The sequence below is a fragment of the Xenopus tropicalis genome, chromosome 10, assembly GCF_000004195.4.
Source record: "Xenopus tropicalis strain Nigerian chromosome 10, UCB_Xtro_10.0, whole genome shotgun sequence".
Classification (NCBI taxonomy): Eukaryota; Metazoa; Chordata; class Amphibia; order Anura; family Pipidae; genus Xenopus; species Xenopus tropicalis.
The window spans coordinates 25580811-25869168 of NC_030686.2; the positions used below are offsets into that span (position 1 = coordinate 25580811).

The following is a 288358-nucleotide window of genomic DNA, read 5'->3' on the forward strand; positions in this document are numbered from 1 at the left end:
TTACAGGACACATTTTTGCAGCAATGATGCTTACATAATGGGAAAAGCATGGCAGATAGGGTAATTTTTCAAAGTAGATATAAACCACAGACAGAGAAGTTATGCAATAGCCAGGAGCATATCTACAGCCTAATGGGCCCTGATAAAAAATGTTTATATTACCCACCGGAAGACATTACAGATGGAAAGTTTTATCTAGATATTTGGTTCAAATGTTTTTCCATACCCCACCACGTTACACTATCAAAACAATTAGAACACTTTCCCCCCCAACATGTTCACCATTTCAAATCAAATTGTGTCTCTATATATCCAGTAACAACTTATTTCTTTTCTGTCCATCTCTCAATTCCAAGATGTGCAGCCATTACCAATGTACAGTCTACTTATGGGGAAGTTATATCATTAGGATCAAGCATCTGTAGTTACCATGGCAAACTAACCGTACTATTATATTGCACCCAGAGGAAATACTATACATGCATACAGAACAAACTGACTCAGTCGGCTCACCATGTCTCCAATTTAAAAGAGTAGACTCTTTTCTACTACAGCAATTGCTGTGACAGGTTGAGCACCCTGCCAGCCATGTCATTGATACAGTGTCATGATATAATTATACAGCACCCGTAAAAATTATTTATAGCTCTACAGGAGCTGACTGTGGGGAACACTCTACCGTTGGGCGTAATGTTTCTATAATAGATGTTGAAAGAGAGATACATTCTCTTTAAATCTGTTTGCCTGTCTATAACATTACCTGTAGCCTAGAACTTTGAAATGTTCATACTTTCATATCAATTCTTCCTTAATAAGCTATTAACAAACCACAGGATCGAAAATGCTTTCCACAATGCTGGTCATTAGAGCGGAATCAATACAAAATGAATAAACCTTGATTTGAGATAAATTTCTTTTCCCTTTAAATAATTATTCTGAACTGAGGCAACGATTATACTTGCTAAAACATAATGAATATTCTCAGCACCAGAGGACCGTAAATAATATTTCCAGGGCCTGTTATGGCTGCTCGGTAGCAAGAATACTCATCAGATATAACGCAGTGTAATAACGGTGCATCTGATAACGTCTATTGTGATGCGGCGCTCTGCTGTCAGCTCCATTAGAGCTAATTGCAGCTCTGCTATCGGCAAATCTGGATCCTTTTGTCTTCTTTTTTTATTGCTCGTTTTGAGGAACGTAAGACACCATGAAAGGCTTGAATGCAGCTGTGGAAAGATAGTGTCGAATTAAGGTGATATGATATTGTTTACCTGTGTTAGGCCGATGGTACACTCAGTGTTTCCTCTCTTTTCTGCAGGCAGAGAAAATGCTGCTACACTCCCATACACTCTGTCTTTATGGAATAATACGTTGTCCTGTTCTCATAAAGTGTTTGCATAAAGCTATGTCCAAAAAGAGTTTATTCTTTGCCATCTAAATCAAACTGACTTAAAATTTCTATCTGGGGTAGCCCAAGAATGTTGAAGATTTAAAGGGATTCCCTCGTGATTTTTATGGAATAGTTTTTATTACTAATATTACACTGTTCACATTGCAAATAATGCATTCTACCATTTAAAATGTTATTTTTGAAGGAATTAATGTATTTTCTTTGTAATATTGGTGTGTAGGTGCATTGTGCCTGATTCTGAGCTTTCAGAAGGAGCCAGTGCCACACATTAGAACCTATTGTGTCTCCTACTCTATGTAACTGAAGGAGTCCCAAGCCAGACTTGGATTTTTACTATTGAGTGTTATTCTCATATCTACCTCTAGGTGGGGCATGGGAGGATTTTTAGCACTATAGGTGTTGGGGAGCTTCTATCTTGCTACCTTCTCGTGGTTCTGCAGATCTGCTGCTGGGGGGGGGGTGATATTACTCCAACTTAGAGTGCAGCAGTAAAGTGTGACTAAATGTTATCAGAGCACAAGTCACATGACTGTGGGCACCTGGGAAACTAAGAATATGTCTAGTCCTATGTCAAATTTCAAAATGAAATATAAAAATGGGTTTGTTCTCTTGAAAAATGGATTTCATTGCAGGATTCTGTTGGAGTAGCACTATTAATTGATGCATTTAAAAAAAACATGATGTGATTCTTGATGTGACAGAAACAGAAAAATGGCCCACCAAAACCACTCTTGCCAGTGTTATGGTGTTCCATCTGTAAAAGTAATTTATATAGAGAAGGAGTAAAGGGGAAAGTTAGGGTTACTACCTACTAATTTCACCTTTAAAAACAAGGACTGGTAGCACGAGATAGCTTTCTAATATTTAGGGACAGAAAGAAAGGGGGATCTTTGGAAGGGTTACTACCCACTCTATCCATATTTAGAGACAGTGGCAAGATAAAGTGTTGGAAGGTATACTATATGCACAAATTTACATTAAAACCATCATTCCCAGTTGCCAAACCAAATGTTAATTGACCAGGGAGCAGTTCCCTACATATATTATAATACTGTATTTGTTGAGTACTAGTATCTACCTGCCTACATCCCACTGATGGTGCCTGCAAGAATGTCTTGCTGCTTCTGGAGGAAAGGCCATGTCTTTAGAAGAGGTAAAAAAGGAACTTTTGAAAGGAATTCATGAACCTAATCACTGTTATGCTCACTATAACTGTATTATAATGTGAATAGCAAAAGATAGATATAGATTGTAAGCTCTACGGGGCAGGGACCTCCTTCATCTTGTGTCCTCGACTCTTAACTTATTGCTGCTGTATTTATCTGTATTTATTGTTATACTTTGTATTTATCTATTATCTTATTAACACCCTGTTTGTATTAATGTATTCTACTGTACAGCGCTGCGTACATAAGTAGCGCTTTATAAATAAAGATATACATACATACATACAAAAGATGATAAACAGTATAGCACCGCCCCCTACTCTTCTATGTACCTCTCTGCTAACCCTGTGTAGGTTGCACCTGCACCTTCTTCTGCCAAGAGGGTGCAATTGATTATTATATTCAGACAATTACAATTATAATATTAATATTTAGGACCTGGAAAAAGTAATGGTAAAGTGAAAACTTAAGTAAAGTAAAAAAGAAAATCCCAGCAATATTATATAGTGTATGCATGCGTTATATATAAACTGTATATAAATATATGTATATAAAATTTAAAGCTATTCAGAATTCAATTAGTCCATAAACATTGTGTGAAATTGGTTCATTTTAGCCCATAAAACACCTCATAAGTTTCTCGGCAGCAGCCATTAATCATGCTAAATATACAAGGGGTTAGGTGATGTCTGAGAGCGACCACCAATCTCTGGCCCTGGAGGAAATGATTTCCTTCGGGCGAAAAGCTGCATTTTCCTAATTAAGCTGCTTAGGTACCAAGCCATGTTTTGTACAGTAGCATTTCAGAAGTGATCTTTTTTCCCAGAGTGGTACAAAAGGCAAGGAGATTGGTCTTTAATGCCATCTCAATGGATGCACATAAACACGTGACCTCTCTGCTTAGAAACATGATTTTCGTAGTAATTGGATCAGATTTCTAATTTCTTTAAAGGACCAACACAGACAAAAGTATATTTTATACTTTGTCTACAAAATGTAGAAATCCCAGGGGGTTATGTGGACCTTATATGAGGAGAAAAGCCCCATCCACAAACCTATAGCAATTAGTTATGGTTTAGTGCAGGTATTAAGTTGGAAGTATTTGCCTCGGCTAATAAAGGTTACTAAACCAGTGCATATATTGCTCATGTTAAAAAATAACTTGGAACTAGTGATCATGAATATACAGAAACATAATACAATTGTGCTTCACTCAGAGATCTATTTTAATCAGTCAGGAAACAATGGAATCTTGACCTGAAATCAGGACTTTTGCTGTGCTCTTACCTTTGCCTCTTATGGGATCCATTATGAGAAAAACTGTTATCCAGAAAGCTCTGGATTTTTTAATAATAAAGAAATACCTGGTCCCTGATTCCAGCTAAGATACAATAAATCCTTATCGGAGGCAAAACAATCCTATTTAAGTTAATTTAATGTTTATATTATTTTTAGTAGATGTAAAGCATGGAGTATCCCTTATCCAGAAAACCCCAGGATCTGTTGATGCATAAAGGCATTTTAGTGTAAAAGGATAGCCCAAAAGGCCAAAGCAATGGCTTGTTACAAGAGAAAGAATGGCATCTGTTAAAGGAAAACTATACCCTCAGAATGAATACTTAACCAACAGATAGTTTATATTATGTTAAGTGGCCTATTAAAGAATCTCACCAAACTGGAATGTAAATATATCAGTAAATATTGCCCTTTTACATCCTTTCCCTTGATCCACCATTTAGTGATGGGCTGGGTGCCCCCTCAGAAATCACATGACCAGAAATAATGCAGCTCTGACTGTAACAGGTAGAAGTGTGGAAACAAAATAATTCTGTCCATTCATTGGCTGATGGGGCCTAGCATGTATGTGTGCTTTGGCTTGTTTGTGTGCACTGTGAATCCTATGATCCCAAGAGACGCCCTTAATTCTTAAAATGGCACTTTTCTATTTAGTAATACCCAATAACACATACTACTAAAAAAGTATATTTTTATGAAAATGGTTTATTTAGATGAAGCAGGGTTTTACATATGAGCTTGTTTATGCAATATAAAGACCTACATTGTTTGGGGGTAAAGTTTTCCTATAAATGACACCAACATATGTTCTGTAGTATGAGAAGTATACATTCCTTAATTTACAAAATAGGTATAAATATTCCTTTAGTAACCCATAACAACAATCAAATGTTTCTCATTATCTTTTGCTTTTGCTAACCAATCAGAATTAAGAGGTTATAGGGTGATATGAGTTACTGTGTTGACGAAAAATTACTGCTAATTTGTGAATTTGCCCAGCTGACTTTGAGCATTCCTGTACAGAACATAATTAAACAGTCCATATTGGAAATGGCCCAGTTGCATGTAAACAGTAACCTTTCCTAGCATGTCATTAATGGTTGTGTATTGGATTGCTAGTGTACAGATGGTAAACTTGCAGCCCGCCGGTTGCTGGCTGATTATGTAGGATGCAATTCAGCAGCAAATGGTGAGCTGCTGTCCTTTTTGCTTTCAGTGTAGATAGACTGATCAGTCTTTTTCTTAAAAGTTAAACCTTCAATGTTACCGTTTGCTGAGTGGTTGTGCCCTTCTCCCAATGTATAGATCTGTGCACTCGTCACTACACAGCAGCACAGGCCACGTTACTTTGCTTGTGCTTAGGTGTTGAGTCTTTTCGGTGCACCATCTTCTCGGTGTGTTGCTTGGTTTTAAAAAAAAATACACAAATCTGATGATTGTTAAAAATTCTCCTATGGTTTTCTGAGATTCCAGACACATATAGGATGACATTATTATTTAGTCTGCTATGAGTCTTATATTTATGTAATGGTCTGGTGCTGCTGCTTGTATGCCAGCCAATCTACCTAAACTTCATGGGGTCATGTCCACCCCTGTCCCTGTAAAGACCTATCAAAGACAAAATATTGCCGGACAGAATCTACATGATCATGGAAGGCCTATCATAAGCTCTTCTACTTGATGGACTGAACTTCATGGAAGCAAATCTGCCCCTGCCCCTGTACACTTTTTACTTCTTAGGGCTAAGTCCTATAAAATAAAAATAGATTTCTTCCTTGTATTATATACATCCCTGGGGGGGGGGGGGGAAGTTGTGGTCACCGTATCCTGACTTTCAGACATTGCCAGACAGAATCCATTATCATAGCAGGCCTAGTATGAGTTTTTCTACATTTTTCAACTTGATGAAAACACCTGTTAAAGAGGGCAGCTTCCTCTGTGTCCTTTCAAACATGGCACACCAACATTAAATAGCAGAAAAAAATAAAGCTGTATTTCACAAAACACATCAACTGTGTCCAAATTTAATTTTTCATGTACTGTACATACTGTACTCAACATGGGTTAAAAATAAAATCACTTAATAGCATCAAAAGGAAATGATCTGCATAAGATCAAGATTCTGGTGTTAATTTATCACGGGGGTTAATCCCATAACATGAAGATTCATCTCCTCTTTTCTGCTATTAGCCTCTCCAGATGAATTATGTGGGCTGTGTAAAACACCATCTAATTACAGCATTGAAATATTCATTGCCATAACACAGCAGTGCAAGAGGTTGGCTTGTATGCTTGGTGGTTCATTGCAGGCAATGCCATTAGGTCAATAGCCATTTTTAAAAGCATATTTACATTAATTGTTCAGAGGGTATGTAATCTACAAATATTAGCAAGCAAAGAGCTGCTAAACTGATGTTAGTTTTAATAATGCACTGGAATGTTTAGTGCAGGATATTGGGGATCAATTACCTAGTTATTCGAGGGCAAGGTTGTCTATCTAGAGGCCCACAGCCAGATATGATCCCCAATTGATTTTTATGGCCCCCCAGGGCTCAATAGAATTTTTTTATATAAAAATAATTTTAATGTAATGCAGTCCTCGGGTGTGTGGCATGTAAAATAATCAAAAAGTTAAATTACATTGCTTTTGGGCATGGAAACACAGGCAAACTGAAAGGCTGGTTGCACACAAGACAGACTGACCAACTGCATTAATGTTACAGCAAAATGACAATAGCTGGATTAAATATGGGAAAGTACACCATACTGTGTTTTATATGTAAGTGATGCACTCATTATGCTGTGTCTTCTGTATAGTGAACCCATTCAGCTTTATTACAAAAGTCCTGAAAGCACCAGATCTGCAAAATGCACCAGATGCCCATGTCTCTCTTGGTACATAAGCTAGGAACCCCTGTCAGTACAGAGATTATGGCTAAAAATAATACACTTTATATGTATAATGTTCTGTACCCAGCTGAAGGAACATATACCCTCTGACAGTGAAGGGTAATACCTCCTCATTTCTGCCCTGAATCTTAATATCATCATGAAGTATTAATCTGTAAGCCAGAGCAAAGCCTATTCAATGTTGCCAACCCTGTTATTATACTGCAGCATTTTATAGGGCCTACATAATATAGGTAATGATATTGTAATAATAGTATGGTACGCAGATATTCACAAACCCTGTGTATACTTAGATTAGATATATACACTCAATATATACATATATATACTGTTCTGTACTGTAAGTCGCTAAGCCATGGAGAAATAAAAAAAGCCTGTTCTCTAATAAGGAATTGACATGCCTTGGGCCCTTCTTCCCTGTGTAATATATGTGCTATAGCAAAAAGGGGAAAGTTGTGCTCAACACTAAATTTTTACCCATTAGGCGGGGGTGCAATAAGGCAGTGACCACAAAATTCATACAAACAACAAGAGATCCTCTGCACTCACCCATTATCAATATATATAGGGCATTAAGACATTCTGTGCTTCAATATACATTTAACAAAGGGACTGAGCTTTACCAGCAACTTGCTTGCTTTCAAGGTTAGAACCCCCAAATGGTTGCCCTTTTATTGGCCCATTGGGATCACCTGACTTTAGATGGGAAAGGTGGGAGCTACAACATGGAGCTAGCCACTGCTCCTGTATAAACTATAGCAAAAATTGTAAGTTGTGCATAACCACTAAATTTTAAACCATTAAGTTGGGGGGCAATGAGGCTGTGACCACAAAATTCATATAGACAACAAGAGGACCTCTGCACTCACCCATTATCAATATATATAGGACATTAAGACATTCTGTGTATTAAGCTACCAAGATATGCCCTCCCCTTTAATATATGTGGTCAGTTGTATAAATGTATACACCTCAGAAATCGGTTGCAGGTTAGGTGAGAGGTCACTTCACTCCTACAAGGAGCTCGTAACTAAAACATAACTAAAACATAACTAAAAGAATACAGAGAATGTAAGTGATTCATTTACGTTCATGGTTTTGTTTTAGGTGTGTTCTGTTGTTCTTAAAGGGTCACTACCAATTCTTTGTAAATTATTATTCTGTATTTCTCATGCCTACTTCTTAGGTGCTGCAGGACGTGGGGCAAAGCATAACTTGTGGGGGGCATATTATATACACTGCCGGAAACCCATTATCCAGAAATGTCTGTATTACAGGAGGACCATCTCTCATAGACTGCATTTTAATCAAATAATTCACATTTTAAAAATTATTTGCTTTTTCTCTGTACTAATAAAACAGTGATTTGTAATTATTTTTTACAGAGATATTATTAATCCTTATTAGAGAAAATAACAATCCTATTGGGTTTATTTAATGTTCCCCTTATCAAAAAAAACCCTGATCCTGAGCATTCTGGATAACAGGTTCCATACCTGTATAATGGTACTATCATACGTCACCCCAGCTTATGGCTGTCAGTAAGTGCTGGAAGTTATTCATTTGTTGTTGAAGCACAAAGAAATATATTAACTGGTTAAGCAACACTAATATAAATGTTACCATCTTGCCCTAATACATATTTGCTTCTCTACAGTGTCCTCTGTAAGTGGCACTGGACCAGTCGTCCCTGTTTGCACTAAAGGCGGATCTGCCTGCCTATGTATATTAATGCCACCAAGGAAGCAACCACATTAAAGTACCTGTATTAAAAATGGTGTAGAGAGCTTCCAGTGCAAAGGTACAGGCACTCAGTATCACACATAATACATAGATGCAAGACTTTATTCCCTATGGGGTAAAAGGATGGAGTCTAGAAATTCTAATTTGTTAGGTAGAAGCAGTGTGCCATGAAGTCATGCTGTTTACAGAAGAGTCAAATGCTGTAGATATAGCAGTTCATATGTAGACGGAACAGCACATATCCAGAGCCTTATGGTTATTTGTTGATATAAAAATGTATATTTCTCCCTGTACATAGCAGTTCATAATTAAAAAAAAAAGGAGAGGAATTGCATTAATAACATATAGAGCCAAACTGCAGCAGATGATACTGTGACATAGGTCTTGTGCCTACCATGAACTTGTAACTCACATGTAACTCACGTGTAACTCACTCTTGGAGTATAATACATTCTCTAGGCTTCCTTTACTGCTAATCTTAAATTGCTTCTCTAAAGGTGGCCATACACAGTAAGATCCACTCGCTTGGCAAAGTCACCAAGCGAGCGGACCTACTCCCGATATACCCACCTATGGGTGGGTGATATTGGGATAATTCGGTCATTAGGTCCTGGGGCCAAACGATCAAATTAGAATGGTGGGTATAGGCACCGTTGGTTCAGGGACCGTATCAACGAGCCAATGCGTTTCCCAATCTGACAGAAAAATCAAACCTGCCTGATCGAGATCTGTCATTCATGCCCATACACAGGCAGATAAGCTGCCGAAACGGTCTAAAGGACCACCTTAAGCCTCTTGTTTTGTTTCCTTTTTATGTATCTTTACCTTTTTAATATTCTGCATGAACACCAATGGGTGTCTACAGTAATTGGCAAATCTCTAGTTCAGCCATCAGAGGAACAGTCGCTGACTTGTGACTCAACAGGTGGCAGATTTCTGGAATATTCCCAAGACATAATTGGCAATTAAGAATCCGTATTGTGATACCAACATAGACCAATAAATTATGTTTTGTGCCTTTTGTTATGCGAATTAGTCTAATTTTTCACATTTATGCCTTTTTGGATTTGTGTATCCTACAGTTTATGTACATATTATCCTGCAGCCTGCCCACAATCCCAGTCTTTTTGTCTCCAGTTTAGATAATAGAATGTAAATTGCTGAGTTTAACGGTCTGAGTACAGGAACTTGTAACTATTGCCAGTAGCCATCCTGGTGGAAATCTATTTCATGCAACGTTAAACTATTAACAGCTTTTATATAGCCCAGGTATTCTAGCTAATCTGTTCTTTTCCCACCAGAAGCTGGGCAATAGCCTTTAATCCCTTTAAAGGTATGTTGAAGGCAAGGTTTTATGCAAGACAGGGGATAAGTTGCATAGATGTCAAGCAAAGGCAGTACCAAATATATTCTTGTACATTATGAGAAGAGTCAGGGAGCAAATAGTCTTGGAGTAATGTAATTAAAGGCACTACGTTTGCCCAGGAGCAGTAACCCATAGCAACCAGTCAGCAGGTAGTATTTACTGGTCACCTGTTAAAAAGCAAACATCGTATTGGTAGCCACGGGTTACTGCTACTGGGCAAATGTAGTGCCTTTTATTACATATGGAAGTAGAGATGTTGATTGCTTAAGAGAAATCGGGCAATATATAAAAGGACTGAAAACCCCTTAACTATCTTTCTTCTATGTTAATGAAGCAAATTGCAGCTTTCAGTATGCTGAGAATAAGCTGAGAATAAGCAATATCACAGGAGGCCATAAATGTTTGCTATTTGTGAACTGGTAAGTAACGATGACCAGGCTTCACAGTTACATTAAATACTTACTAACATATACATCAATTTCAAGAGGCAGCCAGGAGATCATTTTATACTGCTTGTATGCACTTCTGCATGCTGAAATAAAATCTGATAATGTGTTGTTAGTTTTATATATGTACTGTACAAACACTCAACAGCTACCATGGCTGAGCTTTCAAATATAGTGGGCAAGTGCCAGATAATTTGGGGCTTGAGAAAGGACTGGTGCCCGAAACGTTGTCTGGTTTGTTGGTACAATAAACACTTTCTACACGGAATTGAAGTGCTGCAGCGTGTTTATCAGTCAGATAATTTGATCTAGCTCTCTGGCACTAGTGATGAGTGAATCTGTCCCCTTTTGCTTCGCCATAAAATTTGAGAAACGACAAGAAAATCCGCAAATGAAGCGCAAATTTTTGCTGCTGCATTTTTTTTTTCGTCCCCGCAACTGTGCCCAATTTTGATGCGACCGAGCCCAATTTGACGCAACCATGACTTTTTTTGATGCACTGTAAATTTTTCCGCTGCAAATTTTCACAGACGTTTTGCGAAACAATTCGCCTGATGGCGAGATTTGGAAATTCGCTGCGAATCCATGCCTGGTGAAAAAATTTGCTCATCACTATCTGGCACTGATAATCTGGGGCAAATGCAGTTTTTTAAACTGAATTTCAGAAGTAGGAGATTAGCCTTATTATTGTTGATGCATTACAAAAGGGGTTATGTACTGAATGCAGACATACAGCAAAGTGTGCTTTTGGACACAATCGCCATGCTGCAATGCAGTGTTTTTCCAGTAGTGCAGCGTTGTTGTAGCGAGTTGCACCTGAAGCAATTGTGGCCTATGCATCAAAATGAATGCAATTTGCACTTCGATGCAAATTGGGCGCAGTATTGCTAAGAGTTACCTGAGTCTGGTTGGCATCATGGAACGAGCAAGCTAGACTTACAATCCATACTATATAAATGATACACAACACACCAATTTAAATTTTAGAAGTGAAGAAAGGCCGCAGCTTTATTTGAAAGTATTGAAAGTTAATATATTTCATTATTAATCCAAAATATATGATTAAACATAACCTAGCCAGCCCATTTACTCTTTTCCAGGCTGCCTACTTATTGCTTTGCCATACCAAGCCAGAACTAAATCTGTACAATTACATTATCATGCCCATACTTTTGCCAATAAACAAAACTAACCTCATGAGTTTGCTGCGACAAACTCTAATTACCAGCAGTTGCACCAGCACTTGTCTTTACCGAGACTTAACCCTTTTGCTGCTACACTTGCCTAAATATAGATAATCATGCCAACTGCTGTTCCATGTTCAGATAGGGCCTAATTTACCCTGTCAGTCATTTCTGTTGTGAGAGTGACGTGCCCCCGATTTATTTGGTGTGTCTTTTGGGATGTCTTTATTTGTGGCAAGGCCTGAGGCGGATTTTGTGGTCCCCCATTACTCATAAAAAGTAGTCCTTGTTTAAAAAATGGGGTGATTTTAACTATTTCAGTCTCCACTTTCACTCTAGGAAGTGGTCAAAAGTTTGGGATCACCCTGTGTGCCATTGCCTTAAGGCATGGGTCCCCAACCTTTAATACTCGTGAGCCACAGTCAAATGTAAAAAGACTTGGAGAGCAACACAAGCATCATAAAAGTTCATGGAGGAGCCAAATAAGGGCTAAGATTGGCTATTAGGCAGCCTCTATGCACACTATCAGCTTACAGGGGGCTTTATTTGGTAGTAAATCTTGTTTTTATTCAACCAAATCTTGCCCCCAAGTCAGGAATTCAAAAATAACTACTGGTTTGGGGACACTGAGAGCAACATCCAAGGGGTTGGGAAGCAACATATTGCCCCCGAGCCACTGGTTTGGGGATCACTGCCATAAGGTATAGCTTTTTCTGTGTACAACTGTTTATTGTTGCAGGCAAGGAATATTTATTTTATTTGCATTAGCCATGCAAACAGACTTCAATTATATATATGTGTGTAATATATTTCCACTTTTCAGTATTACTGTCCCTTTAAGCACAACCTTAATAGAGCTCCTTGCTACTCCCTTTTACACTGTACAGTAGTAGCACACTACATCTCACTGCTATTTTTCCATCTTCAGAGAGTTTCCCCGCCTGAAGTGGTGCTACACCAGTCATGTTCCTATGAGGACAGCGAGAAACAGGGAAACGTAGGATGAGTCAGCTCTACTGGCCTCTCGGCTAAGCAACCGTTGCAATACATAGTTCTGCCGTGTCACTTAGGGACAGATCCAAAGGAAAGTACATGAGTCATACAGCACACTACAAAAGATTTCATAATATGAGACTCATTTATCTCCATCATATATATGAGGGTTAATACGTTCTCTTGTGACAGTGCAAGGGCTAATCGAAATAGTCTAGGGCATGGCAGGGTTAATGAGTTTGGCAGGGGGTTAATGCAGAGCTTATTATATTTAAGTGGTGGTAGAAGAAGATCTAAACCCAAACCTGAATTGATGTAAACTTACTCTGAGTGCTTCTCTAAGCATTTTTGAAATTCACATAAAGGTTCAATGTAAGCAGTTTCTGAGATATCTTTAGACAGGCTTTTGGGCCAATTGAGTGTCCGCATCCCTAGGGTAAATAAATACAGGACACACATATAGACAAATAGGGTTGCTGACACTATGACCTGAGCTGTAGAGCTTGAAGCCTACTATAAGCGGTCTAAAACGGCTAATATCTCAGAACCACTCTGAGTATGTTTGCATGAATTACTATTGTTTAGATCCCCTTTAAGTTAGGGCAAATTAATACAGTACTATGTGGTTATACAATGCATTGTTTCTATTCAGCACCATGGACAGTGTATGTGGAGTCGGCAATGGAAATGGCAGCTGCTTGCACTGGGCACATACAGCAACCGGAGATATTGCAGTTAGTGTAAGTGTAGACGGATGCTAATATTTAAGCATGATGATCCATTATTTATTGCTATGTGATAATAATAATAAATAGTCTCCCTCTATAGCAGTTAGTGAAGGCAAAATTGGAATTAATGGTGATTTCAAGCACTCTCTTCTTTACCCAGGATCTTCTGCCATCCCATAATAAGGTCTGGGATTTGCAAAGCTGGGAAAAGAGATGAGAACAGTCAATGAAAATCTTAGCTAACACTATGGGACTCATTTCTCAAATATCGAAGTAAGGGAATCCTAAAGGATGGCTGGAGGCTGAAGGATTCCCAGCAGTGTGATTGTTTCCCCATTTATCAAAACAGGATGTAGACAATTATTTTCCATGTCAGAATGTATCGTTCCAGAGCACGAAATACATTGTTAAATCTGGAAAGCCTGGTAATGTGTTACAGAGCAGTAACTATCATTACTGCTCATTACCATTTATGAAGATATAATAAATCACCCCCTAATTCTTCCTGTGGAAGACTATTGTTCCAGATTCTGCACATAAGAAACTTAAGGTCTCTTGTGTATCCTTTTCTTCGACTAGGTAGCATAACTAGAAGCCAATTTGTATTTTTCCTATACACGTCCTGCTGTGCAACTCTTACTTTTTCATTGTCCTTGACCTGTGCTATGTTGAAATGTCTATCAAATATAGTTCATTTACTATAAATACACCTGTCATATCTTAAAAAAGTCTGTGGCATTTCCTTCCGCTTCTGCCATTATTTCACCCTTTTCATCTGGACACTCTATGGGCTCATAGTGAATGAAAGGCCCTATGGGATCTAATAGACCTACAATCAATAACTGATTGTTCTTTTAAGTTATTAAAATATGGTCAAAAATCCTTTTACTCATATGTCTCATCTAAAAAGATTGTGCAATTAAAGCTCTAAATAACTAGGCTTTATTAGTATTATTGTATAAGACTGCTCTAAATCTTCTGGCAGCCCTAGACCTCTGCATTAACGCTTCTCTGTTCAAACATCAATTACCCAGTACCTCTGGGTGGCCCTCCAGTTCCTTTCCTGCATATGCAATATATTAACCTGCACATTTAGTAGTGTGTTGATTAGTGATTAGAAAAAGAGGCAACGGGCTTGATTTCCTTGAGTTTTTTCTTATGCCAAATACATTCAAGTCAATGGGGATTTTGTCTTGTGCCAAATACAAGTCTCCAAGTTTCTCCAATTTCTTTTCCCCAAGTCAACTGCACTGAAGTCAATGGGCATTTTTTTGTTGCTCTAAAAGCATTAGTCAATGTGTGATTTTTATCCCCAGTGAAACAAAATGCATGGTGAAATTCGAGCACACATAGTACTATGTATTATGGGTTAATATTTGCTCACCCCTACTGCTAATAATGAAGTATGCCCCAGCAGAGTGGAAGAACAAAACAAACCAGTTAGTTAATAGTAGCATTATTTTATTACCGAGGGTACAGACTGAATACAAATATGGCAAGTGCAAACACAACAACATATAAGTGAAGCTTCACAAGACTCTGGGAATATATACAGTATTTTGGGTATAAATAGCATCCTAAAGCACCATGGGAAGAGATGCACAAAAGAACTTTCATTACAAAAAACACACGTGTGTGATGATGATGGTCAGTCATACCATTGTTAGGCACCCCCATATATAAATATTTTACCACTTCAAAAAACTCATCATGATAATTCCTTGGGAACACTTCAGAAAATGCTTAGCTAGAAGGAGCAAACTGCTTTATTACTGAGCTTTAATCTGCTTCTCACTGGGGACAATAAACTAACCCGGCTGCATGAGGCTTGGGATATATTTGTGAGTAGGAACTGCAGCGAAATAACAGTCAATTGTTTCTTTGAAGCTCATACTCAAGAGACTTGCAAGACATTTTATTGCACTTGGCAGATCCCATATAAAATGCAGGTGTTTCACTTCCACATCTTTGCCTCCTTGTACTTAATATGAGTTATTGAAACTACTAGCAATGCATGACTCTGTGAATGTTAATTTTTCTCTTCTGCATGATAGTATGTGCGTATACATATGAGTACAAGCAAATTGCTGTAAAAAATGCCTCAAGAAGTTACTAGCTATGATTGTCCTAAAGAGGAGGGTGTTTTTAGTTTGCATTTAGTACAAAATGTGGGAGGTAAAAAATATGTAAAGTTACAGGTATGGAATCTGTTATCCAGAAAACTCCAAACAATTACAGGGAGACCATCTCCCATAGACTCCATTTTAATCATATAATTGAATTTATTAAAAATAATTTCTTATTTTCTCTGTAATAATAAAACAGTAATTTGTACTTGATCCCAACTAAGCTACAAATAATCCTTATTGGTAGAAAAACAATCCTATTGACCAGCAGCCTACATTAAGCTCTCTTTGGCAATACACCTGGTTTTTATTGAACCCAAACTTGCCCCCAAGCCAGAAATTTAAAAATTGTTTGCAAGCCACTGGTTGGGAATCACTGTTATAGCAAGTGCTATTCATAGCAACTTTGCAGTTGGTTATTTTTGAATGATTTGCCTTCCTCTTCTACATCTTTCCAGCTTTCAAATAGGGGTCACTGACCCCGACAGCCAAACACTTTTGTTCTTTGAGCTTCAAACTGTATTACTATTATTATTGTTACTTTCTATCCCTTATATTTCTTTTCAGTCCCTCTCCAATTCATATTCCAGTCTCTCATTCAAACCTCTGCCTGGTTGCTAAGATAAAGAAGAGCCTATAAACAAGATATCTACTAAAAATTCCAAACTGGAGAGCCGCTTAACAAAAAGTAAAAAAACTGAAAAGTCATACAAAAGGAAAAATGAAAACCAATAGTAAAGTTTCTCTTAATATCAATGTCTGACATACAAAAAGTGACTTTAAAGGTAAACTTCACCAGTCAGAGCAGTGTAAAACATGGTTTCATATTTATAAAGAGCTGGAGCTTACAGAATTTACCTACAAGAGAAACTTTGCTGAATTTACGCACACACCACATTTTCCTATATATGCAGGTTAAATGAATACGGCATGTACAGAATTTACTATATTCAAAAGCTACACTTTCCCATGAGTCCTGTATTTTCAATTTAGCAACCTATTTCATTAGGATCAAAATTATTTAGAGCTACACTGTTGTTGAAATCTCAAAACCCAGCGCTCAGGGCCTCATGGAATTTTATCTCGGTTGCTAATGGTGATTTTATCGGTATGTGAACTTGTCATTTGGAAAAAGTCAAGGGGTAGATTCAAGAACTGACAGATACGTTTCACCTTAGCACAGGGATCAGAAGAAACTGATAATTAGTCACTAATTTTTATTTTATTTTTAGGTTTGCTAAAGCAAAAATGTAACTACAACATGCAGTTTTTTTTACCCATTAAAGTGGAAAAGCACAACTATATTAAAGATGAGTATGTAATAGACTAACCCATTCTAAGCAAAATTTCAATTGGATTTCATCTTTTTTTGCATTGTTTTTAAACTCTTAGCCTTTCTATTCTGGCTGTTTCCAGCCTGCAGCTGAAAATGCTATCCGGTTGTCAGGGTTACTGACCCCAGCAGCCATAAAATGATGACAGTGAAGCTGTGATCTTATTGTTCTTATCTTTTACTGCCTATATTTATTTTCCAATCCTCTACTATTCATCTTCCATTTTGATTTTATACCTGCTCCCTGATTGCTATGTCAATTAACCCCTAAGTACTAGGTACATAATTGAAAAGCTAACAGCGCAAAAATAAAATTGCACATTTCTTCAGAATTTAGCTATGTTTTTTTTAATTATTTTAAAGGGGAAGTAAAGCCCACCAACCCTGACACCAACTCACCACTTAAGCATAATCACAATATAGCATTTCCTTTATGTTATATAAATGGACTATCTCTCTCTCTTCCTTTTGTTTGCAACACGCTTTAGAATCAAACTGATTGGTGAATCCAACAGTTTGTTCTCCAAAGGATTTAAGGACTTACTACCATTTTGGTTTTAATGTTTATACAGTAGTAATTTATGCAAAACTCTGTTGACCAAGACTTGCACCCATATTTGTGCCATACATATTGAAATATAAAAGAATGGTGCCTCATAATTGTGCACTGAAATAAGGATTTGACCCATCAAGACATGGAGACATAGCAGCAAAGCCATTAGAGATACCCAACACATTAGGTTTAAGACTGTAGCCCAGTGTGAGCAAAGAAAATGTCTAAGCTTCTTAAAATAAAACTAGAGTACCTTCAAACTTGTACAACATATGGGAATCAAGCAGCTGAACTGCAGCTCTTTTACTGACTTCCTTGTCTAGCGTCATGCTCCACCCCTTTTGTTTTCTAAGCACTCCTTCACTCTCTGACTATGATAACCTCAAAAAGGTGCCTACTGTGCATGCCTGATTGATTTTAATTGGAGCAGAGGCAGTGAGCATGCCCAGTAGGCACCTACTTTGAGGTCTTCATAGTCGAAGAGAAAGGGAGTGGTCAGAATCAAAAGGGGATGGAGTTCATGCTAGACAAGGAAGTCAGTAAAAGAGATGTAGTTCAGCTGCTTGTAATAGAGACACAAAATAAATCTGCATGCAGGGAGAAAAGTATGTTATTCTGGGGGTGGTACAGAGTAATTTTAGGGGATTTTAAAATAAAAGTCCTCCTTAGAAAATAAAAGTCCACCTTAGAAGTATTTGCCGCAGATGTCGAGCAGATGTTGTTAATCTAGATGATATCTGTACATAACAAAGGGGTACAGGGGGGCACACTGCTCCTTGTGTACAATTTACCAGTAAGAGTCAAAATATGCAGAAAGGATCAGCTCTTCCTGAATTGCCCCCATTTTCCAAAATACCCACCAAAGGGGGTTATAAAACAAAAATGGGCATAGCCTTGCTCCTGTAACCATGGCAACTGAGGATCAGTTGACTCTCAACTGGTCAAGTGCAGTTATCATAATTATTCTTCATATAGTGTACAGGTTACAGGACTAAATCAGACTTCTGTTTGTTATTATGGTTTAGCACTTCCAAGGGGCACATTTACTAACCCACGAACGGGCCGAATGCGTCCGATTGCGTTCTTTTTCGTAATGATTGGTATTTTGCGATTTTTCCGGAAATTATCGCGACTTTTTCGTTACCAATGCGATTTTTGCGAAAAAACGCGAGTTTTTCGTAGCCATTCTGAAAGTTGCGCAAAATCTGGCGATTTTTTCGTAGCGTTAAAACTTGCGCAAAACGTCGCGCCTTTTAAGTTTTAACGCTACGAAAAAGGCGCGACTTTTCGCGCAAGTTTTAATGCTACGAAAAAATCGCCAGATTTTGCGCAACTTTCGGAATGGCTACGAAAAACTCACGTTTTTTCGCGCAAGTCGTAATGGCTACGAAAAACTTGTGTTTTTTTGCGCAAATCGTATTGATAACGAAAAAGTCGCGATAATTTCCGAAAAGTCGTAAAGACGCCGAAAAAAATACGAAAAAGTCGCAAAATGTTCGTTTTCCAATCGGAATTTTTCCAATTCGGATTCGAATTCGTGTCTTAGTAAATCAGCCCCCTAGAGTCACTTTTCTTTAGAAATATGTCTTCACGGCTACAATCCAATAAAAGCATTGGACTTTAGCAGTGAGGTAGAACAAGGGTAAAATACAACCAGTCCAACAGCTGCATAGGGACCAAATATAAAAAGATTAAATTTAATATACTTGTGTGTCTATACAGGTATGGGACCCATTATCCGGAATGCTCAGGACCTGGGGTTCTCCGGATAAGGGGGTATTTCCATAATTTGGATCTTCTACCTTAAGTCTACTAAAAAAATTATATAAATAGTAATTAAACCCAATAGGATTGTTTTGCCTCCAATAAGAATTAATTATATCTTATTTGGGATCAAGTACAGGTACTGTATTATTCTCTGTATTATTACAGAGAAAAAGAAAATCATTTTTAAAAATGTGATTTATTTGATTACAATGGTGTCTATAGGAGATGGGCTTTCCATAATTCGGGAAATTTCTGGATAATGGGGAACTTTTCCGGATAAGGAGTCCGATACCTGTATGTCTTTATATATAAAATGATATATTTATTTATATATATATATCATTCTAGCCATGTGGTTCACTGCCATAGGTGGGTTAACAATGTTCAGTCATAAAGTTGGAGAGATTTAAAAGCCAGCAATAAATGTGTTTTAACCATTTTGTGACTCTGTATTTTTCTGCTTTCTAACTGATGACAAAAATATATACTATTATTTACTTCTAAATGCTCATGGATAAGCAATATATAGCTCTCCTTCTGTTGCCAAGCAACAGTTCCCAGCATCCCCTGCAAGGGAAGATGTTGAAGGGTGTTTGGGAGTTGTAGATGAGCAACAGCTGGGGTGCCAAAGATTGCTATTATCCCCGATAGAGATTATACGCTTTCATGAGCAGAGCTTTTTCTGCCTATTTATTCAGTTTTTGTCTTGTATAAATCTTCTCAGGAATATGCCATGTTCATAGGAATAAGCGCCCAACTGGGGTTCTAAGTCACAACTTCCGGCTAATTTTCAGTTTTTTAGGCAGTTGCAAAAGAATATATTGTTACTTATGGTTTGGGGTTGGTTGTTGGCCTCGGTAACTTTGCTTAGCTTCTCAACAGCTGCCCAGAGGACACTGAGCATATGCAGGGTCACTGACACTCCTAACAACATCCAAGAGGGTGAGCTCTTTTGAAACCCTGGATCATTACTATTATAGAGATACTGAAACTTTAGGCTGGTGCCGTAAGTTCAGTATAAAAAATACAGCATTTCTAGACAGGTATACTTAGGGTTTAGTTCCCCTTTAACAGCTAAATGGATTTGCTGCGAATTTCCGTGTTTCGGCATTGCTGGATTTTTCCACGAAACGTGCACAAAAATATGCCACAGAAAAATTTGCCACGTGACAAAAAATGTTGTGTCCGTCAACAAGAAATGACACAAAAATTTTCGGACGATCATCATTTTTCATGTTTCGTGAATTTTTCAGTGAACTGAAACGGGACAGATTTGCTCATCACTAGCTATTACTATAAAACATGCCAAATTATTTTAACTGTATTTCTCTTCTATAATTCAATTGTACTGTGTAACACGTTTCACCCTGAATGCTGTACAAGTGGGCAGAGGGCAGGTTTCATGAAAAAGAAAAAAAAAAACAAATTAATTGTAGCTTAAATTAGTGCTGAGCATCTGTGACATTTTCCTATTTTTGTTAAATAACAGTAGATTTATCAAAATGTGAGTTTAGAGCTCAATACATAAAAACTTACCCACATTCTATTCATTCCTATGTGTATTTATGAAATGTTCTTTCACCCATTGATAAAAACACTCTTAAAGATGCCATAGGAATGAATAGAATGTGGGTGAGTTCACACTTTGGTAAATCTGCTCCGTAATCTCAGTTTTAATATCAATAAATATTCCCTGTTATTAGAAGAAAGCAGCATAGGGTGTACATGTGTGCCTATTCGTTACAGAATGATGAGCATACGCCAGCACCAATCTGTTTACTAACACATTAACTCCTTCGCTGGTTCCATGTCTCTATCCCTTGCGTTGCTCTCTCCTCTAATCGCACGGGAAAGCTTTCAAATGATCTTGCAGATGTCCCATAGCAATGGATGTGGTTGCCGTCTGCGTTGCTATGATCGTAACAAACAGCTGTGGGAGATTCTCAGCACTGGAATTGTGAACAGAGCACCAAGCGCAATCATGCACCACTGGACAGGGAGCGTTCTACAGGGATTTTTTTTCCCCTATTGATTCGTTACATAACTAATTATCTGCAAATGGCTAGATTAATGTGCTAGAATAAAGAATGTCTGACATTTAAACCACTGTCAGATTTTTTTCCCCCCCACCACCACCCTGCAGCAGTTAGTGCTTTCTTCCCCATTCAAGCTGAGCTAGCCAAGGTAGCAAAGTCATGACAGTCTCTATGCAGTAGAGTTTCATTTGATTTCTATAAAGAAAGGGGTGTATTTGAGGTCAGGATTATCCCAAGTCTTGCATAGTTAGCCTTTAGTAAGCTGTCTTCTCTTGCATATTCACAACAGCATGGGGAGAAGGTGATTAGCCGAGCAGCAGAACAAGATCGGACTGAGCCGGTGTCACCTATCGGATGAAGTCATTGGAATATCACCCTATTGCTTGCTGCAGCCTTTGACGTGGTGAGTATATTTTACATCCTTGACTATGGAGCTAGCAATTGATTGTTCATGCTTGTGCCTTGTTATAGTTTGTGGTGCAACAAAATACCCGGGAAACCAAAAAGTTTCATGTTTTCCAAGTAGTAGAAATAAATGCTTGCAACCAACTTCAGTTTGTTTCATTGTGTAATTATTACTCAACAAAGGAGCTCTGTATTGTAACGAGGCACTTTATTCTAATTAATGAATATCAGGAAGGGCCCCTTCGCTCTTCCCCATTATTGTGCACTGTTAACCCTTCCAACAGTCCTATTCAATCTAAATAAATGTATTGTTCTGCAACGTGCAAATATCGGTCCCTCTAAAAATTGATTTTTAGACCAAAAAAAGAATTCCTCTGTCATTATCTCTTTAAATAAATGTACGCAAAATGCTTTTTTTTTTTCTTAAATGACTTGCAGGCAAATCTGTTTATGTTTCCGACAGCTAGAAGTGATAGTGTTTAATCCTTATTGGAGAATAGCCCTACAGTCCATGTTACAATGTTAATCGCACAATGTATTAATTATTTACAATAATGTGTTTGCATTTCTGGTCTGCAGTTGCTTCCATGCACTATGTTGCCTCTTCATTGTGGGAGGGTGAAAAGAAAGAGATTTCTTTTGTCATATTTTTAATATGGGGTTGCGAGTGTGGGTTTCCTTTAATAACATTGTAATGCTAATGTGTCTGTAGAGCTGTTGAATGCTTATTCCTGTTTGATATCTCTGGGTTTGTGGCCTGAGGACTGCATAGCTTTTCTTTATTTCAGCTCTGTAGATATGTGGATTGCTGGAAACTTAGTGATCAATCAGACCAAGACTAGGAAACAACCTCAAGGTAATCAGTCTCCTCCAGAGGTTTTGGGCACTTTGGCCTGTGACCACCTTAATGTCACCCTGCTTCAGTCTCAGGATTTTCCAGTCAAGAAAACAACCATTCACTCCAATTGTTTAACCTGATTGTTGTTCAGTTTGGGAAACTCTTGTTAAGCTGGAAAACGGATGCTTAGAACATTGTATAATTAAACAAGAACTACTTGTATCATTCGGCAGCCATTAGCTTACTTAGTATGATATGTGGAGGTTCATTTAGGAAGACATTTGTAGGAATTCCTGTGGGGGGGGGGGGGGCATTCAATGAATACTACTGTAATGCCCTCAACTACTTCTATATGGAGCAAAAGGTCATTCTAAATTATCTGAATTAAAGGCCAGCGTAGACAAGAACAATTTGATTTCTCAGAATGGAAATAATGATTGTCCTTTCTTTCTTTCTTTTCAGTGTAAGGGAAAACTAAAGGTATAATCACTAGGGGAGGAGGCAAAATATTGGGCATATGGTTGCCACTTCTGCCAGCTTTTTTCGCTGGGCAGGGGTTGAGGAAGAGACAGAGCAGTGACATTACTGGGCGGGGCTATGAAGCGGCGATCATTCAATCTCAGTGAGTACTGCCCAGTTTTCCTAATTTGGAAAATCGGGCAGGAGGTTTTGACCTGGACAGCCCTTCCAAAAATCCTAATTAGGCACCCCTCCCAGTGATTATAATCACTTGCCTGATACACTGGGCTGTGCTTTTGCTAAAAACTGAGCTGGCCTGGGGTGTTTCTGTAGAATGTCACCATCATCTTCAGCTTTTTTCATCCTCTCTTTGTTCTAGTCCAGGCACATGCATACACAGAAGAGTGAAAAACCACCCTTACATGCATAACGACAGCCTTTTCACTCTACTGCGCATGTGACTGCCCAGGCCCAGAGAAAAGAAGACAGAAAGGGAAGAAGATTGCAACAAATTAGCCTGGGCAGGTGCTAACAGAAGTCCAGAGTTTCAGGTAATAGTAAAGATCACCAGGGTCTGCCTAACACTTTGGGCACCCCCCTAGTAACTTTACCTTTAGTTCATACTGATGCCATTGCTGCCAGACCACTCATTATTATAACTATGGCTGGGATTTAATGGAGGTTTAAACCAGCAGGCCAATTTCTCATAAATGAAATGCGTTTTCCCTGAGACCAGAAATGGGCAGTTAATATATCTTGACTCTGAACAGGCACAGAGAAGACGACCAAGGCATGAGGAGCTTCCCCTGTAGGGTGCAGGAAAGTATCAGGACTAGGTGGGTAGGGCTGGGCTTATACAGCACCCATCTGCAACTGCCTGGCACTGAGAGAACCAGGGCCGGATTTCCAAATTGGCTGCCCCGAGGCCGCCCCCGGTCGAACGCCCCCCCCCCCCCCAGTGCGATACAGGGGGAGAGGGGTTTCCGTGTGCATGCGCGAACAGGGGGCGGGGCGCCTTGCGCGCGCATGCGCAGTGGGACAAACTTGGATACGAAGCAGTGGGGAGAAGTCCCCCCATTGCTCCGTATGGGTAAAAAACTTTTTAGATTTTGGTGCGGCGGGGCGCCCCCAGGTTTCTGCCGCCCTAGGCCCGGGCCTTTGTGGCCTCTCCACAAATCCGGGCCTGGAGAGAACTGAGAGTGGGTGCTGCAAAGTCTTCCAGACAAGATGTACTATCCACACTGAGTAACATTCCACTACACGATTGTTTGCACTTGCTAGTCTATTTTATATATATATATATATATATATCAGAAACCTATATCATTTACATGATAACTACAGTGTATTTAAGGTGCTTTGCAACTCCCTGCATCCCATGCATTTATTCATTTGTTCTGAGGAAAATTCTTAGTTCCCCCATTATGTGAGACAGCTAGTACAAGCATGAGTTTGACCAGGGCTATTTAAGTGATACTGACATATTCCTATAAAAATCCATAGGGATGTGCCATTAGTACTGTTGGCTGCCTAGGGTTGATGAGAGTTGCAGATCAGTAGAAGGTGAAGGGCTTAAAGTTAGAGAGACCTGCTTTATATTAATAGTGATGCCTTCCAAAATCTGTTTGCCCAAGGTCCAAGGATGCAGGTGTGTATCACTGTAAATAAGTCTTTTATGGCATTTGATATAAAGAGCAGAGCAGTACAGTATGTGCAGATATGCATTCCTACAAAGCCATTGTGTTAGCAGTTGGTCTTTGTTCATTGAGTCACGACATAGATCTTGACTGCACGTGGCCAGCATCATGGCTGATGTACATGAAGAATCATGGATTTATAGGGGAAAACATGAGAAAAAGAAAAAAATTTGATTATGGCAAAATTCAGCACTACTTAACAATAGCAGTGCCATCTGCATTTCTCTTGGACCATAATTTCCTTAATTTCTATTGCTCCCTACAATTAAATGAAATTTCCCAATATTTATAAGCAAGGAAGGCAGATGTAGTATTCCTTAGGCCTGTGGCACACTGGATTATTATCTGCTGTCTTTTTTAACTCAATTGTGGCACTTCAGTCATTTTACACTGTGGGGGTGACAGTTTTCAACATGCATTTGAGCCAGAGCTGCTGTCAGGGGGTAAAGGGGTTACTGCAGATAGGAGCCCCATTGCAGAAGGGGCCCCAGTAAATGTAAAAGATGGATTTGTGGGCTACAAGGGGTGTGGCTTGTAAAGTAGGTGGGGTTGGGTGGATCTTGGGTGGGGTTTCAACATAATGGGGCATGTCTGGGTGGATTAGCAGCATGGTCATGAGTGTGTTGTCCACTGGGGCCCCATTCTACTTGTTTGCCATTAACCTAAAGGGATTTTTTTTGTTTAAACACAGACCTGTGTAGTGTCCCTTTAATACTGTCAGGAGCTAGCCTAGGGTGAGATTTGTGATGCTTGGAGCTATCAAGCTGGGTTTTTTATCTGACAGCTTAATCTCTAAAAAATGATAAAAGGCAACCACAAATCTGTCAGATGTCAAAATACAAAAGAATGCTTTGCGCATAAAGAAATTGGAATAGATCTTAATATGTCATTCTAAAATAAGACTAATGTACAATGTTTAGTGGCTAATCTTATAAGTTTACAACAGATGAGAGACTCAGACAAGTCTATGCAAAGGGTACCATGTTTGATTGTTGGCTGTCCTAGAAATGAATGGATATAGGCTGGCTCAGGCAGGGTTTGGTGGGCCAGTAGAATCACCAAAAATTTCACCAATTTTCATAGGTACCAGTGGTGTAACAATAGAGGAAGCTCGGGTTCCCTCTATAACTAGTGTAGAACACAAGCAAGTGGGTGGGTGGAGAAAAAGGAGCCTCAGCCACAGTCCCTTCCCAGAGGCTATTATCCCCCCACTGCTACTATAGGCACCATCTCTCCCTACTATACCTGCTATCCCACAGCTACAGTCCCTTCCCAGAGGCTATTATCCCCCCACTGCTACTATAGGCACCATCTCTCCCTACTATACCTGCTATCCCAGTCACAGTCCCTTCCCAGAGGTTATTATCCCCCACTGCTATTATAGGCACCATCTCTCCCTACTATACCTGCTATCCCACAGCCACAGCCCCTTCCCAGAGGCTATTATCACCCCACTGCTACTATAGGCACCATCTCTCCCTACTATACCTGCTATCCCACAGCCACAGTCCCTTCCCAGAGGCTATTATCACCCCACTGCTACTATAGGCACCATCTCTCCCTACTATACCTGCTATCCCACTGTCCCAGTCCCTTCCCAGAGGCTATTATCACCCCACTGCTACTATAGGCACCATCTCTCCCTACTATACCTGCTATCCCACAGCCCCAGTCCCTTCCCAGAAGCTATTATCCCCCCACTGCTACTATAGGCACCATCTCTCCCTACTATATCTGCTATCCCACAGCCACAGTCCCTTCCCAGAGGCTATTATCCCCCCACTGCTACTATAGGCACCATCTCTCCCTACTATATCTGCTATCCCACAGCCACAGTCCCTTCCCAGAGGCTATTATCCCCCCACTGCTACTATAGGCACCATCTCTCCCTACTATACCTGCCCTGCTAGTCCGCAGTCTCTTCCCAGAGGGGAAGGAATTAAAATTGCTGTTTAAGGTCCCACTATATTTAGGACTTACCTCTGCATTAGTTGCCTGAATCTAAACCCAAGAGTGAATTGAATTCCAGTTTGTTTTGCATACTTTAAAAGCCTTATGAATCTATAGCACTGGGCAATTTAAGACAAAGGTTTTTTTATCCACATAATGCAATTTTTGGGGTGATTTTGCTCAAATATGCAAATTAGGGTTCAGCTTTGGACAAATCTTTTGTCAAGGATTCAGCCAAATCCAAAAACTATGAATTTGGTGCGTCCTTTAATCTAATGAAGGCACTTGAGGCCCTGATGGCTTCCTGTGGGCTCCAATGAACTGAATCATTAAACACAAAAATCTGCATTATTAAAGTATAAAATGATTATAAAGTAGGCTAATCCATTTGAGTGAGTCAGAGACTTATTTTGAAGAGGCTTTCACTGGTATTCATTCTCCTCATATTGAGATCCTGATCCTTTGACCTGAAACTAACCAGTTAACTGGATTTGAGGTGCTACTTGGGTGCAGCATACTTGGGTATGGATTGAGATGTTTTTGTTCTAAAGCTCCGATGTCTTTAACAGCAGGGAGCTGAAATCTTAAAGCCATTCAAGTAGATTTCTTGTGTTCTGTGTTTGACATTGAATATTGAATAGTGTCACTGTGTGCTTAAGCTATTATATTCGGGTGCATGGATAATAGTTAAAGAGTTGTTCTAGTATGTAGTTCATTTCCTACAGATGTGTGCTTAGCGCAGTGGAATGTCAATACTCATATACTGAACAGTGTATGCATCTCCTACAGGTTATGAGCAAATATAAGAATTTGTCACACAACAGGAGGGCTAAGGGAGGTGATACATAATCCAGAAAGTGCGATATAGTAGTTTATGCAACAGAGGAACTGCAGGTAATACCTTAAAAGACCCTTACATAGATACATGTCTGTTTGGGGGACAGAGTGTCTCGTCATAGTGTTAAGCTTTTGAGCCATGATTGAATCAAACAGGGCACCTTGACCAAACACACAAACTGATTAATGCAAGATTTCCACCAGGCCCAAGTAATATCTCAATGTATCTGTGCAGATATTGATTCAGTGAGGGTATACTTTTCATTCCATACCAATGTGGTTAAGAAACACTTATACACAATATCTTCTGTGCATAGGCCCTATATCACCCCCAAAATAAAGCCTGTTGTCTGAGCTGCAAACCTCTCTTTAGCTAATATCTTTTGCTTATTAAGCTGCTTATTTATATCAACAGCTCCAATTTACAGCTCTACAAATGTACAACTACCTGTGAGATTAATTTACATTTATATACAATGCATGCAACACAATGAATAGCAAATAAAACTGCCTAACCCGACACAAAGAATCATGTCTGTAAAATGCTCATAGTACTGTATTTGATTCTTTCCTCATTATGCTCCATTATTGATCAATCACATGGCCTTTCTCCACAGAATACTTGCAGAGATAAAGCTCTCACATAGAAAGAACCCTTTCACCAACTAAAACCTTTCCATTTCTTTCTTTTTCTTTTGCTCATTCCATCTTTCTTAATTTTTTTCCTGCTTTTCATTCTTTTGCTCTTTCTTTCTTTCACTCCTTTTTCTTTTTTCCTCCTTTCTTTTCATTCTTCCTTACTTACTTTTCTTTTTCTTTTTGTTTTACACTTTTACTTTTTCTTTCTTTTACTCTCTTGCTCTTTCTTTTGCTTTTTTACTTTTTTGCCTTTTCGCTTTCTTTCACTCTTTCATCCATTCTTTCACTCTTTTTCATTTTCTCTCTCTTCCTTTTTTATGCTCTCTTCTCTCTCTCTCTCTCTCTTTTTCTCTTTTGTTCTCGTTTGTGCTGCTTGTTCTAGTCTCCATCAAACAGACTTTTCTGTGTTAGTGTAAACTTAATTATGAGTGACTTGAATACATAATAATGTCTTTCCACTCACTGGGCACTGGCCGAAACTCCTAAAAACAACGTTAATGAACCCTTTTCCATTGCTTTGTTTATAATCTAGTGGGTCATAAATGTGCCTGAATGCTGTGCAGGTACATGGTAGCCCTGTATTCTGAGCAATTGCTGTCCAGTTCCTGGCACAATTTCTGAATAATAGATGGCCCATGTGATTATTTGAGCCTACTTGAGTAAACTGACACTTACATTGCTCTGCTATAGTGCTAGAACCCCAACATTCTGGAGGACAGTGAGTGTTTCAGCTCTTCAGAGAACCACACAAGTAACCACCTTTATCAGTAAGATACATAAAACAACCCAAAAGAGGTTTTTTTGGTTTCTTTAAGAGGCCCACTATAAATGAAATTATTTGACTCAGGCCTGGAAATAGCTGCTCATTTTTTGGGGGAAGTGCTTACATTTTCTATGGCTTTCAAAAATATTTCCCTTAATATGTCAGACCTGTGACGAGCCACTCATACAAAAAAGCTGCAATCTAGGAAAGTGGCAGGTAGACTTCTCAGAGTTGTTGGTGTGGCAATTGCCATGTAATGATCAAATCAGATAATGGTTTCCCTCTCCATATAGAGAAGGGACATTCTGTGTTCACAATAAGCTTTGCCCTGCTACTCATTGATGGAAGATAAATAATGTTTAATAGGGTATAATTTTCCCTTCAGTAGTGCATTAAAAAGGTAAAGGAGAATCTGCTAACAGTCACCATTTTCCTTTGGGGGTGGGGAGGTCTGCAATTAGCAGCATTTCTTTTGATTGGACAGATGATATAAAAATAGATTGCAAATTCATACATAATGTACCTTATTATACTTAATGCTATTGCCACGGCAACCACAACCAGACCTGATATAGGATAATCTATATATGTATATCACATTTATATACTGTAGACAGTTTCTAATAATTGTTTAAAATGTACATATTTATTAAGCCGCAGTGTCATTTAGAACTGATGGGTATTATATTGCCACTTGGATTTATCAACATCAGAAATAATTGTACCCTGTGACATCTCGGATCAACTGTATCATCCTGGAGTCTAATGAGCATTCAGTTTGTGCCATTTTCTATCTGCACTTTATAGTAAACATGAGAGTTTCCCAAACTGGGACTAACGCAGTTTACAGTGCCATTCATTATATCCAGTTGCCTAGCAACCTTTTACCACGCTACATACCTCCCAAACTGAACATTTAATAAGAGAGAAGGGGAGACAAGGGCTTGGAAACGGCTCTGGAGTGCGCTGAAGGAAGCATGAATGAGGTTGCCAGGAGGTGCGGTCTCAGGGTGGCGACACATTGAGAAGATTTATGGAAATTCGCTCGCAGTGGGATGAGCAACCTATTAGTGATTTATTCCATCAAAGGGTTCTGGTTGGTAATGAAATAATTGGAAACAAAAGCTTTTCATGTCTATTTCATTCCTATAAGGCAGGTAAAAACAGAGCAGTCATTAACCTTGCCAACACCTGCTATATGACTCTGTCCCTATATATTAGGCACCCACTTAGTGTCACCATTCCCTATGCAGGTAATGTAGGTAATAGCAGAGCAAGGCTGCATTAGTTGCCAGCAGTGGATTTTCGACACCCCTGATAAGCAGCCTCCTGGCAACCACTGAAAATAGAGCAGGTTGTAACCCTATAAATTAGGCACCTGTTTAGTGCTACTAATCCCTATTTCTATAAGGGCAGGCAGTAACCCTTCCAACGCCTGCTATTTGAATCAGCCTCTCTATATTAAGTGCCAACAATCCCTTTGCTACTTGACTCTATCCAATATCTATCTACTGCAAATATCTAGCACTGCCATCAGTACTCATCATGGTGACCCTATACCTCATTTCCATGGTGCCCAAGTTAATAGCCCACTGGTCACCTGGCACCTTTGGATGAAAGGCCCTGCAAACAAGTAGAAAAGTAGAATTTTTTACAAAAAACAAACCATGCATACTCACACCCTTGGTCTACCTGACTGCCCCACCAAGCCCTGCCCTGAGCCACAGATAGCACCTTTGCAGCTCTTGGGGCCCATTCCTGGAGTACCCCCTTACCTCACTTTGTTCCTGCCTTTTACTCTAAACCTTTCTAGCCCAGGCAATACCTATTAGTTTCCCTTACTAGTATATAACAGCAAATGCAACAATATAATTTGGGAAAGGAAATCACATTTTATATTTCACTGATAGGCCCTGAACCAATATACAAATAACAACAGAAAATTCAGTGAAAATAAAACCACATTTTAATGGCTCAAAGATTTTTTCAAGACATAGTACATAACAAATTTAAATGTATACTATACCACACAGTGACAGGGTACATCCTAGTGCCTCTCCTAACGCGTTTCGCACAAAGTGCTTCATCTGATGAAGCACTTTGTGCGAAACGCGTTAGGAGAGGCACTAGGATGTACCCTGTCACTGTGTGGTATAGTATACATTTAAATTTGTTATGTACTATGTCTTGAAAAAATCTTTGAGCCATTAAAATGTGGTTTTATTTTCACTGAATTTTCTGTTGTTATTTGTATAACAGCAAATGGCCTAGAAGTAATGTCCGTGTATTTTTTTTGGCTTTAAACAATTGCATACAATACTTGGTAATGAAAAACTAAAATAGGAGAACTTGCTGAATTGTCCAACTCATTTTAGGCGATATGGGAGATCACACTTTTTATATGCTCAGCACACTATTATACTTGCGGGCATTGCTTCCAACATTCTGTTCTGCAGGACAGAGATCCTTGTCACTGCAATTATTCTGCATACGTTGTGCTGACACAATTTGCACTGAAGGGGGTCTTAGAGGTGGTGAAGAAATTGAGGGAGCTTTAGAGCTAAATATAACAATAAAGAAAATAGCAATTTCACAACACAAGTAAATGCTGGGATTGCTAGGGGTGGTAACACAGGTTCCAACAAAATAGAGTTATTTGTTACTGATAGGGCAGGTGCAAAAAATAGGCACAAGCAGCCATGTGTGTTTGTACTTTGCACTCTGCCCTGTGTGTAAGTGCCCAAAGCCCCTGCGTGAATACAGTGTGCCTGCTTTTGGCAATAATGTATTCATAAAAGACCGGTAGGGAGAAGTATGTAGGCACCCCTCTCCATCCATCTCTTCAATGGAGGGTTTACATGTCATTTAATACTAGTTGTGTATAAAACTAACTTAAAAACCATTAAAAACGTTTAAATATGTGTATGTGGATGTTGATAATGACATTTTCTTTAATTTCATTGTTAAATACATCTCCATTCAGGGCCCTATGCACCGGAGCTCATGAAGCCTCACTCTTTCAGCTATCAGGATATACATACCTGGTTCTGCAGTATTGTGCATTCACGTATTGTACAAGAGCAAGACCCCCCTTTCTCTGTCAGCTCCGCTCCCGCAGACTAGTGTTTTTTTTTAGCTTGTGCGTTTTATTTTGCATATAGTCACCTGCCCCCTCCCCAAAAGCGTCCACCCTGAGCACGGGCACTCGGCGCCTATATGGCAAATATTGCCCTGTCACCATACAGACACCATCAGTTCTATTATTTCCAGGGGCAGGCTGGAGAATTTGTCTTTGGGATAACAAGAGAGAAGAAATTCATGGCAGACATAGCAGGTTGTGGTGGCTTGACTACCATATTTTTTTACTTGCTCAAAATGCACAATGAGAATGTTATACATTCTCTGAATATGTGCACTATTAATTTGGCCATGTTTCACTTTTACAGTTCAGTATAAGGTATAGTTGATGATGTACCCAGAACATTCCATCTCTCTCTCTCTCTCTCTCTCTCTCTCTCTCTCTCTATATATATATATATATATACTATAAGGGTTGCCATTCATTGGTTTTAGAGCTACAATGACTTGTGTTTCAGATAATTCCTGCTTATTTTCTGCCTCATTATGTAAGTTAGGTGGTTGTTTCATCGGGAAAAACAAGTCAGATTTATTCACTTCGGCTGTTAATGTATTTGCAGTCCCAGGTGAGCCGAAGCTGTGTTTAGCACATACACAGATAGGATTGGTTCAGGTAATGCACATGGGAACATTTAGGAAAGTGGAGGGTGTGAAGCGTGACAAAAATGTGTATGTGTGTGTGTATATATGTAATATGCGCCACACAAATACCATGACTACCCTGTAAAATAAAATATACCATTAAATATAGATGCATTTTAATATGAGCTTACAGTAGAAATCACTTAGGGATCCCATAACCTGTATAAAAACCACTTAACCTGCTTTTGGCTTCTTAACCTGCTTTTGGCTTCATTTGGTTGCAGATTGTTGTAGCAACTTCTAATATTATTATAGAGAGACTTGCATAGGGTTTTTATTTTTAGTCCTTTTAAAATGGGTTTTCTAACCTGGATATGTCAGCCTATAGCTTCGTACCCTTAATCATACCTCCCAGCTGTCCCGATTTTCATGGGACAGTCCCGATTTTAACAGCTCAGCTTGCAGTCCTTGATTCTTATTGAAAAGGCTCTTATTTCCCTTTGATCTCCTGTACTGAATGCCAAAAAAAAGATACAAAGTTTCTTAAACTTAATTAGATAAGTAAGCTTTTGGCAGAGAGCCCAAAATACTCCACTCCTGCACTTAGATACAATTGTAACTAATAAGCAAAACAGGTCTCTTGGGGGAAGTGAGACTTGTATCTTAAAGGCCCTTAAAAGAATGGTGGCCCTGATTGGTTGTGCCCCGTGCGTGCGTGCGACATCAGCACGCACGGGGCGCAACAGTACAAAAGGATGCAGCGAGTAGCCAGGGGACAGAAGCAGCCAAGGACGGAGGAAGCAGCCAGTCGCTGGAGGAGGGAGCCGCAGGTCATGGAGGATGCTGGAAAAAAAATGCTGCATTTTTGGGGAGAAAAATAGAGCGGTTGTGCTCAAAATTGGGGACATAAATGAGCCCTAATGGCAGGAGCGATTAAACTGGACAGGGAAGCCTCAAGAGTTGCATTGCTTTTTCCATTTTTATTAGCCCAAACATCAGAAGGCACTCTAGTTATACATTCTTAATATTAGGAGAGTGCAAGCTGACTGGCCTTAAGGTTGGAGCCTCCAAGCCCCACTGATTGGGACAACTGCCATAGAATATTTCATCCTGACTCTGTCAATGCTAATCTCTTTGGTAAGTCTTAACCACTTACCTGGGGACTGCATAAATACCCTAATTAGCACAGTATGGGTGCCTGCTGGAAACCGTAGAAAAGATTGATCAGTCTTCCAAACTAACAACATATTCCAACAAGTGACCAACAAACTGCAAACATACATACATACAAATTAAAATGCACATTTATTCCCTTCATAGTGTAAGCCGGGTAAACCACCTGTGTAGTATCCACCCACTGTATACCTGCCAATATGCAGAGAAGGAATATTTTGTGTGTACAGTAAGCTCTGTATTGGCTAATGGAAATCATATGCTAAATCCTTAAATCTATCAAAATCCAAGTGTACACAGGAGGGATTAATATTTATAGAATGCCATCGCCTCCCACATCTCTTTAAAAGCATACAAATGCATAACAGTTTACACATTACATCTAAAGGTGGCCATGCATGGGCAGATTTAACCTACTGATTCTAGTCTTTCAGACCGATTTGGCAACTTATCTGCCTGTGTATGGGGACCCCGATGAGGCCCCCCCTCATCCCTACTAATATCTTGCTGAAAATTGGCCAGCTGTCGATCAGGAAAGTTTGATTTTCCCATCGGATACTTGTTGATGCGGCCCTTGCTGTGCCGACTCCTATACCTGTTGTCTTCATTAGATCGTTTGGCCCTATGAATGAGCCGATATCTCCCGCCTTAGGTGGGCATGTTGGGAGAAAGATCTGCTCATATGGTGACCTCACTTATTAATGTGTATGGCCACTTTTACTTATATGTTGGCATAATGTTAAGAAAGTAGGGGATGGTACCTCTCCAAAAGAGCTTACAGTCTAAATGGGATATTTAATGTTAAGGGAACTTTCACTCTAAATATCATTATATGCTGTGAAATGGATGCAGTATAGTGTGTATATATATTTCTATATATATAGTTATACACACACATACAGTATATATATATATATACTATATATACACAGAGCAGGAATGTTCTGGGCATACAATAAACTCATAGTGTGCTGCCTTTCCCAAGGAAATGAGAAACGGAGCACAAGGCTTAAATATAGAATATATATAAACAGAGTAAATAATTTCACAATCTGAAAAAAACCTGCCTTTTTGCACTTGCATTGCCTAAGCAGAAAGAGTGCACTTTTGTTCAAGAAATTTGTGAATGAATATCTGCAGCACTTAATTCATCCATTAAAAAAAAAGATCCATGACTGCCCTCCCTTTCTCCCCTCATTATCTAATTATCTAATCTTTTTTCCACCGACTTTCATGTAGCCAGTTACATGTGTAGCACAGAATTCCCATCACCGCAGAGCAAGATCTGCATGTAATTTCCGATTGCCTTCCGTGTCCACCGCTGCAAATGACCAGATTCCTCTCTGAACTTTGACAAATGATCTCCCCTCCTTCATTTTTTAAATCGGTGTGATGTTCCTAGTGATTACGCTGGAATTTGCAGGAACCACAAAGGACGTGCTTGAAATTGCAGGGATTTTCCACCTTCGTTTTCCTGTTTGTACACATAGTAATGTAACAAGGAAGTTTACATGTCAGAAATCCCAATTATCCGCCATCTCTCACCATGTGTTAGAAAGGAGGAGTGCTTTGAGTGTTTGCTATGGTTCACTACCCTGGGAGATTATTTGTAATGAAATACCCCTGTGTTTAGTATTGAAGGCGTCTGCCCTATTTCCAAACAATCAGAGCAGATGTAAGATCATTCATTCAGACACTGTTTTTCCTGACATTTGGTTGGATCACACGGCAAAAAAAGGAAGTAGTGCTCCTATATTCTTACTGAAATAATTAGGTAGAACAATGCGGCAAGTTGCAAGGGCTGGAAAGTAGCTGACAGCTGAGAGTTTCTTTGGTGAATCTCAAGGGACACTTTGAAATGTATTCCAAGCTCGGACTTGGTTTTACAAAGATTTTTGTCTTTGCATCGGGGACACACACACAAATAAAAAGGTAAAAATGTGTGGGGTTTTTTGGCAAAACTGAACAGGTTTACTAATTACAGGAATGGGATCTATTATCCGGAAACCAACTATCCGGAAAGCTCCGAATTACGGAAAGCCCGTCTCCCATAGACTCCATTTTAATCAAATAATACAGAATTTTAAAACCGATTTCCTTTTTTTCTTTAGTAATAAAACAGTAACTTGTAATTGATCCCAACTAAGATATAATTAATCCTTATTGGATGCAAAACAATCCTATTGGGTTTAATTCATGTTTTATTGATTTTTTAGTAGACTTAAGGTATGGAGATCTAAATTACGGAAAGACCCCTTATCCGGAATGTCCTTGGTTCTGAGCATTCTGGATAATGGGTCCTATACCTGTACTATAAAAAGGTCCTTCTAGTCTTGCAGGCAATAATGCATTAAATAATTCTAACATGAATGTAATGCTATCCTGAAGATGGTATGTTATACTCTATACAGGTATGGGATTCCTTATCTGAAAACCTGTTATCTGCAAACCTGTATTACAGAAAGGCCATCTCCCATACACTACATGTTAAGCAAATAATTCACATTTTTAAGGCTAATGCCCCATGGAGAGATTAGTCGCCCGCGATAAATCTTTGCTACTGCAGGCGACTAATCCCTCCAAAATGCCTTTCCACCGGAATCAAAGTGAATCGCGGGTGGAAAGGGCACACGTTGCTTCCTTTTTAAAATTTGCCTGCAGGAGGAAACTTTGTATATATGCCTTTCCACTGGTGATTCACTTTGTTGCTGGTGGAATGGCTTTTCGGAGAGATTAGTCGCCTGCCGTAGCAGAAATTTATTGCAGGTTACTAATCTCTCAGTGGGGGGTTAGCCTAAAAATGATTTCCTTTGTCTCTGTAATAATAAAACATAGCCTTGTACTTAATCCCAGCATTAGTTACATCTGGAGGCTGTACTAACTTATAGGGGAAATAGTCCCCAGTGCTAGTGAATGCTCATAGTGATGCCTACACCAGGAATCGCTCTACTCCTGAGCCTAACCACTTGAGTCTTAATATGCTGGGACCATGGGGTTGTAACCCTTCAGGTCTGCTTGCTGGAGCCTCTGGCTGCTCAATTAATTACCCTAAACCTCTCACCTCTTGAGTGAGCTATTAGAGAATCTTCCTGGCACTAGTCAGGCCTCCTACATTAGGCTCTCCAACACCAACCACCCCTTCCACCAAGCAAAGAGCCCAAACACGTGGTGATTCCCTCTTTTACTAGGGGCACCCAGCGTTGGACTGGGCCACCGGGGCACCAGGAAAAAACCCGGTGGGACCCGGCGGCCCAGACCCGCAGGGAGCTCCACTGATCCGCCGGTCTTCCTTCCCTGACACGCTTCGGGTAAGTTTAATTTAGGCGCCCTCGGGGAGGGTGTCGGATGGGTGTTGGGGGCCCCTGTGGGGGGGAGGGAGAGGGGGTTTATTTGAAGGCAGTGGGGGCCATTAGGGGGTGCAGGGGCCCCTGAGGCTGAAGCCCTGGTGGGCCCTGCACCTCCCAGTTTGATCCTGGGGGCACCTGACACCCCTGGCCAATTATGGAACTGTCAGGCAACACCTTAAAGGAAAACTATACGCCCAGAATGAATACTTAACCAGCAGATAGTTTATATTTCTATATATATATATATATACTGTATATGTTAAGTGACCTATTAAAGAATCTTGCCAAAGTGGAATATATCAGTAAATATTGCCCTTTCCCTTGATCCACCATTTAGTGATGGGCTGTGTGCTCCCTCAGAGATCACATGACCAGAAATGATGCAGCTCTAACTGTAACAGGAAGTAGTGTGGAAGCAAAAGGCAGAACTCTGTCCATTAATTGGCTGACCTAGCATGTATGTGTGCCTTGGCTTGTTTGTGTGCACTGTGAATCCTATGATCCCAGGAGGCGGTCCTTAATTCTTAAAATGGCAATTTTCTATTTAGGATTACCCAATAGCACATAATACTAAAAAAATATATTTTTATGTAAATGGTTTATTTAGATGAAGCAGGGTTTTACATATGAGCTTGTTTATGCAATAGATTTTTATAGAGACCTACATTGTTTGGGGGTATAGTTTCCCTTTAACCTGGAAAGGAAACAGCTCCAATTTCATAACTGGTCAGTATAAACCAGTGTATTACTACTTTAATTCTATTTTATCAGTGTATTTATATTTGCAGGAGAAATGTAATATTGCTTTTTAGATAACGTCATTCAAATTTCAATTGCACAATTGCTTTTTTTTAAGACTGAGTTACAAGGGAAATCACATTGCTCCATTGCTGAAACTGTTGTAGATGTTAAAGGAACACTGTCATGGGAAAACATGTTTTTTTTCAAAACGCATCAGTTATTAGAGTTTCTCTATCCTGCATTGTAATCTGGTTTTTAAAAGCACAAATAGATTTTTTTATATTTAATTTTAAAATTTCACATGGGGCTAGCCATATTCTTCATTTCCCAGGGTGCCATAGCCATGTGACCTGTGCTCTGATAAACATCAGTTGCTCTTTACTGCTGTGCTGCAAGTTGGAGTGATATCACTCTCCCTCCCTTTCCTCCCCAGCAGCCAATCAGCAGACCAAGGGGAAGGTAGCAAGATAAGCTCCCTGACAGCTGTTTTGCTAAAAGTGATAGATATCAGAATAGCACTCAATGGTAAAAAATCCAAGTCTGGCTCATGACTCCTCCAGTCTCTGCCTCCATTTATTCAAAAAAATGTACATTTTATTAAAACTGATCTTTCATAAACATGCAGCACTCCTCTCTCTTTGAGTGCCCTGGATTCATTGACTGTTCTACATAATTATAAATAATGTATTAGTGATTTCTCAAGCTAACAGCCATGCTGTGTGTCAGTAGAGCTTTGTAAAGTTGCGAATGTTGGTAAACAATTAGATTAGAATAATAACAACTATTTGCAAAGCTAAATAAAATGATACATATTTGTGATTTTTCTGTTACAGTTGATGATTGTGAAAGGGTGTAACCGGATAAATGCTCCTTTCATTTCTTTCTAGGATTTTCTGCTCAAATATGACACAGCAGATGCAAAACCTACAGCTTACGCAGTCCAAAAAAATCAGTGCTCCATCCTCTCCAAATGCAGCCAAAAGGCTGTACCGGAACCTCTCCGAGAAACTCAAAGGCAGCCACTCCTCCTTCGATGAGGCTTACTTCAGGGCAAGAGCTGACCGCTTCAGGAAGACCTCGGTAGTAAGTTTTTATTATCCTGCTTTCTTGAATAATGCGTTTTTTATAAGCCTTATATATCCAACAGCTGCTTTGGCCCAAGTACCTAAAGTGGCCTAAAGTACCTTTTTATCTTGTATGGATTTTATCCAGTTGTGCTGACACTTTATACTGTGGCCACAAAATTATTTTTGTACTCACAGAAGTAATTTTGTGCTGACTATATGCATTTTTGAGTGACAATATTTTTGTCTTTTCAAAATTCATTTTGTGCTGTTAAAACCATTTTGTGACCATGAAATGTATGTTGTGGTCAAAAAAAGCAACTCTGTCAGTAAAAAAATTGTGTGCCAGACACTCTGTACTTAAAGCTTTTTCCACTCAAAACTTTTCTGTTCATGCAATTAATTTATGTGGTCAAAATTAATGTTGTAGCTTCAGAACTGAATATATGTATGTATAACTTTATTTATAAAGCGCTACAAGGATACGCAGCGCTGTACAGTCTTACAATATACACAATTACACACAGGGAGGACAAGTGTTATAATTAATACAATAAATAAGTATAAATACACAGAGAAATACCATGTGGTATGAGACACAGTAGGAAGGAGGTCCCTGCCCCATAGAGCTTACAATCTAAGAAAATCTAATCTTTCTGAGCAAACCTGCAAGCCTGCCATCCCTGCATCAAGATCAGCATTTTAACATGTGCATTTCATTGCCATCTGCCAAGTGCCAGTCAGAGAGAGCATGGCACCTGCTCCAAACCTGACGCATCACCCAGAGTAGCCGACAAAACCACTAGTGATGGGCAAATCTGTCACATTTCGCTTCACGGTGAAATTTGTGAATCTAAATGCTAAAAAATTTGCAAAACGGCAAAAATGTTGAACATTAAAAAAAAATTCGGGCCGTTTCTCAAAACAATCTGGCAATGGCAAAACATGGAAATTCAACGCAAATCCATGCCTGGCAAATTATTTTGGCCATCAGTAAAAACACCTTATCTGTGATCAGTAATTTCACTATCCCATTGACTCCAATGCATTTTGGCAAAAAATTGCAGTTTCCTGAATGTTTTTGTGGTTTGGCAAATTTTTTTGAGAAATGCTCATTGCCAGTAATCATGAAATGTATTTTGTGTCCACAAAAATTTGTTAGCCAGCATAGTGACACAGTGGTTTGTATGTTTTCCCTGTGCTTGCATGGGTTTTCTTTTACACATGCCAAGAACATGCAGGTTGGTTGATTGGCTCCTGATGAAACTGTGTGATTGTGAAAGAGACCTTGGATTATTAGCACCTCTGCAGCAAGGACTGATGTAGATGTAGAATTCTCTACAGCTCTGTGGAATACTTTGGTGCAATATAAATAGAGGATAACAATAAAATGAATGTTGAGTTTACACTGGGCAAATTTGCCCCTGGGCATTAACCCATAGGAACCAATCAGTGATTTTAGATTTTCAACCAGCTGCAGGTAGAACAATAAATGCAACAATTTGATTGGTTGTCATGGGTTACTGCCCAGGGGCAATTTTGCCCAGTGTTAATAAATGATCCCCAGTGTGTTTTGTGTTGCAGAATATACTAGGAAGAAACAGTGTCCCATTCTGCTACATAAATTATATCAATCATAAAAGGTAATTAAGGGTTAAGGGAATGGCAGTATGTCAGTGACCTGTTGCACTCTGGTAACTACTAAACCTGACCAAACCCAAGATTATATGCACAGATCCCTTTGGATTCCACTGTACTCATTGCCTGATAGTTCCAGTGTTACCTTGCCGCTGCATTCCTCTGTGGCGACTACCCTCCTGATTTATTGCTGTGCCAAATTCCTGTGGCTTGGCATTGGTGCCTGCTATGCAGTGACACCATTTTGGCATCCAAAAGGCATTCCTTATTGGTGAAAATCAGTTGCTTTAATGTAGCTGTCCGTACTTCAAAAGTCTGGCAATATCCTTTTCTATTATGCATAACCCATCAGAACATAAAATCAGGTGCAGAGCATATGGACACATATGTTATTATTGGCTGTCATATTCTCTGTTTACACAGTATTCCACAGTATTGAGTTTGTTTATGCGTACATCAGTTTTTTAAAGAAGATAATTTAAACAAATACAGGCTTTAATTACCTAATTATATTAATCACTGCTATCTAAGCAAACAAGCCCGGCTTTAAATTGTATATTCTGTCTGATCCTGGGGAATAGAGAACAAGCAAAAAAAAAAAAAAGGGAAGAGATCCTAGGGTCTGCCAAGAGTGTTATGGGGGAATGTAATTAAAGTCGTAAACAGAAAGAAAATGAGCACAAATAAGAATAAAAATTCGCATTTTGCAATGTAAAATTGTTCATTAGACTGTTACTGCATTGCGAATTTTAATTGCGCATTGAGAACTTTTAAGGCACGCTTTTGGAGCAAACGTAAGAACTTATTCATTAAGAGGTTTTATTACATACACTGCACACTGTCGCAAACAATTTTTACTTTTATTACATTCCCCCTAAGAGTCCCAGCACTTTCTTATTGATGTGCAGTTACAGCTGATACAGTTAGGGCCATAATTATAAAGGTGGTTACAATTTTACTCCAAAAAAGGTTTAAAAAGTAGTATAAAAATAGGTGATATTTATAAAGCTGTGCTGTTTTCATTACTCCTGACTTTACACCGTCCATAATATTTCAGAAGACAGAGGGGCAGATGTATTATGCAGTGTAAAAATGGCAACAAAATTTGGCCAGGCTTAAAAAAAAACATAAAAAAATAGCATAAAATCAGTGTAATTTGTCAACACATTTTTTTCTTTGACCAGAACTTACGTAAAATAACGGCATCACATTTCGCATTCAGATGGCAAACTTTTCCATTTATTTTACACTTATTTTTACATAGTTTTTTCGGCAAATTTTATTTTACACAGCATAATAAATAGGCACCAGAATCCAAAAAATGTTACACTGGAATTTTACTCCCAGCTACAATGTTATCACACAGCTTTATAAATTTACATGATTTTACAGTAAAGCAATAAAAACCAATGGTGTCTTTTCTCACCCACTTCCATTTACATTGAATGCTTTAAACTGGGACATGAAGGGTGGCATTGCTGTTGTAGAGAGCACACCAATGTTCTTCTACACTAGAGCATAGGGAAGGGGTTGGTCAGTCAGTTGAGAGTGCTGATGGAAATCAGAAGGCATTGGGGGCGATTCAGCACTCTGGGTTGGTGTGAAATTGATCACTCGCTGCCCTTTTGCTATTAGTGTGCATCTGCAGTGGGGTGGTGTAGGCTGTATTGGGCAGGGAGGCATTGGAAGCGGCAGTTCCCTTATGCTCTCTCTCTTTTTCTGCTCCCCCCCCCCCCAATAGGCATACAGCAGGTACCAAGAAAGAAAGGGGTGTTTAGCAGCTGGAAATTCACATTTTTTCTTTCACTAGCCAACGCAATCATGCAGGCTCTCGGATAGCTCACACAATGTGCTTCTCAGTTTTGAATTTCACTCAGAAGCACAACTATTATGTGTGTTCTCTCACAGCAGAACTGGAGGCATGCAAGAATGTGGCTGGTAGTGAAAAAAAAATCAGAATTTCAGACCGCTGAACCACTTATGCCTTTAGCCTTTCTTACTTGGTACCTGTCTGTATTCCTATTAAGGGGCAGCAATATTGGAGAATAAAAAGTAATGGGGTGGATACTGAAAAGGGAGCAACAGGTGCAGAAAAGTAAATAGGGAGTGAAACAGTTTGAGAGACAGAGATAAGAATAGGAGAGAGCTGAAGGGCAGATTTATAAAGAAAAGAAAATTGAGACAGCTAAGAAAACAGTATATTGACTGGGAATTAGAACTTTCCACCGCAGCATGTACTGACTGATCTTGCAGGGACTTCATTGGGATGTGCATAGGATTCATAATGTAATGAGTAACAGAGATATTAAAGAGATCTGTGCTGCACCTTACTGCCAGCTTAAGTACAGTACTTGTAAATAATCAAAGTAGAAACAGTGTCTGATGTCGATAACATGAATTTATGTTTGACATTTTTTAGTTATGATCATTGTAGTTAAACAGTGGCAGAAAGGTGATGTACAGAACAGGAGCAAAATGCTGGGTAGGGGCGGCCCAGAAAGAAAAGGAAAGTAAGGAAGTAATCGGGGAGCTGAGGAAGATGGAGCAAGAAGGAGATACAGGGGAAAAGAGACAGTAAAGGGATATGATAACATAAGAAGCTGGAGAGGACAGTTTGGTACCAAAGAGACAACAGTGTGGGACAGAATTGGAGAGAGAAAAGCAGTGGAAAGCATTGCTGCCTCTCAGGATCCAGTATAACACAACAGAAAACAGGTATCCCAAATAATCTTGTCCAGAACCGGTGAACTTAAATGTACAGTATATAGTTTATGCTGGTTTCATTAGAAGCCTCATACCATACTTCTTTTGATTGTTTGATTTAATTATCAATCGGACTTCTTCCACAACGCATCCATGGTAATTTGGCACACCCAAGCGTGAGACAGCCAATTACCCTACCGCTCCTGAACTCCAAGACGACCAGATACAAGACAACCAATGCATATTACCACACCTTATATCGACTATATATGCTAAACCCTATGCTATTTTGGTATTCTCCTGCAATGGATATTATTTTGTACATGTGGAATCCGATTGTTAAAAAAAAGAAAAGAAATAAAAACAGTTTTAAAAAAAATAAAATAAAATGGTAGGACGAAGCAAAGGTGGCAAAAAATATACCATAAGTGAAAAAGTGAAGTGAAAAAAAAACAGAAGGAAAGCATGAAAGTAAAAGAATAGACTAGAAGATAAGAAAACAGAATGGAGAATGTGCCAATGGATAACAGAAGGCGAGCTCCACACATAAATGTATGATGAGTGATATAATGGGCCTATCAGTGTCTGCAGTTCCTGATGTTTTAAATGACTGGAGGTGCAAGTGTTAGAGAGTTAGTAGAATTGACATTATAGAGCAATATTGCTTGCATTTTGGCTGGGTAATGTAGTTTATCGGTGCTCGGGGCTAATACTCACTGCCTCTCACTGTATATAATATGCTTAGGTGCCAGAACCCACTGCCTCCCATTGTATAGAACGTGCTTAGGTGCCAGAACCCACTGCCTCCCATTGTATAGAACGTGCTTAGGTGCCAGAACCCACTGCCTCCCATTGTATAGAACGTGCTTAGGTGCCAGAACCCACTGCCTCCCCTTGTATAGAACATGCTTAGGTGCTAGAATCCACTGCCTCCCATTGTATAGAACGTGCTTAGGTGCTAGAATCCACTGCCTCCCATTGTATAGAATGTGCTTAGGTGCTAGAATCCACTGCCTCCCATTGTATAGAACATGCTTAGGTGCTAGAATCCACTGCCTCCCATTGTATAGAACATGCTTAGGTGCTAGAATCCACTGCCTCCCATTGTATAGAATGTGCTTAGGTGCTAGAATCCACTGCCTCCCATTGTATAGAACGTGCTTAGGTGCCAGAACCCACTGCCTCCCATTGCATAGATTGTGCTTAGGTGCCAGAACACACTGCCTCCCATTGCATAGATTGTGCTTAGGTGCCAGAACCCACTGCCTCCCATTATATAGATTGTGCTCAGGACCTCAGTGCCGGATTTCACTTCTGGGCGCCCCGAGGCCGCCCCCGCCCCCCGCGAGTGTGCATGCGCAGTTGTGCGACCCCCCGCGAGTGCGCATGCGCAATTGCACATTTAAACTCCCATATGGAGCAGTGGGGAGAGGTCCCAACTGCTCCGTATGGGAGCCAAATTTAAAAATTCTGTTGCGGCGGGGCGGCATGCCGCCCCTAAACTTGTGCCGAACTAGGCCCGGGCCTTTGTGGCCTCTCCACAAATCTGGGCCTGGCTCAGGTGCTAGTACCCACAGCCTCTCACTGTACATAATGGGTGTGTGGTGTCAGTATGAATTGTTCTGCATGTATAATCTACTTGGTGTGCCACTTACCACTGCCTTTGTAAATTAAAGTGCTTGGGATGCCAGGACCTTTAACTGTTTTATATGCTGGTGTGCCAGTGCACACTGCTTTTTATTGTATAACATACTGGGGGTGCTTAAGGTGCCCAGACCAATCTCTGTATAATGTATATTTAGGTGTCAGTGCCCATTGCTACAATATATTTTGCTTGGGGTATCATTACCTACTTCCTATAACTGCATATAATGTACTGGGGGAACAAGAAACCTTGGCCTTTCACAGTATAAAATACTTGTACTGCCAGTGCTCAATGGAATAGTCTGATTTTCACTGTGGTGCTTTGCTGCACACACATTTTGTACACTGGCCCTTAAAAGTTACACAGAATAATTATTTTATAAACACAGCCTAAAAAATATTAGAGGGAGCATTGGTGTGGGGTGCATTGAATATATTCCTCTTAACAGGTAGGTCTTTAGAAAGCATTTAAAGCTTTGAAGGAAAGGGAGTTCCAAGGGCAGGCAGAAGCTTGGAAGAAGTCTTACAGTCAAGAATGGGCAGAAGTAATGGGAGGAGCTTGCATGAAGAAATGTGTTTAAGATCAGAACTAATGAGTTTTTTTTCTGGGAGCTTGAATGTGAGTGTATCCACTCTGTATTTCAATTTTGTAGGCTAGTTTGAATTTTTAGTGTTAAAAAGAAACATTGTATTTATTTTTTAATCTTTTAGAAATATGGAACCTAAAGAACAATTCCTTTGGCCCCTAGTGCACTCATATCATTTCTCTGGCAGCTATGAGAAGGTTACAGCAGGCTGAGCTCACAGAGGCACTTGAATGACAGGTTCAATGTGTTAGCTTCCCCTTAGGGAAGAACTGATCACATGTAATGCAATGGGACATGAGCCTTCAGGGAATCTCCAAGCCATTGTGTGTATATGTTTTTATATATATATATATATATACATACACACACAACAGATAAATAATGAGAGCGGTGAGGGCCAGAAACAGAGTGTAGGTGGCATGAAGGAGTGTGTTTTAAAATCAGAGCTGAGGGATTTCATTGTTGGGGACCTTAAATGTGAGTTTATGCACTCTGTATGTACTCTGTATTTCAGTTTTGTAGTCTAGTTTGAATATTTAGTATTCAAATGAAAATATTGCTTTAAAATAAATATATATATATATATATACAGTATATATTGCCCCAGTAACATTCCAGCCAATGGCTGTCACAAGTGTACTTAACCTCTGCCATTGGAAAGCATTGGAACACACTGAAAGTCCTTTAAACTCTTTTGGACCGGCAGATCAGGGAGTGTGATCAGAGTGCGTCTGTAGATGTAATGAAGATGGCTTGGGTGGAAGAGGGTGTTGTTATTATGCAGCCTGTGTATAATACAACTGGTTGGCATCCCTCATTCACATGATCTTGTAACTTGTCTATAGATCAACTAAAAAGAAAAAATTAAAAGCAGATTACATTCATAGACTTCTCTAGTGGCATAATAAGACCGCCCGGAGTCTAGGGCAGGAGAATGCAGATAAGCAGGACATTGCTGTTGTTTTTACAGGAGGCTGATACTACCTAGGAAACCCCATCAAACCCAATAATTCAAGTTTTTCATTAGAACAAGTGAGCTTTACAGCACATTTTTTTTTATAAATAGAGGATATACTGATAGCAAATAAACTGAATAAATAAATGATGCTGCAAAATGGTTTTACCACTTTATGGCTTGTTCAGCCTCGCCATAAGCCCTTATATGATATATTGATGTAGTCTAATAAACAGCCAATTGAACCAGAGAGACTTGGGTAAAACATTAGGCTTTGATCTTGCCTACAATTTCTGTACAGTTTTTTGTAATACAAAATACAAATATGTCAATTTAATGAGCTAATTGTCACAGCTCTGACTTTTGTTTCCAACCCCTTCCTTTAAAGTTGGAACCAAACAGTTTCCTATACTTATAAGGCATCATTATAAGAGCAACTGTCTGATTTTATTTTACTTATTAGATTTATTGTCTGTGCCAGCCAAGCAATATCTCTTAGAGCTGGTGCTCTGTCTAAATGAGCACTCACTCAGAACTTCAATAGCTGTTCTCCCCTAGACTTGCACATGAACTTCAGGGGAAAAGTGTATTATGGCTATTTAATCAGTTTGTGTACAAGATTAATCACCTGCTTTAGCATCCTTGAAGTCCCAAGTTTCAAGTCCAAGGTTCTCTTGATGTACATTTTATAGTTTTGTCTGTTCCCTAAGCTCTGATTCACCCTTTAAATGTTCAAGATCATGACTACGACAAATCCAAAGTTTCTGGTACTGTCCAGGTAATCTTTGCAAAGGGGATGACCCCTTCTTCAGGTAAAATCTGCACTGAAAAGCTTGTGCTGTTTGCCTATTTCTGCAAATAAATGATTTAAAGGCATTGCCGACAGACTGGAGTGCTTCTTCCCCTTTGCAAAGATACATGGAAAAAAGGCTTGGGAGCGGCTGTGAAAGTTAAGCAGCCTCTGAGAACATGTATGTAAGTGGTGTGCTGAAGATTTTTGTTTATGTTGACTGTCCAGGTAATAATACCACTAAGTTACAATTTGAACTGGAATATTTACAATTTGTCCAAATCTTATTGGTGTATGACACAGTCTGGGATGGTCATTTGACTTCATCTTCCGCATCTTAACACAATATGGTCTTATGTTCCACTTCACTCCACCCATTATACCTTTGTCACTTAAACCTTCTTCCTGCTTCATCCTCCATGTCTGCTTTTTTATCCATCTCTGTATTCTCTTCCTGCTCTTGACTAAGGCAAGAATAAGCACATGCCTGCCCTTACCCAACCAATCCACTGGCCTAGAAATAACTGACCACTGCACATTCAAATCTGATAAAATAATGGTCACAGTTTTATTTGACATAAAAACATGACTCATAGTGATTCATTGTAAATAATTATTTAACAACAATGATAATCAGACATTGTGACTTACCCATATAACCACATACTCACCTTTAGAACACAAACATAATCTGTATCCTATTAACCCCTGGCAAAATTGTGACAACCAACCCAATGGCTAACCAAGGGGTAGTGTGACTCCATCAGGTTGGAAAACCCCTTTAATATTCACCCCTAAGAAACCCAGACTAAACCCAGACTGTTATTCCCTTGTAAGGCAGGATTGATCCCTACTGCTACAGTTGCAGCTCAGGGCTACACTTTTCTTATCTCTTTATTAGAATGTGTGTAAAGGATTAGATGGGATCATCTGTGGCAGCAAGGAGCAGCTTCCTGTCCATCTATCCTCTCTGTTCAGTAGAGGGTGGGAAGTGCAGTCATTGGTGTTCCTAAGGAGTTAAGTTGGATTCTTGTTGCAGCTGCTATTGGTTGGTGGATGGAAAGCTTGCCAGATTGGGGAGGGGGACTGGTATTCCACCCCCTCTACCTTCTGATAAGCAGAGTTTAGGTCAGTAGCTCCTTGAGTTGGTCCTAGGGTTGTCAGGGTCTGGAGTGAGGTCATCTCGCTTTCACTTGCCCGTCTGAGGGTTATGCTGGGTGGCTGGCATGGCTGGTGGCACATTCACTTCTGTGGACTATATTTGTCAAGCATTCAAACACACATATGTCTGACACTTGTCTAACCTTATAAGGTTTGGTTTACTCTTGCATCTTGTATTGTATTAATACAAATTTGTATTAAACCTGCAGCCTTTTTCACATGCATCCTGGACTCCTGGTATATTATTGGAGGGTATGGGGGTATTGGGATGTCCAATAGACAGGTTAGGTAGATCAACCAAAGCCTTAATGCTACCCAGGTTTTATAAGTTAGGGCTGCATCTTATGTGGCATTTGCTGTTGTATGTAAGATGTTGGATTGTGTAGACACAAAAAACCCAGTAGAATCATTTAGCCCTTAACACAGCTTAAGCAGAAGGAACTGTCTACTGGTACTAAAATTAGTCAGAAATTAGAAATTGGTCATTTGAATAGCACACTATGGAACATTAAAGAACATTGTTGGACTTCAGAGTGGTCTTGATAACGGATTTCTATAATCCATTATACGTACAAATAATGTAACACTGGTATTTTTTAACAGACTCCATTGTCCACCTTTCTCCAGATGGAATTTATATTAAAATTGCTGGGGGTGGGAGCTGACCTGCTAATGGCCACTGCAATTATTTACTGTCGTTTTTATTCACCAGGCAAAATAAATCATATCTAGCTTGTTTATTGATATAAGGAGAAGTTTTCTATGCGACCAATCAAATTTCAATCAATCATTTAACAAGAAGTAAAAAAAAACTGTTTGCTGACTGCTGTGAGAGTGCAGTCTACTAGTGGGCAACATGAAATACCCATTGTGCTGTCCCTAAGGCAAATCTTTGTGATAATAAAGAAGCACTGTATGAGGAGCTTGCCATGGGGATAAGGGAAAGGAAAGGATACAACTAGTGGCTCAGGACATGCTGTTAGGTGGCTTTCATTATACATCTTCTCAGTCCCAGTTAGGCATTTTATGGTGCTCTGCAGGGTGTCTGCATTGGATTGTTTAGTCCCTAGCACAATGCCCGTCTCTGTACAGCCAAACGAAGGCCTTTCCACAACATTTATAACTGTCTGTCTATATGAACACAAACTCGACATCCTGGCTAAGCCATTAATACTTAAGTTATACAATACGACGTATTCATGGTCCTTCTCAGTGTGTCTTGAGTCAGTTATTCCATTCAATAAATACAAGTAAATTGTCCAGTAAAATAACTTTCTTCAAGTGTAAAGGGAATGCATTTTTTATGTTAGAAAGCGAGAAAATTACACACATGCAAGCAACAACAAACCAGTATTACTGGGCAGATTATTCGTATATATTTATGTATTTTGATAGTTGGTTTTGTTTCCTCTGCTGCAGCTGGCTTTCTTTTTCTCTCTCATTCGTTTATCATCCTACATTAATCTGTCACCCAGCCTGTAGTGCTGTAAAGTGAGCTTTCTGATCCATAATTCACACCTAGAATTCTTTAAATCTAAGGCACTAATTTTACCTAAAAGAAAAATTAGAGCTTATTTATCTGTACACTTATTTATTAACGTTGGAGACAAGCATCATTGGTGACCTACAATTAAGAAAACAAAAGGAAAGATCTGATTGGTTGCTATGGGCAACATCACCAGTGTTGCTTGTCTTTATTGTTACTAAATAAGCCCCATGCTGTGTACAAAGTGCAATTTCTGACACAAGTCACAAGCATTTTCCCCACAATTCCAGCATAATTGTGGCCACAAAATGGTGATGCACCTGTACAAAGATGTCCTTTTGCAGTTACAAAAGTAACTTAGTCCACACAAAAGAAAATGATGTTTGGCAAAATTACCTTTTTTGGTCACAGAAGACATTTTGTATTCATGAAATTCTGTTTTCACTAAATGTATTGTGTGAATATGAAAACTTGCTCACAGGTGATCTTATTTATGAATGAAAATTCAATGCACTAGACACAAAAACACACATAAATTGAGGCAAAATTTTGTGTTTACATCCATTTTTACCTCTTCATTTGGTGCTAATGACTGCATTCACTGAAATATGCTGTGCTCTCCAGAATCTCAAGATTACATTTTTCTGTTTATAGAGTTACTTTATTATTATCCCGATTTAAGAAGTGCCAATGTATTGCACAGCACATTCGGGACTTATTGGCATGTTTCCCTGAAACACACTGATTAATGATAGATACTTTACAATGATCTCTACATTATTCCCTATATATTGTTTAGAGGGCATTCAAACAACAGGGGTAGATCAGTTCAGGCCTCTCAGTTAAAGGGGTAGATCAGTTCAGGCTCTCTAATTTATCTTTTAGTTTCTCATCCACTTTCTGGTTGCTGGAGTACATGGGATCTTAGTAACCAAATAACAGTTTAAATTCCAAATTGGAGATTTGTGGAGTAAAAAAACAAAACAAAAAAAACTGGAAAAGTCCCCAAAGGAATAAAAAATTGGTCTTAGAATACCTTTTCTACATGATACTTTAATGAATGCTCGGATGTACTGTATGAAGGCAAATTACATATATTCTTTATTGGCTTAGTGGTGCTAATGAAAGTGATAATATAAAAGCAGAAGGCAAGTACATCACACAGATCATAAAGTTGCCAGTGCCAAAGCAGACTGTTCGTATCCAGAGCCGAACTGGCAATCCAGGGGTCCAGACCGGCAATCTGGAGGATTTTTTCAAAATGCCAGAGGGGCTGCTGTAAAATGCATAATCAGTCGCTATTTATTTGGCTGGTGAGAACTGTTTGGGTGTCTGTATACCTGAAATGTCAGGGCCTATTTCCAAACAATTTAAGGCAGACCAGGTATGAGATGCTAAAGCATAGCCATCGATACCAGAGCAATCTCTCTATCCCTGTGCCTTTAACTCCTTATGTCCATGATTCATCTGTAACGAGGAACAGTTTCAAGCTCTTTATTGTAATCTCTGAGTAAACAAGCGATATATATTCCAGGGTAACCTTTTGCCGTCTCCCATACACACTGTCACCACATAAATTCTTTGTTCCTGGTTAGACTCCATATGGTATTTGTATATTCTTTACTATGAAAGATCGGAAATCCACGGTAAGGTCTGAAAATCCATGGTAAGCCATCTACCCCTTCATGTAGGGTTGGATTTCATAAAACAGAGTCTAAAATTGCATGAAACATATGGGTGCCTTGCATTCCCCACTCTAAACAAAGTTTTATCATAATTAATTTACATTCAAGGCCTTCAACAGTCTGTGCTTGAGGTCCTTAGATACGGATAGGCTGTAATTAAAGAATAAACCTGATAAAGCACAAAAACAGATGGTTTAAATCTGATTACAGTGCCTGAGAACTTTGTCCTGTTGTGGTATTGGGCCTAGGGCATAATTGGTTCTCTGGTGCCCCATAATTCATAGTCCAGCTAGTAGTTCTCTAGCTGTTATTGGACATCAACTCCCAGCATCCCCTTACAGACACTATAAGCTGCATCTTAGAAGAACTACAGACCTTAAGCTGGCCATACACGCACCGATAATATCGTATGAAACCTCGTTTCGTATGATATTCGGTGCGTGTATGGCAAGTCGGCGAGTCGACCGATATCGCAGGAAGCTGCTGATATCAGTCGACTTGCCGATCGGGCCAGTTAAAAGATTTTGATCAGACGCCATAGAAGGCCCCTGACCAAAATCTGCCTTCAGAAGGAGGTAGAAATCCTATTGTTTCTACCTCCTTATCTGCCTGTTTCAGCCCTGAAGGTTAGTGGCGGATCTGACGATCTTTCGTACGACCGATGGTCGCACAAAAGATCGCAGATCGCCACATGTGTGGCCACCTTTAGAGAGGAGGATGAGCCCTTTAGGCAGTTCTTCTGTAACAAAAGCCTGCTGGCAACAGTTACATGTGCTTTATGAAGCCTTTCTAAGGACAATTAACCTGTTATACAAACCCCACCTCTTTCCACTGCATTATATTGCTTCAGGAAACACAACTATAGCCTTTCTCTGCCTTCTCTTGCCATGCTTCTTACCCGCTTGAGTCATAAGCTACAGATAATAATAGTGTCACAAATTGACATGGTCCATTCGAGTAAAGCTGGCTCCAGGTATGGTAACTCCCAGCACCAAAGCATATGTTTGTGCCCAAGCAAATGGCACTTGTTCATTGGTTGCACCTACATAATTATTACCAAATATGTCTCTGAAAAGGCTTTCATTGCACCAGACTTTCTGCTATCACTCACACTAATGTGAAAGATACTGAATTTAAGGGGGGATTTATCAATGTTCAAGTTTATTTTTTTTTTCTTCGATTTTTAGTGCTACAGCTCACTCAATTCGAATTATTGTGCAAAAACTCAAATGTCTAATATTTATTAAGGTAAAAGAATCCAAAAACTGAATGTAAAAGCTTGCGAGTTCATGTAGAAGTCAATGGGAGTTGTCGTAGGCAAAGTCAAGTCTTATTTTCAGTTCGAAATTTTCGCGTTCTTTGCAGTGTTTTTTTTTAGTTTGCAAACTCACAAATTTTAGATATTCGAGTTATTTTTATTTGTGAGTTTTTCTTGTTACCAAATAAGCGTTAGAAATGGGACTTTATTCAAATTAGAAAAACAATCTTGAATTTACAGATTTGAAAATTGATTAATAAGCTCACTAATGTCTCTTGGCTCAAATTAGATTGATAACATAGGTATAGGGTTGCCACCTCTGCCGGCTTTTTTAGCTGGGTAGGGGTGACATCACAGGGGTGGGGAGGAGGCGTGGCCGTGATGTCACGGGGCAGGGAGGAGGCAGGGTGGGGCTATGACACGGAAACCGGGCAGGAGATTTTGACCCCTAGCAGCCCGGGTCAAAACCGGACAGGTGGTAACCCTACATAGGTATATGCACCTAACCTATATCAACAACAATCCTGTTGTGTCTTAGGTTTTAGTGCCCTTTAAAATATAAAAACTAGAAGGAGGCTATAAGACTGATATTAATGAATGAGGCAAGAGAAGTGTTCAAGGTAGTTGTAGAAGTTTGTATAATAAAATTATAGAAAGTTTTATTTGTGTATAGGATTCTGGGAGTTGAAATTCCTAGCAGCTCTCAGGCTAGAAGTTAAACTTAAACTTCTTTAAAAACTAAATAGAACTGTAGTATTTTTCATATTTAGCAGTCTTTTTATGTTTTAGAATGTAAATACATGCCTGGTACACACAGCTCCCAGTTGTGCCTATTTGCAGATCCCAGAAGAGGTTAAAATACTCTTAAATGAGCTTAGGTTGTTGCCTGAGTGTAATTGGGCATAGTTGTGTGATGAAGGTGTGGCCTAATAGTCCTGATTTACCATTTGGGAATTTTGAGAGGTAGAGGGGCACACATGAAAAAATTATCTGTGAGCTTAAGTTGTCCAAGTGATTTCCAGCCCATGGATTCTAGGTGAAATATCTATCCTCTCCCTCTGCCATTCCTCTTACAGGTCATGTAGTAGAGTTGTACCATATTAGCAACAGTTCAGAAAAAGAAAGAACAAGTTTTTTTTTATTGTAACATGATACCATGCATTGCCTCAATGAGAATCTGAAAAGCCCACACCAAGGGCTCATCAACCTGTCCGTGCCCCTACCCCCGCTAATTAACACCCTAGTCTGTTGTACACAACATGACTGTCTGACCTTGCTTCATGATATATGTATATATAATACTGTATATTCATTATGTAGCCCAATGACCCATAGTTGAACAGAGGAGAGCAGGACATGATGTTAGGGGGGATAACCCTCCTTTCCTGGTGGTGGGGGGAAATCTCTGGCTGAGGAGCTTAAGGGCTGTGACACATGGGGAGAATAGTCGCTCAGCGACAAATCTCCCTTGTCGCGGGTGGCTAATCTCCCACCGCTAGAATGTAACTCGCGGGTGGGATGGAATACGTGGCGCCGCAATTTGCAGAAGTCACAGAAGTTTCCTCTCAAGGTGGTCCCTAAAGTTACCTGGCAGTTGGCTTTGAGCAGGTGGGATACCAGAAGCAAAGCAGCAGCACTCCCTTGATTGTTTTGTAGAAGTTGTTTTGTCACAGGTGGGTGGTGCCCCTAACTCGGAGTCCCAGGGGTGAGTTGAATGGGCAGTGGGCAAGGTTGGTCATGTGGAAGGATATGGACTTTGTTTACTTCTTTTTTAGTGGTTTGTTATGTATTCATTTATGTTAATAATTATTGTTAACAACTGCAGCCTTCTCTTCCTAATATTGTGGTCATGTGTCAATTCTTTTGTAGGGGTAGGTAATAGGGGTAGGGGTAGGAGAATAAACTGGGATAGCAAATCTTGATGCTGCATTTGTTGCACAACCTGCAACCTCTTTCCACCAACTTGAAAACGGAATGGGAAATATCCAGCCTTGCTTTTAAAAACTGCCCTGCCAGTATTCTTTGTATGACATATAATCAGCAATGTTTAATAAAGTGTAAATTGTAGAGAAAATGTTCTGCGGCCTGTTAACCTTTGCTAACAAACTGTTTTTGCTGCCACAGAATTTTCAGTGCAATGAAGCTGTGTTCGAGGCGGTTGAACAGCAGGACCTGGACGCAGTACAAATTCTTCTGTATCAGTACACGGCTGAGGAATTGGATCTAAATACCCCTAATAGTGAAGGATTAACTCCTCTGGACATTGCCGTCATGACAAATAATGTGCCTATTGCAAGGACGCTGCTTAAGGCAGGAGCCAGGGAGAGCCCCCACTGTAAGTAACTGAAGGAAAGGGCACTTTCTCCTTGGCCATATGTTGATTTGTGTGCGTGTATAAATGTCCACATTCTTACTAACTATTTAGTGAAGTCCCCCAAACAGATAGAGTACATCATAGTAAGCTGGGGTTGGATAGAAAGGATAATGGTTAAAAAACAAAATCCCATTTACATGGGAGCTATTGCCCAATGTGTCTTCTGGAATGACCACAGATGATTTCAAAGTATATTTTCAATTTGCAAGCTTATGAGTTCCGTAACCCATAGCATCCAGTAAGATATTGTCTATTAAACAGGAGACAAGTAAATGCTACCTTTTGATTGGTTACTATAGGTGGCTAGAGTTGCAGCATACTTTGCACTTTTTATTACATAACACCATTAGAATGAAAAATAACATGATTGCTATCTTTGGCCATGGTAAAACCTGCACAAAGTGGGTGGGATGATGATATTGGTTTGGGGGCTGATGATGATCTTGAGGGCAGAAAAGTGATAACAGAAGGTGAAATGGTGACGTTTGGGGCAGAATTTTAATATAGAAGGTGGGGCTTTGATATCACTGGGATGCAATTAAGTTTATTTTTGTCCAGGTTTCACATCTGAAACAAAGACCAGATGTTTTGAACCAGACAGCCTTTTGAAAAAAACAGACATGTTGCAACCCTAAGTATATACAGGTATGGGATCCCTTATCCGGAAACCCGTTATCCAGAAAGCTCCGAATTACGGAATGCCCGTCTCCCATAGACTCCATTTTAATGAAATAATTTAGAATTTTAAACCAATTTCCTTTTTCTCTGTTGTAATAAAACAGTACCTTGTAATTAATCCCAACTAAGATATAAATAATCTTTATTGGATGCAAAACAATCTCATAGGGTTTAATTAATGTTTTATTGATTCTTTAGTAGACTTAAGGTATGGAGATCCAAATTACGGAAAGACCCCTTATCCGGAATACCCTTGGTCCCGAGCATTCTGGATAATGGGTCCTATACCTGTACTGGAAGATAAAGATATACTGGCCCTTTTCTGGCACTGGCACTTTCCTTCTTCGTGTTGGTTCGCCATGCTCTTTTGGTGCCCCAGCTAAGGACAGAACTAGTGTTAGACAGCAAAAGTACATGTCTAGATGGAAAATGGGGGGAATACAACTAGATTACTACATTTTTGGAAGAAGATAAGTGCTGGCCTGGGTTCTGAAGTAAACAACTACAATTACTGGAGGTTACCTAACACCTTGGCACCCCCCCCCCCCAATTCTGCCTTTCCCTGTCCCTTGTATTAGTTTTTAAAAGACTGCCTTGTTAAAATAGCTAGGAAGAGCATCTGTCTATCTATATATCTATCTATCTATCTATCTATCTATCAATCTATCTATCTATTATCTATCTATCATCTATCTAAAGTTACTTTATTTGCAATGGAAGAGGTATGATACTAGTGTAACTGGATATGATACTAGTATCATTAGTTTGAATCCTACATAAATGCAGATGGGGTTGTTTTTTCTGTGGATGTTAGAATCACAGGTAACATTTCACATGACCATATTAGAGTTTTAATTTCCGTTGAGTCACAGATGTAACATTCATAAAATATAAAGCAGAGAGACTTAAAAATAATAAACATTTAAAGTTAGAATTCTGCATAGCATGAGACATATTAGTGTTTATTGGACAAAACAAGAAATCAAATTACAAAATTATTTATAGACTTTTCATCTAATGGGACTCAAAATTGGGTTTTTATATTAAGAAAAACACTCAATTTTTTAATATATGACTTTTCATATCTACCAATTGTCATTGTCTATCTCTGTCAGGGTTTTCCCTTTAGCTCTTTCCTCATGCATGTATAGCTGAATCTTACTCAGATTCCATGCTCCACATTAAAGTCTGTGCAAGCAGTTATGGAGGCACCCAACGCAGTGTTTTCATCTGGCCATGGGTCTCAATGATGTAGACTCCACTGTCCACAGTAGTGTCTGTTCTGTAGGTTTTCTCCTCTCAATGGCCCCTTCTCTCCTTGCTTCACACCCACCCCTGGTCTGTTGCCTGCATACAGTATGTAGTCCCACTTATTTAAAAAGTGGGGTCATTCTAATTACACTAAACCCTGGACAACTCTGCTATTGTACGCTATTTGCAAGCTTGAAAAAGGGATTATGCCAAAGTGGGATGTGTATGGGGCAGATGTTGTAAATGCCTGGGCAGAATTGGGCATGGCCATGGTAGACGTAAATGTGCAAAAAGGCCTTTGTTCTGTAAACGGTGAGATATATGGCTTCATTTTTTACCATTTACATTTTCATTTCTTAATTTCGATTGGGGAAATGTAATAAAAGTCATAGGCCATAAAGCATTCTAACCATGCAACTGTAGCATGGGCACAATGGGCACAATGGTGTGAAGCACTGGAATAAAGAAGATGGAGAAGTGCCACGTGCAGCTTTCTTCCTCTCTTTAGTGAAATAGCATTCCAGAGTTTAGAAACATAGTTGCCCTGAGAAATTTCACCCTGGAAATTGGTGAAATGGCATGGGGCAGAACTGGGCCAAGAGACAAATTCAGCAAAGGGGTGAGGGTGGGGTTGCATTATACCTCAGCTATGATGAGCTGTGTCTTCTAAAGGCAAGTATAGACTTGTGCCTTTCCTAATTAGAGAAACCCTACCCTAAGGGGCTGATTTACTAATCCATGAATCTGAATCCCGAATGGGAAAAAATCGGATTGTAAACAAACATTTTGCGACTTTTTCGTATTTTTTTTTATTTTTTTCGTCGCCGACGTGACTTTTTCGTGAATTGTCGCAACTTTTTCATAGCCGTTACGACTTGCGCGAATTGTCGTGACTTTTTCGTAGCCATTACAACTTGCGCGAATTGTCGCAACTTTTTCGTATTGAGCGCTAGTAAACGGCGGGCAAACCTTTACGATTTTTTCGCTACGGCTACGAAAAAGTCGTGACAATTCACGAAAAAGTCGTAACGGCTACGAAAAAGTTGCGACGGAAAAATCGCAAAATACTGATCATTACGAAAAAAACGCTTTCGGACGCTTTCCATCCGTTCGTGGATTAGTAAATCGGGCCCTAAATATTACATTCCCTACCAGAACTCCATTTAGTAAGATGGGTTAATGGCTATTGAAAAAAGCCACCACTAGTACATTTTAGAAGCCAAATTTCCATCTTTAAGCAGAATTGTGGCTCTTTTTTAATGTAACTAGAAAAGTTTTGGTCCCTCCAGTTCACATCAGAGTTAAGTAGGGGGAAAGTTTTATTGAGTGTGCTGCCATCTGATCCGAACCAAAGTTATCCAAAGCTACACTATGCTGCATAATATAACACACTGCTATCAAGTACACTTTAATAAAAATGCTCAGTATTTTCCTTTCCAAAATTACAAAAACTGATTCACTGAGAAGCACATAAATTGATTGAATTTTGTGGTTCTATTGAGTCTGCATAGAATGAGTTATCTGGTTATTATTATTCTGTGTCTTCTTGTCTGTTTACCAAATATTTTGCATGTTAGTCAGTGCTTTCAGAATCTTTGCTTTGTCCTTTTTCATTTTTGTCTATTCTGAATAGAATCTTGAGCAGCTGAGCCCACCTTACTCACTTCTACTTACATAAAAGGGAAAAAAATGGCTCCTGTTAAAGGGAGAAGCTATTAATACTGTGCACGCCAAATCTTACACAGTAGAAGGCACCTGCCACCCTGAGTATAAGCACGCATCCACCAAGATTGTTTTATTTTAATAGTCAATATAAGGTAGGAATGTAAGCTTATAGGATAAACCTGTAGTTAGGGTTGCTTCCTGTCCGGTTTTGACCCAGACAGCCCAGTTTTCGAAAGAGCTGCCTGGGTCAAAACCTCCGTGTCATAGCCCCACCCTATGATGTCACGGCCCCACTTCCTCCCCGCCCCACAACATCCTGACCCAGCCTCCTCCTCGCCCCCCGTGATGTCACCCCTGCCCGGCTAAGAAAGCCGACAGAGGTGGCAACCCTATCTGTAGCAGTGTAAGTAGTAATGGAAGGTCACTTTCTTGTATAGCAGGAACATGTTACAAGACTTAAAAACCTGGACCTATTATATTTTGCTGGCTTTCTTATTTTTTTCCATTACAGTTGCTGGTGAAGGTATGGGACCTGGGGTTTTCCAGATAAGAGATCTTTCCATAATTTGGGTCACCATACTTTGTTTACTAAAAAATCATTTGAACATTAAATAAACCCAGTAGGGCTCTTTTGCCTTCAATAAGGATTAATACCTTAACTGGGATCAAGTTTACAATACTGTTTTATCACTACAGAGTAAAAGTAAATCATTTTTAAAAATGTAAATAAAGTGTTTACAATGGATTCAATGGGAGATGGCTGTAATTTGAAGCTTTCTGGATAACGGGTTTCCAAATAACAGATCCCAGACCTGTAGTACAGCATGTGTTTTTAATAATCACATGCAGACTCATGTTTGCAGCATTATGAAACAGGTAATTTTACTGTTGTGCAGTATGTTTTTAAAACCACATAAAATCCATAAGTGCACTTGAACACAATGTGAGTGATTTGTAATGTGCAAAATAAGTGTCCTCCACCTACTCACCAGACTCCACAATGTAGCACGCCAAATGGCATATAGATCAATTGATTGTAAAACAAGAGAGAGCACAAAATAGCATAATAACGTTTATTATAATAAAAGACCTGCGCAATACAGGCTACTTACAGAAATGTAGTATAAAATGAGTGTATCAAAGGACAAGCTCAACGCGTTTCGTGTGATTACCGTCATGCTTCCTCAGGAGCCAGTTTTGTTAAAACTTAACGAAGAAAAACTTAAAAACGTTATTATGCTATTTTGTGCTGTATCTGATTAGCTTGATAATTTGATATCAGTGAACTATTAAAGATCTGTGGATCTGTCTATTTCGACTTTTAACATTTGTCTTCCTATTAAAACTTTATAGCATGTACAGGTATGGGATCCCTTATCCATAAACCCGTTATCCAAAAAGTTCTGAATTATGTGAACTATTATCTCTGATAGAGTCCATTTTCACCAATTACAATTTTTTAATTTTTTTATTAATAAAATAAAAAAAAGTGCTGTGTGTTCTTATTGATGGCAAAACAATTCTATTGGGCTTAATGAATATTGAAATTATTTTTTTAGTAGACTTAAAGTATGGTTATTCAAAAAGATCCCTTTTCTGGAAAACTCCAGGTCCTAAGCATTCTGGATATAAGGTCCCACACCTGTAGATGTGGATAATAAAGAGTTAACAAGGAAATATATTAATTTATACTGCTATTTATAACGCCCCTCTCCATTTTTAGCTGTCTGTCTTTCGTATTTCTAATGATTACAAGAAGCACAAAGCGTCTTTAATAGGGAAGAAGTGTGTTGCTTGGCCTTGTGGGTAGTCAGGAAATGCTGTTAGACAGTGGACAGGCTGGAGCCAGCGACAGAATCCTCAGTGGACTGTACCACTCACCAAGCTGGGGGGCCTCTTGGAACCCCGAAGACAGCACAACACAAGAGCTTGCTGAGATCATGACTAGCGGAGCAGTGCATTGGTCTGAAGTAGGGTGCAGCTAAGGGGAACTGAGTTTGATTTTCCCCTTAGCTGTCAGGAGCTGTCATTCAATGTGTTAACACTGCCCTATAGAAGCAAAGCAGTGACTGCGGCGCTCAGTCACCATCCTGACACCATAGTCGCATGCAAATGGAACACCAGACTTTAGGAAAAATGTAGCTGGAAGTCCCTCTGCTTTTTTCCCGGCTGCTGGGTGAATGTTAATGAAACCTATTATATTCCTTGCCAATGCAGTTAAGCGTGTGCCTCTTTTTGTAGGTTGCTATACCTTTTTATTAGGCTAATAAAGTGGTCTTATGAGGTGTTAGGCAGCACACATTCAGGAGCCCACAGAGAACTTTTTATCACTTGTGGTGGGGATGTTTTTTTCTTTTTCAGGATCACAAATGATATAGGATCAGCTGTTGATACATGGCAATGGAATTCTCTGGGTTTAATTAACCTAAAAACATCATCTGCTGTCCACATTTACTCCCAAATCTGCAATAGCACCCAGTATTTGGGCAGGCCCTCTTTATCAGGTTTTGGTGGTTGCATGTATACACCCATTTATTGTACAGCACTACTGGATATGTTGGTGCTTTATGTAATGATTACATGGCATGAACAAGCACTTGAGAGGGTAGTAAGTAATGGGATACAATAATATCTGATTAAATACATATTTAAACATTTTTCAGGTTAATCTGTATCCAGGTTCATCTTTCAGGTTAATCTGCAGTATCCTATCTGAGAACACAGCAATGCCTCTTATTATCATCTACTTGTCATATACTCCTTTAGGTTAGATTCTAGGAGTTAAAACTCTAGAGAGGCTATTTGCTTAAAAGTAGTATTTTATATGGAAGGGACTGCTAAGAAATGCTTGAAAAGGGTGGCCTTTTCTCTGAATTTTGTCATATTAATATTTAAACGTTTCTTGGTTAATATAAATAGCATAAACTGATAAAAGAAACACTACGGCATAATAAAAAAAAAACTAATCAGTGAAAAAAATGAGGTCTAGAGTATTTTCAAGAATGCCTACATATATACATTGTTTTATAGCACAAGTACAAACAATACAAATGTTGCCTCTATAAGCCCCTGATTTAATTATTTAATTATTTTTTGGTTATGTAGACATACTATGGATTTGGGGTACTATGTGTCATTGGGCTGAAGCACACGTTTTTCTTTCCTTTTTAGTAAAATATTAATCTAAAAGTATGTTGGACAAAATATCAATATGATCCTTCTACTATAATTGTGTTAAGCTTATTATATAAGGTATAATATTTATAGGGTGTTTTGTAACAGCTTTAAGACGAGCTGTACAAGGAATGGGCAAAATCATAATACATATGATACAGTTTTTCCTTTACTTTAGACTACTCCATATTAGTATGATACTGGGGGTAGCAAACTGCTGTAAAAGCACAAGGAGTCCCAAAAGGTTACTAGGAAGACCATCTACCTTCAGAAAAAGTTGTCACAATTTAAATACAATATCTGTACCAGCAATCAAGGTAGCAACAAGCCCAACAAGGATAACTACCATAAAACTCGATTGGAGTGCAGAAGCTTCTTACCCCTCACACAATGCAAGACCGCCCAGGACTCATCATTGCCCTGCTTTTAGAAAGTGCACACACAAAAATAAATATCCATACAAACAAGAATAGAAAGGAATAAACCCAATGCTGGCACTGGACACCTTAATATAAAACACAGGAATATATTCCCAAAATAAGCTACTAGGACAACAACCTGTTAGACCTGCATCGAGAGAGACATGTTTAGCCTTTGGCTTTTGGCCTTTGTGAATTTAATGGTTAATTTAATGGCAAAAATGTACCTTACTTTTGTGCATTCCCCCTAATGTGCACGCAATTATTAGGAGTAAAATATGAGGCTCCCACCCATGCATGCACCCAACTGATTTTGGTAACTGTATACTGCAGTAACATGAGTATAGTTTCTCCTAGGCAAGTAAACCGTATCAACCAATCAATTAAAATGTGTAATACAAAAAATCTGAGTACTATAATGTACCTGCCTGGGGCAAACTATCTTTTTTCCTGCATAACACTGTTAATACACATATTGTTCTTTATCACCTCACCAAAAACAACCAAAAGTAGTAATTGCTGTTAATTCTGCTCTTCTTTTTAACCTATACACATGTATCTGCCAATATTACAGTTCTTAAATACAAAATAAATATAACTCATTTAAGATCAACACTGCATCTTTCAAAGTGTTGAATTTTACAGTTCTAAGCAAATAAAGGTTAATAAAAATGGAACTTATCAAAAGAATTACAGACATTGCCTTTACTGCTGGTATAGTTCATGATAAATGTGGCCTTTGGCTAAGAGGGCAATTTACAAATCTCAAAATAACAGCAATTATACATAGACCACTTGAATTACAAACATAAATGCAAACAACACACTTTTAACACAGTTATACCAATCTTCATTTTCTAGATATGCAGGAATACTCCAGTTAGAATACTTTATGGAGGTCAAAAGTACTTGGTATAATGAAAAAAAGAATGTTTTCGCTGAATTAATTTATAAATCACCTATGCCACCGTGCATCGTGCTGATTCTCACATTACAAGCTTTTTGCACTGATAATGAGTTATACAGCTTTATACATGTACATATTAGCACACAATGTGTAGCAAAAGTGACCTGCACTTTAAAATAATGTCAGAGCTCACATTTCTAATGATCAGAGATAGTACCATACACATAGAACTTGCCTGGAATCTGGAAAGTAAAAATATTTTATGAACCAACTAGACGACCCACTACCGTTTTGATGGCAGCAAGACCAAAAGGTCTGGTTCATTTGATGCCATAGAAGTGATAACAAGAACATAGAGAGGGCAGAAGGGAAAACAAGACCGACAGGCTACTCAAGAACATGCCTTAACTGTCCCCACTTCTTACCTGCATCCAAAATAATCAACAACCTACGCACAAAATAGGACTGTACTATTCAGTTATCATTCCAGTAATGCTACGGCTACTGGTTCTTATCCAGCCAGTTATATTCTTCTTTGAATTATTGTATTAACATCTACTCACCCAATACGAATGTAAGAACCAGCAGACTAGGTCAAATGTTTAATTATTATTAATGTATTTATAAAAGGCCAACAAATTCCACAGTGCTGTACAATAGAAGGGTGTATACACAGAATTTGCAGAGATTATTTACAAAATACAACCAATTATGATACATGGTTTACATTTGGTAAAGAGGGTCCTGCTCAGTAGAGTTAGGGGCTTATTTACTAGCACTGGCAAGTTTGCGCCAGTGCAGTAACCCATAGCAACCAATAATAATATTATTATTATTATTAGTAACATTTATTTATAAAGTGCCAACATATTCTGCAGTGCTGTACAATAAGTGGATTTCATACATTGGACATACAGAGTAACATATAAAGCAATCAAAAACTCATTCAAGAGGTGAAGGGAGCTCTGCCCAAAAGAGCTTACAATCTATGTGCTTTCCTTTTGCACCCTGCAGCAGACTAACACCATATGTAATAAAAGGCACATGCTCTAACCAATAGGATATTTGCTTTTAAATCAGTGACCAGTAAAAGCTACATGCTGATTGGTACTTGTCATTACATATCCTATTATGTGCACTGGGGTAAATTTGGCCTCTGTTAATAAGGAGACCCTGGCCAATTCACATGTGTTATCCTGAATCCTGTGGTTTCTAAGATGTTATTCTTCTAAGTATTTTTGCCATTTACTAATTTCTAGCTATAAATGAACAGTGGGGACCAATAGGACTTAGCTTCACAGCCAAACTGCTGGGGCACCTAAATCTCTCTTCTGAACACAACCAATGACAGGGCATGTTGTAAGCAATTTCATTTATCTTATATCACACTGTTTGAATAACTAATCAATGTTCATTTTACATTAAAGTCTATGAAAGGCTATGCATAGTCCATTCAGGCAGATTTTTATGAGAAGTGGTCGGCAACACTTCCATGTAGTCCATTTCTGCATTTGTCAGTTTGACATGTTGGATCACACTTACAATAGGAATAAGTAAATGATCCGAAAGGGGGGAAAATGCTACAATTTTCTCTGGCAGATTGACATTGATTAATTGCAGATCAACTGTAATCTTTACTTCCAAAATCCAGATTTCACACACAGAGCCATACTATGTGTATAAAAATATTTGACAACATTATGGCTCTTTTAAATATGAACAGTCAGGCTGTAACTATGATACATACTAATAGAGAAAAAAAGCCAGACTTTATGCAGTGATTACTCACATATGTTTAGTGAAGGGCTATTAACGAAATTATGTTAATATGGCAGGCCAAAATAAAACTTGTTTAGCACTGATCACCATGTTCGCTTTTGATATGATACAAGGTTTATTTCCCATCTCATGAAGGGACCAATGCCACAACCAATGGTAGCAGTTTTCACTTTCACTATTGGCTGTATATATATATATATAACTGTACAGAAGTAAATGGGTAAATATAATATATTCATGCCTTGCTTCCATGTTTAGTTTAGCCTTAAGTTTCATTCTGTCCCTAAAAAGCTTTTTTGCCCAGACAACACTATCTTCTATCACTCACAAGAGTATAATGGTAAACTGTGCCTATAGGTAAGTGGTTGTTCAATAAAATGCAATGTTGTTATGGTCCTCAAATGCCCCTGTGTGCTTCAGAAAATGGTTAAACACTCCAGAACCCCTACGTTTAAAGATGTCCTCTTAAATATAATGGAAGCTATGGGTGCATCTAGTGTGGTTGCAGATTACATTGAAGTCTACAATGCTTGGGCCCCTGTAGGAACTAAATCAGTAAGACCAGTACCAGTAGCTACTAAACCAATAGGAACTACATTTACTTTTGCTTCTTGGTGGAACCTAGACTGTTTGATTGAACACATCTGGCTGATGTTACCGTAGCTTTGTGTCCCAGGTTCTTGACTGGGGATCCCCAACCTTTCTTATGTGTGAGCCACATTCAGATGTAAAAAGTGTTGGTGAGTCACACAAACATGAAAAAATGTATTTGGGGTTACTAAATAAGGACTTTTTGGGCTATTTGGTAGCCCTATGTGGACTGCAAGCCTGCAGAAAGGCTCTGCATGGAGTAAAACTGTGTCTCTGTACTTCCAAAGCTTGTCTCCAAGCCAGATAGAAAGGCACCTTCTTTGAGGCCACTAGGAGCAGCATCAAAGGGAAAGGAGGGTGAGCAACATGTTACTCAGGAGCCACTGGTTGGGGATCATTGTTCTAGGAGCATCTTCCATCTTCTAAGATGGCTGTTCGAGGGACTGATTCTGGCTACTATCTGCCCTCTGATCTCTGAAGAAAGCGGCTCGCAAAGCACCATGGTCAGCCAGAGAATGGATAAAACTTGAACTTTATTTACATTCTTAAAAACCCACAACGCCTGACGCGTTTCGTGCGTGCCCGCACTTAATCATAGGCATACATTCTGAGACAGTAACATGGTATATAAAGCCTATCAATTAATGACATCACAATTTTTTTTTTCTCCTCTTAACTTTATGTATATAAAAATGAAACAGAACGAAATAAAGAAAGATAGACTAACATGACATATACAATTCTCTGGCAACATCACTTTGAGGGAACATAACAATTAATATCAAATATAGAATTTAAACCATGTGGTTGGCGCGTGCCCAATGTAAATATCCATTTTACTTCCCTCTGCAAAAGTTTCGTCCACAGACTCCCACCTCGTTCATCTGGAAACACCCTGTCAATAGCCTGAATCTGCAGCAAAGCAACATTACTATTGCAACAGTCGATAAAGTGCCTAGAAACTGGACTATTACTTTTTTTTGCAACAATATGTGCAATATGCTCCCGCATCCTATGTTTAAGTGGACGGATAGTACAGCCCACATACTGAAGGGAACAATTCATACAAGTCAACAAATAAACCACATGGTGTGTGTTGCAGTTAGCATAAAAGCGCATGTCAAAAGAACACTTGGTCACAGTGCTTTCAAAAGTAGTGGAACGCTTGACATATGCGCACGTAATGCATCTCCGCGCACCACAGGGATATGTCCCCTTTTGCTGATTTCAGAACTGTTGGAGATAAATAATTGCCCAAAGTGGGGGCTCTACGGGAAACAAATTTACAACCATCCACTACCACAGGGGCTAACTGGGGGTCATTGAGGAGAACTGGTAACAAGTTTTGAATAATCTTTTTGATTCTATAAAATTGTCTACTATATGTAGTCACAAAGATGGGAACATCTTTTTTGCCCTCCATCATAAAGGGTCCCCCCCGAACTCCACTGGCCATTTCCCCAGATCTTTTATGCAACAGAAGCTGCCTGTCCATATTAAGCGTTCTCTCAATGGCTGGTAAAAGGTGTTTCATAGTGTAACCCCGACTTAGAAAACGATCCCTTAACTGACAGGATTGCTTAACGAAACTGGCCTCAGTACTGCAATTCCTTCTTAATCGACAAAACTGTCCTAAAGGAATCCCTTTAAACAAATGTCCTGGATGACAAGAGTCAGCCCTCAAAAGGGAATTCCCCGCACAAGGCTTCCTGTAGACATCAGTTTCAATAGACCCGCCGTGACACCTTAATTCAAGGTCCAAAAAAGTGATCCGAGTTTTACCATACTCGCTTGTGAATTTTAAATTTAAATCATTCATATTAAAAAATTCCACAAATTGTGAAAAAACAAAATCAGTACCCCTCCATACAAAAAGGAGGTCATCCACAAACCTCCTATATAACACCACGTGCTGTAATAAAGGTGCTTCACCACCAAAGATGCGGGATTCCTCCCACCAACCCATGTACAGGTTGGCATAGGTGGGCGCAAATTTAGCACCCATTGAGGTCCCGCACCTCTGGAGGTAAAAGACAAACTATCTGCCCTCTGACCAACATTGTTTAAATATACTGACTCTTTGTGTAATTGGAATGTGCCGTTTTATTTCTCTATTCACTGGTTATCAGTCACATCTATAAAATACACTGTTCTTTAAAAAAGACTCTATAATGACATTATGTCCATTCCTCTACGGCATACATGTTTTTTTCAGAACTACCCACTAAAGTACTTTAAGAAAAAATGTAATTCATATTAATCTTTTCAATCCCAAGGTCCATTTTCATTTATGGCATCACAATGTGCACAATGGTACAGTGCAGGCAAGAATTATTCGTAAGCACAGCTGCAGTTAATGTATGTATAGGTCTTATTTTCTAGTTCATGGTGAAGTCTTAATAATAGAAACAGCTTCTCTTTGCTTTATGTTTAGCTCCTTTCAGTGACAGCAGTGCCTGTTCCGAAGCACACTACGGGGCACATTTACTAACCCACGAACGGGCCGAATGCGTCCGATTGCGTTTTTTTCGTAATGATCGGTATTTTGCGATTTTTCGGAGAATTGTCGCGCCTTTTTCGTAGCCATTCCGAAAGTTGAGCAAAATGTTGCGATTTTTGCGTAGCGTTAAAAAGTCGCGCCTTTTTCGCAGCTTTCGCGCCGAGTATGAAACATTCGGATTCATTCAAGCTTCAGTATGGTGACTTTTCTTGGGCCAGGTTGGAGTTGCAGGGTGCCATTGAGCCCTATGGGAGACTTTCCTTGGGCCAGGTTGGAGCTGCAGAGTGCCATTGAGCCCTATGGGAGACTTTCCTTGGGCCGGGTTGGAGCTGCAGAGTGCCATTGAGCCCTATGGGAGACTTTCCTTGGGCCGGGTTGGAGCTGCAGAGTGCCATTGAGCCCTATGGGAGACTTTCCTTGGGCCAGGTTGGAGCTGCAGAGTGCCATTGAGCCCTATGGGAGACTTTCCTTGGGCCGGGTTGGAGCTGCAGAGTGCCATTGAGCCCTATGGGAGACTTTCCTTGGGCCGGGTTGGAGCTGCAGAGTGCCATTGAGCCCTATGGGAGACTTTCCTTGGGCCAGGTTGGAGCTGCAGAGTGCCATTGAGCCCTATGGGAGACTTTCCTTGGGCCAGGTTGGAGCTGCAGAGTGCCATTGAGCCCTATGGGTGACTTTTCTTGGGCCAGGTTGGAGTTGCAGGGTGCCATTGAGTCCTATGGGAGGCTTCCAAAATCATGCTAAGTCTGAAAGTTTCGCCCGCCGCTTACGAGCGCTCAATACGAAAAAGTCGCGACAAGATACGAGTGAATCGTAATGGCTACAAAAAACTCACATTTTTTTGCGCAAGTCGTAATGGCTACGAAAAACTCACGTTTTTTCGCGCAAATCGTATTGGGAACGAAAAAGTCACTTTCCAAAAAGTCGTAAAGGCGCCGAAAAAAACGCAAAAAATACGAAAAAGTCGCAAAATGTTCGTTTTCCAATCGGAATTTTTCCGATTCGGATTCGTGGGTTAGTAAATGTGCCCCTATATGTTGTATTTATTTTCTTTCACAGAATGTATCAGGGCCTCTGCTGTGTATATACAGTACATGAGTAGGAGCTGCGAGGAATATAGAGCATACCCATGAGTGGTCTTGTTTCTATTAATGTGCTTCTTAATTGATGACCTCTTGTGTTTATATTAAGGAGGAGTGTGTAACCCCACATAGGGATTTCTTTTAAGATTGGTGGCCTTGCTAAACTCTAGGTTTCCCTAAATGCTGTAAAAGAAGGGGACAGTTTTATTTGTTTGACACCCACTAGTTTCTTTAAGCTCAGTGAATATAGTGACCTAATGACAAAGATGCAATAGAGCTGTTAGCAATATGCCTTTGTAAACCTGAAATCCTGGGGGTACATCTAGGATACATCTAGGATACAGAGGTCCATGTAACACCAGCTTGCAAGGTTTGGTAATTCAGACTTTACCTGTTTAAAAGCAAACCTCCTATTGGTTGCTATGGGTTACTGCTCCTGGGCAAAGTTAGTGCCTTTACATATCAGGTTATGTGCTTTGGGATTCTTTTTATTTATATTCCTGCTCCTGGGGGTAATAGGTTAAATGTGTTGTTGCAAATGAGGCTGTACCTTAAGGTTTTATTAAAGTACATGTGCAGTAGTGATATCTGACGACTCTGCTGCTCCTATTTCCATTTCAGCCTCCCTTATATTATTTATGTGACATGTGGCATTCGGAGTACAATAGTTGATTAACCATCTCTCCCCTGTGCACTACCGCAAACCCTAAAGATTTGCCTTATGGAAATGCTAAGCACTATATTTATAATTTTGTTTTACGTAAGTAGCCCAGCATGCAGATTTAGCTTTGCCTAAGCAACACTTATTTTTGGAAGCAAATTCTAGTGCAATTACAGTCTCACAGTCTTGCAGTCATAATAGCATAATCACCGTGGACAGGCAACATTCTTAAATAACCTTTAGGATTATGCCACAGCTGGCGTGTGGAGAAGATTTCAGCCCTAAAATGCATCAGTATGCCAATCTTCCCTCTAATTCCTTCCCTCCTTGCACCCAGGCCAACGCAGTCAATTCGGGTCCAGACACAAAAGAGCGCTGACTTAAGCATAGGGGCAGATGCTCCACATGTGGCATAAGGCTTACTGACTGACTGGTCACAAGGTTCCATTTACCCTCCCACCCTACATTATTGTAATCCCATATAATCCTATATATATCCTATGGGTGAGCCCAACAAAAAGTTAGGCCTCCGTGCTGTTAAAGTTTGGTCTCCATGATTTTCTTTAATACATATTCCATACGTAATAGTAGACTCCATTGGAACAGTTACAAGAGCCACCTAGTCTTTAACATGAGCATTAAGGTTACCATTAATTGTCTTTTAGTTATGTAGCACTGACATAGTTACTTAACACAGATGATCATGATTCACACCCTGCCCCAATGGAGCTTGCAATCTAAGTTACCTATCATGGTCACACAACGCATATACACCAGGAACTGTTGCATCAGGAGCTGATTATTTTGCTTGTGTATTTCTGGAGTCTTGGGAGGCACCAAACAAGAAAAATACATTTTAATTCCTTGGAGAAAGTGCCCATGTTGGAATTAAACTCAGGACTTCAGTAAATCAAGATAAAATCACCAACCACAGAATTTTCCTAGTTAATAGTTCACGGGTACAGTAGTTCAGTAGTATGGAAATTCTACAAAATAGACTAATACTCAGAGTTTTTGTCTCTATATAACGTATGTCTACTCACATTACTTTCCATACATTTTTTCCCCCCAAGTAATTTGGTTTTCTTCATGGCAATCCGTCTGGGTTAAGTGATTATCTGCAATGTTTGTGTACATTTAAATTTGAGACTGCAGGTTTAAAACTATTTAAATTCTGTGATCTGACTGCCTGGAGTTTTTAATGTGACACACAGAAGCTTGATTTTCCTGCCTGGCCTAGAAAGGGAATAGAACTTCTGTTCTTTAGGAGTTATTGGTGGATACTTAGGTCATGTCTAAAAGTTATTCAATTTCAACATCTCATTAAAAACTGGACTGCCAAGGTTTGACAGTTTAGCCCAACACTTGAGGGGAAAAAAACGGAATTATTTTAGCGTGCAGTGTTTCAGAAAGAATCTTTTCTTTCCACTGAACAATGACGCTTTATTGAGTAAGTGGTGGCTCTTTAACTAGCCTTGTCCAAAGAGAAACATATCATTATAGGTCTGTGAATAGACTTTGCCTGCCATGCACACTCTTGCTGCAATGCTACTAGGCACAGTTTTATCCTGTCTGTTAAACATCACGTTTATTTTTCTAAGTGCACAGAATGCACAATGTTTAGTGCCAGTACTGTTAGATGGAGCATACTAGTTAGTAAAGGAGAACAGACAAAATAATGGTTGCACAGAGCATAGAGCAGGACCGTATTACCCACGGGTCTGTGTCTATCTATGAAAAAACAAACTGCTTTAAATGTAAAAGAAAGGTATTATCAATGTGATTACCTGTGAATATAATACCTGTGATTATAATTGCTTACCTGAGGCTCCAAAGTGGTGGTCTTGTTCGCTGAAAATTGCACCAGGCCCCTGGACATTATACTCGGGGTGCCATGCCACTCTCATCTTCTTTCTAAATCTCTCTCTGTTCTGGTCCTGTGCACGCAGGGGCAGCAGAAGATATTTTTGGTTGGGGGGCTAGGAGAGGGAGGATTTGTGGTGCGCTATGCCATGCCCACTTTTTGTGGCCAAAGAGAGCCAAACTGAAGCCCACCCGTGCTCTCCCTCTCCCACCCAAACAGTCTGCCCCTCTTCCCGCAATTCTAATTAATTCAAGGTAAGTGCATAGAGTTACTGGTGTTTAAAGTTATGCACTTTGGGTCTTTGGAAAATAAAGGAAAAATGTATAGTTTATATTTATTTTATTCCTCGCGTGCGTGGCCACTAAGGGGAATCTTTTGCAGCCCTTCTTACAACCGAATCCCGAACAAAAATAATTGATGCTTTATGTCTTAGCAATTTCTATATTGAAATTATGGTTTCTAGGCCCTACTTATAAGGGGTCAGGGCAGAGTCGGACTTGGGGGGTGTAGGGCCCACCGGCGCAGCCCCCCCCGCTGCGCCCCCCCTAACCCCCTGCCACCCGCCCGAATTGTCCTCCCCTGAGTGTGCGTAAGTGAAATGCATCAGGGAGGACATTAGCGGCCAGGGGAAGCGGCAAAAGGGATTGGGTCCCAGTCCGACCCTGGGTCAGGGGTTATTCAACTTTAATTTTAACTTTTAGCGGGGAGCAGAAAGCAGACTTTTAAGACAATTTACATCTGGTCTTCATTTTGTTTTTTTTTTTAAACAGACAGTATATTCAATTGCAAGCTAAAAAGCTTGACAAAGCTAGCTATTTAGGCTATTTAAAAAAACAAAAACATACTAACAATTAATGAAGACCAAGTGAAATGTTTGTTACAATAGGTCCATCTATAACACAATAAATAGGGAAATGTGAAACTGATTGATTCTCTGTATTCTCTTTAAACACAGTGTTCTGTTGAACAAGGATCTATTTGTATGTATCTCTGTAGTAAGTCTGTAACTTGTAATATGTTGGTACATTCTGTGTGGGCGTACTAGGAGTTTCTTAGGAGGAATCCCTGGCAATTTCTGCGTTTATACAGGGTTTGTTACCCCTGAAATTGTTATACCTGAAATTCCATTCCATTTTCACTTCTGATTAAACATCTATGTAGTGTGCAAGAGGGTACACTGGAGCCAGTTATGCATAGGGTTGATGTTGATTTTATCAATATAACAGAGAAAAAGGAAATCATTTTGAAAAATTAGAATTATTTGCTTATTATGGAGTCTATGGGAGATGGCCCTCCTGTAATTTGGAACTTTCTTGATAATGGGTTTCCGGATAAGGGATCCTTCACTTTGGGTACCATTGCCCCTATTGGTTTTATTCACAATTGGGAACTGAGTTGAGTTGTTGGCTAGGTGCTGTTATGATATGGTTTACAGCTTCATAGAATTATTATTCCATCCATACAATCTAATCTATATTGGCTGTTAAAGTATTTCATTCTATGTATACGCACATTCTTGTATGTTTGCTGATAACAAATTAGATGCATTTAATTTTTCTAGAATTATTATACTGTTGTGTTATGTGGTCTGTATATGTGCATACAAGCAGTGAGTTGTATAGATGTATGTTTATTTTCCGCTTCTCTGTAAAGGGTTAATGCCAAGCGTCTTCCTCTTTATATCTGACAGTTAAGGGTGGTTCTGATGCTTCTGAGAAAGTGGCTTTGGAGGTCATGAAATGCGTCAGGCATACTGCCAGTTTGGCACTTCTGATGTTTTTTCTAGATGTCTCAATAAAGATTTGCTGTTTGATTATTTTCCTGTTACATTTCTCTGATTTTCTTGCTGTAGCCTGTCTCTGGGTGACTATTTTCAAAAATTTTCCTAGTTTGAAATTCTGAAAATTTCTGTGGTTGTGTTGCTATTAATACTTTAATGGTCTCAGTCATTTTAAGGGTGAAGACACATGGAGCTACTTGTCACTGCTACAAAATGCAAGACAATCCAATGCCAGAGACAGAGATAGAGAACTGCCTCTGCTAAAACAAACACATAGGGACAATTAGCAGTAAATTATCAGCATTGTCTATTTTAGTAGATGTGAAAAGTCGCTCTGTGTGTCTTCACCCTAAAAGTTTGTTAGCAAAACCAAGCCATTGGTTGTAAATCAATGACTAAAATAAGAGTTTTGGAGAGCTTTAATAAAAATTCCTTTTTTTTTAAAAAAAAAATTGCCATATTATTTCATGTAAAATATTTCTGATAATATACAAAAACCTAAAATAATGCCCCAAACTAGGGGATGGCTGCTCTTCCAAAAAGATTACTTAACACTTTACAGAATTTGAAAATGGTATTGATTTACTCCATCGTACAATACTGAATGGTTTCAAGAAGGAGGAAAGGTAAAATCACTGTGGTTGCTAAGCAGTTACCTGCCAGAAGGGCAGAAACTAGGGTTGGGCAGAAGAAGGCAGCTGCCTCCCTCCCAATCTACCTTTCTCTAAATTCCTGAAAGGAGGAGTGGTCTGGTGAGCAAGTAGGTAGGTCAGGTTAGTGATCGGAAGGTGGGCTGTTGTGTCAGGGCTGATAATCAGGAATGGAGACCAGAGGTTTGTTCCTTGGGCATATATACCTCTTGGCCCTGCAAAGTGATTCTAGTCACTTGCCTAATACCCCAAGCCCAGGGTTCTATTATCTATAAGCCACACCGCCATTTTTCCCCCTAGGTGCCACACCCATGATAGTCATATTTTTTTGGTTCTCCCAGGTGTCCTCTGCTCCAATTCTAGGATGGTGCATGCATAGTACAGATATAGGACCCGTTATCCAGAATGCTTGGGACCAAGGGTATTCTAGATAAGGGGTCTTTCCATAATATGGATCTCTATATCTTAAGTCTACTAAAAAAAACTATAAAACTTGAATTTAACCCAATAGGACTGTTTTGCCTCCAATAAGGATTAATTATATCTTAGTTGGGATCAAGTACAGGTACTGTTTTATTATTACAGAGAAAAGGGAATCATTTAACCATTAAATAAACCCAATAGGGCTGTTCTGGCCCAATAAGGATTAATCATATCTTAGTTGGAATCAAGTACAGGTACTGTTTTATTATTACAGAGAAAAGGGAATCATTTAACCATTAAATAAACCCAATAGGGCTGTTCTGCCCCCAATAAGGGGTAATTATATCTTAGTTGGGATCAAGTACAGGTACTGTTTTATTATTACAGAAAAAAGGACATTTTAAAAATCTGAATTATTTGATTCAAATGGAGTCTATGGGAGACGGGCTTTCTGTAATTTGGAAATGTCTGGATAACGGGTTTCCGGATAACGGATCCCATACCTGTACAGAAATATCTGAATATGCTCTATACTGTGCATGTGCTTAACCAAACTTAGCAGGAGATGCCTTGGCAGTTTAGACCTCAGCAAATATTCCCCCAAGCTGGTGCATCATTTGAAGAAGAATTCAGTAAGTGACTATAATCATGGGTTGGGGGGTTGCTAATAACTTGCCACCACCCAGTGATTTTACCCCTTCCTATTGCTAGCAAGATTCTAAACTTTTAATTAAATACACTCAATGCCGAGTGCCTGCAAACAACCGCCAGAATAGTTCAGATTGCTAAGTGTTTGTGTATTGCCTTATAAGTGGGAAAGACTACAAGTGCAGCCCAACGCTTGTATTTCTGGAACTTTACGCTATTATAATTAACGAACCATTTGCTTCTAAAGCTGCTTGCCAGTTGTAACAATTTATCATATAAACATTATTGACTTTGGCTTGTCCCATTAGAGGCCAGCTTACTGGTAATGATACATTTCCACACAGCGTAGCTAATTTATTAGTTTAGTGGCTAAAAAACAAGTCGAACTATTAGGCATGTGTTTAGAGGACTCCCCACATGTTTTTCATTATTGGGCATCTATTAATTTGTTGGGGTGGGGGAAGACACTGATTTGTGCTTTGAAGCTCCAAATTCCTAACACATCAATTAAATCCTCAGTTAATAAAACATAGCAAGGACCAGTTTATTTCATTTCCTGATTCCAACTCGCATCGTCGTGTTATTTTGGCTAGGTGCATTAAGTACGACACCTTATTTCTTTTTTGGAAGATCACAAGGTTTCGAAATCTCTGCATGTTTTCCAAATCCTTTGGATTATAAAGGAATAGCTGATATGTGCCTATTCAGCTGCTGAAAGACTACAACTCCCAGAATGCTAGCCTGTTGCCTTAGACTGTAAGAACCAAACTATACCTGATTAAATTTATAGATTTATGGAACAGCCCTGTCACCACAATTCCTCGAAATATCCAGGAATATTGCTGCAACAATAATAAAAGGCATTATCATCCCACCCCCGGCATAATATTTGCCAGCAAATGGTTTGCATATTATGAGAATTGCTGTCTATACTGTGCATATTAGGCAGCTATCTAATGCTGATAATCTCTATTTCTGTAAGTGAAAATCAAAGCAGGGTAGGCTAAACTTCCACCTACTCGTCGGTCTCTGTTTCTATATATAGGGTGCCTATCTTAAGCTACCAATCACTGTTTATATAGGGAAGCTTGAAGAGGAGCACTCAGTGACCCATCCAATGCTTGCTTCTGCCGCTATATAGTGACAGCTTTTTAGGAATTGGCTATGTACAGAGGGTTGTATTTGGGTTGGCACTGCCCTAAGTACTGGACCTCACTCAAAGCTTCCCTCAGTCTACTGGTGTATGTGAATGTGCCAGCCAAAGAAGAGAGGGGTACCCCTGTCTCTTCATCCACTCTGTCTCTGGATGTAGCTGCGAATAATAAGTTGTAGGCTTTGGGGAAGTTTTTTTTCAAAAGGTATAGGTTGTGGTGTCTATAACAAATACACCAATGTATCTACATTAATGATACCTAGTCCAAAATCCCACCAGACAAGGGTTTGATTGGCTCATTGAAGTGATTCTCATCGGAAAGGTCCTGATAGGCCTGGACTAATGTTCTAAGTCTGATATGACCCATCTTGTGGGTTGCAAAATAAGGAAAGAACTGCTTGTTTGATGACTTAACCCCAGGGTTCCCCAACCTTTCTTACTCGTGAGCCACAGTCAAATGTAAAAAGACTTGGAGAGCAACACAAGCACCATAAAAGTTCATGGAGGAGCCAAATAAGGGCTAAGATTGGCTATTAGGCAGCCTCTATGCACCCTATCAGCTTACAGGGGGCTTTATTTGGCAGTAAATCTTGTTTTTATTCAACCAAAACTTGCCACCAAGTCAGGAATTCAAAAATAACTCCCTGGTTTGTGGGCACTGAGAGCAACATCCTGGGGTTGGGGAGCAACATGTTGCCCCCGAGCCACTGGTTGGGGATCACTCATCATTAACCAGATGAAGGCTATCTTTACATACATGCATCTTTACATGCTTAAGATCTTGAAATTTATGTACAAATCAACTTGTGTGTACATATCCAAGTTTATGAAATCAGAAAAGTGTTGCAGTGGGAAAGGGATGGGGGTACTGCAAAGATTTACAAGGCAAGTAAGTTTTTTTTTTTTTAAAAATCTGGGCTATGTTGCTGAAGGTGTGGTAGCAGGTCATTTGGAAAACGAACCCATGACATAGAAAATCAGTAGTCGCATTACTAAATACTGCTTACTGTACAGTAACAGCAATGCTCAGGTAGTGGTGAGATGTTCCACCAACAGAGATGTTGGTTTAATTTCCAGTGTTTACATATTTGCTTAGACCTTGGAAAGACACCCCCATATGTATTAAAGGGCACAAAGCTTTCCTGGGTGCAGTAATCCACAGCAGCCAGTAATATACTGTATATCTGCTTTTAAATTGGGACCAGTTAATGCTTCCTACTGATTGGTTGCTAGACCTATAGCAAATGCTGCACCTATCATTATATAATCCCATTGGTCTTCTAGTATGTTTAGGGTGCACAAAGATGTCTGCAATCATCAATAAATTTGAAGGTAATTGTAGAAGAAAGGCTAGTGGACAGTGTTAAAATAGAAAAAAAATTCTGGAATGAGGTAACTAACCGCAACTAACTTTTGATGCATAAATTATAAAATCGTCAGACAGCAAACAGGTATTATTGCTCTGATGGCGCCAGCATTCCTTCTTTAAATGCATAAACAGTCGCCTGTTGGGCCATCCATCATGGCAACGGGATGGCCGTGTAATGTTAGGCCAGTGCTGAAGGTAATAATATTGTATTTACCCCATTCAGTGGGAGTTCTTGTAACGCTTAAAGTTTGTTTGTACAATCAGAGCCGTTCTGTTATCATTACAGCTAACCTGTTTATTGTGGCGAAGCCTTTCTATGAGTCTTCCTTTTGGAACGCAAACAACAACTCTGAGAGCCAGTAACAGGATAGTTTGAGACATGAAGAACAACACAAACCTGTAAACATCTGGGGATGTGGATGAATCAGAGCAAATAATTTGTTTTAAGCTCATGATCACAGCATCCTTATTTGTTCCATATAATGGCACTTGGCTGGGCCTCCAGCCTTCAATCCTACAGCTGTTTTTGAATTACAACTTACAGCTACCCGTAGTAGCCAAAGGTTTTAATCGAGAGGGAATCTGTAGAAGCTAAAAGTGAATAGGGAGAGTAAACCCCCATACAAGTCTTTTGTTCCAAGTGTATAGAGAATTGAGTTGCCATCAGTTCTTATAATAGGAACAGTTGTTTTGGCAAATAAGTCACCTTTGGTTTAAGTCCATTTTTGTTGCTATCAAGGAAGAAACCTCAAAATTACTCAAGTGGCCGGGTAGTCTAGGTTACGTCCCCATTGCGAAAAGTAAGGCTACTACAGTATATGATATTAAGCCTTGACAATTCATGTGCAGCAGTACTAGATGAAAGAGTAGACCTATATTCTTTCTAGTTACATGTATATCATTTTAAGTGGAAAATAAAAAAGCTGAGTTAGAGATAATCATCTACCACTTTGTCATGCACACCATTTTATGAATGGGGCCCTAACCATTGATTCATGTTTTTCTGTAGAAAAAATAATAAAAACAACAAAACTTGAAAATAAAAAAATCAAGGAATTGGGAATAGGGTTTCATAGCCCTCTAGGCACTCTTTCTACTTTTTGTTTTGTAATAACATTACATAACATAATATTCTTCTCTGTTGTCAGTAAATAGGGAAAACAAAACTCCTATAAGCTTGGTGTGTAGAGAGCTGTTCATGACATTGAAACCCCATGCCCTTTCATTTATGTATCTCTTGCTACATATTCCAATTCTTGGTATTCCATCACAGTTCTTACTGTGCTGGATAACAGTGCATTATACTTATATAGTGAATAATGTACCCGTGTTGTAAAATATAGGGATATTATAAGTCACAGAGGAGTTCCATAAACATATAAAGGCATAATGACGAAGGTCTCATTGGGTACATTTTAATAAAATGAAAGCTTCTGTGAGTCATGTGACAGAAATCACTAAGCGCCTGATAACATCAGTAAGCAACATTTATAAGGATTTAATTTACAGGATGGTCATGGCTCTTGTGTATTACATACATATATAATTATACAGAGAGAGTGAGAGATAGAAAACACAGTTAAAATGCTGAAACGTTAGTTACATCTTGGGAACTATATATATATATATATATATATATATATATATATTTATCATGTTTATTTACTAATTTCAGAAATTCAGTGGAACAAAATGTCACTGGAATTATAGTAAATCATTTCATTCCATTGAATTATTGCACTGATTATTAGCAATAATCTAATTGGATACAGGTATGTTGCAAACATTTCACTTACAGACCGATGTAGAGGGTTGGTAGATACTGGATTATTTGGTTGATCTCTAACAACCTTGTGAAGTTTCATATTAAGGCATTCTAAAGGTTTAGGGATATGGCAATATTTCTTACAGATTTCATTAGCAACGACGTACTCACGTTGCAGAAAATCGTATTCTATTCTGGGTAACTCTTAACCTTTCCCTTGAAAACACAGAACAGTTAAGCCAAAGAAACAGAAAGCAGCCCCGACTCCAAAATTAGTTTTAAACACTGACGCTGAGGTATAGAAAGTTAAGAACAAAGGTAATATTGAGCCTTTCATTTCCTGTTTGGTGTGGAAAGAAAATATTGGACAGGTTGGGGACAGAATTCCAAATTAAAATCTATCCACCGACTAATTAATACAGAGGCCAATTTGTTTTTATAGGGGATAAATCAGCAATCAGTAAAAGCAGCCAGAGACCTTGACTTTTACAAGTGACCAGCGGAGTGTTATTTTATTAATGACCCAACGCATGACTCCCTTTTCGCAAACACTGAGATTTGATACTTTCTGCTCATAGTCTAAGGTACTTTTCATAGCTGCCACAATGCCACTCAAATGGCGATCTGTTATTCTAGGAATTGGTTTACCATCAATTATCGTCACCCTTGACAGCTACGGAGCTTAATTTCCATTCGAAATCAGGAAAAGAGGTGAAGCAGTCATAGCCTGGGTTCTTGTATAATGATGTGTACTAATGATTTGATGGAAGCCCTTATTCAAGAGTGCAGATAAAGACCGGAGCGATTTAAGCTCTCTGCAGTACAACAGGCCAAAGCTCATGCTTTCTGAATGTTCTCAGTTCTATTTCCAACTGCAAATCAAAAGGACATTTATGACAAACTAAAGCTTACTATCCTGTTAAATCACAATTTATAGCATTCACTAATAATACTCTACTGGGTTAATTTATAAAGGCAAGAGCACAATATTGTTACATAAAAGCTATTGACAAAGGTGCCTATGCATACTTTGGGCAACTTGTGTCTAGTGCTATTCTGCCATTCTGCCTGCTTTGATGAATTGCATGCAACTATGCAAAAAAAAAAAAAAAAGTGCAAAGAATGTAGTGCATGGCCAATGTTTTTGTCGCAGTGGTGGGCCACGCCATGAGGTGCCCTAAGTGTTTTTGGCATCACTTAATATAAGAAATGCCACACAAACTGACTTTGAAAAAATGTTGCATACTATTTTGCAGTGGTTCAATATTATGCAGAAATTTTGTGAGAAAAAAGCGCCTTGTGGGTAAAAATTGATTTGTGACTTTTTGTGTAAATGAGCTCTGGTTTTATCATAGTCCTATTGAAAGGTCATCCTAAACCTTCTGGCCCTAGTTCCACTGCACTTGTTTTAGACCCCTGCGCTTGTCCTGTTTTGGAGCCCTCCTTTAAGTTTTGGTGAGATTTACCTGAGGCTGCAAATCGTGGAGAATGTTCCTATCTGTTCTCCCACATACACATGGAAGGTCAACATTGAGTTCAGTTATAGTGATATTAGGGGGCATATTTATTATGCTGTGTAAAAAACAGTGAAAAAATTCACCAGGCTTTGCCATGTAAAAAACGGCATAAAATCTGTGTTATTATTTTACAGGTTTTTTCTTCCGCCGGAATTTGCGTAAATTAACTGTGTAAAATCTGGTGTTTGGACCGCAATCTTCTCCATTCATTTTACACAGCTTTTTATGCAGTTTTTTTTGGCGAATTCGTTTTACACAGCATAATAAATATGCCCCTAGTGTAAACAATTAAATGCTGTGTAATATATTATTGGAAATATGGCTGAACTATGGTTTCTGGTTAATGAGAAGCTCTAAGGCAGTATTTAGGATTATATAGAAACCATAACTGTTAACATAAAATATCATGCTTTTTGCTATGTGATTTGCTCTAGCTCTTGACAACTGGAGAAATACAGCCATTACAATAAGTGAGTTTCCCATTGTCACATAGTCAAGATAATTTCTCAATACACTGTATACAAAACTTCATGTGACATACAATAAACTACATGGTTGTAGTGATTAGCTGCAGGGAGAATTGTTTTGTGAGAATTCTGCAGTTTAATCAAGGCTTAAGGCACAGTGATGCTATTCCATTGTCAGTGTCTTCACTTGTTTTGGCACCAACATTTGCTTGTTTGTACTGTTAGCATGCAGGTAAACTGAATACATTGCTGTATTGCAAGTCCTGTTAAAAGTATCTAGTGGTAGGTATAACAGCTTTTCATATACTCAGTAGTTGGTGCTCCATTGCTTCTTTTAAGATCAAAATGTTTAAACAACCCCATGTCCAATGCACATAGTCAAAGAGCAATTTTCCCTGGATTGCACAGTTTTCATGTTTTTTTTTACTAACCAGCAACCTAATATTACCCATTGTCCCAATGGAATGAGTCCATATCATTCTATACCTTCCCCCAACGATTGTTACTATAGATTATGTCAAGTCACCCCATACTGGAATGAGCAACTTTGCAATCTGTTACAAAATATGCAACTTTTTTCACCCCTAACTCATGAATTTCAGCAGTAGCTCCTTTGTCTGTGAATAATGTTTGTTTGCTGTGTTTTCAAGATTTTTCTCAAGAGAAGTTGGGTAACGATAAGTCAGTTCATCCCATTCCGCCATCTTTCTGGATTTCCCTGCAGCTAAAATTATACCCATGCAGACACAATTTCACCAGCTGCTAAAGTTTAGCTCTTTCACAATTAGGATATAATGAGACGTTTTGTGAGGTTGGGGGAGGCAGTCTCTACGAATGGTGCTATTAATTTAAAGTTAGTTAAATGAAAAACATTTAAGACTTATGTCAATCTGTGAGCTACAGGAAACTGCACCTTCAGGCAGCTGATATTAGCAACTTTTCCAATGGAGAATTTAGTTAGATACACCCACTCTGCAAATTGGGTCCACAGCACTTACATTATCTCTTATTCTTGCTCTATTTTACCTGCCTCTGGGGATTTCAACCAGTAGAACAACTTTATGAAAGGGTCCTTTTTATTTTTCTATTTATTTGTTTATTTTTCTGTAATGGTTCACAACTAAGGTTTTTTTTTCTCTCTCTCTCTGGAGAAGTGTGACACTATTTAGAATCTATGATTGACTGCTGAGGCAACATTCATTAACCATGACAAATGTGACCAAAAACACAGCCACGAGTGTTCTAAACAGCAGTAAAAAATAAAGACTAAACACATTTTTCATTGACCTCATCTGTAAATAAATCTAGTCTGAAGGGGGTTGTAAGGTAATCATAAATTAGTATGTATTTCCTGTAATTAATGCAGACAGACAAAATTGAACAAAGAAAGGTTTATTGTTTCATTGATATTGCAAAATGCATCCCTAGGTTTTCTCTTTGCTGCTCAAGTATTTAGCAAGAGACCCTTACTTGGCTCAAAATAATCCATATAGTAAGTTAGACTTATTTTAGGATTTAGAGCATTGCTGCTTGGTACAGACCACCCAACATGAATATATTTGCAGGAGTCGTATGCTGACACGTGCTTTATATTCACCTCAAACCTACCCCACTTAGTTATTTGCCCTTCTTCTATTTTGATTTACAGAGACTGCTTTTGGTGAAAGCAAAACTTGTAATTGCAAGTGTCATGGGATACTGATTATTTTTCTTTCATTGCATTAAGACAATCGCATTGGATACAATCGGAGCCTTCTCGGAGCCTTCCCATAGGGTAGTACTGAATACAGGTGCTTTACATTCATTCTACAATTAAGTGTGTCCGTCTTTCACAGCTTTGCCGTCAAAGCTCTAACAATGTAAGTTATGATCTGTAAATGATAATGGAAACATGGTAATCAACTGCTGATTCCTTAGCCACTGCATCATAGACTTTTACTGAGGTAGGCTTTATCCGTACCTCTAGATCTAGTGACAAATAAACTGTTACACAGATAACCCCTTTAACCTGCTGGAGACTTTAATCTTCCCACTGACCACCTACTGGGGATCAAATTTAAAAGATGAAGTTAGAAGGTAGCAATATGTCTAAGAAACAGAAGAATTTTGAGAACATGGATAACGGACCAGCATTAATGTAAATAATAAAAAGAAAGGCAGTGTGAACTTACAAAAAAAAAGAAGATACAAATTTAAAAGGGGTACTTTGGGTTCCTAGAGCACTGGGCTCATTTTTCTTGAGGTACAGTCTATATAGCCAAGGATTGTCTTTGGGTAGAGATTTCAGCTGGGCTAAGGTTACTAAGAAAACATTATTGTGTGCTACAAACCGCCCAGTATGAAGAAAATGAAAATGAATTCACAACCTGACTACCATAGGCCAGTTAGTTTGACATTGGTGGTAGAAAGCTTTTGGAGAGGGATATAAGACATAAGATATGGGAATACATTTCAAATCTCAGTACTGCCTACAAGGTTTTTATGCACAATAGATCTTGCCAGACTAATCTTATTGTCTTATTTGAGCTGATGAGCAGAAACATAAACATTGGGGTGACAATGGAAGTGATGTACTTAGATATTTCTAAAGCATTTGGTACCACACAGATGGTTACTGGTTAAATTAAGAATAGTGGCCTGGAATTTATTTGTACTTGGATAGAGAACTGCCTAAAGGAGAGATTACAAAGGATGGTGATTAAAGGAAAATTCTGTCATTGGACCAGTGTTGTTAGTGCAGTGTTTATTAATGACCTTGAGGTTGGTATTGTTATTACTATTTCTATATTTGCTGATTATACTGAATTGTGTAAAACAAAATTTCCACACAAGATGTTGCCACTTTGCAGAGTGAGAGAACTGGGAAGAAAATTGGCTAATGAGGTTCAGTGTTGATAAATGCAAGGTTATGCATTTGGTAGAAAAAACTGATAGTTATTTTTAAATTGTAGTGGTGTTGGGGGCCTCCTTAACTGAAATGTATATGGGGATTTTTGTGGATAACAAAATGCATAACTCTAGGCAGTGTCAGTCAGTGGCTGGTCGAGCAAATAACATACTTTCTTCCATAAAAAGGCATTAAAGCAAGGGATGAAAGCATAATTTTACATTTTAATAGATTACTGGTAAAGTGCCATAATAAAAAGTGCAGTTTTGGGCTCCATTCTTTAAGAAGAATTTTGATAAGATAGAGAGTGTAGAGACATGAAACTTAACTAGTAAAAGGAATGGAACAATGAAACTATGAGAAAAGGCTATCCAGGTTGGGTGGTTGTTTCCTCTGAAGAAAAAGTTCTTGTGAGGGTACATGTTTACTGTTTAAGTAAATTAAAGGATATTATAGACAGAGTAGATCAAAGACCAGAGACCACCTCTTTAGACTTGAAGAACTAAATGTTAATTTGAAGCAGAATTGGTGGTTCTTCATGGTGAGGGCAGTGAGTTTGTGGATTACTTTGCTGGGTAATGATGTGATTTCAGATTCTATTGAAATGTCTTTGAGTGGCTTGGATGCCTTCTTGAACTAGATATATCTCAAGATCTACCGTTAGTTAGTATAGGTATGTGTTTATATAGTTTCCATCCTGTTTTTTAACCTAATGCAAGATTACCTTGTGTGAACATGCTGGAGCAGAATCCGGAAGGGGAGGTGTTCCCAAATTCACGAGTTATGATCAACCAAATATAATTCTTTGTGTCTGTGCACTCTTGGCTCCTTACTTGCATTGTGCAAGGTGTATGGCAGCAGTTTCACTTGGCAAAAATAAGACTGAGGTTTAAAAATATTAATTATTCTACCCAGATAAAGACAACCCCTTACATTTGCTTTATTAACAGCCTTCCATGTATTTATGGGAAAGCAGAAAATAATAAAGTAAAATAAATGTAATAGTACCCTATTAGTTTAGTAGTATGGTGGATTCGGGCCAACAATTGTATATGAAGCGTTAGCAACAGGTCCCTTTCTAATAATAGCCCCTTGAGATCTACAGGCTTGTGTTAATGTTCATACCTTATACCCCAGGCACCAGAGATATTTTGTGCTTATCTAGGGGTAAGTGCCTTTTCATGTGTAATTACTGCTGTATTAAACTTTATGACCTGCAAATTTTCTTGAACAATCATCGTTGCAATATCCTTGGACCAATTTAACTGAAAACTAATATTTCCATTTATTAGTTTTGTGAAAATTTTCTTTTAGTTGCCTCAAATGTAAAAAGAGAATTGTCTAGTTAGCTAGAATATTTACACATAGGCCTTTCACCCCTTTATTCTTTACAGGTCCAGGGAATTTATTGCCTTTATCTAGAACTCCACTATTAATACATCACAAACTGTGTCTATACAAAGGGAATGCAGCAAGTATCTAATGTCACTGTAGGAGTGAACTATAGTTATAGGACAAATATAAGTAAGAAAATAAGGCTCTTTTGTTGGAGTCATGTATTTAAAAGAGTATAGAAAGCTAGGGTTCTCTTTTGGCGTTGCTGGTCAGATGTTGCTAGGCTTAAGACTAGAGCAAAGTAAAGAATTTCTCTATAATGTGGATTGGCAGTTCCTCATAATTGCGGGGCACCCAACATTTTTGTACAGTGATGTCTTTCCCCTGCATTGCAGAGGTCCATATTAATGCCAAGCGTCCAAAATAATTACTCAATTTTCTTAAAGGAGAAGGAAAGGCTAAAAAAGAGTTAATCTCAAGTTGCAGGCATACCGTCAGTTCTCTCAATAGTGCCCTTAAGTCTCCCCATATTTCTCCCGTTCAGATGATCAGAAGCCAAACAGGAAGAAAAAACGCTGAGCTGTGTAAAGAAAGTTTCCATAGTGCCTCACTCCTGCACCGAGACCCAGACCAGTGTACATGCTCAGTTAGTTAGACTATGGGGGAGATTTATCAATCCACGAATGCTCCGAATGCGTCCGAATGCGCTTTTTTCGTAATGATTGTTACAATTTTGTCGCCGTCGCAACTTTTTTGTATCTCGCCCAAATTTTTTGCTGCCGCCGCAACTTTTTTTGTATTTTGATATAAAATTTTGCAACAAATTCGGATTGTCGCGCCAAGTACGAAAGTTTCGGATTCATTCAAGCTTCGGTATCGTGACTTTCCTTGGGCCGGGTTGGAGCTGCAGAGTGCCATTGAGCCCTATGGGAGACTTTCCTTGGGCCAGGTTGGAGCTGCAGAGTGCCATTGAGCCCTATGGGAGACTTTCCTTGGGCCAGGTTGGAGCTGCAGAGTGCCATTGAGCCCTATGGGAGACTTTCCTTGGGCCAGGTTGGAGCTGCAGAGTGCCATTGAGCCCTATGGGAGACTTTCCTTGGGCCGGGTTGGAGCTGCAGAGTGCCACTGAGCCCTATGGGAGACTTTCCTTGGGCCGGGTTGGAGCTGCAGAGTGCCATTGAGCCCTATGGGAGACTTTCCTTGGACCAGGTTGGAGCTGCAGAGTGCCATTGAGCCCTATGGGAGACTTTCCTTGGGCCGGGTTGGAGCTGCAGAGTGCCATTGAGCCCTATGGGAGACTTTCCTTGGGCCAGGTTGGAGCTGCAGAGTGCCATTGAGCCCTATGGGAGACTTTCCTTGGGCCGGGTTGGAGCTGCAGAGTGCCATTGAGCCCTATGGGAGACTTTCCTTGGGCCGGGTTGGAGCTGCAGAGTGCCATTGAGCCCTATGGGAGACTTTCCTTGGGCCAGGTTGTAGCTGCAGAGTGCCATTGAGCCCTATGGGAGACTTTCCTTGGGCCAGGTTGGAGCTGCAGAGTGCCATTGAGCCCTATGGGAGACTTTCCTTGGGCCAGGTTGGAGCTGCAGAGTGCCACTGAGCCCTATGGGAGACTTTCCTTGGGCCGGGTTGGAGCTGCAGAGTGCCATTGAGCCCTATGGGAGACTTTCCTTGGGCCGGGTTGGAGCTGCAGAGTGCCATTGAGCCCTATGGGAGACTTTCCTTGGGCCGGGTTGGAGCTGCAGAGTGCCATTGAGCCCTATGGGAGACTTTCCTTGGGCCAGGTTGGAGCTGCAGAGTGCCATTGAGCCCTATGGGAGACTTTCCTTGGGCCGGGTTGGAGCTGCAGAGTGCCATTGAGCCCTATGGGAGACTTTCCTTGGGCCGGGTTGGAGCTGCAGAGTGCCATTGAGCCCTATGGGAGACTTTCCTTGGGCCAGGTTGTAGCTGCAGAGTGCCATTGAGCCCTATGGGAGACTTTCCTTGGGCCAGGTTGGAGCTGTAGAGTGCCATTGAGCCCTATGGGAGACTTTCCTTGGGCCAGGTTGGAGCTGCAGAGTGCCATTGAGCCCTATGGGAGACTTTCCTTGGGCCAGGTTGGAGCTGCAGAGTGCCATTGAGTCCTATGGGAGGCTTCCAAAATCATGCACAGAAGGTTAAAAGTCAGAAAGGTATCCCCACCATTTACGATCGTTCAATACGAAAAAGTTGCGAGGGCGATAAAAAATTTGCGCAAGATATGATCTTCAGAAATGATCGTATCCAATACAAATTTTTCCCATTTGGGATTTGAATTTGTGTCTTAATAAATCTGCCCCTATGAGTCAGCTTCCTGCTGATTGGCTCAGATCCACATTCCTAAGTGGGGGGAGGGAGTTCTTAGCATTCTTGAGGGAGGGGGGAGCAGAAGAGGGGAGAGAGCAGAGAGCTGTCTGTCTCTGGCAGAGGAAAACAGACACAACAAATCTTTTGACAAAAAACTGTATCTACATAAAGCTTACTTTTTTTTAACCTTTCTTTCTCCTTTAAAGAGGGGTTAGTGTGGGCTAAAACAGTGTTAAAGCAGATACTAAAAGATTATTACTTAAATATTGCTCAATAAGTTCAGTTTTTGGCACAATCTAAAATATGAGTCAGGGGCTGAAATGCTAAATTAAAAATCCAAGCCTTGTATTGTATTTATTACATACTTATTATGATAGAAGATTCGAAAATATAAACTATGCCCTGCAGGCTGAGGGCAGCCTGGCCTGCTAAAAATCCAACCAACTTGCTGCATCTGAAGAAGAATGCCAAAATCATTAATGTGAAGTACTTCTGGTAAACAAAATCATACTGAAACATTTAGGAAATTAGACACGTTCCATTTTCCAGCATTAATAATGTACAGCAGTTCTATTGCCTATTTGGATGTTCTTTCAAAGGAAAATCATGACATAAAAGAAAAACAAAGAAATACAACAAGAACTAGGAGTGCAAAGGACTCGAGAACATTCTCTAAATATAATCCCATCTCTGCTGTTAAAAGTCATTTTGAACCTTTTTACTCAAGTGTCCTTGAAAATGGAACAAAACTCAAAGCACGACTGCGATGTTCTTATTTGCAATTTTTGCTTAGGTCTTAATAAACCACTTCCAACAATAGAGTTGCATTATGGAATAGGTCAAACATATTCTATGGACAAATATAAGCATAACATCAATTTTGGTGTTTCTTCCTCCCATCTGAAATATAAATGCACACCCTTGAAAAATAATTATTTAAAGGAGACCACTCAAAGCTTCTTAGACTGTAAAAGTAAGATCACATTTATAGAACTGCAAAAAAGGAGACAAAAAGTGCCATATTTTTTGCACCTTGGCCCAATGCCATTCGTTCCTAGCAGCCAGAGGTATAACTCTTTGCACTCTGGATAAGAGTACCTAACAGTATGGTGATGCCTATTATGCATATTGGAGAGGCAGGTGTTCTGGCACTTAACTTGTCATTCAGCCAGGGTATTCAAGTCACTAGGGAGTTCTGCACTTACCAGGTTTATGGACCAGGAAGTGCAAGTGCTTAGTATGGAGTGCATGGAGCTCTAAGTGTAGCAACTTTTCAAGCCCTTGGCACTCCTGCACTTTACAAAACTCTACATGATACACTTTATTTATGTTGGTCCACAAGTAAATAGGGACTAAAGGGAAAACTTAGTCACAGATTAGGCCTGGAAGAAAAATATGGAAATCAGGACTAGATCAAAGCCAATAAAGACAAAATAAATCAGGAAAAAGTCAGAATATAAGACCAATCTGCCAAAGCATCAGGGACAAGAAGGGGGCTTTTAAACAGTATTTGGCACCAAAACCAAATCATCCGCAATCTGCTCGTGTATACTTGCAGCACTAGAAGGAATCATGGACTATGGGCCATTTGCTTCAGGCATTTAATGAAAACTTGGATGATATTGCATGATTTACATGAGGCAAGTGGCATGTATCTCTTAATGCTTGAGCCAGGTCTTCTATGTAAAACCCTTTCATTGGATTAGATGCTGGGTGAATCTGGAATCAGTTTACAATTCATGGAAATCCCCCTGTTTATTGCCCACAATGCTGCATTTTCCCCAGAATTCGAACATAAAATTGGGCACATGATCCACCAGTATGCATACTAATTGGCACATGCGTTAATAATGGCATTAATAAGCAAATTTCATGGTGAAAGCACCTATTGACACAACCTGCTAGTGGAATCATGAACTACTGCCATGTCCAGGCTGGTAACTTTTCAAGGGTTCTCTTACACCAATGATCATTTGTACATTATTCATCCGAGCAGGCTGGATGCTTTGCTGCTACACAAAAGTACTTGAAAGTGGAAGGAGCATGTATGGGTGTAAGTATCATGAATGACTTCTCTGCACTTTAAATTCCTGTTGGCTATCAGCTACAACAGTAGAACTTACAGGTTTAAGAACACAGAGACAAAAATGTGTTCTAAGACTTGTTTGACAAGTTCTGCAGCTCCATTTTACTGAAAATAATGAGCTCCAAAAATGAAGTTGTTAAAGCTGAAGCTTGATTCGTGAAGGTTTGCAAAGTGATCTCCAAAACTTGGAACTCAACTGAGACCTACTGTCACAATAATCATGATGTTTATACAAGTCACGTGTAAAATAACAATTGGGGAGAGTGTGACAGCTGACATGAACTTGTGTAGAGAAAAAAATGGGATATCTTATTCAAGTTAAGAATGACCACCAAAATTCCTTTTATTCTTGCAGGGTGCCAGATCTCAAAGGTTGAACCCAAGTCAAGGGGTCATAGAACATATTCAGTTGTTCAATCGCTAGGTACACATGGTATAAGGGATTACTGAATATGGCAGAAATACATAAAATAATTCAACAAGTTTCTAAACTTTATAATTATTGTTAAAATTGGATATGTGTCTAAAAATATACTTGGTTCCTCAACATCGCCTGTCATTGCTATAGAGCTTTAGTCCCCATTAAATATCAGAATGGCCTCTAGAATAGCTGTTTATAGACCTTTACTGAAGTAAGAGGGCCAGCCTCCAGGAATTTTCCTGGTGTTTTACGGCTTTACCCAAAGTTTTCTCTTTTAGTTTTGTTATCAGGAATATACTAAGCTAAAATCTTCTTCCTGGTTCTTTTTGTGGAACATGCCAAAGGCAAAACTATGCTGCAGTGAGGTTCAGTAAGTGTAACACAACATGTTTCTGGAGCACGGCCCTTTTCACTTTTGTCTTGCTCCTTTCTTATTTCTGCCCCTTTATTACATCCAAAAATATTTTTTTTCTGTGTAGCAGAACCTTCCCAATTCTCCTAATAATCTGCAACAACAAATGTAATGAGTATCAATTTGAAGCTAATTTACAAAATAATGTAATAAGAACAAAATATAAGAATGCTCGTAGTCTATTGGTAACATTAGAATGGTCCATTGATAACATTAGGAAAATATGGTGAATCATTTGATTACATTTTAGAATTTAGATGAACTCCCCGATGACTATCTGACGGTTATACTATCTAAACCATTAGTATATAAGGAATATAAGGTTTTAGATTAAAATTTCAGTGTCGTTAACAAATCAGTATCTACTCAACTCAACTGTATTATGGGGATTTTACGAGTGGAAATGATAACAGATCCAAAAGAAATGGATTCTGAATTACCTCTGGCCTTCATAAAGCAAATTAAACCTATGCCTTGCTCATACATTTTCTTATTTATGTTCATAATCTTCTAAACCACAAAATACATTTTTATATTTTATTATTCTGGCAAGACACTATTTGGCAGGTCTGTAATCAACCTTTTAAAAGTAATTATAGCTTATACTCAAAATTGCTCTCTTCCTAATTTCTCTGCACGGAATGTACCATTATGTATTCTGACAGGGTGTAACCGTTTAAAACCTACCTTGTGAGAAACTTTAAAAAACTGCATTAGATAGGAGTCCTACATTTCTAATCATACAACCTAATTTAAGGGTGAGGTTTAGGGATTTCTAAGTCAAGGTTGGTGGTTGTGTGTTGTTTTATGAGCCAATGAGGCTTTCTTGAACTGTGGAATGCTTAATTTATATATTTTTGTATATTTTCTAGGCAAATGAATTAGAGGGTCATTTAAGAATAAGGAGAAGCTTTTGCTTTGATTTTCCTTAACTGGATCTGGAAAACCTAACTTATTTTTGACCTGTTTAGATGGCTGACTGTACACTAATTCATGACTAACCAAATCTTAGGGGATTAGAGCAGACATTTAGTAATGGCAAATACCAACAAATTCTCTATTTCACTCTTTAAAGTAATAACTTCAGACCCATACCCATACATACAATCTCTTAAGTGGTGGGATGGTTCTGGCATCAAAAAATCAGTGTCTATGTGGCAAGGGGTGCTTAGAAATGTAACCCTATACATCCCAACTGTCCCTGTTACCATAGCAGACAACAGATATGACAAGACCAATGCCATTGCCCAATGTTATTCTTATGTAAGCTGTGATACCCTGAAGCTTTCCTTGTTTCTTCTTTTGTTACACAGTTATCAGCATGGAAAGCAGATCCATGCACCTGAGTGCTTTGGTTGAAGAAGCCCAGCAAAGAATGAGCGAGCTGTCTGCAAAAATACAGAATGAAGGCTTGGGAGGTGACAGCACTGAGAAGGAGAAACAGCTCAAATCCTGGGAGTGGAGATACCGTCTATATAAGCGAATGAAGACCGGTTATGAGCATGCAAGTAGGTATCATTTAAAAAGAACCAAAGCCTAACTAAAGTAGGGCAGAAATGTTGTACATTATGTTTTGGATTTCTGTACCAGCCCAAGGCAACCCCAGCTCTTAAGCAGGGAAGGTCTGTACCTCCAAAGATGCCCCAGTAGCTCCCCATCTTCTTCTCTGCTGATTCCCTGCACATGCTCTGTGCTGCTGTCACTTACTGAGCTTAGGGACTTACACACAAAATACTGTATATACAGAATGTAAATGTTACAATATAAGGCTGACTAGTAATTAATACAGATAATTACTATATGGCAGCTCAGTAACCAGTGAAATTAGCTCTGCAGCATCAGCTTATATGACAGTTAAAGGAACAGTAACACCAAAAAATGAAAGTGTATAAAAGTAACTAAAATATAATGTGCTGCTGCCCTGCACTGGTAAAAGTTGTGTGTTTACTTCAGAAAGTCTACTATAATTTATATAAATAAGCTGCTATGTAGCCATGGAGGCAGCCATTCAAAGGAGAAAAGGCACAGACACATAGCAGATAACAGATAAAACACTATTGTATTCTACAGAACTTGTCTGTTATCTGCTATGTAACCTGTGCCTTTTCTCCATTTTTCCAGCTTGAATGGCTGCCCCCGTGGCTACACAGCAGCTTATTATATCAATTATGGTAGTGTTACTGAAGCAAATGCACCAGTTTTACCAGTGCAGGGCAACAGTACATTTTATTTTTAATACTTAAAAGCTCTTTCATTTTTTGGTGTTACTGTTCCTTTAAACCTACTTTTCCATTTGATAATTTGCAATGACCCCTAAACTTCCCCAGAGCTGCTCAATAGCTGCCCAGAGCCCACTGAGCATGTGAGTGTTGCAGGATGGAGACAAGTTTGAAGACCTTGATCATTTCTGTACTGTGATGCTGAAACTTTAGGCTGGTTTAGTAAGTACAGTATATAAAATATATTAAATTTCAGGGTTTAGTTCTTAGGGTTTTAAGAAACTCCAAGCACACCAATTCAAAAGTGCAGTTATGTTTCTGTGATAAAATGTAACGAATTCAAAGAGATTCAGAGAGATTTTAAAGTTCCCCAACTTGCATCCGGCTGTGTATGTGCGTTATATTGTAATTACATGGAAAGCCGATTAGCAAACGGGCATAACCATTTACATATTACAGAAGGAGTGTGCAGCCCATTCCCCAGTCCAGATGTTGTAAAGTAGAGAAATTTATTTTCTTTCATAATAAGTACGGTTTTCTGGGGTTTGCAGTATCTACACAGTGTAATTGCTATCATTCTTTTGTATAACAATATGTGCCATCATTGTGGATCCCAGGCTATTTTAAACTTCTATAGTGCAGGTGTGTGCTGTATGAAAAAGGGATGTATGGAGATATGTTTTAAGCCATAATTGGTTTTCTCCATTTAGTGGAGACAAACAGAAAGTGCACTTAACCTTTTAACAGAAGTATAGAGCACATATGGGGAGGGCTTCTTTAGTGCCATAGGGCTGCTGTTTCTCTTTTTTCTCTATAATAATAAAACAGTACCTTGTACTTGATGGTAACTAAGCTGCATAAATCATATTGGTGCTAAAACAATCCCATTGGGTTTTTTTAACTCTTAAATGATTTTTAACAGCCTTAAGGTATGGAGGTCTAAATTACAGATCACATATCCAAAAAAGCACCAAGTTCTGGATAATAGATCCTGTATCTGTACTATGTCCAAATATATCATAGGCAGTAAGGTAAGATACTTCCAGACACAAGTCCTGTGGTTGACACAGTTTTGCCCACTAATGTGCTCTGGGACTTCATGGGGGCCCCATGGGGAAAGAGAAGTAGAAATGTCCATGCAGAAGCAATAAAAACTGGAGTACAAAGGGGCAAAAACATTATTCCACATATCAGGGAAATGGGTGCCAAATGGGGCTGGGAAAGAAAGACTGGTGGCAGTATGCATAACTAGTGAAGGCTTCAGCATCTGGTGTACGATTCTGTATGTCCCTTAAAAAGACAAGCCAAGTATGTTACATAGTCACAGTAATGCAGATATAAAACAAGAAAATAAAGCCAAAATAAATTATGGTGATCCCCTCCCACAAAGCCACATGCATAAAAGTAGCAATGTTATTATCATCTGTGTAGCCACTACATTCTACAGGATGTTGTATACATCATCTCCATCATCCAAAAAATAAAGCATCACTATCTAAGTATTAGTATTTAACAGCCTATTTAATAACCACTGTAGCACAGTCAGTCTTGGTGGGATAGGGCCCCAACAATTGCAGATTAGAGCAAACAAACCTATGAATAACCACTGTGTTAGGAAGGGAATGAGATACCCTGAGATGATAAAGTAATTTCTCACAAGACACCAAAGAATGTCATTAAGTGTATCATCCATAAGCGCTCTGATCATGATCAGTTCTCTCATGCAGTATCTGGTCCAAATTACGAACACAACAAAATATATAGTGTTTGCTTAAGCTGACAAACACAAAGGTAATATACTCACAAACTGTGTGTTTAGAACATAGCATATCACAGTAAAACTCCTGGATCCTCAGAAGGAAGAAAGCCCAATGCTTTTGTGGGACTTAACAGTTTTAGTGCCTTAGGAGCAATGATATGGAGAAGGTTGAACTGAAAAATATATGATTAGAAATAGTGATGGGCAGAATGTTTCACCAGACATGGATTCGCGGGGAATTTCCGCATTTCGCCATTAGCAGATTGTTTCTCGAAACGGATGAAAAAATTGCCACGGAAAAAATTGCCGCGTGTCCACAAATTGTTGCAAGAATAGTCGCGGGGGTCAAAAGAATAGTCACACGTCCAAATTGTCGCAAGAATAGTCGCACGTCCAAATTGTCGCAAGAATTGTCGCAGGCATCAAAAGAATAGTTGCGCGTCCAAATTGTTGCAAGAATAGTCGCAGGCGTCAAAAGAATAGTCGCGGGCGACAATTTACAATTTAAATACAAGCATATAATAATCAATTTAGGTGTGGTAAAGATTATAGAAATATAATACAATATATTATAAGTAGTTTAGAGCAGTAGTGTTGTATGCTACAGTCACATTTTTACTGTGTTAGGTCTGACTAGCCCTCTGTGATTCTGAGCTAAAAGGTGTACTGCAGTCCTTAAGTCACCCAACAATTCTGGTCTCTTCTCTGCCTTCGTCCCTTCACTATGACCTTGCAACAAGCACTTTAGTTCTTTGGTCACAGCTTGGCATCACTAAATCCTACAAAAGGAACCATGCAGGCATGACAAAAAGGGAAATGGGGAGGGAGGAATACTGCATAGGAATTAAGGGTATGAAAGCTGAGGAAAGCTAAAAAAGAGGAGTAACAGAATGCAACAAAGGAAGAAAGAATAAAAGAGAACATATCCGAAGAAGGAAATGAACAATGTTTTAGTGAGTGGGCTTCTTTATTAAGGTGGGGTGGGCCCATTATCTATTTTGACACAATGTTAAAGAAATACTATAACCCCAGAAAGAATATAGTTAATATCATATTAAGTGGCCTATTAATCTGATGTGACCTAACATGTATGTGTGCGCTTGGTTTGTTTGTGTGCACTGTGAATCTTAGAATCCCAGGAGGCGGAGTTCTTAAAATGGCAATTTTCTATTTAGGATAACCCAATGGCACATACCAGTGTGTCCGTACCATTGCATACTCCCATCTTGTATTGTGGTAAATGAATGGGAGAACTACCTAATGTAGGGAAATAAAAAAGCTCAACTCGAGTTTCAAGTTTATCTGGTTACTGGTTGCTAGGGTCACTGACCACAGCAACAGATAGTTCAAATTCCTAATTGGCGATGGTGTAAAAAAATACAAAATTATATTAAAATAGACAATGGGGTATGTTTACTAAGAATGGAGATAAATATCACCTGTGATGTTGCCTGTAGCAACCAATTAGGTCTTTGCTTTGATTTCTAACTTGTAGGTGACTGTTGAAATCTTATTACTGATAGGTTGCTATGGGCAACATCACCGGAGATTTTATCTCCAATCTTAGTAAACACGCCCCACAATTTGTGTAAAACTTCACTTTTTTATTATAAAAATATGTTTTCTGGGATTACTGTATGTATATATGTGTATATTGCATATATATCACTGGAATAACAGGACTTTGGTATAAGAGAATCGTATTTGGGAATGCCTGCTTGCATTCCTGTGCATAAGTATACAGAGAATAACATAAATGCTTTGCAACTTTCAGTTGTCCTGAGAACAAAATGACTTCTAGTCAGCCAATTATAGGTGAGAGGAACCGCTTGTCAGAGAGCTTACTGTATGCTGTCTTTCTGGGTGGTCTTTGCTGGCTCTAGGCAGATGCTGCCTGTAGTTCACCACAGTAGGCCCTGAGACTGGCCTGTTTAAGACTGAACAGGCTCCTCTCTTATACTTTGGAGGAGAGGCTAAGGCATTTTCTCTTCTTCTATAACAAGTCCCTTTTCTCTCTCTCCCCATCCTCAATGGTGTATCAGTTGTGCTTCCAGCTGGCACGTCATGCTAGCACTTTTCTTTACTCCCCTCTTGAGGGATTATGACGTTTTCCTTGACCCAATACTGACCACTAACCCTGCAATGACTATCCCCAGCCTTTAATAGACAATCTCTGTCTTTCTGGCTTTTAAACAGCACATGTTTGTGTTCTACCAATATTTTCTGCATAGGTTATCCAGGTTAGCCCCACTCGCTGTCTGTCACTGCAGGCAAAATGACACTAATCAATGTGGGTTTTAGTAGGTAAAATAGTCACAACATTCTGCTGGATTTTGCACACAATTTCCCTTTATATTCCTCTTATTTTTAACATAATTTTTTATGTATATCTAAAGATATATTTTTTGCACTATAAGTTTTCATATGTGGGATCAGTTACCCTGAAACTTGTTATCCAGAATGTTCTGAATGAAATGAGTTCATTTCAGCAAATTATAGGAAATTATATTTTATAATTATAAATTATATTTTTTTACACTTTTTCTCTGTAATACAGGTATGGGATCCATTATATTGAAACTTGTTATTCAGAAAGTTCTGAATTACGGGAAGGTCATCTCCCATAGGCTCCATTTTGATCAAACTATTCAAAATTGTAAAACTGATTTCCTTTTTCTCTGTAATAATAAAACAACATCTTATGGAAAGACCACAGGTCCCAAGCATTCTGGATAAGAGATCCCAGGTCCCCATATAATATCAGTATGATAAGATCCTTACATGTACAAATAAAAAATTCAGCAACCAAAACCTAATCGTCCTTCTACAGGAGTCAGTGGGAGGTATATTTCCAACATTCAAGCTATTTTATTTTTCAAGATTTTTAAAACAGTTGAATTTGAAAACAATGAATGGAATTTAAGACTTAAGGGGCTGATTTATCAAAGTATGACAGGTCCGAAATACAAAAAATTCATTTTTTTCCCAACTGTGTGTATTTTCTGCGACTTTTTCGTATATTTGCGTGACTTTTTCGTACTTTGCGTTACTTTTTCGTACTTTGCGACAAAATTTGTGAGACAAAATCGTATTGTCGCGCCAAGTACGAAAGTTTCGGAATTCATTAAAAGCTTCGGTATCGTGACTTTCCTTGGGCCGGGTTGGAACTGCAGAGTGCCATTGAGCCCTATGGGAGACTTTCCTTGGGCCGGGTTGGAGCTGCAGAGTGCCATTGAGCCCTATGGGAGACTTTCCTTGGGCCGGGTTGGAGCTGCAGAGTGCCATTGAGCCCTATGGGAGACTTTCCTTGGGCCGGGTTGGAGCTGCAGAGTGCCATTGAGCCCTATGGGAGACTTTCCTTGGGCCGGGTTGGAGCTGCAGAGTGCCATTGAGCCCTATGGGAGACTTTCCTTGGGCCGGGTTGGAGCTGCAGAGTGCCATTGAGCCCTATGGGAGACTTTCCTTGGGCCGGGTTGGAGCTGCAGAGTGCCATTGAGCCCTATGGAAGACTTTCCTTGGGCCGGGTTGAAGCTGCAGGGTGCCATTGAGCCCTATGGGAGGCTTTCCTTGGGCCGGGTTGGAGCTGCAGAGTGCCATTGAGCCCTATGGGAAACTTTCCTTGGGCAGGGTTGGAGCTGCAGAGTGCCATTGAGTCCTATGGGAGACTTTCCTTGGGCCAGGTTGGAGCTGCAGAGTGCCATTGAGCCCTATGGGAGGCTTTCCTTGGGCCGGGTTGAAGCTGCAGAGTGCCATTGAGCCCTATGGGAGGCTTTCCTTGGGCCGGGTTGAAGCTGCAGAGTGCCATTGAGCCCTATGGGAGACTTTCCTTGGGCAGGGTTGGAGCTGCAGAGTGCCATTGAGCCCTATGGGAGACTTTCCTTGGGCCGGGTTGAAGCTGCAGAGTGCCATTGAGCCCTATGGGAGGCTTTCCTTGGGCCAGGTTGGAGCTGCAGAGTGCCATTGAGTCCTATGGGAGACTTTCCTTGGGCCAGGTTGAAGCTGCAGAGTGCCATTGAGCGCTATGGGAGGCTTTCCTTGGGCCGGGTTGGAGCTGCAGAGTGCCATTGAGCCCTATGGGAGACTTTCCTTGGGCAGGGTTGGAGCTGCAGAGTGCCATTGAGCCCTATGGGAGGCTTTCCTTGGGCCGGGTTGGAGCTGCAGAGTGCCATTGAGCCCTATGGGAGGCTTTCCTTGGGCAGGGTTGGAGCTGCAGAGTGCCATTGAGTCCTATGGGAGACTTTCCTTGGGCCAGGTTGGAGCTGCAGAGTGCCATTGAGCCCTATGGGAGACTTTCCTTGGGCAGGGTTGGAGCTGCAGAGTGCCATTGAGTCCTATGGGAGACTTTCCTTGGGCCAGGTTGGAGCTGCAGAGTGCCATTGAGTCCTATGGGAGACTTTCCTTGGGCCAGGTTGGAGCTGCAGAGTGCCATTTAGCCCTATGGGAGACTTTCCTTGGGCCAGGTTGGAGCTGCAGAGTGCCATTTAGCCCTATGGGAGACTTTCCTTGGGCCAGGTTGGAGCTGCAGAGTGCCATTTAGCCCTATGGGAGACTTTCCTTGGGCCAGGTTGGAGCTGCAGAGTGCCATTGAGCCCTATGGGAGACTTTCCTTGGGCCGGGTTGGAGCTGCAGAGTGCCATTGAGCCCTATGGGAGACTTTCCTTGGGCCGGGTTGGAGCTGCAGAGTGCCATTGAGCCCTATGGGAGACTTTCCTTGGGCCAGGTTGGAGCTGCAGAGTGCCATTGAGCCCTATGGGAGACTTTCCTTGGGCCAGGTTGGAGCTGCAGAGTGCCATTGATTCCTATGGGAGGCTTTCCTTGGGCCAGGTTGGAGCTGCAGAGTGCCATTGAGTCCTATGGGAGACTTTCCTTGGGCCAGGTTGGAGCTGCAGAGTGCCATTGAGCCCTATGGGAGACTTTCCTTGGGCCAGGTTGGAGCTGCAGAGTGCCATTGAGCCCTATGGGAGACTTTCCTTGGGCCAGGTTGGAGCTGCAGAGTGCCACTGAGCCCTATGGGAGGCTTCCAAAATCATGCACAGAAGGATCAAAGTCAGAAAGGTTTTCCTGCCGTTTACAATCTTTCGGATACAAAAATGTGTGACTTTCGGATTGACTAATACGATTTTTTCATAAGCATTTTCGTGATATTTGTGATCATCAGAAATTATCATATCTAATCCGATATTTACCCATTTCAGGATTCAAACTCATACTTTGATGAATGTGCCCCTTACTGTACCCTAGTTTAGACCTTAGATTAGAAATTATGTTTTAGCTTCCCTTTTTGCAGTCCTATATTAGCTCCACATTTGCTATCTGGAAACCAGTTATCCAGAAAGCCCAAATGATGGGACAGCCATTTTCAATTGATTCCAGTTTAAATTAATCAGATTTTCTAAAATGATTTCCCTTTTCTCTGTAATAAAATACTAGTCTCTTGTACGTAATCCCAACAAAAATATAATTAATCTTCGTTTTGATCCAAATTGCAGAAAGATCCCTTATCCGGAAAACCCCAGTTCCCGAGCATTCTGGATAACAGGTTCCATACATGTGGGAAACAATCTTCCCTTGCACTTTTCCCTACCTGGATACTCTACTTGTAGAGCACTGCTCTACAAGTGGTTGATTTCTCTTGAGGTGCAATATCTTTTAGTCTTATTGAAAACAATGGGCAATGACATACACTGGAATGTTATCACATTTTTTGTTATATAAAGTAACAGTAGCACGAGTTTTAGCATTCCTACCTTTAATGCTGTATTTGAAAAGTATTAAGTGCCAATCGATCCTGCCGAGTACAATTTACTTAGTACTAATAGCAGGAATGAAAGGCGATACGTAAATGTTCTTACCCGCTCTTTCAGTTGTTTAGTTAGGATTTACTGAGATGACTTCTGATGTCTCCTGATGTTTTATTTCCCCAGGAGCCCCTGAGGCGCCAACCAATGTCTGTCTTATGATAACGAGCAGCACATCACTCACTGTCACCTTCCAGGAGCCCCTAAGCGTCAATTCCGCTGTGGTGACCAAATATAAAGGTAAACGTGTGGCAGAAAATGTTTGTTGAAGGAAATCTGAGCAGTTCTTTTCCCTCATCACGGATCCCAGTGTGGCTCTAATCATCTTTATAGTTCTTACTTGACTTTTAGCACTACCAAGAAATAAGCAAAAAAAAATAAAAGTTTACTATAGATTTCAGTTTAGATTGCCAGCATTTTCTGAAGGTACGTTGTCACTTACACACTTTAATCTACTGCAAAGATACAATGTCCTCTTGATTGACCTCCTGCTTGGAAAAAAGGGAAATTGCTTTACTAAACTGAATCTAATGCCGATAAGTAAGAGTGAATTTTGTGGATACATGGATAGTGGGCTTTATTGGTTTATTTTGCATTACTTGCTGCTCCTTACCTCTGGAACTCTATCCCTGAATCCCTCCGTAGGGAAAACTCACCCACTCTCTTTAAGAAAATACTCAGCTGTTACCTTCTGGAGCACTAAGACATTATTTTGCCCAGTCCTGCGCTTAAGGGCAAATGCCCATACCTGATGCACTCTTACCTTCCAGTTTGTGCCTGTATGTTACCCAACCACTCAGATTGTAAGCTCTACGGGGCTGGGACCTCCTTCCTACTGTGTCTCATACCACATGGTACTTATATATATATACATATATGTATTTATTGTATTTATTTATTATATCACTTGTCCTCCCTGTGTGTAATTTTGTATTCTGTAAGACTGTACAGCGCTGCGTACCCTTGTGGCGCTTTATAAATAAAGTTATACATACATACATACATACATACATACATACATACATACATTACTTTGCTAACACTGGCATCAATAGTAATGTGATCATCAGGGCAACCTAGTCTTGTTTCATCCAAACCATGTCAAAATCAGGTTGCACAGAGATACTGTTGGTTTAAAGTTTAGAAAGGATGAAAAGGAGGAGCTAGATGATATTCTGTCCCAAGTTGAAGTCTTTGGTTTCAGTTTTTTTCAATGAACCAATATTATCCCCCGTGCTATTCTTCATCCTCATAGGAGCTCCACTGGGGCTTTATACTTTGAAACTCATAACTACTATAACATCAAAATACCCTTTGAGTTACATAGAGGAGCACAAGTTCAATGCAAATTGCTAAAAATGATTGGTTGGCAAACTCACAGACAATATTAGGTGGTGCTGGGTTTTTTTTATGGTTATCCATATTACAAAAAGATCATGTATCCAGAATACCCCAGGTTCCAAGCATTCTGCATAACAGGTCCCATACCTGTGCTAATCTGTACTTAATTGTTAGTAAAAGAAGAAACAAAAAAGATAACAGCAGAAAATAACTAACCATATCAAAAATGTTGTGCTGCTAACAATAAGGGAAAGCGTATGTTATAAAAGAAACAAGAGAGCCTTCACCATCAAGAGAGCCTAGTATGTTTTAGACTACAACTGGGGGATGCAATTCGAAGTTGAAAACTAAAAGGTAATGTAAGGACTTGTTATAGAATGGGTACTAGACACATGAGGGCTGATTCACTAAAGTGCGTTAAAAGGTGCGCTATTTATAGCATGCATTAAAAATTCACGTCTAATTTTTCGCTGCTTGATGCACGATTCACTAAAAGCATACTTGTGTTAATTTACACACGATGCTGCTTGCGTTATTTAAGGCGCAAAGACTATTTTTGTGCGGTATTTGATGGAACGCGCGCTAATCAACACATTGCGCACAAATAGTTACCGCGTGCGAAAAAGCGCACGCCAAATATTAGCCACACACGGCATTACTTTCGTAAAACTTCTTTTATGAAAATGACCATTTCCCTGCAAACTGGCGGCTGCATCACTCTAGAGCCAACACAGACTTGAATAAATCCCACTGCAAAGTCCATATTGTGTTGCCAAAAGCTCATGAGCTCAAGCTTTTCTATAATTACCGCCTGCCCCAAATAGGTGTTAATTTTCGCACGGACTAATGCGATATTTAGCGCATCTAAGTTTTTGTGAATCATGCGTTAGTGTTATTTCTGTGCGCAAATTAACGCAATGCGGTAAAATTAACACATGTGGTAGCGCGAAATTTAACGCACGCGATATGCAACTTAACGCATGCGTTAATACTTCAGCGAATTAAGCGTTTTTTTTTCCGCATCAATTTTAACGCAAAAAAGTGCAATAAAACTTATCGACCTTTAGTGAATCAACCCTATGGAATTGATTTTTGATTTTCATTCAGTTTGGAGTGAAGGAGATTGTCTTGACCAGGACCACACCCCTAAATGCATTGAAGCAACTGCCATGTGATTGGTTGATTAGATATTTGCATTAATGAGAAATTGAACAGGTGTTCCTAATAAACCTTTAGGTGAGTGTAAAGGCTGTATGTCTAACATAATAACCAGAACACTACTCCCTCCTTTTAGCTCTCTAAGCTGTTAGCAGTCAGTAACCAATCAGGGACTTGAGGGGGGCCATATAGGCCATAACTGTTCAGTAAGTTTGCTTACACTGAACTGTTCTTTTAAGGCCTTACACCAAAACACATCTAATGATTTAATGTGTAGAGAAGATCTTTCTACTGCTTTGTTTCTGCATTGAAGTTTGGTATTGAGGCAGCTGGCTTCAGAGAACCTTGTAACCTTATATCCCAACACTGGATAAGTTGAGTTCAGGCCGTGATTTACTAATATGTACAGAATGTATCTGACTATAGTAAGACCTACAGGACTTAATATACAGTATAGTATAGTAGGGAGAGATGGTATCTATAGTAGCAGTGGGGGGATAATAGCCTCTGGGAAGGGACTGTGGCTGTGGGATAGCAGGTATAGTAGGGAGAGATGGTGCCTATAGTAGCAGTGGGGGGATAATAGCCTCTTGGAAGGGACTGTGGCTGTGGGATAGCAGGTATAGTAGGGAGAGATGGTGCCTATAGTAGCAGTGGGATAATAGCCTCTGGGAAGGGACTGTGGCTGTGGAATAGCAGGTATAGTAGGGAGAGATGGTGCTTATAGTAGCAGTGGGGGGATAATAGCCTCTGGGAAGGGACTGTGGCTGTGGGATAGCAGGTATAGTAGGGAGAGATGGTGCCTATAGTAGCAGTGGGATAATAGCCTCTGGGAAGGGACTGTGGCTGTGGAATAGCAGGTATAGTAGGGAGAGATGGTGCCTATAGTAGCAGTGGGGGGGATAATAGCCACTTGGAAGGGACTGTGGCTGTGGGATAGCAGGTATAGTAGAGAGAGATGGTGCCTATAGTATCAGTGGGGGTATAATAGCCTCTGGGAAGGGACTGTGGCTGTGGGATAGCAGGTATAGTAGGGAGAGATGGTGCCTATAGTAGCAGTGGGATAATAGCCTCTGGGAAGGGACTGTGGCTGTGGAATAGCAGATATAGTAGGGAGAGATGGTACCTATAGTAGCAGTGGGGGGATAATAGCCTCTTGGAAGGGACTGTGGCTGTGGGATAGCAGGTATAGTAGAGAGAGATGGTGCCTATAGTAGCAGTGGGGGGATAATAGCCTCTGGGAAGGGACTGGGGCTGTGGGATAGCAGGCATAGTAGGGAGAGATGGTGCCTATAGTAGCAGTGGGGGGATAATAGCCTCTGGGAAGGGACTGGGGCTGTGGGATAGCAGGCATAGTAGGGAGAGATGGTGCCTATAGTAGCAGTGGGGGGATAATAGCCTCTGGGAAGGGACTGTGGCTGTGGGATAGCAGGTATAGTAGGGAGAGATGGTGCCTATAGTAGCAGTGGGATAATAGCCTCTGGGAAGGGACTGGGGCTGTGGGATAGCAGGTATAGGAGGGAGAGATGGTGCCTATAGTAGCAGTGGGATAATAGCCTCTGGGAAGGGACTGTGGCTGTGGGATAGCAGGTATAGTAGGGAGAGATGGTGCCTATAGTAGCAGTGGGATAATAGCCCCTGGGAGGGACTGGGGCTGTGGGATAGCAGGTATAGTAGGAAGAGATGGTGCCTATAGTAGCAGTGGGGGGATAATAGCCTCTGGGAAGGGACTGTGGCTGTGGGATAGCAGGTATAGTAGGGAGAGATGGTGCCTATAGTAGCAGTGGGGGGATAATAGCCTCTGGGAAGGGACTGGGGCTGTGGGATAGCAGGTATAGTAGGGAGAGATGGTGCCTATAGTAGCAGTGGGGATAATAGCCTCTGGTACAGGTATAACAGAGTATCATGACAACAGTAACACACTATTTCCATGGGCCTCAGCCTCAATTGCTTCAGTTGTTCATAAAAGTCAAATCCCTATTCAGGTTAGACAACAGTTGAAGGTCCATATGTTGCTTAAAGGCTTCCATAATTTTTCATGATTTGTAAAATAGCCAAAAAAAACAAGCCTTGCTGCAAGTTTTCTTTTATTTTAGTCACATTAGTATATTGATTGATAAGCAATGCTCACTCAAAACAAAAAAATACTTTTTAAATCTCATCAAACCATTCCTAACAGTTCCAGGTTATTTCTATTTTCCCCATACCTTGTTCATCATAGTACCACTCCGGTTTAGATATTGTGAAATAATGCCTTTTTTTTTAACATACCTAATCCCAGCTGAATTAAAAACTGGGGCAAAATGTAAAATATCGGAAAAACAGCTTTGACATCAACATCCGCTGGATATTTGACATTCTCCCGTGTGTGTTTTTGAAACGTCTGAATTTAATAATTACTTTTTTTTGCGAAGCAGAGACACGGTAAACAAAATATTCCTGTTTATTGGCAGGATTATAAAGGGAGCCCCTACAGTAAACAATCGACGTACCAAGAGAATGTCACTAGCAATACTGCTCAACACTTGAACATGCTAGACACATATGGAATTAACTATATAGCAGTTATGCATATTCCCGATGTACGCCCAGGGGGAGAGAAGTACAAAACAGTAATCAGGCAAAGCTTTAGTCATTGAAGACAATAATGTATACTCAAATTGCAATTACTGCTACATGAAAAGTATTTTGTCGATTCTGTCTTGTAGACTAATTGAGATTTAGATTTTTGCAGACTCCAGTATAATTAAGATAGTCGAAAGGTCTTGTTCTAATTATTTCAAAACGGTTTGCTGCAAGGCTTATTTTCCCCTCCCTCTCGCCCCGTCCTGGATGGATGGATGGAAGAAGGAACCGAATGAACCAGATGATTAAGGCTCGGTAAAGGTAAAGACCCCAAGGCAGGCCGATACAAGAATTTAACCCTTAATTTGTTAGTAAACAGTAGAGTTAAAAAAAAAAATTTAAAAGTTCTACACATAATGAATATGAACATAACAGATAAATATTTCATGCTGAACTAGAAATAGCATCTCAACAAATAGTTCCTGGCCAGTTAAACTTTACTTTTGATGACAAGATGCCTTTTCTCTGCTAAGTGTCATTGTTTTATGTGGCTTAATGTAGTTTGAAAAAAAAGCTGTCATTCTTACTCACCAAAGCAGTCTTGGGTTGGGGTGCACAGCCCGAGAACTGTAGCAAGGGGAGACAGATACTACTACATAGAGAAACTAATACCCCAAGTTAGGGACAAAAAGCTTTTTTTAGCAGAATAAAATAAGTTTGTAGAGGGGCCTAATTCCAACTGTATATTGAAACACCAATCCCTTATGGATACAGTATAGTGAAATATATGTGCACAACCCTTCTGATTCTTGGAATTGTCTATTTAAGCCACACCCATTATTTCCCGACAAAAGTGCTACCACGTCATACAATGACATTCTTGACAAGTCCATGATTCTTACTGTGTGGCAACAGTTTCGGGAAGGCCTTTCCTGTTTATACACAGCAATGTCCCCATGCTCAAAGCAAGGTCTCTACAGCATTGGTTTCCCGAAATGGGAGTGGAAGAACTTAACTGACCGGCCGAGATTCCTGACCTCAACCCAGCTGAACACTTTTGAAATAAATTGAAACACTAATGCAAGCCAGAAGGGATCTCCTAACATTGCCACCAAATCCAACCAACAATGTTGCAACATCTATTAGAAAGTCTTCCCAGAAGAGTAGAGGCACTTTAAGCAGCAAAGGGAAGAGCTGCTTCAGTAGAGGCTCTTTGGCTGCAAAGGGAGGACCAGCTTCTTATTGGTATTAATATGAATACCCTATTCATGCATGGTACTTCTAACAAACTTGTGCAAATACTGCCCCACAATGCCAATACCAGTATTTTGCTCGGTGATTTCTGACATATGAAGTTGCTGAGAACAAAGCCAAGCAACATTCAGTGTGCCATTAAGACTTATCCCTGATGCTTTCAGTTACTTTATCTCTTGTCCAAGTTTTCAAATAACAAATGCAAATAAATAACTATAAGTCTGCCTGTCACCATGTCTGTACTTACCCACTTACTCATTGTTTTTGGTATTCATGCTGGCATTCAATGCCAGGGACACTGGCATTTAAGGGGATCTATCGCGAAAATGAAAATTTTATATAAGCTCCATCTTACTGAAATAACAAACTTTCTAAATATAATTAATTAAATAAAGAAAGTTATTCTTCAGTATCTGACTCTCAGCAGCCTGTCAGTCTTCATGGTCTCTTCATGCTGAGGTCTGGGTCAGATTTGATTAACAGGTAGGTCTAATGCATCTTTTGGGGGGGCTCCCTTGCCTAGCAGATCTTTTTGAGCTAACCTAAATAACCAACTCAAGCACACACAACAGCTAACAAAATAACTGACCCTGGCACACACCCTCATGTTCCCTTATAGGAGGGCCGCTTTAGTTGCGCTGTAGAAGTCAGCCTCCACTTAGTACTCCATGTTTTCAGTGTCAATAACAAAATATTGTATTTTTTAATAAAATATGCTCCTCTGGTTATCAGTATAATTGACTTTAATAACAGTGCCTGAATAGCTCCTTAGACCAGGGAGGGCACAAATCCCTTTGGGTGATATGGAAAGCAACAGCCGCCTAATAACCAAGGCATTTGCCGCTGGCAAAACTGTAAATTTTACAACAAAACTGCACCAGTCAAAAAAGTTCATTTGTCCCTAGCAGCTGGATATTATTATGGTGACTGGCCGGGGGTGGGGGGGTGGGCTATCCTTGGTTTAGTGGCTTAATGGTGGTCCTGAAAGCAACTTGGCCTCAGCAGGTGGAAGACCAGAGGCATAGCAGCTTCCATAATGATGGGTTTGGAGGTTGGCAGAGGAGCCCCGCTGAGCCCCAGGGGTGGAATGGGCAGTGGGTTACCAAGTATACCTAGGGGCCTGACGAGGGGCAAAGAGCCTGGGCTGAGGACTTTGAAAGAAGGCAGGAACCATGCTACAGGCTCAGTTTATTGTTTACTACAATGTTGGGGTACAAGTGATCCACAATAGTCCAGTGTTGTGATATAAGTGGTCTACAATAACATATGTTCATTGTTATTGTTAATAACAACTGTGTCTTTTTCTGTTATTGTGTGCCAATTCTTGACTTGTAAACCAGCAGCAACAAGCTTTTGGAAAATGTCTGCAAAAACAGTGGTTTGCTCAGTTATGCTTGTAATTTGGATGGTGTTTTGGAAAGGTTGAACTCTGTGGACTTATGTTTTTTTTTTAACCTAATATACTGTGACAGTGCATGGATTTCAAATATCAGTAGTAGCGTCAAAGATATAAACTGCTTGAAATAGACTGACATCAATGGATTCGCCAAGAAACATCTCTCGTTAAGTATGTTTGCCTTTTATTCAGGGCGGCACTGCAGACATTCTTTCTAAGCACATACATTTAAGAATGTCGCTATTAAAATGTGCAGTTAAGTTAATGCCGATCTGGCCTCTGCTTCTGCAATTACATTCCGAGTTTCCTACCAAATAAGCTGGACACAGAGGAAATATTTCTTGGGAACACGGAGAAAAAACTCTGCTGTTTTCATTATGTCCATCACTAGCTATTATTGTCCTTCAAGTTTCTTCACAGTAGCTCTCAGACAATTCATGGGCTGCATATCTGTGCTTTCTATTAACTAGGCAAAGGCTCTTTGATCTGTGGGCTTTTTTCCAGTCTGCAGAGATTATTAGACCATCTGTGGTCTCTGCGGTGATTATAATAATATTTTGTACACTAACTGTAAGTTCAGCTGCCGTAACTCTTTCTACATTGCCACACATACATATACTAATATTGCCCCCCCTTCACCTACACTGTGCCTCTCTTACTGTTCTGCATTCAGTGCCAAACTGAAAGAACACCATTAAAATATCATGTAGATATTTGTGCCAAAAAATATATAGAGTGAAGAGCTGAAAAGTAGGGTAGAGCTGAAATGTAAAGTAGAGCTGAAAATAGGGTAGAGGTGAAAAGGTTGTAGTAACTTTAGTTTTTGGATAGAATTGTTTCACTTGTTGTTTCTTCATGACCCTCCAACTGTCCTTTAACCTTAGAATATAATTTCTATTACTATAATAGAATAGATAGCCATCAACCGAACAAACGTTGAGCAGTGACAGGAAGACCTTGGAGACAAAAACCCTAAAATAGGGCACTGCCCATTCAGTAGTTTAAGGATTGGTGGCAGGTGGATCGTTTGTTTTCTGATTTCCTTTAGGGGCAGAAGAGGAAAAATGCCCCGTGTGCCATAACAGGCCTACTGAATGCCAAACATTTAGATTACTGCAACGTCTATACCGGGGCTAATTGCATCTTATTGCCAATACTGAGAAGCAAACTACAATTGTCTGGTTAACGCTAATACCCAGAATGGATATTTTTTTATATGAAAAAACGTATATTTTATAAAGCCATTTATACATGATAATTTGATAATATTATGGCTAGTTAATGACATTATAATTCTGTATATATGAAATGAGTATCTGACATTATCCAGTCTGATCACATTTCCCTTGTCTCCCTAGTGGAATGGAGTTGCTGCTCAGATTTCTCTTCCATCACTGGGGAAATAATCGTGGATAATCTTCACTCCTTAAAATGTACAATTGCAGGCCTCAAAATGGTAAGTGCTAGACCACTGGAATGGCTCTTAATCTGTTCAAATCATTCTTCATACCAGTCTCTTGGCAACAGTAGTTATGTGTTCTGCTATTGGCCAGAACAATTACTTATTAAACTTTATTTGCCTGGTATATGTGAGCTAGAAAACAAGGGTAGAGGCAAGGAGGAACTGTAATATAATTCACATTGATCAGAAAAGGACAGTGTTCTTTTAAGAAAGAAAGCTGTTGCTCAGTTGATCTTGTTCTAATCCCCATTAGGGTGAAAGGTGTTAGAAGGTAAGTAAAACAAATTTAAATGGTGTATAACTCTTTTCCTTAGAATTTTGAGAATTTATTCCTTTAGTATTTTAAGGCAGAGAATTAAATTATTATTTTTTTTTTATATGAGAGCTTAAGGGAAAATATATCCCCTTTACTGACATAAACTCATTCAGTTGGGCTTTTGTAGAAGGTGCATAAACACTATCTGAACTTCAGAAATAAATATAAATTTATATTTTTACACAAACATACCGTACTCCACAGATTAAAGGAAACCATGACTGATAGACTCTCTTTGGTTCATGCATACCATTTCCCAACCTCCCTTAGGCTCACAGTGTAATACAACCCCTCCCTCACCTGGTTCCATTGGGGATTCTGCTTTCCAGAAAATCAGTGCGCTACCCCCTATAGATTTTAAGGTGTAATGTTTTATACAGGTCTAGAAATCAGCTGTAGATTGTGTATACTGGTCAGCTGTTTAAAAGAAAATATCTGATCTTGGTTACAATTCCTCAGCAACATTGTGTTTTTTAAATTGTATTATGCCTACAATCCCACTCTCTGTAACCATAAATAACATACTCTATATAACTCTAATTATGAATAAAGTGCTTTTCTTTAGGATTGCCAACTCTGGTGCTATTTAAAGGGCCATTTGGTCACCTTTTCTAGCTGGTTACAGATTATGGGAAAATGTAGGGAGTTGCCGCTTCTGTACAGAGTATCGTGGATGGCACCATTAGGTTGGTTGCATAGCCATGCCTTCTGACCTGCTCAACTCTGCATTGGGGGTAAAGAGGACCCTGATTATTGGAACATCCTGTCTAAAAGGAGGTACAAGGCACATGGTGAGGGGTCGGCAAAATCAGGAGTCAGCGATACATGTGGCATTGGGTATTGCACTTAGAACGTGGCAGTGGCTGATCGTGTATTAGGAAAGAATGGTAGATAGTTAATAACCCAAATTAAAATTGTGGCTAAACAAGCTACAAACACTAAGGGCCAATTCACTAAAGGTCGTTAACGCTTAACGCATAGTTTTTTGCACTAAAAAGTGTTTGATAATTAAGTACAATTCATCAAAGTGATTTTGCCTGCGTTACTACTCATATCTCATGCGCCCAAAAAATGCATTATCGCAAAGCGTTATTTGCATCGCATTGCGGTAATTATCAAATAGAAATAATACCAACGCATGATTCATAAACACATATGAAGCGTTAAACGCATAAAATATTGCGGTTATCTGTGCTAATATTAACACCTACTTGGAGTAGGCGGTATTTAAAAAACATTGCAGGGTCATGAGCGTTTGGCAAGACAACATGGGCTTTGCAGTCGGATTATTGTTGGCTTGTGAAGAAGAAGATCAAGTATGTGATTGCCCCTAGAGTGATGTATCGTAGAGTTTTCAGGGAAATGGTAATTTTCAGAACGCTAGTTTTGAGAAAGTAATGGTTACGTGCGTAATAGTGTGTGCTAATTGTTAGGGTTCCTGACCGCAGACTAAATTTAGTAATCCGTGGGAGCCCTCCTGCCAGGACAAAGACGTAATTATGGGAACAAGAAGGACACGACCATGATGGAAGTTCTCACTTGTTCAGTTTATTCTTACGTGCTCATAGTATTTATACCCCTTGTGTACGTGCAGACAAAGAAATCATTATAACATTAGCTTTAGAACAAAGATGGTCTATTTCATTATCTTCAGAGATGGCCTTGGAGGATGGCTAATGTGGGACAGGAATTTTAAGGAGGACACAAGGAGTAGAAGTTGCGTCAGTGCATAGATAAGATTATATTTCGTAAGGTGCAAGCTGTGCCCTTGCAACTATTATGGGATGTTCAAGCCTTGCTGGTTGCTGTTACAAAATGGAGATACATTTCTAAAATGGAGTATGATATGCTAAGCATCAAAGTGTATCAAAGTTATCAAAATACATGCATTTATGAATATATGATTATATGAATATGAGAATATAGGATATTATATCAAACCTCACACTAATATTGCGTGCTACGAAATAACGCATAAATATATCGCATGGTTTCAAATATTGCTAAAAAAATGTCATCACCAGATAAATAACAACAATAACATTGCTTCTTAATTCAGACAAGTGTCCTTTTAGTGAATCGATGGTTAATTCCCAAAATATAAGAAGTGATAATATTTTTATCGCATGCAATAAATATCACTAGTTTTTTCGGACTTTAGTGAATCAGCCCCTTTAGCTGTTATTGAAGTGAAAGCCATCTCAAAATTCTAAGGAAAAGAGTTTTACACATTTAAGGGCACATTTACAAAGGCACGAACGCTCCGAGTGTATTTTCGCCAATTTTTTCAGGCGTCTGCACGACTTTTTCGTACGGCACATGACTTTTCGGACGTTTGCACGAAAAAATCGGAAAGGTTTTACTGCTCGGATCGCCAATATGATATTATCGTGACTAATACAATTTCTTCGTAAGCATTTTCGTGATATTTGTGACCTTCCGAAATTTTTGTTTCCAATGCGATTTTTTCCCATTCGTGATTCGGATTCGTGGAATAGTAAATGTGCCCCTTAGTTTTGTTTGACTTTTTGGTCATGCATACCTTCTAACACCTTTCACCCTAATGGGGATTAGAACAAGATCAAGTGAGCAACCGCTTTCTTTCTTATAAGAACACTGTCCTTTTCTGATCTCCATATGTTTACAGCAAATTATATTAGGGTTCCTCCTTGCCTCTAACCTTGTTTTCTAGCTTACAAAATTCTGTGCTGTTTACAAAAGGTAGATACTAATTTGCGCCATATTAGCACAAGGCGTGTCAGATGCTAATTAGTTGGTGTTCCACTATTGCAATGGAATTTTGTAAAGCACTGCATTGTGGTTACAAACCAGGGTGATTTGAATCTGAAAATTGCACTGCATTTGTAAATGAACACCACAGTGGTCTCTTAAGGAACACATTAGCCTCCCTGTCATTGAACATTTAAGGACTGAGCTTTCAGGCAGCTTATTGAATGTAAGGTGCACCTTACAAAAGCTGTGTCTGAAGATCTAATGCTAGCACTTGCAGGGTGGCCTTAGGGCATTGTGCACAATATTCTCTTTTCTCTCCAGCACATTTGACCCAAATGAGAGTTGGGATTTCTAGTGTAGAATATGCAATTGCCCTCTCCTGCACTAAAAACTGAGATTTTAGGTGAGTTATTGATGCCCCAGGTCAAGTTCTTTTAAAAGAATACTGATTATTTATCTCCTTAACTTACTTTTAGATTTTACCAAGGCACAAAATATTTTCAGAATAGAACGGTGCCGTTCAATTAAAAACATATTATTTGTGCCTGAGCAATATCGATATGGCGTAGACTTTACTGATATATGTTCTGCACCCCATTTATTTCATTTGGGAAAAGGGTGTGAGCCTCTGGGAAAATTGGTAGTGGCTTTGTGAAAAGTACTTTCTTAATATAAGGCTATTTTATTGTTTACAAATACACATTTTATGGTACAGGTATGGGATCCCTTATCCGGAAACCCGTTATCCAGAAAGCTCCGAATTACGGAAAGCCTGTCTCTCATAGACTCCATTATAATCAAATAACTGAGAATTTTAAAACTGATTTCTCTGTAATAATAGAACAGTACCTTGTAATTGATCCTAACTAAGATATAAATAATCTTCATTGGATGCAAAATAATCCTATTGGGTTTAAATAATGTTTTATTCATTTTTTAGTAGACTTAAGGTATGGAGATCCAAATTACGGAAAGACCCCTTATCCGGAATACCCTTGGTCCCGAGCATTCTGGATAACGGGTCCTATACCTGTACTCGAGTAACTACTTTGTCCCTGGTAAAACAGCAGTACTGTCATGCTTTATGGATGGGGACCTAGATACAATAGAGAAAGAGAAAAAAAAAGCACCGTAACTGTTCTTTCACTTCTCCATCTATATTTTTCAGTCTAAAGAACTACTGAATGCCATATTTATATCCAGCTTTAAACCGTGGTTTGGAATTTAATTAAACCTTACTTCCCTCACCACGAGGAACCACCTCCACTGCTTCGAATGAAAGTTCTGTTCCTCTAGTTCAGGGGTCCCCAACCTTTCTTACAGTCACAATGTAAAAAGATTTGGAGAGCAACACAAGCATCATAAAATGAAAAGGATGTGGCAAATAAGGGCTAAGATTGGCTATTAGCCAGCCTCTATGCACACTATCAGCTTACAGGAGGCTTTATGTAGTAGTAAATCTTGTTTTTATTCAACCAAAACTTGCCCCCAAGTCAGGAATTCAAAAATAACTCCCTGGTTTGGGGGCACTGGGAGCAACATGTTGCTCACGATCCACAGGTTGGGGGTCACTGCTTTCGTTGGAAGGGGAGGCCTCTGTTGCGTTGATCTGGTGGCTCTGTAAAATATTTTTGCCAACCTTATTGGGATAAATAAGGATTGTAAAAAATGTTGCCCATCTGACCTAAACCCCTACAAAGATCAGCCTGTTAAAAAATGGATATATCAGCAATTTGAATTTTATCCCACTATATCTTGACCTTATCTTAAGCTCAGAATATACTAAAGTAATTCTTCTCTGACCAATAACGTCATCTTTCAGCTAAAGCCCCTAACTTCTTATCACTTTTCTTGCACTGAGTTTTACCCAAGAAAGTCTGGATTGGGAAATCATTTTTCACTGAACTGTTTGACTTCTTTTTCTTTAATCCACCTCACAGTTATGCTCGCATCGAGCACCCTAAAGCCAGTTTTAGCCACGTCATTTAGTACTTTGTAGCTGACAGATGTTTTAATGCCAAGTGGCTCAGTTTCAAACTCAAGGTCAGAGTTAAGGGTTAGGTTACCATTACCAATAGGGCATGAAAGGAAATCTGTTCTAGGGACTGATATAATCTAAGCTATCCACATCATTTGGGTGATTGATAAGCTGAGTCGTATTCCTAAAAGCGAGGAGTCACGCGACTTCCTAAGTCATATTTAATGAGTTCCTCCTTATTTGCAAAGTCTGCTCTAGGGCTAACTTGCTTATATTGGGTAAATGTTGCATGACTAATGGTTAATCCTAGCATAAATCTAAGGCTGTGTCTTTTCTCCATCTCTGTTATTTATATTTTGCCAAATGGTCATTTTTATATTTCAGATTTTCAGTATATCGCCATTTATCCTAAAGTAATAGTTAAGACCCAAATGAATTATTAGTATCTGGGTTATGGTCTTCTATATTGTCCAAATGACCAACATTGCAACTGCTCAATGCATCACTGATGTAAAATGACAGCCTGTTTGTGTTCCGTTGTGTTCCACCTACCCGCTAGGGTTCTTATAACATTTATATATAACTGTGTTATTAAATTCACATTTAACTCAAATAAAACAAAAGCTGCATCTACGTTGGAACATTAAACTAATGCTGACCATATTCAACCTATAGCCTGGGTATAAAATACCCCATGCTCAATGCTCCCGTCAGCAACCATCATTTTACTCAAAACTTCAAAAATGCTCACTTGGCAGGGTTGCTGACACGGGTGTACAAACCCCAGGCTCTACACTTGTGGGTCAGCCAGTACATAAAACATAAACAAAAGCGAACTTAACAAGTGGCCCGGGTGTGTTGTCCTGAGCCCGTTACTAGGGGTTGTGCAATAAGAGATAAAGACGATAAACACTCCTTCTACCACTCGTGATTATCTCATCGGCTTTTAAACAATATAGCCAGTAATATTTTTAAGAAGAGGTAGAAGGAGTGCTTGCTGTCTTTATCTTTTATTTCATTCACATCCTAAATCACATAGCAATCCAAGGGGGTGGGGGGGGGGGTCTATAACTTTTCACAAAGGGGTTTATTTATTATAAATCAAAAAACAAAAGCAAAGATCTGATTGGTTGCTTTGGGCAATATCACCAGTACTGTTGGCTTACTCACTACAATAAATTTGCTCCAGAATGAAATATGCTTCTGACAACAGTAAGATGAGGCAGATAGATCTACATTATTCTTTTCTACCACAATTTACCTTACTGAGCTGTGTTTTGTTGTTTTTTCCAGGGCCATATGTATTATGTTCAAGTTTCTGCTTGCAACATGAAAGGCTGGGGTCCTGCAGAAATTTCCAACCCACCTTATGCTGCTCCTTCCAGTAAGTAGATTTGAGATAATTAAACCACCATTGAGCTCTGCCTGTAGAGTTTACATGGATTTTGGGGGTGTTAGAAAATGAAAATTGCTTGTATAAAGTTGTGTATAAAGTGCCACAAGTCCAAAAACATCATGAAGACACCATGGTTCCATCTGTCAATGTCTGTAAGGTGGAACTGAAATCATAGACATTTATATGAAAGATAAGTGGTGGGTAGCTAAAGGGTTTTGTTACAGTACAATGTAATTATGATTTAAGATGAACATAGATGTTTAGAAAATAAAAGCAAACCATTGGTCTTGCAGGCTGATCCTTCTTATTTGTAGTTTTGCATTTTACTACAGTTATTCTGCCAGGGGAAAGACCAAACCAACATCCATTGCCAGTTAATAGGATGAGGTATTCAAAGTCATGGATGTAGGATGTTCATAAAAGTAAATAAAACAAAATCTACCCACATATCTTTCTTCCACTGTTTCTCCCAAGAAGACTCTTGTCTTAGATATGTGTATGCCAATCTTGACATACTGCACAAACTTATATGATTCCTTACAGTATAATTCAGTAAATAGTACTGTTCAGCCATATTTGCGGACAAAGAAACAGTTTATTGACCACTTCCAACAATGGAAGAAAGTTTGCGAATTGTGTTGTTTGCGACAGTGCGCAATGTATGTAATAAAACTTCTTAATCGGCCCATGTAGGGGCAGAAACGAGGGGTCTGCCCGACCGATACCTGGCCTGAAATTTGCCAGATATCGATCAGCCAGGTTAAAAGATTCAGTTGGATCGGGGACCACATCGGCTCATTGATGCGGTCCCCGAACCGACTGCCCCATTACCACCAATATAATTTGATCGTTTGGCGGAATTAGCCTACACGCTCCCTGATAATTAACTTGTATGGGAACCTTTATTTGTGTTTTCTGTTTGCAACTTTTAAAACATTCCCCCATAAGCCATTTGAGTGACGGACATAGCAATATGGAAGGTTCTTCAGAACAATAACCAAAAAACCCTGTCCTATTGATTAGAAGTAACAGTTTGTGATCCAATAAACTATGGTTAGTTCTTCACAGAACTTATTAATAATTGTACATACACATTTGTTTTTTTTTGTTTGTTTTCTTTATTTTTTTATCCTAATGACACAATGTCCTCCACTAAAGATGGAGATTTAGGATTTTATCCATGACAAACTGATTATAAATGACAGTGCTATGAATATATTTTTTTTTTCAGTTTTTTGAATGTTAACCACCTTAATCACCTCTTCTACAGCGTAGGAAACTGAACAATAGGGAGAAAAGAGCTAAATTCATAACTGTGGACCAATTGCATTGTTCCAAGTGGTGGGAACAATGTGCTACTAAATCAATGTCTCTGGCATTTAAACATTTGAAACAAAACAGCGTAATTGTGCTTTTGTTCTGTTTCACTCAAGCGATATGAACTACATCTATGCTTTTGCCACAAACAAAAGAAATATGTAAGAGCTATGGCTATTTAATATGAATTGTGGATTTGCTCCATGCAGGGATAGCCTATAATTCAATGTTAGAAGCAGGAGATATTTGTAAAAAATCAAACATATTCAGCAGAGCTTTCCAGCTAAAATGTCAGCTGGTGGGTTTTAGAGACAAAGAAAAAATACTAAGACAATAGTGTGCAGCTTATTAATGGTCATCATTATGGATGACATACAAACACCAAAGATGGTGCAATGCAGCTGATTCACATCAAAGTGCATCTTTAAGCATGAGAAAAAAAATCATCTGCAATTATGGAAAAATTCTTGCATTTTGGTAAAGAATGCAGCAACTTCAATATTCTATACTGCACTTTTTCTCCTTAATGAACCCTTTGTTACCTATAAAAAATACAGGCATTCTTGGGACCAGGGAGTGTGTGAGTTCTCTGGTGTAGCAGGGCACACTGTGCATCACCAGCAACTCTGCTGCACCAGGGACCAAATGGAGCAGACCCTACTGATGCACCCAGCCCACATTGTGTGCTTAATGCACGATTCATTTCACAAGAAATTACGTTTTTTTTTATTTTTATATGAATTAAGCATACCCTACCTACATACGTGTTCCAAGGCCATATTTGTTTCCCATGCTATGTGCACATGAACCTTTGTGCTTAAAACCTTTCAACAATTTGTTGTGATTTATAATGCTCCAAATATTCTGCTGCACTATACATAAAAGGGTGTATAGATATACATCAGAGCGATTTGACAAAATTGGAAATCTGGGCAATGAGGTTCAATGTTGATAAGTGCAAAGTTATGCATTTTGGTAGAAATAATATAAACGCAAACTATCTACTGAATGGTAGTGTGTTGGGGGTTTCCTTAATGGAGAAGGATCTAGGGGTTTTTGTAGATAACAAGTTGTCTAATTCCAGGCAGTGTCATTCTGTGGCTACTAAAGCAAATAAAGTGCTGTCTTGTATAAAAAAGGGCATTGACCCAAGGGATGAGAACATAATTTTGCCCATTTATAGGTCCCTGGTAAGGCCTCACCTTGAGTATGCAGTGCAGTTTTGGGCTCCAGTCCTTAAGAAGGATATTAATGAGCTGGAGAGAGTGCAGAGACTGCAACTAAACTGGTAAAGGGGATGGAAGATTTAAACTATGAGGTTAGACTGTCAGGGTTGGGGTTGTTTTCTCTGGAAAAGTGGCGCTTGCGAGGGGACATGATTACTCTGTACAAGTACATTAGAGGGGATTATAGGCAGATAGGGGATGTTCTTTTTTCCCATAAAAACAATCAACGCACCAGAGGTCACCCCTTTAGATTAGAGGAACGGAGCTTCCATTTGAAGCAGCGTAGGTGGTTTTTCACGGTGAGGGCAGTGAGGTTGGGGAATGCCCTTCCTAGTGATGTGGTAATGGCAGATTCTGTTAATGCCTTTAAGAGGGGCCTAGATGAGTTCTTGAACAATCAGAATATCCAAGGCTATTGTGATACAAATATCTACAGTTAGTACTAGTGGTTGTATATATAGTTTATGTATGTGAGTGTATAGATTGGTAGGTGTGGGTTGTGTGTGCTGGGTTTACTTGGATGGGTTGAACTTGATGGGTCTTTTTTCAACCCTATGTAACTATCAGACATATACATACAAAAACTGATCAATACAGAAAGTAGAGGGATTTACTACTTACTACAGCTTTCAGTTTAAAACAAGGACCCCAACCTTTTTTGGTTGTGAGCCACACTCAGCTGTAAAAAGTGTTGGTAAGCCACACATGCATGAAAAGTCCCTTGAGGATGCAAAATAAGGGCTGTAATCGGTTATTGGGACTCCTATGTGGACTGCTGGGAGGCTCTGCTTGGAGTAAAACTGTGTCTCTATGCTTCCAAAACTTGTTGGGCACCTACTTTAAGCCCACTGGGAGCAACATCAAAGGGGGTGGTGAGCAGGAGCCATTGGTTGGGGGTCACTGGTCTGTAAGGATAAGGGTTTGAGACACATTTGATCCTGATCCTGTACAACAGCGCATTAAGTAATCATTTGTTTGGGGGTCATCCCTTTTTTTCAAGAAATGTTTTCAACTACACCTTCCTATATCCAGGGTCGGACTGGGCCACCTTGACACCGGGAAAAATCCCGGTGGGCCCCGGCGGCCCAGACCCGACCCTTGCGGCGATCCCCCTGCCCGAACGCTCCTGCCCCGATGCGTTATATTTATGCGCTCGGGGAAGGTCGTCGGGTGGGGGGCCTTGCGAGGGGGGTTAGGGGGGGCCCTGCGAGGGGGGTTGGGAGGGCCCTGGGGGGGGGTACGCTATGGGCACGGGCCCCGGTGGGCCCTCCACACCCCAGTCCAAACCTGCCTATATCTAAATAATCTCCCATCCTTCTACATGTTGCATGATTCCTGGGGCAGTGATGATCAGAATGACATACTGGCTCCTAAGTAATCAGATGCTGACAGCTCCGTGGCTGTCGCCAGCACTTTTTAAGCTATCAGATCTGCTATCAGATCAGAGGCACTTTAACAAATGTGTCTCTGTTTCTCTGAAATCCTCCCTTCCAGTAGAATAGTGAAAGCAAGTTACAAAGAAAGGTAGCCACCAATACCTTCTCATTAATGTCAGATAACTTGCAAATGCAAGCAAGGACAAATTCACAGTGGGGCTGAAGGCGTTTAAGTTTAAGATTGGGCCGGTCATGTAATAGGTAAAAGTCTTGCATTTGTGCTTTTTCTATTGAGGTAAGTGTGGCTGAACCTGTATGTATTGGCACCAATGGAAATTGTGTTCAGTGTTCATAATCCTGTGGAAAAGTGCCCACTCAAAAGATTAGCCTGACCAGTGCGAATGTAATTATTGTTGTTTCTGTGTTGACCCATCAGTTAAAAAATGGCAGATACATAGCAAACATAGCCATTTCAGGAATTCTTACCCTTCTTAAAAAGTGGTGTCAAACAGATTGACATCTTCCCAAACAACCCATATTGCTGGTGTTCTCACCTAATCAATTATAGTAACATTGCGTGGAATAAAACGTCCAGTGTTTTTTACATAATTCCCAGGGATATGGGTGATTTAAGTGTCAAGAGGAGAAGAACTCCCACAACCACAACATGTGCCATAGGCCTTAAATGGTAAGAAAGAAAAGTCAAACCTTTTTATAAAAATGTTATTTAAACATATTCATCAGTTCAACTGCAGAGCACCCTCCAGGACTGTGAGTACTTGTGAATAGAGAAATCAGAATTACCCGCAGAGACATTTAAAAAGTAAAGACTGATCAATAAGAAAACAATTTTCCTTTAAACACTAAACCGTGTTTGGTTTCTGGCTGATTACTTGCCGAATGGTTTCAGCTCGAGCAGTAGCAGTTTTATGATCCTGAGCTTTAGAATCACCGGAAGGCTTTCTATTAAGCGCTTTTATGGCGGGCTTGTCATCAGGTAATCTGACAGCACATTGTTTCGGTGTATGCATAGCCTGGGGGTAATGACATTTCTTTTCATGTCCCTTCCCAGTGGAAATGAAGCCCTTTCAGATACATAAAGTGTGTTGATGGTATATTCTCTATGGTAATTAGCATCTACTTTGCTGTGTTCAATACAGTGTCACGTTGAATAAAACCTTGATCACCTTGTCATTGTGTTTTACAGAGCAGGCATTGCTTAATCTCATGCACGGGGTGACAGCCACCCTCTCCTAAACTATTGGGATAAGCCATGTTTCATCCTTTGGCAACATGCTGCAATCATCTCACCCAACTTGCACACACAATAGTTCAGCTTTCTATTAAAGGGCAAGTAACACCAACGTAAATATACCCTATGCTTATGAATACCCTTTGATTAGGGCTAATTAAGAATTTTATTCTTATATGATTATATTAAGATGTTTCCAAAATGTATTCAATTTTTCTCATCCCACAGTATAATCTACATTAAGATTAATCAAGCATTAACCTGAACCAAATCCTGTATTCGGGGCATCCCTAAATATTATATGTACAAATAATTTTTATGTGGCAGAATAACTGAGAGGGGCCTTACATGCCCTTTCTGAAGTCTCAACTCAAGGCATGTAAGGCCCAAAACAGCAGTAAGTCTGCATTCCTCTTTTATGAATTCATTTGTGGATATACAGGTATCGGACCCCCTTATCTGGAATACCATTATCCAGAATGTTCTGAATTACGGAAAGGCCCTCTCCCATAGACTCCATTTTAATCAAATAATTTACATTTTAAAAAATGGTTTCCTTTTTCTCTGTAATAATAAAACAGTACCTGTACTTGATCCCAACTAAGATAGAATTAATCCTTATTGGGGGCAGAACAGCCCTATTGGGTTTATTTAATGGTTAAATGATTCCCTTTTCTCTGTAATAATAAAACAGTACCTGTACTTGATCCCAACTAATATATAATTACCCCTTATTGGGGGCAGAACAGCCCTATTGGGTTTATTTAATGGTTAAATTATTCCCTTTTCTCTGTAATAATAAAACAGTACCTGTACTTGATCCCAACTAAGATATAATTACCCCTTATTGGGGGCAGAACAGTCCTATTGGGTTTATTTAATGGTTAAATGATTCCCTTTTCTCTGTAATAATAAAACAGTACCTGTACTTGATCCCAACTAAGATAGAATTAATCCTTATTGGGGGCAGAACAGTCCTATTGGGTTTATTTAATGGTTAAATGATTCCCTTTTCTCTGTAATAATAAAACAGTACCTGTACTTGATCCCAACTAAGATTTAATTAATCCTTATTGGAGAAAAAACAATCCTATCATGTTTAATTACTGTTTATTTTTTTTTAGTAGACTTAAGGTAGGAGATTTAAATTACAGAAAGGCCGTTTATCCAGAATAGCCCAGGTCCTGAGCATTCTGGATAAGGGGTTCCATACCTGTACTGTCAGACTTACGGGATGTCTATGAGGATTGATGCACTTTAAAAAAAAATATAACTACTATCATTCATTTCACCTTATACTGACAGTGCCAGGGGCCCACCAAAAATTAGACCTGGGTCCACTCCCCAAACTATTTTTCATCCTCTATATTTTCCTAGCTTTTTTATCTTTACATACTATAATCTATTCTTCTATATATTTCGTGGTTTGTTCCCATAGAAAAATAAGTAATGACCCTGAATTGGAACAAATTGCTAGAAGCAGGAGGGCTCACTGATGCCTGGGCCTACTGGGAATTTTCCTGGTATCCCTGTGGGCCAGTCCAACGCTGTGTACTGATAGTGAATATAATATGCAGAACCTTTGGAAACAATGGTCCTGTTAGTTTGAATAAAGGCTGAAGCAGTTAACCTGTGTGAAGGTGCTCTCCTCTTTTTCTGCGATATTCCAAAAGGCCAGGTGGTGAGCCATTGGGGATTGATGCATTGTGCCGTGTGAGCAGTAAGGCTGAGCGTTTATATATTTATTTTTTGGTCCTGTTAGAGAATAAATGGTTATCTGTGACGCAGATATCAGAAAGTAAGCAATAAACTGAGCAAAAGTCAAATGTACGTTCTAAAATGATTGTGAATTTTTTATGACTTTGTGGCTACACTGTGTTGACCAAAAAAAGTTGGTTATAAATTGTCCCATTGCTTGGAAATCTGTGTACTTTCTACTTCAGCCAATCAGCTCATGGGTTATGGGTTGATTGTTTTAGAAACAGCACACATGCCATAACTCTCATCTGTTCTTATTTTGTGGGATGTTCCAGAATTGAGCATCTAAAAAGAAGCAGAAAAACAGAAAATGATTTAGGGTAGCAGCTAGATGTATGGACTTGACCACTGATGATGATTTAATGGAGGTATAAAAGTCCTATAGAGAAATGTTACATATGATAAAATAGAATTCATAAATATTGTTCCTGTAATCCCAGCAACTTCCTCCCACATCTGTGACTATAGGAATAAACTATACCTTTTCCTCTTGTTTTTCTAATGAAAATATACTTTGGATGAATAATCATTTTTCTATTTACATTTTATATATTATATATTTATTTATATATTATTTTGCTTTTTAAAAAAAAAAAAAAAAATCTCTATATATATACTTGTAGTTCTAGCCATGCCTTGGCTTCCACTGGCTCAGACTGGTTAGCAACTTACTATCTTCATAGACCTACTCTTGTGTTCTATTCCCCTTATAATCAGCCAGAAGGAAGAATGGCTTACCAGTTCAGAGGGTGGGTCTTTTCAAGTTATAAAACAGTAGCTTTACTGGTTCCATGCCTTCCTTCCAAGGAGCTTGATAAGCAATCAACATGCTGTGAAGCCTCAGCCTAAAATATGAAATGTAATACTTTCAGCATATTTTGCTAATGCTATTTAAGCAAATCTGGAAATAACTAAGGTGGAAGATCCAATAAAAATTCCATTGGCTGCAGAGAAAACTGTCAGAAAACATCCTAGCACTTTGTAGACATCCCACAGATTCCGGAACATGATTAAAGATTTTCATGTCAAAGTCTTGGAATCTCCATTCCTCACTCTTAGCCAGGAGCTAAAAACCTAGGATAAGAAAAACGCAAATAAATAAAAATGAGCCAGTTTATGGTGTGCTGAATTGCACCTGATTTCATTACCTGCCGCCAGTTTCTGTCGACAGATTAGGAAACGTTTGCTCGCAGCACAAAGACATGTTGACATTTATGGTTCACTTTGCAGACAAGATTCCCTTTAATGGGAAGAAATCTTTATTATCTACATACCTTGCAAATCGTGCATTTCTTAGCCAAAGAGACTCATGTTGCATGATAATAGATTCCCCCTCCCCCCCCCCCAAAAAAAAACCCCAAAATTTCCAATGTCAACGTGAGTTAAGGTCAATGTATGTTATGCGTTAACGTGTAAAATCATGCAATGTTCATAGAAAAAAACCATCAGTAAATATGATACACATCTCCATTACTACATGCTATTAATAGGTTTGTATGTTCATCTGAAGATCCATGACTAGGTGTTCTTTTTGCATCATTTTGTGTGCCGGCACCTATTCTTTTCTGGTTTGCTGGGGGAGTGCTGTGTCCCCAAAGGTCCGTGCACTAGGTTGGATTGCTAATAAAGAGGCCTGTAAATTTCCTTGCTAGTTGTTCTTTTTGACCAGACCAGTGATGTTTCTACCAACATTTGTGTTCCCTCTCTCTCTCTGAATATACACGTATGGACACTTTGAGATATAATCATAGCAGCTTATCTGATCCTATTGGATTGCATTTAATCTGTCTTGACTGAAAAGTTCAACCGCCAATGATACATGGCTAGGACATTGACAGATGCAGAAATGAGATGGGCTGCAAGTCCTGTTTAGATTGATCAGTGCTATTGGACCATCTGCATGGAAGGCTATATCTTCTAATACCCAACCTTCACACCTGCAGAGATAACTCCACAGATGGCCAGTGCATAGCCACCTTAAAGAGAATTGATTTGGCTAAAGTAACAATTTGCATGGCTAAGCCAAATAAATAAGACTCTTGTTCATGCCGTTGTGATCAATCTCTTTTTAAGGGGAGTAGAGAGAATTATTTTTTAGACCACATTCTTACTGTCTTCTAGGGTTTCTAATAGCCACCTTTTATAATATGCCTTTAATGCACCTAAATGTAAGTTTTTACTATAGGTAGTGATAACCACCTTCCCCATGTATATTTCTGTAATGTGATGCACCCTGGGTTCTGGTGATCTGGTTTCCCTGATATATCCATGACAATTATGTACTGAGGGACACCAGAATACATGGCTCATGATGTATAATGTTCTACACACACCAGTACCTATTTCTCTCCCTGTGTAATTTCCAGTAGATGCCAGGACCAATTGAATTCACTGTATAATGTGCTATAGAACCCAGTTCACTAAAAAAATCTATATTAAATGAAGCATCTGAAGTATAGATAAAGGTAAAAGCCCAATTTAACTCCTATTATTGTTTAACAGACTGGAAAGACTACGATGGCCGAGATTTTAGGCACAAGGGACAAAGTGAGGCATTAGAGCGTCTTCTCCAGCAGGTCCGGGCTGTTCATCAACATTACAGCTGTCGAGGTAAGAATAAAAGGGTCTAAAATATTCCCACCATTTTATGGGAGAATGTGAATAGAAAAAAATATGTACAAAGTAAACAAATTTTCCTCTGCATGAACTGGTTTTTTTTTGTTTGTTTTATTATTTGTGCCTTTGCACATTGTATGTTTGGAATTTTTCAATTTTTATTACCTTCTGCACAAAAACGTATACCTTAAGGCACCATTCCTAAGTCATTGACTTTAATAGTAGTAACTTATACTTGACATCCCTATGTTGTGGGAACACTGTTCTTTCCCTTCTGGAGGCCAGTCTTCCTGTTTTACACATGGGCTTTTCTTGTCTCGTCTTGGCCCTGTGAGGTATTAAACTTCAAAACGTATGTCCCAGTTCAAGGATACAGGTGGATAATGTTGAAGGGTAGCCTTACATGCAAAAATTTTTGTCTTACGTACAAAGAATGGTTATGAAAGCATTTAAACTACTGGAATATTTAAGGAGAAGGAAAGGTAAAAACTAAGTAAGCTTTATCAGAAAGGTCTATGTAAATACAGCCATAAGCACTCACAGAAACGCTGCACTGAGTCCTCTATCAAAAGAAACACAGGATTTCTTGTCTCCTTTTTTGTAAACTTGTTTTTGGGTATCAGACTTCCTCTCTCAGAAAAATCCTTCATTCCCAGGACCAGAGTCTGCGCAGTTCTCTCCTCTCTCCCTTCTCTTGCTCCCCCCTCCCATAAGAACTCATAAAACTCACTCCCCCTACTAGCCTCTAGAGCTGCAAGCAGGAAGCTAGGAAGGAAATGGCAGCTACTATCTTAAACAAATGAAGAGAGTTTCTACGGCTCTTTACTCAGGTATGGTAAAGCTTTCTGCAGAATAAATATATTGTTCTAGGTGGCACTAATGTGGCGAATCTATTGGCAGTAAAATGCCAAAAGGACCTTCCTTTTGTATGCTCTCCATTTATAGAATAAACCATTTTATTAGTCAGGTTGCCAAACAGGCAGATGGTGTACCAGTGGTTGGTCTAAACAGTTTGATACAATTGATTGTTTGTTCGCCAGGCCAACAATTAGATCATAGAGTTCATGAGCAGAGCCATAAGATATTAACCTCATTTGAGGTTTTGCACTCTGCCTAATCAACATCTGAACAAGTCTTTGTCAGATCTGTTTGGAACTCATTTAAGTCCCTTACATGGGACAGTCAGCATCCAAAGTCTGCCCATAAATGTGCACCTTGTAGTAGATGTGTACAGATTTTGAAGAGGTCTGAAGAATTGTCTTCTTCCATTCTTCTTTCTGCTCCAAGATGTCTTGCACTGGACAACATATAAAATAAACTATATCTGCTCAGTGATTTTGAGTCAGGATATGTACATACCCCCTTTCTTCTCTGTGCTGCTCATAAAGACATGTTTAATGAAGGGGTGAAATGCGTTACAGAAAAGCTAGAAAGTTTTTTTCATCTTATGAAATGTCATTGGATGGTATCAGACATAGTCAGAAAGGCTCAAAGGAAACAGGAAACTATGGTTTGTTTTCATAGAAGTATTAGCTTTCTTTTAAAGCACTTTGTCTCTTTCAAAATCTCTAGTAAATATTATTATGGCTGTCTCATAGAATTTAAAGAAACTTTTCTTAACAGAGAAGACAGTTTTAGTCCCATCATCTGCACCTACTGATAAGAAATGGATTCTGCCCGGTAGATATTTATAGAAGACTGCATGGCAGTTTGTTGATGTAATGCTTTGTATACCTTGGTATAAGCCTTTTCTTTCAACCTATTGTATATCATCTCCAAACTACTCACTAAACTGTGTCCTGAACCCTTCCCTTGAATTCTATACTAAAAGCTCCTTAATTTTAAGTCAAAGACAAGACAATAAATCACCATGAAATTATAGCAAGCACCTTACCGGTCCCTAAATATTCTGAAATGTTTTGGCACCTTTGTCTTGAAAATATTGTTGCTTTTAATGTAAATGTTTAATGTTGAAGATTAATCTAAATATTAAATACAGTGTATACCTAAATGAAAGCAGGAAAGTGTTTTAAAAACATTTCACTTCCAAGCTTTCCTGACTCCCATGTATTGCAACTCACCTTGCCATCTGTCTGGGAAGTGTTCACCTATAGTTCAACATTCTGTTGCATCATTTAACATTTAATAACATTTAACCTATGTGGATTAGGCAGGGGTCTCTGCCTAGATTGATTGATTGATAGATATAGATACGTTCCCCATCTCAGAAGATTATATCTGTGCTTCTTGATTCTGTATATACCAGTCAACCTGCCCAATGTCTAGTTGGGGTAAATCTATGGGTTCTCCTTTGTATATATTACTCACTGCGCTCTGTCTGGGCTGGGTATCGCTGAAATTATTCTATCTGGGCTGTGGTTTCTTAGAATGATATAATAGTAACATAGTAAGTTAGGGTGAAAAAAGACATACGTCTATCAACCTTAATGCCTATACATAACCTACCTAACTGTTAGTTGATCCAGAGGAAGGCAAAAAACTCCATTTGAACCTTCTCTAATTTGCCGCAGAGGGGAAAAAAACCTTTCCTGAATCCAAGATGGCAGTCGGACCAGTCCCTGGATCAACTTGTACTAAGAGCTATCTCCCATAACCCTGTATTCCCTCACTTGTACTGAGAGCTATCTCCCCTACCCCTGTATTCCCTCACTTGTACTGAGAGCTATCTCCCATACCCCTGTATTCCCTCACTTGTACTGAGAGCTATCTCCCCTACCCCTGTATTCCCTCACTTGTACTGAGAGCTATCCCCCCTACCCCTGTATTCCCTCACTTGTACTGAGAGCTATCTCCCATACCCCTGTATTCCCTCACTTGTACTGAGAGCTATCTCCCCTACCCCTGTATTCCCTCACTTGTACTGAGAGCTATCTCCCATACCCCTGTATTCCCTCACTTGTACTGAGAGCTATCTCCCATAACCCTGTATTCCCTCACTTGTACTGAGAGCTATCTCCCATAACCCTGTATTCCCTCACTTGTACTGAGAGCTATCTCCCATACCCCTGTATTCCCTCACTTGTACTGAGAGCTATCTCCCATAACCCTGTATTCCCTCACTTGTACTGAGAGCTATCTCCCATACCCCTGTATTCCCTCACTTGTACTGAGAGCTATCTCCCCTACCCCTGTATTCCCTCACTTGTACTGAGAGCTATCTCCCCTACCCCTGTATTCCCTCACTTGTACTGAGAGCTATCTCCCATACCCCTGTATTCCCTCACTTGTACTGAGAGCTATCTCCCATAACCCTGTATTCCCTCACTTGTACTGAGGGCTATCTCCCATAACCCTGTATTCCCTCACTTGTACTGAGAGCTATCTCCCCTACCCCTGTATTCCCTCACTTGTACTGAGAGCTATCTCCCATACCCCTGTATTCCCTCACTTGTACTGAGAGCTATCTCCCATACCCCTGTATTCCCTCACTTGTACTGAGAGCTATCTCCCCTACCCCTGTATTCCCTCACTTGTACTGAGAGCTATCCCCCATACCCCTGTATTCCCTCACTTGTACTGAGAGCTATCTCCCATACCCCTGTATTCCCTCACTTGTACTGAGAGCTATCCCCCCTACCCCTGTATTCCCTCACTTGTACTGAGAGCTATCTCCCCTACCCCTGTATTCCCTCACTTGTACTGAGAGCTATCTCCCCTACCCCTGTATTCCCTCACTTGTACTGAGAGCTATCTCCCATACCCCTGTATTCCCTCACTTGTACTGAGAGCTATCTCCCCTACCCCTGTATTCCCTCACTTGTACTGAGAGCTATCCCCCATAACCCTGTATTCCCTCACTTGTACTGAGAGCTATCTCCCATAACCCTGTATTCCCTCACTTGTACTGAGAGCTATCTCCCATACCCCTGTATTCCCTCACTTGTACTGAGAGCTATCTCCCATACCCCTGTATTCCCTCACTTGTACTGAGAGCTATCTCCCCTACCCCTGTATTCCCTCACTTGTACTGAGAGCTATCTCCCATACCCCTGTATTCCCTCACTTGTACTGAGAGCTATCTCCCATAACCCTGTATTCCCTCACTTGTACTGAGAGCTATCTCCCATAACCCTGTATTCCCTCACTTGTACTGAGAGCTATCTCCCATAACCCTGTATTCCCTCACTTGTACTGAGAGCTATCTCCCATACCCCTGTATTCCCTCACTTGTACTGAGAGCTATCTCCCATAACCCTGTATTCCCTCACTTGTACTGAGAGCTATCTCCCATAATCCTGTATTCCCTCACTTGTACTGAAAATATCTCCCCTACCCCTGTATTCCCTCACTTGTACTGAGAGCTATCTCCCATACCCCTGTATTCCCTCACTTGTACTGAGAGCTATCTCCCCTACCCCTGTATTCCCTCACTTGTACTAAGAGCTATCTCCCATAACCCTGTATTCCCTCACTTGTACTGAGAGCTATCTCCCCTACCCCTGTATTCCCTCACTTGTACTGAGAGCTATCTCCCATAACCCTGTATTCCCTCACTTGTACTGAGAGCTATCTCCCCTACCCCTGTATTCCCTCACTTGTACTGAGAGCTATCTCCCATACCCCTGTATTCCCTCACTTGTACTGAGAGCTATCTCCCCTACCCCTGTATTCCCTCACTTGTACTAAGAGCTATCTCCCATAACCCTGTATTCCCTCACTTGCTAAGAATGCATCCAGCCCCTTCTTGAAGCTATTTAATGTGTGTATTCTGCATGTATTAGTTATCATACCCTTGTCAGTCAATACCATGAATCATATGTCGAAAGACTTGTAAATATGGCAAGACTTTTACATTAAGATAAATAACAGGTAGCACAGAAAGTTACTGGGCTGAAATACACTGGCTAAAAAATGTTAATGCGATAGCCTTTAAGGTCTTGTAGTGTCATAGTCCTTACGGTCATGCAGCACCTTAGGACCAGTTTCTTGTGCAAAAAAAAAACAAAAAAAACATACCTATTAATAGTTTATTGCAATTAAATAGAAAATAAGGGTCTGCATCCCACACCTTCTTGACAGAGGCACATCCTTATGACGCTCTGATCTAAACTGTGCCTCTGGTACTGCAATAAAAACACATCATCAAAGCACCTAAGTGTTCATTACAGTAGAAAATAGCGGGAAGTGAAAGTAGCAATGTCCTCATTAGCTCATGATTGCAATCTGATGGCTGAACAATACTTTGTGGAATGCACAAACATAGCCTTTCACTTGTATTTGTTTCAGGCAGTACCTGCTAGCTTTTCTATATCCACATGAAAGCAAATCCTTTTCCATCCTGCCTGCTAATGAATATCATGAAAAATATTTGATTCTTAACCCCAATAACACAGATGCCTACATGCTCTCCAAAACATACAAAAATAGCCGTTTTCTAAAGGTTTATATTTGATAAAAAATACATTCTGTGTGTGCAGATTCACCCACCCCCCGACTCGGATGGATTCTGTTCGCAAGTTAGCCTTAGTTACGTCAACTATAGCCTTGAAGATAGAACCACCTATTTGACAAACATCTTGTTTAATGTGCTGTGAACAGATATTTCTATGCACGTACACTGGGAAACTGGCATCGCCCATGCACATACGTTTCTTATGACACATACTACTATGTCACAAAGTCTATATGAACGCTGTGCTGTCTTTGTTCTGTAGTTCAGACTATCTTTTGCTCAGAACCCACATACATGTCTAATAAACCGTACCTAATTACCTCAAATGACTTTCAGTATCTAAAAATTTCCATAATATATTCATACCAAAAAATGTAATATGGAATATTTATACATATCCATTGTTGTCCTTATATAAGTCTATTAAATTACACCACAGTGACAGCTTTATTCTACACCACCTCAAATCTGGTGTAATGTATACACAGTCACGATACACAATTTAGGAAATTTTCTGAAAACCAGTTCTAGCAATGATTTGCAGTTTGGTAGTTTAGAGCACAAATACCTATTTCCGTATTTTGAAACTGTCGTGTTTTCAAAAATATATGGTTTTCTTGGGTCAGCTTACTGTTATGGGGCTTGATGGTTAAGTTGCAGTACCTAAAGTGTAAGGGGAAAGTTAGTAGTACTGTATATATCTTTTATTTTATTGTAAGCTCTACAGGGCAGGGACCTCCTTCGTACTGTGTCTCATACCCCATGGCACTTACTCCCTGTGTATTTATAATTATTTATTTTATTGATTATAACACTTGTCCTTCCTGTGTGTAATTTTGTATATTGTAAGATTGTACAGCGCTTGTGGCGCTTTATAAATAAAGTTATACATACATACAGTACATACAGGTGTAGGACCCGTTATCCAGAATGTTATCCAGAATGCTCAGGACCAAAAGTATTCCAGATAAGGGATCTTTCTGTAATTTGGATCTTCATACCTCAAGTCTACTAAAAAAGCAATAAAACATTAATGAAACGCAATAGGACTGTTTTGCATTCAATAAGGATTATTTATATCTTAGTTGGGATCAATTACAAGATACTGTTTTATTATTACAGAGAAAAAGGAAATACATTGTAAAAATCTGAATTATCTGATTATAATGGAGTCTATGGGAGGCAGGCTTTCTATAATTCAGAGCTTTTTGGATACCAGAATGAATCCCATACCTGTACTATTTAGATTTTTGGGTTCTCTCCCTTCTTTAACAAAGGCAATCCTATGGGCTTTTAACTGTTCAGCAAACATTTGGAGCTTTGTAGTTTGGAACAAAAAGCCATATAAAAAAAAGCCATATAGCCATATTATTTGTAATTTTTCAGAATGTTTTATGAAGCTATGGTTTTCTGGGGGTTAGCTTTCTGCTACTGGCCTTGTTGGCCTTGCATTGTTAGTTTTCTTTTATTCTGGTGCTGCTTCAAAAATGTGATAGGTTTAATCTAAAGTCAGGAATCTCCATAAAATGATATATTTTTTATATCAACGAGCTTGAGAGTCATAAGGCGTAAATTAAAAATGTAGCTGCCATAAACTCAGACAACTGGACTAATGCAAAAATACTAAGTTAATTGTATTGGAATTTTTACTAAATAACCTACATGACGTTTTGTATACACTGTGCAACAATTGATCAAATAAAAATTAGAATACTATCATGGTAAAACATGTTTTTTTCAAAACACATCAGTTAATAGAGCTTCTCAGCAGAATCCGGCATTGAAATCTGTTTTTCAAAAACACAAACAGATTTTTTTATATTTAATTTTAAAATTTCACATGGGGCTAGCCATATTCTTTATTTCCCAGGGTGCCACAGCCATGTGACCTGTGCTCTGATAAATGTCAGTCACACTTTACTGCTGAGCCGCAAGTTGAAGTGATATTACCCCCCTCCCTTTCCCCCCAGCAGCCCATCAGCAGAACAATGGGAAGGGAGCAAGATAGCAGCTCCCAGTAGATATCAGAAAAACACTCAATAGTAAGAAATCCAAGTCTGGCTTGGGACTCCTCCAGTTACATGGGAGTAGGAGAAACAATAGGTTACCTGAAAGCAGCTCTAATATGTAGTGCCGGCTCTTTCTGAAAGCTCGAGCCCAGGCACAAAGCACTGAGATGGTGCCTATACACCAATATTACAGTTAAAAAAATACATTTGTTGGTTCAGGAATAACATTTTTAATGGTAGAGGGAATTTATATTATATTTATTATAATTCTGCTTTCTAAAAATATGTCATTATTACAGAAACAGAATGACACATTTCATGCAGATTTAGAAAGCTTATATTATTTTTCTCAACGTTTTTTTCCCTAGAAAATGCTCCTAAATGTGAAAAAAAGTACAAATAAAATATATATTAGAAAAAAAAATCATCTGCGGTTAAAGCAAATGAAATGTAACATTTAACCGGCAGTGAAAGGGTTAATATAAGAGCACAAATGTGCATTATATTCAGTACCATGGACAGCATTTATTTTTATTGTGTACTGCAAAGATCGCTGCAGCCTCCGTGGATCTATATACAGGTATAGGACCCATTATCCAGAATGCCCGGGACCAAGGGTATTCCGGATAAGGGGTCTTTCCGTAATTTGGATCTCCATACCTTAAGTCTATTAAAAAATCAATAAAACATTAATTAAACTCAATAAGATTATTTTGCATCCAATAAGGATTAATTATATCTTAGTTTGGATCAAATACAAAGCACTGTTTTATTTTTACAGAGAAAAAGGAAATCAATTTTTAAAATCTGAATTATTTGCTTATAATGGAGTCTATGGGAGACAGGCTTTCCGTAATTTGGAGCTTTCTGGATATCGGGTTTCCGGATAAGGGATCCCATACCTGTATAAGTAAGAAGCTGACATATGACAGTGTTGAGAAATTGAAGGCTTTTGCACTCTCTCTGTTCAGCAGATGCAAGGCTCCATTGCTGTAGGACTCTTAGGGGCCCATTTACTAAACAATTTTGAGATAAATTCGTATTTTGTTAAAATTATTGAACATTTCGAAATGTATGCGAAAATTTCGTCAAAATTCCATGAGTTTTTCGTGGTTTCCGGTAAATTCCCACGAAAAAAAAACGTATTTTGTGCAAAGAATATGAACATTTTGGAATTCGTTAACGCTTTGGTTACAATTTCATCGGGACTATCTTTTCGCCAGGTTTGATCTGTCGAGTGCCATTGAGTCCTATGGAAGGCTTCAAAGCCATGGCGTTAACGAACTTTTCAGCACGAAAATTTTGTGACTTTTGGAACGTAATTACGATATTTTTGTACGAGCGATAAAAGTACTGTCAAGACATTTCAGAACTACAGAAATTATTGTGGTTACTTCGAAATTATACCATATCGAGTTTCAAGGCCAGAAAAAAATGCATTTTAGTAAATGTGCCCCTTAATTTAGGCCATTTAATTCTTAAATAACCTCCAGAGTAATTCAGGCTGAAGAACAATTTTCAAATTCCTGAATAATTGCTATAATTCTAGGCCAGTCTTCCACTTAATTTGAAAGTTTTTATTCCGCTTTCATGGCCCTTAGTGATGCCAGTAATGCCACCTGTGGGCCAGACAGAGAATAATGGCTTTTCATGCAATTCCTATGTAGGGACCCATAGGGGCACATTTACTAATCCACGAATCCGAATCCCGAGCAAAAATTTGTATTGGAAACGAAAATTTCTGAACTTTTTTGTCGCCGTCGGGACTTTTTCATATTTTTCCCAACTTTTTTGTCGCAAATTTTTCGTATTGAACGATCGTAAACGCCGGGAAAACCTTTCTGACTTTGATCCTTCAGTGCATGCCTGCATGGGTTCGATCAGTGCACTTGCGCACGAAAGAACGTTCGTTGTGCAAATTTCGGTAAGGTGATGAAAAGTTGGGGAAAATACGGAAAAGTCATGACGGCGACAATAAAGTCGCAAAAATACCGATTGTTTCGTAAAACGCACTTCCTGCACATTGTAATATACTGGTATGCAGGGCGTGGGCACTTCCTCTTTGGCCTTTCTCTTACCAGCAAAAGGTTGTGTTCCAGGGAGCCTAGACAAAATAGGCCCAGAAGCCTTGAGCCCTAGAGGAAGCACAGGGGTAGAGATCCCCGACTTAGATCACTAGAAGGGTGGCTTCCTCTAGGGCTCAAGGCTTCTGGGCCTATTCTGCATAGTAACAGCAAACTAGGAAGTGTAGGGGATAAGACCATATGGAGTGTTAACCCTATGGGTCCCTACACTTCCATAGAAGTTAATACAAAATTAAGAAAGCGGTAAATAATATATTTGTTTCATAATATTTCTATTTGACAAATACTATGAAAAAATGTGTGTAGGTATTTTATTGCAAAAAAAAAAAAAACAATAAACAAAGTCAGCATTGATTAGAGGATGTTCTATTCTTTGTGAAGTTTCCTTTCTATGATTGGTGTTCCTTTATTTAATACAGAAAGTCAGCTTGTGAACAGAAACATCCAAACTGTGTTTTTTTTTTTTACTGCTTAATTAGAAACAACGAGTAAGTTAATTGAGAGATTATGTAGACCTCTAGGTGGCACAGCAGAAAATCTACAGAGGGCTCATCGGTGAGTCAGTGTTCAAAGAAATGCGATTTGTGCAAACAACAGTCTTAACAATCAAGAAAATATGAAGCAGATGGTTCATTTAAACAACAGCAAAACTTCCTAATTGAGATTTAACAAGAAAATAATTAGCCTTGTAATTATCGGAACTCACTTGCCCATTGATGGCACAGTAAAGGCGGCGACTTAACAGAAAGCATTTATAGAGAACAAATGTCTTTATTTGTGTCTCTAAGGCATGAGCAGTGCTGCCATTTTTTTCCTGTTAGTTTCTATGTTGCAAACATGTCAACCAAACAAACATCAGTGGAATTGTAGTAAAGTTGGCCATGGCATTAAAATCTCCATCATCCTCAAAACTATTTAGTAGTTTAGCTAATTCAGTGAGATGTTGGAACTAGTCTCAATGATGAAATTGGGATAAGAAATAACTACAGTATCTTGCTGCTTCCTAATAATGGAACCTTAAGGGGGTATAGCAAGAAACCAAGCAAAGGGGCCATGGGGGTCCAGAAATATTCAGTATCATTATTTGTGTACAAAATGGACCTCCTTCCCCATGGTTTTTGGGGAGGGAAGAGACTGATTTGATAGCTCTGCTACATTAGGCAAATATTAGATCAATAACCATACTATCAAGGGCATCCTAGACAGGACCCTTTGACCCAATCCAGCAATTCAGGAGCATGTTATGGTCTGCCTGTGCCTTTTCTTTGTAACTGACATCAGCAGATGTAAATGGGGCTGAAGCTTCCTTGCACTTTCAATAAAACCCACTCAATTAACTAACTGCAAGAATGCTGGATAAATAGTAAAACTGAAAAAAACATCTGTAAACTCAACAACTGGGCCATTTGGTGGGATAACCATCAAAATTGGCTAATAGCTTGTTAAATTTCAGTATGCATGCATTATTGCCTTGCTGTAGTTCCAGAGGTATTTGACGGAACAAGTGAGAAATCACCTCTAATCTCCTCTTTAGGAGCATGAAGACTTTAAACCTTAAAGAGGCCAATCTGCAAGGCAAAAAGTTCAATCCAAACATGCTTAGAAGTTATTTGATAAAAAATATAATGAATCTTTACTATTCTGTAATGGTTGAGTGTTCTTGTAGGAGCCATTACCATTAAGTAATGGTTGGGCTTTATTTGAGGAACCCAGAGACTTCTGTCCCTAAGGCTGATGCCACACGAGGCGTAGGGCTGAATTTTCGCCAAGTGTTTTTCCGCTTGCCAAAAATATCAGCCCTACGCCTCGTGTGGCATTAGCCTAAGGAGGACAACCCTGAGGTAGTGGCAGCTTAGGGAAGGCTAAAAGTATCATCCAAACCACTTAACACCTGTTTAGAAGCTAGTGGCAAAAAAATAAAATTCCATTCCAAGGGATAATATAAATGAAGATGTACTGGCCTGTTAATGAGAAAGCTACTGGATACACAAGATAAGTCCTACCTTTTTTTTAAAGGAAATCTTGGGGGTAGGTTATTTTACTTCAGTTATATCGTTTGCATAGTTGGCAATTGCTGGGCATACAACGGTTAAGTGACATTGCCATACCTACAAATAGATGATAACAATTTTATCATATGTGTATTGGAAAGAGAATTCCATGTCCTTATTGTTATGTTGTTAGCATAGTAATTTAAGGGCTATTTACCTATGTGTACATAAGATCTAATTACCTTTAAAATGATTTCCCTATTTGTTGTCTGAAGGACCTCCTTAGAGTCGCTCAAGCTAAATATGCCATTAAGGGAACAGCTAAATAAAAAATCAAGCATTACGACAGAAAAAGGAAATGGTTTTATTTTGTGGTCTGAACAAATTATTTGCTGGAAAGTTCAAAGAATTTGAAATATTACGGATTTTGTAGCAGTTGTAAATAAATCCCATTCGGAGTTAATCAAGATGAATTTGTGCAAGGATGAGGTGGGAAAAATATTTAAACGCTCTGGAAAAAAAAGTTCTTTGAAAAGGAATCTGGTTTATTTGCATTTCCCAGTAAAGTGCAGCTCAGGGAGAGAGAATTAGTTGAGACATAATTCTTGGATAAACGGAGTCATTGCCTAAATGGTTCATGCTAGTGTTCAAGCAGCTGAAAGACATTCTGTAACTAGGATTTGATACTCTGATGTGAGAAAACATATCTGACACTGAATGTTCTTCTAAGACAGTGTTATCATGATCAGACTACAGATAAAGAGACTTGGTGGAACAAATATGCTACATTTGCTTATCTCCCAGGGCACAAAAATACCTTGGGAGCCAGTAGTTCTTAAACAAACAACTTGGACAGTAATAAACCATTAAATTCCATTCAGTGCTGGGATATTCAGAATAGTATCACTCAACTCCCTAAGGTGATCCTGTATAAACTTAATTCAATTTTACTGGGTTAGAGAGAGTCCAAAGAAGAGCAACTAAGCTCGTTGGATATAGTTTGTTTTGTATAGTCTCAGTTATGAGACTATACAAGAAGATAGACTGGCCAAGTTGGGGTTGAGAACATGCAATAAACTCTCTGATGCTTTATTCACCACTAGTCCAGCAGATTTAGGGCTGTGGCAGACGGGGAGATTAGTCGCCCGCAACAAATCTCCCTTGTGTGGGCGACTAATCTCCCTGAAATACCTTCCCACCGGCAAAAATGTAAATTGCAGGTGGGATGGCATACACCGAAATCACAGAAGTTTCCTCTCAAGGCACCGCGTATGCCATCCCACTGGCAAAATCGCCGGCGACTAATCTCCCTGTCTGCCACAGTCCTTAAGGTCATCCACTGAGATTAGAAGAAAGGAGGTTCCATCTTAAAATGCAAAAGTGTTTTTTTTTAATGAGTGCTTTGAAGATGTGGAAGTAGTTGTATCAGCACATTAGATAACTTCAAGAAGGGTTTGTATGGCTTTTTAGCAGGTCAGAATATACAGGGTTATGGGAGATAGCTGTTGGTACAAAGTTGATCCAGGGACTGGTCCGATTGCCATCTTGGAGTCAGGAAGGAATTTTTTCCTCTCTGTGGCAAATTAGAGAGGCTTCAGATGGGGTTTTTGCCTTCCTCTGGATCTACTAGAAGGCAGGATTCATTTAGATTTAGAAATAAAATGTAACTGTAAAGGGAAGGAATTACTTCTATCACAGTTATGTGGGGTCCCAATACTGGCTGCTAGTGATGAGCAAATTTTTTCGCCAGGCATAGATTTGCAGCGAATTTCCGCATTTCATCATTGGCGAATTGTTTTGCAAAACTTCTGAGAAAATTCGGTGCCAAAAAATTTGTTGTGCAACAAAAAAAAGACGCAGTTGCGTCAAAATTTTGCTGACCTTTTGTGAATTTTTCAGCGAAGCGAAATGGACAGATTTGCTCATCTACCACAAATATATATGAAGCTGTGGGCTGCTTGGTTCTCTAGCTCTATCTGCCATGGGTTTTGCTATCCCTGGTTTGTAGTGATAAGCGAATCTGTCCCTTTTCCCTTTTCAATTGAAAAATGCATTGAAATCAGTATGCGGCTTCTTTTACGTGTGACAATTTTTCCGCACACAACATTTTTTCTGCACAACTTTTTTTCCAAATCTTGGTGCAGATGCCGAAATGCAGCATTTTGAGGCAAATCCATGTCTGACAAAAAAATGTGCTTATCACTATTGGTTTGGACTATTTTGGGAAATGTCTATGACATATACTCTGAAAGAGAACATTTGTTGAATATTACTAATGCCAACAGCCATACGACTGTTGCAAAACATTTCCATGAATGCTCAAATAGATCTCCATCTTTCTTACAGGTTATAGGAATAGACAGAGTAATTCCTAACCCTAGAGGGGGCAATATCTCTTCGATTCTAATTAGAAAAGAAACCAAATGGATTTTCTACTTAAAAACTAGACAACCACAAAGTTTAAACTTTGATTATGATGTTACTTGCTATGTGTGAAATAAGCTAGCCTCTGTATCATAATATCTTAACTTATACTGTGCTTAATGTATCCTTATGTGAATTAGTGACTTTTTATCCACTATCCCTAGCCACAAGACCTCTTTGGTTTGATTGGCTAATGGTTGAACTTTCCCTATTGGTCAATTTGTCTTTAAATAATGTGTATTGTGCCTAGTGTATTCAGCCTATGATTAAGTACCCCATGGTATGAAAAGCGTAAGGCTTCTTGTTTTTACATATGGATAAAATAAAATTTATACTTTTTTAATGTAAAACTTTTTTGGCTGCCTTCTTCCACATTTTGAAGAAAATAAACCGGAGTTCCTGCCCGCTTCAATTTTTGATTTTCCCATATACTCTGAAAGAGTCAGTTGCTTCTGCCTATCAGAGGGGGTATAGGAATTTTGTGGCTATTATTTACTACATGGGGGAACCAATATAAAAAATATATAAAATATCAAGATAAATGAAAAGATAAGCTTCTTCTATCCCTTTTTCTTTGATCTAAGTACATTTATCTTCTATTGAGCATATTCTTTTATGTACAAACATACACATACTATTAGAGCCACTACAACAACAACAACGGATGGAAGAGTTGCAAGATAAAATATCAGCCTTTTTAAATTGTTTTGATTTTTCTATAACTGATAACACATGCCTCTTTTATTAAAAAAAAGAAAAGCTTTGTATCAACTAGAAATCAGTTTAAAGCATGCAGCCTTCTTAGTAATTAGTTATGTTGCAAGCCACTTAATAAGACTAAATCAGCCTGGGAATGACAGGTAAAGACTTGTTTTATATGTTTAATCTTCTAGAAGATGCAAATGGTTCTAAAAACCAAGTCATTCATTTATCTTTATAACGCTGCAGTATGCCAACATGACTAAATGACTGTAATTACTTGTGTTGACAACACATTTAATTGCCATAATTTGGTTTAAAACTGAACAAGCCCAACTTCTCTAAATATGGATTTAAAAAAAAAAAAAAATTTTGTAAGTTTTATTTTCTGCATGTCTGTTAATAAATGGTTTGTTATTGTCTGGCAATTAATGAATCCTTTAGTAACAAATCAGGGTTAGTGGCAGCTGACATGTCTCCAAATGTTCTTTACGGACATGGAATTATATACTGAGATATTCACAGTGTATGCTCATTATACTGCGGACCTGAAGGAATGCTTTTTAAGACAATGTTGAATAGGTTTCATTTACATAAGAACTTAAAAGTATTAAATGTATTAAAAACACTGTAGTGGTGGTAGCTAGCGATGATCGAATTTTTTCGGCAGAATTTCGCGTTTGGCGAATCGTTGTGCGAAACTTCGCCACGGAAAATGTTGTTGTACAGCAAAAAAAGTCGCGGTCGTGTCAAATTAGGCACATTCGTGTCAAAATGGGCCTGGTCGTGTAAAAAAATAGTCGTGTGTGACAAAAAAGTTGCATGATAAATGGGTTTTGTGAATTTTTCACTGTTACGTCAATTTTGCGGTGAAGCGAAACGGGACAGATTCGCTCATTACTAGTGGTAGCTGTTTTTTTTTTTTTTTTTTTAAAGTTTTAGAAATTACTACAGGTATGGGATCTAATATCCAGAATGCTCAGGACCTGGGGTCTTCCGGATGAGGGATCTTTCCGTAGTTTGGATCTTTATGCTTTAAGTTTACTAAAAAAAAACATTTAAACATTAAATAAACCCAATAGGACTGTTCTGCCCCCAATAAGGGGTAATTATATCTTAGTTGGGATCAAGTACAGGTACTGTTTTATTATTACAGAGAAAAAGGGAATCATTTAAACATTAAATAAACCCAATAGGGCTGTTCTGCCCCCAATAAGGGGTAATTATATCTTAGTTGGGATCAAGTACAGGTACTGTTTTATTATTACAGAGAAAAGGGAATCATTTAACCATTAAATAAACCCAATAGGGCTGTTCTGCCCCCAATAAGGGGTAATTATATCTTAGTTGGGATCAAGTACAGGTACTGTTTTATTATTACAGTGAAAAGGGAATCATTTAACCATTAAATAAACCCAATAGGGCTGTTCTGCCCCAATAAGGGGTAATTATATCTTAGTTGGGATCAAGTACGGGTACTGTTTTATTATTACAGAGAAAAGGGAATCATTTAACCATTAAATAAACCCAATAGGGCTGTTCTGCCCCCAATAAGGGGTAATTATATCTTAGTTGGGATCAAGTACAGGTACTGTTTTATTATTACAGAGAAAAAGGAAATAATTTCTAAAAATCAGAACCATTTGTTTAAAATGGAATCTGTTGGAGATGGCCTTTCCATAATTCAGATCTTTCTGGATAATGGGTTGCCAGATAACAGATCCTATACCTGTACTGAAATCTTAGGTAATAATAAAACACAGACCTGGATTCTGGGTCTGCGGCTGCTCACTCATAAAACAGATATTTTTTACATAAAAATGGACCCACTTGGAGGCAGATTTAACAAAAACTGGATCCAAACTCTAAAATCTATAAGAAAAACTTGAATTTTAAAAACTCAATCGCTTAAAAGGTAAAAAGGCAACTCAAACAAGTGAAATCAAATTATTTTCAATGAGTGTGCCAAATTTCAAATTAATCTTAAAAAATCTAATTCAAAAATAGCCTTAATTTTGCAGATATTAGTTCCATTGACTTTTCCATTAACTTACATCTTTGTGTTTTTGAATATTTTGCTAAATAAATTTAAAAAATGTGAGATTTGGAAAATCAAATTGGAGCTTGTGGCAAAAATTGTGGTAAGACATTGTTTGAATTTTGATAAATCTACTCCTTAGGGGCACATTTACTAATCCACGAACGTCTGAAAAGTGTCCAAATGCGTTTTTTTCATAATGATCGGTATTTTGCGACTTTTTCGAGCGCTCAATACGAAAAAGTTGGCACAATTCGCGAAAGTCGTAATGGCTATGAAAAAGTCGCGACAATTCACGAAAGTCATAATGGCTATGAAAAAGTCGCGACAATTCACGAAAGTCATAATGGCTATGAAAAAGTTGCGACAATTCACGAAATTTGTAATGGCTATGAAAAAGTCGCGACAATTCACGCAAGTCCTAATGGCTATGAAAAAGTCGCGACAATTCACGAAAGTCATAATGGCTATGAAAAAGTCGCGACAATTCACGAAATTTGTAATAGCTATGAAAAAGTTTCGACAATTCACGAAATTTGTAACGGCTACGAAAAAGTCGAAAAAAATACGAAAAAGTCGCAAAATGTTCGTTTTCCAATCCGAATTTCGGATTCGTGGATTAGTAAATCAGCCCCTTAGTGTATAAGGAGTAGGGATGCACCAAATCTAGGATTCCGTACGGTATTCGGCCAGGATTCTGCAGGGTTCGGATTCGGTCGAATTCACGGTCCTGGCCGAACCGAATCCTAATTAACATATGCTAATTAGGATTTGGAAGGTTTAAATGTCCGCATGAACATGGAAGCAGAAAAAATTAACCCTTCCAAATCCTAATTAGCATGTACTAAAATGGATTCGGGAGTTCGGCTGAACCCAAAAAACTTGGTTTGGTGCATCCCTAATAAGGAGCCTATGTAATGGCAGATACAAGATTCTTTGTAGCTTTGCTGCTATTATTTCATTACCCACATGAAATCAGAATGTTCTTTGTGCTTAATAAGCAATGCCTCATACCTTAGGGCAGGGGTCCCCAAACTTTCTTACTTGTGAGCCACTGTCAAATGTAAAAAAGCTTGGAGAGCTACACAAGCATCATAAAAGTTCATGGAGGTGCCAAATAAGGGCTGTGATTGGCTATTAGGCAGCCTCTATGCACACTATCAGCTTACAGGGGCTTTATTTGGTAGTAAATCTACCAATTTTTATTCAACCAAAACTTGCCTCCAAGTCAGGAATTCAAACTGGGGGCACCGAGAGCAACATCCAACAGGTTGCCCCGAGCCACTGGTTGGGGATCACTGCCTTATAGTGTGTGGGGGTGTCTTTAGTTGAACTGGGCATACCTGGGGAATCTGGGTTTTCAAAAATCGCCAATTTAATGGTATGTGTATTATATTTATTTCAAATTCTTGCAAGTCCGTTCCCACAAGGAATACTATAGCCCCTAGGGATCAGAATAAATGGAGTTTTGGCGCTGATTTGTTTCCAAGCCTCTGATATGTTGGTTTAAATGGATAACTGAAACAGATCACTATTTTAGTAGCTTTGAAGGTTATTTACTTAACCAATCAGAGGAAAGTTGCTAAGAGATTTGGAGGAGGTTTAGTTCTTTTCTTGGGCCTTTCTTCCTCCCCTATATATCTACATTTGGAGTAAAAAGTGGACACAGAAGAGAACATGCCTTTTAAGTATTTACTTTTCCTATGCTAATGTTCTATTTTTACACCTCTTCCTTTTGTTAAACAAAACCTAAAAGCATTCAGGATCTAACATGCCCCATCATATATCCAAGTTTTAAGAGAACATTTAGCATGCAAGCTTCTATGCTTGGGAAGGAAATAGATTTGAAGCCCTTTGGCTGCTAATGATGCATATGTGACCCCTTCTTCCAGTGAAAAGGTTAAGTAAAGGAAGATTAGAAAGCACTGGGGCTTGTGAAACAAGAGCTGTTTCTGGCGAAACTATTAAAGGACTGCATTCCGATCTAAGGCACAGGTACGTTGGAGACTGCTGAGATGCCTATCTGGGCAAAGCAGCTCCAAAGGGAATTCTCATATGTACACCAATGAGGATTATTACAATTTTATCTCGTTAAATACACAAACTTTCTGCAACCTTTCCAGGCCTATCAAAATAAGCAAACTGCTAATAATGAAAGAAAGGGAAAAAAAACAACAAAGGTTGGCTGACTAGAGGAAAATGTTGGACTTGACACGATGATGAAATCTCAGTTCCTGTAGGATAGAAACAGTCCCATTCACTGAGGAAAGAGGCTGATAAATTGCTTCACTATATAAGATGAGCTTCTTTAGATACGAGGGGTTTAAACTGCTGAGAACAGTTTGTATGTAACTGACCAACCCAGACTTGTCAGTACACACATTTTAAAAAAGATTGACATCAGCCTTTGTATTTTATAGAATGAATAATCTTAGAAATAAATGTCTTTCTCATAAAGGCAGAACAGAAGCTTTACTATGTGGTACCAGAGATTCTGGGTCGGTTCCTTTGGCGTCTGTTTTAGACAAGGCAACAGGGCACTGTGCAAGTTCTTTAGTCAACTAATGGGTTCAGCAATAAACTACCAAGGCTCAAAGGACCACTTTTTCCTAATGTTTCTAAATGTACTTGGGGGCCCATTTATCAAAGTAGGATTGCCTCCGAATACAAAAAAATCTTATTTTTTCGAAGTTTTCGTGCAACTTTTTTTGTACTATGCGGCAAAAATTCTGCGACAAAATCATATTATTTCGCCGAGTACGAAAGTTTCGGATTCATTCAAGCATCATTATCGTGACTTTCCTTGGGCCAGGTTGGAGCTGCAGAGTGCCATTGAGTCCTATAGGAGACTTTCCTTGGGCTGGGTTGGAGCTGCAGAGTGCCATTGAGCCCTAAGGGAGACTTTCCTTGGGCCGGGTTGGAGCTGCAGAGTGCCATTGAGCCCTATGGGAGACTTTCCTTGGGCCGGGTTGGAGCTGCAGAGTGCCATTGAGCCCTTTGGGAGACTTTCCTTGGGCCGGGTTGGAGCTGCAGAGTGCCATTGAGCCCTATGGGAGACTTTCCTTTGGCCGGGTTGGAGCTGCAGAGTGCCATTGAGCCCTATGGGAGACTTTCCTTGGGCCGGGTTGGAGCTGCAGAGTGCCATTGAGCCCTATGGGAGACTTTCCTTGGGCCAGGTTGGAGCTACAGAGTGCCATTGAGCCCTATGGGAGACTTTCCTTGGGCCAGGTTGGAGCTGCAGAGAGCCATTGAGCCCTATGGGAGACTTTCCTTGGGCCGGGTTGGAGCTGCAGAGTGCCATTGAGCCCTATGGGAGACTTTTCTTGGGCCGGGTTGGAGCTGCAAAGTGCCATTGAGTCCTATGGGAGACTTCCAAAGTCATGCACACAAGATTCAAAGTCAGAAAGGTTTTCCCACGGTTTACGATCGTTCGGATAAGTCAATATTGCAGCATGTAGCTGATATGAGGAGCTATGGTTGATACTGGAGATGGCAAAGCAAAGGCTTACTTTTCACCTATACAAGGAGATATACCTAGTAACACAGTAAAGTAGGTAGATAAAAGACACATGTCCATCAAGTTCAACCTTTTATGCCGATGTAACCTACCTAACTATCTGATCCAGAGGTAGGCAAAAAAAGCCTTTCTGAAGCCTCTCCAATTTGGCACAGAGTGGGAAAAATCCTTTTCTGACTAAGATGGCAGCCTGGGGAGCTATCGCCCATAACCCTGTATTTTATAACTTGCTAAAAAGCCATCCAACCCCCTTCTTGAAGCTATATAATGTATCAGCCAGTACGAATGATTCAATGAGGACATTACACAACTTCACAGCTCTCACAGTAAAAAATCCTTTCCGAATATTTAGACGGAACCTCCTGTCTTCTAATCAGAATGGGTGCCCTTGTGTCTGCTGGAAGGACTTACTGGTAAATAAAGCATTAAAAAAGATTGTTATATGATACCCATATATATTTATACATAATTATTATATCACCCCAAGCACCAACTTGACGATTCTTTCCCCATAACTGAGACTTACCAGCTTAGTTGCCCTTTTCTGGACCCTCTGTAACTCATTAAAATTCTGTTTTAGCACTGGAGACCAAAACTATAGGGCATATTCTAGATGGGGCCTTACCAGCGCTCTGTAAAGAGGAAGAATAACCCCCTCCTCCCGTGAATCTATACCCCTTTTAATACAGTTTAAAACCTTGTTTGCCCTTGCAGCTGCTGCCTGGCATTGCTTGCTACAGCCAAGTTTATTATCTACAAGGACTCCAAGGTCCTTCTCCATTATGGATTTGCCTAGTGCAGTCCCATTAAGGGTGTAATTGGCTGCATATTTTTACATCTCAGGTGCATGACCTTACATTTATTGACATTAAATCTTATCTGCCACTTAGCCGCCCAGATTGCCAGTTTGTCAAGATCCTGCTGCAAGGTACCACATCCTGAATGGAATTAATTGGGCTGCAGAGTTTTGTGTCATCTGCAAACACTGATACATTACTTATAATACCCTCCCCTAAGTCATTAATAAACAAGTTAAATAAAAGTGGACCCAATACAGAACCCTGAGGGTCTCTACTGAATGTACCATTAACAACCACCCTCTGTACCCGATCCTGTAGCCAGTTTCCTATCCATGTGAAAATAACTTCACTTAGATCAACAGACCTTGCAGAGCAGTCGTTTGTGGGGAACAGTATCAAATGCTGGCAACATCCAAACAGATCAAATCTACTACAACTCCACTGTCCAGCTTCTTAATAAACTCATCATAAAAATCAATCAAATTGATCTGACATGACCTGCTCTTCAAAAAGCTAAGATGATTACACTCTCAACCTGCAACTTTTTACTATTAATATACTTAAAAAAACTTTTTGGGGTTAGTTTTAGCCTTTGCTGCAATGCGCTCCTCATTTTATATCTTTGCCTTCTGGATTGCTGTTTTACAACACTTGTTACAGTGTTTATATTTATTATATTTATTGTTTATATTTATTAAATGCAGCGTCTGTCCCCACTGACTTGTATTTCATAAATGCTTTCCTTTCTTCCTTAACTTCTTTACTTCCAAGTTAAGCCACATAGGGTGGTTCTTCCAACTTCTACATTTACTTCTTAAGGGAATAAATCTAGAACAGTAATGATTTAATATCATTTTAAATGACAACCATTTTTGTTTTGGGATTTTTGCAGAAAATATAATAGCCCAATCTGTGCTCTGAAGGACAGCTAAAATGTGCCTTTTTGAAATTGTTTTCAATGTTTATTTGTTTTTTTGCACCAAACATCAAAGGAAATAACATTATGGTGGCTGTTACCCAGGGGTTCAATCACTTGCACATTTGCTATACGTTCTATGTCGTTAGAGATCAGTAGATCCAGAGCAGGAAGTATTCTGATTGGCTATTCAACAAGCTCTGACAAAAAGTTGTCAAGATTTTAAAGTTGTTCCCATTTACTGCCCTGGCAGTACTATTGCTCGAATCAATATAATTAAAATCCCCCATTATTATTATATCATTCTGCACATTCCCACTTCCAAACTCATCAAGCTAAAAGGAAGCTGTTGTGCATGTTGGGGAGAGCTAAGGGTGAACCCTATATATCCAGGAGGGTCCTAAGGGCTTGAGTCCTCTCTCTTTTTTGGTACCCCATACCAAACTGCATATTTGTATGGTCTGATACAGATGCATTGAAGGCAAACAAGTGAAGGTGTAAGTAGACAGACTGATACAATAAATAAGATTGAATAATACTAATGGAAGGCAGCTGGGGAAGAAGACATATATTGATAGACTAACAGTAGAACACAGGGAACATTACTGATGGTTAGAATAAGAAAATGCAGTCAGATGGAGCTAGATATAATGCAGCCATTCAACTAATAATGAACTACAATTCCCAGATATCACTGACAACCAGTAGTTGGGGGTATATTGGCAAGCCTGCCAGTTGCCCATTGTTGACAGAGACAGTAGGAGACAGGCAGAGAGAAACAGATACAGATAGTTTATATATAATTAACGATGGGCATAGCGAAGCTACTAAAGTCAGCCTGCAGATAGATTTTGCCCTCTGGATATTCATTGCTTGGCTTTAGCATCATGTTGCATTCCTCGGGAGTATACAATAGCTGCCTTTTTAATCTGGTGATTCTGTCTCCTGTTCCTGGTATGTTGTAGCATTCATGTATTTGGCAACTCATTTCAACAGGCTCATTCCTAGGCCATGCAAGCTGCCCTATGGCTTCACCTTTTATAGAAGCACACCAAACAAATACGTGTAGCAGTCTGACCTCTGTCCCACCCTGCTCAATCCCTTCCATTCTGCTGGGTTTATAGGAATGAATGCATTAACAGGCCACTGACAGCTTCTTTCAGAGTTCGCTAAAACAGCCCTGTTGTCAAAGGCTTGGCAAGTTACAGGGTGACCTTTATATCCAGGGATTATCCGATTAATTCCTTAAAGTCTTCTCCCCCCTTCTCTCTAGTGTGGGTTTCTGTTTGTATACACTGCCTTCCAGGAAAGATAGCCTAAAAACCAAAAATAAATGTGTTACTTGTTATTGTAATTTCATGTATAGCCTGCACATCTCTGTATTAATATGAGAGGTTGTTTTTCTTTGTTTAATTTATTGTTCTATATATTCAGTGTTCTAAATTATAATAAGGTATTGCAGAATATAGGCATTAGTATAAATGTGTTTTATATTTATATATCAGTATTTTACTTATATATAGAGATGAATGTTTGTTTGTGGCTTTGTTTTATTGGGTGATCTTTATGTGATGAGACACGGTCTGGCCAATTAAATTAAATTATGGGCATCTTATCACCCAGGAGAAGGGCAACAACTACTTTATGTACAGGTATAGGACCCTTTATCCAGAATGCTCGGGACCAAGGGTTTGTCAGGTAAGGGGTCTTTCTGTACTTTGGATCTCCATACCTTAAGTCTATTAAAAAATCAATAAAACATTAATTAAACCCAATAGGAATGTGTTGCATTCAATAAGGATTAATCATATTTTGGTTGGAATCAAATACAAGGTACAGTTTTATTATTACAGAGAAAAAAGAAATCAATTAAAAAAATCTGAATTATTTGATTAAAACTGAGTCTATGGGAGACAGGCCTTCTGTAATTCTGAGCTTTCTGGATAATGGGTTTCCGGATAACGAATCCTATATCTGTACCATAAACAAAGTGTCCCTGTGTGGGTCCCGCCTACAATATTTTCTTTTTCTGTTGCCACATAGGGACTGTCCTTCCATGTAGTTCTAGAAGATGGTCAATAGCTACTACTACTAGGGTTTTCAAACTTTCAATTTTCCATGAATTTACCCCAAAATCATATGCCTACCCATCTGACCAAGAAGGGTGTGCCATTCCATAGTACTGGAAAACTCCTTAAGGGCACATTGTGACAAACAATGAAGCTTAAATCTGCTTTGCCATTACAAGCCTGCCCATTGGGTCAATGAGATGTGCCACTCTGTAGTATCAGAATTGTTTAGCAACAAGTACTTTTTATATTACAAAATCATAAGCAACAACAGGAACAATAGTACTATATCCACTATTTCTAAAGAATTTCCTTTATGTCTTAATGGGCCTGCCCGACCACTATCTGGCTAAAAAAAATTGGCCTGGTATGAATCACACAGGTTTATAGAGCTTGCTAATGTAACAGTTTTATATAGGGAATCATTGGGCAGAAATCATATACGTAGTACAGGTATGGGACCTGCTATCCAGAATGCTCAGGACCTGGGGTTTTCCAGCCAAATACTTCTTTCTGTAATTTGGATCACCATACCTTAGGTCTGCTAAAAATAATTTTAAAGTGAAATTAACCCAATAGGTTAAGTACAAGGTGCTGTTTTATTATTAAAGAGAAAAATAAATCATTTATTTTTTTCAATATGAATTATTTGATTAAAATTGATTCTATGGTAGATCGCCTTTCTGTATTTCAGAGCTTTCTGGATAACTGGTTTTTCAAAAAAGGGATCCTCTACCTGTAAGTCTTGTCACATGTGTTCATCCGGTTGAATATGGGAGCCCAAATGCCATAATGGTTTAATATAGAAATCCTAATCATGCAGTCATTTCCACTCTTCTTAGCCATTCTACCTGCAGATATTGAGGTCTTTTAGAACAGGTCCCCATCGCCATTTCTCTCATACACCAGCTACTATAATTATAAATGTTTCACGTTCAACTGCTAAGTATTTTAGAAATAGAAAGAGGAAACAGTAGAGTTTTAACATGATATCCATATCCTTTATAATAATACTTGGGGGAGTTACGGCAGTGTTGTGTACAGGCCAAGCAAGTGTAATGTAAAACTCACAGAAAGATTTGGTGGAGCTTTATCTCTAGTTTTAAATGTTTCAAAAAAAAAAAAAAAATAATAAGGTCACATCCAGCAAAGAGCAAATGCTTCCTCTTAGTAAAAATAAATTGCTGTTCTTCTTTAATTTGGTAACTAGATGTACTTTGAACAGCAGCTATGTGTCTATGCCTGCCACTCAGTTCATTGAGCAGGGGAGGGTATGTTTGGAATGGCACATTCAGTTAGTGAATAGAAGGGGTGCAGTGTGGAGGGTAGCAAGCACGATTAGAGAATAATGAAGGTTTAGGGAGGCTCTTGTCAACTGCTTTATATAGTCAATAATGTACAAGTGCTTTTTGTGCAGGTCATGGAACTACAAGGTAACTTATAAGAGTGCATTCACTTTAATAGACCCAGTGTGCAAAGTGCAATTTTGAGTGCAATCGCCATGTTTTTTCCCCCCCATATCCCCCCAATATTGTTCTGGTTTTTTTCCCAGAAATCCAGCATCATTGTGGATGCAAATGGGCAATTCTCTTAATGCCAATGCACTGAGTATACTGGAGTTATAACTAACTTCAAAAATGTCTCAGAGAAAAGACACCACAAAAATAAGGTATATATTGCCAATGGGGGCGTCCCAAAGACCATACCAATACTTATAATCATTTACATAAGGGACTTGTTCAGCTCTAAGGCAATAACACACATAAAATATAAAATAAAACAATATCCTTTATTCCCCAATTCTGCCAGCATGATTATAAACCCTAACCCATAAGGCCTGCAAACAATAGCCAATACTGGAGGGGCCCCTCAGTTCCACACCAAAAAACATATATGTATTAAGGTAAAGTGATATAATCCCATGAGCATCTTAAATGGTGTATTCACATAACACGAACTATAACTCCCATCATAATCACAAATCTGAGTTGGGCTGTTTGAGTCCACAGATAAGTAAGGTGATAGTTAAGTATATTGGGATATCACACTGTATTCATATTAATGTACATTAACCCTTTAGTGGTGGTATTTCATAAATATTGTGCAGCACGTCAAACTTCTGAATGCTGTCATGGGAAAACATGTTTGTTTTTTTTCAAAACATCAGTTAATAGAGCTTCTCCAGCAGAATCCTGCACTGAAATCCATTTTATAAAATGAAAACAGATTTTTTATATTTAATTTTGAAATGTCACATGGGGCTAGCCATATTCTTCATTTTCCAGGGTGCCACAGCCATGTGACCTGTGCTCTGATAGACTTCAGTCACGCTTTACTGCTGTGCTGCAAGTTGGAGTGATATCACCCCCCTCCCAGCAGTAGATCAGCAAAACAATGGGAAGGGAGCAAGATAGCAGCTCCCAGTAGACATCAGAATAGCACTCAATAGTAAGAAATCCAAGTCCAGCTACATGGGAGTAGGAGAAACAATAGGTTACCTGAAAGCAGTTCTAATGTGTAGCGCTGGCTCTTTCTGAAAGCTCAGACTCAGGCACAATGCACTGATATGGCACCTACACACCAATATTACAGCTAAAAAAATATATATTTGTTCGTTCAAGAATAACATTTTAAATGGCAAAGTGAGTTTTTTGCTATGTAAACAGTGTAATTTAGAAATAATAAGTATATCATAAAAATCACGACAGAATCCCTTTAAGAAGCAAGGGCTCACATTAGACATGCTCGCTTGCAGACAGTGACAGATGCAGCAGACACTATTATTCCATCACAATGCTAGAAGTGCACTGCTGTGCTTTTTATATCGATGTAAATCTTAATGCTTTTTCCAGCCTTGCTGACTTATACAGAACATTCTGTCTAGTGGAATAGAATAACTTTATGCCCACATTCCACTTTTTGGAACTTTGGTGACACTGTTACATTGTAATGTTGTAATTGCAGAACCTTTAGAAAGCCCTACACATAAAAATTCAAACAAAAATAAACCCCTCTGGCTCTGAACACTTAATTGCTTCAATATAAGGATTAACATAAATGGGAGAGTAAGTCATTAATAACTAGTTGTTGGTAAAGTGCAGAATAAAATCAGTGTCTGGCACCCAACACAGTCCTTGTTCTAAGGAATGTATGAACTGTTGCACCATCCTCCAAAGTTACACTGGGGTTCATCCAGCGTATAGAGGTCCCCTATAAAAGGTTTCTGAAGGGAAAGATAACCTTTAAAGGGGTGGTTCACCTTTAAGTTCATTGTTAGTATGTTATAGATAGAATTCCCTGTTCCTAACAACTTTGGGATTGGTTTTCAGTATTTATTTTTTAAAGTTTTTGAATGATTTGCCTTCTGACTCTTTCCAGCTTTGAAATGGAGGTCGCTGACCCCGGCAGCCAAAAACTATTGCTTTGTTAGGCTACGATTTTATTGTTATTCTTACTTATCTTCCTATGCAGGCCCTCGGCTATTCATCTTGCTTCCCTCATTGAAACCACTGCCTGGTTGCTAGGGTAAATAAGACCCTAGCAACCAGATAGCTGCTAAAATACCAAACTAGAGAGCTGCTAAATAACTGAAAAACCATGAAATATGAAAATTAAAGTTTATCAGAATAACAATGTCTACATCATACTAAAAGTTATTTTATTTTGAATTACAGGCTATTCAAGAGACTGTGACTGTGACTTTGTCTGCCCAGTGCTTCACTTTAACTTACTGCATCTGTGTATGCCAGCGAGTTTCATAGTAGGGGTCTCTCATAGAATTCCAATTGATTTGATAGTTAATTGTTTAGTAATTGGGCTTTATGTTTATCTCTGTATAGAATGACCACATTTATTTACTTGTCATTAGATTTAAGGTTGTGTTATCTGTTGGCTGACTGAATGATTGGTTTTCCCTTACCTTTGCTTTTGATTCTTATTGCCTATAATATTTGTTTTCCTTGATTGTATTTGTGTCTGTAGCCATGAATGACAGTGTATATTTAACAGTGACACCTTGTGGTTATTGTTCTAACCTTCTTTCTTCCTTTCAGGAGTATTTCAGCTTTTGCAATGCCACTCAGGGCATCTCAGTGCAATGCAGATAGACACATTCTTGGTGTAATGTTCCCATTTAAATGAGAGATGTGGTTGATCAGATTTATGATATTGATTAATCACCATTGCATTCAATGCAATTCCCTTTAGTTATACATTTTGTTCATAAGAGTAGATTTGGTTATGTGCCGTAACAAGTGCTTTGTAAAAATAACAGCGGTGGAATATAATATGGTTAAGTCAGATGGCTGTCTGATTTGGACGAAATGGTTCATCTTGTAAGGTGTTTTTAAACCAGGATCCATTAACCCACTGAGCAAAACCCTGTATAGTATGATCAGTGGTTTAAAACCACTGTTGGAGGAAGGATAGTCCCATAGAGGGTACCTGCTATTCCCCTTAATGGTTACATGAATATAATGTCAATTTATAGACCTGTAAAAGCAACTGCAAATAAACATGTCTTGTCACTACAGCTTAATAGATCTAAAGCTTAAAATAACCGGTGGATTGAAATGCAATACAGGCGCACAGTGATTTATCGTTATTATACATTCCACAGGGATCAATACTATATGCTCTGCCATAAATAGAGCTTAAATTGAACGAAGTTCATTTTCTCTTGATGATGATAATCTATTGCCTGAATGGGCAGATGCGCATATAGGAGGCAATGTACAATATTGGCTGAAAAGTGCAATCTTTCTACATTTGCTCTTTGTATACTAATCATTTACTAGTCATTTACTGCAATAACTTGGTACAATGATCTGAACAATAAAGAAAAGTACATCATGGAATTTTTCTTCTGTGAATCCGTTGATGATATATTTAGCTCGCCATATGTTGCTAAATTCCATGAGCTTTACGCATAAGGTACATTCTTACTAACCAGCTCATCATTTTGTAGAACTTTTCACAACGTATTCACCAAAGCTGAAAAGAACGTTAAAGACCTGACTCACTTTTTTCCTCTTTTCTCATTTTGGGATTCTCACCAAAAAAAACCCCCAAAAAAGTATTTGCCAGGTTGTAACAGCATTTAAGAATGAGAGAGAGCGAAGGCAAACAAAGATATTTTTTTCTATTTATTTGCCAGGAAAACAGTGGGACAGACATTCAAAAGGCAAAGCCAGTCCGATTCTTACCACTGAGCTGAAGATTTACAGACCATTTCTATTGTATCTGTACAAATGAATAGTCATACAGCCATAATTAGTGATGAACGAATCTGTCCTGTTTTGCCGAAAAGTTTCTGTGTTGTGTGAGGCTCTAACAAATTTTGATTTCGAAGCTGAAGGTTCCCTTTAAAGTTGTATGAAATTCTTTAGAAAATGATACCTGCTGGAATTTTTTCCTGCAACTTCATAAGTGCCCCATAGTACTTAAAATTGGAATATTTTTTGGAACTGGAATATTTTTTTGGTTGCAATGCAAGGTTTTGTCCCAAATGGTCTGCCTACCAGAAACATTAGACACACGTGAGGAACACATCAACTGTCCTCTGTTGGTAAGTGAGGATGATGCTGGAATTGGGGCAATATAAAGAGGGGGCACTGTATATCAAGGGAAATGAACAGAGATCTAGAGGGATTCATTAGACTAGACTTATATAGTATTTCACTCTCCTTCCTGGAAAACTTTACACTGTGTAAGTGCTACTTTATAGAAAGGGAATAAAGGGTACAGTAGATGTGAAAGGAACCAACAAAGAACAATACTTTAAACTCAAGGACTTTAAAATCTAAAAACACAGGAATTAAATACTTTGTACTTTTTAATGAACTGGCTGCTTTTTTTCAATACTATTTTCAGTAAGCAAATAAGTGAGTGGTTTGTGTTCTATTACGGCACTGCTGGGAAGTCACGGGTTAGAGGTCCTTGCTCTGAATTCTTTTTAAAAGAAATAATGTTCTCTGCCAGCACGGACATAGCTTGTTGAGCACCAGAGTGTTCTACCAATAGCCTTGTCCTAGGGAAAAAGCAGAAAATGCAATAGTAATAAACAATAGTAAGCACCATCATGTTCTGCAGATACCTTTTGATGATTTTGTTATTGTCCACCCTTGATAGGGTTTTCTTCTTGCTTAAATATTTCAGTTTGCCATGATTTTATTTTGAAGGACAAGTACAGCCAGAGTCAGATTAGCAAATGTGTATTACATCATAGGGGTACAGGGTTTGCAGCTGTCAGGTGTCCCATGGCACAAGGGGCCCCCCGAGATGGAAAACAGATGCAGGATAAAGAGGGATGAGGCTTGTAGGAAGTGGGTGGATCATGGGCAAAAGTTTATTATACTTTGGGTGGGCAGGGCGGTACACAACCATGGGGCCCACATTTTACTTGCTTGCAGGGCCCACCAAGCAGGAGGCCCAGATAAGTAAGAGATTAAGTGGACTGATTTGGGATTAGATATAATTTTTCTGTCTTTTTTGCATTTTTTTCTTTGATGAAAACTTGTGACGAGCGAATCTGTTTGCAAAACTACAGTAAGAAATTGTGAAACGGCGAAAAATTGGTGAAATGCGTGTGTCGAGTGACCATTTTGTTGTCCGTGACTTTTTTTTTATGTGACTTTTTTTGATACGCAATTAATTTTTTCGTGGTGAATTTTCATTGAAGTTTCACAAAACAATTCGCCAATGGCAAAATGCGTAAATTGCTGTAAATCCATGCCTGGCAACAAAAATACACTCATCACTAATGAAAACACATTTTTTTGCCTTTCTTATCAGAACACAGGTACATAGACCTTGTATTTAACACCAGCAGATTTTTAATTGAACAGATATGGTTATCACATAATTAGCAGAACATTTTTATTGAATCCATTTAATGTTAAATAGAAAATGAACAGTGACTGCCAGACATTGTACTGTCAAATTAAAAGCTTTGGATTTCATACATTTATGTAAAAACATTTATGTAAAAGGTACATTTATTTCAAACACAATATAGTACATTGTTTCTACCACATTCTACTGCACAGCGCTGCGTACATAAGTAGAGCTTTATAAATAAAGAAATACATACATACAGTCAGAAACATTTTGCAGAATTACAGGAGTTTCTTGCGGTGTATCAAACATGTTTTTGATTGTTTTTGCATTTATGACACTTTTCCTGACATTTAAAAAAGAAATCATAATATGTGGAAATATTTCAAAACTTTTCTCCAAAATCAATAAAATGTTACCAATCTCAATGTATTTTTCAAACATTTTTCTTCATAAACCTCCCTCTAGCTTTGAGCAGATAAAACCCCTTATCCTATGGGGCTAAAACATAAAGGTTTGCTTCAAAAGCCAAGGTGAAAAGTTTTGCAAATTGTGAGATATTTATTACAGCACAGATCTATGGGAAAATCTGTTCAGTTTCGCTTCACTCTAAAATTCGCGAAACGGCAAAAAGTCCCTGAAATGTGCTTGCTGCAGTACTTTTTTATCACCCACGTCTTTTTTTTGCTGCCCACTTTTTTTTTATGCAACCACGCCCATTTTGACGAAAATTCGCGTAGCAATTCGACAATGTCGAAATGCGGAAATTCACTGCGAATCCATGCCTGGCAAAAAAATTAGCTCAGCACTACAAATAACATTTCTTCTTTTTAATAAGTATAAAATACTAGGAAACAATGGCAAATGTAGAAACATTTCCTGGCAATCAAACCAATGATAAAAAACATAAAAGTAAAGATAAAGTTTGATAAATCTGCCCCTTAGAAAAAAATATGCTAGGGAACAATGATAAATATGATAACATTTCTTGAAAAAAAAATTATTTTTTGTATTTTATAAGTTTCCATTGAGCACAGTAGACCAGGTGGAGCTTTGATAGACTGTTGATAAAAGATGGCTAAATAGAACTGAATATAAATGCAAAGCAATGGCTGTAATTGGTTTATCTCTGAAAACGAATCTATTTCATTTTGGGGTTACCCATCTTTTTATTTGTAGCCACTGACTTTGGGTAGTAGAATTCAATGGCTACATGCAATGCATTAAATACATTTGTATGGTTCTGCCTATGGCAGTGTCGTACTGGGCCACCGGGAAAAAAACAGATGGGCCCTGGCTGCCCAGACCCGAACCCCCCAGGGTGCTCCCATGATCCGACAGTCTCCCTCCCCCGATGCGATGCGGTGGGTTTCACTTGGGCAAGCTCAGGGGAGAGGGTGGGAGGGTGTTGGGGCTCCTGTGTCCAGTACCTTAACATTGAAGCTCTTAGAATACTAGTTACGGTCTGAAGAATGCTGGTGCTGTATTTTAATAACAACTGGGATACGAATAGCCACCCTATATTGGTATAGCGTAGGCAGGCGTACATACATTTGTAATAAAAGCTGTACATAAACATGCCATTTCTCAATCCGGAGATTTTGTAACCCTTAGCGATTATTTAGCTATTGTCATTTGGTGAATTGTTACTCCTTCTGTAATTATAGCAGACAGAAGTTGTATAGGGAAACAAGGTATTGAAGGGCATTGAAGTATTGAAGTATAGAGGATACAAAGGCAATATGAAAGGACAGAGAGACAATTAACGATAAGTCTCGCTTGTCTTTTAATCTTGGTTTTAACCTTCTTTGGGATTTCTGGATTGAAAGGTCAGTGCTTGTTAAAAGGAACTATGTAGGTTTGATTATTTGCTATTGCCTCATGTTTTGCTCTAGATAACTGAGTAGTTTCTGATAACCTCATAGTTTGTGTAGAGCTTTCTTTCACCACCTAGCCATTGATTCCTACCCCAAGGCAACGTGGCTGATAATGCTTTCTTCTCAATTCACTTTGTAATTGTATTAACCCAATATATTGGAGCCAAAATGTTTTGTGAATACAAACAAAAATAACCCAGCATCCCCTTTATTTTAGAAAGTGCAAAATTACAAAATTCAAGCCGCAAACAGTCGGTATCCAGAAGTTTGAAGCATCTTTTCCACTCCTCAAACAAGTTTGTCAAGACGTTAAAAAGGTGGGTCATGTCTGGAAAATGAGACTACAGTAACATATGCCTTAGCTGCGCATAGTGGATTTCTATCTTTCTCAAAAAAACGAGACTTTCATGATTGAGGCATTTCTATTTCTGTTTTGGTGGACTGTCTTTATTTTACTGAAACTGTGGTAAGACCACCACACCTTTTTGAAAGGAAATTCAGTAAGGTATTTTCCTTCAGACTCTATGTAAAGTATGAGGGCATTGATTATGCTGTTTTACAAAAGATCCCTTCACTACTTGATTGAATTTAAACATTATACGGAGATGCCATGTTGCTAGCTAAGGCAGACAACAGTGCTGTCAGGTAAGGATGAGGTTCTAATCCAGTTTATGGAAACTACTTCAACAAAAGGAAGCAATATGGTATCCACCATACATATATAATTGCAAATATGTTCTTCCAGCTTTTTTGCTACCACTTAGAAGGATTGATAGTGATCTAAAATGCATCCGGTCTTATACTAGGCCTTTGTAGCCCAAACTTATACAAGAATATAATAGTCATAGCTCAAGAACATAGCTCTGCCCCTTAGATGTGACAAGGACTTTCATGGGATTTTCAAGATTTGTGCTTTTTTGTGCATTCATTGGTGTTACTTTGCACAGAACTGAAATATGATAGGAAATATACACCAGCTCTGTGTAATGGGTACATAAGACAAAGTGAAGAATGTGGCACATTGTAAAGTGATAGGGCACTTACAATTAATTCTGGCAGTGGTTCCAAAAACAATATAATTGTCCTTGTGTCTCAGTGAACCTCTTATTTTTCCAGTTGGTTCCACAAGTAGAATTTTGGTCTCTCTGACCATGTAATACTGGGTAGTACAGATTTAGGTTATGTTTTCTTTAGATTATCTCTACAGCTAATAAGAAGGATTCACTTTTTGTTTGCTTAAATGTCTGTGTGCCCCATCTCATATAAGGAAGTGCACAAATAATGAATTGTAGTGGTTTATGTACATATGTCAGTCATCATATTACTAATAAAACCAGGGTACCGTTAGTATAGGCTTATTAACCTCTAAAATATCATTCTATGTAACAAACCTTATTTGTTTCGCTTTCAGGGGTCTCTACTTGGCAGTGGTATTTTATTACAAAGACAACATGTTAGTAACCAATGAAGACCATATACCCATTGTAGAAATCGATGATTCCTGCACCAGTTCTATTATGCAAGATTTCCTCTGGTTTACAAAGGTAATTGATATCGTCTATGCCTGTGTCTCAAAGAAACCCCACAAAAGTAGATTTGCAGCTCCAGTATTGCCAAAGATACCTTTGGGAGAAAGCTATTTTTTAGGATTTACAACCCCGGTTTCAAAAAAGTTAGGACACTGTGTAAAATGTAAAAAAAAAATAGAGGTAGAGTATGGTGTGATATGCAAAATCATTTAAACCGTGTATTTAAATTCTAACAGTACAAAGACAACATATAAAATGCTGAAACTGCGAAATGTCAATGTTTTCTGAAAAATACAAATACAACAAATAGTTGGGACAGGGGCGTGTTTCACACTGTGTTGCAATCACCACTTCTCTTACAAGACTTCATTTGATAACTGTGGAAACCAATTGCTGATAGTTTTAAAAAGTGAAATATTGTCCCATTCTTGCCTGATACGAGATTTCAGCTGTTCAACAGTTTGGTGTCTCCTTTGTTGTATTTGTCATTTCAAAATGTGCCAAATGTTTTTAATGGGTGATAGGTCTGGACAGGCAGGGCACTAGTGTAGCCATGCTGGTATAATACAATTGGCATTGTCTTGCTGAAATAAGCAAAGCCTTTCCTGAAAAAGATATAGTCTGGATGGCAGCATATGTTGCTCAAAAACCTGTATATATAGTTCAAGAATAATGATGCCTTCCAGATGTGCAAGGTACCCATGCCATGTGATCTAAAGCACCCCCATATGATACTGTTTGCAGTTCTGCAGTATGAGTCCCCAGTGTCTTGCTTAAACACCAAGAGCCTGTCCAGAGGTTACCATAGCAGTCATTCTTTTTATGCGGTACATGGCCACAGAAGCCTGTCCAGTTATAATAAGCAAGATTTATAGAGGCCCTAAACTAAAATCTTAGGCAGGAAAGCCTGTTTTAAACTCATAATGAAAGAGAACATCATTCAGGTCCTTCAATCTGACCTTTATAGTCTTGTCTCCATCAGCTGTTTGTTGTCTTTATTGTTAGGTCTCTAGAAAAATGGAAAGATGAAAATGCTAAGAAAATAATTGGGAAAGGAAAAAATTCAAAGGCAAATGGAAAGGAGATAATAAAGCATGCAGAGGGCGTGGAAAGGAAGAAAGAGACAAATGTACTGGGAAGGAATTAGAAAAATGCAAAAAAGGAAGGAAGGGAAGAATGGTGGGGTAGAGATCATGAAAATGAGAACAATAAGGGAAAACAGGAAATAATGAAGCAGCCCATCAGCAGAACAATGGGAAGGGAGCAAGATAGCAGCTCCCAGTAGATATCAGAATAGCACTCAATAGTAAGAAATACAAGTCCGGCTTGGGACTCCTCCAGTTACATGGGAGTAGGAGAAACAATAGGCTACCTGAAAGCAGTTCTAATGTGTAGCGCTGGCTCCTTCTGAAAGCTCAGACTCAGGCACAATGCACTGAGATGGCGCCTACACACCAATATTATACCTACAAATTCATTTGTTGATTCAAGAACAAATTTTTAAATTGTAGAGTGAATTATTTGCTATGTAAACAGTGTAATTTAGAAATAAAAGTATACCCTAAAAATCATGACATTATCCCTTTAAAGACATTTTTCAAACAAACCTAGAATGAACCTGCTAACCCTTATGAGAGCTGCCAAATGGGCCTTTGAACACAGAGGTAGAAAATATAGTGGAGGGCCCAGAGCAGGATTTTACACTTAGCTGCTGCAATTATGGTGACTATGCAATTTCTATAACATTAACAAATATACGTTCCCACGTAGCTGGCTGCACTTTAGCCCTAAGCCTTCCTTAAGAATTTGGGTTCCTACTTCTCAGCAAGGAAGAACAGGGAATATTATGCATTACAGATTTATTATTCTATTCTGGAAGTGGACTTTTTTGACACCTGTTTAACAAAAGAATCTTCTCTGCATATGTGATTCCTACATAAATGTCCAGATTAAGTAGCTAAAAATATCATAGTGGTTGTTGCTACAACAACACACTATGATGTATAACATTTACAGAATCTGATAAAGAGGATCTCAGCTGCCAGTGGAGATATTCAGTCTAAACAATTGTGGTTTTGTTGTGGTCTTTCTTCTAGCTGTCATGTATGTGGGACGATATCAGGTGGCTGCGGCAGAGCATGTCCATATCAATGTCCTCTTCTACTGCTCTCCAGGCCAGACAGAAGATGTTGGCAGCAGCAGCTCAGCTTCAGGTTAGAGACCTTGTTTGAATTTTAATATAACACTTTCACATGTTATGGTAATATAATACACATTGCCAAGGGGGCTTCAATTCTAGTAACAGCAACCAGTAATGAATACCTGCTGATTTGTTGCTAAGAGCATTTATAACCAGAGCCAGAACTAGGGGTAGGCAGAAGAGCCACGTGCCTACAGTGCAGTGGTAGGGAGGCACTTGGTGTATACCTTTTCTGTCTGCCTACCCCGAGTCTGGGCCCTTGAGTCCTGCACTTACCATCCGCTCTCCTCTGCCCATTGTAACTCCTGCCCCCTCCCTGGTTGTCACATTGTGTATCTGGCAGGATGGAGTAGGGCATCTGACTGGCTTGGCCCAGCACTGTCTATAACTACAGTTGTTATTACATTTACCCCTATAAATGTATTTATAAAAAGGCTGAAAGACAAGTTTGACTCCCTGATTAATGTTGCAAGATCATCTACAAAATTAGTGACCTTACTAGAAAACCCTCCATTCATTAAAATGCCAACCATGTAGCATCAGTCTTCTGAACAACCATGTCTGTGCAAGTATGCTCTCTATATTTGTGTTTATGTATGTATCTATCTATCTATCTATCTATCTATCTATCTATCTATCTATCTATAATCTATCTATCTATCTATCTATCATTTATCTATCTATCTATCATCTATCTATCTTCTAATTATCTATCTATCATCTATCTATCTATCTATCTATCTATCTATCTATCTATCTATTATCTATCTATCTATCTATCTATCTATCATCTATCTATCTTCTAATTATCTATCTATCATCTATCTATCTATCTATCTATTATCTATCTATCTATCTATCTATCTATCTATCTATCTATATACACAAAAGTCATAAACAGTGAACAATGTTATGTTTAATACAGTGATGTCATAACTTCTATCCAGGGAGTAGTGGCCTTACGCCCCTTGGAGCTTTGGCTGTAAGCCAAATAGCCTTATCATTTACAGAAGGGGATATAGTTTCCCTTATAATACATAAGCGATAATTAGAGTTCTTGACCTGCATAACTCAACACAGTGCTTTTATATAGCCATGAAACTCCTTGGTGTCTTCTAATATTATTTTACAGTCAGGAGAGCATTATTCCTAAAATGCATAGAATGAACATGGCGAGAAGAGAAATAAGTTAAGTGTTGAAATGCTGATGCCCTTGGGGATCCTAACTGTGCTACTTGTTGTGCATTTGATATTTGAATTTGTGTTTTAGACTAAGGGGCTGATTTACTAACCCACGAATCCGACCCGAATTGGAAAAGTTCCGACTTGAAAACGAACATTTTGCGACTTTTTCGTATGTTTTGCGATTTTTTTGGATTCTGTACGAATTTTTCGTTACCAATACGATTTTTGCGTAAAAACGCGAGTTTTTCGTATCCATTACGAAAGTTGCGTAAAAAGTTGCGCATTTTGCGTAGCGTTAAAACTTACGTGAAAAGTTGCGCATTTTGCGTAGCGTTAAAACTTACGCGAAAAATGCGCAACTTTTCGCGTAAGTTTTAACGCTACGCAAAATGCGCAACTTTTTACGCAACTTTCGTAATGGATAGGAAAACTCGCGTTTTTACGCAAAAATCGTATTGGATCCGAAAAATTCGTAAAGAATCCGAAAAAATCGCAAAGTACCGATCATTACGAAAAAAACGCAATCGGACTCCATTCGACCCGTTCGTGGGTAAGTAAATCAGCCCCTAAGCCTACTTGGAATGAAACATTCATTTTGAATATTGAGGAATATTAAGGAAATGAAAAGGCACTAAATGCAGTTAAATATAGTACAAAACTTTCCTGAGGAAATCTGTTAATTCTGTTACCAAACCCTGTATGATTCTTTTAATCTTAGTTATTCCATAAGTGTTTAGGAAAGCTCCTATTCTTGTAATACACGGATCAGCTTCTTATGTGCTTGACTTCATTTCTTGGCCCATAAAATTCACATTACACCCTGCTTATATTATTGCAGATAGAACCCTTGTCATTAATAATAACACAATGAAATGCAATGCTGTCAGCTGTACCTAGAAAGCCCTGCTAAAATAAATATATAAAGGTACTTGTTTTGTTTTGAATTAAATATTTCTTCCCATTTTTTCATTCAAAAGTTCTTTCATTTAATTTGTCTTTATGTCACAAATTATAGAAGGTGGCACTGCTTTCTTTTGGGTTGAAGAATAAAGACCATAATGGTTCAGTGGCAGATGAAAGAAATCCATATGTGTTTGGAAAATAGATCACATTGTCCCTCACTGTAGGGCTCGCATACTTGGTGACCCTACAACTCTGTCCTTTCTAATTCATCACACTCAGTCATACTGCTAGTGAACTGCTACACTGTTTGGTGTAGTTTTATATTACTGCTATTGCACACTAGTGGGTTAATGTACTACAGTTAACAATTTGAACCAGGTCTAGTATCCCATAGCAACCAATCAGGTGTCAAGCACAAAAGAGTTACTTGCTCTTTTGCTACCAGTTGGCTATCTGCATTGTGTGGTTACCATGTCAGCTTCTCCTACCCTTTCTCCAACTGTTGCCACCAACCTTTAGAAAAACAAGCAAATTCTGCCATTTGAAATACTAATGAGGTCTGTAAACACATATGTGTGTTGGTTTGGTTTCTTTGTTCAAAAAAAAGGGAATTTCCATATTAAAAATCCATTACAAATATAACAGACACATGGGTTCTTAAACAAATAATCTTTAAACCAACACATTTCTAATTTAAGAGCTGCGTTTTATTTTCCAGAATTTACTTGGCACCCATAATTTAGGCCGAGTGTATTACGAACCCATTAAGGACAGACACGGCAACGTCCTAATAGTCTCAATCAGAGAAGTGGAGACATTGTATTCTTTTTTCAACGGCAAATGGATGCAAATTTCCAAGTTGCAAAGCCAGAGGAAATCCCTTTCAACTCCCGAAGAACCGACAGCTCTGGACATCTTGCTCATAACCATCCAGGTAGTGTAATGATTTTGTGCAAAGCTATTTCTCCGAGAACCCGCCAGTGGAAAACCGGTTCCACATGCCAAGAACTTAGAGAAACTAATTGTATTGTAAGACTAGACATGACATCTGCTTACATTATACAAATGTCTTTCTTAGTGCCTTTTCAATGACAAGCCACACAAAAGCTCAATTTAATATCTCGCATTTGGGAAATTTTCAAAAGTTGATGTAATGCCAATTACTTCTCACTTAATAAACACCAGTATATGAGGCTGCTGTATTTGAGCACGGTATTGCGTTTTCAGCCATCCGCCAATGATGATTGACAAGTTTCAGCTTTGATTCGCTGTGTACACAGGGAGCAGACTGCACTTTCTGAAACCCAAGACGATCCACAGTGTGGCAGTGAATGTTAAAACGCTTTACCTAGATATGTCGCCATGGTGACAATTCTGGTGGTGCTGATCCCAGAGTACGGATATCCCACCACCTGAAGCAAAACAAGGGAACCTTTATTGTGACTTTTTTTGCATAGCTTCTAGTTTTACACAGCCTCATACACAGAAATTGTCAGGCACGGTGCCATAGTTGCCCCATAGAAACAGTCTAAGCTGACATGCCCAATGTGTCAAGGACCTGATGTATGAACTGAACCAGGCTTCCCAGTCCCCGCTACAGATACATATCTGCTGTGTTATGGCATACAAAGAGCCTAAGAGAACCCAATGCTCTCCAGATGTAGAAAAGTGATAGCTGTATCCAGTAAATATATTATAGAAGGGAGGGGAAAGGATGGGAAGGTCAAACAATAATCTGATTCATGGCAAAGGTCAAGTAATTTGACTGAAATGGTAAATCAAAATTCTGAATTCTAAGCATTTATACATATACATAATTATCTTTAACTTTTCTCTGCAGGAGATCTTGGCCTATCAGAAGCGGAGCCAGCAGAGGTTGCATCCCGGACTATACCTGGGCTACTTGAAACTGTGCAGCTCTGTCGATCAAATAAAAGTGCTTGTTTCTCAGAGGCTGCCCAATATGCTGTGCCATGTAAAAATCCGAGACAACAGCAACGTCTCCAGGTATGTGGCATTAAGTTACTAAAGTTATTAAGATACATAAAAAAAATACATTTATTTTAGAGTACAGAGGGAAAATAATGCATGACATGTCAGTGTATAGCCCTCCTTATAACATATTGGGGCTCATTTATAAACTTTGCGCAGAGCAGTTATATTTATAAATCTGGACAACATGGTTGCATTAAATGCACAAACATAATTGAAATTGTTTATTCACAGTGCTATTGTCATTAAGAGCTTTTAAAAAATGGCATAATTGCGAATATTAATGCGCACACTCTGCGTTCCAGTTTTGCCACAACTTTGGTGGCGGAAAAAATATTTGCTAAGCTGATTTAGCAAAATGCTAATTTATATTTGCAAAGTGAAAACCGGTGCTAGATTCACGTGAAATAAACATGCACAAAGGGCACACTCATGCAAACCTCAACCTCATTTGCGAATATTTGTGTGCAGTTGCAAAAAAAGGAAAGACGGGCACAGCAGTTCAAAAAGTGTTTACTGAAACTGTGTGCAAAACAACTATATGTGAATAAATATGCACTACGTGAACTTTATTAATGGCTCTCATTGACTTCCCACCCTACCCCCATAAAATCCTTATATTACACAGAAGTCAGACATAAATCTGTTTTGGGTTGAAAAGGCTGTATTTGTGGGAGCCATTGTAGCCCCTACCCCCCAGCTGAATCCCTAAGACCACCTATCCCTTTTTCTTTAACAATCATACCCCAACTTGTCAACAGCTAATCTCCACAAACCCATAGTCATAACCTTCCATCCTGCTCCTCATCAGATACCCATGACTGCAACTACATGTAGTCAGAAGTCATTCCCAACTCCTCCAGACTAAGGTTATCATGGTTATGGTGTTTGGGTAAAATGTCACCTGTTTTCCTGCCTCTGCCAGGACACTGGGCCTTTGCTAACCATGTCATGATTCGTCCCTTCAACTCGTTCCTCACACTGTCCTGAAGCCTACTTCCCATTGCTAACTATACTTACTTAGAATTAGGAATTTATAGTTCTTTGAGAGTTTAAGGAAACTATTTCAAGCTAATGGCTGCACACTGGATTAACAGTAAAGTCTTCTTGAAAGTCATGCATTGCCATTAAGCCCACGTAGGCAAATTGGACACTACCAATAGTTAGGAGGAATGTAATTCATTTTACATAATGAGTTTTTATGAACCCCATGTAAAAGTACCATAACTCAAGCTGCTTATAGATGTATAGGCCTGAAAAAGGTCCTTGGAATACTTGAAGAATTATATACCGTAACTCAATTAACCAATAAAGGAATCATACACTCCCAGCTGTAAAATCCATGGCACACATTGTATTAATCTTCACATTTGAGTAGTGGTGTCCCAAAAGCGGAAATATATAATTAGCTTGCAGTATAGGAGAAAAGTGAAAACTTACCTTCCCACATTGCTCTGCTCTGATTGGCAATGCAGAGTAAAATAATAAACTTGGTTGGCTGACTGCAACTACCTAGGAAATTGTAACCTAACACAGTGCATCAGGGTACTAAGGATGGATTTGGTGCCATCACCTAAAGTTTATGTGCCTCACACAAGGCTCCCCATATCTCATTAAAAATGTTATTGAAACTATGTCCTAACTACATAGTTCTAGGTGTCTTTACCATCTACGGCAGTGATCCCCAACCAGTGGCTCATGAGCAACATGTTGCTCACCACCCCCTTTGATGTTGCTCCCAGTGGCTTCAAAGTACGGGCCCATTTTTACATTTCTGGCTTGTAGACAAGTTTTTTTATGCTTGTGTGGCTCGCCAATACTTTTAATATCTGAGTTTGGCTCATGAGTAAGACAGGTTGGGGATATACGGGGTCAGTAATTTGTATTGCTATACCTCTAGTTTGGTTGTAGTGCATTACTACACTTTATATAAGTGTTTAGTCATTTCCTGTATAATTCTCCTCTACACAGGGACCCAATAGTGAGTGGCGTTGGAAGTGACTGAGGAAAAAACTAATGTAAAAAGGTGCATTTAGTACCTGCAAATCTGCTATGCAGACTGCATCCTAACAATTCAAGAAAAAAGTGATAATGACTGTTTTCTTTAATTTGGCTGAAAGTAATCAGGAAGCTGTTTCATATTAGCAACTGTAAATTGGGCTACAGTCTAAATCAAGTGCTGACAGTAATTTTCTATTTCCTTTCAAGCCACATATAATTATCGCTGTGTGGTTAGATCCCACAAAACACATTAAACATTACCCTGGAGATATTTTCTTGGAGAAAATAAAAAAAAAACCTTTAAAATTAGGGCAGTACTTTTCTTGTTAAACCGGAGTGATTTGGAACTGTGTTTTCCAAAAATAACGAATGAGCCGGATTATTTATAGAGAAAAACAAAATGCTGCGAGACATATCTACCTTTAATAACCTTCATGTTTAATGTTTGGAGTGTTTATATTTTCATGGCGGGGTGTCCATTTTTTTGGCTTGAAATCTGAAGCAAGTAAACCGTTAACTAGAAACATGTTGTACTTTTAATCTTTTTAATTTGAAGATTTGATTTTCTCTCAAATATTTCAATTTTCCTTGTTTTTTTCTTCTAAAAAAAAAAAGGGGGTTTGTGGCAAAGTGTTCCTAATGAATGCTGATAGATTTGTGTTTACCTCAGCACAGTCGATTATACCTATCAGAGTTTATTTAGCAGACGTGGGTGAAATATTTCCATAATAATTATGGAAAAATATATTAGTGGAATGTTTGGAATGTTCTACAGCCTGGAATCATTATAACCTAGAAAGCTTTACTAAATGAAACAAACAAGAATTAACCCATTCGTCCAACCATAGTCCAATTCAGCATCTTTTTATTTGTACCTCATTGCTGCCTTGGCTGAAATAAGCCCCAAATGACAACTGAACCACTAGCATTTACTCCAGTCCATTTGATGCAAGAAAAAATGCCCATTGACTCCAATGCATTTAGCGCAAGAAAAATGAGGTAAAAAACACCCATTAAGCTCAATACATTTGACAACTTTTCATTAGTTTTTCTGCAGTTTCACAAACAGGACAGTTTTGTTCATCACTATTAATCAATAATAATAGTTGATTGGTATCTATGAGCAGCTGCACTGGTGCAAGTTAGTACTGTGTATATGTATGTTATGTGAATATGTTGTTAACGAGCTCCAACAATTAGGAGGATAAAGACCAGGTTTTTGATGTGCAGTGGTATGACCAACAAACACAATTCCTGGATTTAGAAATATTCATTTGAAATAACATTAACAAAAACCTTATTAATTACAGTACTGGGTATCTAATATCTTAATTTAATTGTCATTATTTAATTTAATAATAAATGATGTTCAGTTTCTTTTCATCCAAATTAAGAAGAAAAAAATAATAATGGCAAAAATATGCCCCACCCCCAGATTTTTAACCATGTATAGTTTGATACGTTTCATTTTTAAATAATACATAGTTTTCTTATTTTACAGAGATGAGTGGGAATGGATTCAAAATCTCTCTATGTCGGAGTCTGTGGACAGTGTGGACCTATCTCTAGATGAACACACACAACTGTTCCTCTATGATCTCAAGCTAGCAGTCAAAGCCCTGCTGAAACAGATCAATCTACCTCTGCACCAGGTACCGCAAGCTTTTCCCCCACATACTCTTTATACATTTGATTTGAATCAGGTTGCTCAGCTCTACCCTCAAGTTTGTTTGGGTTTAACCCAAATCATACAAGTAACATTACAGTAAACATTTGATTGCCTGGTTATGTGTTGCAGAACTGGCACACTTTAGCACATATCTTAGTAAGTCAACTCTTCCGAATTAACTGCCCAACTTTAGCTGGCACTTTTAAGTTCACTGAAGTATTCTACAATCGTTTTAGTGTTGAGAAATGATAGAAGATGATTGCTCTAGAATGAAAGTTTATACCTAGTGATAAACATAGGCTTTTAAAAGCTAGAGACATATAACCAGCACATTTGATGGAGCATTTTTCTCAGCGAATGACAGAATTTTGACTGCAGCTAATGGAGTATCTCTGCAACCTGTTGACCTATAATGCACCAATAAACCCAGCTCCATCTGTATTTTGTGACAGTTGCCATTGCCTTTTTTATACAAACCAATTTGTATTTTTTATTTGGTTACATCAGTGAACGAACAAGGGATGCCATATAGACCATGGTTTTAGACATTCGAGCTGAGCATGTCTCAAACTTTTAACAACTTTAAGGTTTATTTACATTATTCCACAGATATTTTACTGCATGCTGCAAAATCTGACTGAAGGGGTACCTGCGTTATTGAGAAGACATTGTTATTGATATCCCCCACACACACACTTTTTGTCTGTATCACTAATACCACTGAAACATTGCTCTGGTAGTGAGCTCTCCTCCAGCCAACAAGTCTCCAATTCCCACAATAACATGCATATTCTTTGGAAAACAGATCTGAGAAGAAGAAACTATTAGCCCTAAACATGCCCTTTGTGCTAAGCATGGTTCTGACACATAGAAAGGGTCAGAAATATTTAGAACTGAAGGGGATAAATCCAAAAGCTTAAACATTGAACAAAGCCAGACTATTCTTATATGGGGAAAAATATTAAATATTTAGGGAAAAAATTATTTTTTACTTACACTTTCATGGGAAAAAATCCTTTAGTAAATCAGTCCCTAAGTGTATTTTTACATTAGAAACCACTTGGAAAAATGTCAAGAACTTTGCGTCCAACCTAAAGCCCACTCCCGTAACCACAAAATGGCATGCAATAAATTAGAAATCATTTACTATCAGCTGTTATCTGCCTCCTAATTTGAAAAACACATTACATATTATTTTCAAAATGAAGTGCGCACCGAAAATAAATAGCCAAGTTAGGGGTGGTCTGCTGGTGTTATGGAAAACCGCTGATAAACGCAGTCCCGTAACACAGCTGGGGTCCCACTGCTCAGAATTCACATCTCATCTCATCAGCCATAAAACTAGTTTTATGAAAAGCCGTGTGCAATCCACAAGGAGGCCTCCAGCTGTGCTCCAGGAGTTAAATGGGACTGCATTGTATATACAAAGGTGCCCATTAATCTAAGGACGTTTAAAAAGTGTCAGGAACGTCTCCTAATAAAAATATAAGGCACCTACGTAAAAAGGCATTAGTGTAAATGGGAGCACTGTGAATATATGTATTTATCAAAATGAGAGATTTTTATTATGGTTTATGCATGCATGAGCTGTACAGTTGCTTGGGATTCATGCAGACTACATTTTTAAGCAAAGTAAATTGTTGCTCGCTGCTGTTATGTTAGAATAGAAAAGCTTTAAGCAAAGAAACATGCTGCACAGTGCTCAGTCCCAAATGTTGATTCAAGATACAAAAATCGATTTTTGGAAGAAAAAGTCAGATGATCTTCTGTATGGGAGCAAAATGATTTGGCAAGTTGGGGAGTTGAAAGGGGACAAAAAACGGGGTTACCCAGAAGTGACAACAACTGGGCATGAAGTAACAAACAGCTGTCCTATGGAACAGCAACACACCTGAAATTGAAATGTAGTGCATTTAATGGATAGTACAAACAGAGACCTTCACTGAATGTTCATCAGTTCATCAAGTTTGGGAAAAAATAAGCAGAAATATTTGCAGTACTGGAGGAGCCAGAATATCTTATATAGGAAAAGGAAAAAATGTGCTCACCTGCAATGATTATAATTGCTTACCTGATAACCTGCACTGGTGCTCATGTTAGCAGAAAACTATACTCGCCTGGGGTAAGAGCAAAAACAAACATGTCGAATTTAATTCTACTGGATATGCACACCTGGTGCGGAAAAGGAAGAAGAGAAGATTGCTCTGTGGTGCTCACCGAAGTACCCCTGGCTGGTACAGTTTCCTGCTGAAAGGAGCACCAACCCAGGGTATTAGGTAAGCTGGTGTAATTACTTGGGGGATGACTAACATTTGCTACCCCCCAGTGACTTTGACTTCTCTGTCAAGGGGGAACTGCATTAAGATAGAGCGTGGGCACAAGAGTCAAATTGGACAGACCCTTAACAGAAATCACAAAACATCTGCCTCCAGTATTACTACAGCACGGAATATTTACTCCTTTAACCCAGTTTCAACAAAAAACGAATGCTGTTGTTTGCCTTCAGCTTCACAAAGCCAATATTTACTCAAAATTTAAATTCTGAGTGACTGATCTAAGCCGTGAAATAATGTAGTTTGATGTGTCAACATTTACACTTTTACCTACTTCTGGATGGATTTGTGTCTGGAGAAATCCAAAGCCTTCAACTTATCTGTTAAACATAGCGGTGGCTACTATGGGTTACTAGACCATGGGGCAAAACATCAAGGTTTATTACATTACACTAACTTTTTTTTACAAGCCTACAGCATTGAAGGGAATGCACTTTTCTGCTTTTGGCAGATCTATGTATGGTGCAATAGATGACATTATGTTTTTGTGTTTAAGAAAATGCCTTGTTCTAACATTTTCTTTTTGTGTCACCTGGCAGGCCAAGCACTTTCGACTGTATACACACGAGGTGTTAGAGCTTGGTCACAATGTTTCCTTTCTTCTGCTGCTCCCGGCCTCAGATGATGTCTGCAGTGCTCCAGGACAGAGCAATCCTTACACACCGCACTCAGGATTTCTTAACCTCCCTCTTCAGATATTTGAACTAGGTATGCCTAGACACACACTGTTTTAGCCTTGCATAACTAAACTCTCTCTGATCCAATCACCGGACTGCAATGGAATCATTGTTAGAAATAAGGAGGCTATATGTGGGGTAGCTTTGTGCAGTCTTAGACAGTCAAATGACAAACAACTTTAGCACAGAGGTAGTTATTTAATAGCATAAAAGTAGCATGAAAATCATTGTTATGTTCCTACGTAGTTTTGTGTCATTCACAGACACAGAAACATTGCTTTCAACACCCTACTTCAATTCATTTATAAACAGATTAAATATAAGTTCATCCAATAGAGACTTTAGGGCACCCTCTGTACATGATCATTAATCGATTTCTCTATCCATTTACAAACATAACATTGTCCATCTGAGTGCATTACAGCAAGTAAAGTAGGTTGACATGATCTGGCCTTCATATAGCCATTCTGATTAAGTTGTATAATACCATTCTTAATAACATTCTCTCCTGCAGTCCATTGGTACCATACCAGGTAAAAGGATATCTGAGCAAAACAGAAATAATGGCTAGAACAGAACTAAGCTCATTAAGTACTTGAGGATGTGTTTTATTTATCAGGCCCTGGTGCCTTGTTCACAATAATTTAAGTATTGTATTCTGGATCAGCCACTGACAACTTGTCAAAATAAGTTGTCTGTACAACTACATATGGGTCCTATAACTGACTCCTTGTATATATCGAGCAAATGACAAAAGCACAGTTGCTTTTGCAGAACTCCCTGTAACCAAATCTTTGTACTAGTGATAAAAATTGAGGTATTAGCCTTTTTAACTAAAGCAATCAGTTCATCATTATGAATTTCTGCCTTCTTGATTGCTGCTTCACAACACTTGCAGGATTTTTTTCTCTGGTGATTTGTTTTTAAATACCTTCCAATTAATCTCTTTATATCTGGGTTAATCTGTGTTGGGTTTTTGAATTTTTTACTATAAGCATACATTTTGAAGAGTAATAACTTAATATCCATAACATAGGGTTGTTGATAGAGATATGATAAAAACAGTAAAAATGTTGAACCTACCTGCTTGCTGATCCACCCAATGAGATAGCATTTTGAATTTGAGGTCAAAAATAGGCAGATGTGACAACATTTGATTTGAGTTATTTGCCTTCATTATATCATAGTTTATTTTATAACCAAATCCCTTTATTTAGGCAATATTTGTTAAAAAAAAAAAAAAGCACACCTTTCCTGCCTTATGCATGGGTACTTGTAATTAGCTATACAGACACATATGATTAGAGTAAATACAGACCAATACAGATAAATAACACATAAATACAGGTATATTGATACCAGAGCACAGACACCAGTATGACAATCTCTTTCCCTTTTGCATATACATGCCTGCAACTCTGTATCTCGATTTTCATCCATACACAGGACTGTGCTGTGGCAAGGTTTATATAATTTAACACTAACACGCTAATTGTCTATCTGTCGCACCATGTGGGCCAGCGTAGACTGAAGGAATCTCAGAGGAAGATAAGGTGACATGCCTGAGGGTATGCGGAGCCAGCCAGGATGGAACCAAGAATTGTAACCCCATTGTGATATGTCACACACACAGGCTGTCTTGACCTGCCCAGCAGTTACAATATTCTTATAACAAGCTTGTTAGTAATATTACCTCTGACCAGATAAGTCCTGGAATCCTAATGAAATTCTCTATGTTAGCAAGTAAACCAGCAATATTCGGTGGTTTGCAAAATATTTTTTCTTGCATTTAACTTTGTTAGTAGTCCCCAACATGTTAGCGTTATCATTTCAGGACCTCTAGGATGCATATATATTTATATATATTAGCTGAGTATAGTCTTGGCTTCCATTATATTTAGGAGGATGGATGGAAAGACAAGAAGACAGATATATTAAAATTTTGCTATATAAGCATAAATAACATTATGTTGACATAACTCACAATGCGGCATCTGAACACTATGAACCATGTTTATTGATGAATGCATCTAGGCCAAAACAGCAACTGAGGTGACTCATATGAAATGTTACTTTGTAAGTCTTTCTTCCCTATACTTACTAATCCCCCATTCTTCCTACCTAAAACTGCTGTTTAAGGGGTCCCAAAATATCTGGGACTGAGGGCAGTCACCCCTATTAGCACTCACCAAAAGACATCTCTGATACTCAACTTGAAATGGAATCCCAAATAAGCCTAGGGTTGACTTTCCTTAGAGCAGGTTGTGAATGTGGACTGAAGGAGACTTTCTCTCCAATGAAACTACACAGGGAGTTTTTATGGGACAGGTAAGCATAATAGATAATGCACAGTTAAAAAACAACTACAGTCAGCTTACTTGTTTTTTGGTTAATGTTCTTAATTGTTGGATGGCAGGGCTAGGGCAAACTTCATCAATGCTATGTATATGTTTATACCAATCAGAGATGTCCAGCTTCTTTAATATGTTTCTTCTAACTCTGGTGCTAGAAGTTGTTGAAGGACTCCAAGTTACTTCCCATATGAAAGATAAGGTTGCTTTGTAACAATGTTAGAGAAATTATGGATTTCTCCCCTTATCCATGAACCTCAACTTTTCCCGTGACTAGTTGAGCTATGACTGCTTGACTGCTCCTAATCTCACATGACAGAGGAGCCTACATAAAGGCCTGTGTAATGAATATGAAACCATAAATCTTAGCTCCTTCAATATGTGTGTGAGTTTAGGTGGAATATGCAAAAAATAGGATCATGAGTCTTAAGTCCAGCTATGATTTATTGCAGCGTCACTCGACGTGCTTCAGAAGGTGCAGAAAGGCCCTTTGCAAGAGTGTTGAAAGGAGGAAACCGCCTCCTCTGTATATTCTCTGGCCCACGTTCCTGCTTTCATCACTTTCTGACTGGCCCTGTGCATGGACTGGAACACGATGAGTGTCAAGTGCTGCAATAAATCACAGAGCGACTTGTGGCCCTTGAATATGTTCCATTTGTCATGTTTTTATTTGATTCCAAAACATTATCCTATACTGTTTATGGAATCTATGAAATTATTTGGGGTTTATCCCCTCATTCCTAAAAAGGATATATGAAATATTTGTTTGCGGCTTCTAAGGTTATCCAAGGGTACCATAGTTATTATCAAATCCTCAACTGTGTATACAGAACCTTGCACTGTGGTGTTCATCAGACAAAGGTCACCTTCCCTACGCATCTTTAAACAGTCTGTCCACTGTCAGTAGGCACTGTTGTAGGCTGTTTCTTAATTATTGTGGGTAGTGTAGAGGTTTCCAGTACTTTCTCTATTTTTGAATAATCAGTAAAAAATGTAGAATGGTGGGGAGGGGGTATTCTCTGTAAGCTTCTATAATAACTGCATGTATTTTATGTTAGTTGTGGGCTGCAGTGATGTAAAAAAAGATCTTGGGCCACTCTAGGCTGAATCTGTGAGCTAGAATCTCAACCACAAAGCAGGATAGAACTGGTGCTTTATGAGAGACAGGAAGAAGTCAACCTTACTATTTGGTCACACTTTCAGTTTCAGATGACCTATACCTTTTCCACCACCCCTACCCAAAATAGGTTACTTTCTAAAACATCATTTGGAGACACTTACTAGCTCTGCTTGGATCATAAAACAGGCCCTAGTGTGTGCATGTTGTAAGAAAATTATATTACCTTCTACCTAGTTTTGACCCTTTGGATGCTGCAACTGTCTTGAGTTATTATTCCCCCAATAGAGGGCATGGCCTAAAATGCAGTTAACTTTGCATGTTGTCAGCAGAGGAATAGGCAGGTTAACACAGTTGTAAATGGAAGAATTAATACGTTTGTCCCATTCCTTGTAAAACCAGATACAATATCACTGTAGCAGCATAGGGCATTGTGCCGAAGTTATATGGGCGCCCGAGGCCGGCCCCATTCGCCCCCCAGCCACCCCCTGCTCACACGCATGTTTATTCGTGCGTAAATTTAAACTTACATAGAAAGCAGTGGGGACCCCAACTTTAATGTTAATTAGGAAGGAATTTAAAGTGAATATATGCTGCCCTATATATTCCTATAACTATGGCTGAATAAGGAGTTACAAGGAACTTTAAACAAATGTTGAACCAAAGTGCTGGGGAACCAAAACCCATCAGGTGCATCTGTAGGAGAAACAATTCATGACATTTTTTAATAACTAAGGCTATCTACAATGCTTTAATCCATGACATAGGGTTGCTGTATTCAATTCTACTTACTGAGTGTTTAGAACTAGTTGGGAGTGTCCTCTTAATGCTCGGCCAAGGAAAATGTGATTTTGCTTTATACAGCATAAAGGGTGAACAAGAGGCACTCAGATTGTTCACAAGTAAACAGTTCTATTTGTAACTTGCATAAATAACAGGATTTACAGATGACAAATGTCTGCATGGAATCTGACGTCTTCTTGGAAATACATAAAGAAAAAGAGGAGGGTGGGACAGAGAAGATAGAAATGTTACATAAGGAGATACACATACTGTAAATGGAGCTTTTTAAAGAGTCCTAAAAAATAAATGCACATCTCTAGTTTTGCTCTGGATATACATATATATATACAACAGAAAATGCACAATAAATTCCATTTAAACGAGGAAAGCCTAAAACATTAGGAGTGGCAGTTTATTAGGCCCCTCCTGGTGACCAAAATAGTTATCATTTTTCCACCTAAAATTAAAAATAAAAAAAAACATGCTGACCAGGGGTACTTTGCACCAGACACCACACTGACATTTCTTTTTCCTTTTCTTGGGTACCCAAGCAGGTATAGTAGGCAGAGATGGTGCCTATAGTAGCAGTGGGATAATAGCCTCTGGGAAGGGACTGGGGCTGTGGGATAGCAGGTATAGTAGGGAGAGATGGTGTGTCTCTAGTAGCAGTGGGATATTAGCCTCTGGGAAGGGACTGGGACAGTGGGATAGTAGGGAGAGATGGTGTCTATACTAGCAGTGGGATAATAGCCTCTGGGAAGGGACTGGGGCTGTGGGATAGCAGGTATAGTAGGGAGAGATGGTGCCTATAGTAGCAGTGGGATAATAGCCTCTGGGAAGGGACTGGGGCTGTGGGATAGCAGGTATAGTAGGGAGAGATGGTGCCTATAGTAGCAGTGGGGGGATAATAGCCTCTGGGAAGGGACTGTGGCTGTGGGATAGCAGGTATAGTAGGGAGAGATGGTGCCTATAGTAGCAGTGGGGGGATAATAGCCTCTGGGAAGGGACTGTTGCTGTGGGATAGCAGGTATAGTAGGGAGAGATGGTGCCTATAGTAGCAGTGGGGGGATAATAGCCTCTGGGAAGGGACTGGGGCTGTGGGATAGCAGGTATAGTAGGGAGAGATGGTGCCTATAGTAGCAGTGGGATAATAGCCTCTGGGAAGGGACTGTGGCTGTGGGATAGCAGGTATAGTAGGGAGAGATGGTGCCTATAGTAGCAGTGGGATAATAGCCTCTGGGAAGGGACTGTGGCTGTGGGATAGCAGGTATAGTAGGGAGAGATGGTGCCTATAGTAGCAGTGGGGGGATAATAGCCTCTGGGAAGGGACTGGGGCTGTGGGATAGCAGGTATAGTAGGGAGAGATGGTGCCTATAGTAGCAGTGGGGGGATAATAGCCTCTGGGAAGGGACTGGGGCTGTGGGATAGCAGGTATAGTAGGGAGAGATGGTGCCTATAGTAGCAGTAGGGGTAATACATAGTAACATAGTAAGTTAGGTTGAAAAAAGACACACATTCAACCTTAAAGCCTATATATAACCTGCCTAACTGCTAGTTGATCCACAGGAAGACAAAAAAGACCATCTGAAGCCTCTCTTGACACAGAGGGAAAAAAAATCCTTCCTGACTCCAAGATGGTAATTGGACCAGTCCCTAGATCAGCTTGTACTAAGAGCTATCTCCCATAACCCTGTATTCCCTCACTTGCTAAATCCATCCAACCCCTGCTTGTACCTATCTAATGTGTCAGCCAGTATGACTGGTTCAGGGAGGGAATTCCACAACTTCACAGCTCTCACAGTAAAAAATCCTTTCCGAATATTTAGATGGAACCCCCCTTCTTCTAAACGGAGTGGGTGCCCTCGTGTCTGTCGGAAGGACCTACTGGTAAATAAAACATTAGAGAGATTATTATATGATCTTCTTTTATATTTATACATAGTTATCATATCACCCCTTAAGCGCCTCTTCTACAATGTAAACAACCCTAATTTGGCCAGTCTTTCTTCATAACTGAGGCTTTCCATATCCTTTACCAGCTTAGTTGGCCTTCTCTGGACCCTCTCTAATTCAATAATATCCCCTTTGAGCACTGGAGACCAAAACTGAATAACGTATTTTAGATGGGGCCTTACCAGCGCTCTGTAAAGGGGAAGAATAACCCCCTCCTCCCGTGAATCTATACCCCTTTTAAAACAGTTCAAAACCTTGTTTGCCCTTGCAGCTGCTGCCTGGCATTGCTTGCTACAGCCAAGTTTATTATCTACAAGGACTCCAAGGTCCTTCTCCATTATGGATTTGCCTAGTGCAGTCCCATTAAGGGTATAATTGGCTGCATAGTTTTACATCCCAGGTGCATGGCCTTACATTTATCCACATTAAATCTCATCTGCCACTTAGCTGCCCAGATTGCCAGTTGGTCAAGATCCTGCTGCAAGGATGCCACATCCTGGATAGAATTGACTGGTCTGCAGAATTTTGTGTCATCTGCAAACACTTATACATTACTTATAATACCCTCCCCTATGTCTTTAATGAACAAGTTATTCAAAGTGGACCCAATACAGAACCCTGAGAACTTTATTCCAAGTAGAATCCTATCCATGTGCAAACGACTTCTCTAAGTCCAACAAGCCTTTGTTTAAAAAGCAACCAATTGTGGGGCACGGTATGAAATGCTTTGGCAAAATCCAAATAGATCACATCTACTGCACCGCCATTATCCAGCTTCTTACTAACCTCATCATAAAAAGCAATCAAATTGGTCTGACATGACCTGCCCTTCATAAAGCCATGCTGATTACTGCTCATAATGCCATTCTCCAGTACATAATTTTGAATATGATCCCTTAACAAGCCTTCAAATAACTTGCCCACCACGGATGGCAAACTTACTGGCCAATAATTGGCAAGCTGAGATCTCAATCACTTTTTAAATGTAGGAATGACATCAGCTTTTCTACATTTAAAAAGGTACCGAACCAGATGGAAGCGAGGCTGAGAATATCAGAAACAGAGGCCTCTGTAAAACTAACCCTAGCTCTCTCAGTACCCGAGGGTGTATTCCATCTGGCCCTGGTGCCTTGTTCACATTAATTTTGAGTAACTCTTTTTGTACCATATCCTGTGTCATCCACTGACTAGATTGAGCTGTGCCAGCAGTGCAGCTATTGGGTGGGTCTTGGCACTCTGACTCCTCTACTGTATACACTGAAGAAAATAACTGGTTAAGCACATTTGCCTTTTCTGTATCCGCTGTAACCGTATTGTTACCATAATTCAATGGAGCCGCACTCTCAACCCACATCTTTATACTATGAATACACATAAAAAAGTTTTTGGGGTTAGTTTTAGCCTCTGCTGCAATATGTTCCTCATTTTGTTTTATCTTTGCCTACCAAATTGTTATTTTACAACACTTGTTATAGTGTTTATATTCATTAAATGCATCTTCTGTCCCCTCTGATTTGTATTTCTTAAATGCTTTCCTTTTTTTCTCTATTAACTTCTTTACCTCCAAATTAAGTCACATAGGGCGGTTCTTAATGCTTCTACATTTACTTGGGGAATGAATTGAGAACAGTAATGATTTAATATAATTTTTAATGACAACCATTTCTGTTCTGTGTTTTTAGCAGAAAACATAATGCCCCAATCTATGCCCTGAAGCACTGCCCTTAAGGAGTTAAAATTAGCTTTTCTAAAATTCAGGGTGGTCTTTGTTGTCAGAGTGTATAATTGTTTTTTGTACCAAACATCAAATGAAATAACATTATGGTCAGTATTACCCAGGGGTTCAACCACTTGCACAATTGGTATACGTTCTGGATCATTAGAGAGTATAAGCCTAGGGTGGGAAATGCAGCAGCTACTGCTAAGTCTCAATAATCAAATTATTTAATAAAAGGACACTCAGCGTGACCCCTGTGAATTCTACATAAATATATAATGTTGGCAACTGCAGATTAAGAGCAATCCAATCCAATGTGATTATTTCTTTATGCCTTTATATACACATCAATGGTGTATGAACACTGAATGAATTAAGCTATGTCTGTTCAGAATTTACAGCAGTAAAAATAATGGCATCCATTTCGATTAACACACCTACACACTAGCTTGTGCCCGAGTAGTAAGGGCAGAGTAGTAAGGGCAGTGCCGGATTATTTGTCCTATCTTGTGTTTTTCTTTTATATGAACATGCTCAACCAATGCTCCCTACAAAGACGGAACACGCTAAGGTTAAAGTAGAAACCAGTGATTTAAATAGTACGCCTGCTTCTGAGAAAATTAAGGAATAATCTGGTGCTCACTGCAACTTGGGAAGATAATTCCTAGAGACACAGTTTCTAAGAAATGAATTTGACCATGGGAGTATAGAAGTATGCTTGGGCTTGTATAATGTTCTGTGTAGGACTGGGATGCCATGGGCCCACCAGAAAACCTTAGACCACTGGCCCTTTCTCACAACTATTATCCAATTATACAACTGTATTATACAACTGTATCCTCTTCTCGTCAATCAATCTCTTTATTCTCGTAGTCTTTTTTTACAGTACAGTAGTTTTTTACATACCGTAATCTATTCTTCCAAGTGTTTAGACTCTTTGTTTCCATACAGAAATAGGGACTGACCATGAAATTTGCCAGATTTAAATGTATGATGGCCCAACGACACATGGACCCACCAGGAGTTTTCCTGGTATCCCGGTGGGTCATCCTGACACTGATAATGTTGAACCTCCTTTTTTTACTGTGTATATCTATAGGACAGCTAAAGACCTGCAGCTTTATGGATTTATAATTTTAACAGTATGGCGTTCTGGAGTACTGGTGTGCATTATATGTGCCATGTATATGAGGTGCTATTTGTGTTCACTGTATTGTGTAGCAGAAAATTTCTATAACATGACTGCTAAATCATTTTTTTCATCACAACATACATTCATGGTCAATGGCAGCCATAAAATGTGTTTTGTCAGCTAAGTTCTGGCTGCATAAATAGTAATAAAATGACACCCATTAAAACAAGCAAATGGCACTACTGATGCCACAACTTGTGTCTGGTTTATAAAATGCCCGTACTGACAAATTAAAAGCCAGTGTGCATTGTGCGGAATGTTTGGCACAAGCGCAATTACACTAATGGGCTGGTTAAGAACTTTGCAATACTTGGTAAAATCATGACAAATTGCACAAATATTTTGCACACGTTCTTATAGCTAAAAAAAAAAGCCACCTCCCCTAAATGATCCATACACGTAAATAACATAAACATCGGGTGGACCTTTATATTTTATTCCTTTCTATATGAGAAAAACATCCCATAATCTGCTAATGTGCTTTTATGCCAGCGTATAAAATATATTATGTGGTCTGAAAATCTATTCCACGAATAGAAAATATGTATGAATAAAAGAAAATTCTTGAATTTTTTTATCCTTGTGTTTGGCCTCTACTAACTATGGCCCCTAAAAGGGTTGATATAAACTGCTGACTCAGCCCTACAGGCATGATAAACCTGATTTTGAAGCCATATAAAAGATCTGCGGGACTGAAAATCAGTGAGATGGTTAGAAAATCCAATAATTAAGGACCAAATTGGGCTTTTAAGGGGACCTATCACCCAAGTATTAAAAGCTTTATAATAAAAACCCACATTATTTTTATCCATACTGTTATAAATGTATTTACAGTAAATATGTGAGCTGTCAATCATATATTTGCCTCAGGCATAGAGGCAGGTCAAGTAATTCCTTTTACTTTCCATTTAGCACTTCCTTGATGTTACTTTATTCCTCACATTCCCCCTCCCTCCTCATGGTCTGTAACTGTGTAGCCAGTGCAAAGGGCATGGTGACCCCCATACTGGTGCATGCACAAAACTTACTAGCCCACAAAATGGCCCCCATTCTGCTTGCTGCTACTGTGGATCCCAAGACTGAAGGAAATAAAGTTTCGATAATGTATAAGTGTTAGTAAAGTTTACTTTGCTCAACTAACATGATAAAGAGGCGTTCAGAATTATTTCTTAGGCTGACAGGTTCCTTTTAATGCTGTCTTCGCCCAACGGCCCTGTATTATGATTCTCCAGGCCCACGATTGGACAATAATGCAGACTTTTGCAGCCACATTGGAAGAGGACAACTTCAACAGGCCAGTGCAGTCCTCAACCAATGGGATTTTCTAACCTGGCTGAGGATGGGGGTGGCCAAACTGGGCAAAGAGTTTTACGTGTATGCCCAGCTTTGCTTCCAGCACATTAAACTGATTTTGTTGGCAATTTAGTTAGCCTACCTGAACACTTTGGCCCTTCTAATAGAGACATACGACCCACGCTTCTTAAAAATATTCCTGTGTCTGATTTATAGGGTCATTAAGGGGAAGGGTGCCAGGGAACTGCTGTTAACTAGCAACAAAACACTCATGCTCCACTCAGGTTTTAGGTAGATCCTCTGCTCAACAGCTATAGCTTTCAGGGGGATATTGGCAAGTGTTGGAGAAAATACACTGAAGCACTGTTTCCATTCAGCATCCATACAAGTATAGTGCAGCTGTGTTAGCTGATCCTGTATACTTCTGTCAGCTAGAATAAAATTACCAGCATTCCTGAATCCCTAGGAGACATCAACTTATTTCAGAGATGTCCAGCCTGTGGGGAGCAACTTGCTGAACTACAACTCCCAGAATGCATTGCCTAGCGAGGGTTAGGAAGAGTTATGCAGGAATTGGTAAAACCTAATTTTCATTCAAAGGTTTACGGGGATTATGTAAGAAAAGGTGCAGCTTTTGCAGGTCTAATCACCTATAGCAACCATGTACTGTTAAAAAGCAAAATCGTATTGCTTCAAGCAATCAATGGGGTAAAGGAAAGACTGTTGTCAGGAGCCTGGGTAATTTTGACTTAAGCAGAAGAATTTTTCTTGGCCCCCCACACCAGCACCCAGCCCCACTGCCTCATATGCATGCTATCTTACAGCATGTGCAGTTGTTGGCCCCTCTTCCGACTCACCCAGTAATTTGCTGCCATTTTGTGCCACTCCCCAATGGGTCCCCCTCTATAGGCTTATTTACAAACATACTTATCAAGCAAAGACATCCCAGAGCAGCATGATAGGGACAGGCAAGTGTGTAGGGTTTAAAATTAGAGCAAACTCCACTGAACCCCAAGGAACTGACTTACTTATTAGCAATCATTGTGAATCATTGTGACTATTTGTATGAACTAGTTTATATAGAATATCATTAGCTGTTTATATTGGGATCCATTTACGGAATTATATAAGCTTCTCCTACATGAACTTATCAGCAGAGGAATGACTTATTGGGCCCTGCAGTAAGATCATTGGGAACAAGACATTTTCCATAAACCTATATTGTAGCTTCTTATGAGTCCCATGGGCCCCCCTATAGTTCCTGGGCCCCCAGCAGTTGCAGCCTCTCTTTTCACTATAGTTACACTCCTGCTTTTCAGCAAAATGATTTGTATCAACGAGTTTGTATATTAGTAGTTGTGGTTGAAGAACACACACATCCATCAAGTTCCATTTTTTGTCTCAGCAAAACCTACCTACCTACCAACCTTTTCATCTTTCATGTGCAGCACAAAAAACAGCTTATGTTTAATATACAATCTCTATGGGGCTGATTTACTAATCCTCGAATCCGAATTCCGAATGGGAAAAAAATTGGATTGGAAACGAACATTTTGCGACTTTTTCGTATTTTTTTGCGATTTTTTTCGTCGCCGTTGCGACTTTTTCGTGAATTGTTGAGACTTTTTCATAGCCATTAGCAGCTACGAAAAAGTTGCGACAATTCGTGCAAGTCGTAATGGCTACGAAAAAATTGCAACAATTTACAAAAAAAGTTGCGACGGCGACGAAAAAATCACAAAATACCGATCATTACGAAAAAAACGCATTTGGACGCTTTTCGGACGTTCATGGATTAGTAAATCAGCCCCTAAATGTCAGATAGATTTGGGAAATATATTTTAACAAAAAGGATTTATTTAGGGCCAGTTATATGCCATAAGTTGGAGTTGGGGTAGTGGATCCACTACAGATATTTCAGGTGCACAAATGCTGCTGTGTGCATTTTCACTGTTATCATACACACTGAGCTGTCTGTATACTTTACACAAATACCCATATTCCTCAGCTGATCCTTGGCTGTCACCCATATAGACTGTGGTTTGAGAGGTTACAGAGCTGGCCAAATGCTACATTGTTCTACCACTGTAACTTCGGTTAATCCTACTCTTATTTAGTTGAATCCCCACCATCACCCTTTTCCATTCCTTCCCTTTTGTGAAATATATAGACATATGTACAAACACCCATGGGTAAAAGATTAATGGGGTTATGTAATTAAAGGTCCTAAGTTTGCCCAGGGGCAGTAACTCATAGCAATCAATCAGCAGCTAGTATTTACTGGTCACCTGTTTAAAAGCAAACATCTTATTGGTTGATATGGGTTACTGCTCCTGGGGAAACTTAGTGCATTTAATTACATAATCTCTGTGAATATGATTTTATATTACACAAGTGCCCCAGAAAAGGACAGATATACAGCATCCAGTCCATTATGAAAAAGAGCAAAGCAAAGTTGGCCATTTGAGTATGGTTTTGGAGATAAGATAAACTTGTTAGCTTATAATAGATAATAACGTAATGTATGATGAGCAAGGTAATAAGATAGATAGTAACGATGATCAGTGATCCTGTAGGATAATAATAATGCCATATATTCATAACAGCCAGTAATGGACACCTTACTTCTTAAGACTTTGAGAAGTCTTTCATTAACTGGGCTATAAATAATACACCACTGTAATGGGGTAAGTGTCTTCCTCACATGCTTGTAACATGATGCATCCTGGATAAACAGAGATGGACAGCACACGGTGTGTAGGAGGTGATATATTCTACTTCTAGTAGACGGTTCTAATGCAGTTGAGTGAAGGTGACTTTGGCTGTCGCCCTCTTGCAAAGTGTAACTAGTTGGCCTTAATTGTGTCACGCACATTACTACCTTGCGACCACAATTGCATTGGAATTTTGGGAAAAGTGCTTCAGTTTAGGCTTAAAGTGCTTCAATGTAGACTTATCTTATGCTCAAATCTCACATTCTGACATAACTACTGGTTTGCCAATTATTATTTGTATTATTATCTGTTGGGGGGGCACATAATTGCTCATTGGCAATAAGGCACTTTCTGGATTTTAGTTGGTAAGATGAGTTATTTCAAACAGGTAGCCTTTTGCTCCAAATAATATCTTTAACAGCAAAATTTAGGGAGAACGTAAACTTGATTCCTGTGTGTGATCCATGTAGCCTTGTGGGGATCACTCACTCATGCTGTCCAACTGTTTTATTTGAGTTCTGCCAATTAGATTTTCAGATTTAGAAGATAGCATCAAATGTCTGGCAAGCGTAATTGTAATGATGGATGTAATGATGAGACCTCAAGAAAAAACTAACCCAGTGGGCTGCTGCAAGGTGTAAAATGCATGTAAATTACATAGAATTAGCTCCAAGTACATACAACAGAGAATACAGTATATAAATAAGGCTTTATTGAAGTAAATAGCTTTAGGACATCTGAGAGACTTAATCCAGCCTGGATTTACTGTAAGGACCAATAATTCAGTTCATACCAAAGCATATAATTGAGATCAGCTCAGCTGTTAGTCTTACATATAGTGCTACAAATATGAGCTCTGTAGGGCCTTTCTGTGGGGCATCAGTCTTAGAGAGACCCTCAGGGGAAGAACATAGACAATGGACACATTTTATGGTGTAGCAACTGTTAAATATTTTTTATATATATTTGTATATATATATATATATATCTATCTATATATATATATATATATATATACAACTTAAAACTGTTGCTACAGAACAACTGCCAACATCCTTCATTCATATAGTTTCCCCCTATACAATGTAGCCCCTGCTGTCTTCATTGCTAGGGACCCCTTGATCTCCAGCCCTAAACATATTTGCATTAGGAAGAAGTGCGACTCCATCATTCTAATTAAAGCTGTCAAGTGCAGCCCTTGACACAGAGCATGTGGTCCTGAATACGTGGAACTGCCTAGATGGAACTTTTGCTTTCATTAAATGCCCACCATGCATTCCTACACCATGAATAAAATAGTTATCATGTAGCTTAATGACAGCTGTGTTAATACAACATTAGCGCATGATTATGCCAAATAATAATCCCTGGGATATAAACAAAGGCTCGTCACAATATTGTAAAATCAGGAGGTGTATAATTTACTTACGCTCCATCACCCGCAGAGACAGCGTGTCTAGACTTTTAAGTGTATTTATTTTTAAGTATGGCATGGCAAATTCCTCATGTTCGTATCTGCTTAAGGCTCATTCTAAAAATTATGCACGGCCCCCAGGTTGGGAGAACTGAAGCATAACACGATTGTGACGTGAAAGAATTATTTGTAGAAAGTATGGTAATCACCGGGGCTTCTGGGATTTGGAGCACTTGCGGCTGGACAGTGTTGATTGGGGGGGGGGGTGGAGATAAAAGCAAAGTTACTCAAGCTAATGACCATAGGACAATAATGCCAAATTACAAATTGCAATTCTATCACAACATTAATAAAAGTTGCACAGTTTTCACCAGGTGTAGTTACCTGTAGCAGCCTACTGTATCTGTTATTTGCTTGCAAACAAACAACCTGATTGGTTGCTATACTTAACTAGATCTTGGGCAAACCTAGATATTTTCTTACTACATTACCCCCATAGTTTGTAAATGTTTTGCTTATATAAATAAAACATGTAACACTATTCTTTACAGTGAGTCCTGAGTTCAGCTACCAAATGCTGTGAGACACTCATATGTTGGGCTATGTAATGGCAAGTAATAAAGATTGCTCCAGTTGCAGGTAGTTGGTGGAATTGAGCTAAGTGGTGCAGAGCTTACCAACTGTAGGACAAATAGTTGGGTACCCTTTGATCTTTTAACCAAATATAATTTATTAAGAATAGGTAGAATAGGAGTGCAGATCAATAACAGTAAAATAAACTAATAGTATCAATAGTGATACATTGGGGGCTTGATTACTTACCGCAGTATACAGTATGTAATGTCTCTGTTATGAGTTCTCCTGACTACTGTCCCCACTTTAGTAGCTAAAGATGTTGGTTACCTAACCCTAACTGCACCTAGAGAAACTAAACATAGGTGCTAGACCCACACTGGAAAAAAACCTCAAACACAGGGACTGACTTTGACTTTGATGGGGACTTAACTACACTCGCTGCAGGGCAAATCCATCCTCAGGCCTAAGGGGGAAATACCTAGATAGGACATAATCACAAGTGGAGTTGCTCTAAGCTCTTCTACCATTTTGCAGGTGGGTTCTTACTCCAAAAATATGTGAAATAATTTGTCTTGATGTATATAGTGTTCTTCTTCCAATATAAGTACTAAACATCAACATTATTAGAAACCATCATAGTGATCAAAAGGTTTTAAAAGCAAGCATGAAAAGGAATCTAGTGAAGATGCTTTATGACAGTCAGTGGCAGAATTCCAAGTTTTTCTACAAAGGGATGTCATTTTACTAGCCACTTGCTTTGCTAAGGTTAAAACCTCCACAAGGTATATAACCATTTATTCAACATCACAAAGATAACATGGAAGCTTGAGCATAACATCCCCCATTAAATGAGTTTCCAGTTCCTTTTTGTTCAGTGGCATTACTAACAGTGACGGGTACAGGAAAGTGTCGACTGCCTCCCTTTTATGCAAAATGGCAGCAGTGATCTAAATGCTCCATATGCCCTTAGCCTACCCTTGGGTTGTACTAGCCTACCCTTGGGTGGTAATAGCCTACCCTTGGGTTGTAATAGCCCACCCTGCTGCCTACTGGTCTTTAGAGACAACTCAGCCCAGGGCATGAGTTCCTTTGCTATATGAAAGCTACTTTAGAAATTAAATTACCCAGTTGGGCTAACGTATTCACTTTAAAATGATCCAATGTCTTCTCTAAGCAGCTTTTGTCCAGATCACATTTACCCTCACCCAGACTTTAAAAAGTAATTTTTGAACTGCAAAGCATTAACTGTTGGTTCTCTGACATGCCATTGGCAAAATTCTAAAACCTCAAGTCGCTGTGGTGGTTGTTGTTAAGATAGAGCTTTATGAAGGAAAAATAAATGTCTACCTCTGTCAATTGCTCATGAAGGAAATTGAATCCTATTCTGATAACAGAATGGTCTCAAGGAATTTTACTAATAAAGCACATAAATCCTCATCAGTAAACCTGAAAATAATGACTTTCTGTGGCTGAACGGCAGATCGGCCTAGTGCCTGGAGGCCAGTTACATTCACTTTGCAGAGATGTTGATTTAATTTTCTAAAATCAATACAATGTGACTTAAAGGGATACTGTATTATGCAAGAACTGTAATTGCAGAACTGGTTAGCTATACACAGAGAAATATAACCACATAATATAATACAGATACCTCTAAAGAAAATCACTTGGTCCTTAGACTACCTTGTTACTGCTTTTCTCAAACAATGAGTTCTATTTCCATACCCATGGATGGCATGCCAATGATACTAATGATTCTTCTATTTACAGATGTACTGTATCTTTCACACCAGTTTTGCTTTTCTTCTCCACTGTTTCCATTTCAGTGCAACTAACATTGCAGAAGAAAATATCAGGTCATCTTTTACGCTTAAGAATAGCTTGCAATTACACTGGTTTTCTAATACATTTTCTTCTACATAATATTTTCCTATTACTATATAAAGGGCAGTGGTTTGATTTGTAAAATTCATTGTAAGTTCTGATTTTTTTCCATTCTGGCAAAGGATACTATTCTCAACTGTTAATCCGTCAAAAAACATAAGGGCACTATTGTCACTTACATGTTTACAATGTCCATCCCTCCTAAAAACAAAGTGTACTAATGGCAGTGACATAGCGAAGGAAATAATCTCTCGGAGAGTTGAAGTGTAGAAATGGCAGCAGCTTGATTAAGGGGTCAGTCTATCCTTGGGTGTAGAACAACTAATGGTGGTGACTTGTTTGAGGGATTAATCTCACCTACAACAACTGTGTACAAATCCCAGCAATTTATTTAATGGGTCACTCTGTTCTAGGAACCTCGGAGCACTAATGGGAGAGGCATAGTTAAGAGGTTAAGCTTGCTTAGTGCCAAAGTGTACTAATGGGATTACACTGAACAGGATGAGCTAAAAGAGCAGGCCTGGTTTTATTTGTCTAATACAACAAGAGGAGCAAAAGCTTTTTAACTGTATCTGGCTTTGTGTTTAGGGGTCAGCAGAAATTTGGTGGTACTAATTTGCAATTAGAAAAAAATAAAAGTAGTGGCGTCTCCTTGGTACAGGAAATATTTAATAAAAGCCATGGCTGGGCATAACAGACTTTGTGGGAACCATTACTGCCTCCTCTTCCATGCTAATGCCATTTTGCACTTGTATACCTGCCACTTTTAACTCTTATACCCAAACAGCTGTTCTCAGGGCAGTGGCAAAAGAGTGGCCACAAGGGAACTTTTTTTCTTTCATGTCAAGAGTCCTTGTGAGAGTTTCAAAAAGTAATCTTGCACCTGACCCTCCCTTTCCTGACCCACACCCAACCCAGTGAGTGATCATTACTTACATACCTGCATCTGACCCACCCCTCTCTAATGCCACCATGGGGCAGGCAGGCTTAATTATATAAATAAGCTATTGGCTGACAGCCACTGAAGGAATCAGGGGAACTAGTGTTGCGGGAGAGGTGGGCCATAGGTAGAGTTTGGCCCACCATCCATTAAAAATCTGCTTTGCAGGCCAGACCCACAGGTCCAGCATGTTTTAGGCCTGGCCACACATCACTGCTTGGAGGTGATATAATATGCATCATGTCTAGCAATCCAACAGCACAACAGTACAGCAAACATACACATTGCTGTGATCCAATGGCATAAATAGACCACTGGTGATATTAAAACATTGCCACATTTATTATGTGCGTTGGGGATAAACTTGTCAGTGCTGCTGTTGTTGGGGGGGGGGGTTGTTACTGTTTCACATTTTGAACAAATGTGCGTAAAACCAATAATCATCAGTTTGTCTGGGGCCCTAAACATATCTTTCTATGTTAACTTTAAATGATTCCACTGCTTTATAAACACAGTTTTTATGAACCTTCTGTGAAGGTGTTAGAGCTTGCAGTTTTAATCTTCCATAAGTCTCCATTAATTCACTTTTTATCCCTCATCCCTCCTGACAAGAAGCCAGGAAATGGAGTTCCCTAGTGTTTAGGTTGAATGTCATTTGGGGTTAATGCTGGCAATGCATTATAACAAAGAGCAACCCCCTAAGTTTGCTTATAGCCTGTACAGAGAGATAATACCAAAATATATTTGCATAGGTTTTCCCCTGTTCTAGGCAAATTACGTTTGATTGTGGCCCTTAAAGGAGAACTAAAGCCTAACTAAAGAAATAGGCTAAAAATGTTGTACATTATGTTTTGGACTTCTGTACCAGCCCAACGCAACCCCAGCCCTTTAGCAGGGAAGATCTGTACCCCAAAGATGCCCCAGTTGCTCCCCATCTTCTTTTCTGCTGATTCCCTGCACATGCTCTGTGCTGCTATCACTTACTTCAGCTTGGGGACCGACTTACAATATACTGTATTTATAGAATATAAATGTCACAGTATAAGGCTGATTAGTAATTAATACAGATAATTACTACACGGCAGCTAAGAAACCAGTGCAACTAGCATCAGAACTTAGTAATCAGCCCTGTAGCATCAGCTTATATATAATAATTTAATTTACAATGACCCCTAAGCTTTTCTTCTCAACAGCTGCCCAGAGCCCACTGAGCATGTGAGTGTCGCAGACACTTTCCAAGATGGGGAGCTCCTGCAGCATAATATCCCTTGGCAAATGGAGGAGCAGGCACTGAGGAACATTGACGATATTAATACAATTTTATGTACACCGGATACTTAACAGCACGAGAGTTGTGTTTATATTGTAATTTTTCTGGAGTTGCCTGCGAGTGGTGACACAATTTATGTCCCTACAATCTCATGGACACTTCCCATCAGGGTTCTGGCAGTATGATGTCCCACATCTGATAAAGAAACAATAATGATTGTGTGCCCACCCAGGCAATCTGCATCCCCTCTGCATGCAAGCCACCAAGGCTTCCAAGGCTTTCAAGTGCTTGTGTTGGGTACCATACAGAAGCCTCTTGTTCTACATTAAAAGATAAGGAATGGCCCATAAGCACACCTTGTATACTCTTCAAGTGCAGCATCTATGGTGTATAGTGATGAATTTTTTCGGCAGGCATGGATTCGCAGCGAATTTCCGCCTTTCGCCATTGGCAAAACTTCCGTGAAGATTTGCCGCAGAAAAATTCGTCACACGACTAACGGTGTACCCTTCAAACTAACCACAAGAAATTGCACAAATAAAATATACACTTTTCAAAGATTTAAACAAAATAGATTCAAGCTGCAAAGATATTATGGGAAGGGAGGCTGTGGTATTGCACGCTATCAACCCAGACACACTATTTAATAGACAGAGGGAGGCATACCTCCTTGCTTCAGTATAGTTATACAGAATTATAGTTTCACAAAATAACATTTCACCTTTATCTCCTCTTCATCTTCCTATTCATTATTATTTTAAAAGCCCTGCATATGCACTTAAGTTGATATTACATTGGTCATTTTTTTCCCATTTATAAATCAGATGAATTCACTTTGCATGAAGGTCTCAAGCAAAATGTCATAAAAAGTAAATTGCATTCGATTTCCTTTTATCTTGCAGATTACCAGCTAGAATATTCTATTCATTGAAAGTATAATCAGATTTTTTTGTAGTCTTCAGTATAATATGACCAGTTTTTATATTTTAAGTTGTAATATGTGTAATATGAAAATATATTTCCACTGTAGATTTGTATAATATGATGTAACTAAATAAGTAGCCAAAATTAAAATAATGTTCTTGAGTAATGATGAGTGAAACTGCCCAATTGTGCTTTGCAATATGGCAAAGTTTTCCTAAAATATATGTCAGTGGACTTTTTTGTGCCATGTGTTTCCTCGCAACAAATACATTGGATTTGGCATTTCTTCCTTGCATTTTTTCTCATGCCATATGCATTGGAGTCAATGAGCGTTTTTTCCAAAGTTTTTTCAAAATGCATATTTCACTGGCTTTTAAATGTTTTATGCCAAATCTATATTTCAGATCTTCAGTCTTTAAAGGAAGCAAAAGGCAGAACTCTGTCCATTCATTGGCTGCTGTGACCTAGCATGTATGTGTGCCTTGGCTTGTTTGTGTGCACTGTGAATCCTATGATCCCAGGAGGCGCCCTTAATTCTTACATGCATTTTCTATTTAGGATCACCCAATGACACATACTATTAAAAAAGTATATTTTTTTTATAAAAATGGTTTCTTTAGATGAAGCAGGGTTTATGCAATACTTTTTTTTATAGAGACCTCGTTATTTGGGGTATCGTTTTCCTGAAGCCCAAAACTGCACTGCATACTCAAGGTGAGGCCTTACCAGGGACCTATAAAGGGGCAAAATTATGTTTTCATCCCTTGAGTCAATGCCATTTTTATACAAGACACTGCCTGGAATTAGACAACTTGTTATCTACAAAAATCTCCATATCCTTCTCCATTAAAGGAACAGTAACACCAAAAAATGTATATATTTTAAAGAAATTAAACTATAATGTACTGCTGCCCTGCACTGGTAAAAATTGTGCGTTTGCTTCAGAAACATTACTAGAGTTTATATAAAACCTACTGTGTAGCCATGGGGGCAGCCATTCAAAAGAACAAAAGGCACATGTTATATAGCAGCTAAGAGATAAACCCTGTAGAATACAATGGTGCCTTATCTGTTATCTGCTATGTAACCTGTGCCTTTTCTCCTTTTTTCCAGCTTGAATGGCTGTCCCCATGGCTACACAGTAGCGTATTTATATAAACTATAGTAGTGTTCCTGAAGGTTATACACTTTTTAGGAGGGACAGAGAGATTAAAAAGGGTGGAGGGGTTTGTCTTTACGTAAAGTCACATTTAAAGCCATGTAATAAAGACATTACCAATGAAAACGTCGAATCTCTTTGGGTAGAAATTTCAGTAGGGCTGAAGGTCACAAAGAAAATGGTCATTGGTGTATGCTATAAACCACCCCGTATAGATGAGGGGGATGAGGCCCAGCTATTGTTGAAAATGGAGGAGGCTTCAAAACTGGGTCAAGTTGTTATTATGGGGGACTTTAATTATCCGGACATTGACTGGAGTAATGGGGTGGCTAAGTCAGAAAAAGCTAGTAGGTTTGTAAATATGCTAAATGACAACTTTTTATTTCAGGCAGTTCAAGAACCCACTAGGAATGACTCTATTTTGGACCTGGTGATATCTAATAATAATGATCTCATCTCTAACATTTGTGTGGGTGAGCATTTGGGGAACAGTGATCACAACATGGTCTCCTTTGAGATAATGCTACAGAGACAGCTCTATAAGGGAGTAACTAAAACGCTCAATTTTAGACGTGCAGACTTTGCCAGTATAAGGGCATCTCTGCAATGTGTCAACTGGGAAAGGCTTTTCATGGGGTTAGACACAGAAGGAAAATGGAACATCTTTAAAACATTGCTTTGCAGGTATACACAACATTATATTCCTCTTGTAAGCAAGGAGAGGCATCGCAAAGCAAAACCTTTATGGTTGAATAATAGTGTTAGTGTCGAGGTTGGTAAGAAAAAACGTGCTTCTAGGGCATTCAAGTTAGCTGGGACAGCAGAAACTTTCATCAGGTACAAGGAAGCAAATAAAGCAGCAAAAAAGCTATCAGGCAAGCTAAAATAGAAATGGAAAGGGATATTGCCGCTAGGAGTAAAAAGAATCCAAAATTATTTTTTAATTATGTGAATAGTAAAAAAATGAAGCAGGAAGGGGTGGGAACCTTATTATCACGAGGGGTACGTTGGTTGATGGGAAAAAGCTGAAATTTTGAACTCTTATTTTTCATCTGTCTATACATCTGAGGAGCCAGATAATGAAGGCTTCCCTTGTAATATGCCCAGTTCTAGTATTTAGCTACTGACGCATGGGTCACTCAGGAGGAAATTCAAAAGAGACTTGAACATGTAAAGGTAAACAAAGGTCCAGGGCCGGATGGGATTCATCCCAGGGTATTAAAGGAGCTGAGCGCTGTGATTGCCAAGCCTCTTCACTTAATTTTTCAGGATTCATTGAGGTCTGGCATGGTGCCGAGAGACTGGTGGATTGATAATGTGGTGCCGTTATTTAAAAAGGGATCCCATTCTCAGCCTGAAAACTATAGGCCTGTGAGTCTGACATCAGTAGTAGGAAACATTTTGGAAGGGGTAATAAGGGATGGGGTACTTGAATACATTGCAGTTCACAATACTATTAGTTTGTGCCAGCATGGTTTTATGCGTAACAGATCTTGCCAGACTAATTTAGTCGCCTTTTATGAGGAGGTGAGCAGGAACCTTGATGCTGGAATGGCAGTTGATGTCATCTACTTGGACTTTGCTAAAGCGTTTGATACAGTACCTCACAGAAGGTTAATGATCAAATTAAGGAATATTGGCCTAGAACATAATATTTGTAATTGGATAGAGAACTGGCTGAAGGATAGATTACAAAGAGTGGTGGTAAATGGAACATTTTCTAATTGGACCAGTGTGGTTAGTGGAGTACCGCAGGGGTCAGTCCTTGGTCCTTTGCTTTTTAACTTGTTTATTAATGACCTGGAGGTGGGCATAGACAGTACTGTTTCTATTTTTGCTGATGACACAAAATTGTGCAAAACTATAAGTTCCATGCAGGATGCTGCCGCTTTGCAGAGCGATTTGACAAAATTGGAAAACTGGGCAGCAAACTGGAAAATGAGGTTCAATGTTGGCAAGTGCAAAGTTATGCATTTTGGTAGAAATAATATAAACGCGAACTATCTACTGAATGGTAGTGTGTTGGGGGTATCCTTAATGGAGAAGGATCTAGGGGTTTTTGTTGATAACAAGTTGTCTAATTCCAGGCAGTGTCATTCTGTGGCTACTAAAGCAAATAAAGTGCTGTCTTGTATAAAAAAGGGCATTGACTCAAGGGATGAGAACATAATTTTGCCCCTTTATAGGTCCCTGGTAAGGCCTCACCTTGAGTATGCAGTGCAGTTTTGGGCTCCAGTCCTTAAGAAGGATATTAATGAGCTGGAGAGAGTGCAGAGACGTGCAACTAAACTGGTAAAGGGGATGGAAGATTTAAACTATGAGGTTATACTGTTGAGGTTGAGGTTGTTTTTTCTGGAAAAGAGGCGCTTGCGAGGGGACATGATTACTCTGTACAAGTACATTAGAGGGGATTATAGGCAGTTGGGGGATGTTCTTTTTTCCCATAAAAACAATCAGCGCACCAGAGGTCACCCCTTTAGATTAGAGGAAAGGAGCTTCCATTTGAAGCAGCGTAGGGGGTTTTTCACGGTGAGGGCAGTGAGGTTGGGGAATGCCCTTCCTAGTGATGTGGCAATGGCAGATTCTGTTAATGCCTTTAAGAGGGGCCTGGATGAGTTCTTGAACAATCAGAATATCCAAGGCTATTGTGGTACTAATATCTACAGTTAGTACTAGTGGTTGTATATATAGTGTATGTATGTGAGTGTATAGATTGGTAGGTGTGGGTTAGGTGTGCTGGGTTTACTTGGATGGGTTGAACTTGATGGACACTGGTCTTTTTTCAACCCTATGTAACTATGTAACTATGTAACACCCGAGTTGTACCATTGCAGGACAACCATACATTATATTTAAATTACTTTCAAACACTTTCATTGTTTTGGTGTTACTGTTCCTTTAAGTATGTAACTTGTATTTAATTTTTTTCTACCCAAATGCAAAACTTTGCACTTTTTAACATTGAACCTCAATCTCCATTTTGCTTTTGCTGATATTGTTGTCCTATCCTTTGATTCTGGGCTAATTCATAACCCTTATTTTATATAGTGTTGCTTTATATATGTCCCACGGAGCTTTACAGAGATTATGCATGATTGGTACCTGTTCCTGCAAAGTGGAGGTTACAGTCTAAGGTCCCTATCACATTTACCCACACATATGGATAGTTTTATCAGGAGCCAATGAACACGTCTGTATGTTTTTGAGTGAAATACCCTTCATAATGCTAGACCTTACAATGAATGTTGCTTTGTTGTAGATATACTGTAAGGAAACACATTTTTGTTCCAATGACCCTATGCCTATAGGGTTACATTAATTCTTGAACGATTTCAGCTTAAAGTTGCTAGACAACATATTGGTACATCTTAGAATCAGATTCACCCTTTCATGGTTAGGTGCATGAATAAAGCATTTTCATAGCATGCATTAGAATTCCGAGTTATTAAAATTGCTTGAGACATCATGAATGCCCTGTCTCTTAAATGAATTGTTCTTTCAGCAGGCTACCAAGGTACCCACTCCTCTTGCCAAAATAAACAACATTATTAATACATAAAAAAGGAACAGCCTTCTCCATGTTTTTTTTTCTTCTTCTTCATTAAATAATGTATTACTTTACAGTTGCAGAATAGGCATGTCAGACTGCGTTCTTCATCAGGAGTGTAAAACAGCCTATAAAAACATTCATCAATTTATACCTTCTCCAAACACGGAAAAGTACACGTCTAATTAATCAATCATACTACGCTCCATAAATCAAGTGAGCAGCCAGCAAAATGAATTAACGCCGGGCAACAATGTTTACAGTATTGAGCATATTCGAACAATAAGGTGAATGGAGTGGAATTTGTGGTGGTTTCTCAACATGTTGTATCTGTCTGCTCGCTGGCTTTGGACAGAATTCATGATTATCACTATTATTACAAAAAACAAACTATATATATGCCCTTTGGGTGAATACAAATTAGATGTGAGAAACTGAATGTGGATATTCATTCTCCTATTCTGTTATTGCTTCGTACTTCTTATTCATAGGGGTTCCAGCTGGCCATTTTCTCTCTGCCATCCAGTTCAAACAAGATGGCAGCTTACAAGTGATGTTTACTAAAATTGACATGATGTCATATTTGACTGCATTTGTTTCCACATTGGAAGGTATTTGTTGAGTACAATTAGATCATTTCTTGTATGTTGAAATTGTGACCATGACTGGAAAACTTTATAGAAACCCCTTGTTCCTTACTGGCATGTGTGTGCCACTGCTCTCACTTTCTCCAAGACATTGAGTGAGGAGTTGGCTGGAACTATTTGCTAAACATCAGCAGTTTAATGTTCCTCCCTAACTGCAGTTTCTATATACCAGTCAATAGAAGATCACACACAATCAGTAAAATGAGAACATAATTATATATGTTTGTGGGAAGTGAAGATGGAGAGGGTTTTAGTATTTAGTTTTTAGTATCTGTAATGATCCTTGTGCAACCTTTATAAGGTGTCTCAAAGTCTATATTATAGTTTAAATGTAATGATATGACTATGCTTTATGAATAAGAAAGACTAGGGGGGAAGGATGATTTCCATTGCATAATCAACTGTTGTCCATAACTACTCCATAGACTTTCTGTCAACCAGTTAAATGTTCCTTCCTCAGTTTACATGTATTGTGCCTCTACCTTAACCATCGCCTCTGCCCCACTTTGAATTTATTTTATCATTAATTGCATTCAATGTTGTGTAAATGTAAAAAACAAATGAGGGATTTAGAGGATACAAACTGGTTGGTCCTGTAGTTGTCAATTGCCCCCAGTGGAGCATGTCTTGCTGAATGTGGGCTAAATGATTCGTTGATGATGATTAAGCAGTTAAAACATGCTAAACAGTAATGATGTTGAGTAAGAAGATACAACATGTAATGCAATATTTCAGACGGGTTGTTCTAATTGGTCAAGTGACCCAACCATTGCCCATGCAACATATCCTAGTGCAACTACATGCCAAGCACCTGCTTACTCTTTGTGGCATATTTTTGTACAACTATGGGCTACATCATTTAGAAATGTTTGACCATTTACAGTGCAGCCCCAGCACATTATCACCTGAATGATTCCATTATAGTGACACATAATGGCAAAGAAACACTGAAACCACCCCGCCATGGATTTTAAACTACATCCACCTTTCATTAAAATGCTCAAAACACATTTTTGTATCAAACCTGCACAAGCTGTGACAGGTGGTTGCCATTAAAATTGATTGGCAGAAGCCAGTTTTTGCCAGAGGAGCTGCAGCTCAGGACAGATAATCCTCAAACCACAAGGAGCACTGGATTACTCACCATAAACGGCCAGATGATCAGCAGCATGGTTGCAATTGGCTGCACTGCCTGACCAAATCTAGGAACGTATGGCAAGCTTAGGTATTCCCAGGTGTGCTATAAGTAAATGACCTATAGAAATAGTTTTTGATATGACTGCAACATGATTCAGATACTATAAGTAAGGGAAGGGCTGGCATTGGAGCCAGTGGGCCACTTTACCTAGTTTTAGTTGAAACATTGAACTTTTATTCAAGAAACAAGGCTATGAGTTGATAGAAACGTTGAATTTTTCTAATATACTGTGTAGTTCTGAAGCACTACTGTTCAAAGGCCATTTAGTTCTCTTTGCCCTAGGCCACCCTGCTAGCACTAAGGCTAGTGTCAAACAAGGCATTTTCACCATCAGCATAAATGCCTGTCCACTGCCTTTCACCCTGACCTTGGTATGCACTGGATCTCCAGAGTCAGTGAAGAAGGCAGTAGAGCAATGTTCTCTCCATCAGTGTACTAATGATTCTTGTGATACAAGCCTAATATTCTAGCCTTATACAAACCTTGTATCTCATTTTTGACTGCAACTTAGCTTAGTCTCAATAAGGCTTGTTTTTTTTTCTTTTTTTTTTAATTACAAATACTATGGTGAATTACATCAATTATAATCGTGCAGATTGGATATATAATTTTTTTTTTTACATTTTTGATTTTCAGACCTGGGGCTCTATATATGGTAATTGCTAAGGGTTCATTGTTGGGGCAGTTCATTAATCTTTGTCACTTCAACGTGTTTCACAAAAAAAATATATATATGTATAATGCGACGCAAATAATAACAGTGAATCAAAAGTTTCCCTTGAAACTGCTTTTTCCCAAAAATATTTTAATGGAAATTGTATCCCATTTAATGACCTTCCTGATTAGTTGTTTTTCTATCTGATCTGAAACCTTAGACATTTAATGCAAAATATGTGTATGCCAAGTAAAGGAAATAATCCAAACTAAAAATATATAACATATACCTAGATGAAGGCGAAAACTTTCCAGAAAAGTAGATACATTACACTGGGGCCAGACAGGCAACTTGACAGAAAAATGCTTAGAAAGGCCCCATATGGCTGTGGGCAAAAGGGAGTGTGTGTCTACTGAGACACTCAATCATTAATGCTGAAAGCAATATTTTTCTAGAAACATTTGCTTGATTGGAGCAGCGAGCTGCCAATGTTAAGCTAAGCTAGGGATGGATACCATATCTGTTCTTCATGGTAGCGCACAATGAGCCCTCCATGGAAGTAGGTAATGATGCCATGGAGATTCATGTGCAGACACAGCACTCTCAGCCAAAAGTTATCCTAACTAGTCACTGGGCCACACTAAGCATTAAGTAAGCATTGGTAATCACCCTCTCTATAGTTTGATAGAGTATTTTGTCAAAAATCCTTTTAAATAAAGCATTTTTATTATTTATTCAGTTTCAAAAGTTAAAATATAGCAATGATGTGGGGAAATATGTCTGAAATATAAGTAAAAGGGGAGAAAACTAATGTTAGAAAGCTTTGCCCTTTATTTTCCAAGTGCTGCTTTAATCAAAATACAAAAAAAGTATAGGATCTGTTATCTGGAATGCTTGGGACTTGGAGTTTCCCTGATAGGGGATCTCTCTGTAATTTGTATCTCCATACAGTGTCAGACTGGCCCACCAGAATACCAGGAAATCTCCCGGTGGGCCCAGGTGTCAGTTGGCCCTCTTGCTTCTAACTATTTGGCCAATTGCATGGTCATTCCCTATTTCTGTATGGGAAAATGAGATGGAAGAATATAAAAAAGAAATAATAAAGAAGTTGAGGGAAGAGAGGAGGAATAATAATTTAGAAAGTGGGCCTATGGTGCAAGGTTTTCTGGTGGCCCCTGGCATCTCAGTCCGACACTCCCTCCATATGCTTTTTGCTACCATCAAGTACAATGCAGGTCTGGACTGGGATTAAAAATAGGCTCTGCAATCTCAAGTACTCAGAGGCCCAAACAGCCCCCCAACAGGCCCAATAAATAGTGACTGTCCATGGCATCTTACAGCAGCCCCTCGGGCAGTTGCCAGAACCCACAAAGATTGCCAGTCTGGGCCTGGTACAAGGTACAATATTATTATTACAGAGACAAAGAAAATAATTTTTTAAAATTAGAATTATTTACATAGTTACATAGTTACATAGGGTTAAAAAAAGACCAGAGTCCATCAAGTTCAACCCTTCCAAATAAACCCAGCACACACAACCCACACCTACCAATCTATACACTCACATACATAAACTATAAATACAACCACTAGTACTAACTGTAGATATTAGTATCACAATAGCCTTGGATATTCTGATTGTTCAAGAACTCATCCAGGCCCCTCTTAAAGGCATTAACAGAATCTGCCATTACCCCATCACTAGGAAGGGCATTCTCCAACCTCACTGCCCTCACCGTGAAAAACCACCTACGCTGCTTCAAATGGAAGCTCTGTTCCTCTAATCTAAAGGGGTGACCTCTGGTGCGTTGATTGTTTTTATTGGAAAAAAGAACATCCCCTATCTGCCTATAATCCCCTCTAATGTACTTGTAAAATGGACTCGATGTGAGATGGACTTGTAATTCAGAGCTTTCTGGATAACGGGTCCGTATAAGGGATTCCTTCATCCCAGTATTTGTTTACAACGCCTTTAATGCTTCATTATTTAATATTGTTTCAGAAAATTGATTACAAGTTGTAACCAGTTTAACATTTTGCATTTTTTTTATTGTGCCTTTAATACATTTTTTTTAGTCAATTTAACTTGCAAACCCGAATATACAGGCCAACTTTTTCTACTTTCATAAATGTAAAAGTCCTCAAATCACTTTCTCCACAGATAATAAATAGTTTGAGCCATTAAGTTGAATGTACATCACTGCTCACAATTGGCATGGCTAACACAGTTTTTATATAATGGCGAAGTGAGACCTCACTACTACTACCCTAATGCACAGGTCCCAGCTCTCTTCCCAATCACATCACTTGCAATCTCCCCAACTTAATTGTGGCCTCCACTTCCATTTCTAGCCTTGGTCTTAGGGATCAGGGATCAATGACCATGTTTCCAGTGGACAAACGCCTGCTCAAAAATCACCAAGACTGGGGCTAACACTGCTGCAACACTGCTGCAAAACTGCTGCAAAGCTCTGGGTGCAGTAAGAAGCAGCAGTTGGGGAGAGAGCCAAGAGAGAAGTGCTCTGGGCTAAAGAGAAAAATTAGCCATGTATCCTTCCTCTTAAAATTCTGAAATTTGGATTCCCATTCAGGTACAGATTATAAGGAAATGATTGAATCCCCTGTGGTAGAGAGTGATCTACTGAGACAATTTGCAATCAGTCTTCATTTTTTATTATTTGTAGCTTTTTCATTATTTCAGTTTTTGTTTTTGGCAACTCTCCATCAGCAATTTGGTTTCTAGGATCCAAATAGCTTAGCAACCATGGTGTGGTCTGAATGGAAGACTGAAATAGGAATAGAAGAATAAGTAATATAAAGTAACAATAACAATTAAACTGTAGCTTCACAGGGCAATATTTTTTTGGCTCAGGGGTCAGTGACCCCCATTTGAAAGCTGCACAAAGTTAGAAGAAGAAGGCAAATAATTCAAAAACTTTGAAAAACAAGATGAAGACTAATTTAAAAAGTTGCCTAGAATTGGCCTTTCTATAACATACTTAAAGTTAACTTAAAGATGAACCACCCCTTTAATGAGTTTCAGTAATGTGGAGATCCAAAAACGTTGCCAAATAGTGTAGCATTTCAAATACTAACATGTTCTTCATGTCTTTTTGTATCTGCAGTTCACTTTTGTAGCTACAAGGAAACGTTCATTAACCTGTATTGCCGACTGTCTGCTATAGTAGAGCTGGACTCGTTAATTTCCCAGCAGGCTTTGCGAGAGGCAATTTCAGATGATGAGGTCGTAGCTGCAAAGCAAAGACACCAGCAAGTTTTAGATTATATGCAGGTAAGACTATGCAATGGAATCATCAATGGCAGACTAAATTTGAGATGAAAAAAACATATACATGTCAATATAATTAGGACTGAACATCATTCCATCTGTACCTTTTCTTGAGTGATTTTTTGTGATCACATATTCTGTCTGGGACACTATTTGGCTAGTTACACCATTGTTATTTTAAAGGAGAAGAAAAAGTAAAAACTAAGTAAGCTTTATCAGAAGGGCCTATGTAAATAAAGCTATAAGCACTCACAGTAATGTTGCTCTGAGTCCTCTATCAAAAGAAACACAGGATTTCTTGTCTCTTTTTTTGTAAACATGTTGTTCCAGTGTCTGACTTCCTCTCTCAGAAAACTCCTTAATTCCCGTGGCCAGAGTCTGCCTCTCCTGCTCCCCCTCCCACCAGAATGCTAAGAACTCCCTCCCCCCTCCCTTAGGAATGTGTGATCTGAGCTATAACAGCTAGACTGCAGAAAGGAAGCTACTTAAAATGGCAGCTGCTATCTTAAGCAAACAGAGAAAGCTTCTAAAGCTTTTTACTCAGGTATGGTAGTGATTTCTGCAGAATAAATATAGTGTTCTAGGTGGCACTAATGTGGCAAATCTATTGGCAGTAAAATGCCAAAATGACTTTCCTTCTCCTTTAAGGTATTTGAAATTACTCACTACCTTCTTCAACAGGCTCAACCCTCTTTGGATACATGATTCTTATTGAATATGTCACATGGTGTAACAGATATATTACTAGAGCACCTCATAGCTATTTATCTCACACCTTACCTCACCAAAATGTTTGGGACTTGGGACATCTGAATAAAGCCTACAAGTGAAAACCAGGCCAAATAACATCATCGATATCATTTTAGATTGTCCACTAACTCTTTAGATACCATAAAATCACAATGACATGCTTTGTAGATACCTTCAAAGGGCCTAAAAATGTCAACCCTAACTAAGTATTGTATTATGGGCCTAATAAGTGTCTTTTCAAACAAGGCACCATTAAATGAATCTGAACTTGCATTCCAAGCTGTAAAACCTTGGAAATGAAGCCATGGTAACTGATGAAGACTCCTAGAGTAAAGCACAAGCTGAACATTGGTGTTTAGCTTTCCAGACACGATCCATGTACATATTCCTTTATGGACTTTCTGAAATTTCAACCGACCCTGAGAGCATTGGCACACAGAGCCCTATTTGGTTTTAAATTTACAGAGCGCATTCCCTGCTGGCTCTCATTTATTCTTGGGCCCAAGATACATTACCAGTAACACACTCAACTGTGTTTTATTGGTACTTTTCAGCACGTCTCGGATGGTTGAAATCACTTGGCCTTTGACTCTGTGCCTCCCAGTCTACCCGAGGCCTGGGTAAACAGCTTAATAAAAGGCATCCTGTAATGCCTTATTACTTAACAATGGCATCATTATCCTCGACATGTGCAAATGCTGACACTTCTTAATTAAACAAAATAGCCTGCAAAAAGGGACCCTGTGTTATTTGTACTGATGTGTTGTGATGTGTATACATGTTCATATTTCACTATCATTATTATCATACGTACCATCACTTATCATATGATGTCTTTAAATATTTGATGGACTTAAATTTGAAGTGTATGACTATGCTTCAACTCTTTCTATCAGGAATATTGTTCCTGAAAAATAATAGGTTAGCCTTGTTGTAGTATCTGATCTGGACACATTATTACATTGAGGGCTATGTAGAATATTGCTTTAATATTTATGGTGTTTGGTTGTTAAGGTGGCCATATGGAGGCTACCAGTTACATATAGTTACATAGTTAAGATGGTTTAGAAAAACACCAAAGTCCATCAAGTTTAACCCTTCCAAGTGAACCCGGCACACACATAACCATATCCTGACCTATCTATACACTCATTTACTGTGCATAAACTATAATTACCAACATCAGTAATAACTAGATTTTAGTATTACAATAGCCTTGGATACTATGCTTGTTCAATAACTCATCCAGGCCCCTCTTATAGGCATTAACAGAATCTGCCATTACCCCATCACTAGGAAGGGCATTCCACAACCTTATTGTCCTCAAATACCACCTACGCCGCTTCAAATGAAAGTTCCGTTCCGCTAATCTAGGGGGGTCTCTGGTGCGTTGGTCATGTAATCATGTCCCTTTGCCTTTTTGCCAGAGAAAACAACCCCAACCTTGACAGTCTAATCTCATAGTTAAAATCTTCCTTTCCCTTTACCAGTTTAGAGGCAAAATTATGTTTTCATCCCTTGAGTCAATGCACTTTTTTATACAAGACAGCACTTTATTTGCTTTAGTAGCCACAGAATGACACTGCCTGGAATTAGACAACTTGTTATCTACAAAAATCCCCAGATCCTTCTCCATTAAGGAAACCCCCAACACACTACCATGCAATTATTATATTGCCCAGTTTTCAATTTTTGTCAAATCACTCGCAAAGCGGCAGCATTCTACATGGAATAGTTTTGCACAATTAAGTATCATCTGCAAAAATAGAAACAGTACTCTCTATGCCCACCTCCAGGTCATTAATAAACAAGTTAAAAAGCAAAGGACCAAGGACTGACCCTTGCGGTACTCCACTAACAACACTGCCCAATTAAAAAATGTTCCATTTACTACCATGTACTCTATCCTTCAGCCAGGTCTTTATCCAGGTACAAATATTATATTCCAGGCCATATTCCTCAATGTTATCATTAACTTTCTGTGAGGTACTGTATCAAATGCTTTAGCAAAGTCCAAGTAGATGGCATCCACTGCCATCCCAGAGTCAAGGTTCCTGCTCACCTCCACATAAAAGGCAATTAAATTAGCAAGGCGCTGTTCAATTGTAAATACAGTGTAAGATCTTTCTAACACACTAATTTCTTTTATACATAGTCCATCCACTAAGATTTTCTCCCCATATGTTTCCAATCTTTAAAAAATAACAATGCTGACAATTTTAAGTGATTCATGCCCAAATTATATTCATGTAGGCTGCAAAGGGCAAAATTTAAGGTGTTCTAATGACACATTTGAGTGGCAAAATCACCAAGGGTATCATCATTAGCCTCACCATTGAATGATGATAACAATATGGTTACAATGGATACAGGAAAGGCAAATGTGCTAAACCAGTTATTTTCTTCAGTGTATACAGTAGAGGAGCCAGAATGCCAAGACCCACCCAATAGCTGCACTGTTGCCTCAGCTCCAACTAGTGAGTGGTTGACACAGGATATAATGCATAAAGGTTTACTCAGAATTAATGTGAACAAGGCAACAGGGCCAGATGGAATACACCCTCGGGTACTGAGAGACTAGGGTCAGTTTTACAGTAGCCTCTGTTTCTGATATTCTCAGACTCACCATGGTATGGTAGCTATGGATTGGAGGAAAGCTGAGGTCATGCCTATATTTAAAAAAAGGATTACGATCTCAGCCTGGCAATTATAGGCCAGTAAGTTTGACATATGTGGTGAGCAAGTTATTTGAAGGCTTGTTAAGGGATCACATACAAAATTATATTCTGGAGAATGGCATTATGAGCAGTAATCAGCATGAAGGACAGATCGTGTCAGACCAATTAGATTGTTTTTATGATGAGGTGAGTAAGATGCTGGACAGTGGGGGTGCAGTAGATGTGATCTATTTGGATTTTGCCAAAGCATTTGATACCGTTCCCCACAAACGACTGCTTTCTAAGCTAAGGTCTATTGGTCTTAGTGAAGTCGTTTGCACATGGATAGAAAACTGGCTACAGGATCGGGTACAGAGGGTGGTTGTTAATGGTACATTCTCTACTTGGAGTAAGGTTCTCAGTGGGGTCCCTCAGGGTTCTGTACTAGGTCCACATTTGTTTAACTTGTTCACTGGGTCCACTTTTGTTCACCTTATTTCTCTTTTTAATTTCCATTGCTTAATAATATGGCATTGTTATATTTTTGGTTTGTAAATGCCAACACACTTATAAATACAGTGCAAAACAGTATGGTCTTACAAACAAGCCATTAAGTGGTTATTTTGGCCCTGTATGGCTGTTATATTTTTCTTATGTAAAACAAAGAAATAATAGTTACTAAAAGCATAACTACAGTATTCACATATAAAGTACTGTATAAGCTGATCCGAATATAAGCCAAGAAAACTGGAAAAATGGGGTGGGACAAACCAAACTTTATGGGGCTAGTAGGGTTCTCTATGGACCTTCAAATGGTGTTGAAGTACGAATATCAGCACCCCAAAGAGGCCTTCAACCGTCAGTGTGAGTTGCGCTTCAACAAAAAGCCAGTTGGGCAATGATAGAACGTATGGCTGTTCCCATCTTCCCTACTCTCTTTTTCTTGCTCTGATAACTGATATCCCCTTTCTTCCCACATGCTCTGCAGAACCATAGGTTATAGCCATAGCTTTTGAACCAGAACAGAGAACAAACTGTTATTATTGCGCTTACAGAGCCCCTGCGCTTTGAAGCTGAAGCCTGCATGCGAACGCGCAAGGTTACATGCGCACGCACACTTACGAACGCGGCTGTTTACCCGGGGGGGGGTGCGCGACAACCGTCAGCGCGGCGTAGCATATATTGGCTCGAGTATAAGCCGAGGTTGAGTTTTTCAGCACATTTTTGGTGCTGAAAAATTCGGCTTATACTCTAGTACCGTATTTTCCGGCGCATAAGACAACTTTTTAACCCAGACAAATCTGGGTTAAAGTCGGGGGTCGTCTTATACGCCGGGTACTTGCTTGCAGGGCCCCCCAGCATCTTCCGCCACCCCTCCCGCTCGCCTGATTCATCCGGCTTTAAACGTAATGACTTCATCCACCATGCTTCCCGATCGCCTGCTGCTTCCTCCGGCTGCTTAGGTTGCGCCCCGTGCGCGCTGACGTGACGTGTATGCACAGGGCGCAACCAATAAAATTAACCGCTGACCACCAATGAGCCTGTAACGCTTTAAAGGGGTCAGCGGTTAATTTTATTGGTTGCGCCCTGTGCATACGCGTCACGTCAGCGCGCACGGGGCGCAACCTAAGCAGCCGGAGGAAGCAGCAGGCGATCGGGAAGCGTGGTGGATGAAGCCATTACGTTTAAAGCCGGAGGAAACAGCCGGACGCAGCAGGGGTCACTTGGGGGAGCTGAAGTATGTGGGGGAGAATGTGGGGAGCTGAAGTATGTGGGGAGCTTAAGTGTTGGGGGGAGCTGAAGTATGTGGGGGAGCTGAAGTATGTGGGGGAGGATGTTGGGGGGAGATGAAGTATGTGGGGGAGGATGTTGGGGGGAGCTAAAGTATGTGGGGGAGCAAGTTGGGGGAGCTCGAGCATGTTGGGGAGGACGCTAGGGGGAGCTGGATGATGTTGGAGAGGACGAGCTTTAGGACGCTGCGGGGGGGAGATTGAGGATATTTTAACTGCAAAAGTTGGGGGTTGTCTTATACGCCCAGTCGTCTTATACGCCGGAAAATACGGTATATACGGTATATACAAATAAATTAATTGATGCATTTGGCATTCACAGTCATACAAATCTTCTCCTTTATATACAGAATGTAGCATTTGCACCTGTATGATTTGAACTATAGGCCAGTGTAACAAGTGATCCCATTAAGTATAACCTGCTTCCCAGCGCGTGCTGTTATATGTTCTCAGCCTTTTTGCCCATTGCAGACAATAACTGGTTCTTAACATATTTTGCGATTGAAATAGAGTCAGCCGTGTTATTTTAGATCCAAGCAGCAGCCTAATTAAGAGAGTGGCATGCAGTGTCTGGTCAGAGGTATAGTGTGTGTCTGTAGACTGACTTCAAGGCTTCTCTGACTTGGAGCCTTAATTAAATGTAGCTGTACCTTACCTTGTAAGGAATAAATCATCTGTGTAAACCACAGTGATCTACAGCACTGACCACAAACCACAGGAACATGTGTGCGAGCATACGTTTAACCGTGCTAAAATCATTCCACAAACCGCACATTACAGAGAGCAGCAAAAGGCTATGTAAATATGGTATAGTTATGAACATAAAGGAAAAGAAAATATGAAACCAGAACTTAAAGGAGCAGTTAGTTGCCTGGTTGAGTTTATTTTTTTTCTCATTATGCCGTTATGTCTGCTGCCCAGTATCACAGGCTAGAGATCGGGTTTCTGTTTTTTGTGCTTTAATGGGGTTTAATTTAATCCTCAGACTTTGGTCTCTAATGAAGGGGTATAATTACCCTGCTGCAGAAGATGCACCAGAGACACTCTAGCAGCTTAGTGGCTTGTTAATGGATTATGTACATTAGAATCAGGTTTAATTTTAGAGATTTTCTCATCCAGTATAATATCAGTGACCCTCGGCACAGGCATAAGCAACATTAGAATGTTGTGAACAAGGTGTTTTAAGCAGGTAGCTTGATAATCCATGTATATACAGGGCCGGAACTAGGGGTAGGCAGAAGAGGCAGCTGCCTAGGGCGCAAGGTTTGGGGGGCGCCAGGCAGGAGCCTCTCCTGCCTACCCCTAGAATGCAATAAGTTTTGCGTTGCGTCGCTGTGCATAACACAATGCAGGTGCAGGGGCGAGGTGGCCGACCGGGTTGCCTGACAGGACTGATTTAGACATTAATGACCTCTGAAGGAGGAAAATTCATTTCTCAAGCATCTCATCAAGCTGTACTGTAGATGATATCTATGGCTGATGGGTCTGTGTGGTCCCACTCCCACTACTACTTTAATGCTGCCTGAGAGTTATCTTTGAACAGTCCCTCTCCTTTTCTAACCATATTAATAATACTGCCAAATCTTTACACTTTTTCCTCCGCAACATTGCCAAGATATCCCCCTTTCTTGCACAAGTAACCGCTAAAACACTAATCCATGCCCTTATCCTACCACATTTAGATTACTGCAATCTCCTACTAACCAGCCTCCCAGACTCCCACCTCTCTCTACGGGGCAGGGACCTCCTTCCTATTGTGTCTCATACTATGTGGCACTTGAGCTCTGTGTATTTATAGTTATTTTTTTATTTAATACTTGTCTTCCTTGTGTGTAATTTTGTATATTGCAAGACTGTACAGCACTGCATATCCTTGTAGCTCTTTATAAATATAGATATACATACATACATACAATGAAATGTCAGGGCCGTCTTCAGCATCTAAAGCAACACCAATTCTCATCAGAAACAATTAGCATCGTTATTAGCAATTCATAATCTCTTTTCTCCCATTTCTAAAATAACTACAAAACCCAATGGGCGAGAACCATCCATGAGTAATTGTGGCCTTCTCCCCAAAGCAGTCGACCTGACAGGAAAGGAATGATATTTGTGTATTCTACTTTCAGCAAACAGATGAAATTTGGCGTGAAATGAGGTGGATTATGGATGCACTACAGTATGCAAGAAATAAACAACCAGCTGCTGGTTTGCCAATTACACGATTTATAGACCTTTCTGAAGAGCAAAATCAGAAGAAGAATAATTCCACATCATCTCACCTGGATTGTCTACCATCACCTTCTCCATCTCCAGAAATGCACCGGAGAAGACCATTAAGCGGTAAGATGTTTGCTCTTCCCAAATACTATGTAAAACTTTACTTTTATAGGTTTTACCAAACATTTATCTTTTTTAGAATGACAATGAGAAGATAATCACTAGAGCCTGACATTCATTTTTGGTCAAGTGCCAAACACACCACTTCAGAAGCTAGACATTTATCTCAAAAATCTTTTGATGTATTTAACAGGCATAATTTCTAGTTTTACTCCTCATATAAAACAGACAATGTGCTTCACACAGAGCTGTTAAAAAGTATTATGCTCTTATTGATATATGCACATTTGGGAAACGGCACTATTACTGGTCATTGGTAAGTACTTTTTTTTTGTTCTAGTAGGCAGCCCCCTCTCCCTAGTAGAGATGTAGCGAACTGTTCGCCGGCGAACTAATTCGCGCGAACATCGGGTGTTCGCAAGTTCGCGGACTTTTCGCGATGTTCGCAATTTGGGTTCGCCTTAGGCGTTTTTCCGCTGCGTTTTTTCTCGGCCTAAAAACGCCACACATGGCGTTTTTCAACCTAGTACTGGTGGTGTAAGCAAATCCCGTTTCCATGGTGCTAATAGTGTGAAATAGCAAAAAACGCCGCGTATTTCCACTAGGTCTGCCAGCTGCCTTTGCGTATACATAGGAATAGCTTGCATTTTTACGCAACGCTGTGTCAACAACGTATTTTTCAGAGAAATATTTGCCCTTGATCCCCCTCCTGCATGCCACTGACCAGGTCGTGGCACCCTTTAAACAACTTTAAAATCAGTTTTCTGGCCAGAAATGGCTTTTCTAGGTTTTAAAGTTCGCCTTCCCATTGAAGTCTATGGGGTTCGCAAACTTTCGCACTTTTTGGCGTAAGTTCGCGAACGGGTTCGCAAACTTTTTTTTTGAGGTTCGCTACATCCCTACTCCCAAGCAAAAACAAGAAAAACTTTTGCATTTTATTGATGACGTATATATGATACAATACCTTTTAGCAGCATAGTAAACCAAAGAATCCCAACAGGCAGAATGATGCCTTGAAGATATTCTCTGTCTCTTTCAGTGAACTATATTCAATTACTGTATTATAAGAATAATAACAGTTTGTGCTTTTAAAGGTATAATAACACATTTAAAAAGCCAGAAGGGTATCAGTTCTCAGCGTGACTTATTAAGGAGCACGTAGGAATTTAACACATATACTGTGGAAAGCAAACATTTTGAAAAATATTTCATCCCATAAATCAGAAAATTATATGCCCATGGTTTTTTAAAAATGTGGACAATGCAGAAAATAATGAACTAGTAAAAAGTAAAAGCAGCAGGAGGTGCAGCTGGCACATAAGCACAATATGAGGTGGGAGAATACAACAGAGCTGAAGATACTACATTCAAACTACAGATACAGAAGGTATGATACTAATGCAGATGGCAGTAAGTAATGATGTTGCATATGCAGCTAGGAGTCTTTAGTATAGGTGTTACCTGTACATGATGTGCTCATGGTACAAATAAAAGCAGTAAAATGCAGAGGCCTCTGGAATGACAATGGCTTCATAATTTGTAGACCTTTACAATGGAAACTACACAATGAAAGTAAAGTAAATTTGCCCCTGGAGGTTGTGTGGTAAGTGCGCTCGAGGTTTTCTTCCTATGCTTTCTGAATAATCAATAGCTTTAGAGCAAATGTATATCCTGTCATTTATCCAGGTGATTCATATGACAGGGCTGTGGTTCTATCCATCTGAAAAGTTCCCAGAATTCAGTGGCCTTGCTATCTTTATGATTGCTGTTTGCAATGGCAGTGTTTGCAAAGCATAACATAACTTGTATGTATAGGTAAATGTAGTGATTTCACTTTTTTTTTTAGTTCTACTGGTACTAGTTAATAGGTGCCTAAAAATAATGGACACAAAGGTAAGTTTTGGAAATGTTACTGCCTGATCTACTTTCATTTCTGCTACAGAATAAGTCAAACCAGACTTCTCAAGACACCAATAAACAGGTAAAGGTTATAAGGGTAATACTGGAACCTGCAGTTCATCCATGGCTGACTGGACATCCTCTATTTTCTAACGTTTACACCTTAGGCATTCTGCTTATAATACTCCCCTTTAACTCATCAGCATCCAGTGTAATGTAAGCAAGCCATAGAGTTGTTTTTTTCTAACTGTACTTTGTAGCAAGTTGTAGCCAAAAGCACTGATTACCAGTCTGCATGAGTATAGCCCTTAATCTTCTCATTTCCCCACATTCCCACACTCCATACTGGAAAGGTGCCGTATAATAGCGGCCTCTCCGTGGGTTGCTGAACTGTATACAGTAGAATTTACAGGTTCCACCACTTCAAAGGAAGATCAGTTACCACAAAGTCACTTCTTTTGCCAGTAAGCCACTAACGAAAAAGCCCTTTACACAGATGGTAACAAGAAGGAGAGTAACTCCCTCTACCTAAGATGTGTGTCAAGCCAAGTTAAAACTATTAACCCTGCTGATGCCAGTGTAAGCCTCCTAGTTTGGGATTGCCCTAGGGATTCTACTTCAAAAAGGGACTCTTGAACAACTGACTATGTCTGTTTAATACTCAGGATCATTTGGGAAAGAAGAAATACACTAGTGTAATATGTGTTTTTTTTCTAGACTAAGACTATACAGTATATGATAATAAGTGAGATGTGTTTGCTTTGCAAGATAGGCATAAAATACAGATAGTACTTGTGTCTAATTATCTATGTTTTGCTCTTTCTCAGTCTTAATAAATAAACATTATAATCTCAGAAACAAAACCTAAACTTTATGCAAAGTAATATGCAAACAATAAATCATACCTACTTCTAACAATATGTACAGGGGCATTTTTAGCCATACTGACCAGAGCCAGGCCAAATGGGCCAGGCACCCAAGGCAACCTGGCATGCCACCATGCCCTTTTCCCCATATGTGCACAGTAATGACTAGTGGTGGGGGGCGAGGGCCCAGACAGAAAGAAGAGGTATGTGCCTAGCACCCCCTACTGTGGCACCCTAAACACATGCCTCTTCTGCCCACCCATAGCTCTGGCCCTGATACTGACAGATTCACCATGGATTATTACTAAGCAATAGATTGCAATTGATCAATAATGCATTTTTCTGCAGTTATTGATTCATAATGGATCAGATAGTTCATTATGGCTTGATCCAACTGAAAAAATGATTGGGTGATTTTCCCAGAAAGTGAAATCACACTTATATCCAAAGGTGATTTTATCAATAGTGCTATCGCAGTTTGAAATTTAAAAAAAATTGCTTTGCCTATAATCTACTATAGAATTTGATACTTTTTGGAACCATGTGTATGCAACTGGTTTTGACTACACAAAGAAGACAGCCAGGTCAGCAACCAATTTGTGCAGTATCAGAGTGTGTCGCTGCTTTGATAACTTTTTTTTGTGGGGGGGATTAAACTTGTGATAAAAAAATTGTGTTGACATAAAAAGGGGATATCGAGGAAAGATCCGCACATTTGGCGACTTCGCCAAATGAGTGGATATTTCAGTGTAGGGCCACCTTACTTCTTTTTGCTAAGGCCGCTCCCAATCAATTGTGCTGCAAAGAAGCAACACTCTTCTTTGTCCATCAGGGAATAAAAAACCTCATATCAGATATACCCAAATGTGTAGTAGGAGATATACACAGATGCCTTTCTTTGTATGTGTTCCCTGGCATAGTGCAACACAGTTAAAGGCACGCCTGAACACTGGGCGCAACCACAGTACTGCTCATCTGCTGGTGTAATTACGAGTTGTCCTGTGCTTGTGAACTCATTGTATAGCACTAAATATGTCATGATGTTAAGAATATTTTTCAAGCAAGCAACATAACTGACAAACAGCCTCAGGATATAATCTGACTGGTAATCATGAACGTGCTACAAACACAGCCTCCCTTCATAATCCATGTCAAAATGATGTAAAATGTACCCACAGCATTGCAGACAGTTGGAGTGCCAACAATTTGCCTGTCCGTGTACTATTATTGTTACTCTTTCTTATTTATGTAGTGTTGACATATTCCACAACTGTTCATCATTCACATCTATCCCTCCCCCAGTGGAGCTTACAGTCTAATTCCTCTTCCAAATGCAAACTAGGGTTAGCTTCATCTGAAACCAATTAACCTAGTACTTTATATCCCATAGACTTTACAGCCAAATATGTATTCCCTTTAGTACATGAAGTTAAAATTACTTAAAAATTGTTTAACTATAAATAGAAGGAGTGAAGGTTTATAATTAGTTCAACAATAAATAACTTTTATATTAAAATTCAAGCTTCCTTAGCTGACCCCACCCACGAGGATCTGAATTTCCTGCCATAAACAGTATTCTTACTTTGACACTCTCGGGGTACAGAGAGAATGTGCAAGATCTGCTCAGTAATAAGTAGTTTCATATTCATGATGTTTGGTATAATTCCATTGCTACAGATAGAGCTTGAGCTTTAGTATTTGGGTTATAGAGCATATATTCATATAGAGAGCTGTAGAACAGATCCAAGAACAAGATGAGGGAGGGCTCAGGTGCAATGCCTCTGAGGCTTCAGCTAGACGCAGTGCTGTCCAACTTCTGCGGTGCCGAGGGCCGGAATTTCTCTAGCATACATGGTGGAGGGCCGCTAATGGAAGCCAGTTTTGACCACTCCCCCCTTTTAAACCACACCCACTTCAAACCTCACCCATTTTATCACAATGGTGGTAGTGCAGCAGAAACCCAAATGCTTGGTCCTCACTGCAGGGATATCAAACATCATTCATATGTGAAAGAATTATATTATGTCATATTAAGACAAACCCTAAAATCCATATGCCTCCTCCTCCTCTGTGGATAGCACAGCAACCCCCAGCATATAATTTCACACCTTAGGGACCATTTAATTGCTATTTCCAACTGCTAACAAACTCCCAGAACAAACCCCTGCCAGGTTCACCTCCCACAGGCAGCATAGGGTAGAAAGAGTATGGCACACACAGGCAGCACTCTGCCTGCCCTATGCTACCTGTGTCTACCATATGCTGCCTGTGTTGTGTGTGCCATACTCTGCCTGCCCTATGATGCCTGTGTCTGCCATATGCTGCCTGTGTGTGCCATACTCTGCCCTACCCTGCCTGTGTGTGCCATACTCTTCCTGCCATATACTACCTGTGTGTGCCATACTCTGCCCTACCCTGCCTGTGTGTGCCATACTCTCCCTGCCATATGCTGCCTGTGTGTCCCATACTCTGCCTGCCCTACCCTGCCTATGTGTGCCATACTCTCCCTGCCATATGATGCCTGTGTGTGTCATACTCTGCCTGCCCTACCCTGCCTGTGTGTGCCATACTCTCCCTGCCATATGATGCCTGTGTGTGCCATACCCTCCCTGGCCTATGCTGCCTATGTGCCTACCCTATGCTGTCCACACACAGGCAGCATAGGCCAGGCAGTACATACAATGTCTGAGGTGTGAACAGACGAACAATGTGGGTGATTACAGCCTGAGCCTGAGGTGTGAACACTGCAGGGGGTGAACAATGCTTACACAAAGGTAAACCATCAAAGCAGCCAGACAGGTGGGGGGCCACAAAGAGGGGGGTCGCGGGCCACATGCGGCCCGTGGGCCGCCAGTTGGACAGCACTGACTAGAGTATTTTATCTTATTTACTGTTATTTTTTTTTGTTTTGTGCCAACACATTATTGCAGTGCTTTACAGAAATTATTCATCATTCCCTGCCCCAGAGGATCTGACAATCTAAGGTCCCTATCACATTCACACACACCATGGTCAATTTAGTCAGGGGCCAATTAACCTACCTGTATGTTTTTGGAAACCCAAGATCCCATAGGAAATCTGTGTAGTCATCGGGAGAACATATACAAGTACTCCTGTGAATGGAAGGATCGCACCACCTACAGCCCAGCGGAGGTGTCTTTCTCTCCTTTGGGTCTCTGTGCAGGGTGCATCTGACAGTAACTTTGGACTGGAGGCGACTTGGGGGGCATATTTTTAGGCAATTATCTTTAATGCTGTGCTTGCCTGCTTGCTTGATAGGAACATGGAGAATCACTTTAAGTTCACTGCTCTCTATTTCTCTTGCTAAATTGCCTTTCTTTAAAGTTAATCGTAAAATGCTATAGCTATTTCTTCAGTCAGTGACCCTGTCAAGAAGATCGCAAATTACGAAAGATCGTTTTTATTTGCCTTTATCTTATTATAACATTGAAACCTTTTTATAATTAATACTTTTCTGGTTGCTAGGTTAAGTGAGTTTGGCAACCAGATTGCAATTATAATTTTAGCTAGAAAGCCAGCGAACACATAATTATCACAAAGGTGCAGTATGGCTGTTTTTAGTTTAAAAACCTTGATCTTTTTTTGTTATTTTGTTTTTCTGTAATCTTTATGAAAATGTTATCTTTGCACGACTGATAATGCAATTGCCAGTTTGTCAATAGTGGCACATAAAAAAAATAAAACAAAAAGAAACTAAAAGCTTCTAATCCAGCCTAACAAGCCGTTACAGGCTCCAGAGAATAGAATAGTTTTTGACTGACACACTAATAGAAGCCTGATACATAATCCTCTTTACCTATAGCTGTCTGACAGGCACCACAGCCTATTAACTCATTTTAGCGTGGGTTTCTCAGCAGAAAAAAAATCCAGAATGTAGACAAATATGAGTTTGGTCTGTGCTGAAAAGACTTTCTGTTCTGCAGACAGATCTCCATTAACCAGCAGCGTAGATGGCATAAGCACTAAAAATTGACTTTATAGACAGATGAAGATCTGGGGGAAAATGGCTCAGTTTTAAAACTCCCCAGCTGTCCTTACTTATTTACTGTCTGGGTATATTGGCAATTACTCTTTTTCTCTAAATTAGGTGCAGAATCCTAGAATATTAACAGTTAGGATTATGTAGGGGGCCAAACCAACACATTTCGCTATACTTTTCTGCTAAGTTTTCTTTTTAATTTTAACTCCTATTTATTGCCTTGGAGTCTGGCAGCCAGGACCTGAATAATATATATATATATATATATTGAAAAAAAGACCAGCAACACCGGATCTATTGCAAACAATTAATTATGTATTAAAAAAATGCATGAACAGACAACATTACGTTTCGGTCCCCATCGGGACTTTTCTCAAACGGGGACTAAACATAACATTGGCTGTTCATGCATTTTTTATTTTTTTAATACATAATTAATTGTTTGCAATAGATCCGGTGTTGCTGGTCTTTCTTTCAATATTTAAACTCTTTTACCGTGCACCAGGGACAAGGATTGAAGCGGTGTGCCACCCTTGGCTCGATATATATATATAACAGAGGGGCCCCTGGTAATGCAAGAATGCTGGGGGCAATATCATGGGGTAAATTAGCAGCTGATGGGCTAAAGGCTGGATAAAGCCAGCATATATATACTGAAAATATGTAACATTTGTTACAGTATTATTTCATTTATACTTTAATCAGTTCCCCCCCTTTTAAGGGTGATGGCCCACAGGGGGATTAGTTGCCAGCGGTTACTGTAAATCTTTGCTACTGTGGGCAATGGAGCTCCCCAAAATGCCTTTCCACCAGCAATAAAGTGAATCACTGGTGAGAAGGGATACACATCGCTTTATTTTCGAAGCCATCCAAGGTTTCCTCCTGCAGGGAAACGCAACTTCGGAAAACTAAGCCACACATATGCCTTTCCCCCAGATTGACTTTATTGCCAGTGGAAAGGCATTTTGGGGAGATTAGTCACCTGTGATAGCCAAGATTAATCTCCCTGTGGGCCATTACCCCAAAGCAGTGGGCCGTAGAAAAATTCCCTTTCTGCCCTACCCTAAAACAGCTATGGACACAGACCAGGTTTGGTGTTCTTTGGTCCTGATTTGGTGGTCTGGGCTATTGTTTTGACTCACAAGGACTCAGAAGACTTTGCATGACCCATTCATTCTAAAATGAATAATGAAGACAATTTAGACTGTGCCTCCAATCCCCCCCTAGTCACACCCAGATACACCTTTGATTCGAACGAGACCCTGGCATGTTAAGTACACAAAGGGGTCGAACAGTCCCCACCAGCCCAATAAATAGTGACTATCCATGGCATCTTACATCAGCCCCTCTGGCATTTACCAGGATCAACAGTCCAGGCCTGCCCTAAACACGTTGCGCTTTACTTACTTTACTTACATACTGTCGGAAGTACACACTGCTTTACTTACTATATAATAAGCCACACCCCAGGGTATGCAATTTTGGAAAAGTCCCTTCTAAGTAGGAACATTTACTAGGTATGCATTATAACTTTAATATAAGACATAATTAACTGCCTACTTGGAAACATTGGGGGCAGTACCAAAGGAACAACAGCCTAATTGTGAGGATAAATTGGTCACAATATGTAAATATATTGATATAGATTTTTCTTTATAAATCTGTAACATTGGACAACAAAGATCACAAAAAGACTAATTTGACCTTCTTATTCTCCCTCTCTCCAGCTTTGCAATCCGTTTGCCACCAAAATCTGCTAAGCCAATATTTTTGTATTTCTTATGTCCATACTCATTGACTATTGTGCAACACTGCCACAAATCCAAACCTCATGTAACATATGTGCCCCAATAGGCAGAGCCCTTTGACCTCTTGTCTCCATTAATGCTTCTCTCCTCGTAATTGTTTTGGTTCTGTCCGTTGTACTGTGTGACATCTTCTACATACATTACTTAGCTCTGTGGAATATATTGATTCAATATAAATAAACTATAATAAACTATAATAATTCTGGCCCTTATGTGTATATATAACATAATATAATATAGGAAAGGCACACTTCAAAAATAAATAAAATGTCTGGGTGCCGGGTCACATGTTTCTTGAGAAAGGTCCTAACATTTGACCGAAAAGTTTCACATTAAAGAATTATTTTTATTTTTTCATTAAGGAAAGTCATTTTGGCATTTTACTGCCAATAGATTCGCCACATTAGTGCCACCTAGAACATTATATTTTTTCTGCAGAAAGCTTTATCATACTTGAGTAAAGAGCCCTAGAAGCTGTCTCTGTTTGTTTAAGATTGCAGCTGCCATTTTAGCTTGGTCTTCATAGCTTCCTGCTGTAGCTCTAGCCGTTATAGCTCAGAGTACACATTCCTAAGGGTGGGTGGAGTGAGTTTTATGAAATCTTATGGGAGGGGGGCGCAGAAGAGAGAAGAGAACTGCGCAGACTCTGGCCCCAGGAATGAAGGATTTTTCCCAAATAATCAGGGAACATGAAAATGCACATGAAATTGCCTTCATGCACATACTTATTTTGCAGATATCTCAGTTACTACAGGTATAGGACCCATTATCCAGAATGCTCGGGACCAAGGGTATTCCGGATAAGGGGTCTTTCCGTAATTTGGATCTCAATACCTTAAGTCTACTAAGAAATCAATAAAACATTAATTAAACCAATAGGATTGTTTTGCATCCAATAAGGATTAATTATATCTTAGTTGGAATCAATTGCAAAATTCTGTTTTATTTCTACATAGAAAAAGCAAATTAGTTTTAAAATTCTGAATTATTTGATTAAAATGGAGTCTATGGGAGACGGGCATTCCGTAATTCGGAGCTTTCTGGATAACGGGTTTCCGGATAAGGGGTCCGATACCTGTACTGTAAAGGGACACTGTAAAGAATAATATAATTTTCTGTACCTGTATTTCCTGTTGATTAGAGTCACTAATATCTACAGTTAGTACTAGTGGTTGTATTTATAGTTTATGTATGTGAGTGTATAGATTGGTAGGTGTGGGTTAGGTGTGCTGGGTTTACTTGGATGGGTTGAACTTGATGGACACTGGTCTTTTTTCAACCCTATGTAACTATGTAACTAACTATGTAATTATTTTGGAAAACAATTAATCAATCAAATATTGTTTTCTTTGGAATGATATGTCTTGGCATGGAAAATAATTGTCTGATTCCTTTCTCCCTTCACTGGCCCATTTTGCTTTGCCCACAAAATGTATGAAACCATTGGAGTCAATAAGAAGACAATAGCATATACTTTGCCCTACTCACTATGCTATCCCTCCTTGCTAGGAAAGGTAAAAACTAAGTAAGCTTTATCAGAAAGGTCTATGTAAAAATTCTTCATTCCAGGGGCCAGAGTCTGTGCAGCTCTCTCCTCTTTCCCTCCTTCTGCTCCGCCCTACCGGAAGAATTCATAAAACTCCCTCCCCCTGTGTAATCTGAGCTACCAGCCTCTAGAGCTGCAGCAGTAAGCAAGAAAGACCAAGCTAAAATGGCAGCTGCTTTAACTGTCTTTAGCTGTCTTTAACAAAGAGAGAAAGCTTCTAGGGCTCTTTACTTCAGGTATGATACAGCTTTCTGCAGAATAAATATAGTGTTCTAGGTGGCACTAATGTGGTGAATCTATTGGCAGTAGGGATGTAGCGAACCTCAAAAAAAAAGTTTGCGAACGCATTCGCAAACTTACGCCAAAAAGTGCGAATATTAACGAACTTTGCGAACCCCATAGACTTCAATGGGAAGGCGAACTTTAAAACCTAGAAAAGCCATTTCTGGCCAGAAAACTGATTTTAAAGTTGTTTAAAGGGTGCCACGACCTGGACAATGGCATGCAGGAGGGGGATCAAGGGCAAAAATTTCTCTGAAAAATACTTTGTTGACGCAGCTGGCAGACCTAGCGGAAATACGCAGCGTTTTTTGCTATTTCGCACTATTAGGCTCCCTTCGGATTAGTTGATGGGGAACGCAAGGGGCATGTAATAATGGGAACACAATGGCATTGCACTGCTCACAGCAATTAAGCATCTTCTGCCCAACTGACAAAGGCATCAGTCTTGGTAAATGTTTATGTTTGGGCACTTAAAGAGTGCAGGGGGCAAACTCAAATCATTCCATCTGCTTTTATCTTCAACTTAAAGCAGTCAATTCAAAACAGAAAGTGGAAAATATTTAATAATGGACACAGTTTGAAAAAATCTAGGAGCACTTACTCTTGTTGTACAAATTCAGACCTCAAGTAAAACAAAAAGCCAGTATGACTTTCCAGAATTTAAAGAGAGAGTTCTGCTGGTTCCACACTCTTTCTTGTGACTGATACAGGGAAGGGCCTCAGTGGCAAATCATAATAGATGCAGATACAAAAAACACGCAGACAATAATTGCATGGATTCAAATTCAATTAGAATGATCTGTCACCCGGACATAAATAGCTGTATAACAAAAGTCCTTGTCAAATTAAACATGAAACCCAGATTCCTTTTTATTAATGCATCCATACCCATTATAAAGGCATGTAAAAATCCCAGCTGTCAGTCATATATTGCCTGCCCCGCCTCTATGCCTTAGGCACTTCCTAGATGTCCCTGCACTCCTCACTTTCCCCTTCCTTCCTCACCATGTAATTGTGTAACCAGTGCATCTTGTGCTCCATTCTGTCACATAAACAAAATTTTGCCATGATTTATAGCTTGCCTTACTAACAGTGTCCACAAAATGGTGGCTGCCTGCTTGTTGTGATTGTGTCATTCCAAGACAGAGGGAAAGAAGATTTATATCATTTATATAGTGTAACTGAAGTTTATTTTGCTCAACTAACATGATAGAAATGCATATGGAATTATTTCTTATGGTTACAGGTCCCCTTTAAGGCTTTTATTTAACCGAGGGAATCCGTTACTCAGAGTATGCTGGTCCCTAGCATTACACAAACTTCTTATAAAGGGTTGATCCCTGGGTTAATCAACCTGGTAAAATTAAACCTCCTTTACAATTGGCCACTTTCTAAAGGTGGCCATACACGAGCAGATCCGCTCGCTTGGCGATGTCGCCAAGCGAGCGAATCTTCCCCCGATATCCCCACCTACGGGTGGGCGATATCGGGGAGCATTTAGGTAAAAAAAAAATAATCCGATCGTTTGGCCCTGGGGCCAAACGATCGGATTATGTGGGCGGCAATGGGGCAGTCGGATCGGGGGCCGCATCAACGAGCCGATGCGGTCCCCGATCCGACCGGATTTTCTAACCTGGCCGATCGAGATCTGGCCAATTTCAGGCCAGATATCGGTCGGCCAGGCCGCTCTGCTCTCCCCATACACGGGCCGATTAGCTGCCGAATCGGTCCAAGGGACCGATATCGGCAGCTATAGTCAGCCCGTGTATGGGGACCTTAACCCCCATAGGCCCTTTATGGCTACATCAAATCTCATCACTGGCTTAAAAAAGTGCGGGGCTTATCAAAAGTAGGTGGGTAAATGGCAAGACTGTTACTTACTGAGTGAGGAATTGGTGTGGCCTAAAATGTTCTTATTATTAAATGATTATTGAAAGGAAAATACTTCAGTGCTTTCCTGGCTTTATCATACAGTGAGGTGCCATTCCATTTGCTTTTACTCAACCAATGTAATCATAACATCTCCTTAAATGTTTAAGCATTTTATTTATTAGTAGCCCATCCATTAACTTTTGGTCTACACCATAAAACTATTGTACTGTTCCATGTACCGGTAATGCTTAAAGACACCAGCCTAATGACACTGGATTTTTTTTTTGTTTTATAATAACAGTTTTTAAAATAGAATTAAGGAATCCTCTAGTTCTGTATTGGTTTTACATTTAATGTTGATCTAAATGTTTGTTGGTGCTAAAAATACATTTCTTTTGACCTCTTTAATGTAGGGCAGAAACCCGATACTAAACGATGTTAATTGCCTTGCTCACATGCAAATGTGACCCCCACTAATAATGAGAGTGCCAACTGCCCATAGAGAAGGCTGCAGAAGAAGAAAAATCAACGCCACATTTTGTACACAAACCCTGTTAAACACTGGAGCCTTCTCTCTCATTTTGAAGATTTATGCTTCTAAACCGAAGCCCTATAAAACAGAGCTACTTGGTTTTGTGACTATGCAGGAGGGCCCTGTAGTCACTTAAGTCCTGTGTGATCAGGGCACATAGAGACATTATTCAGCTGCACGCAGGACTAAAAATACGGCGGTGCCTTGGGGATGTAGTCTAGCTAAAACAGTGAGCTCGTTCAGGTTTCAGTAATGTCCTCTTCAAAACTGCTGCAGGGTTACTGGAGCCTTATTTACTCAATCCCATCATTGTGGAATTCAAGCAGAACCCAGCACATATATATGAAGGCTAGTTTTTTTTTTTTTAACCAAAGATTTGCTTGGAATCTGTGAGTATTTGTGGTTTAAATTCTTCTGTTGGTGGCATGAGTCATCATTCCAGTTATAAATAGTAGCAAAGGTGTATTTTCTATGGTCCCTTGCTGCTTCGGAATATTCAATTTTATGTCTGCTTGGGGCGAGACATGCGGGTACCAATAGGCAGCATGCCAGATTGACCCATACAGGGGAGATAAATAAGGTTGAATATTCCTACGTGAAACGCTATTCAAATCTATATTTATAATTTAGTTCAATTAGCAGCAATAGAAAAACATGCACAATCGTACTATTAATTATGAACAGCGTAGAGAGAGTTAATTTGTGGGATACTTTTCTGATCAATAATGAAAATTAGTCGTGGAAAAGAGAAGAAAGTTTAGATTAAGAACTAGTTTTTGTGATGTTAAGTTGGTCTTCACAGCAGACAATCCAACAGCAAAAGAGTGGGAAGAACAGTACATGTAAGTGATAATATATAATACAATTATATACAATATGCGTAAAAAGATTCATATATGACTTTTATGTTGTTTGTGCCGAGTTTTACGCACGTGTAGGTACAAGCTCATATTGCTAGCATTACTTCAGATTTAACATTTTACTTTGTATATGTATCAGTCCCTACAAATATCCAACTACCCCAAGATGGAGTGCCATGAACAAATTAGCCTTACCACATCTGATCTTTTTAGTTCATCTGCTAGAAACATAATCCTGCAGATAAAATCAAGTTAGGCCTTGGGGTACCATATAATCTACCAATGAACATAGCAGGGGGATTTACAACATATTTTCTTCAACTCTGTTCCATCAATCATCCTTTGGTTGTCTTTGAATCCTGAGTGATATCTTGTTCTCACCTAGGAATTCACAAAGTAGCCATTGGAACATAGGTGTGGGCATTGTAAGCAATCGTTCATTATTTTCAGATGACGTTAAACTATGCAGGCCAATAAATTTCATCCAAGATATGGCATCCCAGCAGCAGTATCTGGACACTGGCAAATTGGGTGGCTATGGGTCAGATGAGATTCAGTGCTGATAAATGTAAGGTTATGCATCTTGGAATTAAAAAATATGTAAGACACTTATACCCTTCATGAAGAAGGACCTGAAAGTACTTGTAGATAATAAACTTAGCAGTAGCAAGCAATGCCAGTCAACAGCAGCGGCAAGGACCAGTAAGGTTTTCAGTTGTATTAAAAAAGGTATAGATTTGTAGGAGGAGCAGGTACTTCTGGCCCTTTACAAAGCATTGGTAAGGTCCCATGTAGAATATGCTGTGTTCTCCAGCGCTCAAATGGGATATTACTGGAATAGAGAAAGCCAGAAGAAGAGTTACTAAACTGATAAAGGGTATGGATGATCTCAGTTAGGAGGGAAAGCTGACGAGAGCCAACTTGAGGTTGAGACACTTAAGGAGTCATATGATCGATATGTATAAATAAATAAGGGAATCATACAAAAAACTCTCCACTGGAAATACCTACTGGTAAATAAAGTATCAAACAAAAGAGTATCCATTCAGATTAGAAGAAACGAAGTTCAAAACACCCCATTTTCCCATTTCTACTGCTAAGTACTAGATTAGTAGCGATGTGTTACAGGCCTTCCCAACCCCAGGTCAGAAGTTCTTGAGATTGCCTTGTTGTACCAGCCTTCAACCAAACCTATCTTCCCACCCAATGGGATTCATCCTTATGTGAAGCAATACCTACTAATTCCACTACCTGGGAGTATGGTGGTGGGATGTCACCCAGCTGGGAGAGGAATAACTGAAGTAATTGGAGTAAGGCGGTTGATTGTCATTAAGCTTTTTCTCCCTCATACCTGCAATGATGCAACCTTAGACAATCATTCAATATATCTGCTCTTGCTACTTTAGAAATAATGAACAATGTATTGTTAAATCAGTAGCATTGCCCAAGCCTTTACTGTGTTAACTTGCTTCAATTATAAATAAATGAAATAAAATCCCCAAACTGCCAAAACTTTTTAGAAGTAATTCAGTTAATCATGCTTCATGAATTCTATTGGGTCACTTATACCAGCTTCAAACAGGCCGTTTCACTCTAATTAAGATATACAGAATTAAAAGTAAGCTACCTTTAAACACTGAAACAAAGAGCCGTGTGTGTCTCCAGTTTAATGTAGGCTTAATTGCTACCCGTAATTGTTTAACTGCAACAGCTTGATAAGGAGTGGAGAAATTTTGGCAATATGCAAAGCTAATTTTTTATATAAAATTCAGGAGCTTGTTATAACCATTTTTGGTTTGGGCCGGTTACTCATTGGTGTAAAATTCTAATAAAATCCAAAATAGAAATTTATGTCAACTGCTGAGAATTTCTGTTTTAGTCTATAATTTTAGACTTGGATAAATGCTTAATCCTTCCCAAAACATTGAACTGAATATCTGAACCCATATTTCCTTAACACAACCAGCAAACCTGCTTTCTGGCCAGACTGGCAATCTGTGGATTCTGCCAAATGCCAGAGGCTGCTGTAAGATGCCATAGACAGTCACTATTTATTAGGAGGGTGTTTATTAGGTGGGGGTGTTTGGGCCTCTGTTTACTTCAAATGCCAGGGTCTATTTTTAATCCAAGTCCAGGCCTGACTGCTCTGTTTGGGAGTAGAAATGAGCAAAACTGGCCATTTCACTTTGGGGAACAATTGGCAAAAGCAATGAAAATGTATATATATATAGTAATACAAATATAGGATCTATTATCCAGAAACCTCTTGTCCAGAAAGTTCTGAATTACTGGAAGCCGATAGACTCAATTTTAATCAAATAATTTAAAATTTGAATTAAAAAAATGTTATTTTCTTTACTTCAGGAAAACAAACGGGTTTTTAGAGCTTAAAATTGTCAACTTTTACTTCTACTAATTCTTTTTTATTCAGGTTTTATTATATTTCAATATTTAACAGAGGAGAAATAATTCCCCTTTTTGAAAAATGATTTCCTTTTTGTGTTTGATAATAACCTTGTACTTGATCCTACCTAAGATATCATTAATTCTTATTGGAGGCAAAACAATCCAATTGGATTTATTTTATGTTGATTATGTATTTATGATTTTTTAGTACAATTTAAGAATGCTGGTCCAATTTACAGAAAGATGCCTTATCTGGAAAACCCCAGGTCCTGAGCATTCTGGACAACAGGCCCCATGCCTGTACTATAGCAGGACTCCATTACCAGTACTCAATTATATTTTTTGCCTGATTCTATGCCTTTAGGGTATATACAAACAAGTATATAAATATACCTTTGCTGCCCAGTGCATTTCTATATGTTCCATGCTTTTGAATTGCATCCATGTGCCATTTTTGCTTTTGGGTAGATATTTTGTGTATAATTAGCACCATAGTTTTGGAATCAATTATCGATGGGGCTGCCATGCAGTAAAAATGCACCATACACCACAAAAAAAATGATTACGGACTGGTGAATATATATTCAAGCTTACAGCCTTTCCCGTAATGCTAATTTATTTAGCAAAGCCATTTATGAGAATTATAATTATTATATATTTAGTTTGTATTTTCAATTCATTTATAAAGACCTGACGTAGGAGAAACAGGACACCATTAATTTCATTAGGCAAAATGTGTGGCCAAAAAAAACAGATGCATCAGCAAGATTGACTTAAGGTGGCCACAAACGTGGGGATTTTCGATCTTTTGTTCCAATTGGCCACTAACGTTCAGGGCTGAAATGGCAGATATGGAGGTAGAAACAATAGGATTTCGACCTCCTTCTGTCGATTCAGCCCTGAAGGCACATTTTGCTCAGGCGCCTTCTATGGCACCCGATCAAAATCTTTTAACCCGCCTGATCGGCAAGTTGACCAATATCAGCAGCCTCTTCTGCGATAACGGTCGCCTCGTCGACTTGTCATACACGCACCGAAGGAGGTTTCATACGATATTATCGGTATGTGTATGGCCAGCTTTAGGCTATAAAGAACAATGACTTCTCTGAAATTAGTTGAATAATGAACCAAATCCTAATTAGTATATTTAACCAAAAAGTATAGTTTTTAAAATCTCTCCCGCGGAAGTCAAGCATTTGATCAGTCCCCTTTTGGCATAGGTCGATTTTTAGCTGACAGTCAAGCTGGGACTTCAGTAGCAACCAGGATATACATTTTTCCCAAATGTCTTTTTTTTAACTGGCTAATGGCTGGACCTATCTCAGACTTTGCTCTGGACATTCATTTTGTGGGTCTCATGATTTGACAATCACTGCCGTTAGAGAATAGAAACTGAGCTTCAAGATGCAGTTGTCAAGTTACCATGCAGTATGGTAATAATAGGGGTTCTGGAATTAGTTTAGCTGTGAGAATTCAGCAAATCTAAGCACAATTTACTTATGTCACTATGGGAAAACAGCCTTAGAAATATGGAAATAATCTAATAAATAAACCTCATATCTTAAAAAAAAATGACTTTTACTTCTGCTGAAAGGGCTGAAATCCTTTATTCACAATCAAGTCGAGAGAAAATAAGTTGTGGCACACAGTACCCTGAATATTTAAAAGTAACACCAAAGTGACAGATTGTCCATGACACTAACAGCCTTATAAAACTTCAGCAGAGGGTTATAGTCTCCTCCAGCATGGAAGGGGTAAAAATGTTCTTTTGAAAGGACAGCAAGTGAGGACAAAACAAGGGAACTATGCATGACTCCGAAATGTTAGAGATTTGCGGCGTTGGCAATTAAATGCAAGTTTGAAAAGAAAGTCTCCCCAGGGTTTTTTTTTTTAACTTGTTGTCTTTTTGCTGAGTGCTACTGATGAAATAAATACTGCCCCACTGTTAAAAAGATACTATGGGGAAACTCTTAAAGTACAAACTCAGGAAGCTGGATAGTCCAAAAAAATAAATACGGGCTCTTCCTGATTTAGGATGTCTTCGTAGGAACATTCTCTCTGCATCACTTAACAGCTGAATGCTACAACGTGAAGTGCCCTATATAGTGTAAGCTAAAAAGCGAGCGTTATAATTGCGACATCAGCATTAAAGTCCTCATTTAGTCATAGAAGCGAACTATAAAGTAAAGTGCACTATGTAGTCAAAGGTGAACCTTTTTATTTGGAATAAAAACTATTCAATGTTGGGCTATAGAAACTGTAATGTGCCGCCAGGGCACTCTCTGCAAGGAGTTTGTATGTTCTTCCCGTGTCTGTGTGGGTTTGCTGTGGGTTCTCCAGTTCCCTCCCACACTCCAAAAACATACAGGCAGGTTAATTAGTTTCTGATTAAATTGACCATAGTGTGTGAGAATATTGCTTCTCGGCCTTTTGGCTAAGATCAAGTGTAGTATCGAAAAGAAAAACTTGGTTCTCTGGCCATTAGGTTGCCAAGCGGAAGCTTGATGAATGCAGAGGAGCTGTGTTCCCATAAGGGAGAGTGCCTGACTTATTTTTAGTCAGGGGCTTTGCACACCAGGCTGCCAGCTGGAGCCTTACCAAGGCAGTCAATGGCATTGCACCCGCACAATTCAGCACCTTTTTTGTGTTTGATTTGTGCACCCTGGATGGGCTTGACCCCAGGCCAAGACTTACGCAGACTCCCGCTAGCTGCGAGGCGAAGGGGAGTCCAACGACCTAGTGGGGCTCACCCTAGCTTCGGTGAAGGTGGACCTACCCTCCCATGCTGTTTGTTGGCGGATGCCTTGGACACATGAGCATCGGAGCCCATGCCTTCAGGTAGGATTCACAGGCGATGATTCATTATCATAGTGTGTGAGAATATGATAGAGACATTAGATTGTAAGCTCCTCTGGGGCTTATACATCATTTACTCGTATAAATGATCTATAATTATGGACATTTGTCAGCACTATAGACGTTACAGGAAATAAAAAATATTTGCATGTATTATCAAAAAAGGGGGAGGGTTTAGCAATAATGGCATTTGGCAATGCTGTATTCACAGGTGAGGATGGGGGAGGGCGCCCCCTATGCCCTAACTTCCACGTCAATCAGAGGTACAAGTTAGAGAGCGCTAGTTCAGAACAAGAGTTGATAAGGGTTGCTCTGTTCACTGCAATCCTTGAGAACAATTGCCAACTCATGTACCATTGACCTTATGGGGAAAATACTTATTATTTTTCAATCTACATCAGATATGCGCTTTGTTGGATTTAGCTACAAGCGAAAACCAAGTTACACAGATGATCATATTATGGCTATGTTTTACAAACCCATACATGACTATGTATATTAAATCCCATTCTCCATTTAAATGAACTGTATTGGTTTCAGAGATTTTCAGAGATTTTTTTTTTTCTTATTTAGTTTTATTTACAATTTTTTCTCCCCAAATAACGTTTATTGTACATAAGGGGGAAATGTTGGTTGAGGTTTGTGGTCCCCTGTCCCCCATTAAGCTCTGATTAACAGCTACATTATGCCTCTGTTACAAATTTCCTAAGCAAACCAACAGCTGGGACTACTTTCTAAATTGACCTGGAGACTTTAATGGTATGTAAGTGAACTTACAAGTACGAGCAAACATCATAATTGCTCTTTTCTAGCCTTATTAGGAAAAAAATATCGCTCCCAGTGATGTGCTAGTTCAGTTACTCTACATCAAATGCCTTTTTTCCAACATTTTCCATTTATTCTACAATTAACAAGCAAAGAGAAATATGGCAATATGAGAAAAAAAAAAGTAAACAGCACTTTGATATTTGCTTTATAAATATATTCATTGTATAAACAGATCTATATTTATGGAGTTTGTGGTTTTCAGGATTAATGCTAAGAAATGTATGCATGGGAAATAAATGTATTGCCCTAATAAAGTATTGTAAGTATAGGATAAAAGTTTGCATGTTTTTTTAATAAGTTTTTATGCTCTAAATTTGACTCTAGACACAAGCTTACTTTTATTTTCCCTATGTGGTCGGAGGATGTAAGTCACTTTAGTGCACATGAAGCTACACTCTTGTGTAAACCATGGCTCTATTCACTTTTATAAAATGTATTGGGGTATATTTATCAAGGAGTGGATGTATCTGCCCCTAAAATACAGATATGTAAGTGAAAAAACCGCTTTGCAAAGTGTCCTGTTTTTTCACCTTGCCCCCCATGAATGACCCTTTTACTCCACGGAATGTGCTAAGATGGATATAACAGTTCAATAATACTATTCAGAGTGCCCAAATCTAGCCCTCAGCCCACCAATTGCATTCCCCTGTGAAAATAATATTTTTGGACCAATATCAAAACAAGCCCCCTACAAAAAACAATCCCCTACCCAAGCCATGGAGATGATAATTCATTCTAACATAACAAACCAAATCAACTCCCGTGTCTATGGGTTAATGGAATCTTTTCAGTCCAGCAACAGTGACTTGTACTAAATAGTTGGAATTATAATTATTTACCAGAAATGAATTAAAATGGATGGGTGAAATGGATAAAAACTAATCAGTTACTATACCAGGTGCAGACTTGATAGATATAGGTCACATTTCTCAAAAAGTCAGGTGATATCTAAAAACTTCCTGGAACCTAATTGTCTTTTTATTTATAGATTCCCAGACGTGCTCTGATGAAGAAGGTTGCTCTGAGGTGTTTCTACCCACAGACAGCGATTATGATTCCAGTGATGCTTTGAGCCCCAGAGAGTTGGATCTAGTCTACTCATCCTCTCAAGACATATCCCAGCAGGCAGTGTCATGTCTTAGTGGCAGTGCTCCTGATGTTCTTCAAGTACATGACATGAAGCCTTGCTTAACCTTGAAGGAAGAATGTGGAGCTCTGGATACCGAGTATTGCACTAAACACATGGACAACTTATCAGTAATGGGCTACCCTTCAAAAAGCATTGACAAAGCCACCAACTCAAAGCAGCACCTAAGCCTTTTGAGGAAGAAGAAGTCTGGGAAACATCAGCACTGCAATTACTTCAGTCGGCATCACCGCTGGCTGCGAGTACATAGTGAGTCCCAGGCTTTGTCACTTACAGAAGGGGTCTACACACAGCACATGTCGCGGACAGTAGACTTTAATGAAGAGACTACCACTGGAGAAGAAATTTCCATTCCAGTGGACAGCCCTCGGAGCACTTACTTACCTCATGCTTCTAGCCTTCCTGAAGATAGCAAATCAAAGTACAATGAATCAAAAACAAACGTACGGAGAATATATGTTGAGCCTTACAAACAAATGATGTCTGAGGAAGACCAGAAAACGTGGACCTTAAATGTAGATGGATGCCGTTCTCCTGCCAAGGAAGCCATTATACAGGTTGCCGGGCAAGAAATAGATGCAGATGAAAATACCAATTTACAACTATCAGAAGTGTTTAGCAGTACTCTATAATAAAATGAAGCATGGGAAATTATGACTTCAACCTCTTTTGAGGTCCTCTCTACATTTTACAGGTTCATCTCCCATCTTGCTGCTTTTTTGAATCCATGTTTGTACCGAAGGTATTGTTGTAGATTCCTTTGTATGTAAACCTATATAAATATTGTTTACCTTAACAGTTTGCTGCACAGTGAGGAACAAATATATGAAAAATGGCTAATTGGCCACTGAAAAATATCAAAATTGCTTATTTAAAACCGTTTTAATTGTTACATTTGGATTACACTTCAGTTGAGATTTTATTTTCCCAGCTGTTTATAGGGGAACAAAATGTTAGCCCTAAATATACACAAATATAAATCTTTAAAATTTAGGATAAAGGTATGCGAAAGTAAAAAGCGTATGCGAAAGTAAAAAAATACCTATACAAAGAAAACCTGATTAAATTTGATTGAATTTGTATGTGCCCTAATTAAAACTGTTTAACACATACATGTATCTTACCATTCCTGTTCCTCTGCTATTGCCTTCATCTCATACACAAGAGTCAGAAATATACTACCAACATCCTTTAAAGTACAGGTATGGGACCTGTTATCCAGAATGCTCGGGACCTGGGGTTTTCCGGATAAGGGATCTTTCCGTAATTTGGATCTCCATAACTTAAGTCTGCTAAAAATCATTTAAATATTGAATAAACCCAATATTTATTTATTAATTATATCTTAGTTGGGATCAAGTACAAGGTACTGTTTTGTTGTTAGAGAGAAAAAAGGAAATCATTTTTTAAAATAAGAATTATTTGCTTATAATGGAGTCTATGGGAGATGGCCTTTCCGTACTTCGGAACGGGTTTCCGGATTAAGGGATCCCATACCTGTGTTTTACATTTGGCACATAATGATATCATGTATACTTGGTGCTTAGAGCTGTCACTCATTAAAACTTATTATAGGAAACAATTTACCTACAGGTTTGTATCTCCAAAAACATATCACATAACATATACATATATAACAAAATATAAAATCATATTGTGATCATTCTGCCGATCTGTCTCATAATAAGGCCTATGGCCTTGTGCTAGGGCTGCCACCTGTCCGGTTTTGACCCAGACAGCCTGGTTTTCGGAAGGGCTGCCCGGGTCAACACCTCTTGCCCTCCCTTATTAGGAAAACTGGGCAGGACTCTGTAACATTGACTCAGCGATCGGCCATGCCCTACCCCCCGTGACTTCACGACCCTGCCTCCTCCCTGCCCCTCATGACATTGCCCCTTGCCCAGCTTTCTCAGCCGGCAATGGTAGCAACCCTACCTTGGGCCTTTTATATGGGTATGGAAGCCTTGGTGACTATTACTTCTTATGACTTTACAGCATGGGTTATATTTAGTGATTGGAGATACAATTTGGATTTACGGCGAATTTCCACGTTGCGCCATTGGCGGATTGTTTTGCAAAACGGGCACAATTGTCACCCGTGTCAAAAAAAAATTGTCACCTGCGTCAAAGAAAATTTTGCAAAGTGGCAAAAATGTTGCTCATCAAAAACTATTTTTTTTTTGACACGTAACATTTTCGCAGCTGAGCGAATATTTTAAAAGATTTGTTAATTTTTCGGCAAAGCGAAACGGGACAGATTCGCTCATCACTAGTTATATTATCACAGAGAGTTCTCAGTGGCATAAACCATTTTTATTGGTGTATATATATATATATATCAGATAATGTAGTTTCCAATAATATCTTAACCTAAAAGAGACAACGTACTAGGAGAAAAAAAATATTTGTGTGTGTACCACTTACTGTATATAATAGCTGGCTAGAATATTTTTACCAAATTCCTGTTTTATTTTGTTGTTCAGAGGTTTGTGGATTTAGAAACTGGATTTGTTAATAACACTAAGTCCCCTTTTATCTCTTCTTTCCATTTCTAGTATTGTATATAACCCCTCAAACCTCTAATTAGCGCACAAGCACAGTCATTTATAACTTGTGTATGTTTGGCACATGTGCAGTGTTTGTATATATAGAGAATGTTGTAGGTAAGGTTTATGGGATATAGACCTATAAATACAACCACTTTTCATTTATTTATTTGAATAAATAATTAAACATTCAATAGCATGGTACTCAGTTACATTTAAGGGAGCTATTTAAAGCAGGCGTGATTTCAATAGAAGCCTGGTGTCTAAATACTCCTAGCACAAACTAAATTAGTTTTTCTCTATAATAATTAAAAGAAACTTGAAGTTTTTAATCGTCTTTTCATCAAGAGAAGCAATAAACAGGAACAGTAAGGGTTTTTATATATAATATTTGTAAAGATTGCTACAGTAAATTGTATAAACAGTGGTGATTTTTTCATGCTATTAATAGAGTGTATAGAGCATAAAATCATTCCCCCCATATGTAATAAAAGGCACTAAGTTTGTCCAAGGCAGTAACACATAGCAACCAATAACATACTTACTTTTAAACAGGTGACCAGTAAATGCTTTTGATTGAATCAATTCTATGTGATAAGACCTGTAGCAAACTTAGCACCCAACAGAACTTAAATCTGGTATACAGTACAACATGGAATAGTATTATAATATATAGGAGTAAAGCTTTACCATAGGTTATTGCTCAAGTGCAAATTTGCCCAATGGGGTGATCGTGATGTTCTGCTGTGAGCAGCTTGCTGGGCACAGGAATCATGGAGTTTGGAAATTCAGGCAAAAAACAGCAATCTTGAAATATATCATTGGGTATTGCCCAGGTACAAATTTGCCCACAATTTATAAATGAGTCCTAGTGTAGGCAATATAAAAGATAAATATCCAGCACATTATATCATGTATGTTTCATTGGTAATCTGCAATGATTCTAGGGCACGCTCCTTCATCAGGCACTCCATGCATGGATTTCCCCACTTTCAGAAGCTGTGATGCTGGTTATTTATTTCTTTCATAATACTGGAAGGGGGAGTCCTCTATTCCAGTGACCTCCAACCAGCTTACCTCCCACTTTGATGTTTGGCCATTTTTTCATAGAGCTTCCTACAGGCTGCCAGTTCACATGGGACTACCAACCAGCTAGTCACAGCGCTTACTGAGCACCGCCCAGGAACTCTTCACCTTGTGTTGCTCCCCAACTCTGGGCACAGAGTAATTGATAGAAGGAGCAGTGTTTGGGATATGCTGGTTCCATCCTAGTGTAAGCAGACAGCTGGGCACAGTTAGCCATACAATTACATGGGAAAATCAGGCAAAGAAATAAGCAATCTTGATTATTTTTACAGTACATCAGATAGCTTCAAGAAGGGCTTTTTAGCAAGTGAGGGAATCCAGGGTTATGAGAGATAGCTCTTAGTACAAGTTGATCAGGGTCAGACTGCGGGGTGAAGGGCCCACCGCGGCTCCCGTCCCAGGGGCCCTGCAGGTGCCACAAGCCAGGTGCGTCCCCTAACCCCCCCCCCCGCAGGGGCCCTCCAACCCCCCTCGCAGGGCCCCCCACCCGTCGTCCGTCCGAGCACATAAATTTGACGCGTCAGGGGAGGAGCAGTCGGGAGGGGGAGCGCCGGCACGGGTCGGGTCTGGCCCGCCGGGGCCCACTAGAGCCGGAGCCCACCGGGATTTTTCCCGGTGTCCCGCCGGCCCAGTCCAACCCCGAAGTTGATCCAGGAACAGGTCCGATTGTCATCTTGGAGTCAGGATGACATTTTTTCCCCCTCTGTTGCAAATTAGAGAGGCTTCAGATGGGGTTTTTTGCCTTCCTCTGGATCAACTAGCAGTTAGGCAGGTTATATATAGGCATTATGGTTGAACGTGATGGACGTATGTCTTTTTTCAACCTAACTTACTATGTTACTATGTTTTCAAACTCAAATTTTCTAAATGCATCAATGAAAAAATCTTAAATTCAAACAAAATAATTCAGCAGCTAAAACCTGACGAGCTTCTATGGAAGTCAATGGGAGGTGTATTTTCAACCTTCAAGCTGTTTTATCTTTCAGTCGATTTATAAAACAGATGGAGCAATGCTATTTTTCCTTGCAATTTAGTTACTCAAATTTGAAAATTAATACATTTTCCACCTCTTTTCCAACACATTACATTTGAAATGGGATCATTTTCCCATTTATAAAAGAATTTCACTTGATAGTTTGACTTCAATCTATTAGATGAAACAATAATTGAAAATGCTTTGATTTGTTAAACATGGAATCAATGTATTTATGATTTTAAAAAAATATCAATGAATGTTTTAATTTAACCTTTATTTCAAAGAAAAACATATTATTACACATAACATACTATTTCCCCAAGTGTAAAATCAGTTGAACTGGTAATCAGTTCTGTTTATGTGCTTTTTAAATAGGACTTTTTATCTACTGTAATACTTAATATAAGTAACAAAATGACGCACAAAAAATGGTAAATGATGGGTGTAACCTAAGAAAAGGCACAAGGTTTGAATGATATATAATAACCCATAGCAGCCAAACAGCAGGCAGCATTTACTGGTCATTTGATTAAAAGCAACATTTGATGCTATCACAAGACTAGACTGGTAGCAAAGTTAAAAAGTTCCTTTTTGTAAAAAAAAAAAAAAAAGTAACAAAGTTTGTTCAGGTCTAGTAACCCCTAGCAACCAAACACATATCCAGTAAATGCTGATTGGCTGCTAAGGATTACTACACCAGTACCCTTTATTGCTTTACCCTAAGTTGTTTCCTCACCTAAACTTTTGAGGCTTGATGGTCATTTCCATCAGCTGAAGAAACTTACACGGCTCAAATATTAAGGCTACAGTTGAAAAGCCTATTATTTCATCTGTTAACAGTTCACTTTCCTTTAGCTCCATTTAATTTCTGAGACTTACACAACTAAATTCACCTTAGTGGCTGTGATAGGAATTCACTATTCCAAAATGCAACAACATATTTTTATATACCACAGCCCACCATTAGGCCATATCAGGTTTATTTGTGTTTATTTTTGAAGAGACCAAGCCATAGAGGGTCAAATGACTTAAAAAACACATGGGTTCATAGAAAGTACTATGGTTACTTTGCCTTATAGCACATCACTACTAAATCCCATCAAGAAAAATACATTGAAGATAAAATTATGTAAAATAGTATACACGTTTTTTTTCTGTGATAAGTTTATCATTTCTGGCCTTGTGTTATACTGCTGGGTGGCCTATGGGCTCCTTATTACCACCTACAGGGCTTCTATTGGGTTTATAATCCCATAACAAAAAGAATTAGGTATAACATTTATTATAGGGTGCCAAAAATGTGGGGGGTGCCGAGCCCACCGGGGCTGCTACCAGGACAGGGGAAGGGGCAACAGGGATCGGGTCTGAGCCTAGTCCAACCCTGGCAGACACAACTTCCTATGATTCCTCATAACCTATAATTACATTACATTATCATTTATTTATAAAGCGCCAACATATTCCGCAGCGCTGTACAATAAGTGGGTTACATACATTGGACATACAGAGTAACATATAAAGCAATCAATAACCGATACAAGAGGTGAAGAGGGCCCTGCCCAAAAGAGCTTACAATCTACAATGAAATATACTGGCTAGATTTATTTATTTTTTCTGCATTCAGGGTGGTTGGGCTTATGATTTAATACAAAAACCTTCAACACAAAACCCTGCACCCAAGCCTTCTGCAGTTCCTTTCTTTTACTGGTCATTTCACATTCATAGCAACATTGGTACATGGAAGCAATAAACCCTGTCTCCTAAATTCCTATAGACCAGTGATCCCTAACCAGTTAGCCAAGTTTTGCTCCACGCAGAGCCTCCATATGGGGCTACCAAATAGCCAATCACTAGTGGAAAATGAAGCAAGGCGTATGCTTTTCTACCAGCAATTCACTTTGTTGCCAGTAGAAAGGCATTTTCACTACAGTAGCAGAGATTTAATCATGAGCAACTAATCTCTCCGTGGGCCATCAGCCCATCGGTCGCACGAAACATCGTCAGATCCGCCACACACAGTCAGGGCTGAAACAGCAGATAAGGAGGTAGAAACAATAGGATTTCTACCTCCTTCTGCCGATTCAGCCCTTACGGCAGATTTTGGTCAGGCGCCTTCTACGGCGCCCGATCAAAATTTTCTAACCTAGCCGATCGCCGAGTCGTCCGATATCAGCAGCTTCCTGCGATATCGGTCGACTCGCCGACATGCCATACACGCACCGAATATCGTATGAAACGAGGTTTCGCACGATAGTATCGGTGCGTGTATGGCCAGCTTAATAGGGAGCAATCTGCTGGCTTTTTATTGCCATATCTTTGTTGACTATAGATCTGCAGGTTGCCGTATTTCTATCTGTTTCCAAAATCCCTTCATAAAATTTCTCCACATTATATATTAAAGTTGGGAAATGCTAACATAACATTTATTTGTAGACATTCAGTACAAAAATGTTCCCTGCTTCTTTTATTGAAAAAGCAACAACCTTCACATCATTATTCACTATTCGTTGTTATGTTACTGATGGAAGTTCTGCTATATAGATAACAAGAATGAATGTTGTAGATTTTAATTAGTACAAAGTACAGTTTGTTCGTTGTAACTGGGATAGTCCATAAAAAATGTGGAATGTTTCCTAGCAATTCTTTAGTCATTTTTACATAGAATGACCAAATATTACAGTTTGTTAGTAAATTCCCCCTCCCAGGGTTAAAACAGAAAAAAAAATTGCTACATCCCAGATCACACTATCACCTAATTGACAGGCTTGTTTCTACAGAACAGGCAGGGAGCTCCGTCATTTACAATCTTTTGACAGGGTTTTATTTACCCCAGTCTACTCATCCTAGTGATTCCTTTTGAAGTGTCTCATTCCAGCCACAGCGGAGTCAGCATTTGTTTGTTTTGTTAACCCTGGAAGCCAATCTGAATGCCTCTTGTCCTGAGTGAGACACTGGAGAAACATAAGCGTGACTTTATTTTAGTATCGTATGCCCTTCTATTGTAAAAAGACAATATTTACATACCCTAACACTTCTGCGTGTCCGTAGCTTAAATAATCAGGCACAGTGAATTGACACAATTACTCAAGAAGTTTTGGGCTTTTCTACAAGGCACATAATACTAGAATTTGTCAAAAATGTGTTCTCTTGCAAACTTGCATTGTTTTTAAAGTTAATTAGAGTGTTTTTCTCTACAAGTAATGGAAGAATTTTGGAGGCACATCCAATAATACCGCATCCAAGGAAAATATATAATGATATCCAGATAGAGTTTACAGAAGGGCATCCAGTCTAGCTTGATAGAACTAAGAATGATACTTGTTTTATTACTCTGTTTTATATTATTTACAGAATTATTTTGATTTCTTCCTTTATAATGAGGGTACCCATAAACAGTCCAAGGACTATTATGCTTGGGTCGGACAGATTTGGGTTATGACAGAGGTAGCTAAATGGTCTGATAATTAGGCAAGCTGGCCAAATAAGTATTTCTATTGAGGGGAAGAATCTGAGATTTGCATGGATTGGATTCTAGTTCTGTTTAATGCAGGCAATTCCAATGGGAACGATTCATTGGCCACTAGTGATGAGCGAATCTGTCCTATTTTGCTTTTCCGAAAAATTTGCAAATTTTTCAAAAGATTCCCGAAACGGCGAAAATGTCGTGACTAATCTTTTGACGCGCCACTATTCTTTTGACTCCCGCAACTATTCGTGCGACAATTTTTGGCCGCGCGACTATTCTTGCCAAATTTTTTTGTCCGTTTCACGAAACAATTCGCCAGTGGCGAAATGCAGAAATTCGCCGTGAATCCATGCCTAGCAAAACATTTCGCCCATCATTATTGGCCACTAAAATGTGTAGTTTTGTGTTTGGTAATTTGTTCTTTTAGTATTTGAAGCTTACTGCAAAGGTGAGGGAGGAGTTCTTTCACGTGGCTTTATAAGTCATCTCCATTGTAACCTGAATGTTGTGTCATACAGTATCTCTAACTGAAGAGAGATTATTTAGGTATGAATAGTTCTAGAGCAGCAGTGTGTAGAGAACTATGGTAAGAAGAGCAATATTCTGGTTCTGTTTGTTGCAAAACGTCTACCTCTGTTTCATGTTCTCAGAACATGTGATCCCTAAGGCTGAGGTTGGTTGGGTTTATATGAAATCATCTATTCAACTGTATGCAAAGCAGAAGAAATACTGGGAAGCAAATGAATTTTTACTCAATATTTCCCATAATTATGAAATACCCTAAAGGCTAAACCTCACCCACTGGGTTTTAAGTCAAAGCCAAGGCACTGGCATTTCAAGTTAGAAGAAGATCTCCTTTCCTGACATTTTTCAATGTGCGTATGTGATTGGGGTAAGGTCAGCAACTGCCCAGGATCTGTGCTTTATAACCTAGTGGGTAATATTTAGCCTATAGGGTATTGTGGTACCCTTTACTCAGTTACAGTAGTATTTCCACAGTTTAATAAGCACCCTATACCTTGGAAATACTATATGGGGAAAAAAAGTGCAGGTGATGTTCTTGTTCCTTGTTTTTTTCACCTTTCAGTCTTCCATTTACAATGGGACCCATTTATTAACATTCAGAAAAATACATTACTGCATGTCAACTCCCCTATAAACAGTCATTAAAAGAATACAAATCCCTGGCCTAATTTGTGGGTGAAAATCTTGTATAGCACAAATATGATAAACAGGAAGAAAATGACTCTGTATTTTACTTTTGAACTATTTAGTGCATAGGGCGCCCTTCCAATTTGGGGCATATTTATAATAAAATCTGTATTTTTGACTAAGTGACCATAGTTCTGATTAACAAACTTCTTTTCCACGCTACATTAAATTGTAGGGAAGAACTTACTGTTTGTTGAATTAAAAGCTTTCATTGGTTCAGTTGTTCTAGTCCAGCGCTACCCCCTAGCAAAGATTTGAATTCGACCGCTCAAAGTTGTTAAATCAAAGCTGACAAATTGGCACATTTGTCAGAGCAGGAAATGCTTTGTAAATGCGCCAATTTGTTTAAACACTTTTCCCGACTGTCAGAAAACGTTGAGAAAATTGGAACTGCTGGGAATTCTTCGAATTTTCAGAAACGTTCCCCTTCGAGTCCAAATGTTATCTTTAGCACCCCAACAAGAAAATAAATATGGCCGCATAATTAGTTGAGTTTATGTATATTGTAATTATGGATCCTTCTCAAATGCTTACATACGCTGCGGTGCAGGGAAGGCAGTTGGAAAGTCTGTTTCCATCTTTTACAGGCCACACACAGCTTCTTGCTGTTCTCAAACCGCAAAACGTTTGTGGATCACAAAATTGTCGTCTTTGTTGGCAAGCTATGTAATGAATTAGTTAGTCGAGCTCGTGGGCATTACGTAATATTTGCTTATTACACAGCACTACAGCGTCTGTTTTACTTATGCGCGTTGCCCTTCCCTCGGCTGATGACCCCATCTGCCATTTCTGGACCCACCACAGTAACTACATGAGGCCACACAGTGGGTCACAGTGGCCTCACTTTTACATTCTAAGCTGAAACAGTAAAGGGGTGGCTATCTGGCTCTGTGGCCAAATTGGCTAATACATAAGAATTATTAGAATAGGCCAGAATCAGCCTGTGTTTGGTCACTTGATACTTGACATGATTAGTTTAGAGGGTTGCCATCTTTTTCACTGTAGAATGAGATTATACTTGTGTGCAAGAAGCCACAGAGATCAAATGAATTCAAATATGATGATATGGCTTTTCATGTAGAACTTATTCTTTAAAGTTAACTTTTAGTATGTTATAGAATGACTAGTATGTTATAGAATGACTAAAGTCTACAACTTTATTGTTATTGCTATTTTTATTACTCATCTTTTTTATTAAAGCCCTCTCCTATTCAAATTCCAGCCTCTCATTTTAATCAATCCCTGGTTGCTAAGGTAGTTTGGATCCTAGCAACCAGATAGCTGCTGAAATTCCAAACTGGAGAGCTGCTGAATATAAAGCTAAATAACTTAAAAAGCACAAATAATACAAAATGAAAACCAATATCAAATTGTCAGAGAATTGCACTCTCTACATCATGTTAAAAGTTAATAATATAAAGGTGAATGAGCCCTTTAAAACTGATCTGAGAGTGAATTTAGGCAGTAATCATTAGGGTCATTTCTTCCCCGCGGTAACATTTGCGCAAGAAATTGTGTCATAAAGATGATTGGATCATCAGTTACAGATGGCAAAATAAAGTTACGTATGAATTAGTAAAAGGGGATTTCAGTACATTAGAGCCTTTATGATCAAACACTGCTTTTTGTGTGTTTGTAGATTGTAGGCAAATGCATTGCTTGTGCATATAAAGCTGCACGACAGCTCCAGGGTTCCCATGATGCCTCACTGCCTGCACTAAAACAGCATGGGCCCTTGACTAAAAACAGCTTGGATGCGGGGTCAACCCTGATTTGAACACATACTCTACTTTCACACAACATTGTTTCATTATCTTGCTATGGCACTCAGCATTAGGGGGTGGCGGCAACGTCTTTATGGGCTGGGGTGTACATCTTGTTTGAGCAACGCTGGCGTAAAAAATATGGAGCGATTTACACTCTTGCGACATCAGAAGTGGTTAATTGAAGCCTGCCCAAATTCCCATCTATCCAAAAACATAAATAAATATAGATAATATGTTTACACATACACAAATATTTATAGATACATACATGTATTATAGCCTTTGTGCTAAGTGATTTAATCAGTTGTGCTATATGTTTAAGTAGGTACTATACTATACAATACTATAATACTAATTTATATAGTGAATAATGTATCCCGCATTGTAAAATATAAGGATATCAAAGTCACTGAGGCATTCCGTGACCATATAAAGACACAAGGCCAAAGTTGAATGCTTTTATTTAGGTAATGGAGCTCTGAGGTGACTTCTAATATCTTCATATTACAACAGGTGGTACTTTATTTGTTATAGTCAGTCAGTGTCAGACTGGCCCACCAGGATACCAGGAAAACTGCCAGGGCCCAGGTGTCAGTGGACTCTCTTTCTTCTAACTATTTGGCCAATGGCATGGTCATTCCTTATTTCTGTATGGGAAAAAGAGATGGAAGGATAGTGAAAAGGAATAATAAGGTTGAGGGAGGAGAGGAGGAATAATAGTTTACAAAGTGGGCCTATGGTCCAAGGTTTTCTGGTGGCCCCTGGCATCTCAGTCTGACACTGTAGTCAGTGCCGTCTCAGGACTCCTAGCCGGCTGAGGCGGCCAACGTGATGCCGCCATTCTCACTCCCCCCGCACTTAGCTTTTTTGTGTCAAAGGGGGCCGCATTGCTAGTGCAGAGAGTGCAATAGTGCTCTCTGCACTGGAAGAGCTAAAAATTCCCATTTCAAAATCAGAATTTCAGTTGTTTAAGTTACCAGGAGTGGCTTTTTGCTGCCCCCAGTAACTTGCCAGGCAACTCGCCTCATGGCAGCAGCACCCCTGGTTATAGTACTCAAGATTTAATGTTACATGAATTACATCGCTGAGCACCAATTATAACTGATGACATCACCAAGCACCATTTATAATATAATTTACAGGATATTCATGGCTCTTGGGTTTTATATAGTGGATATCAGAAGTCACTGATGAGTTATGTGTCCATATAAAAGCACACAGGCCAAGTGCTTCTATACAGGTCACATAACACCTTGGTGACTAGTAATACCGTATAAATGAGAGATAGCTTATATTGACAGTGTTTGTGCAAGACCAGAGACAAAGGGGCAGGGGAGCATTACATGAGATGGAGCAGCAGGGGAAGCAGGACCAGAGAGGAGCAGCAGGGGGAGCAGGAACAGAGAGGAGCAGCAGGGGAAGCAGGACCAGAGAGGAGCAGCAGGGGGAGCAGGAACAGAGAGGAGCAGCAGGGGAAGCAGGACCAGAGAGGAGCAGCAGGGGGAGCAGGAACAGAGAGGAGCAGCAGGGGAAGCAGGAACAGAGAGGAGCAGCAGGGGGAGCAGACGCAAACAGAGGAGCAGCAGGGGGAGCAGGACCAGAGAGGAGCAGCAGGGGGAGCAGGAACAGAGAGGAGCAGCAGGGGAAGCAGGACCAGAGAGGAGCAGCAGGGGGAGCAGGAACAGAGAGGAGCAGCAGGGGAAGCAGGAACAGAGAGGAGCAGCAGGGGGAGCAGACGCAAACAGAGGAGCAGCAGGGGGAGCAGGACCAGAGAGGAGCAGCAGGGGAAGCAGGACCAGAGAGGAGCAGCAGGGGAAGCAGGACCAGAGAGGAGCAGCAGGGGGAGCAGAGGCAAACAGAGGAGCAGTGAGACTAAAGAGCGGGCCAGAGAGGGAGGGGAAGGGGGCAAAACCTGAAGAAAGGAAAGATTCGTGAGAGGAAGGGAGACTGGAGGACCAAATGAGTACATTAAAGGAAGGAAGTGCCGGAAGTCAGATGGGAGGGGGAAGCAAGTGCTGTCTCTACCCTATAAACTTTGCCTACTGACATAGGAATTCGCTGTTTATAAGGATATCATTTACAGTTTTGTCTTACAGGGAAATGGCCAAACTGTAGTTTATAAGAACATTAAGATCACATGTGTCCTCCTCTCCCAATTTACTTACTTCTGGCACTACATTGGAGCAGATATACTAAAAGGCGCATTTTTTCACTACTCCGCCAAGTGTATTTTTCATAATATCATCCCATATTTAATACAAATCCGAAGTACGCTGTTAAGACAGGATATGTCGACTCTTTCTTGGCGTAAATTTTCGGTGAAAATTCATTAGTGTATTTTCCCCATATAACTGTATTTGGGGACATTTGCTAGAGAATTTTTGCCATAAAGAAATGACATAAGGGGGATATAAGCAGGGAGGCGGTGACATAGAAAGCGAGATGCAAATGTAGCTGCTCTATCTTTATAATGGCATCCGTGGAGCCCGAACTTAAAGAAATTTCTCTTCACCAATATGAAATTTTTTGCCAAAACTTGTTATACTTGTCTTTTAGTAAATTGCCGATTTCATTGTGATGATTTTTTTTATTATGATCATATAGTCATCATTCTTCCATACCCATAATAAGAGGGTGCACTCTCCCCATCTCAGTCACACTGATAATTCTCCTGAATGGAATAGGATTCCATGTGTCAAGTTACACACATTCCCATGTGTATACCTCTTGAGCTACGCTTGCTTCGTAAGATCTGGCCAGATGGCTAAACAATCAGGTTATGGATCAGCTTAAATACACACATTGTGGGATAAACTGACCCAATATTGGCACAGAGCTAGAAATTCAGTTGATATACTGTATGGGTGTGCCATGTTCTCTATCAACATCTGTGCTGGCTGTATTCATTTATGATCACCTAGAAGCAAGTCAAACCCATGGCCAGTGGCAGCTGCTTTGGGTAAAAATGGCCAACTATATCCGCTTGTCTCTACCCAACAAAAGGGCAATAAAAATATTAACAATTAATGAAATATTTCTGATTTCTAAATATATTTAACAATTTAGCAACATTTACAATACATATTGTACAGTATAATTTGTGTATTTAAAGTGTATAAAATATTTCTTATATATATATATGTTTAATGGATATTTAAAAAATAATTTGTTAGTTAAATGCTATTTTATTTTCTTCACTAGTGATGAGCGAATCTGTCACTTTTGCTTCGACAAAAAATGTGGAAATCTTTGAAAAGATTTGCGAAACAGCGAAAATGTTGCACGTCAAAAAATTGTTGTGTGCGTTATTTTTTTTTGCACACCCGCGGGAGACAATTTTTTTGATGCAATCTACAATTATTTGTCATGCAACAAATTTTTTCATGGTCAATTTTGTCGCCCATTTTGCTGAAAAATCTGCCAGTGGCAAAATGTGGAAATTCGCCACGAATCCATGCCTTTCGCCCATCACTATTCCCATTCTTTCATTAATGTATAACGCACAATTTATTCTATTTTCTAAGAAAAACAAGTCATGCTGGTGGCCTCTGAGAAAAAAAAATCTACAACAGTTGGCTCCTCACCAGGATTTGAATAACATAAAGCAAAATAGTTGAAAATTCAGTGAACGCTACCTATGTTAAAGGGTTACATTTCTAACTTTGGTTCCAAACTGTGCATCAAATTATTAATCTGCCGCACTCGATTGATGACGTTATATGTAAGTAGACATTTAAACAAGAGAATGCATAGTTCTGCAATGTAAATATTTATTCAGTAGTATTGAGAACAAGCACTTCAAAGTAGCATTGCAATTGAAAAGGGTGCATTGATAAATCTAGCCTTGATGTAGACAATTCAAAACACGTGCGGTTGCAGGTCAGCTGCCATCGATGCATTCACACATATCAATATTTACGGCGTGACTGTTATTGCTCAATGCAGCCTTGTGCGCAGTATTGATAGTGACCTTTATAGGAGGAACTTATTGAACAGCTTGCACATATTCAGAATCCAGCACAAATAACCTAAAACATGCTGCTATACAAAATATATTATATTGATTGCCGCATTTATTTATTTCTTCATGCAGGACCATATTTATTAAATGGCGCCAAGTCCAATGATTAAGATAGGTTCTAATATATATATATATGCAGGTATAGGACCTGTTATCCAGAATGCCTGGGACCTGGGGCTTTCCGGATAAGGTATCTTTCCGTAATTTGGATCTCCATACCTTAAGTCTACTAAAAAATCTTTTAAACATCATTTAAACCCAATAGGATTGTTTTGCCCCCAATAAGGATTAATTATATCTTAGTTGGGATCAAGTTCAAGGTTCTGTTTTATTGTTAAAGAGAAAAAGGAATTTAAAAAAATAAGAATTATTTGCTTATAATGGAGTCTATGGGAGATGGCCTTTCCCTAATTCGGAACTTTCTGGATAACAGGTTTCCGGATAAGGGATCCTATACCTGTATATATTTTTTTCTAAGTTGTATTTATGTTTAAAGAAAAAGTAAAGAGGTTTTGGGGAGCTTCTTCAAAATGTTGACATGGTTGACATGATCTCTTAATCTGTATTATTCTTGGTATAAGATTAAACCTATTTCCCTTAGCGCCATTTAATAGATACTGGTGTCATCAGCCTGCCCTGCACTTTTCTATAGCATCAACAGGGAAAGTCTATTGGCCTGAACTGCATGGATGTATGTACTATGTAGATGTTAATTTGTACTTGTCGCCTTCAAGAGCATGATAAAATGTTCCAGTCACAGCTGTGGGATATCATTTTTGCCTGTAGTTTATACATTAGCAGAAAGGGATGGCTGTCCTTGATGAGTTGCCTTTCTTTATTCAATGTCTTTAAGGCTTTTATATATTTTGAAGATTGCAGATCAGTATTCGTTCTAGGTTTTGGCCTTGATCATTATTTGCATTTCCAAATTCTGTCTGAACACTTGTCTACTGGCTTAAACTCCACAGGGGTGGAGGTACGTTGATGACATTTTAATATAACATTCAAATTTTGGTTATCCTTAATGAACTATAAAATGCTTACAGACTCATGAGAAAAACTGTTCAAAACCAACTGTACTCAGAAAATCACATGTAACTTATTGGTTTATTGTGTTCTGCTCACACTTGGTCACATTTTCTACCCTTTAGCAACTTTATGTTACCATAGGATGCCTCATTTATTGTCAGTTTTTTAGTTCATTTCTGCCCTTACAGGCACACGTTGCTTGATCATTTTATTGCTTGATTAGTAGTTTAATGCACATTTTCATTGAATGTCTGAGACCTGGTTATGCATTGGTATTATAAATTGGTACTTGTTCTTTGAGCACATCTGAAGTGTGTGCATTATGGTTTTCGCAAACCTTTGTTGTAATAAAATTCTACAATTCTACAGTGGTATCCCTATTTGCCTGTAAGGCTCCTCCCAGTTCAGAACCAATATGGCTACTACTTGGATAATGATATGATAATCTCTTTACAAAAAAGGGGGAGGCCCAGAAAGGTATGCAATTCTGAATAAGCTAAGTTCTGAATAAAATGACACTTTGAGATGACCAATATCAGAACAAGTATTGACACTTGATTCTTGATTTAATGGCAGTGCATCAGTTTAACTTTGTTTCTGGTTGACTAAAAAAATAGAAATAATTTATTTTAGGTTTGAAATTACTATGTTCTTGAGAATGAAATCTCATGATAGGGCCAATGATTTACAATGTAAACTCAGCAGTAGGATAACATAGTAACACAGTAACATAGTAAGTTGGGTTGAAAAAAGACATACGTCCATCAAGTTCAACCATAATGCCTATATATAACCTGCCTAACTACTAGTTGATCCAGAGGAAGGCAAAAAACCCCATCTGAAGCCTCTCTAATTTGCCGCAGAGGGGAAAAAATTCCTTCCTGACTCCAAGATGGCAATCGGACCAGTCCCTGGATCAACTAGTACTAAGAGATATCTCCCATAATCCTGTATTCCCTCACTTGCTAAGAATCCATCCAGCTCCTTCTTAAAGTTATATAATGTATCAGCCAGCACGACTGATTCGGGGAGGGAATTCCAGAACTTCACAGCTCTCGCTGTAAAAAATCCTTTCCGAATATTTAAACGGAACCTCCCTTCTTCTAAACGAAGTGGGTGCCCTCGTGTCCGTTGGAAGGACCTACTGGTAAATAAAGCATTAGAAAGGTTATTATATATTTATACATAGTTATCATGTCACCTCTTAAGCGCATACTCCTTTTATTATAGAGGGGGCTGACCTCATATAAGTCATATAATGTATAGACAAAATTGACTTAAATGGTGCATTTTGTATCAATGTGTTGCGAAGAAACACCATGGACTTCAATGGGAAAAGGGTGTACCATAGTAAGTTTAAAGGGATACTGTCATGATTTTAATGGTATACTTTTTATTTCTAAATTACACTGTTACATAGCATATAATTCACTCTCTGTAACTGGAGGAGTCCCAAGTCGGACATGGATTTCTTTCCCTATTGAGTGCTATTTTGATATCTACTGGGAGCTGCTATCTTAATCCCTTCCCATTGTTCTGCTGATTGGCTGCTGGGAGGGGGGGATATAACTCCAACTTGTGGCGCAGCACTAAAGTGTGACTGAAGTGTATCAGGTACAGGTCACATGGCTGTGGCACCCTGGGAAATGAAGAATATGGCTAGCCCCATGTGAAATTTCTAAGTTAAATATAAAAAAATCTGTTTGTGTTTTTTTAAAAATGGATTTCAATGCAGGATTCTGCTGGAGAAGCTGTATTAACTGATGCTTTTTGGAAAAAAACATGTTTTCCCATGACAATATTCCTTTAACCAGTAAAGCTTATCTGCAGTAGTAAGTATAATCTCAGCAGAACTTTATAGACATTGTCCTGGTGCAATTTGCACCTTCTATTGGATGATGCGTTTTTCAAATTGGACCAATAAGACATATATTAAATGTAATTACCATAAAGAGAAAATGTATTTTTGAGTTTGTAACTGTCCAACAACCTCCTACAAATAAACTATTTCTTGGATACAAATGTCTAGAGAAAGATTTGCATCCTATACTTCTGTAGAAAGCCATGGATGACAATGATCTCTTTGGTTATCTCCTAAAACCATGCGCCCTGTTGCATTTCTACTTCAATGGCTGACTCCGTGATTATACAGCATCTTACCTATGTTCAAGCCTCTGAAGCAAACCCAGTAAAGATAACAGTACATTAAATTGAAATGCTTAAATCAAGTCAATGCTTTCACATATGTAGTTATTTCTAATGTGTAAAGTTTGTGTTGAAAATGGCACATTTATTTTAGTATGACAACATCCTGTGAAAGAAAAAGTTGGTATTTTTGTTTGAATCCTCCATGTTGACTATAGGGTTTCTGCAACCATGTCCTATAGAACATGTGCGGCAAAGGGATTTGTTTCCAAGCAAAATCAAGTGTTTGGATTCAGCTTCTCTGTACAATTGTTTGGGTAGCCAGTTTATGGTGTATTGAATGGCACATTTATCCCTCTAGTCAAAACTTGGCATGAAAAACCTTGAGCCAAACCATAAGGTTTGTACAGTGTAGTCATCTAAATTCCTATGTCTGGCCAAAATCTATAGTCGGTTTTACCATTTTCCTATGGCACTTTAAGAAAGTCTGTTCAAAGAAAAAAAATAGATATGTGCATTGTGTACCTTGAGAAATAAAATGCATGGACCTGTCAGGCAAAGAGTGGTGTGATCCAACAGTAGGCAGAACAAAGAAGCACTGCGTAATTTGAATTTCTCTAGGCTTTATGTGTCCATTCTGCCTGTTGAAAAAGGTTACATACTTGAAAAAAAATAGACAACAGCCCATCAAGAGTAGCTCTTCCGTATATCTCTCAGCATTACCGTCTAGCACTAGGTTCTTGTCATATCCTATTTTAGGCCAGTTGTAACCTTTGCATACATGTTCTTGGTGTATTGTTTTGATATACTTCTTCAAAATTTGCTTAAGAAGTCAATTTAGACAAACACAAACTGTCTGTCAAACATTTGGCAGTTCTATAAAACAAATGGTGCAAGGTTTAGTGGAATTTTACAGGGATTTATATAGGAAAAAGAATTTAAGATATTTTTATGGACAATTAAGAGTTAGACTATAAAAAACTGGTGTAATTCTGTTTTCCAAGGTCTTCATATTTTATAATGTAAAGACCAGACAGTTTCTATAGAAAGGATATTTTTTGTGAAATGTTATTTTTATACCTAGAGTAAATGGTAACTGGTCACTGGAAATCAGATGTGGAGATTCTGGGTACATACAATGCCTCTTTGCACCCTATTGCTTCTGCTGGGAATATTCTAAGCTTTAGCTTCATTGCCAAATGTTAGCTGTCTTAGTGTTGCTGTAAATTCTAATGGCAAATTTAATTAGTTCAAAAATGCAGATTTGGCTGTTGTCCTGTTTTAGATACTTGGAACACTATAAAACTATGCACACGTTCCTGCTATTCAACACTCCTTAATATAGTTTAATTATACTTCTAACTATACTGTCTGTGTCCTAAGAAGAACTGAAATTGATCCGTAATAGAATTTATGAGGTAATGTAATAAAAGATGCTACTGGTCTAGTAACCCTTAGCAACCACACAAGAGGACACATTTATGGGCCAGATGTGTAAAAACAAACATCTTATTGGTTGCCATGGGTTATTAGACCAAGTCAAACTTTGTGATTTTAATTACATTATGCTAATAGATGTGCAGTATAATGTTCATTATATTTGGGGTTCACAAACTCAGGCTTAATGTTCCACTTAGACCTAAGTTTTTTATGGGTGTATTTATGGGTGTGCCACCAGCAACTCTTATCGGGGTCGGATAGATGTATGGCATCATGTAAGGCTGAGCAGGAATGATAGATATACAAAACTGGATGGAGGCAGTGTAATAAATATTGTACAAGTTTGAAAAATGTATAGATGTAGGTAATTGATAGTATTATGATGTTAAAGCAAACTAGTTAGGGTTTTAGAACTACTAACTATCTATTGGTACTAAAAAAAACAACCAGACAGCACCAAACCTGACAAAAACCTTTAAATTATTGCCTATTTTTTAGTCTTTCATCTGGAATGGGGCCATTCTGATTATGGTGCCCACAATGGGAAAAATATTTACAACAAGGCCTTATCTAATGCCCATCATCAATATACCTGCTAAAAACCCGAACTAAAATCTACCTTGTAGTATAATGACATGCATCTTGCACTAGTTCACCTCTGTTGCCAACTCACAGCTTCTAAACAAAGTACTAAAGTTGTCATAGAAGACAGCAGTGCAGATTCCATCACCTCGTGAAAGTAAAAAGTGGAAATAATAGCCACTGGTTAATAGCGCTGAATGTACATCTTCATTACAGGGATTGGTATTATTGTACTCAGTATTTGCCTATACACAGCTATCCAGCTACTGATTAGATCATTTATAACCAAATCAGCCGATATGGGACCAAATGGTTGCATTGAAGTCTCTCTTCAGGCCGGGCATAATGTGTTTCAGCCGGAAAGTCGATTTGTCCATGCATTGTGTTATGGCTGACCACATTTCTCTGGCCATTGGGGGTGATCAGGAAGTTGGTCCAAGGGCTGAATATTCAGATCAGCTAGATTATGCACACTCTATGATTAACTCGGTCAGGCAAAGATCCATGATGAGCAGATCTTTACATTTATGACCAGCTCAGAAGATGAGAAGTGCACTATTATGATATTCAGGTAATTTTTAAATATAAAACAAGCACGATACAATGGATTTGGTAGCATACTACTATGCCCCCAAATATATGTCGTTTTTATATCTTATAAACAGGGAAATCTAACTCTGCCAAACTAATCCAGCATTAGCCTTTAGAGTTCCTTGATGGGTTTGGAGCACGTTTTAAAACAAAATATGATGTTGCACATCAGTGACGCTAAATAATCTCTTATGCAATTTGTCTTGGAAAAGCCCTATGATGTTTGTGTACTTTTGGTCACTAATAAATCATATTAGCTGAGTTTGCTTATAAACTGAAGAGAATGGTTTCCAGGTGGGAACAATATTTCAATGGAAGATTAATTTTCCAAAGGTAGCTATATTTTTTTCAAAGAACTCCACAATATTGGAACGTCTGTTTGAATTATAGACTGTTTCCCTGGAAGAACAATGCAGGTAGTGAGCAAATATTTTATGTGCATGTCTTACATGTCTATAGTTGCTGTCTTTGCATGTCTCCTGCATTCTTGATGTGTGTTTTTAAAAGGGTGAAGTTTCCGTTTTTATTTTGTGTTTTTTTTTTCTTCTTCTTCTTTGAGCTTAAAGGATTCTAGAGTGATTATTAAAATTCCAAGTTACTTTATTGTGCTTATGAAGACCAACAATCCCCTCTCTTGCTCTCTCCCTTGGAGTTTTGTAATTGCTTCTATGTTGTACACAATTTCTTTGTTAAGAGGGAACAATCTCTATTGGCACGTTTGTGAATTTGTTTTTTTGACACAAAGGAAGTGCGTGTTTTTGTCGTCTTTTTCGAATGTATTGTTTTTCCAATGCAAATTGTTAACTTTTTAACCAATTATCTTATTTTCTAAAAGTCTTATCTTTAAATAAAATGTTTTCCAAAGCAATGTCAATAATGCCTTACCAGCTCGTTATTGAAAGTAAAATGCATAATAATGTGCAGTGTACACCTGTCCTAACAAAGGAACACGTTATTTGGGTCAGGTCTTGCATTCTTTTGCAGTGGGAACCATTATCACCTGCTAATGGGGGGGTTTTGAATGTGAAAACCCATTAGCAAAAGTCAACATAACACATAACTGCTATATTGAAGTTGAAGGAAAATTTTAGCCCTAGGAATAAAGATCTACTGTATTAAATGGATTCGGCTGATAAAAATTCTCAATTCTGTTCTTACCACAAAATAGTGAACTGAATTTATTGAAATAAAGACCAGAGTGGAAGTGGTTATACAAAATGCATATTCAGTTGGTGGGGCAGGGATAAACAAGGGCTGAAGCTAACCTACAAGAGATCAGGCTGCACAGCAACAACATAATAGGAGAAAAAGATTTACTGATAAACAAGAGAGAGGTGGTTTGTGAGCAGCTAAAAGGCCAGATACCTTCAATCTGCCTACTATGGGGGGGGGCAGGGAATGGGTTGTCTAAGTTAGAAATGAGTCTATTTAATGCTTGCATGGATTCCTCTCAAATAAAGAAATCATATCCATAACAGTATTTGATCTTGCTTGTTGTAAGGATGGATAGCTTTCCCTTAAACCAGATAAGTGTTTGCTTCTATTTGCTTGTCTAGAGTGAGACTGCTTTATCTGCTTTATCTAGTTATGATCACTAGGGTTGTTTTTGTTATTGGTATTTATCGAAATTGCCAAAGCAAGGCAAGCAATTCAGAGGCAACCAAAATACATAGAAATACAAGTAGACAGGGTGTTATATGTTTTGTTACTTTCAATGAAACAGAAAAGCAAGAAGAACCCTTGTGTTAATTAGATCACATTGTAGGGTTCATTTATGAAGTGTAGGTGCAGCACTAGGTACGGAAATGGGCATAAAAATGCTATACATTAGTGCTTGTGCCTACTTGCACTATGCAAATGCCATATATCAAGGCCTTAATTTGATGTCTCTCTCTGCCTGTTGGTATCTTTATATTATATTGCAACACAGTAGAGGGAAAAGGCTGCACTCCTTCTCCAATAAAAACAGTCCTTTATTAGTTAGTTAAAACCATGAGTGGCTACTATGATACAGAAAGCCTCCTGGGCTTTTTTCCCCCAGTCTATGAGAGGCATCAAGAAGGGGGTGAGCCTGTGCAGGTATCCTTCTCTTTTTTGCATCTCAATATTACACCAATATAGGGTGCAAAGTTATGCCCATGCCACGCTAATGTGCTGTCCCTTCGCTCAACATTCAGGTTTCCAACTTGTATACAATTTACTGGTGCAATTATTTCTTTCTATTATATCGTCAAAAAGCATGTATCAGATGTGCAGATGCAATAATGTTGGAATTCTGGGGGAAAAAAATAATAATAATAATTTTTACATTATACCCTCATTAGAAAAAAAAGTGTTTTAGTCCAGTTTTCCATCCTTCTCCACCCAAAAGTCCTATTGAAATCCTGTGGAAAGAAGCTTGACATTTCTTCCACAAGGATTATTTATTGAATGGTTCTATGAAAGTTAGCTTCACCATTGTCACCAATCAGCACATATCTAGAAATGGCCTGAACCTGATTGTAAAATAACCATCTAGCTGCATTAGTATTTAGATGCAACTCCATGTGTCTATCTGTAGCCATGTTTGATCAGATTCTGCCTAGGACCTGGCTTGCATTAACTATAAAAGGAAGACTTTGTATTCTAGCTCTTAAGGAATGCATTGACCGGAAAATATTCATGATAATCTTCCAACCTAACTCTTAAATAAACACCAGACAAAGACTCAAGGGTCAGAGCTGTTATCTAATACATTCTGTTTGTTAAAATATTTCTTCTAATGTTTAAATTTAGGTCATTAAAAGGATTTCGCAGTGCGCCTTCGGTGACTTCATGTACAAAATAAATATTCAGTACTGAATGAATTGTAAGACTTACTCACTCAAGAACAAATACAACCTTTGTACCACATCCGGTCACAAAACTTTCTTATGTACTTCAAAGGAATGCTGCGGAGTTTATTTATGATATACACCTTCAACAGGTTCCAATTTTAAAGTCTTCAGAATAAAGAGATATATGCTAGACGGCAAGTAAGAGTTCAGTTAAAGCTTTCAAAAACAGAAGACATGACAGAGTTCCACTATGTTGTGCCAGGAGGTTCAAGCAATAAAACCTCTGGAAATCATAGTGGCCAAATGTCACCTTTTTAAGAAATTCTTATTTCTATTTACTGGCCAATTATATGTTTAGGAGGGGTTTTCTTATAAAGGATTTCTTTTGAACAAAGTATTACAGACATGGCAGTACCGTAAAGTAAAATAGGTATTTCACTTTTCCCATGAAAGTTTAGCCAACAGAGGGTGCTGTTACAAAGATACATCATTGGAGCAATTATGGCTGCTCCCACTCGTATGAATAAATGCAGGTATGTAATTAGAATGGCCTATGCAATTATGTTGTAGTTAATATTTATGGAAAAGAGCTAGTATAATCCTATATACCCCTAGGAAAGCTGCGACCTGTGCTTTGGCTATCATTGTTTTGTTTTTACCCTTACAAATCCCCCTCCCACCCCATTTAATTGAGATAGTATGTTTAAGAAGAGGTATAGTAAAAGTGGTTAATACATAGATTAGGCATTTTCTCTAAAGATTCTGTGCTTCTAAAGCCCTGCCTTCTTGATTTGCAGACCCCCAAATCCAGCCTTGAATTGCCAGCTTCAACAAAGATTTCACTTGAAAAGAACTTATGAAAATGAATGTCCTATAAATATTATGTAGGGTACTAACAATTACCATCACTTCATTTGGTTTACATAAATGTTTAAAATGCCGTAATGCCAACATGTGGCAAAATGCTTTGGAATCAATGGAGTTTTTTCGCCACTTTATTTCTCACAAATTGTTTTGGAGTGAAAAGGCATTTTTTCTCACACCGCATGCATCAGAGTCAATGAATGTTTTGTCTTTTGCCAAATTAGAGTCAGTTGGTGTTTTTTCTTTCCAATGTGAATAACTGTGATTTTTTTTCCTGGACAAACAAAATATATGGTGCAATTCTAAACATTTTTGCCACTCATGAAATAAAAAATCTTTTATTATTTGCTTAAGGACTACTGGCTCCCATCTGGGTGATTTTGGACAACACTAAGCATGGACATTGAGTATAAGAGGTGAGGAGTTTAACCTGCATTCTAAATGCAAATAGTTGTATTTGACACTGTTGTCTAGGATATTATAATCCAGGTTTGTAGACAGTTTTTGTGGATTGCAATTCATGAGACATCAGGCTGTGATTCTCAAGTGGCACTTGCTTGTTCCTGGCCAAATACTAAACTCCCAATCACCATAGCTGACTGTGGATCAAAGCCTGACAATGGCCAGTATCAATGTATGACTTTGTCACCAATCTGTTGTTGCTAATGATAATGCTAAAGCTCAGAAGAAACAGTGGTTATTGTCAAATAAGAAATGTTAATATGATTTAGCCATGGCAGAGAATACAAGCTTTGCCTCCATACTATACCATCTTGAAAAAAAGTCACCTTCCAACTATATATATATTAATTATCTTCATTTGTGAGATTTTTATTATTTGTGTGAATTTTATTAACAACCCATTATGAAAATCTTGCAAAAATACCAAGAGCCATAAATTACTTTACCACATGCATAAATAGATCATTGAGTTGTCAGTCTTAATTGAGGAGGGAGGAGCAGCACTGAAACGACTTGTCAGGTAGCAATTATGGGAATTATGTCATGTCATGTCGATGTCAGGGGAATTCTATGATTCCCTTCTGTTAATGGCAACTCTCAGCCATTTGATTGGGGCACAGTGTTACTGACATGACAGGCATTAAAAATGTTTTTAACAAATATTAAGCTCCTTTTTTTATAACTATAGGTATGGGATCTGTTATTCAGAAATCTTAAATTCTATTTCTTACAGTGTCCTATTCAAGAAATTCTTCTTTTCTGAATGATTTGTTTATTCTTTGTAATAAAAAGCATTACCTCATTACCTTGAGCTTGATGATAACCAAGCTATGGTGAATCCATGCCGATACATGTATTTATCTGATTGTGCATACAGTTTCACTTTTGGTTGTTCTCTTATTGGCAGTTCTTATAAACCACACACAAATTACTTTACAAATATGGATCATGAGTAAAACTAATGATCTCTCTGCCAGATCATAAGCCCCATCATGCAACAAGATACTAGGGGTCATTTAGAGACACGCTGTAAACTGTGTGTGCTCCAAAATGGACACAATGGAGTTCACATCAACCCAATTTAGAAAAGTACTTGCATCACTGTTTACTCTACTCTATCTATCACATCATTACGTGCTCCTGCACTTCCACATGGTTCCCATTGCCGCAGTCCTGCCCTGAAACACAAGTGCCTCTATTGACGTGTAGTAATTCCGGGGCCACCACCTGCAAAGGTGGCAGATGGCAGATCTAGGTTTCCCAGTGTGGGCTACATCAATAAAGGCAGCAGTCTTAGGCCTAAATAATTGGCTGCATGCATATTTTTGGTAGCAAGCACCAGAAGTGACGGCAATCGGGCTTGGAATATTTTTAGCACAGTTGAGTGCAATTCCTCCTTGGTAAAAATCATGGAAATTGTGTCCGAAATTGCCTGATGTTTGTGGGGCCTCCTGCTCACCCAGTTATTTTGCCATGTATGCCTATATCTTTGTATTTCATCTTTACTGTATGAGAAGAAAGAGGAAAAATGGAGAGAAGGCTAGATAATAGTAGGTAAGAAGAAAAGGCTACAAGAATAAGGAATATGAGTAAAGGTGGCCATACACAGGCTGATTCTAGCTGCTGATGTCGGTCCCTTCGACCAATTCGACGGCTTATCAGCTCGTGTATGGGCAGGTTTAATTTTTTGGCAGATCAGGGACCGTTCAGCTCATTGATGCAGTTTCCGAACTGACGAGCACCTATACCTGTCATTCTAATTCGATCGAATTAGGTGGGGATATCAGGAGAAGATCCACTCGCTTGGCGACCCCACAGGTCTTAGCATGTATGGCCACCTTAAGAAGAGGAGGAAAAATATGGAGAGTGGGCCTACAGTTTCAGGTTTTCTGGTTGGCCCCTGACATCCAAGTACAACACTGGTGGTAAAATAATGCACATAGCTGTGCTCTAGGCAGTGCTGGCATCGCTACTTAAATTGGCAATGCACTAGACACATCCTATGTTGCTTTATACCAATCGCTGTAGATTCTAGTATGCATCTAAATCATTGCTGATTAGCCATGAGGGTATTATAAATGACATACTTTAAAGGAGTGCAGTGGCAACCATAAATAGAGAACGCCATGGTCCAAATATTTCTATTAACTGGTTACAAATAACAGTATCTTCCAGTTGGGAAAGTGAAATTCTCTTTCAAAGTTCTGTCAATCGCTGTCACTCAATTAACATGCCATGATCGTTGGGTTATCAAACTCACTTTCCAGCTGTGCCGGGCTGCTGCTGGTTCCCTTTGACTGGCTACACACTTCTTAGCAGTTCAAAGGTAAGGGGATTTGTTACAACAAAGGGGTAATTTCCTGCTGTGCTCAAAGTACAAACATTATCAAAAATCAGAGGAACTCCAAGCTCCAAAAATAACTTCATTCCTTCCCCTGATTAAACTGCAGAGGTGAACTACATGAATAGGATAATTATTTACACGTGAAAATCGCAAGGAGAGAGGGGGGAAAATCGACACAAGGATCATCCCAAATGCCACAAATCCAGTCACACAAATAGCTGAAAAAGTCTGCATTTACTTTGCTTGCCCACCTTCCGCCTCTATTAAATTATCTCTCTTGGCCACATATATAACAGTGCAGCTTTATACCTCTGTGCTGATACAGAATCAATTTGTATCTTTAGTTTGGATATTATTTTAATTAAATATTATGTTGAAGTGTTGATAATGATCACGATAAGATTATTTTTACCTATTGACTTGAATTAAGATGGTCTGTACTAGTGTTTTACTGTAGTAAAGGGCAACTACACCTTCATTTTTATTTGCATAATGGAAATATTTCAAGCTGTCTGTATATTATTTGCTTGTTGCTTTGTTTTCCCCAAGCACACTGTGCAGTTTCAGTCTGCCCAGTGCCAGATCATTTACTTACCCTTGAGGTGCAAGAGTGTCCCCCTAATGCTCCCTTATTGATCACTTGCACCCCTGCTGCTCCCTGCCTTCCATCTCTAAATGACACACAAGGTAGGGGCAGCCTTTTTTGTACTTACAACACTGCTACCTGCATTGTAAATGAGTCCTTAAAAGTCATGTAAGCTATGCCTAAGTCTTTGTTAATTTCTAATAGGAATTTAAATTTTTTTTTTTTGTTAATGCTGAACCATTGTATTCTGTTAAATTGTAAGACCCATGTTTGTTTGACCCATGTTTGTTATAAATGAATTCAAAGTACTGCGTAACTTGCTATTAATACATCTGGATAAATATCTGGTCAAGAGGAATTTCCAAAAGGCTGATATCTGACATGTTCCATGATCATGGGCAGGCTTGGTAATATTCCCAGTTTAGATTAGGTTACATGAGGCTAAAGCAGTGGGTCTGACGAGAAAAAAGGGGGCCTGGTTTGGCGTTATAGTTTAGTAGTGTTTGGCCACTTTCTATGACAATAGTGTACGCCCCCATGGGCTGTGACCCCCATGTACAAGGGTTTATGGTCACTGGGTAAGGGCTTCAGGAGGCCTTCGGTTTCCGTTATCCCACTGTTGGCCGAGAAATAGTCATTTGGGTTTTTTTCACGGAAATAAAACTATCCGGCTGTGTTTTGTCTCTGAGACAAAGTGTATGAAGGCATGGCTTGTCTGCCTGCCCCTTAGCATGAGTTGCTATGTTCTACTGATTGCATCACAGCAGGATTCCCATTCTGCCCCAGCCAAAGGGATCAGCGCTCCCACACCTCCTGCTCTGGCTGCTAATTTCTACCATATTTACTAGGGAGATTAGCGCATGCAAATGAAGAGTTTTGTGCCTGAAATGTTGATTAAGTGCAATCAAACTGTCTTTATTCCATGGCTTCTTTTCACACATCAAAGTGTTTACAGATTAGGAGAGGTGCATTGCCTTAAACGGCACCTTTTTTTTTCCTGTCACTCTTTCAACTCTCTTTAAAAGATGATTAAGTGCTCTTAGGGAAAATGACTTCAGGAAACAGAAGTGTCGTTAAGTATAGTTTACTCTCCTCCACAAACCTGCGTGCTTGTCATTAGGGAAGCAATCACTTAAAGTGAAATTTTGGCCTTTGCGCAGAGCAAACTGTAGCCCAGAGCTAAGGGGAAAGCTCCTTATCTCTCAGATTAAGAGAATGAGACCCAAGCTCAATGCCCCCTCTGGGTTTTTTTTTTCTTTTTCTTGCGTGTTTGTATGTGTTAAGGTTACATTTTTATTGTCTTTTTTTATCCAACCAACCAACATTTAGCAAATCCTTTTTTGATCCCAAATCCAATGAGTGTTTATTGAAAGTCATTTGTTTGTAGCTGTGCCCTTCAGTCACGAACTCCCCTCCAAATTACAGAGAGACAAATTGGGCTGGGTGGTAACTAGGTTTAGTCTGTGGGGCTCCATTAGTCAAAAAGACTTATCTCCCTGGGAATTTAAACAAAACATACAATTTGCTTTATTTTATTTTTTTTGCAGTGAAATATTTAAAGGTGAAATTCACCTTTAACCCTTAAAGTGCTGCCTGAAAAATCATGTTTGCCTGCTTTAGGGAGGAGGGGATGTCACTAGCAACTTTCCATTCATGTAAATGAACGCAGCACAGAGGCGTATAGAGCAGGGTGGGACTGGCAATCTGTGGGTTCTGGCCATTGCCAGAGGGGCTGCTGTAAGATGCCATTTATTGGGCTTGTGAGGGCTGTTTGGGCTGTACTTGGAATGCCAGGGCCTATTTTGAATCCCAGTCCAGACCTGGTATGGAGTGCTTCTCGGCTGAAATATGCCAGTGGGAAAATGTCACGTGTGTCATTGGCCTCATAGGGATACCACCTTTTCTGGAAAATGATACCCTATTAATAACATTGGCATCAAGCATTCAGGTAGCAACTATAGCCACAAAAAGAACTGTCTGAAGCATTAGCCCTGGACAACAATAGCAGATGCTAAGTTTTTATCACCATTTGATAATTGTGATTAAGGGAGAAGATAAGGTGAAATCACAAGGAGATGCCAAATGTTATACGCCCCAGTGATTATGGTTATTATTACTTACCTGATACCCCTAGCCAGCACTCCTGTTAGCAGAAAACGACACTGACCCGGGGTACTTACATGTAAGCGCCCCAGAGCGGCCCTCTTCTTCCTCTTCTTTACTCCTCAGTGGACCCCAGGCGAACGCATGCACAGTAGAGAGCCATCTTTTTGCTTAATATTAAGCTTTTCACTCTACTGTGCATGTGTTTCCAACCTGAAAATGGAAGAAGCAGGTAGAGGATCCCTCCTTGGTGCTCTCTCAGCAGTTCTGCAGTAAGCCATGATAATCACTGGGGGGTGCCTAATTTGGTATCCCCCTGTGATTTGACCTGTTCTTCCGTTTAAATTCTATAGGCAATATTTCTGTCCAATACAGCAGCCCCCACTCTCAGATAATGCAGGGAAGGAATGCAATGTGTCACCAATATGTTCTCATTTAATTAAGGGTGTGTTATAGGGAGACAGTTTATAAAGGACAACATGAGGAGTTACATGGAGGGCATTTTGCAACAAAAGTGTGGTGTATGATGTAAAGGTATGGAATCCCTTATCCGGAAACCCATTATCCAGAAAGCTCCGACATACGGAAAGGCCATCTCCCATAGACTCCATTTTAATGAAATAATTCAGAATTTTAAAACTTATTTCCTTTTTCTCTGTAAAAATAAAACAGTACCTTGTAATTGATCCCATGTAAGATATAAATAATCCTTATCGGATGCAAAACAATCCTATTGGGTTTAATTAATGTTTTATTGATTTTTAGTAGAGTTACGGTATGGAGATCCAAATTACGGAAAGACCCATTATCCGGAATACCTTTGGTCCCGTGCATTCTGGATAACAGGTCCTATACCTGTATATGGAACAATAAGGTTACATCGAGAGTTATTGTGGTACAATAGGCAGAGTTCTATAAAGGATTTAGAACAGGCGTTATAATGAGGGTTTATGTTGGATAATAGGAGGAATTATGGGGAGGATTATATGTAGCAATAGGAGGAGTTATAGAGAGAGGTTATTAAATGGCACAATTTTTTATTTTTTTATTACAGGCTGACAAAGAACAAAAATCAGCCCTGATATGTGTAGTAGATGACAAACGAATCATGATTTTTATTAAAATAAGGATTACAGCCGCACTTACAGGCACGGTTGCAGCGTGTGTGCAGGCAGACAGACAGACAGACAGACAGGAGACACAGGGATTTTGGCATGAAACCCCATTTTATTTGCACCCAGACTGTGGCATTGCGTGCCGATACAGCAGGAGGAAGGAGCAGACAGAAGCGAAGTCCTGCTTGGGAGCAGCCAAAAGTTCAACTACTGTGTTTCAAAAACTTTGTGTTCCAGGGGTGCATCAATAAGATTAAACAGTCAAAATGATGTGTTATGGTTTCATGGATAGAGACTAGAGTACATTATATTCTTCATACTCATTTCTGTTATAGCTTGTTTTCAAGTTTATCTTTTGCAGAGATCACGTTGAACTGGGATTTTCATCGTCCTGTGCATATTGTAGTTTAGCCATAATAAATATATAGAAATGGCCTGTGTAGCAGATAGTCCCTATTCTGTAGACTATTTTCTTTTAGGAGCAGTCAGGTCTTCATCAGATAAGGCACCTAGACAGTGACCTCAGTGGTCTGGAAGATTGTCTTTCCCATGGAAACCATTAAAGGATCACTTAAGTTATTTTGGTTCCTCTGAAAAAAAAGGTAAATTATTATTTTTTTTTTCAATGATGCAGTCCACTAGTAAAAAGTAATTTAAGAGATACATTTAATTACCTATAAATCTTAAGTGATAACATTTAAATATATATATATATATATAGAAGTCCAAGAGGATCAGGCACTCACGTTTCAGAAGTAAGGATGCCTGGGTGCAGAATTATAATGAAGATAATACAAAAAGGTACCCAGCACTCACAGGACTTATATGAAAATAAACAATTTTTATTGGTCAAAAAACTTTTTTGACCAATAAAAATTGTTTATTTTCATATAAGTCCTGTGAGTGCGGGGTACCTTTTTGTATTATATATATATATATATATATAAACAACATCAAGAGATCCTCTGCACTCACCCATTATCAATATATAGAACATTAAGACATTCGGTGCATTTAAGCTACTAAGAAATGCCCTTCCCTTTAAGCAAAACAGGGATTGTTTGTCCATATATTGCAATATACTTCAAGCTGGCCAGCTGCGTCAAAGTCATCCCTTTTGACCAGTTCCTACACTGACTTATGCGATTCATTAAGAATTCTACTGCTTCAATATACATTTAGCCAAGGGACTAAGTTTTACCTGCAACTTTCTTGCTTTCAAGGTTAAAACCCCCATATGGTTGCCCTTTTATTGGCTCCACTGGGATCACCTGACTGCAGCTGGGAAGGGTGGGAGCTACAGCTATACAGTATTTTTTTCTTATAACTGTATATTTCAATGATTGAAGTCGCCCTTCAGGTTAGTAGTCCTGCTGAAACTACCCACCTAGCATCCATATCTACCACATACTGTACAGGCTGAACAGGACTGTTCTAGATATATAGAAAACCTGCAGTGATGTCCTGCTCCCTCTTACATACATGTTTAGGAAATGCCAGAAAAAATCACACCTTCTTAAATGTGCAAACCTGAAGAAAGACAGGGCTGTTTTTTTATGGTTTTGACTAAGATCCATAATTCTAGTGGAGGAGACAAAAGGCTACAGCATAAAGAGGCATTCTTAAGGATTTCATGTTTCCTGTGTTGTAGCAAAAATATGTGAAATGCTTTTTCCTGTTTCAGTAGAAATATGCTTCTTTACTCCACGAGAGGTCCATATAGAATAGGTTTGCTGAGATGGGATTACAAGACTTTGATTGGCCTGCACTGAACACTGACCTCAACTCTATGGGATGAAATAGAAAGCTAACTGCAAGCCAGACATGATTCCCAACACCAGTGTATAATTTCTTATGGCTGAATAGAAGTAAATCCAAGCAACAATGTTTCAGCATTGTTGAACAAAGGCTTCCCAGAAGAGTAGAGGCTATTATAGTAGCAATGGTAGGGCCAGCTTCCTATTGGTACCCAATGACATTGTGTATCTCTGGGTGGGTGATCCTTGAAGGTTTACTGGCCATTGAATTATGGTGGCAGACAAATATTTATATATTCCTTATACAAGCCCAATAATTAGACATATTGAGGTTAAGAACTGTTTTAAATTTATGGGGATTTTCATTGTTATTTATTTTTCTCTGCGATTCCACTTTTAACTGTCTGGCATCATACATCATAGTGACCCTTCTGTGGGACCTGATAAACACTTGCTATTACCATAATGCTAATAAGGTTGAAAGGGATTGGATTAGAGGACAAACATACAGGCAAAAGAACACGGCAGCTAGAAGTTTTACACTAAGGGCAAGAGCACATGGGGCAGCCTGTGCAGCTTATAAACAGGCTGAAAATCCGTCCCCTGTGCTCTTGCCCTTAGCTCTAATATTTAATTGGTCTGTGTTCTTTTTGCCTAAATAATATATTAGAGCTAACTGAGCTGTTCAGCAAAGTAAAATAGTTTTGGGGCAAAAGTTCTGAAAAAGCTATAGTCAGTTTTGGGCTTGTTTAAAAAAAGTATAATCAAATGGGCAAGTCTCATTCTTTTTTGTCACAATGCAGCTATTCCATTCTGCTTTAAGGTTGAGATTCTAGCTTTTATTATTATCATCATCATCTATTCAAAAAAGCACCACCATATTCCACAGTAACAGAGCATGCATACCATAGTGGACAGAAATCCTAGGAGCTGATTTACAAACACAAAGTTGCACTTTCATCCACACTATTCACAAAGGTTCATGGGAACATAGATGATCCTAAGAAGTTGTAGGGAGCATCATTGCACCCATTCAGAATTCCCTGATGAATTGCATATATGGAATTACCGCAGCCTGGACCCGACCATAATTGCTGGCCCCCCCTACTGGGTTGTTTCCATGAACATAACTGGCATCTCTCACAAATGTAATACGCATTGGTGTAATTTCCTGTTCTGCAGGGCAAGGATATTGGCTTCCATAAGAAGTCATAACATAGCTAAGTTTGTCATTTTAGCAGCTATCTAGTGGTTATGAACCCTTCCCCTAGTAACCAGGCAGTGATTTACAATGACAGCCTACAAATAGAAGAGGGAAACCCTGTGAATAGAAATATAAGTAATAAAACAGTAACTATAAGAGTCCATTTGTACTAAATAGCAGATAAAGTTGAAGAGTAGAAGAGCAGAAAAGTATATGAGAACGGGATATTACTGCAAATACAAAGTTGGCTAGATTTTTCTGCCTACATAAACAAACAATTTTTGCATACATTTTTTTTAAGACTTATGATTTTTTATTTAGATGCATGAGCAAGATGCCAACCTCAAAAGTTACCAACTGAACGCAAAGAGATTTATCATTCATCTTTATAACACAATACAGACAGAGAGCCTAAGTAGCATTTTAGAAGATGTCAATCTTCTGTTATCATGTTCTCTGCAAACACTTAGAACCACAAGGGTCCGCCAGGATGGCTTGTATGAATGAGGAGCCATCTGTTGGCTAAATGGAAGCGTGTTGATACTCCTTTCACTTGAAGTCAAGTGGATTATGCTTTAAAATGTACTTTTGGGACAAGAAACTTGAATTTTCTTAAAAAGTGGACTTACCACTTAAGTGGCAATCAGGAAAGATGTTGTTGTAGATAGTTGTGTTTTCACAAGTAGAGACAACATTATAAATCAGGCCCAAACCCTTCAAGCAAGGTCATATATCATTCTTCAGACAACTGATCTCTCTGTCTAGGTTTGTCCAGATTTTGTAGAAAATGTAAAGCTAAAGGGGACACATCCTACCTTTATAAACTATCAATATTTAAGAAACCTGTGAGCACAAGTTATTATTTACACAGAGCCCTATTTATCTGCATGTTTTTTCTGTTATTTAGTTGGAGCTGAAACATTAATTCCTGGGTAGCTTTGTTTTAGTGCAGGAACAATGCACTTGGGGCCATGCAAACTGTATCAAGAAACTGTGTTTGAGGAAGTCTATGAAGATTTTTATTCATCCAGGTCATGATATACAGTGTCTAGTAGAATTAAGTCTAAAGCAACTGGACTTTTCTGAGTTTTCTTGAAAATGTTTTACCTCTCATCTGTACGCCTTCTGTGCTTGAGGAACCTTTTTTTGCCATTCAGGTATCCTCAGGAAAAGCCATAAATTCTAATTTGTCAGCTTGGTCTTCAGCATTTGTTTCAATTCTGATTTCCAAAAAGGCTGTCTTGTCACTCAGAAGCTCTAAACATGGTCCAATAGTAAACAATATAAACATGTTCCAAATAGTTTTTTACGTAGTTTGCGTGAAAATGGCATCCTTAGGTTCTATAGACTTTTTATTATAGAGAAGTTCTCTTAAACAAAGTGACCAATCCTTTCTGATAACTTGGTCAAAAGTCTACATAACAGAAACAATGAATGGCAGCAGAGCTTGGAAATCACAAAAAATGTTAATGTTCAGATCATGAAGATGAAATTTTTTCAAAACGTTCAGTCCAATCTGTGTTATACTAGCTGTAATTGTCATTGTGATGGCGGCCCCAGTCCCTGCCTGCTAGCCTGTGCCCTCTCACAATAAAATATAGTCAGCTCCAAGTAAGCTGATTCCTGGGTAATGTAAAGGGCAGATTTAAGCTGCTGATTCGGGTTCTTCAGACCAATTTGGCAACTTATCTGCCCATGTATGGGGTCTTCCAACAGGCCTCCCCGACTGATATCTAGGCAAAAATTGGCCAGATGTTGATCAGACAGGCTTGATTTTTCTGTCAGACCAAGGACCACATTGGCTCATTGATGCAGCCCTTACTTTTCACCTTTTCATATCCCCTCCATTGTAACGTAATTGTTTGGCCCTAGGGTCAATGATCGCATTAGCATGATATCGCCGACCCAAGGTGGGCATATCAGGGGAAAAAAATTATGCACGGATTGTATCTGAATTTATTATTTTGCAGTCAGTGCTAATCAGAAGAAGTCTTTCCAAATGATCATGGCACCTTAATGGAGTATTACAGCACATCAAGGGAAGCTGAGGTCTCAAGCCTCAGTCTGAGGGCTATTTAAATTATAATGGGCCAGATTCAGTTCAGTGAGGAAAAGTTGTTTCACGTTAAAAGTTATGGACAAAATATACATCAAAAAAAAATGTTTCACCTAATTCAGTAAATATTTACGTGATAAACTATGAGATAACTTTTTCTCACTGAACTGAATCTGGCCCAATGCTTCTACGGGTAGAATCTCTTTATAAAGCCTTCTAATAGCTGTATTATGCAGCACCTGGTTAACAGCTAGGTCTGAATCCGTAGAAAGAGACCTGTAACTTCAAAGCCATAGAAGTCATTTATTTCATGGTGGGATACAGTAGCTACATTTTTTGTATAAACATACTCTGTTCAATCGTTGTGTTTTTACAACTATTACATTTTTAATGCATCAACATTTCTGGTGAGCTTCTAGACTTAGAAAACAGATTTTTCCAGTTCCACAAAAAGTGAGAAAGAATAATTTCACTGCTTTATATCCTGAATGCTTTGTGTCCTCTCAGTCAACAGCGACCAGCAAGCACAAAAGCTGCCTTATTGAATAATGGTCAAGATGACAAGTAGGAATTTGCTAGATGTAGACAGTATGAATTCAGCTTTGGATATGTGCATAGCTAAATTTATAATAGGGAGAATATTTTAGTTGTGTAATTAATCATTTACTGAGTTATACTCCATTTATTTTGGCTTTACTGTGAAATGCCTGCACTGCTAGACAAATATTAGCACTTCTGTAAGTTGCTACAAATCAGTGCACAACAGTATGTCCTGATTACAGGATGGAAGGGTGTTGCTAGAATGGTAAACAGAAGAAATACTGATTCTAAAATATCACTTTTATGTGGATGGGAATAGTTTAGAATTTATTGAAAGGTTTTCTTCACCTTGATTAAAGGGAATTAATACTTTGAAGCTATTTATCAAAAGTACAATTAGGAAAGTGTAAAGGAATTTCGATGAGCACTTCCATAACAAGACAGAACATTGCAAAAGTGATATCAGACTGAATGAATAGTTCCAAGTGGCACTTGGATGAACATGCACGAATGACCTAGAAAAGATCCTCAACTGTACTGATGTGTCTATAAATTCAAATATTAGGATTGCGTATGCTCTTTGTGCATGTGAAACCTGGACAATGAAGAAGAAGAACAGGAAATTTGCTGATACTATTGAACTTTGGTGTTGCCAAACACCTCTGAGAATACTTTGGAAAACAGAAAGCAGATCAAAAAGTCAGTGTTTGACCACCAAGATCTTAAAGGTGCAGACTGCATAGCGGCCAAGCAGACTAACAGCAACTTCCATATATAACATAATATAATATATATATAATATATAAACGTAAAAGACCTTATTGTGCAAGGTTTTAGACTCATCCCAACCTTTCCCCAAGCTACTAAGTAGCTTGAGAAAAGGCCATTGTGGGCCTGAATGTTGCAACTGTTACATATCCGCTTTTTAAGACTATTCCTTGGAAGGTACTGCTTGTCTCTACAGACAAGGAAAACAAACAAATGAACCAAATCGAGACTGACCTACAACTTCAGAACCAAATGATAATACTGAAGCTGTCTCATTTTTGGAAATATTATGTGAAGACCCACTTTATTGGAAAATACAGTTATGCTTGGAAAAGAAGAAGTGGACAACCAGTAATAAGATGGGTCTTAATCCAAACAATCATCAACATCTTGCTGAGAAGCCAGAGAAGACAGGAAACAGGAAATTCAGGAGAAACACATATCCATATCCATAAGTTAAAATTTACTTGGCAGCACTTAATAACTTAATGGACTGTCATTATAATTATATCATAAAGTCCAGAGTCAAGTGACCATCCAATGGAATTCTCTGTGAATTATCTCTACTTCTCTGTGAATTATAATATTAGTAAGTACAGTTAACGCTGAAAGTTTGATAAGGAAGCACTAGCTACTAATTACAAGAAATAATGTGGCCCCATCTCTAATTTATTAAAGGGAACCTGTCACCCAGACATAAAAAGCTGTATAATAAAAGTCCTTTTTAATTTTATTTCAAGTTTTTATTTTTGCTGTTTTTTAACAAAGGTACATACATTAAAATAAAATAAATTAAAACACATGGTAACAAAGCAAACAAGACTAGAAGTATGCCTGGAGGGGTAGGCTGTGGGGAATGGAGGGGAAGATATTTGGCCTTGAGGTTGGCTGGAGTTATGGGGAGTCCTGGTCCCTGGTGGTTTCTCTGCAGGTAGTTCATGCATCTCATATTTTACAAAAATTTGGTAGGACAGCTCTGCTCTGTTAGGTCAATTTATACATAGGGAGGGCATTATGCACAAGTTTGTTCCAAAGCGTTATTGTGGGGGGTTCTTGTAGTTTCCATGTAAGAGTAATTGCTGCTTTGCAAAGAATAAGAAGAGGCAAAAAAAAGTTTGTAGTTTGTATTGGCATGGAATTATAAGATCGATATGTCCCAGGGACTCCAGCTACCACGGCTGCGGTTATGGTGGCGGCATGCTCTACTGATGGATTGAACCAGCCCACTACATGTGCAAGTTGGAAGGCCAAATAATACAAAAAACAATGTGGCATGGCCATGCCTCCTCTGTCTTTGGGTGCCGTCAGTACAGAGAGTTTGATTCTTGGTTGCTTATTTGTCCATAAAAAGGATGTCATCATTGAATCCAGACTGGAGAACAGTGCTGCCAGTAGAACAACGGGTGCATTGTGGAACAGATGTAGCAGTTTAGGTGAGAGAACCATTTTTACCATATTAATTCTACCCAATAGATTAAGGAGAAGGTTGGTCCATACGACCAACTTATGCTGAATGTCTTCATGTCTTCCATCAATGGTATTATGTTTAGCTTGGGGTACTTGGTTATATCTGAATGTACCTGTAATTCTAGGTATTTAAACTGACCAACCAGCTGGGCTGCTGGGTAGGAGCTAACGGTATTGCAGGGGATTGATTAAGGGTCAGAAGGGTTGATTTGGACCAATTGATGGCTAGGCCAGAGGTTTTGCCAAATAGATCTACCACCTGAAATGTTTTGTGCAGTGATTGGTGTGTGTCCCCAAGGCATAATAGGGTATCATCTGCATAAAGAGAGAGATTATGCTCCAGCCCCGAATTTCATGGTCATTGCGGACCATACAGGCTAAAGGCTCTATTGCATTGGCAAATAGGTAGTAGGGGAGGGGACAACCCTGCCTTGTGCCTTTTTTAATGGAAGTTGTTGGGAGATTCTGCCATTAGTTTGAATTCTGGCTGTAGGGCCTATAGACAGTATTTTGACCCATTTAAGGAAGTGTGGCACAAATCCTATACATTCCATAGTAGCCAATGGGAATTCCCAATGCAGGGAGGCCTTTCTGATATCCAGGGCCGAAAGGCTCCAGATTTTTGACTAAGGTTTGCAAATTCAAGGTTATAATAAAGTCTACAAATACTTATGGCAGTTGCTTTCCCAGGCATAAATCCGGTTTTATCCAGGTGAATAAGTGTTTCAATGACCTGTGTCAATCTTGAGGCCAGAATTTTGTTATCGCATGTAAGGAGAGATATAGGTCTGTATGCTGCGCAGTCTTTTAAGTCACCCCCTGCCTTAGGCAATAATACTATGAGAGTCTCTTGTAAGGATGGAGGCAAATGACCTTGTTTCAAGGCTTCCTCATATAATGCAAGCAGCCTAGGTGCGATACTAATATTCAGCCGGGATCCCATCAAGCCCTGGGGTTTTTTCCAGTGGGGAGAGCTGAGATGGCTGCCTTAATCTCATCTATGGAGATGGTTAGATCTAAAAGCTGTTTCTCGGTTTGTGTAAGGTGGGGGAGCACTAGGCTGTCTAGAACTTGGCTGGGTTGCATATGTTGCCAATTGAGTGGGGGATTGTAAATCTGTAAATAATACTCCCGGAAGGCCTCTTTAATGCCCTCTGGAGTTTCTGTCATCATTCCATTTGATAACCTAATTTTGGGGATAATAGTTAGCGGCTTCATCTCTCTGGAGAGGAATGATATCAGTTTCCCAACTTTATTACTTTTCTCAAATATAACCTGGGAAGTACACAGGAGTCTTTTCTCAGTTTTCTCCAGAATATGTATTGCAGATCCCTCTGTACTAGGAACAGCACATGTCTGGAGAGGGATCTGAGGTAAATTTAACTTTTGCCATTTGGACCCCTGCTGACAGTTCATCTAGATTTGTGTCTAGGTGTCTCCTATGGGTGGCGATCAGCCAATTGGGCATTGTCTATCATAATCTTTCGCCACTGCCTGTTCTATTTCTGGGATAGAGAACCACTTCGGTTTAAGGCGCCAGTTGAGCATAGTGCATTCTTGGTCGTATCTAATAGATAAGCATAATGGAGAATGATCTGATATCCCCGCCGGTAAATATGAGATATCAGTGGCCTTGGTTAGGAATGCAGGAGAAGCCAGGGCTGGGTCAATTCTAGAGGCAGAGCAGTATGACAGGAGTAAACTCTGGATGAGGGGTGTCCCTGTCGCCATAAATCAAGAAGGAGAGATTCCAATTAGAGGGTAGACAGGGCCCTGGGGGTTGCCCGTCTAGCTAAGGATTGGTCACCATATTTAAATCACCCATGGTGGGGGCAGGCTTCAGAGTTAGGATTTTACACATAATATCATCCATAATAGATAAATATGCAGGTGGAGGGAGATATACGCATACCAAATTGAATAAGAATTTAGGCATGTTAAAAAAAGTGTGCCTGATTACCTTCCACAATGCACAATTTAGATGAGTATATAACAGCATACTTGTACTTCAGGTCTTGAAGATGTCTTTTAACGGTGATGAAGGCATTCCTTTTCTTCTGTAGCACCATAGAATAGTTGGGAAATAGCATAATTTTGGCTCCGTCTAGAGATTTATTTAATTTAAATATATATATATCCCCTACAGTGAAGTATGTTCAAAGTCACTGTGAAGTTTCACAACCACATGAATGCCACAACATGTTGCTTGATATAAAGCCTAAAGGCAATGATACAAAGACCCATACTATTAGGTATCTGACCAATCAATCCATGCACCATACAGATGGATAGTTTATAAGGGGCCATACACCTTATGGTCACTTCTCCATTATTCTGATTACTTGGGCAGAGACAAGCATGAAGTGAAGAGGAAATGTGTCTCCTCTCCCCTACTTTATCTACTGATGCCAATCCACAAACTGATTAATATCCATAGTAAATAGATACTAAAAGTCTTTTCATACAACAGTGTATAGCAAGCTTACAGGCAAGCTTACAGGCTGGCCATATATGCAAGTATAAGAGCAAATAAAACCTTATTGATGACTCAAAAATGTTTATTCTCCTAATGCACAAATTAGTACTTTGTAAAGACTAAAGTAATAATCTGGAGACCTGTAGAACTTCCCATTTGACAGTGGAAAGTGATCAACAGTAATAGACACATTTGACTGCCATAACAAGTAAAGTTAATGAATGACTTTGTAGACTTTGTTTTATTACAAGAAAAACAAATATATACATATATATATATGGAGAGAGTCCTGTTTGGCTTTATGATGGGGAAGTCAAGATACAATCAGGAGGATTAGAACAAGTGTCATACAAAATAGGATCAGGATAGGATTTAACAGTGAAAGTGGAATATATAAGATTAGCTGTGCTAAAGTAAACAAAATGACCTAACCTTTAAAATAAATATAAAAAATAAATACATGGAATCTAAAATGGGCAATGGCACGTGGAGTATTGTGACAGCTGTAGTTTTCATAGGGAACCTTTTAATGATCAAAATACTCTTTCCTTTACTTAATGTGGAAAACAAGTCCCCCTGGTAGAAATGGGAATTTGGAAGTCAGCTTTCATGTTGCTCATTCAAATGAATGGGGAGTAATTGTTGGTGGAGTAATATATAATAGCTAATATTGTGCTTTGGCGGATAGGGGTTGAAGTCAGTGTGACAATAGTGATGTGCATAGCTGGTGCTCAATTTCAAGTAAGTGGGCCAAGTGCAAAATGAACACTCTTTAGCAAGCAAAGAACCTGTTGTAAGTTTCCTTGGTATAGACATAGGATAGACCTGAGTTACTCACAGGTACTGGGCAAACTGCAGATGGTGGTGAAATGTATTCAAATATTCTTTACTCTCTTAGTAAATAAAAAGGGATATTTAGGTAACATTGAGACTTATTTTATTCTACATCAGGTTTAGGGAATGACAGAGTGGGCACTAGCCCTGGGGCTAAAAGTAGGGGTGGCAGACGTCTTACCTTGCCGGGGGCCCATTCTTCTTCAGCCTCAGCTGGAGCTGATTGGATTAGTGTACTATTATACAGCTTTTCAGAATACTCCGGGGGTTAAAATATGTAAAGCAGGAATCTCTGAACTCAACGAAATATGTTGACATGCAACATTCCTATAAATATAAGATGGAGAGACCTGCTATTTACATTGCTGTAATCTCTCAGAGCTAGGAGAGAAGTTTATGAATACAACTCACAGGAGAGGAGCCGACTTTGACATTTTCCACAAAGGATTTCCTTCTTGCTTAATCTTCAAAGACTCCGCGCCAGAAAAGAAAACAGTTTCTGCGAATCTTCATCCAGGTAGGTCTGAAATGCACACAATGGTCAGATGCTGCTTGTTGATTCAATACTGGATTTGGAATCCTTGTTAGTGAGTTTTGTATCATTGTCCTGAACCATGAAAGGATCTTTCAGTATGTTGCATGTGAAAAAAAGGCCTTGAAATAAAGTATAAGCTGCCATCCTTAGCTCAATCTAGAGGCAACGGCATACAAATTTTTAATGCTGTATTTCTGTAGTGCCATACATTAAAGTGAAAACAGTGTCAGCTACAGCAGTTTCTGTCTATTATACCTCATGATCTCGGCCATACACGCACCAATATTATCGTACAAAACCTTGTTTCATACAATATTCAGTGCATGTACGGCGGTTCAAAGAACCGACCGATATCGCAAAAGGCTGCGGATATCAGTCATCTCGTTAATCGCCCAGTTTAAAAGATTTGGTGCCCAAGCAAAATCTATGTTCAGGGCTGAATTTGCAGGTGGAGGTAGAATTTCTATTGTTTCTACCTCCATATCCGACGATTCAGCTCTGAGCGTCAGTGGAGGGTGGGAACGATCTTTCGTGTGACCAATGGTTGCACGAAAGATCGTTATTGCTATATGTATGGCCACCTTAAGCCAAGAGCTGGATCCCTTTTTTACGACACCCTTTATTATGGTTGAAATATTACTTGAGTGCTTTGTTGCATCTCCACTCCATCTGGATACAGGTGAGCTTTAATGTGGCCATGCAAAAACTGTAGCTATACCTGTGTAATTCCATTATCAGTTGTTTTCAGAGAGCCATTTCCCAGTAATGTCAAACACACCCCTTGGCTACTAAGCAGCATCCCAGCTGGATTCATGCATGGGGATTAAGACACTACAGGAGGCTATAAAAGTGATAAGGAAGCATTAGACCAGTCAGTGAACACCTAACACAAGTTTAAAGTTGAATGTTGAGTCAGTACACCTTTTTTAGAAATCAGTGAAAATAAAGCAAAAATTAGATAATTCTATATTTAGATCTTAATATTCGCTAAATGTGATGGAATGCATAAAAGGCAATTTTTCCATTAATTGTCATTATTCCCAGTACCAGTATATCTTCCTACTGCATTCAATTGTTCTTAGTGCAAATGCATTGTGCCAGGGGTAGGCTAAATGTATATAGCCACACATTATGCAGAAAGTTTTCCTCGGTTCTTGCTCTGAAATTACCAGGATAGTACCTAATGTAGTCCCTTGGGCTACAGGTATTGGAGTCTGAAGGGAGAGGTTTAATATCTAAAAATACTTTTGAAGAAATAAATATTGATCTTAAAAGTTGTCACAAGGAAAAATAACCATTTTTTTTACCAATTATGTTACTGCTTTCACAGCATCCCCACTTAAGGTACATCTATAATCAGGCACAACTACATTGCCCAGGAATCCCCTAAAGCCCTGGCATGATATGGCATCACATAGGACACGGCCAAGGCCAATGAGAAGTATCTTGATAGGGGATGTCTACTTCAGGTTATGCCCAATTAAAACTGCAATTTAGCAGCTTATTGGAACTTATATAGGGCATTTGAAGACTGCTTTTCTGCAGTTTTCTCATAGTATGATGTGGTCATTAGCCTAAATATTCAGATCAGCCTAATTAGGCTCAGAGCATGGGGGGCCAAATTGCATGTGGATCTTTCCGTGTATACCAACCTAACTTCAGGGCAATGGCACACTGAGTACTTTGTTACCTGTGTAAAAATGCCACCTTCTGCAATTTCAAGTGAAAGAGTATATTTGATAGAAGATACTGGCCTTGCTATCTTTTAAGCCTTTTTCTCATTAATACTATAGGCTTGGTGCCTCATTTTTGCCATTATATACTGTCTGGGTGCCAACGTTACCTATACGTTTGACTAAGCACCTAATTAACGCAGAGTAAAAAAGAGTTCTGTCTGTAGAGTCTTTGAATTCTCCTCAATTGCCCTATATTTTGAGCTCTGCCAAATCCTATATGATTTGCCTTCCTTATCGCCCCTTGTACATCTGCCCTTATAAATCTAAGTTCTATAGAAACTTGGATGTAATTGTAATAGTTTTTTTTTCTTGCAGGGATCACGGGCTGCCAAGACTCTGTGTGTTATCATTAGTTCTTGGCTCTGCTGAAAACTGTCTAAGGGGAGGGAATGTCTTGTGACCAGCACACCTTTTTTTTTCTTGAAATGCTATGCAGACCTCAGGACTCCTGCTTGTAAGCAGTTGACTGATTGTCAAAATACTAAGCTGACTTAACACACTTTATCAACAGGAGTCTGTCAACAGCATTTAAAAGGCTATAGTGTTTGCTTGCAATTTTCAGGCAGGAACATTTCTAGAGATCACTGAGGAGTTGAGATGCAGTCAACAGGCGCTCCACGAGGACACAGCAATTTTTTTTCCCTTACAACTTCTCCATTTACCTTTGTGCAATGAGGAATTACTGAGCACCAACAGTTAATGAGGGGTAAAAAAAAAAAACTTGCCTCTGTGCCAAGGAAAGGAAAGAGAGAAGGTTTTCTTGTAAGAGCGCCTCTTGCCACCGTTCCCTGGGTAGGAGACAAGAGGGAGAAGGTGCTCTTCGGGAAGCTTTCATTGCAGCCTCACAAACAGAAGATACTGGACTGGATAATATCTCCATATTATTTGTGCTCACTGGAAAAAAATAATCCGACATTAAAAACCTCCCCCTAAGACATTGATTTTCCTACTACTGGTGTTGCCTTTTAACCAGTTAATATAAATAAGGGTTAAATGGTTGGCTGTAAAACATTAAATACATAGGACTTCTAGGCCTGAGGCCTTTCTTGGAGATGGTTTAACTACTAGTCTTCCATTATACCACATTATACAGACAGATTACCTCAAATTGTAAGTGGTTTCCCCCTTTGGGAGGACCTATTTGAAAGCCCTTTAGGGTAAATCTCAGTATGAGTGTGTATTTGCTTTTCTACATAATCCTGAAAGCCAAGCCCGAGGGCCAATATCTATTTGCTGTACTATAGATAGTCATAGCATTATCCCAAACTCTAAAAAATCATTGCAATTAAATTACTGTTTACTGTTTCTATGTATTTATATATGTACTATTGGAGCTGCAAAATTGTTTGACTGAAGTATTTTTATATATACCAATGATAGGAATCTTTTGGCCTAGCTATCAAGTCTAACTCTGAGACAAGTACGTTAGTAAAACTGGTCAAGGAATGCTGCTGATAATATTAGTTCTGCAATATTTGGAGCCTCAAAGCATACCTAATGCTTGCATACATAAAAACAACAGTGTCCCTCAGGGCAAAGGCACGTGGGCTGTAGAATCGTATATTTTCATATCTTTTATCAGCCAACACTTAACACTTCATCTAGATATGATTATAAGGACAATAACACATGGGATGTATTGGCCTGAAAGTACCTTTCTATTGCACAGTATTGCTATAATTGAATTGCGTTGCATTGTAATCGCTGTATTTCTGCTGGTACACGCACATTATGGCTTGTAAATGCTCAGCCGGGGATACAGCAATTACAATGCAATGGAAAGGTATTTTTGCCTGTTTGTTACCCACCTGTCAGCACTAATTCACGTGGGCAACAAAATGTCCTGCGTGCAACAGCAGGGACATTGCAATAACAATGCTGTGCAATAGAAACGTATTTCTGGCCAAAATGTCCCGTGTGTTATTGCCCTAATGGTCATATCAAGATGTAATGTTTGCTTTGACTAAATATAAGCTACTATATATATATATATATAATATAGATATTGTATATATATGACATGAGCAGAACATATTCCTCTATTACCTTCATGATATATTGTCTGTTTTAGAAAATAACTGGAAGAGAAATCTTATATATAAGACCCTGGTGATAATAATGTGTTCTCAGTAAAACATACCTCCAGTTTTGGCAACCTGGAGATCCCCAGCTGTTTTGCTTGGCTGGCAGACTTAAACAGTGCAGTGTAGTTTTCTATTTTCAAAAATGGTGCCAAATGTTTTTAAAGTACTGTAGTCTTGTTTACTTTGCCTTATTTAACCTGTCTTATCATTACCTCTCAACTATCGTTCTGTTATTATTGCTCCTAGTTAAACATAGGAATGTGTGATTTTTCCATACAGAGAATGGTTAACCTTACTCTAACTAATATCTGTTATAAGGCTTGTCCTAAAATAGGTCCTTTTCAAGATATGCTTTTCCCTTCTGGAACACACACAGTTTTTTTCCCATGGAAAACTTCTAACAGTACCAGACTGAACAAAGATAAAAAACTAAGATAGTTTAGTCCACACCCCTGAGCTTATTGGGCCTTAATATACAGTGATTTTCTGGTGAACCATTCCCCCTACATGTTTAATCATCACAATTTATATGAGCTTTGTAAATACAGTGCAGAAGAATGAAGACTAGTTAGTGATAGGCTAGATCCTATGTTTGCCTTGGAGCAAGAGATAAATCTTGCTTGTATAGCAGAGAAGTCTGTAGTCTACTTAGGAGTGTAGAGGACTGGTCCCAAAGTGAAAACATAATTAAATCTGTGTAGCGTCTGTACCAAGCCTGCTGAATGTAGCCAGTAGGGTGATTAAAACAATGTTATATATTTATAAAATGAAGGATATACTCTGCATAAATAAATATAAATATATATACAGTATATACACAGTCCAACTGAACCACGCATTTGATATCCATAAAATGTAGTGTTTATTGAACAACATAAAACAGTCACACAATACTGTACATAAAAATCTGAATAATTACTCGACATCTTTCATGTAACCGTTCTGGTTACTCATTAACCCTTTCTCAAGCAGCTGGTCCTATAGGAATCTTGAGTTGCACGAGAGACATCCAGTTAATTTATTCATTTAGATTTTTGTGCTCGATATGTTGATGATATTTTATATTGTTCAATAAACACTACAATTAAATGTGCGGCACAGTTTGACCATCTATCTCCTAACTTGCGTGTCATGACGTTAGAAAGCACCGGCGGGCACAGGACACTACAGGGCCCTATACATAAGGCGAGGCCCAACAATGTTGCCATCTGCAGAATGCCAGACTCCTGATAGAAGTGCTTTTTGAATGAGCACTAAGGGGAGCTTTTGTGATGTTTAGAATACAGGTGTCATGCTGATGAATCAAAGCATCTTATTTAAAAAAAGCGCTCGGTATATCTAGTGCTTTTACTCTTTTTTTTTCTTCTGATAGGGCGGATGAAATATGGGGACTTTTTCAGGTCTCGACTAACCGTTAATATACAGGGCTGTTCCATATGTCACAGGGAGCCATATAGAAGAAAATAATCCAATTAATTATGTTGCACTGTTTATAAAGAACACGTTTGTGCAAAGCACACAATCAGCGGATCATTAAAGAACACTTTGTTAGTGATATGCAGAATGCTGAATGAGTGCCGCTGCATGCTTCAGTGCTCCATCATTCCTCGGAACTCAGCTCCTGCGAGTGCTGAGAGGTTTAAAGCCCTAGATGTAATCCCTCGGTGCTCAGAGTGGGATATACAATGATAACCTGTCAGCGCAAGCGGACGTCTAAAGCACACCCAACATGCACCCTGCTTTCTCTACGTTTTATTAGGAATGTTCCCATGCTAGATTTAGTCTATTCTGAATTCATTAAATATACTGGGGAGTTTCACATTATTTCTTTTTATCAAAATGCATTGTGCTGTATGTTCTACACAACGTTTTGAGAGGCGTCAAAATTCAATTATATGTTCTCAGCAAATACTCCTTCCCCTCCGCACAATAGTAAATGATATTCGCGAGCAACAGGCATAGCTTCTGCCTTAGTCAGAATGGAAAGCTGCCGATATCGGTCCCTTAGGCCTGAAATCGGGCAGATCTCGATCGGGCAGGTTATAAAATTTAGTTGGATCGGGGACCACATCGACTCGTTGATGCCATTGCCGCCAATATAATTCGATCGTTTCGCCCCAGGGCCAAACAATCGAATTAGCCTACACGCTCCCCTATATCGCCCACCCGTAGGTGGGGATTTCGGGTGAAGATCCGCTCGCTTGCCGATCTCGCCAAGCGAGGGAATCTTAACGTGTATGGGCACCTTAAGGGTGGAACAAAGTGACAAAGACAATTAGGAACAACTGAAAGGGTTACTACTTGCTCTCATTTCCCTTAGGGAAACAGGGCTTGGTTGCCCTAGAGAGCTGTTGAATATCCTGCAGCCTGAAGAAGGTTAATAAAACTGAAACATTGGTTTTGGTCTTCTGACTGCGAAATGAACCTGCACCCAACAATATCACGCAAAACTTTACCATTGTAGAACCCATAACCGCACCTTCCCACAGCTACAGAGGGAATCTTTGGGATTAAAGGAAGAGAGTACTTCCCCAGTCTGACCCAGACCCAACCCAAACCCACAATGGTTTCCCAAATTTCATCCTGACACGTGGATTTTTGGGTCAACCCACATGGCACTATTTTGCAACTTCTGGGCAGCTCCTGTTCAGACTTATAAATTACGTATAAGTGCACTGGGAGCACGTTAACTGCTGATAGCTTAGAGGTGGCAATTGTTCCATTAGCAGCTTGCATGAATAGCTGCTAAGCCAATCAGACACCTTTAGTAATGGCATGTGGATTGAAGCACCAGAAATGATGCCCCCCGCTCTGCAGATGTTTGTTGCAAACTTTTCAATGGACACATTACCAGGCATCTACTATAATGTATAAAAACACTGCATTGTGGATAAAAAAAACAAAAACATGGCAACTTGCATGTGTTTATAATTATTATGGTTCTGTAACACTGGAGAGGTCAATTTGTATAACTTTAAAAAATAAAAACAGGATTCCCGTATTTTTTTGTTGAGTCCTTTTTAAGGTTTCAGTTGCGGTCAACCTGCTGCTTCAAAAGGCTTCACAAAGATGAGATAGGCAGGCACTCCGGAAATCCAATAAGGTAGAATAGAAGCTCAAATTTTGAAGTAAAATCACAGGTATTTATTGAAGAATACACATAAATGCATACATTTAAGCATTTATGTGTATTCTTCAATAAATACCTGTGATTTTACTTCAAAATTTGAGCTTCTATTCTACCTTATTGGATTTCCGGAGTGCCTGCCTATCTCATCTATGTGCTTCCTATATGGCTCCCTTATGCTGAGGGTCTGGGGCATGAGCACCCCATACCAAATACATGGGTAAGCTTTTCTTCTACTTCTCAGGGCTTAGATCTATATATATTTTTGGATTTATATGTGTAGCTTCAAAAGGCTTAACTGCAAAACAGCAACAGAAATATTTAAAAAAAGATTTGGTTGAAATTCTGGTTTGTATAGAATTTTGATCTGAGCTGATAGCAGCCTTTCTCTGTTCCGCTCTCTTTTGCAATATGTAAGCATTTCACACTACCTCAAGGGACTCTGCTCAGGGGTAGCATCTCTGTTCCGCTGCAGCCTGAAGCTATTCCACTCCAAGAGCCTGCTGTTATCACACTAGGGATACGGTGCTTCAGGCAGTCACTTCCTTTACAAATGTCTCCTTGCTGATCCTCCCCACAGAGTTTCATTGAGGGACTGTCTCAGGCTTCCTACTGTTAGGCCACACACAATTTATGGTCCACGACTGGAAAGCATTCTTGTCTGCATGCACCACATCTTCCCATAGTGTAAAACAGGATTGGCAGTGTCTTACAGCCATTGCATCAGATCATTATTTTATTCTCCAACGGAACTCATATGACTTTTCTGCAACAATTCCAAATTCGAAAATTCTCCATCTATAACCAGTTGAGGTTGTGTAGAAGTCAATGGCAGATGTCTTTTTTACAACTGGAAGATCTTTCTTTGCTTTGTGGTTTTCGAGGGTCTCGGGTTGTTTTGATGCTGGTTTTCATCCAACAATTCCAAAAAGTTGCGGTTATTGTGTGACAAGTTTTCACAACTTTTTCCCGCATATGTTTTTTCAGTTCAGATTTTTTGCTAAATGTTTGCCATCGTGGGAATTAGTTTATTCATGGTTTCAAAAAAATAAGAGTGAGAAAAATTAAATTTTTAGTAGATCCCCCCCTTGGTGTCAAAACTGGGCCCACCAGAGAAACATGTGCTAAGGGCATACGAGCTACTAATAAATGTGTAAATGCTATTGAATGATAAAGAGAGCCGCCAATCCTGCTGTGGCTTGTTGTGTGAAGGTGGCACCTTGTTTGTGAAGATTGCAAGCCGTTTGGCACTGACTAAACTTACAAAAGGAGAGGGCCCATAGGGACTGGAGGCCTCCGGTACAGTCTGGCTTGATTTGTGTTGTTGTTCATGTTGGAAAACATACCTGTACAGCTCTGCAGTGCATCGGCCTGAGTTTGATTCCAGGCTAGGCACTATCTGCAAGGAATTTTTATGTTTTCCTTGAATCTGGTTGAGATTTCCTTTTAACAATCCACACATTCATTGGCAGAAATTGATGTGAATGATGAACCATTTCTACAAAGGGCTAGGTAACACCAGTGTTATATAAATAAAATAAAATATATTCGCCTAAGCGACTATAACTTGGCTGTCATAGGCATTCTAGGGGAGTAATTTACAAACCCCAAGGGCACAAGTGCAAGAGCTTGCCCCGTAGTGCTCACTTTTAGAGCAGTTGCCCCCTGAGGTTTCTGCTCTTTGTACTGAGAGTGGAATCAAAATCGATGCACAAGGTAGGGGCGGGAGGAAATAAGCCTACGTGTCCCCCCCTGCCCCTCACTAACACAGCACTGACTAACATACTCAATAGAATATTAGTGAAGGGAGCTGCAGGTCTGCAATTGCAGTCTTTTGTTAACTACTGCATTGTAAGCCCTTGGGTATTGAACTACAATTGCCAGAATGCAGCTGACTGATGGGGATGCTGGGAAGTGTAGTTTAGAAACATCCAGAAGGACTGTGAGTTGGCAAAACCGTGTCTCCTTCCAATCTTCATTACAATATTTGTGTAACTCTTGCTGGGCTGTGACAGTGAGTTTTGTTCCAGACAGTGACAGCTTTTACTGCAGTCACACACTCACTCACACACAACCCAATACAAATTATCCACAGATGTTGTACATGGCAATTCAAAGGTCTTTGAGTCTTTTATGCTGTTCTACAAAGTCAAGATTTATATGGTCTGGAGAGCAGATTTACAACCATGTCTATGTACATTTTTATTTCACCCTAATAAAAGCCATTGTGAACGCTTACTGATATGGAAGAAGTCTTGCCGATTTTTTAAATCTTACTATGGACTAAAATTTTCACATATTGCAAAGGGGCTTTTCTGACTAAAGGGTAAATTGTGCTATGGGGGAGCTGAACAAAAACCCTGGTGCTTGTGCCCCAGATTTTATAGGTAGTGCCCTAGCTCTCATTAACCACCTGAAACTGAAAGTTTACTTTTTAAAGAAATACAGTCATGGGAAAGCATGTTTTTCACAATGTATCAGTTAATAAAGCTTCTCTAGCGGAATCTTGCATTGAAATCCATTTTTTAAAAGCACAAACAAATTTTTTATATTTAATTTTAAAATTTCACATGGGGTAGCCTTATTCTTCATTTCCCAGGGTGCCACAGTGCACTGAGATGGTGCCTACACACCAAAATTATAGTTAAAAAAAATACATTTGTTAGTTTAATAATAACATTTTAGATTGTAGAGTGAATTATTTGTTTTGTAAACAGTGTAATTTAGTTTACACAATGGCACTCTGCAGCTCCAACCCGGCCCAAGGAAAGTCTCCCATAGGGCTCAATGGCACTCTGCAGCTCCAACCCGGCCCAAGGAAAGTCTCCCATAGGGCTCAATGGCACTCTGCAGCTCCAACCTGGCCCAAGGAAAGTCTCCCATAGGGCTCAATGGCACTCTGCAGCTCCAACCCGGCCCAAGGAAAGTCTCCCATAGGGCTCAATGGCACTCTGCAGCTCCAACCCGGCCCAAGGAAAGTCTCCCATAGGGCTCAATGGCACTCTGCAGCTCCAACCTGGCCCAAGGAAAGTCTCCCATAGGGCTCAATGGCACTCTGCAGCTCCAACCCGGCCCAAGGAAAGTCTCCCATAGGGCTCAATGGCACTCTGCAGCTCCAACCTGGCCCAAGGAAAGTCTCCCATAGGGCTCAATGGCACTCTGCAGCTCCAACCCGGCCCAAGGAAAGTCTCCCATAGGGCTCAATGGCACTCTGCAGCTCCAACCCGGCCCAAGGAAAGTCTCCCATAGGGCTCAATGGCACTCTGCAGCTCCAACCCGGCCCAAGGAAAGTCTCCCATAGGGCTCAATGGCACTCTGCAGCTCCAACCTGGCCCAAGGAAAGTCTCCCATAGGGCTCAATGGCACTCTGCAGCTCCAACCCGGCCCAAGGAAAGTCTCCCATAGGGCTCAATGGCACTCTGCAGCTCCAACCCGGCCCAAGGAAAGTCTCCCATAGGGCTCAATGGCACTCTGCAGCTCCAACCCGGCCCAAGGAAAGTCTCCCATAGGACTCAATGGCACTCTGCAGCTCCAACCCGGCCCAAGGAAAGTCTCCCATAGGGCTCAATGGCACTCTGCAGCTCCAACCTGGCCCAAGGAAAGTCTCCCATAGGGCTCAATGGCACTCTGCAGCTCCAACCCGGCCCAAGGAAAGTCTCCCATAGGGCTCAATGGCACTCTGCAGCTCCAACCTGGCCCAAGGAAAGTCACGATAATGAAGCTTGAATGAATTCAAAACTTTCGTACTCAGTGCATGCTTTTTTGTCGCAAAGTACGAAAAAGTTGCGCAAATGTACGAAAAAGAAGCAGAAAATACGCAAAAGTTGTAACCTTTAAAAAAAATACAAATATTTTGTAGATTAAATATAATTCTTCAGTTCTTTTTCTTTGGAAACTTTATTTCAAATTATTTTGTTGAATCAAAACCAACACAACTGCAAACCATATTTTTTTGGTATTTTTGTTTATGCTGCAAGCAAATCTTTGTTATATCATTACTGTTTAACTTCAGTGAAATCTGCTTTTTTTATTAGCAATCCACTTACAGAAATGTATTATACCTATTAGGTTCACTCTCCATACTGAATTACAAGCACCACTTTAATTTCCAGTTAAAAAAAAAAAAACACTGAGCGTCCTTGAAATCTGAAATCAAGCTAAACAGAGCCATTCACAGGAACGGGACTTCAGACCTCAGACATTGGATCACTGTATAGCATTTCATATTTACAAGTCTACATTGGCTACAGGAAAAATTTAGTGACATCGTAAATAAGTTCACAAAACATATTTCTCCAGCCCTTTTCTTTACACTTGCCTGCTCTGCAACCAATATCGTGCTATGCATTCTCGCTACGAGCCAAGGTGGCATTTGAAAGATTAACGGCTTGTATTAAAATCTTACATTTTGTCTTTGTTTATGTCTGTGTTTGGCCTTTCATGGTAAATGCTATAAAATGTCTGCAAATACTATCAAGCTGCCAATCAGAATATCTTTCCGCTTTTTTTGGGGCCTGGTTTAAAATATATAGGTCTTGGGGGTTTTTTTTGAAGGCAGTTAATATTTATGCAGTAGAAGTAGACAACACTGTAATCTGTTTGGGGCCAGGTAGTCCTTTCCCACATATGTACATTGCAAAAGTTATTTAGAGGAATGCCATCTGGGGCAACTATAGTTAGCCAATGGGTTAGACAGCACCTGCTTACTCCAGGTAGATAAGAGTAAATGCTCTGCTCTTGGTTAAGCCATACTGGGAAAGTAAAGGTCCCCATACACGGGCCGACTATAGCTGGCGATATCGGTCCCTTGGACCGATTCGGCAGCTAATCGGCCCGTGTATGGGGAGAGCAGAGTGGCCTGGCCGACCGATATCTGGCCTGAAATTGGCCAGATCTCGATCGGCCAGGTTAGAAAATCTGGTCGGATCGGGGACCGCATCGGCTCGTTGATGCGGTCCCCGATCCGACTGCCCCATTGCCGCCCACATAATCCGATCGTTTGGCCAAACGATCGGATTATTTTTTTTTTTACCTAAATGCTCCCCGATATCGCCCACCCGTAGGTGGGGATACCGCGGGAAGATCCGCTCACTTGGCGACATCGCCAAGCGAGCGGATCTGCTCGTGTATGGCCACCTTAAGGGACACAGTGTACTTGCAGAAGCACTTTGCATTGAAATAAACAATACAATTGAGTAAATAAGTAAAATGGCTGGGTTGTCACTTGAGGTGGCCATACACGCAGCAATTTTCGATCTTTCGTGCGACCATTGGTTCCCACCCTCCACAGACGTTCAGAGATGAATCGTCAGATATGGATGTAGAAACAATAGGAATTTTACCTTCTGAGCGTAGAATTTGCTTGGGCGCCTTTTTCAAGAAAATTCCTGTTGTCTCTATCTTATTTCCACAATAAGCCTATATAACCTGTATACCATTTGACACTGTCTCCAGCTAACTCAGTGATCCCCAACCAGTGGCTCGGGGGGCAACATGTTGCTCACCAACCCCTTGGATGTTGCTCTCAGTGCCCCCAAACCTGGTAGTTATTTTTGAATTCCTGACTTGGGGGCAAGTTTTGGTGGAATAAAAACAAGATTTACCACCAAATAAAGCCCCTGTAAGCTGATAGTGTGCATAGAGGCCCCTAATAGCCAATCACAGCCCTTATTTGGCACCTCCGTGAACTTTTATGATGCTTGTGTTGCTCTCCAAGTCTTGTTACATTTGACTGTGGCTCACGAGTAGTAATGAGCGAATCTGTCCCGTTTCACTTCGCCATAAAATTTGCGAAACGGGGGAAAATTTGCTAAACACATTTGTTGCGTGATTTTTTTTGTTGCCTTCGTTTTTTTTTTTGGTCGCACGCGTCTTTTTTTTTTGTCGCCTGTGCCCCCTGCGACACTTTTATATGCAACCACGCCCAATTGGGCGCAACCACATGAGGTAGGGATAGTAATGGGTCTTGAGAACTACAGGATGGCACAGACTAGATATTGTGGTATGACATAAGGTAAGCTACCATGAAGTGCTACTGCACCCATCACAGTAGACTTTCCATACATTTTGACACCATTTGGCTTTTTCTCTTAATGATTTCTTTTAGCAGGGCATTCCATACACTGTAGGAGTAGCAGGACTGTTCTGTTGTAAAAGGGGCACAATCAGATATGTTTCAAAGCAAAACAAAATGTCAAACAGTGGAGGGGGACTCCATAAAAATGATGGTGTCCTAGAGTGCCCCTAGGTTTTATCATCTTCCCAAGTATCCTATGAACTGAATAAAGCTGGGCACATGCACATTAAACTGCCCATACACTAATAGATTTACTCATCTGGCGAAGGTTTCCAAATGAACTGATCTTTGCCTAATTTAGCCACCAGTGTGCTTGGTCATATTGGGTTGATCCAATCATTTGGTAAAGTCATCAGAGAATTTGTCATCAATGTGCCAATTCAGTCTTCAGCAGGATTTTGTAACCTGCATGAAATGAGGGCGATTTTTAGCCAGATTTCAATCAGCAGGCTATTGGAATACCACCATACAGGAGCCAATAAGCTGTTGACCTTTACTGGCCTATGTATAGCCACCTTAAGAGTAAACTTGCTAAAAGTACTATAGGGAACAGAGGATACTTGGGAAGAAGGTAAACCTGGCGCCCATGTACCCAGGGCCAGTGAGACTTTTATAAAAGAGATGCACT

At 39.2% G+C, this 288358-nt stretch overlaps 1 protein-coding gene and 1 pseudogene across 1 annotated transcript; both read left to right on the forward strand.

Annotated features, from left to right (window-relative positions):
* The first annotated feature begins 20986 nt into the window (after positions 1-20986).
* ankfn1 (ankyrin repeat and fibronectin type III domain containing 1) lies at positions 20987-233030 on the forward strand. The gene is made up of 18 exons (XM_031894809.1): positions 20987-21464; positions 38518-38713; positions 54726-54936; positions 92092-92286; positions 100681-100794; positions 109627-109724; positions 116051-116141; positions 125585-125692; positions 158587-158686; positions 159781-159913; positions 161995-162111; positions 164905-165120; positions 166027-166193; positions 169681-169831; positions 172721-172889; positions 203318-203484; positions 210808-211021; positions 231762-233030. Exons 2-18 carry the CDS (start codon positions 38534-38536, stop codon positions 232550-232552), a joined length of 3222 nt encoding a protein of 1073 aa, XP_031750669.1. The 5' UTR covers positions 20987-21464; positions 38518-38533; the 3' UTR covers positions 232553-233030.
* LOC116408088 lies at positions 229504-229731 on the forward strand (annotated as a pseudogene).
* Positions 233031-288358: the final 55328 nt, after the last annotated feature.

What these genes read in the sequence shown, in the direction of transcription:
- ankfn1 (XM_031894809.1), top strand. Translation starts at nt 38,534, where the DNA reads ATGACACAGCAGATGCAAAACCTACAGCTTACGCAGTCCAAAAAAATC. An exon ending in TGTGGTGACCAAATATAAAG is followed by an intron (nt 100,795 to 109,626) that starts GTAAACGTGTGG and finishes TTGTCTCCCTAG; the next exon opens with TGGAATGGAGTTGCTGCTCA. An exon ending in CAATTGCAGGCCTCAAAATG is followed by an intron (nt 109,725 to 116,050) that starts GTAAGTGCTAGA and finishes TGTTTTTTCCAG; the next exon opens with GGCCATATGTATTATGTTCA.